We start from the raw sequence: 225761 nt of genomic DNA, 5'->3' as shown, positions 1-225761 counted from the left end.
AGTCATGGTAGTGATTAAAGTAGCACCAGCAAAGAGCAAAGTTAGTAAATATATGCTTTTTGTTTGTTTGATTGTTTGTTTTTCTGGTAACAAGATTAGATTTTTTTTTTTTTTCTGGCATACTCTTATATAGTATGGACAAAGCAATGTATTTTTCCACACTTTTTTATGCTTAAGGTGAGACTACAGTACAGTAATTAGACAGCACTTAAAATTATTACAGTGCTTCAGATAGATGTATAGCTACTTGGCTTGGAACAGTAGGTTACAGAGCCTTTTTCCTTCTGTATTAACTATCAAATAGAATAATAAGAACACAAGAATATCTATAAATTCCCTGAAAACCTAAGCTCTTATGAGTACTTTGACAACCTTAAAAGCCACCTTATAGCACAATGGCATCTGCACTTGAACATAGTCCTTCTGAAAGCAGAGAGTACAGGAGAAGCCTAACAATCCAAGTCAACCCCAGATTGTAACAAAATTGTTACAAAAACTGTAAAATAATGAACCATTTAATTAAAGCCCTTTACTTACAAAATAACTTGTCTCAGAGTTTCCTGATTTGTGTTGCAGGCTCTTGATCTGCTTTTTTTTTCCCTCTCTCTCCATTTTTGTTTTCTTGAAGAGCCGTGTTTCTGCTACCTGGATTATGTTAACTGTGTTTTAGTTAAGGTGTTGATCAGTGCTGTATGAAAGCAGGTTATAAAACTCTGGACTGTTTGCATCCGTCACTTTGGAACACAGCTTACAGAAGATTGCTACAAAGACAAATTACTCAGTGCTTATTGGGAGAATAGTTTCATCCTTGTATGTATTTTATTTCTACAACAGAAGCATCAGTTTGACTGATAGAACAGAAAACAACATGCTGTGCTAGAAACTGTAATTCATATCACCTTTCATATTTCACATTTCATATCACCTCACAGAAGGAAACGAACCAAAGAAGTAATCTGGATTTGTTGAAGTGGCAGAGATGGGCATGACAAAGAAAAATGTTGACTACCACAGCAGTAGACAGCACAAGCCAGGGAACTTGTAATGACACAGGTTTGGGTCTTTACTGAAGATACCAGAGTCTAGTTAGGCTGGAGGACATTAGACCCACTATTTTACCTGAAGAATTGCAGGCTGCAGCTTGTTTTTGATAGATGGTTAGAATGGAAATGGATAGCAAAACACTAAAGCTCTTGTAAGTATTACATGACCTTTCCCAAACACTAACTGCTACTGTTGAACTTCACTCACAGTGAACATTTTAGAACTTGAAAAGCTTTGAGGAGAAATCTAAGATTATGAATAACAGAGAAGGCACCAAAAATGGGGGATCTGCCACACTTTAGAAATCTCCTGTTTTTCTAGACACATGTTGACTACCAACAATTATACTTTTATAGGCAACTGCCAAAGGAAGCAAACCACCAATAGCTCAACCAGCTGTCTTGTGAGACTACAGCTGTGCTAGAAACAGTGCCTGGAAACACTCCATGCCTCTCAAACCTGAGTCTGTTTTTGGAAGAGTGTGGGGCCAAGTTAGCCAATATTCTCCTAAAATATTTCCAGTTGTCCATCTGAAAGCTAGCAGAAGAAAGATTGTTTCTACCAGACAATTTGCATGCAGTCACCCTTCTGGGAGGATAAGAGGATTAAGAAATAAAGACACATGCAGTTCTATGCTGTCTTTGGGGTGTGCAAACACCAGTTCTATTAATTGGAAGATGATGAGCTGAAAGCATCCAGATTTAGTCTAAGAACAGACTCAGTCATCTCAAATAAACAGTGTAACAAATAGGCCTCAACTGGAAAGAGACATATGAGAACTGGTTTGGTTTGGTTTGTAACAGTCACTAGCATACTGTACGTAGAAATTTGTAGAATTCGAGATGATACCCAAGAAGTTACTGTGATAGCTCAAAAGGGGGTGTTGTAGCATTGGATTTTATACTGCAGTGAAGCATAGCATAACTTCTTGAAGATGCTCTTCCTACGCTATTATACTTCTGTTTTTTGAACTTTCAGTACAGACTGGTTTCAACATTTCTATTTCACCACTGTAATTCCCTCAACAAAACTTAAGGAGCATGAATCTTTCTTGGACATTTCTCTCTCAGGACTTAGAACCAGCATATGTTTGCAGCAACAAATGGTAACATTGTCAAAATAAGGTATTGCTACAGCCAAACCCTGACTGCAATTTGCAAAGCCTTGATATGCACAGAATCATATTAAAAGATTAAGGTTCCTGTTTATTAATTCAAAGTATTATGATGGAAAGGGCGTATTCTCAACAGTAGCCCAATTATCTGAAAGGAATTCCAGAAAGCTCGCAGTGGTCCATTGTGTTCAAAGTTCAAATCACAGTAGTAAAGCCAAGATTTTGTGAAAAAATCAAATCAGCTTCCTGCCCAGGCAGCCCTGTAATGGTAGGGTCTAATTGCAAACTACTTGTATTCCTCTGTCTCACATCGCAGCTAATCTACTTCCATGAATGCAGTCCTCGTCAACCAGTAAGTATAGCCATTAATCCTCCATGATTTACACATCTGATCTTTTACTCTTATTTCAAACTCGTCTCAGTTCACAGTTCCTAATACACATAGGAAAAAAAAAAAGGAGAGAAATTAACCTCCTCATAATACAAAAAGGAATGAGGAGGCTGAATCATACACAGTTCTCCAAAGGGAAGAAACAACAACAAGTGAAAATAAAGCAAACAAAAATCTCCTCCTCCACACAAGCATTAATAAGGCTTCCAATCTGCTAAGCAAAAAGCATCAGCAACAGCTTAGGTGGTATATATAATAATAATGTTGCTATAGCCAGAGATGACTGATCACAGAGGGATCCAGGAAGGCCGGACACTCCTCAAGAAGGAAGTCTGAAATGCGCAGGATCAGGCTGTTCCTGTGTGCCATAAGATGGGCTGGCGGGGAAGAAGAGGCTGAACAGGGAACATTTGCTGAGTGTCTGGGAGAAAAAGAGAGTTTATATCTGGTAGAAGAAGGGACAGGCAACTTGGGGAGAGTACAAGGAAGTTGCCAGCATATGCAAAGAGAAAATCAGAAGGCCAAAGTCCAGCACCATCTCAACCTGGCCACTATGGTTAAGGATAACAAAAAATGTTTTTATAAATATATTAACGACAAGAGGAGGGCCAAGGAGAACCTCCATCCTGTACTGGATGCAGGGTCGAACACAACTATGGAGGTAAGGAAAAGGCTGAGGTTCTTCAATGCCTTCTTTACATCTGCCTGTACTAGCCAGACCACTTATCCTCAGGATACTGAGCCTCCCAAACTGGAAGTCTGGGACAAGGAGTAGAAGAAACCACCCACAGTTCAGGTGGAAACAGAGACCTGCTGCTCCATCTGGACTGTCACAAGTCCATGGGGCCAGATGGGATCCACCTGTGGGTGCTGAGGGAGTTGGCAGATGTGATTGGGCTATAGTGGGCAGCACTGGGCTAAATAGGGCTGAGCTAGGATTAACTAGGCTAAATGGGGCTGTGCTGGGTTACACTGGGCCAAACTGACCTGCAGTGGACTAAACTGGGCTCTGCTGGGCTAAAATGGGCAGCACTGAGTTAAATGGGGCTGCACTGGGCTCAACTAGGCTAAATGGGGCTAAACTAGGCTATTGGGGCTGCATTGGGCTGCACTGGGCACCACTGGGCTAAACGGGGCTGCACTGGGCTCAACTGGTTCTGTTATCCTGGGCTGCAGCGGGCTGTACTAGGCTAAATTGGGCTTACTTGGCTCTGATATAATGGGCTATACTGGGCTAACCTAGACTAATTCAGGCTGTGCTGGGCTGCACGGGGCCAAACTGGGCTGCACTGTTCTCAGTTGACACCTAATGACAGGACAAGGGACAACAGGTGCAAGCTGGAACACAGGAGCTTCTGCTTAAATATGAGACAAAACTTTTTTTCCACAAGGGTAACAGAGCACTGGAACAGGCTGCCCATGGGGACTGTGGAGTCTCCTTCTCTGGAGACTTTCAAAGCCCATGTGGCCACATTCCTGTGTGAAGTGATCTAGGTGTTCTTGCTCCGGCAGGGGGATTAGACTAGATAATCTTCAAGGTCCCTTCCAATCCCTCACATTTTGTGATTCTGTGATTGCTGGGATGCTCTCCTTCATCCATCAGCAATTACAGTCATCTGGAGAGGTCCTGGATGACTGGAGACTTGCTAGTGTGATGCTCATCTATAAGAAGGGTCATAAGGATGAGCTGGGGAACTGCAGGCCTGTCGGCCTGACCTCGGTGCCAGGGAAGGTGATGGAACAGGTCATCCTGAAAACATTCATGCAATGTATGCAGGATCACTGGGGGATCAGGCCCAGCCACCATGGGTTCGTGAAAGGCAAGTCCTGCCTGACCAACCTCACCTGTTTATATGACCAGGTGAGCCACCTGGTGTATGAGGGAAAGGCTGTTATGGAGTCTGCCTAGACTTCAGCAAGGCCTTCGACACGTCTCCCACAGTCTTCTCCTGGAAAAGCTGGCAGCCCATGGCTTGGACAGGTACACTCTGCTGGGTTAAAAGCTGGGCCCAGAGAGTACTGAACAGAGTGAAATCCAGCTGGTGACTGGTTACCAGTGGTGTTCCCCAGAGGTTGGTGTTAGGGCCCATCCTCTTTAATATCTTTATTGATCACTTGGGTGAAGAAAATGAGTGCACTCTCATTAAGTTTGCGATGACACAAAGCTGGGGGAAGTGTTGATCTGCGGGAGGGTAGGAAGGCCCTGCAGAGGGACCTGGACAGGTTGCACCAATGGGCAGAGGCCAGTGGGATGAGGTTCAACATGGCTAAGTACCAGGTTCTGCACTTTGGCCACAATAACCCCATGCAGCGCCACAGACTTGGGGCGAATGGCTGGAAAGCTGTGCAGAGGAAAAGGATCTGGGAATGTTGGTCAATTCTCACCTGAACATGAGCTGGCAGTGTGCCCAGGTCAATGGCAAAGAAGGCCAATGGCATCCTGGCTTGTATCAGAAATAATGTAGCCAGCAGGAAAAGGGAGGTGATTTTTCAACCCTAATAATTTTCCAATCTTAATGAATCTCCGATTCTATAATTTCACACCTCAAGCATACCTGTTAGAAGGTCAGAAATAACAGTGGAATCAGCATGTCGCAACATTTACGTCCCGCTTTGCACTATTCTAAACTTGTGGGAGGCAGGGTAGAGGAATGCTGTTTGGCTGCTTTTATATGGCTCTTGAGAACTATGATATAAAAAGCTGCTATGGCCTCAGAAATAATTCTTGCCTTTATGGTCTTTCTAGAACTTTATTCAGCTGTCTTATAAAAAGCATAAAGACATAAATTCTTACCTTACTGGCCAAGGATGACACAGATGCCAGGAAATAAGATCACTTGAAAAGGGATATATTACAATTGCAATTATGAGCTACTGTTGGAGTAGAGCTACACATCTGATAGAACAGAAAGTTCTTAAGTAAAAGCACGATTTCTATGTTTTATTATCAACCGTTGAAATACCACATTCCTCGCAACTATAAGTTACCAAGTAAAAATGATCAAAGGGAATGTGATTTATTAGAATGAATTAACATGCAATATGTGGTTCTTTCCATCTAGGTGTGAAAGCACATTAAATGCCTATTTCTAGTACATTCAGTGCAATGCAATGACCCAGTTCTACCGCTTTGTTTTTCCACCAAAGATTCTAAACTGTGCTTTCAACTAATAAATTCAGCATTGCTACACTTTGGTTGAACAAAGCAATTATTGTAAGTCCTGTTATAAAATTAGAAGAGTGAAAAAAATATTTCATTGACTTAGTGCGTATTCCAAATTATCTGAGAAATAGCACTATAAAGCAGCCTCCTGCTCTCCCAGGCTGACAACATAAATGTATAGCTGTTGTCTTTCCATTCTCCTTGGAGATTAAGCAACAGAGCAAACATACCAAGGTTCTAAGGATCTTTACCTGATCAGGGGATCTCCTTGCTGATATAAATAAAGTTTGGCCAAATCAAATAATGCTTTACAAGTATCATAATAAATATCCAATCAACATCTTTTGTGAATGTTGGTTGGTGCCTCTCCTCTGCATTCCAACAAATTCTTTAATAACAAATTTACCCCAGATATCTTCTGACAAGAATGCAAACCAAAATAAAAAAAAATAAAAACAAAAATAAAAATAAAAAGCCTATTTTGCCCTGTTTGATATATACCATCTCATAACATCTCTCTATTCTATGTTTCATTCAAAAACACAGATCAGTTTGCTTCTGGCCTTCAGGCTCACATATAACATAGATTAATATGACTTGCAGCATGGTATATATTCCTAGATACCTAGTCCAGACTAAACTAGGCAGGATAACTGGGTTGCAAGGAAGTTGAACACTTGTGATGAAAACAACAAACTAGTGGAAAGACAAGATTTGTACAGCTTAAAAGTCTTATTAAATGAGTCTTAGTAAAATAATAAAGAGTATCCTTTTAAAATTGAACAAAGCAGAGAAGCAATTATAGAAAATGCTAGCATAATGAAATTATTATAATCATTACAATAGTGATTATACACTCAGTGTTCACATTGCACGTGAACCAATGCATTTCCTTTGAACTTCTAAATCCAGTAATCTGGATCAACCTTTTAAAATATGACTTTAATTAAAGCTTTTCTTTAGGCTCTATCTTTAAAAAGAAATTAAAGATTTTTTCTAGAGAGAAAAACTGAAGAGAAAGAGAAACAGTCTTCCCAATGTCTGAAAGTAAAACAGGACATTTAATGAAAGACTAGTACTGACATTCATGTCCTCCTGGTTTCTTAAAACAAGTAGGCAAAACAAGCCATGTATGCACAAAAGTTTTGTTTTAAAAGACACCCTTTCTTAGTTAATTTTCAGCCACCTCCTCTAAAAATATATTTTTATTTATATTTTCTGCTTCAGTAAGTAAATTATTTAAGGAAATTAAGAAGTATACAAAAAGACAATATATAATTTTGAAGGATTGCTAAAATACCTCAATAATCTTTCTCAGATCTGTTTTTCCCTGCTTTCACATTCATTTTCACATTCAGAGGAGAAACATGAAGTGCAGTTGTCCAGATCACAGATGTGTTGACTAAATCATCTGATCAGTAGGAGTTGAACCAGCCACAAGATTCGTTATAAACATGACAGTTCCCAAAATCACAAGATCCCTATTGACCAAGTAAATGTTTAATGTGTTGAGAAGCACATCACAAACCTTAGCACCTTAAATATTGTTATGTTTATTTAAATTCTTACAAATTATACAAATTGAGAGAGAAGTTTAAGTGCTTAAAAGTGAATTTTAATATGAAAATATCCATGACAGTAACTTGATATGTGGTGATGTTAAAAAGAAAAGATTCTGCATGAACCCCTGATACTACTTAAATAAAAGAGATTTTGACATACCCTTATACAGACATATTTATTAACTTACTGTTCAAAAATGACAAACTCTGCCTGCTGGAACTATGGTAGTTTTCTCTGGAGAAGAAAATGCCCTGAACACTCAGGGTGTGGTGGTGAGGGGGTGCAGGAGGTGTTCAAAAAGCCTTTTCTGTAACTGAAGAATGACGACACATTCACGTACTTAACCCCTCACCACCATTCTTGTAACATCCTTGCCAACTTCAGTCCATCAAAGAATTCAACTCTCTTGGGGAAGAGGTTTTTTTTTTTTTTTTTAAAAAAAAATATATATATATATATATCAAGCAAAAGACAGAATTGCTTTACAGCCATTTGCTGCTTTTCTTCTGAATTTAGTGGAAGTGAGCTTATTAATCATAGACTGACCAAGGGTGGAAAAGCTCTCCAAGATCATCTGGTCCAACCATCCCCCTACTAGCAGTATAACCCACTAGACCATGTCCCCAAGCACATGGTCCAACCTTTCCTTTACACCCCCAGGGACAGTGACTCCACCACCTCCCTGGGCAACCCATCCCAGTGCCTGACTGCTCTTTCTGAGAAGAAATGTCTCCTCATTTCCAATCTGAACCTTTCTGGCACAGTTTGAGGCCACTGCCCTCTTGTCCTATCACTAGTTACCTGCAAGAAGAGGCCAAACCCCAGCTCCCCACAACTCCTTCCTTTCAGACAGTTGTAGAGAGCAATAAGGTCTCCCCTGAGCCTCCCCTTCTACAGACTAAACACCCCCAGTGCCCTCAGCCACTCCCCATGGGACTTGTGTTCCAGGCCCTTCACCAGCTCCGTAGCCCTGCTCTGGACACACTCCAGGGCCTCGATGTCCTTCTGGTAGTGAGGGGCCCAGAGCTGAACACAGCACTCGAGGTGCGGCCTCACCAGAGCAGAGCACAGGGGGACGATCACCTCCCTGCTCCTGCTGGCTGCACTATTCCTGACACAAGCCAGGATGCCGCTGGCCTTCTTGGCCACCTGGGCACACTGCTGGCTCATGCTCAGGTGAGCATCGACCAGCACCCCCAGGTCATTTCCTCTGCACAGCTTTCCAGCCACCCTGCCCCAGGCCTGTAGCACTGCAGGGGTTGTTGTGGCCAAAGTGCAGGACCTGGCACTTCACCATGTTCAACCTCATCCCATTGGCCTCTGCCCATCAACCCATCGTGTCCAGGTCCCTCTGCAGAGCCTTCCTACCCTCCGGCAGATCTACACTTCCCCCCAACTTGGTGCCATTGCAAACTTACTGAGGGTGCACTCCACTCCCTCATCCAAGTGATCACTAAAGATATCAGACAGGATGGGCCCCAACACTGACCACTGGGGAACACCATCGGTGACCGGTCGACATCTGGATTTCACTTTGTTCACCACCATTCTCGGGGTCTGGCCATCCAGCCAGTCTTTAACACCAATAAAACTTTGGGACATTGTTTATTTACAAAAAAAAAAAAAACATTGTAGTAACATTTGATATTTCTTTACTTGTACCATTTCAGTTGCTTCATTAATGCAAAAATATATTCTGCCAACATAGAACAAGTTTGGATATATATTTCTTAACCTTAAAAGGCCTTCTTTAATACCAGAAATATCTGATTTAGAGAAGGGACAAAAATATTTTTCTGCTGCTGTAGTGCAGAGGATCCCCAGGTATATCTGAGCCCAGGTTGTTACAGGTGTTGTGTAAAACAAATTGATCATGGCTCCTGCATCACAGAGAAAAACACCAGGAATGATCTACTGATAAGCTACAGGAACTGTGCACATTGGACTACTCTTGAATTCCAAAGCAGATCACTCATTCCTTTGATCAAATTAGTATGAAAATTATGTATTTATGAAGTGCCAATTTCTAAGTGGACCATGCTCTACACACCACTGTAGCACCACTTTTAAGCCTGTGCACTACAGGTTTGAATAGAGCTACTTATTCTTCTAAGAAACCTGCTCATTTCCCACCAAACATCTAACACCTCCCTTCCCCTATCTCCATCCCTAACCCCCACCCTCCATCACTGGCATTTAACAATCAAAGAGCACAAGGACAAAAAATAATTTGTGTAATTGTGTTGCAAATAAAAATGGGTATGATAAAACAGATCTGAGTGTTTTATCAATGCATTAACCTCCCCAGTAGTTCAAAACTAAAAGACTAGTCCTTAGATGAAAACACAACCTTATCCTTTTGGAATCGTCACAGATTTTTTACCTACTGCACCAACCAGGTGCATCAGCACTGTTAAGAGCTACTTATCCGTTCATGACATCAAGGACTAAGTGAAAGGAAGATGGAATGATTTTTCTGTAGCTGATAACAATCTTTCAAATCAAAAAAGACAAGTAACCTTCTCAATGTGAGAAGAAAAATGTCAGTAGCGTGGTTAGTATGGAACAGACTTTTTACACCAATTTTAAGTCTTGCATCAAATTTGGCAGCAGATTATCTTATATTAAAAAAATGCAATGAATCCAAATAAAGTGTAAGCTGAAGCTCTCAGAAGAAAATAAACAAACAGGTTTAAATAAACAAACAAAAAATAAACAAAATAAACCCTCATTGTTGCTGTCAGTGTTCTGCTCAAAAATCATAAAACTGCCATGACAATTTTTTTCTTATGCCCTCTTGGATAATAAAAGTTTGTGGTTTCAGAAAACATCATGAAAAATGGAGTTCATAGATAGCTTCTCAACAGTCAGATACTCAGAGAGTATGGAATTGAAGCATTAGAGAGGTGTCCTCTAACTATGGGGAAGGTAGCTACTTCCATATATCAGGCAAGTTTCCTAAGCTGTTTTATACTTAAGAGACGGTAGAGGAAATTCCATACCAATACACTCAGATGCTGCAATGGTGCTTACCTACAAATGAAGCATTCTTGAAGTTCAAATAAAAATAAATACTACATAGAGAGAGATCTCCAAGAAGTTTACAAATAAGCAACTGAATTTATCTTACATTAGGAAAAAAAAAAAAAAAAAAAAAAAAAAAAAACTTTTAAACAATTATTTTAGTTTTCATCATTATTTTAATTACACTTTTCACCATATAAAAATAAACCTAACATACAGGCTGAAAATTGTTTTTCTGTTTATATATTAGCAAACAAAATTAGGTTTTAGATTCTCTTTAGGCAGTAACACTAACAATATCTACAAAGTTCAACTGTCCACACTCTATTCTTTGGTGAGAAAGCTAAATCTCTCTGAACTAAGCACCGACAGATTTGAATTATTTTAGCCATTTACAGATCTCAGCATTTGTGTTACTACGTTTAATTTTCACTTTTAAAACTATGACAACACCGAAGGCAATAATTCAATTATATAAAACTCTAAGTATCACCAAGTAGCACGTTGGACTCATAATATGCCCCAACTTGCAATACTCCATTGTGCAGAATTTATTTATTTAAAATTTACTATTAGAATTCCACTTCCAGACTAACCGAACTCAAGATGATTTGTCTTATTTTCTTCTTCCAAGTGAACATTTTACAAAATTAAAATGCATGAGCTGTAATCTTGCTTCATTACAAACTAAGAAAAAGACAGCAATGCAGAGATGGTTCAGATTTAAGAGTAAAAGATACACACAGCACTATGGCATTACCGCTTCTGATGGCTATACATGTTAATGAAAAAAATAACTGAAAACAGTAATAAGGACACATATGCAGTATATAACAATTTGCATCTTACAATCATAGCAGTCTCTACTTTTTAACTTTTACTTAGACCAAAAGAAAATCACAGAAATCCCTAAATCTTACTACTATTACAAAATAACAGTACAAAGTAAAGGCAACACAAAGAAGCTACCATGTAGTAAACAGATTTACAGAGTTCAAAATTAATGTCAGACATTGCCTTACACATAACGAGGCTGGAAAACACTAGCAAACAAATTGCAAGTAATGCAGAGCATGTTACAGAATTTACTTTCTTAGCAGCAGAGTATATGAACTCAAATGGTCAACTCATTTCAGAAACCAGACTGTGTGTTGGTTGCTGCTGTTAGCCAGCTCGCTAATTTAAAGCTAGTTCAGATAGATCTATTGAAAATTGCAGTAAGAAAGTAGCAGGTGACTTAATGGGTAGGCAGAACCCACGTCTCGCAGATTTCAGGCATTCTTTAGATGTTACCACTTTCCAAGTAAAATGACCTCCTCCATTTTAATTCAAAAATCTGAATAACAAGTTTCTTTACGCATATTATCGTTAATGTTTGCAAACAAACTTTCAGCCCTCGCACCTGTGTAAATCTATTGACTTAACTGACAGCCACTTGTATTTTGAGGTTGGGATCCTGTTTTTTATCTGTGGGCAGTTGTCTTCTGCTATCTTCCCCTTTTAAGAATAAAATAAAATAAATCCTATCTGTTTTCCAGGAACAGTTTTGAAATAACTGCGGTCAGAAATGGAAGCTTCTGCATACATGCTTTAAACGTTCTTAGCAATATGGCACCATATTGTCTTTTTCTGAGCAATTACGAGTCGTGTTTTCAAACGAAGGCCAAGTCGAATGAAACCACATTTAAAACAATACAGCTATCATGAACTATGCTGTTCTCACAACCTTCACTCGATTTTAACTCAAAAAGTGCAAAAACAAATAACCTGACACCGCATCTCAGCATGCAAACTTGTTACGATGAAGGCAATAGATTTCCAGTGGACGATGGACACCTTTAATGGGTTATGCACACAAACATGGCAGAGCAAGCAGGAACTTCATTACTGTGCTACACTATTGGTTTAAAAAATGATCTGCTCCCTCTGCAGAGATGGGTGTTTTGCACAACCTTAGTTTTCTAATGGCAGCTTTTGACAAATGTAACAAAACCACTGAACACCTAATACAAATAGATACAGCTATCCTCATAGATCTACACAGTATTTATGAAGCAAAACCAGAAAATACAGTATTTGTAAGAAAATACAGCTTGGGGTGGGGAGGAAATGTGTATATTTGGTGTCTTTTTTTGTTTTGTTTTGTTTTTGTTTTGTGTTTTTCTGTTCTTACTTTAAACTTCTCTAAGGGGACCATTAATTCACATACAATATAACACAATATGCTGTATACAGACTTCCACGTTAATAATTAGCTAATAAAACTGCCATTCTTAACTATGAATTTTCAGAGCCATATTTCTTAGCTAACAGCGCACAAACCTTTACATATTCTGTAATTGCTATATAATAGAGCTATGCAACTTCAGGATAACAAACTCAGACTAGCAACAACTGAAACATGATATACTACGAGAATTCTGATTTATCCCAGAGAAGAAGAAACTTAGTTTTTCAAAGATATTGTAAATAATAAACGTATAAGTAACTTGTATCCACATTTCACATCAAAAGAAACTGCCTGAATAAGACCAAAACTAAAAATACTCCTTTAATAAGTATGTAACAGCAGAAACTTCCCTCTAAAATACTTAACTTTATTAGTGAAATGGTACCAAAGATAACAAGTATACAAACAATCTCTTTGCTCTATGCTACTTACACAACATAAATAAGACAGCTGTTGTTGCAAGACACAATCCTTCACAGTCTTCCTGTAAGTGTACAGATTTGTCATTCTTTTTATCAGAATAAGCTGTTTATCAGCCAACAGCATGTGGCTTAAATATCACAAAAATGACTGTCTATACTTTACATGGTAAAGCATTTCCTATAGTCTTAAATGTACACAGTGGCAAGAACGGTACATCTTATCAAAAATGAAGAGTGATTAAGCAGCTTCACAATCTAACTGGGTTTCATTACTTTAGGAATTGGGCAAATTTTTCATTCCCTGTAACATGCTTTTTTTCATAAAAATGAACTACAGAAAGGAAAAAAAAAATAGAAAGCAAATCACTAATATGCTATTTGTTTTAACTGAAAGAAACTCTTTCCATGAGGTAAGGCAATTAAGTCATTTGATTGTAATAAGTTGTATTAAAAATAATCTACCTGATTTTAGGTACAAGTAAGTTTATAAGTATGACTCTTACAAAATCTCACAATGATGAAACTGATTATATTAGTTCAGAAAGCACAAACCAGGTTTTTACTTGACAAAAAATATCTGCTTTGTCATTATCTCCCCATATGCTTTCTCCCCAGAGAATGAAAAAAGAATCTCTGCCATATAACTCTTGTGTAAATTAGAACATTTTCTCCCAAATTACTTATCCCCCCAGCTTTGCATACAATTCCTTTTACATCACCTAACGTATAACAGAGAAAACGATGGAGAGGTAACAATTAAGGCCATCCAAATGTAATTAAATATCTAAAGGGCTGCCTTTGATGCAGGTGATCAGAAAATGCTTTTTATTCAGCTATTATATTTGTACAGTGGTGGTCCCCAAAATGTATCTTTGCTTTCACCTATATATTTTCTAAAAATAAAAAATAAATGTAAAAATGGATTTAAAGAAGTGAATTAAACATCCATTCTGACAAATCACTTGCATTCTTGTCTACAGTATGGTGGTGGCAAAACAGCAAGAGATGATGTAAAATTTAGCTGAAAATGAGTAATAGCACATATACATTTCTAAAAAATACCACATTTTAAGAAGGCACTAAAGCTTCTGCTTGTGCTCCCATATTTTTTAAACAAATAAGAAAAAATTTGTTTTCATAATGGCACCTGTACTATTTGCAGCTGAACAGACACACTGCAGTACATCTCAAAACAAAGCTGTAATTTCTGATAATATCATACAGATCTGCTCACTTCTGGAACGACAAAAGAAAACAACAAAACGATCCCCAAAATAACCCAATAAGCTAACCTATTATCATTATACATGGCAATGTTCCTTTTAGGAACAGAAAAGTAGCATGCATTGTTCAAATACTTTAAAGGAAATATTGAGCTTAGGGATATTAGTAAGAAATTATTTTAAATAATAAAAACCAAGAATCTCAAGCAGTGAGCAAATGAGAAACATACTAGTCAGTGAGCATTTTAACATAAGAACCAAAAAAAACCTTTTCTATAGTTGCATTTTACAACAAAAGAGTGTATATTTATGCACCATTTCCAAGCACATCAAACAGTACACATTGAAGTTTTTGTGGATTTTTTAACCCACAAGGTAAAACACAAGTCATCAACAAGCAATATTTTAAACAACCTTCAATGCATATCTTCAGCTTTTTTTTTTTTTTTTTTTTTTTTTTTAAAGATAGTAGAGGTTTACATCTTTCAGTTTCTACTTATTTGTAACAGCCTATGGGAAAACTTAACATAAATCATTTTACCAATAAGTACAGCCATCATGGAAATGCGTAGATTTTTTGAGATGAATAGTTCTGACGGCATCTGCCTTTTCATGGTATAACTACTTATTATCCATGCCTTCTTGCTTTACAGCAAGAAGACAACAAAGCTATCACGAGAATTGGAAGAGCTACTATTACTATCAACATGTTCAGGTTGATTGCTTTGACATTTCTTCCTCATTCTGGGAAATAAAAAGCTTTGGATTTCATTCCTTAGTTGAGTTAGAGGTTCATTATTTGCTTTAAACCTCTTCCATTTTAATTGAGAGGTTATCTTCATTTGGTTGACAGTTCCCATTCTGTTGTAGTTTGACTTCATCTGTCCTTTGTGTATCTCTGTTGTCAATATCCTTGTCAGTTTCTGAATTCTGATCCTCCTTAGTGTAATCTTTGTCCTACAAAAGAGAAAATTATTTTACAAAAAAATCTCACTCTCAGCATTACAGGACATGACACCCAACTAACTCTTGGTATTTTGATTGCCTCTATTTTTACATGCCTATCTTGTGTCAGCAATTTCTAGAATAGATGCAGTGGCTTTTTTTTGTTGTTGTTGTTTTAGACTGCTTTCTTTTCAAGTAGCTAAAGTGAAGCCATCATGTGTCAGCCAAGAAATCATTGTTGTAAAGTGATCTGTCTTTATCTTCAATATTCAGATAAAACAGAACAGTATCACAGAACCTATGAGAAACAGCTCTAGAAGTTAAGACTCCACCATATTTTCTAAACAAAACAGGATTTTGTTTCATATATTTTGTCACATTACTAATGCATTTTACATAAGAGAATTACTGAAGCAAATAGTACACTAAGTTACACAAATCTCTTTTTTATAAAGGCAGTTGGCACCAACAATACGAAGTTTAACAAGAACAAGCGTTGGATTCTGCACCTTGGACATGGCAAGCCCTGGCTACAGATAAAGACTGGGGGACAAGAGGCTGGAGAGCAGTCCCACGGAAGGCGATCTAGGGCTTCTGAGTCACCAGTGTGCCCTGGCAGCCAAAAGGGCCTGACGTACCCTGGGGTGCATCAGGCACAGCACTGCTAGCTGGTCGGGAGAAGAGATTGTCCTGCTCGGCTCTGCACTGGTGTGGCCTCACCTCAAACACTGTGTGCAGCTTTGGGCACCACAATATAAGAAGTGTCCAAAGGAGAGCGACCAGGATGGTGAAGGGTCTAGACGGGAAGAGGTCCCTTGGTGTGCTCAGCCCAGAGCAGAGCAGGCTGAGGGGAGGCCTCATGGCGGCCTGCAGCTCCCTCACGAGGGGAGCGGAGGGGCAGGCGCTGAGCTCTGCTCTCTGGGGACAGCGACAGGACCCGAGGGAACGGCATGGAGCTGGGACAGGGGAGGGTCAGGCTGGGGGTTAGGGAAAGGGTCTGCGCCCAGAGGGGGGTCGGGCACTGGGACAGGCTCCGCAGGGCAGTGGGCACAGCACAGAGCCTGACAGAGTTCCAGACGCATTTGGACAACGCTCTCAGACGCATGGTCTGATGTTTAGGTCATTCTGTGTAAAGCCAGGAGTTGGACTTGAGGATCCTTGTGGGTCCCTTCCAACTTGGAATATTCTATGAGCTGAAACATTCTGAATACACCTACTCTATAAATGCATATGGCTTTTCAAATTACAAGATTTGAATTGAAAGATATTTCATTATTCTTTTCTTAATCGTACCACCTTCTATTTTGCAAGGTAAAACCCCACACTGTCCTTCCCCAAATCTTCAATGTTCCTTCCTGCACAGTTCAACACACAGCCCAGGACAAAACTAAGTGGGAGAGGCTGCACTATTACAGAGTGAAAATGTATTAAAAAAAAAAAAAAAAAAAAAAACACAACACAATGTATTTTGAGTTTGATAGCCAAGCTGTTTCTGAAGCCTGCTTCACAATAAGCTTCCTGCATCTTTGTACAGATGCAGTCAGCTAACTCCTAACATATGGCAGAGAACAGAAAAGAGAGAAACCAAAACAGAGGGCTTCTGTAGTCCATACATACACATTCCCACCAGTTGGTTAAGTTCAAACACAAAGACTGATCAAACTGAGCTACTAACATCAAGCAGAGAATGACTTTCATGTCTCCTTTTGACAAAAGATAAACCCATGCGTTTCAAGCTGCACTAATTTGGTAAGGAAAAAAGAGAGGAAATACGAGAGGAGAAAAAGAAAATAGGGGGGGAAATTCCAATATAATCTTGGAGCACTTGGAAACATTCAGCTACTTATCACTTGGTCACAAAGCTTACCTTCAAAGCAGTGGTGCTTTTGTCAGATTTCTCCTTTCCCTCTTTTTCTTTACTACTTTTTTTCTTGGAGGTGGAACGTTCTCTTTCTCTTCTTTCATTGTTTGTATCCCTTTCTCTTTTTTTTTCTTTCTTGTTTCTGTTTATGAAAAGTATTACTCAAGTCAGAATTTGGTCCAAAAGCAACAAACGTACTACCAACATTTGCATCAAGTATATTGTATAGTAATATGCACAGTACAGTAACTAAGACTGTTGGTATACTTGTTTTGTTTTGGAAATGGTCAGCCATCTTCAAACCATTTAACTGCAAACTACACTCTTATCTGGGGGATTTCCAAAAAAAAATCTCAAAATGTAACAAAAAGCCCTTCATAAAGACAACTAGATTTTTTTGACTGACAAAGAATGCATGTGTTCAGAATGAATGCTATTTACAAAGAGAAAAGCAAAATAAATTGTCTCTGAGGAAGGGTTTTCATTATTTGAAACAAATTTATATCACTGACAGATGATGGTTCAAAGCATTACAAAGCTTGAGCCCATGAAGCTGTGTTATGTTTTTTTTGTTTGTTTGTGTTTTTTTTTTTAAATTAAAACTGAATCATATTGACCAACAGAGATCATTTGAAATGATGCAAAGGTAAATCAATGAAAATACTTTCCTACTTGTTTTCTATAAAAGTCCCTGTATCCATTTTTGAATGTTTATTGAAAAACACTGACCTTTTCTTTACAACAGAGAACGATTATTAAAGATCCCCTTGCATTAGAAAACAAACAGCAGAAACACAAATCGACTTGGTTCCTTTCATAATGATGATCTCTATGCCACATTTCGATTTGACAAAATGTTGTACCATTTTCCTCCTTTACTGCTCATTAACTAGATTTACACCAAACTGACCTTCTTGGAGAAGGAGTTCGTGAAGACTTTCTTTTTGTTGTTTTGGATGTCTTAGGAGACTTGGAGGGACTTCTACTCTTCCTTTTACGCCTTTCTCTGCAGAACCAAACAATTCAAGATCAGCAAAGAATACCAATAATAAGCTCAGGAATGACAAAACCTCTCGTTATTTGAGGCAACAACTACATAAATATCCCCGAGTTATCTTCCTACCAGCCCATGCTCAACAAACATATTTAAAAAGGGAACAAAGGAAGATCTGGGGAACTACAGGGCAGTCAGTCTCACCTCTGTGCCCAACAGGATTGTGGAGCAGATCCTTCCAGAAACTACGCTAAGTGCACCAAAACAGGACTGTGCATATGCCACAAAGAACAACAGACTCACAGAGTCATTAAGGTTGGAAAGGCCCTCCAAGATCATCTGGCTCCAACCATCCCCCTACTAGCAGTATAACCCATTAAACCATGTCCCTAAGCACCAGGTCCAACCTTTCCTTAAACACCCCCAGGGACGGTGACTCCACCACCTCCCTGGGCAATTCACTCCAATGCCTGACCGCTCTTTCTGGGAAGAAATGTCACCTCATTTCCAACCTGAACCTTCCCGGCACAGTTTGAGGTCACTACCCTCTTGTCCTATCACTAGTTACCTGCGAGAAGAGACCAAACCCCAGCTCCCCACAATTTCTTTTCAGGAAGAAGTTAGAGTAGTTTGCCCATACACCTCCAAAACAATATGGGCATTTCACAAAAACAAGCAGAAAGTACAGAAACCTTTACAGACTTCTCTGTATTATACAAATCCTGAACTCCAGAATTTTGAGGGGCAAGGGAATTCTGCTTTTTTCCAGTGAAGCGCTAACACCACTGAAAGGGAGACAAGTTGCCGGTATGTAAGAAACTCAGGTAGCTATTGTATGACATTAGTGGAGTAAATGTAGTGATGCCTTAGGCCACAGCATGAGCTCTGTGTAAGGGAACTTGGTACGTAGTGGTGACTGAGCAGCAGTGAGTGGCGTTGTGTTTGGGTGGCACAGACTGGGAAAGGGAGGGATGTGCTGACCAAGGACAGCACTGGATGAGAGCCTGCTCCGCTAGGTAACAGAAAACATCCCTGCAATGAAGAGCTGACAATATGAAGGGACATCACATGTATGAGTCAAGAATTGATTGTATTATAGCTGAGAAAATTAAGATTGTATGGGTATAAGAACCCAAGGAAATCCTTGAGTATGGTCCTTTCCTTTGAGGTATCCAGATAGAGCTGATATATGGGTACCATTACATTCTCTTTGCTTTAATTAAGAGTTGACTCTTAATTAAGAGTCTTAAGGGGTGACCAATGCTGCTAGGGGAAACACCAGGATCCCCTAACAACATGTAGAATTCTTCCCAACTCATCCAGTATTACATTCTCTCAAGGTAGCAGATGGAATTTCATATTTAAATTTTACATGAGATATTAGTGAACTACGTAATTGTTGAGGTATTCAGAAAGGATTTTTTCCTGACCTTAACTCAGAAGCAATACCTTTTGCTACAGTTGGTCCACTTAGAGAGCTTATCATCAGTCTCACAGCCTCTTTTTCCTGTACTGAATTTATCTAGACATCCACCCACTTTACCCTCTCTTAGAGGCAAAAACAACAAGTAGATTAATTCTTGACTGCCTTCCTGTTTGCTATCAGCATGGTTAAGGAGTGTTACTTTTTCACTTTACCAGACCATCTAACCAGCTTAGAAACATACCTTTATCTTTCAACTGAGATATATTCACTTTCTGAAAGGCTAACCAGTCAAAATGCCATGCTAACTTCTTGCAGTCAGCCATCCAGACCAGAAATTTCATTGCTTGTCATTCCTAAGACAGCCAATTCACAAATACTACCACCACCCAAGTGTTTGTAAACCCAACAAACTGCTCTACAGATGAACACCATACAGTATTTCAGAAACCAAGGAATTATGTTAAGAATGACTCAAACTGTCATCGGGATTGAAACTTCTGGATGGCTCTAACACAGAAATGGCACAAGAGCCATCTACTTACTGTTCTCAAAGACTGTATATGCTATAAAGTTAAGTGAAAGGCAAGCACCAGCAGCCCAACAAGAGACTGTGTGTTCTATCAGGTATGATACAGAGCTCTTTGTAATTTGTTTACCTTTGTAAGGAAATCTATAAAACAGAGAGAATACAAAATGGAATTACCAAGACCATGATATTGATAAATAAAAATTCGGATGTATTTCATTTTGCTGAGAAGTCCAAAAAAAGCATGAAAAAATTCTGAACAACAAACCTGCTGGAGCTACGAGATCTTCTTGAAGAGCTATAGCTTCTTGGGGGTGTTCTGGATCTCTTCTCTTTCTTCTTTTTATCATCCCTCTCTTTTTCTCTTTCTCGCTCTTTTTCCTTATCCCCATCTTTTTCCTTTTCTTTTTCTCTGTCCCCTCCTTTGTCTTTATCTCCCTCCTTGTCCTTCATCTTCTCTCTGTCCTTCTCCCCATCTTTCTCAACATCTTCTTTTTCCTTGTTCTGATCTACCTCTTCCCTGTCTTTTTCCTTATCCTTATCTTTTTCCTTTTCCCTTTCTTTGTCCCTGTCCTTATCCTTGTCCCTGTCTCTATCCCTATCCTTGTCTTTGACTCTCTCTCGATCTTTGTTACGCTCTTTATCCCGGTCCTTATCCCTGTTTCTCTCTTTATCTCGCTCTCTTTCTCTTTCTTTGTCTCTGTCCCGGTCTCTTTCCTTTTCCTTGTCTCGGTCTCTCTCTTTCTCCTTTTCTTTGGTCTTTTCTTTTTCCTTGACCTTTTCTTTGTCTCTTTTCTTGTCCCTGTGAAAATTCAAACAAAAATCCATTAATTCTTCTTTGATCTTTCTAATAAAAATTACAACTAAGTCTTAGCATACACTGAATGCTCAAGAGAAAGTATGCCTCTCTGTTGAAAAATTATTATTTTACTTGGATCCATATAAAATGGACTGCAAATTAACTAGCCCTGTATGAACAATGACAGATGACTGGACAGAAGCCTTTATTCTGCAGTGTTCTGTTGTACTTATAACCTGTATGTGCTTGGAAATCCAACACCAGTGACTACAGAAAAACAAAAAATGGGTAAAACTTTGCCAAACAATTCTCTTAAAAGGCAAATGTAAGGTCAAAACTCAATCAAGACAATTCAGTCTTCTGTAATGTAATTACGATTTTGAAAATAATCAAACTGTAAGAAAACTGGTAAGACAGTAAAAACAAAAGCAAGGTAAACAGAACTTCTATAGGACAGGCAGAGTGATACCTGTTCATAAGAAGAAAAACAGTGAGAAACATTCCAATGATATTATAGTAAAACCAAATAAAAACTGATTAGATCACAGCTTTAGCTGGAAAATTACATTTCAGCATAGGATTATTTGGAAGTGGGAGACCCCTGACCATCTTTCCTAGTGGACATGCACATGAGCTGCCTCTAAAACATATGAAAATAAACAATTATTCAGATAAATAGGAGAAAGCATGATACAAAGAGTTGATTAACAAGCCTTTTCAGGTCCACAAGAACCAGACCGATAGAAGTTTGTGTCTTTTGGTATTCGTACTTATTCAAACGTTTTTAAAGATTCTCAGAAGGACTCATTCAGACCTGAAAGGCTCCAGGCATAGCCCCTATCTTTCTTCACTGGAAGAAGGGTTTAGCACTGGGACCGGGCACAGAGCGGCATTTTGCACAGGAGGGTGCTTTTTCAAAAGACTTTCTGCTGGCTAAGTGGGAGACCCAGAGCGCACATGAACCACCAGCCAGGACTGTTCTGCGACCACCTGCACTGGTCAAGAGCACGCATCCTACCAGACCCTCAAGGCAGAATGGTGGGCACTCTGAGAGCAAACACTGCAGCTCCAGCTGGGGGGACTGCACCATCTCCCTCAGTCCTGTCCGATGCCTCCAGCCAGGTGGAGCTGCTGAAGGGACAGGCTGCAGTGCAGAACTGACTGCAGGAAGCACCCAGGCCTTACTCCTGGGGCAGGGACAGGTGACAGACCTGCCTACAGAAGGTGTGCCCAGGTGGAGGATGTCCTGCAGCAGGTGGCTGAGCTGCAGGAGGCAGTATAACTGCCTCCAGTAAGCTGTGTAACATCAGGGAGGCCGAGAAGGAGCTAGATAGCTGCTTCCAAGTGCAGTGTTTCGTGGACCCACAGCAGAACAGCCAAAAAATCCCCCACCAGCACGCACATAAAGGAGGGATGCCAACAGTGTGGAAGAATGGAAGCCTGCAATGGCAAGGATCAGCAGGAGGAAAAGAGTACCCCTGAAGCCTGAGGTACCCTTACAGAATTGCTTCACTGCTCTGCAGACTGAAGAGGAAGGACCTGTTGTCATATTGCAACCACAAAAAGGTGACTGGGGATAGTTGTAGGTGAGACACCTCTTTTCTGAGAGGTGTGGAGGGAACTGGAATACATACAGCCAGGAGCAGTCAGACATATCAAAGGACTCCAAAATGACACAGGACACCTAGTTATCTGGGATATGGAGAAGGCTGAGGTACTCAGTGACTTTTTTGCCTCATTCTTCACCAGCAAGTGCTCTAGCCACATAGAAGGCAAAGGCAGGGACTAGGAGGATGAAGAACCACCTGCTGTAGAAGATCGCTTTCAAGATCATCTAAGGAACCTGAATGTACACAAGTCCACAGCACTTGAGATACACCCAAGAGTCCTGAGGGAACTGCCAGATGAAGTTGCTAAGGCTCTACCCATCCTGTTTGAAAAGTCATGGTAGTCCAGTGAATTTTCTAGTGATCGGAAAAGGGGAAACTTAACATCAATTTTTTAAAAAGGAAAAAAGGAAGACCCAGGGTACTACAGGCTGGTCAGTCTCACCTCTGTGCCCAGTAGGATTGTGGAGCAGATCCTCCTGGAAACTATGATAAGGCACATAGAAAACAGAGGTGACTGGCAACATCCAACATGTCTTCACTGAGGGCCTTACAAATTTGGTGGCCTTCTGCAACAGGGTTACAATGAGCCAGCAATGTGCACTTGTAGCCAGAAAGCTAATGATATTCTGGGCTGCATAAAAAGTAGTGTGGACACAAGACGATTCTCCTCCAGTACTCTGCTCTCATGAGACCCCACCTAGAGTACTGCCTTTATACTGAGGTCCCCAGCATAAGACAGACCTGTTTGAGTGGGTGCACAAGAGGGCCACAAAAATAATCAGAGGGATGAAGCACCTCTCCTACAAAGACAGGCTGAGGGAGTTGGGGCTGTTCAACCTGGAGAAGAGAAGGCTCTGGGAAAACCTTACTGAGATCTTCTGGTACCTAAGGGGGGCCTACAGGAAAACTGGGAAGGGACCCTGTCAGGAAGTGGAGTGATAGGACAAGTGGGAGTGGCTTTAAACTACAAGAGGAGAGAGTTAGATTACATGATAGGAAAAAATTCTTTGCTGTGTGAGTGTCAAGGCACTGGCACAGGTTGCCCAGAGAAGTTCTGGATGCCCTGGAAGTGTCAAAGGCCAAGTTGAATGGACCTTTGGGCAACCAGGTCTAGTGGAAGGTGTCACTGTCACGGTGGTTGGAATCAGATGATCTTTAAAGGTAATTTCTAACCCAAGTGATTGTATGATTCTACGTACATATAAACATAGAACTAATTTCTCTACTGAAGTTTAGATACCTCAGTATAAAAAATTTACTTTCTATACTTTTGCTTCATAGACAAACCCTACGAACAAGACAAAGCATTTAGACTTCATCCTTTACCATCACGTAAAACATTTGTTACATTTTAAAAACAAAACAAAAAAAAAAAACACACTTTGTACTGTATGCTAAGAAAAAGTGTATATTTCTTTTTACAGTTTATATTACATTTCCTATGATTGTAAACTCACCGAGAACGAGATCGACTTCTTGACTTCCGCCTTTCTCTAGATCTAGACCGTTTTTTTAGGGGACTTCTGGATCTGCGTCTGTCCTTGTGTCTTGAGAGTGATCTGTTGCCAGACCTACTTCTATATGAATGATACCACAAGAAAAATACTTTAATATTGAAACTTCAAAAAAACAGGTCAACCAATACAGGAAAAAAATAATAATATAAAAAAAAAACAGAAATCTTGCCTAACTACAGAAAGTTATATAGCTACATCTCAGTAATACAGTACCTACCATCATTTTAGCAAACGTGCTTTCCTTTGACACAATGCACCATTTAAGTAATATTCAAGTAACATTCGTATTTTATTACAACCTCTATGAATATTCCAGAAAATGTAAATTCTTATCATATTAGGATAGCTCTTCTTAATAAATCTCAGTGCATAACATCTAAAATCAACTTGTAAAAGCCATTAGTTGCACTTTTCCTCTTCTCTAGGCACTTATTGCAGTCTTGGTCATCTGGTTGGATCTCCAAATAAAAAAAAATGAAACTGTCACTATCTGTGTTTCAGCATTTACTGAAGGTACCTTTTCAGTTGAAAGGACTTGTAAGTATGGATTTGAATCTCAAGAATTATCAAGAAAATGAATGAGCATTTGCTATGTGATATATAAGGAATACAAATAACGTGCGGACAGCCCAATAGAAATTCAATTCCAGTCTTCTGATAAAAATACATAGCATAGTCTCAGATTTGATGACAAAAACAAGACTTTTAAAAATGAATATACTTTTTTTTCCAAAATATTTATCATTTTTGGATGATTGTATTGTCTAGGAAGCTTAAAATAAAAGGCTGAATTGGAACGTTATGTTTCAAAAAACAATCACTGGATACTTTGCCTGAGAGGTTCATGTACCATGATGTTAACGTTACCAAAGACAGAAAGACTATATATATACTACTCAATAAATTCTGAAAAATATGAAGACAAAAAATACCAGCTCCACCTGTCTTCTGCAGCTCAAGACACACAGAATAAGATATACCAAGAGAAGAGAAGAGGCAGCTTCATACCATGTATCAGTGTAGAAATATAACTAATTACAGGATAAATTGATTGCAATTTAGACAAAATAAGCCCTTTATTAAAATTTGCCTTATAAAGAAGAAAGGGATTTAGGTGGTTTATTAAACACAAAAACAGGAAAGTGGTACAGATAGATAATTCTTAGGAATAAATTTGCTTCAATGAATGATACTGACTTTTTTTTAGCATATACTCAAAACTTTAACAGTGGTAAAAGATTTTTAAAAAGAAAATTAACTATCAACTTGTTAACGTGTTTAAAGCCTAGGTTTTCTGCAAGTGAAAAATGCAAATTTATCTTCTAGAACTCAGTTTGTTTTATGTAAATACAGAACAGCACAGAAATGGCTCAAATGGTACACAAAACGAAGACTCAATTACGTCCTGACTGAGAGAAACAGCAGAGAAGCATGCAATAATGAAGTGACCAAATCATTGTTCTTGCATTAAAAAGTTACCCAATGGTTTGATGTCAGAGAATATGTGCTGCGGTGTCTTGCTTTTACAAAGCTGAAGCCTGCACTTAGATCATACTGCATTGTTAATATAAATGATGTGCTGTGCCCCTCTATCCAGCCCCTCTATCCTGTGTGTAAAAGATGTACACAAAAAATGTAAGAAAGGATGCAACACAAGTGTTTCTGCAACAGTGACAACACTCACCTTTCTAAAGTGTAAGCTATAAAACACACTTGAATGCTTTGGTTTTTGATACTTAATGTAACCAAATACCTTCAGACTGATTACATAAACACAAGAAATTGAAAAAATACGAACGATTTTAGAAAGCATATGCAAGTGTCACATAAAAATACTGTCTCATTCTTGGAAAAAATGTTAATGTACAAACTTTAATAGCGATCTAGAGATTCCCTTTCCTCCTATATTTCAAAGCCTGTTTCAGAAATTAGCAAATTTAACAAAAGCAAACAAACTGAAGAATGAAAAATTACCCCTACCTTTTTCTTCTGGCTTGTCAGAGATTTAACTTTACAGTACAATAAATAGAAAAACTGTTTTTATTAACTATGTGTTTAGAAGTTCGGGACAGCAATGACTTTCTACTAGCAAAACCAGCCACCTTGTCTGTTCAGGGTGTTAGAACTAAAACTAAATATTCTAGCCACAAAGCACAGGTAACTAACTGTTCGTTTGTTTTTAAATACAGAAGACACAAAATGAAATAAGGTCATGCTACCCTGCACAGAAAGTACCTTCCATTGTGTTTTAATTGAAAGTAATTTTGAAAACATTAGCATTTAAAGGGAAAGAGTATCTGTTCAGATAAAGATCCCAGTTACCCTGATCTGGTTAGTATAAACTACTAATCCCCTCTGCACTGACATTTGTCTCATAATTAAGAAATCTCAGTAACCACCATCATTCAAGAAAAAACATATCACCTTAGTCCAAAACAAAAACATACCTACCTATGTTTTGAATGTGATCTTTTCCTTCTAGATCGGGATTTTGAGCTAGACCTGGATTCTGAACGAGAATGGGAACGAGATCGACCGCCTTTTCTTTCACTGCTCTTTCCAGACTCTGAGAGGAAAAAACCACTTTGCAGTGTAAGCTCAGAACATTTAAAGATCCCAGTTAACAATCTGGCACAAGTGGAATGTACCACATATAGTGCAAGGGGCCTACTCTTTGCACATCTTCCTTCTTTGCAAATATCCTTCAGAAACATCCAAGAAAGTCATTGCATATACTCGTTGAGTGCAGCCATCCTGCAGCAGTACACATAAACCAGATAATTATAAACAGCTAGCTCTATTAGGAAAGGGACTTATGTTGCTGCCACAATGCACAAGATTACAACATGTTCTCCTGTTGGTATATTATTAATAAAACTACTATTTTTTGTTTGTTTTTAATAACCTGAGAAAAATAGAGTAAATTAGAATAGAGGGTAAAAATTGGAAAAAAAAAAAAAAAACATAAAATAATAAAAAATAAAGAATAAAAAATAAAGTAGTTAATACTTTCAATACTTTTAGACATTTCAACAACTGCACAAACACTGAAGTTTCATTCCTCATGCATTATTTTGGGGAGGAAGGGATGGAGAAAAGGGGCTGAGAAGTTTGATTCAAAAGCCACGAAGTCAGTGTTAAGCCTATCAGCAATCTCAGCAAACTTTGGTTCAGCCTCTAAAAGAAACCACTTTACATAAAGGAAATATTACAGCTGTTTTAATTCCAACCCGAAAGAAAAACAGAAAAAAAACCTCATCTCTCCCCAAAATCTCAATACTACCAGCTATCTAACCTACATAAGCCAAAATCTGAGATTGTTAATAAAATGTCTAAATCTCACAAATCAAAATGAAAAGGAGGAACTTACTCGGTAGTTGAACAATGAGAGAATTTTTTATGCTGTGCTTTAAATCATCAGCACTGAAATGTGCATCTAACCTCTCAGCCCATTAACATCTTCCCCCTTGACCTGACATTTCATTGTTAACAGGGATCAGTGAAATGATTTGGATGAAAAAAAGTTCATTACAATATATTAAGTTTCATCCCAGATTCATTCTCTGATCCCATTTGGTTTGAGAATGTACAGTCTTCAGCCAGCATGAAAAAGAGCACAGGGAAAAAATTAATTTGCTAACAGTAAATAAATCATAATATTGGTGCTTTCACCAGAATGCTAGCTCCTCCGATCATGAATTACAACACTAATGTGTACTAGAAGAACAAAAAAAAAATATAGTAACTTTATGTAAAAGTTCGTACGTACTTCGAATTTTAAAAGCACCAACTATTAATACTGTTCACTTTAGCACTGTTTTCCTACCTTTGAAAACATGCAGTGAACATGTATGCAAAGATAAAAAATGATGGAAATAAAAAACAGTCAACTGCTCTGTTGCATGAAGACAATTTTGATTATTTTAATTTTCTTCCACAGATACTGTACAGCTCTGAGTAACCTTTTCCTGTGTCTCAAAGTGCTCTTAAAATCACGTACGGAGGTGCACGTAGAACATGTCTGTTACACAGTGAATATAATATGCCTACCTGGCTCAATAGCAGCAGATATAAAAGACTGGGCCTCCCTTACTCTCTTCATCACTTCTTCCAGTTCCTTGGCAGCAGCTTGTGGTGTCATTTCAGGAGGCTTCACTATTGCATTATTGGAGTGATTTATTCTAAATTAAGGAAAAATAAAACCTTTAACACACAAACAGTTGAAAACAGAAAATGAAACATAAGAAAGGAAAACATTTAAACTTCAACATATGATTAAAAATTTCAAAGTTCAGTAAAACTGCAGATTTTTCATAGCATTTATCTGTTGCCTAAATATCTGAGATGTGTATTTTATTCCTTTCTAATGTTACCACTTTTAAATAAATGAGACACAATGTTTCTGTTTTACTCTTAACAAACAGAGGTTCAAGTCTAGAAATCTGTTCCTCTGGTTTAGATCAAACCTCAAAGTTAAAGCCTATTTTACACAGACTTCATATATAAAACTTTGGACAAAGGACTTTGCAGATTCTCTCCCTGTTACGGCTTCCATTGCCTCAATATTAAATGTAAATGTACTCTACTCTAGGCCGTTCACATTCATCTTAGAGGAAGTTACACCCAACCTTGAAAGTGGAGTTTACAAAAGTGTTCCAGTTAACCAACAACAGATCATTATACTGAAAAAATATTCATCACAGTATATTCCTACAGATCAGAGTCATGAATGCATGAGGATGCTATGAAATCTCTCATTCAATATTCATATGGATAATTCATTTCTTACTTCAGTGGCCTGTCTCCAAACATAACTCCATTAAAGGCAAGAGCTCGAGGTACAGAATTCTGGTCTGCAAATTCCACAAAAGCAAACCGTGTTGGTTGAGTCTCATCACCCGCCATTCGCACAAATTTGACTTCTCCAACTTGCTTAAAGAATTCGAGCAGCTGATCCGCTGTGGTAGTCTAGAAAAAGTCAAAGAGCTCGGCTGAAGTAAAATACATAATGAAAAAATTATCCAACATATCAGGTAACATAGAAACTATAGATTTTGCTAAGAAATTTCACCATTACTACACAGGTGACACAGGTTTGATACGTTACACTATAGGATAGACAGGCATTATTTTTTCTTCCACTAATCTGAAGAATAAAATACAGTTTAAAATAGTGCAACCACAAGTCCTGAAGTCTTACATTTAAGCAATAAATAAACTTGCACAGGATTTTGCACATTTCAGGCAACCCATTTGAAGTAACTGTTGAGGAATTTCCTTTTACACCTGTGTCAAAGCTATTTCTGCTATTATGATTTTTGATCAGTTAAAAACAGCAAGAACAAAAAACAGAACAACATTACAAGGCTTTGGTTTTATTTTTTCTACTAGCTTCCCGCTTGTTTTATTTTATTGCAATCAACGGTACTTTTATAATCTAGTAGCTATTTTGGCAATCAAATAACCCCCCAAAACAAATACTCATATTGCCATCAATCAAAAACAAATCATATTTCAAATAAATAAATCAGTAACTGATGAAAAAAACAGATTTCTGACAGACCTAGCTTTTCTGTCACTGAAACTCAGAAATACTCAGGCTAATTTTGCAACTTTTACTAGGACAAATCATTAACCTTCTGCTATAGTTAATTTATTGTAATTCAGAAGGTGAATTCCTTGCTTAAGCACTGCACAGTACTATAAGCAGCTGCACAGTATTATAGAGGAACAGCTATCATGATCTCCTGGCTTCTAAGGAAATCACTCAATTAATACGTTCCAGTTGGATCAACACGTACGATCTTATTTCTGTTGCTTGAATTCAGTCACACTGTTATTCCTCTGGCATCCTGCTAATCTGAAGTACACAGTCTGGTGCAGGATCTGATCTGATTAGTGCAAGAGCATTCAAAATTTAAAATAATACTAGTAACCAAAAATGGCAAGATTTTTTTTTTTCTTAAATTCCTACTGTCATCAGCTACAAAAAGCTCTTAAGACTACAATCCGTAAATTACGAATTTATATCTTATATTAGAGTTTCTCATTCAAAACAAACAAACAAAAAAAAAGCTACCTGGGAATTCAAGTTTCCAACATATACTGTTCTCCTGATTTCATCAATTTTGGATGGGTCCACATTTCCCATTATTGGTGGCTGTGGTATTTCCCCAAGTGCTGTTATGTTAGGGTCCAGTGCTGCCGCTGGTATTGCTCCCAAAGTGCCAAGTGAAACACCAAGCTGAAAAACACAAAAACTTCAAGATCCCTAATCTTTATTTCTTTTTTTTTCTTTTTTTTTTTTTTTAAGAATAAAACTCTACCCACAAGTAGTCTTGTACAATCTGTGTGCTACTAGTTACCATCTTATTAAAGGCACCTGACCAGAGATCAATCAGAAAATATGGAGGCGTGAATTTCTAATGCTAGTAGTCAATCACATTGATAAGGATGTCTTTAAGCATTGCTATTACTACTGTTTTTTTTTTTTTTTGCCACAGCAAGTATTACAGATGAGGAATCACTGAGGACTTATCTAAATTTGGTTATAAAGAATTTCACCTTGAAACTGCTGAGAACCAAGAAAGAAGAAGCATCAAGACAAAACATGCATTCAGAATGCCATGGCCACTGGAAATAGCCCATCAAACACGCACAAAGTTAATCAACTAACACCACACAAACATCTTTGCTTTGCAGAAATCAACAAAATCTTAATCTTCCCCTGACTTATGAAGAAAATACACTACAATGTTTTGCAAGTACTGCTGCACCAAAAATGCCCTGTAGTTAATATCCAGACTTCAGAAGAAAGTTTTTAGTGGCGTAATTTCCTGCACATTTTCGTACTTCAAGTACTTAAGACCAAGGAAGAGACAATCATAACTACAGAGCATTCAGGAAGTGTGATTTTGTTATTAAGTATGCTCATCTAATGAAGTATGAAATAAAACTTTTAATTTTTAAGTCCTACCTTACTAATAGAATGTGTGAGAAATCCTATCTGTATACACAATGCTATTATTATGCACGTACAAGAGCATCTCATGCTTGACTATTTTCTAGTTCATCCTGTGGGTTCTGCTTGGTTACTTACAATTCCAACATCTAAAGAAAAGCCATTGGTCATCACTATTGACAAATATAGAAAGTAAAAACAAAAAAGTTTTTAGGCATAACCTGTTCACCAAACAGCAACTTCACAAAAACAGCAAATTTACTGCTTCTGCTAAAATCTATGGAAAAGAGAATAGTGGCATGATGACATGGTTAATTAATACTGTACGGGAGAAAAAGGGAAATTCCACAGATAACACCTCTACATTCCATCTCCTTGTGTTGTCTACATTTACCCGGTGGAGCCCATTGGTCCAAGAAACCAACAGTTAGCAACCACTGATGCAGCAGTAGACCAAGACCCAAAAATGCCACTTTGTAACTAACAATGAATTCTGGATTCATGGAATAAAATACTGAGGTTTTGTTTTTAAAATTTTCATTCACAGAACAAGATAAATTATTCGTATGATACTGAACATATGCATTAAATTAACTCCTGGAGGATAAGGGGGGGCGTTTGCTATTTGCTGTCATCCTAACATCTGAACAGACTGGCAGAAATTTGTTAATAACAGATAATTTATTAAAGATGGTATAAAAACAGAGTCACTTCAGAAAGTTATATTAGAAACAAATGTCTCTAAATCCTGCTATTAATTATGCTTAATTAGCAGCAATTAAGCAGTTGAACCACGAGTAAGCACACTTTTAATTTATGAAATGCCTAAACTATTACTTCATATATCAGTGAGCATAGTATCACCTATCTTAATAGAAAAAAAAAACAACAACACTCTTGTGAACTAAAAATGGATTTTCAAAGCCAAGCATTGCCTCTTATACAACAGTTGTAACTGGTGACCTTGGTCCCACTGTTTCTGAATAGAAGTTGTGCACTCTAAAACAGCTGCTGGACTAGAAGCTTTGAAAAGGGTGGAAACTTTTGTGTAGATTTATGAAATACTGCAGCAGAAAACAACACTGCATTTTCAAGCAAGGTTTTTATGGAAGGGATGAAAGAAGAAAGAAATTAATTGATATTCATTTCTTCTAGGATGCTTGTAATTATCAGCTAAGGATATAAAAGTGGGAATAATGCTTCAGGTAACAGAGACAAATGAGGAATCATTATAAAAACAAGTAAGTCAGAATCTGCATGACACCCTTAACACACAAACGAAAAATCCAGGACAGTATCAGGAGTTATCAGTAAGCACGCAGCTGCAACGTATTTGAAAGACTGAGGAATTTCATCTTCAAGTAACATAGGGGCGATGACACTAAGCCCATTTTTTTCCAAAGTAGGCTTTGCTATTTCCAGAATTGTGTCTGAACAGGGCACAGCTGCCTGCTGATTTCAAGAAAAGCTTACAGGGGCAGATGGGAACTGTGTAGAAGTAGCAGCAGCTAGCTCCTGTCTTATTTCTAGTGAAAATATTGCTAGGCAAACAGTCAAAAGTCCTACCACTGAGCATCCCAATGCAACATTTCAGCATTATAAAGGTCTGTGCCAATTTAAATATTATGTTTTATATGATTTTTAGGAGGTGGATAGCATTGCCACTGGATCAAATTAATGGGTCTAGAAAGGGACAAGTAACATGGACACAACCAAAACCAGTATTCACCCACTAGTTTGAAAATTAAAAATCCAAAAGAAAAAAACAGGAAAGGTAGTGCACATGCATCTCGTGATCCACCCTCAAACGAAGAATCATAGCTAGATTCGCACTGATCTGACAAAGAAAAGGATTAACATTCATGGATCAGATTGTTCTTGTTCTCTGAATGCAGAAAAGGCTATTAGATATAGATGAAACCAGGAATCAAACAGCAACTGAATTTTACTTACTGTAGTCAAAGGTGTTGGTGTAGGTATAGGAAGTAACCCTGCACCAGGCATCAGGCTTGTCATGGTAGGAGCAGGTGCCAATAAAGAAAGGGCTTTGGCTTCATCTGGGATTTTACCTGAAGAAGCAAATGAAAGCATTATACAGAGTTCACACACTACACAGATGTTATTCTTTCTATGATTTTAAAATTACCCTTGCATTTAAAAAGGTAATAAATAAGAATGAATCTATCTACCAGATCCTTACAAAGAAACAAATAAGAACTTAAGTTTTTCCTTTTACCCTGCCCTACTAGGAAAAACAAAAGTGAGAAAAACTTCAAAGACTAGCAATCTCATTAATGGATTATTATTTTAAAAACTGAATATGTACACAATTATTTAACACTTTGAGCTATGGGTCACCTGTACTGGAAACTTAATGTTCATGAACCAAACGATATCAAGCATGGACGCTTTCCCAGGGCGGTGTTTTCGCGGTGATCGAAAGTTGTTTTACACATGACAACCGTTCGTGTTGGCTGCATCACTAATAGCACACAGAACATCAGATACAGAAAAGAAGAACATTTTTTAAAGTTTAATCCCCAGAAATGGCAAATAACCAAATCAGTAAAAGAAAAAAAAAGAAAAAACATGTATGTGCTAACTGAAATCTGTGCTTTTTTTCTCTCTGAAGCTACCTACTCTTGATGTAAAAATAAATAAAATAAAAACTACTGTGACTCCACACAATACACACTACAAGTAAAGCTGGGGGAAGGAAAGGTGAGTGCAGAAAAATTTAGATTTGTACTGTCTTATATTCTAGGTCATCTCAGTTTATCTGAAACTTTGATAGATTAGCCGTAAATTTACTGAGATTGAAGAAAATCATAAAAAAAAAATCAGCTAAGAAAGCTATATATTCCTAAAATATGCATTTTATATTATTTCAACCAGATTATCTTCTCCCTGTCATTATAACCATTTAAATATATCTAATCATAGGTTAGATACCAAACATAGGTTTCATTTAAAGTTAGATACAATTAGACTGCTAAATCAAACCCAAAAATCTTCAAAAATTAAAAGATGCAATAGTTGAACAATTAAATGTGCCTATTAAATTTGAAATGCAAAGGGATTTTAACTGGTACAGACACTAAACAATCAAAAGAAAAACTACAGAATGCAGTTCTAATTATACTACACATCCAAGATTTACTCAAAATTGCTGGCATAACCGTATGTATGCTAAGCCACTGAGCCTTTTGGTACTACCATATGCGGTTTAATAAACCAAATGTCTTTATTTAAACTTTTTAATAGCCAAGATAGCTACAAAAACTGTACTTTAATTAAAACTGTGTATTTTTTTAGCTATAAACGTCTAACTACAAGATTTGAAAATGAAAATATTAATATTCTTATCAAAAAAAAAATATTAGGTAAGTTTTTAAAACACTGTGCAGTTTTAGCTACATGAGTTCCAATACACGCCGCAAGAATTATACTATTTAAAAAAAAGACGAAAAAGGTACTGCAAAACAGTAATACAGATCTGCAACATGGACTGGGATACAACTGGATGTGACCAAAGGACAAAACAAATCTAAATGAAAAATAATTTATATGCAGCATGTGTGGAATAGAAAAGATAAAGTAACAGTACACATCTTTTTCTCATGCCTCTTATTTACATTTATTTTAAGTTTTGAGGCACCTTGCTCTTTAACATGTAACAAACCACTTGATTTTGCTATCTATAGGAAAAAAATAGGAAACTTATTAGCACTCAAGAATTAACTCTGCAGTCATGTCTTCCAAGGGTTTTTAGAAAACATGCAAGAATCTGAGTAATCACCACAATGTTCAGCGCTCGTTTTGAAGTCAGGCATGCAAGGCGAGGTCTACCTGATCTGCTGTACCTGATCTGCCTGACTGCTCACAAGAATCATGTACTTTGGTGCATATCCTGCCTACGAGGTAGCTAACTAAACAGTCTTTCCAATATACAGTTCCAGCAACTGTGCATGCAAATTAGGCATACAATTATGTACTATTTTTTCTGAAAAATCAAAATACTTAAGTGTTTTCAGATGACTAATGAACCAGACCATTAACTATCAGACCTAATCTTGAACAGACAGCTTCTTACAATTAACTGGATACTCATGCAGGTTTCCACGTGATCAGCACACATGGCACAACTAAACTTAGTAACAGAAAGGGCTCCTAAAATTGTGTGTCTGCATGCTACTGTGTCTGTAATGTACATAAGCATATGCCTAATTTAAGTATGCACTTACATACAGCCAATTCAATGTAGACAGGAACCGAGTTAGGCACACAATTAAACATACAGTGAGTTAAGTTCAGAAAGTTACTTAAATACAAGCCTAAACTTTAAGCATATGGGGCACCTTACTGAAATAATAGGAATTATTCATTTGCTCAAATCTTGCTTAAGGAATCAGCTAAGCACTTTTCGGTTAAGTCAACTATTATAGCAGTTAAAAGAATGCAGAGTATGCATATATTAATTGCAAATTAGCAGCATTAAGTCCAGACTACTTAGGGCTCTAAATAGTGTCATGTTTTGTTTCAATAAAAAATCCAGTCGGCCAGTTCCATGCCACAAAGAAAGATTTGCTTGGTCATTTTATTGTAGAAGGGTCTAACTCTAAAAATAGAACCCTGAAAATTTGCCTGTATTTTTAGAGACACTCTATTTTCACAGGTTCACCCTCCAGTTTTTAAGATCAGGTCAATTTTTTAAATAATTCCATAGAAAATAGACTGGGACAGCAGAAGGAAAACCTTTCACATTTACTTTCCTGAACAAATGAGTATGTGAGACCAGCTAAACTCGAGAATTAAAAACAGACTAAGTTTTTAGAGCTTTATCTCCCTAGGTTTATCAAATAATATAAGTCCACACAGATATACAACAAAACATGTGAGCTATGATACAGTAAATTAGGATACTTTAATAATTATTTAAGAATAACAGATTTGTTTTTTAAACTTGGGCTTAATGGAAACGAGTTAAAGATATTGATTTTCTAATAAGGGAAACAGACAAAATAAATGTCACATATACTACATATTAATAATATTTCTTAGAAGCTTTTGATTGTTGAGCAAACTACAGATTCTGTGATCTTAATTTACTTAATTATTCTTTGCTTTGTGATGGAATCTGGAAGCACATGTAGATTAGTTCTGCACTGACTAAAAATACCTTATGCTCCTTAGCAGATGCAGTTGTCCTAAATATATGATTGTTTTTTTTTTGTATCAAAGTGCTTAAGAGTCCTAGCCAACTGAGTCCATACCAGAATCCACTTTGCTAAATGATGAACATAAGTATTTGTGTTAAGCAGGTAGTAATCACAGTATTTTATCTCCTTCCAAATGCTCAGAAGAAATTAACTTCCTGTTTTTCATACTTAAACTACATGCTTAATCCTCCCCTCAAAACTGCTTCAGCAATAAGTGAGTTTGTTTTAAAATATTTTCACATCTACTTTAAACGTAATTAGAGGTATTGTTATTTTCCTGCTATTTTAAGTCTGTGGCAAATGCACACTTTGAAGTAAAGTAATTTCTGTGTGATCCAATCCATGATTGTTATTGGATTTAACAGCAGTGATTAAACAGATTAGAACTACTGGCAACAACCTCAACTGCCTCAGATAAATGAAACAAAGATTATGAGGCAAAGCTCTTCCCAGCTGCAACTCACAGCCTAGTGCATTACCAAAGAGAAACCAGCTGATCTCAATGCACTTAGCTGGGAAGAGAAATGCCTGAGGATGAAACATACCACCTGGCCCATCATTTCTGCTGCAGGGGTTCCATTCCACAAGAAAGAAGAACATATCTAGAGATTATAAACTTCTCAGTCACTCCAGCATCAACTACCAGGGCTTGAGATAACCAAGATGACTTTTTTTTTTTTTTTTTTTTTTTAAACTTCTTCACATAACCACCACTTGAGCATGTAAAAGTGCAATACATACACATACATACACACACACACACATACAGAACTGATTCAATCTTCACACAAATAACAATGTTAAAGACAATGTGCCTCATATAACACATTCCAATCTAAACCTCGGGCTGCATTTGTACTTATGAGTGGTATACAGTCTTTCTAAAAATTGTAAAAACAAAAGGATGAAATTTTACTGCCACTGACCTCACTGGAGCAAGATTTCATCAGAAGCAAGTATTTCATGACATTCAATATCCATGAAATTGCAATTTCAGAAATAATTATATGTTAAACTCTTTATAGTAGACATAAATAGAAAGCCTTCTTTTAAACAGACCATGCAACCTAAAATGAAAACTACTCTGCTGAGAAGTGGGGCAAATAGCAGAGAAAGATCATGACTGTATTTTGCAAAGTTAATGTCTCCAGGAAGTTTTAAGTGTCCTTTTCCAAGGTGAACTCATAAAATATAACATATGAAAGAATGTATCTTAAAACTATGTTTCACTATTCCAGCCTTCTGACACAATATGCTCATCTGTTGAATTTAGATGCTTACATGTATTCAAAACCAAATTTATCCGTAATTCACAGCATAAAAATCAGTTAATCATACTCTGTGTATACCATCCACCATTCATAAGCAGCTTCAGGTCAACTTCAAAATGAAGCACTGCAAACCCTTTACAAAACACCGTTTTTACAGAACTGAAGTACCAGTTCACAAGTACAAGGGAAAGAGATTTAACAAAACAAAACAAAAAGGGACAAAATAAAATAAAAATAAATTAAAAAAAAATAAAGAAAAAGAAAAAAACAAAGGAAAGAAAGCAAAATAAAATAAAAACAGAGACAGGGCGTCCATCTTCAGCAGGCCAGACTTCGATCTCATTTCCCCCATGAAGGTTTCACTTGACGGCAGGTTTAGTGGCATGGCAAACAATGCCTAACTCAGGCAAGTGTAACAGGTCTGCCTTGGCCAGTCTAGTCATCTAATAATGCACAAATATCACACAGAGAAAACATACAAAACCAAATTAATAGTCAAAATCCATCTACCAGATAATGTGGACATAAAATTTAGAATGATTAGGGTGGCATCTTTGTTATCTTTCAACCTTTGTGTTTTCAAAGCATAACATTAAAAGAAAAACCTACCCATACACACAGAAGAAAATGACATTTTAACAGCTTGATAATGTTACTTCATTCACAATTACATTTTCAGTTAAATTGTTTATTAAATTACACAAAATTAACATTGTTTTCATTGTATAGTGATCCCCACCTCATATTTCCTTGATTTACCACTGTTTAAATGCACTCTGAATTTCAGATTTTATCATGGTTTTTAAAACCAAGTATTCAAAGTTGCATTTTTACCTCTCCTCTATGTTCAATTCGACACATGAAACATTTCATTACTGGCACCACTGGCCACCAATATAAGTTAATCTTCCAGTAAAGTATAGCCATTGCTACTTTTAAAGTTTGTGATACACTCAACTGACTCCATTAACAATGCGTTATATGATACACAGGTGATTCAAAAACGTTGTAGTGTGATCTTCAAAGCCATGCTTATTCCACGCAATATACTCTTCAGGAAGTTAAACTTATATGAATTCACATCTTTACAAACTAAAATGTGTGATTCTATTAGAAAATTACATGGAAACAGTATTCTGACATTAAAAAAAAAAATGTCCTCACAACCCAATCACTTGTTCAGCTAATTATGCATGAAACTGGGTGGTTCAGAATGACCTGGAACAGTGACAATTTATTTGTAATGCATTTTCTTAGAGATGTCTAATAAGTCAGCTGCAAATTGGGTGGGGACAAGGTTTCTCAGAACTTCGATTTTATTCTCCTTCCACTCACTGTCTACTGTCAAAGAGACACAGGAAAATGTAGCTTTACCTGCCTGTTGCCATACCACGTCAGGCAGTGATCTCATCATAAGAAAAACACCAGGAAGTGTTGTTCATTCATTAGGCGGCAATCTTCCCTCTCTGGCAGTACTGAACCAGTGTTAAGGTCGTTTGGATGAAACATAAAGCTAAGATCCTGAATAATTTATAGTCAATTATTTAGGGGCAGTTTTTCAGTTGTCAGGGCTCTCATCGAATATATTTTGCCTACCCAAATCTTCAAGTTGATACAACAATATCCTCTTCATGGTTTAAGAATAAGTTCAAAGAATAAATTAAAAAAAAAAAGCTCTTTTGTTTTAAGAGTTACTAAAAATCTAGGCTTCAAAAAGACAAAAATATAACAAGGCTATGAGAACAGGCAGTATACTGTAGGTCAATATAACCTTCAGTTGAAGTAGTTTTAGAGTCCATGAAATTTTGGAGACTTGCCAGGGTTTGCTAGAATATCCCAGACCATTATTACAACAGTACTAACCTCATACTATCCAGATCACAATGTGGCAAGCAAGCCAAAAAAAATGGTACTCTGGGATCATTGTTAACAAACTCCAAGAAGTCAGCAGTGTTTTTTAAACCGAAACGTGACTCTTGCAGTAAGTCACGTTAACAGCAGGTGTTTCTGGACTCACTCCATCATTCAATATACTGTTTTTCAAGGCAAAACAGCTACCATGCTCAAAGTGAAGTTAGCTTCAGTCCACCAGCTGGAATGTTTCCACTCCAGGGAGTCTAAAACTCCAGATTCAAATGGGCAGGTACTCAATTCCACAACGATCCCAGTGAAGTCAATGGGGCTCTGCCTAAATCCCGTTATCTGCCTATGTACAATTCAGTAACAGTAGGGCCATGTTTCATAAAACTGTATTCAGATTTAGAATATTAAAAGTAAGAATTCCTTTGTATTCAACACATCCATAAATTATGGGCTCAGAGCTACTTAATGGAAACATCTTGTCTTTACTAAGTTATAAAAACACTTTACTCTGAAAGCATTCTGTGCAGTTAAATGCATTTTTCAAGAGATATCTAAAATCAAAGAGGAGTACCAGTATGTAAGAAAGCATTTTTAATGCAAAGTAATACTTTCAACAGTAAGAAGGGAAAACTGAAACCTTGTTATTGCACTAGGAGGTAAACTATAGTTTATATTCAAATGGTAGTTATCACCATACATACAAAATATTTTAAATTAGATAAATCTATAATGGCTGAATGCATACATTGCATGTTGACAAGACAAATGGAGATTCGATACAAAAAAAAAAGTAACGAGCATCATCAAAAGAAAAAAAAAAAATCCCCCCGCCAAGAGAAGTCACATATTACGATCCAAACTGCAGTGTTAACTGTGCAAGGCAATTACAAAAGATTTTCAGTGCTCCATTGACTTCAGTGAGAGCTTTGTGTACAAATAAGCTTGCAAAGTCAAAGATCATATTGAAGGGGAAAAATTTACCTTATTTTCTCCCCAAAGCATCTAACAATGGAAAAACTGAATTAACCTAATTTAAATTGAATTATTTTTTCTAATGATGAATTTAAATTAAATCTCTATAGCTAGGTTTCTTAATTCTATTCTAAATGTTGTTTCAAGTCTTTTTTTTTTTTTTCATAAAGCAATAAAATAAAATAACAACAGAGCACCATCTCCTTACATGAAAAGCTTAAAACAATTAGCAGACAGGACAAAGACCATCATTACAGAGAAATGTTTAAAATACCAACCTTCTGCACAGGGCACAACTATCAAAGCTCTGTCAATAAAAACCGTGTTAGTTAGATGCTGGGCCACACCAACACTTGATGCTTCACGGAACTTAATATAACATACTTTGGAAGAAAAAGCAAGAGGTGCGTTGCTGCAAGATAAAAAAGGAAAAAAACAATCAGTTATACTGAATAAAGGTATGCGTGTATTTTTAACCATTATTTCTTAATAATAAAAAAATAAAAAAAGAGAAACCAGTCTTCCTGGAAAAGTTACCCAAAAGACAGAACTATAGAAATTTACTAATTTCTGTCCTATGTCACTAAAAAAAAAGCATATCACCTTTTTAATAAAAACTTACACAAGCTAAAACCTCAAATACACAAGTCTTATTTTCTTTACAAATCTTGCTATACAACTTTCTGAAACTAGGACAAATTTACTATGCTAACTACCACAAATCAAACATCTAGTAAATAATTAACAATAAATCTCTTCTTTCCTCTGTATAGTCCTTTTTTAGGAAATCAAAACAGTAAGCCCGGTCATTTTTCAGTTTGTCCTTCAAATATTAGCCCATAATAACTGATAAACTTCCTTAGATCTTCACCAAGGAAATTTTGTTAATTCTTATTAATATAAAAAAATCTTGGGAATTCTTTCAAATATTTGGTCTGGGTTCACTAATGTAACAAAAATCCTTTTTATCCCTCACCTTAGTTTGGCATAATACAGAACAGGATAATACTAGAGGAGGTAGGAGGAATTCACTCAGTATATTAAGTTAGAATAACAAAGAAAAGTACAAATACACATGTTGGGTAATGTGTTTATCCATTAAACAATATATCAACAGACATGTCAGAAAGCACCATTTGTAAAGACTGTAATCATGATCAAAACCAAAAACATTTGTTTTTCAAAACGTATTTTTTAGGTAGTGGGAGAGAAATAAAATACATATGAAAGTCAGGATTTTACAATTTAGAAAAACGCTGCAAGATGACTACATTTCTTTACCCCATTCATTTTGTCTGTGGTGGGCAATGTTTTCACAGTTTTAAGTTTTCAGATTTAGGAAGGAAATAAATTTATAGAAAGACCTCTGAACCACCTGTAAGGTCTTGGTTCAGAACATTTTCCAACATCAGAGCTGTCAGGGAGCTTTGACTTTCTCAGGTAGACATTACTCACTGTGAAGATGTTTGTTGTAGTTTGGTTTCTTTGTGTGTTTTTCTTGGGGTGAGGGGTGTGATCTTTTCTGTGTGGCTCTGGGGTTTTATTTGGGGGTGGGGTTGGTTTTGTTTGTTGGTTGGTTTGGTTTATTTATATATTTAATACACATTCTACTGTTCCAGCTCAAATGGCTAAAGTCTCCAGTGAAGATTCTGTGGTTCAGACTGTTCAAAACTTATCTCGTCTCGTATATATGAATGACCCTTTCAGAAAACTACAGTAAAAAAAGAATCAAATAAAAGGCCTCAGAACATCTATCTAAGGTTCTAGATTTTCTCAGGGTGGTGGTGGAAAAGAAAATTACATAAATAAGTAATGTATTGAAATAAGATGTTCTGAGTAATCATGCACAGATCATATCCAAATAAGGCTCTGCATGTTTCATCTCAAAGGTCTTATCTACACTGCAGGACACGGTGAAGTCTAAGAAAGAGACATTCCAGGTCACCCAGAAGCAAGCAATATTATAGCAGGGCTTTCAATGCCTCATGCAGACAGTTGTGTCTGTCCTCCTGATCTCAAACAACTCAGGCTGCGAAAATACAGTTGTTTATCAATACAGACTTTCAATACTTAACTGCTTGAAAATCATCTTACAGCCACATTTGAAGGCTTAGCACTACAAATGGAATTTTGAAGGCTTCTGAAACAGACTTCAACTGGGTGATGAGTGTAACATAAAAGCATGACTGGAACTAAGAACCTCAGACATAACTGATCTCCTAGGATGCTGAAATACAATCCAAAGCTGTAGGAGCAGTCTGCATACTAGAGTAAAGAGCCAAGGCAAAAAAAAAAAACTGCCACACCCTGCAAAATAGCATCAGATTTCAACTGTACCTGTACTGCAAATTGAAACTGTCTTGTTTAGAGCTATGAAAGATAAGCCATGCTTCCTGTTCTCAATGAAGTCTATCTAAACAGCCAAAAGAAAGATACCAAATTAATACTTTACTGAACAGCACATTTTGTAAATTTAAACATAAATAACTTTAGGATGACTAAAAACCATACAAAAAGAACAAAAACCACCACCAAACAGACAAAGTTTCAGGCAATATTCCATAAAGTAGGGAACACAGCATTCCCTCTCACTCTCCTGTATATTTAAACATTGGCATGACTTAACACAAGTGTGGTTTTCTAGGGACTTTTCACACACACACACTTGCAGGATGCCTCCCTCCTCTGTCCTCCACGGCCTCTGTGTGTTCCTGCTTGAGAAAACTCAGTATCAGAAGTTTTGCAAATGGTAAATTGCCGTGTAGTTGTTAAAACAACGATAGCAGTTCTTTGTTCTCAATGTGGGAATTCAGATCTGTAGCCAAATCAGGACCATGCACAGATTAATTCAAAACCTCAGTAGCCTCTCCTCAGACTTCCGTGACAAAGTACCATCGAAGCTGATGGAGGACTTCTACTGAAGACATTCTCCTTCTACACAGAGGTGGCAAATCCACAGATGCCCTGAGGTAGTAACCAACAACTCTTACTACATGAAGTAATTCTCTTACATGGGCTGTCATTATACCATTTTTCACTCTTTCTGTCTTCTTTACCATCTAATTTTCCACACCATTTTCAAATACACTGCAACTTTTCCTAACATGGATGAAGTCTTTAGCTTCAGGAAGAAACCCAGATCTCATTTGGTAAAAATCATTAACCTGCAATTCACCCATCCTATTTTCCTCAAGATACAAGCAGAAGAGAAAATAATATCCATGCCAGTAGATTAAAAGGGAAAAAAAAAAGTGTGTTTCCAGAAAGGATTTTATAATCATGCCTTCTTTTCACTTTTGTGCATTTTTTATAAAAAGCTGGTTAAAAAAAAAATAAAAATCTCAAAGAGTCTCTGAATGTCCTTCTTCTCAAGGCTACAGCTTTGTTTATGAGAAAGGGGAGGGACAAAGAGATTACCAAAAGGCTTGGGAATGAAGTGGAATAAAAGGTCGTTTTAGGCACTGAAAGCTACCTGCACCAGTCTTTAAGAGACAAGTCTTACAAGGAAATTGTTAAAAATCTCATTAAGTCAACGTTTCTTGGCACCAGTGACTAAGAACATTAAACAAGTAAAGCAGACAGATAAACTCTGCTAGTCTAAGATCTGATAAAAACAAATGAAGAGTGAAATAAGTGGATTAAAAAAATACATCTTTTCCCACTTCCATGTAGCTTATATTTGTTTACTGATGTTATTCAAGATCCACCATTTGTTTTAGACTGAAGTTTCAGTGGAAAGCCTTCCAGAGACCAGAACAGCATGCAGTTCTGTGATCATGTAAAATTTGAAACTTACTTGTAAGAAAATAGGTAAACGTAAATAAGGACTACCAGTAACAACCCACTGAAAGATGACTCATGTTAATGGCTTTTCAGTAAAAAAGAAGTATTGCTTTTAGTGCCAAGGAAGCTTCATTGACCAGTAGCTAAAATTAGGGTGATGACCATATGGAAACACCTTGTTCAGTGCCAAGAGTCTCAAGTGCCCTCAACACTGAATGCGAAGGTAGACTACTCATAGCTCACATATGCCTTTTCGGAAAATAAGAGTGATAATCAAGTAGCACCTACTGCTACCTGAATAAAGCGTGAAACCCTCTGAAATACAGGATAGAAACTTCCCCAGTGAGTACCAGCCTTTCAGATACATGACAAATACGAAACCCTTCCTTCTTAAAGGGATGTCTGATCAGGAGTGACTGGAGAACTGGAGGGCTTTTATCAATGAAAATGAAACACAAAGTGACAAAGTACCGAAGAGCCTACTATGATTTAACTCTACAATCCTAGGGAAAGTCCTCTCCATCTATTTGGGATACAAAATAACAGACCCCAACAGAATCCATTATTTAAAAAAAACAGTCTTAAGACACTGATTGGAAAAAGTCACTGGGATCAGGAAGCTCACTGCGAATACTGAAGAGTCATCTTGAAGGACTTCAATTTTATTTGGTGCTTTAAAAAATAAAGTGGTTTCTCCTTCTTCCCCTCCACAAGCTGTATGGTTACAAAAACGTTGAATCAACTACTCTAATGCTAAGATGCTATTTATTGTAATCTGTAAATGACTGTACTCAGCGATGGAGACTTCCTCTCAGTTTCTTAAAGAAATTCTCTGTTGCACCCTAGAAAAGCAAGGGACACTAATTTTAAGTGACAGGAGAAATGTAGAGAAATAGTAAAAAGGAATACTTCTAATAATAACAGGTCAAAAAAAACATAGCAAAGCCTTATACTTTGCTCTACGATCATTGAAATGCAAAATGCATAGGTACCAGATATACCATCCTTGCTCCCTACTAAGTTATGCACCTTCTCCTTTTTCATTCAACTCAGCAGTAGGGTGGTGCACAGTGAATTACAGTGGAACAGGGCTACATAAGGAATTTCCTGTAGAGTGAAAGTGATCACCTAGTCAAATTCACCACTTCTACACACTTTTTGAATTACTCTTACAGCAAAATACCAGAGGATCAGGGAAAAAAAAATAAATTAACATGTAATGCTGCACTTCAAAGAAGGGGAAAAATCTAAAAAAAAATAATTGTCAAGAGCCATGCCCCAATATGCTACATGTCCTTGATCAAATTTATATAAAAATACCAGAATGAAACTACTATATTTTTGTTATAAAAAGCAGCTTTGTTAATGAAAAATGTGAATATTTTATAAAATCAGATTTTCTGTATTAGATTTCAGCAGATAAAGTGAAAAATATAAAGCTGAGAAATATGACTGACATCGAAGAGGTGGAGAATAACTTATATTTTAAATCAGAAAGACATGATTAGAAAAAAGGGTATATGCTTCATGAAGTGTGTGCATGTGTATGGCACGTATATGACATACGTGCGGACACTTTATAAAGCAAATACATTTCCTTTTATATTCTCTTAACTGTTACAATCATATGTAGTTCATAACCATTATAAGTAAATACACCCAGCAAAGGCTATGTGATTAAAAAAATTACACTGAATCTCTTAACTCAAATGCCTTTTTTTTCTTAACCAGGAGATGGCTCAAGATCTTCTAAGAAATCTGAAAGTGGATGGTGGCACTGAAAGAGTTGCAGTCAGTGACTCAATGTCCAAGTTGAGAACAGTGACAACCTCAAGGGTCAGTATTGACATGGGTGCTGTTTAACATCTTTGTGGGTGAAATGGACAGTGGGATCGAGTGCATCCTCGGCAAGTTTGCCGATGACACCAAGCTGTGTGGTGTGATCAGCACACTGGAGGGAAGGGATGCCACCCAGAAGGACCTGGACAGGCCTGAGAGGTGGAGAGGACATGGAGCTGTTGTAGTGGGTCCAGAGGAGGGCCACAAGAACAACCAGAGGGCTGGACCGTTTCTCCTGTGAAAAACCAGGCTGAGGGAGTTGGGGTTGTTCAGCCTGGAGAAGAGAAGGCTAAGGAGAGACCTTACAATGGCCTTCCTGTACCTAAAGGGGGCCTGCAGGAAAGCTGGGGAGGGATTCTTGGTTACGGAGTACAGCGATAGGGCAAGGGGGAGGAATGGCTTTAAACTACAAGAGGGGAGAGTTAGATCAGATATAAGGAAGAAATTCTTCACACAGAGGGTGGTGAGGCACAGGCTGCCCAGAGAAGCTGAGGATGCCCCATCCCTGTAAGTGCTTGAGGCCAGGCTGGATGGGGCTTTGAGCAACCTGGTCTGGTGGGGAGGTGTCCCTGCCCACAGCAGGGGGTGGGAATGGGGTGATCTTCCAACCCAAATCATGGATGGTTACAGAAACGTTCAGTGTGAAGAGAAATGTTCATCTCGGTTCTGCAAACTCATGCTCGATAGATGAGAAAAAATGTTTTGTATGTACACTGAGTATCTGCAATACAGAACTAGAAAAAAAAACATCAGGTTACAGTTCCATGCAATATAACATGTAACTTTCTTTTACCGCTGCTTTGTCTATACAAAAATATTACTCTTTTACTATCCTGTATTATTATCTCTAAGCAAGAACTGTTTTATAACTACCTGTTTCCATACAAGGGCTGGTAAATGAAGTCCCAATCTTAGTGAGAGCTTTTGTTTAACTACTTATAATCAAAGCTTTTACTGCTGTTTAGTCTCTATTTATGCTATTTACATAACCTAAATATTCTGGAATTACTGAAAGCTATATTTTTACTCCTCACTGTAAAATAAATAAAAAATTGCATATTAACATTTGTCATTGAGTAGCCAATATCCATGAGACCTGTAGTTCACTAAATTCAACTTACTAAACAATATTTTTCAGATGAAAACCTGACTGATAAGTTAGCTTCCCACTGTTTCATTAAGGTCATAAAACTCATGCTCCAAAATGCATCAAAAATTTAAAATATTTCTGTAAGAAACCCAAAGTTATGATGGCTATGGCATGAATTTTTATCTGATGTTAACTATAATGTAAAAGGCAAACCTCCCTTAATGAATAGAAAAATTTGATTTTTAAAAATCCAGGCCTTAAAGGAAAAAGCAGTAACAAAACATAATATATTTCTGCAGTTTGTTAAAATTACGGCATGTTTTTGCTTGAGAATCCTTTGCTTTCCGTACATTTGATAATGAAACACTTTTCTGAATTTATCATAATGTTATTAAAAGGTATTTTTAGATAGTCAATAAGCAGCACATCTTTTCCATTTCACATGAAGAAACAGAAACCCTTATTTGTTTTCCAGTATTGTGATATTAAAGTCAGGTCAAATGTTCTGAAGTATTTGACAAAGAAATGCATATTTCTAAAAGTTATGCTTAAAAGCTGTAAATAAAATCTACAGTAAAGTAAGTAATTAACAGTCCTGTAACCTATCTTGGGAAAATAGAATTAATTGTTTAGAACTGGTGTTTAAAGCATCGTAACCCTGACATTTTCAAGTCAAACCCTACTGCAGTATTGTCATTTTAATATTTCATTTATATATGTATATTTCACGTGTATATATACATATATGTATATAAAAATTATATATAAAATGTTGCTCATGTACATGTATATATGTATGTACACAAGCAAAATGTTATACACAGACACAAAGATTAATTGCAAACAACAATATGTATTTGCCTTAAGATCTACTATATCTGTTGGTAAAAAATAAAAGCAGCAGATATAACAAAAAATATATAGTTAGTCAAGAGGAAGTGTATTAAGAAGCAACTGTAGAAAAAGCCCAAACTAAGAAGCTAGAAATTCTATGAAAATCACCAGAAAACTAGAGTGTTTAGAATTGTTTAAAGCTCATCTTTGCAGGAATGGATGTGATTACATATATTCTATGTAAATGTAATATGTAATACTTCGTATGTAATGAAAAGTCATATGTAATGTTTCTGAATGAAAAAGTCATATGTAATATTTCTTGTAATATGTAATGAAAAGTCATACGTAATATTTCTGAATGGTCCTCTTTCAAACCTAGGCAAGTATCTAGTAACAGATAAAAATGGGCAAACACCTTTTTTTTTTTTTTTTGCTATTAAGTTTTAAAATACCTTTTATCTCTCTGAACCTCTTAGTATAAAGATCAAAATATCTGGATGCGAAATGACTTCTCCCCCCCCAGCCCTTTCTGTTACCTCTGTTTTGTTTTTGTGAGGGGAAAAGAAAGGATATATTGTTCAAAAGGGCACGTCCGTCATTCACACTCTGGTACCGCAGACGCGCTAATAGAAATTATCAGATGTGTTAGTAGGATTACTGCTCTTCCTCCCCTGCTCTGCTTGGGTGAAACGCTGGGGTCAGCACAATAGCACCGAGATATCGGAGGGAGCTGCCAAAACGCGGGCAGCCGCGGTCCTGAGGCAGGTTCCGTGCCCGCCGCTAACTTTCACCGGCCGCGGGCGCCCTGCGGAGGGAGGGCCTCTGGAGAACAAGGCAGCTGCCGCCCCTCAGACAACAAGGCGCCGCCAGCCGGGCCTGCCGAGCGAGGCGGGCACAGGACCGGGGATTTTCAACCACGGGGGACGAAAAGAGGGGCGTCGGGGCCGGGCCATCCCCGTCCCCTGAGGCGCGGGGCGGCGGGAGGCGGCCACGAAGCGCCGCCGCTGCCCCGCCGGGGTCCGGGGCCGCCATCTTAAGTGCGGGCAAAGCTCACCTCCGCCGCCATACAAAGGGCCGGCGCCACGTGACCCCGCGCCCGCTGCGGCACTCTCCGGTGCCCGCACTCAAGATGGCGCGGGGGGCCTCCCCCCCCCCCCAATACACACATAGACACACACACACACACGCGCACACACACAGAGCCCCCCGGGCCCCCGGCGCTTACTCCGGGGGGTAGAGGCGCAGCTCCTCGATATCTCCCAGGAAGCCGAAGAGCGTCCGCATCTGCTCGCTGGTTACCGCCGAGGAGAGGTTGGTGACCTGGATGACGGACGTGGGGCCCAGGGGGAAGCCGAGCGGCACCCCGATGCCGCCGCTGTTCATCATGGCGCTGCCCGCTCCGCTCCCCTCCCCTCCGCTCCGCGCTGCTCCGCTCCGCTCCGCCACACGCCGGGGCCGGGGCCGGGGCCGGGGGCGGGCCTGCCCAACGCGCAGAGCAGCGGGCGGAGCGTGGCGGCGGGCGGGCGGCTGCTCGGGCTCCGCGGCTCCACGGCTCCCCGGGGGCGGGGCCGCCCGCAGCCCCCGGGCAATGGCGGCCGGGGCCGGCCGTTAGCCCGGAACGGCAGCGGCGCCCCGGCGGAGGACGGAAAATGAGGGGAAAATGGGGAATAATTCCCGCACAAGTGCGCTGGCGGTGGCCGAGAGGTCGGCTGCCGCTGGGGATTTTCAGGGAGAGGCAGTTAAATTACCGCGGGGGACAGATATGCCCGTGAAAACGCGCGGTCCCGCAGCCCTCAGGCAGGAAGGGTTGTGACGGGACCGGTCGGTAATGGTTTTGTTAGCAGCTCGACCGGGAATCGGTCCCAGCGACAGCGATTTTGCTTATAATTACGTGTTAATTCCCCTTTAAACATTAAACTGCCTGGAGAAAAATGGGTCTGGGTGCGCAGTGTTTTAGATCTAACTGCAGTCCTTCCCAGGTGATAATTGCGCCTCTTGGCACTACAAAGCTAAGGCTCCAGACGGGAATGTTTTAACTTCCTCGGGCCTTCCATACCCCAAACCTAAGCCGAGAATGGGCTGAAGCACTCAGGAAGCCATCTCTGCCGAAAAAAAAAGACTGCAGATTTGTGATACTTCCGTGAGCATGTAGGTCAGCAGGAATCTCCGCATCTGTAAGTCTGGGTAGAATTTCATGTATTTGCTAGTATAATTCTACTGAAGGTAAACCAGTCCTTTAGGAAAAATATGGTACAGAATTTTAAATAAAGTAAGTCTTGGATGATTGCTTGGAATTCCTTAACAATGTATGTGTTTCAGGTAGCATTTAGTTGAAAATAATACTCACTGCAGTCATGCTTCTTTTCTAAGTGGAATCTCAGTTCTAAAATTACAAGATTCAAGTTAAATCCTTATTTTCAGGCATACTTACAGCTTTGAGAAGTTTAGCTGGAGAATTCAAGGTCCTTTGTTACGTTTTAGGCAAAAATTATGTTTCTTAGGATTATTTTATCTATAGAAACGTTACATAAAATTTTCCTGTGTTTTGACCAATAGCTATTCGGTGGGTGAGCAGACGTGTGGAAACTCTTACTGCTCTGAACATTCATGCCTTTGTCCTGCATGTCTCTGTGGAAGGTACAAGAAAAACAAGCTCTAAAACTCACTGAGAGAAGAATTCTGTAATGTCAAAACTGACTGGGATATTGTCCCTCAGGTAAATCCTTTAATAATAAATATGAAATTATGATTTACTCTTCTCTGTCCCAAAAAATAAAAAATAAAAAAAAAGAACAGAAGCAAAATACCATTTACATATTGTGTTTGTCAGTCCCTACCACAAGACACAATTAGCTTGAAAAAAAAATAATAATTTAGATTTCAGAAGAATAGCAAGAAAAAAACAGCCAGAAACCGTGGTTCACACAGGCTGCCATCAAAATGCCAGAAGCAAATAATGACTCTGTTTTAGCCAAACTTTTCAAAGTTTAAAAATATGTATTAGTCACTCTCTCCTATTAGTAAAAAAAAACAAAGCTATAGTGTAAAGAAGTTAAATAACATAGATAGCAATGCAGAAGAAGAATCAGTGTACAAACATTTCATGTTACTGACTGGAATGAGGCCTTGAAATGAGTTTTGTTTTGTTTTCCTCTCCCAGGTATGTATCTAATCCACAGCTGGTCAATTTGTTGAGGTTTAACCCTGGTAGGCAGGTAGTCACCACACAGCTGCTTGGTCATTCCTTCCCCAGTGGGATGAGGAAGAAAGTCAGACAAAAGTGAGAATTTGTGGATTGTGGTAAAGACAGGTTAGAACCGTCGAGGTTGAAAAAGACCCTTAAGTTCATCTAGTCTGACCATCACCTAACACTACCAAGTCCACAGCTAAACCATCTTCCCCAAACCTGTACTGCTGAATGGGTTGTTATGCCCCAAGCACCTGGTGTTTTAATTGTTGAATGCCATGCAGCTGGATGCACCTCCTTTCCTGTCCAGGTCCCTCTGCAGGGCCTCCCTAACCTCAAGGAGATCAACACTCCTGCCCAACTTGGTGTCGTCTGCAAACTTACTGAGGGTGCACATGATCCCCTTCATCAAGATCATAGATAAAAATGTTAAAGACCAGCCCCAAAACTGAGCCCTCGGGAATGCCACCTGTGACTGTCCACCGGCTGGATTTAACTCCATTCACAGCGACCCTTTGGGCCTGTCCAGCCAGCCAGTTTTACCCAGCAAACAGCACACGTCTGTCCAGCCTACGGGCAGCCAGTTTCTGCAGGAGATGACTGTGGGAAACAGAATCAAATGGTTTCATAAAGTCCAAGCAAACAACACCCACAGCATTTCCTTCATCCACTAAGTGGATTACTTATCACAGAAGGAGATCAGGTCAGTCAACCAGGACCTGGCTTCAATAAACCCGCACTGACTGGGTTTGATCACCTGGTTGTCCTGTACGTGCCATGTGATGGCACTCGAGAGGATCTGCTCCCTGACGTTCCCTGGCACCGAGGTCAGACTGACCGGCCTGTCATTCCCTGGATCCTCCTTCCTGTAGATGGGCATCACGTTTGCAAACCTCCAGTCAGCTGGGACCTCCCCAGTTAGCCAGGGCTGCTGGTAAATTACTGAAATAATGTCTTGATGAGCACTTCTGCCAGCTCCTGCAGTACCCATGGGTGTATCCCATCTGAGCCCCTAGATCTGTGTGTGTGTTCGAGCAATGTACTAACCATTTCCCCTTGGATTATAACAGCTTCATCATGCTCCCTGTCTTCCAGCTCGCTGGACTGGGTGCCCAAGGAACAAGTAGTCTTACTAATAAATGCTGCAGCAAAGCATTACAATGAACCCCCTAGCCTGGCTAGCAGCAGGGGGGTTCTGCTATAGGACTTCCAGTAACGTGCCACTCAAATCTGGGGTTACAACACTTCAAAGGCATACCCATTACAATCTCTACCCCTTGTCCTCACAGACCAGGACACAGGGTTTAATGTTCTAACTCCTTCCCTCACCCCTGCTTCAGCCTGGGCTGGTCCATCACCCTCTGCCCCTTACAAGGTCTACCTACCTGTGGCCTCATCCACAGCCACAGAGGCTTCGATGTAGTCTGGCGTGATTTCATCCACAGACATGGACGCTGCCAGGTGTACCTGCTGCAGCACAGGCTGATCTGTGCACACACATGCTTTGAGGTGTACCTGCTCTGAAGTGGACTTACCTGCGGCCACAGACATTTTGGTAAGTAAAGGAACCTGCCAGTTAGCAGCTGAACAGCTATAGCATCTATAAACTCGGTCTAGCACACTCCAATGAACTTTGTCATCATCTCAAATCCTTTGAGCCTCACACTGGGCACCAAAAAGAATTTTGAGGTTTAATCCTGGTAGGCAGATAAGCACCACACAGCCACTCACAGACTCCCACCGGTGGGATGGCGGATAGGATCAAGAGGGAAAAGTGAAAGAACTCAAGAGTTGAGATAAAGACAGTTCACTAGGTAAAGCAAAAGCCACACCTGCAAGCACAACAAAACAAGGAATCCGTTCGCTGCTTCCCATCAGCAGGCAGGTGTCCAGCCGTTCCAGGCTCATCACACGTAATGGTTTCTTGGGAAGATAAATGCCCTCACTCTGATTGTTCCCCCTTCCTCCTTCTTTACCCCAGCTTTTATTGCTGAGCACAATGCCATACCGTGTGGGACATCCTTTTGGCCAGTTCGGGCCAGCTGTGCTGGTTCTGGCCCATCCCAGCTCCTGGTGCACCCCAGCCTGCTGGCTGGCAATGCCCTTGGCTCTGTGTAGTCACTGCTCTGCAACAAAGGAAACATTTGAGCATTAACAACACTGTTTCATCACAAATCCGAAAGGCAGCATCCTATGAGCCTCTATGAAGACAATTAACTCTATCCCAGCCAAAGGCAGGACATAATTGCACATCAGCCTTGCACTCTGTTTTCCTGCAAAATGGATGTTTTCGTGCTTACTGTAAAATTGAAGCTACAGTGTGTAGTTTACCAGGGAGTGTTGTTATTCAGCTCCAAGGCTGATATGAGGGAATTGAATGCAGGTTCTCATATAACAGAACAAATTCTCTAACCTTTAATCTGAATTGCTAATGCTCTGACAAGGGGCTGGAAACAGGAGCCCTAGCCCCAAGAATAATTTCTGAGTATCAGTAGAGTTTAGGTGAAAACCTTGGCACCAAGCCACTCTGCAAATCTTCCTATGAAAAGCAGTTTGCTGTGGAAAAGAGAGGTATCCATTGGTGGTAGCTGGAACAGGATATGGTTTTATGAGAGGCCAGAATCTGAGCTCTGCCTTTCCCAGAAGGAGCAGTCATGTTACACGACCTGTTTTTTCACCTTCTTGTTCATAATGGGCACTTGTTTCATCTGCTGGTGAGCTAGCACGGCTCATTAGATGGGCAGAAAACTGTTTAAGTATTTGTGGGTTGGTTTTGTTCTTGTTTGTTACTTTCTCTTTTTCAAAAAAATTCAAAAGTTTTTTTTTTTAGCCACCTGAGCCAGTTTATTAACTTACAAGAGTACTATCAGAACCAACATAAGGAAGTGGGAACAAATGGTCAGGAGCAAAGAAGATTGACAAGAATGTCTGCCCCCTTTAGATGTAAGGAACTATGAAGTCAGCCCAGTTTCTTTGTGAAAACACATGCTTAGGCTGCTGATCTGGCATGTGAACTATTTGCCAGATTGTATATTTTTATTTACACAATAACCATGTTATATTTTAGACTTAGAAGAGATTCATCTTAGAAAAAAAAATCCATAGCATGTCATAGATATCATGTTGATTCTGACTTTAAATCTAGATGTCTAAAATGAATTTGTTTATCATCGAAAGAAAATAATAGCACAAGAACATTTATACAGAACCTAAGCTCTTCAGCACAGCCAAGGCTGACACATCGACCTTGAGAAGTTTTCAGCAAACAGTGGGCAAAATCTTTCTGGTGTCTTCACTTTGAATTAATGACTCTCTTCACATACCTCTTCTTTGCATCCCTGTTTCTGGCAAAGTGCTTCTTTCAGGAAAGACCTGAAAAATTCTGATTTGTTTTCCCAAGCATTCAAAGAGACTGGATGCTTGGGAGTAAGAGCTACACAGTCCCTAGTGTATCTTTCCAGCTTCCAGCAGTGTGATGCTAAAGGACTTCCAATGACAAAGGTTGTTTCAGTATTTAAAGAGCCCTAAATAGCTTGCTTTGTTGTTGTTGTTATTGTTTCATCACTTATTTGTGTAATCACATTTTATACCTGCATAAACATTTGAAAACCACAAGATGTCTGGAATATAATTACATATTTCATAAAAAAAAAAAAGCATTCTGTTTCTGCTCTTGTTAATACTTGCTGTAGTGTAATTTCATTCCCCGTCCTTCAGAGAGAAACAGTGAATAAGCTTGTTTACCTTCTCTTGCCACTTTTCCCTCGCTCATATATAGGAAGAGACTAATGACACTGTTGACTTTGATTTTGCAGCTTTTCATTATGCCTCATTGTTGTTACCAGTCTCTTCTCTGTGTATTTTTAGTTTTATTGTGGTATTATTTGAGCTTGTCGGAAAGGTAGTTCAAACTATACACACTATATGCAATACACAGGACCAATACACTTACATGTTAGCATGTTGCTTTCTGTTTGTTTTTCTCCATCTCTTTCATAAGCTTCAGTTTGTTTTTTATTTACCACCACAGAGCACTAAGATGATATTTTTCAGAAGTCTGTCAGCAGCAGCTCTAAGCTCTCTCTTCCTTATGAGTGCTAGTAACTTATTTTAGTTTATCATCTGTACATGCAGTGAGGTTTGCTGTTTTCTCCCAAACAACTTTGCATTTTTCAGCACTGAGTTTTATCTGCTAGTTTATAATTATGCAATACCAGGAGATCATTTTGCAACTTTTTGTAGTTGCTTTTTGTTTTGCTTGAACACTTTAGTGTTGTCAATGAATGTTATGTCTCCCCACTCAACAATACCTTGAAAATGGGGCAAGTAGGTCAGACTTTTTGAAGAGACTGCTGTGAGATCCAAGTGATAGCATTGTGAAAATTGATCACTAACTCCTGTCTGCTTTCCTGTCTTCAGCCAAATATTAATCCATGAAAGAATCTGTTTATCCAATGACTGTCTGAATTCTTTAAAGCCATTGGTGTCAAAGGTTTAAATCTGTTGTATCCGCCCTGCTCTATGCACACAATGAAGAACACTATACACTGAGGCTCTTTATGAACTGAATAGACTTTTTTCTTTAAGTCATAAAAATGATGCTTAGGTTATCTGTCATCATGTTCATCAACCGAACTACAAAGAGCCAGCCAACCCCAAACTATTATTAGTCCCAAAGCAGTTACCATTGCCTGATCTCAAATGAAAGTCAGTAATAGTTTATGTACAGTTATTAGTTATACAATTGCATAAAGTAAATTATTTCACAAGACAATATTACAAAGCATGCAAAAAGAAAATCACTGGAGTTTAAATGTATAATTTGAATATAATATAGAATTTAAAGAAGATTCTGACTAACAGTAATTAAATTATTAAAGTTGCTGGAGCAGTAGCTTTCTGACCTTTTTTTTTTTTTTTTTTTTTTTACACTACTGGAATAGATAATAAGGGAGGGAAAGATTTGTACCTGAGGTTCACAACGTTGTGAGGATAGAGTACAAAATGAAGAGGGGCTTCCCAGTCTGAATATTCCTCTAGGAAAATAAATGAAGGACAAAACTATTTGCCTAAGACCTGGCTCAACAGTCAGAAGAAAAACAGCCCAAATACCTTCTTCTACAGAAGGGTGTTGAAGGACAAAAGAAAATTTCAACTGTGATCTAAGTGCTGGATTAATACATGTAGAAGCTTCTTTTCATTTTTTCTCACCTGTTTTTGCACTTCTTAGTAACTGGATTTTTTGTGTTTAGATTCAGTAAATAAATTATTTTACCTTAAATGCATGAGCAACGAAGTCAGGTGAGCACTCAAAGCCCAAGTCATTCCATTCCCACAGTGCAGCAGTCCTTAAACTTCCCCCAGCTGCGGATCTCAACATCAATCACCTGACAACCCAAACAATGGCTTTTTACTGAGCTCCAGTCCTGGCACTCTAACTGTGGTTTCAGAAAACCCTTTGTAATTGCAGAGTTACCCAGAGTTGATCAGGTGCTCTGGAGAACAGCTTTACGCTCATTATTCTAATTCACAAAAATATGCATATATACCTTTCCTGGGAGAGGGAAATTATTATTCCATAATTCCTATTAATACATAAAAACAGATGCAAACTGTGCTTCAAAGGGAGCTGGTTTATCAGCAATTGAGCAGTCAAAACATGCACATTCCCTTTCTTCACCTCTCCTTCAGAGTTACTCTGGCAATTAGACTGGGTGGGACTTTGCAATTCTGAAGTTCTGGTATGAACAGTTTTCAGATAAAGTGTAGCCAAACAATAGATAATAAACCATCTTGTGTTCACAAGGACAAACGAGCAATCCTTTCTTAAAACAGAAGAGTGAGGGTTTTTTAGAGTTACGAAACAGATCTCTGAATATGGATTACTTGCTTACCTCTGCTACAACTTACAGCATGTGTCTCAACAATCAGCTTAGTTTTCCTGAATACAGAGAACAATCTTCCTCTAAAAGTGCATCCTGCCCTGCCCTCATTCTTTTAGCTTCTGAAGTGATCTGGAGATGATTGTCAGCAGCAGGATTAACATGCAGTGTGCTCTGGCAGCCAGGAGTGCAAACCACATTTTTGGGTGCATTGAACACAGCACAGCACAGCCAGCTGGTCTGAGGAGGCAATTCTCCTGCTCTGTGTAGTGTTGGTGCAGCCTTACCTTGAGCACTGCGTGCAGTATGGCTTCCAATACAAAAAGGATGTTAAGTTGCTTCAAAGCATCTAGAGAAGGGCAACAGAGCTGGTAACAGGGCAGGAAGGCCTGTCCTGTGAGGAGAGGCTGAGGACACCAGGGTTGTCCTGCCTGGAGACGAGGAGGCCGAGAGGCAGCCTCACTGCCCTCTGCAGCTTCCTGAGGAGGGGATGTGCAGAAGGAGATGCTGGCCTCACCATTGACAGGACACAAGAGAACAGCACAAAGCTGCACCAGGGGAGGTTCAGATTAGGTATTTTTCATCATGTCCTTCTGTGAAATGTGTTCATCTGATTCGTGTCAATAAGGAACAATGCTAGGGCCTCATAGTATGATGAATGTGACCTTCTGTCTTACATACCCTTGAATAACCACAAGTCTAAGAAAAACAGAGTGGTTAATGTGTATAGTTCTTGTATCTTGCAAAGGAATGTTTTAGCAATTAGTGTCAATAGAGAGCTTGAAGGGAAATGTATTTGTAGGCTTTTCCTTGAAGTCTCTGATATCTGGGGGGGTTTCAGAATAACTGCTAACTATTATGACTATTGCATGGGACACTATGCAAGCTTTTGATATCTGGCCAGGAGATTAAGGAGACGAGGAAAGCTGAAGAACGACTAAAAGACAAAGCTTACAGAGGACATTGCACAAGTCTCTGACATACAGCCAAGTTGGACAAAGGAGAAAGACAAGACGGAGGACGACTATGAGCCTTCAGCACAAGAGACCCCCAGAGGGACCACCAGAGTCTGATACGCATGCTCCAGTAGGAGGGTTTGGATTCTGGAAACTAATTATAATAACCCTGTTTTTTTTAGAAGTAGTAATGAATATGTATTAGCCTAGGAGCATAAAAAAAATCAGCTGCTTGATGTAACTGGTATGTGTCTTGGTGGAGCAGAGACTCCCAGCGCACCCAGCACTGTTTGCTTACCTCTATTCCTTTAATAAATTGTAAACTTTGATTATAGTCCTATTTTGAAGACTGAGCCATTTATAACACCATGAAGGTGGTCAAACACTGAGACAGGCTTCCTAGAGAGGTGGCTGACACCCTGTGCCTCCTGTACATGCCCAGAGACGTCTGGATAATGCCCTCAGTAACATGCTGTAACTTGCCGTTAGCCCTGAAGGGGTCAGGCAGTTCGTGATCTCTGAAGGTCCCTTCCAACTGAACTATTCTAAACAGCGATAACCGCATGTAAAATGATAGTCTTTAAACAAAAGTGATTATTTTACTTTTGTCTAAGATTGTATTTCTCCATCTTTCCACAAGGTTTAAAAAACAATTACCGGGGAACATTTATTGCCAGTAGAAGCAAATGAGAAAATCTCTCACTAAAATGAGACAGTTCTAAGTCTTGGGCAATTTACATAAGGTAAAATTTAGCTTCAGATTCAACTATTCCTGGGGCACTTAAGGCTGTGCAGCCTAAATATAGGCTTATTTTGTAATTAGCTTGTGATAATTGCCTGCCACAGAACAACTACTGAACTACTTTCTTTATTTCTACTTTATTGAACTACTTTCAATCTTTGAAAGCATGGTGGGCAGCTGTCCATAGTGCACTGTTAAGGAGAGCAGACGTAACAGGCAGTGCATGTTCCCTCTGGGGCATTTGTAGTCTGTGCAGTCCTATTATAATGCATAACTAGGGACTTTCTTCCACAACACCAGGCTTTGGAAGTGTGGCTGGAACTACGCTGTTTTGCCTTTATACTAGAAACTCGTAAGTGATCCTAATGGAGCATGTACAGATGCCAAGAGGACAGTGTTATGGTGAAAGCTCTCATTATCTTTCCTGGGAAATCAGCAAAACTGGATGTCAGTCTGAAGTACCTGGACACTAATGCACAGAGCACAGTAAACAAGCAAATTAGCTATCCATGTGAAGTTGCTGGGCTGATTTGTTACAGGGATCACACGGATTTGGTGGAACAGCTCACAGACCTGAAGGCCTGCAAGGATGCAGGCTCTTTGTGATGGACAAGCTGGGAAGATGGAGAGGGAAAGTTGCCCTTTATGTCGAAAAGCATGTGGAATATGTGGAGTTGTGTTGGAGAGATGAGCCAGTTGAGCATTTCTGGGTTAGGGTCAGTGAGCAGAGCAACACTGTCAAATCTGTGGGTGTCTCCTACAGACCACCCAGTTAAGAGAAAGAAGTAGATGAAGCCTTCTTCAGACAGCTGGAAGAAGCTTCATATTAGCAGGCCCTGGTCCTCAAGGGAGATTTTAATGACCCCAAAATGTGTTGTAAGGACAGCACAGCAGGTTACAAACAATCCAGAAGCTTTCTGCAGTGTTATAACTTCCTAACATAGGTGATTATGAAGCTGATAAGAGGGGGATGCTTTACTGGATCTCATACCAATAAGGAAGAACTGGGCAGGGACAGGAAGATCAAGGAGAGAGTTGGCTGCAGTCGAGTTCACTAGATTGTGGAGTCTGGGATCCTGAGAGGAGGGATAAAAGCAAGTATCAGGATCACAACCCTGGACTTTTTGAGAGCAGACCTTTATTTGCTTATGTTCTGAGTTGGAAGAATTCCATGGAAAATGGTCTGAAAAGAAGGGCCCAGGAGAGCTGTCTTTTTTTTTTTTTTTCTTTTTTTTTTTTTTTTTGATTCACTACTTCCAAGATCAGGAACATTCCTTCCTGAAGGACATCAAGCATAACTGTTAAGAAGCCTGCAGAGATAAACAAGGAGTTTGTGACAGAAGCCAAAGACGAAAGAAACATACACAAGGTAGAATCTGGTAAGAGAATATTGGACAAATTGGACATGCACAAGTCTATGAGACCTGATGGGATGTTCCCATGAGCAATGGGTCAATATTATAAGGCTGCTATTGTTCATCTTTGATAGATTGTGGTGACTGGGGGAGCTAGAAGAGGACTGGGGAGAAAAGTGAATATCATCTCTAAATTCTCTGGGCGCAGTAAGGAGTATCTGGAAACCTACAGATCAGTCAGCCTCACCTCAATCTCTGGGAAAGAAACAGAGCAAATCCATCTGGATGTCATTTTCAAACACAGTAAGGGCAAGAAAAAGATTGGGAGTAGTCAGTCTGGATTTGTGAAAGGGAACTCATGCCTGACCAGCCTGATTGTCTTCTACAGTAAATGACTGGCTCTGTGAACAAAGGGAGAGCAGCTGATAGCATTTATCTCAACTTCAGTACGGCTTTTATCACTGCATGCCATAACATCCTCATAAAAAAAAAAAAAAAACAATGAAGTACAGACCAGATAAAAGGGCAATTGGGTGGATTGAAAACCAGCCAAACTGCCATGCTCAAAGGGTTGTTTATGATCAGTGTCACAAAATCCAGCTAGAGATGAGTCTATAGTAGTGTACCCCAGGGGTCAGTACTGGGTCCAGCATTGCTGAATATCTTCATTAATGACCTGGACAATGGGACGAAGTGTACCCTCAGCAGGCTTGTAGGAGATGTAGAACTGGGAGGAGAAGCTGATACACTAGAATATGTGCTGCCATTCTGAGGGACCTCGGCAAACTGGAGAAATGGACTGACACACATCTCTTGTTGTTAACCAAAGAGAAATACAAAGTCCTGCACCTGGGCAGGAATAATCCCATGCACCAGGACATGCTGGGGGCTAACTGGCAGACAGAACCTGTGAACCCTCTTGAACAAGTCTTACTTGAGCAAGTGGTGCACCCTTGTTGCAAAGAAGGCCCTGGGTTTCATTAGGAAGAGCATCACCAACAGGTTGAATAAGGTGATTTTCCTCCTCTATTTTGCACTGGTGCAGCCAGACCTGGAGTCATGGAATCCTTTCTTGCTTGGTAAGAAATTTGGAAGAATGCTTTTCACTTAGCTTTCTATAATAGCAGAAATGTTCTTTAATAATTCAGGAAATCTTTGAATATCCAGTATCCATATAGTCAATGCAGATCTGCTAATTACAGCTGGTTGAATGGTTCATTCTTTCATTCTTCTTATTTTACATAAATTCTTCCTTACAATATCTTTGAACAATTTCATTAATGTTTTCTGTAATCATCCCTCTTCTTCGTGGAGACAGAACCTAACAGACTCTATAATTCTTACTGTCATTGTCAAAACTGTTGAGTAGAGTCAGCAATGCTTTGCTCAAATACAGCTGCATTGTACAGGATTTGAAACAATATGATCAAAAAGCAAGAGAGGTGTTACTAGCTCAAATAGCAGAACAAATCTGAACCATGTATTTGTTTTTTTCTTTTCTTCTGTAACAGAAAGGAATGATGCCTGGCCTCCACGAAGATGTGATTAATTACAAACAGCATTTCTGCATGGAAGGCCTTGTTCTGAGTTGCCTAGTTAATGTTGTAGCAAACAATGTTTGGAATTGCTCAGTCAACCATATGAAGTAATACTTTACGTTGGGCAGGGAGCACACAGAATATCAAGCCTATTACTGTCATCTCAAGTACAACTGCAAGACAGTCTACATAGAGCTTTGTCTGAAAAACTTTCCATGGGTACTGGAAAACCTCAATGAATTTGCATCACTGCCAGCAAAAACAGCTGATCTCAGATGTTCATATCTGTCAAAGTATTTGTCCTTATGTCAAAACAGCTATTACTACTCATCATATTTTTCTGAATTACCAGTTCTTTGAATGACATTGTAACACCTGTTACTCACCTGACTTACTGTAATGCTCAATTTAACAAAGAAAAATGACTGACAGGTACATTGTTTGGGGAAGAGCCACACACGGAGTTGTAGGGTGGCCGTATGACTGATACTCCTTTCAGCGGGCATTTCTCAAATGAGTTTAGTTGTAAAATAACTGGGTGTTTCAGTGTAGGCTATTTATACATCAGCTCACATTAATACTTTTGCAGGATGCTAACAATACATTCTTTGTTCTGTTATTCAGTCAGGCTTTCATAATTCTGCAGTTATGAGCTGAACTCAGAAAAAAAAAAAAAAGCTAACAGTCCTCAGGGGAAAAACGTCCAAAGATTAAAACAACCATTGCGTAACACAGTTTGAATTTAAAGAACTTCTGACCTGTGGTTGGGACTTCAAGAAATGTTCAAGTGAATGGTAAAAATGTTTAAAATACTGCCATCATCTAACCAAGGCTAGTCCCTTCGGTTCTCATTAAAGCATACAAGTTGTGTATTCTTTACTATTATTACTTTTATTAAGATTTTGTATTTGTGTTCAATTTTTATCTTTCAGCACGTAAGAGTGATTGAAATAGGTATGTATTGATTTGTTGTAGAGATCCAAATAAAGCTTTCTTTTTCCTGCCTGTTCTTTCATGAGCAACACAAGGAGCCAGTGTATTTGTATTGCTTTGGCTGCTTTAGTCTGTTTCCATAAACAGTAACTTTACACTATTTGTATTACTATATGACCAAAATGTCAAGGTTTTGCATAGATGGGGGATACAGAACACAGGAGACAAATGTATCTTTTACAATACAAATATTCTCTTCTCTTGTGAGTTAACAAACAGGTATAAACTTCAAATGCCAGTCTCCACCTACTATTCATAGTAGGCTTCTTATTGAAGCTATCAGCAGATAATACTCTTTATTGTCTGTTGTTTTTCTGTTTTGTTTTTCCTTAGACACATGCTCCAGGTCAGGATATTTTTCTGCCTCCTATAATCAGTCAGGAATTTTACTCAATGTATGAATTAATGCAGAGATGCTTGCCAAGATGTGCATGTGGCCAAAACCTCAGTTCTGACAGCATGAGCTGCTTCTTGTCAAAGTGTGTGGTTAACAAGAAATCAGAAAACAGCAATATATATTGTGCCTATATCTACAGTTCTTTCAGTGTATTTTACTTTGGAATAAATGCACATGAGGTAGAACTTCTGACTTGTTAGTCTGAATTGCATAGTTACATCAATTCAACTGCAGCGAAGTTTCAAATACAGAAAAACTAGAAAGTGATAACTTTGTAGCATTTCACAGACCATAGACTTAGTTCTAAGCCTGTACAAATGCACAGCTCTTCCCAAATGCTAGAAATTGCTTTCATACCCCTTTCCATTCTCATACCTTTCAGATTTATCAGGTAGCTGTTCTCAATTCTGTGTATGCCATAATATGTAGATAGATAGATGTGTAGACATTAAATACATATTTTACTACATATACATTTTTATATGTAGTGGGTATATACCCATTTTATAAAGCAAAAACCCTTGATTCTAAGAAATAACTCATAAGCCACCAGTTCTGCAATCTCAAAAATAAAATAAAAACACATTTAACAATACTTATTTTTCAACAAATCATGAGAACAATTTTATATCCCTTCCCTGCAAAATTATAGGAAGATTTTTTTTAACATAATATTTCTCTAGTAGTGACTTCTCCCCTCCATCCCCCAAGAATGAAACCTGAACTAGAATTCTTAAAAATCCTGCCCACATTCAGATTAATGGACAACCTCAGCATACTCACTACCAGAAGGTGAAACCTTGTCAAACACCCCACCTCTGCCTGGCAGTCATCTAAATAAACAAGAGTTGGTAAACTGAAACAGCTGTGAGATTTCTGCACCTGCTTTGTCTTTCTGTTGCTGCAAGCACATGAAAAAGAGGATTGTTTTATTTAGCACAGTAGTAACAGTTGTAAGAGCCACATCAGCAGCTAATTGAGTGTGTTCTATAATAAAGTCCCTTTTCTCCTTATAAAATTGCTTACATAATCAAAGATGGAATAGTTTTTTGTTGTTGTTGTTTTGTTTTGTTTTGTTTTTTAGCTTTTAGGTTTTTTAAAGCTTACTCCAAAATTAGCTGATGACTAATAGCATTTAGATAGTGCTTTTATCTCTGGATTTCCAAGTGCATATCAACAAATTATCTCCACCATTTACAGACTGCAAAAATGAGACAAATGAGGTAAAAGGTAGATTTGAGAACAAACTGCATAAAGATAGAATTGAGAATAAACTCTGCATGCGTTTATAATTTCAGGGGAGTATTTCTTCAGTCGTTTATGAAATCTTGTATTTTCCATACAGCAATGGTCACAGAAGCACATGCACTTCAAAAGGGGTTTTTAGATGACCCTTTTTTAGCATGTATAAATTCTCCCACATCAATTATGTAAGTGTGTATCAAACTAAATTTTTTATGAATATACTTTAAAATGAATCACTGTCATCACAGATATTGGTTTGATAAACCTGAGTTCATAGAGCATCACCTCTGGGCAATCGCCAGCTGCATGAAGTTTAAAAAGAGCAAGTGCCAGATTTTGCACCTGGGAAGGGGCAAGCCTTGCCATAGGTACAGACTGGGGGATGAGAAAGGGAACTGGGGAGTCTGGTTGATGACAAGTTGAATACGAGCCAGCAGTGTGCCCTATCAGCCAAAAGAGTCAACTCTGTACCCTGTGGTGCATCAGGCACAACATTGTTAGCTTGTTGGGCCTCTCTTTTCTTACAGAATTGTAGGGGTTGGAAGGGACCTTGAAAGATCATCGGGTCCAACCCCCCTGCCAAAGCAGGTTCCTCAGAACTGGCTGCCCAGGTAGGTGTCCAGACAGGCCTTGAATATCTCCAGAGAAGGAGACTCCACAACCTCCCTGGGCAGCCTGTCCCAGTGCTCTGTCACCCTCACTGTGAAGAAATTCTTTCGCATGTTGGTGCGGAATTTCCTGAACTCTATCTTGTGGCTATTGCCTCTTGTCCTGTTCCCACAAACAGGATAAAAACGATAACTTTCTTTTACCCTAGTGTGCAAGAGTCCAGACAACCTCCACACACTCCTCCTGAGGGAACTGGGTCACCACTTTCTTCTCAAAGAAAGATGTCTGTCTCCCTTTCATATACCATGCCTGTCTAGAGCACTCATCCAGGAAATGACAACAAGAAGTGAAAAAAAGAGGTCAATTTGCTTCCCAAGAAAAGGGCCAGGGGGGAAGGGTTGACATTCCTATTTATGTGTCCAAGATTCTTTCTCTCAACCAGAGAGCAATGACTGTTTAAAGGAGAAAGGCACCTCCACCTGTCCCTGTACAGAGCATAGCTCAGAATCTGCTTGGTGCCTTGCATGTCACAGGCAAAGGACTTTGTACTATGTTTTATACCTCCCACACAAATTCTTAAAATACCTTATTATTATTGCTATTTAATCATACCACCCCACCTGCTGTCAAAAGCATGTAGAAGAAAGTAAATGTTCTCTTAAGAAAAGGTATGGACACCTTCCTTCATGAAAATTTCAGGCTCATGCATTCTAAATAACTTTAAAATGAAGGGAATAAATATGTTGGTAGTTTGGGCAATTTATTTGGATGTATTTAGTTATTGTTTATTAATAAGTGTTGAGTTGCAACTACAAAAATCTGTGGACACCCTCCAACTTTGAGTCTGTGATCATTCATAATGGCTTCTAGCTAGCTTTGTCTTCATATCAATTTTTATGCAATGTCCTTATTTCAATGTGAATATTTGGGCAACTAAAACAGTTTTGAACAAATAATAGGTAAAATTAAATATTTATTTTGGTCATTACAATCTTCCTAAGAATTAATTAGGTTGCTGGTAAACAAGTTAACTTGAAAAAAAATCCTGAAACCCATAAGATTTTTTAAAACTCTCATGATCACAGTGAAGAAGTTGACTACACTGAAATTATTTTTACAAAGCATCAAAAATGTCTACCATTATATTAAAAAATACGCAGGATACAATTTTGTATTCTACATTTAATTGTGAATGTTATTTTATTTGTATATTATCACTACTGGCCTCATAACAATTTTGCAAATAAATACTACCATTTAATTTATAATTCTTACTTGAAAGCTGTGAATAATTTATATTATTGAAAAACAGCTGAAGTTCAGTACTGATGCTGAAAACTCCTTCATTGTTTTAGTATCTTAAGATGCCTTAAAAATCAGCGTATCAGTATTAATGCTACAATCAAATAATAAAAACTTGCAATTTTAAAAACAAACAAACACTGCAAGTCACCTATTACAGAGTCTGTCCCATTATTCAAATTACCAAGTATATTTTCATAGCTTTTTGAATTAAAATGCAATAGAAAAAAAAAAAAGTGTTTAGAGGTTTCATCTGTCTGGAGGCCTAACAGAATATTTTCTAGCCCCTGCATATATCAACACCAACTCCATCAGTCATTTCCCAGTATAATTAGCAAATAAAAAAAATTTACATGATTAATTCATTTTTCCCAGGACATAATAGCACGTTGGCTAACCAGCTGTTATAATTTGTTTCAATATTTATTAGAAAACCTCACAGTACAGGAGCAATGGCTTTCAATTGATGTACTTCTGGCAGAAATATTCTCAACAAAAATACTTTCTCCATATTCAAAACCAGTAGTTGATTATTCTATTGTGAGAGAAAGCTGTTGCAGACAAAAATCAATCAAATATGCTAAAATGTTATGATGTTAGGAGCCTTGGCATAATACTTTCAAATCATGTATTTTGCCAGTGCATATTTATAATTCATTAGAATGCTTTTTTCTACTTTTTTTTTTTTTTTTTTTTTTTTTTTTTTTTTCCCTCCAAAGTTTCAATCATCAGCATTAGCAATTGAATGAGGTTTTCTCTGAAGAGCATCTGGTTCATCTGCTATGAGTTTCTCTATTAAGAGACATTCCTTAGGAAGTTTATCCAAATTATTATTTCTACATGTCTGGCAAACAAGATTGACTATTCTGTCACAGTTTCTTTATTAATATGGAAAATACTGAAACATAAATAGCTCAGCAATTTGCATCCATGCCTCATGAAATGCATTAAGTGCAGAGCCATACTCCCTTTTGTGTTATGCATCTGCAAAAAAAAAAAAAAAAAAAAAAAAAAGGATGTTACAAATTCCTGTTATTAGAAATTTAATGCTCCAAAGTTTAGGCCATGCAGAAAAGCTATGTCATTTCAGCAATAGAAACTTCAATACGCTCTTGCCCATCTCATTGCCAGCAGAGTCACATACTTGTTCTGTTTCTTTTTATTATGTCTCTAAAACTTTTGATCAGGTATTCATATAAATTGTTTTCCAAAAATGTCCTGACTCAGCTATTGAGAGACAGCAGCTACAAGTTAACTGAGTATTTCACAGCTCAGTAATGTTTATCCATAACTACTTAACACATTTTCTCTTTAATGAGATAACTGCAACCTACTTTTCCAATGCACAAAATCTTGCAGAGTATTTATGGTGTATGTTGTAATTCCAAAATATGTAGGTTGTAATGTTTATTTCTCATTTTCTCCTCTTTCAGCCAAAAATTCAGCTTTTTTATACTTAACTCTTATCCTTAATACAAAGCAATATCTCAAATTGCAATACAGAAGTATGGTCGTGATCATGTAGACAGTGTCAGAAAAAGCAGACGCAAGAACACAGGGAGCCAGAAATCAGGAGATGCCATACTTTAAATGAGGCTCTTAGAAAATGGCAAAAGAGGAGGGAGGATTCCTGGGAGCCCCCTGAGAGACTTGAGGGTAGCTGCTACCACAGGGTTATGGGCTCATGTAAGCTCTGACAAATGAGGGTAGCTGCCCTTGACCCGGGGTGCCTGGATAGCACCTCTTGCAGCTGCCCATGCTTTGGGAGGGTCAGGCACCCACCTTGAAGCTGGCACTATGAGACCTATATGAGAGCAGGGCCAGGAGCACGGCCAACAGATGCAGCAGCTCATGCAGCAGGTGTGAAACAAGAGTTCCTCATCTGAGTTCCGACCAGCCTAAATGTTCTCAGGTGTGATGGTGATGCACCACAAGGCACATTGCCCAGCAGGGGCATGGGGTCCACGTGTTATCCTCCTCAAGGACCCCCATGAGGGGAGAGGAGGAGGACTCCTCACGGCACTACAACAAATTGTTGCAGAACTGTCGGCATCAGGGGTTTTGTTTCCACGATCGTGGAATGATCCTTTGAGGATCATTGTCTGCTTGGAGAGATGGGACAGGTGGTGGTGGAGGTAGTAACACTCAAGATACAGAGTCAAGTAGTTGCATCATCTTGAGCCATCACTTTTAAAAATGTGTCAAGTCTAAAAATCAAAAATCTTTTCACTGCTTGAACATAAGTAAGTCTGTGCAGAGACTGGGGGCGTACATCCCTGGTGTAACCTGAAAGCCCCAGTTACTGAGTAACGCAGTAGCTGTAGAAAGCTCAGTTTCAAAAACAAACTACAGGGACATGATGTGAAATGTGCTATGAAATTCATTTTTGTCAATTTCCAATGTTTGTGGTTTTTTTTTTTTTTTCTTAGCTCATTATAAAAACTTCCTCTCCCTTCCAACAGTCATCATTAGTTTTCTGTAGTCACAAATCTTCTGAATTGTAAGAAGAATCAGATGGATTAATGTCACAGAAAATTAAATCACATATTTTATTGTTTACTTGCTAAGGATGAATAGGAATGTGAATTAAAAACAGTGGGCTCCCATGCCTAGAAGCAGCTGCCTTGTCAATATAAAGTGCTTTTATCAGTTTGATGAAGTAGCACTTTTGTACACTGGAGACCACTCTGCTTAGTGAAACACCAACATTAACTATTTCAGGAAACTGTCTTAAAATAAGGAACTTTTAAATTATATGGACAAAGAAAGAACTTCCTAAATTATCTCTGATGTGATGGGCATGCATGTTCATGGAATGGCATGTTTGGTTCCTTCATTCAAGTATGAACGTATTCTTAAATTTTCTCAACAGGATTGAAAACATACAAAAGATGTCACAGCAACACAGAGCAGTTGAAGTTGGCAGGGACCTCTGGAGGCTGCCTGGACCAGTTCCCCTGCTCAAGCAGGGACACCCAGAGCAGGTTGCCCAGGACCACGTCCAGGCAGCTTTTGAAGGTCTCCAGGGATAAGACTACACAACTTCTTTTGTCAACTTTCCTTGAGGTATTTATATACAGTGATAAGATGGATCCAGCATTCTCGTGAATGATCTAGCATTCACACAGCTGATGAAAAAGTAAACTGTTCCATTGTGAAGTCAAATAGGAGACCAAAGGCAGAGTTGCACAGGAACTAGGCATACTAACAAGTGATACCTGCAAAATGGAAAAGAATAAATTTGAAGTCTGATGCATAAAAGGCAGAAAAGACAACAAAATTCTTCAGAGGAGTGCCCACAAGGACAAAATTAAGGTGGAAAAAATTCCAAACTCCAAGCAGGCAACAAATGCAGAAAAGTTTAAATACACAGGGGCCCAAGCCCAACACTGTTGTGACCAACATCAGGGCTGTAACCTGCTACAGCTAGAGTCTGTTTTCTCTGTAGAGAAAGTAGGAAAAGTCAAGACGTGAGATTGGTAGGCCAGTTCCACATATTGGAAAAAAATAAATAAAAATCTGTTATTTAATTGTTAGGTAGTTTCCAAGAAAGCCAGTTGTCTGATTGTAACCCGCATTTGCCTCTCCTGTGAAGTTTTGTGATAAACTTTTCCCTTTCTTCACTCAATAGCCTTTGTACATCTTATTAGAGCACTGAAGTGATTCATTTTACCCCTGCTTCTTGACTTAGTCTTTTTTTGTTGTTGTTTTGAAATTCTGAAATTTAACAATTTGAATTTGATAATAAATATTAAAACAAAAAATTGAAATTGAACAATGAAATTGAACTATTGAAACTAACTCATTTACATCAGACGTACATGTTAAAAGACTACTCTCTCTAGAAGAGGAGCCACTGGCTAACATAGGTGATTTCACTGCAAGACTACTTTATTCAGATAGAGGTTATTTTTGTTCGTTTTTTGTTTGTGAATAATCTGGTCTTGCAATTAAATCAATTTGAGCAGACTCCTGTCACACTGAGATGCATGGAGCATTAATGGATATTGATAGAGGATTAGGGTCTACAGAAACAACAGATGAATAGACTTGTGTCATGGAGAATTTCCTAGAAGTTAAATAAGTCAATTACGCACAGCTTTAAAGAGCATTAGTTTATTATCTATTCTCCATGTGTTACCTCAGAAACAGTCTAATTATATACAAAAATTTGGAATGTTGAATAAATGCTGATCAATAAAAACATTTCATAGCTGTTGACAAGGGAAAATTTCTAAACAAACAAACAAAAATCCCCAAATGATAAAGGTTTGATTCTGTGTGTTGCTTATTGCTATGTTTGTGTTCATAGAATGCTTTCAAGTATATACACATTTTTTAAACTCCAGTCCAAAAATGTAACTCAAAAATATTTACATAATAAATATGTGGGAGACTTCATCTTTTCATTACATCAGTTGAACTGATTCTTTAATGAACTATTCAGAACAGAAAGAATTAACAGTTTGCATCAACTCACTGCCATGCTGAGTGACTACTGCTATTGATGGATTTTTTTTTTTCCCTATTTAAAATGTAGTTTAAGATGCATTCAAAATGAAAAGTGCTGATACTGTCTCTTGTCCTGCTGAATCCTGGCTGGACTAGTTCGGGAGACATCCTTCTCCCACTCTGCAGAGTCATCTAGCTTGACATGTAAATACCTTTACACACAGACACAGAAGGAACAAACACGTATCAATCCATTAAAAACTCAAAAGTTTACTGAGTAAAATCAGTATAATTCATGTTTTATTTCACGGTTAATTTGCTAATTTAACAAAGACAAGCTTTGGCCAACTGTTTCCACAAGAAGTACTAAACTTCTTGCTATAAATCCCCATTACTACAGTTCTACCATAGCGAAACACTTCCTGGTAGAATTGTCATGTGATACGTAAATCTGAAAATTAAGTGACATAATATAGTTTAAAACTCTGTTAACATTAAAGCAAAATACAACACGGTACAACTCTTCAGTGATATACTCAAATGTACTGTAAAACGTATACAAAGTCACAATGTACACAAGATCAGTAAAGAATCAGTTCTGCTTTTTGTACTTTCCCTTCCTAAAGATACAGGTTATGTAGAAGACCAAGTTAATTTAGAAGTTGTCTGTATGCATTCCCTTTAAAAGGCAGTGTGTGATAAAAATAACATGATTAAAAGTAATGAACATGTGATGTGAACATTTTCCTTTTTCAATAAAAAAATAAACAACAACAAAACATCTCAGAGAAAGGGAACGCTGAAGCCTGCCATTATATAGCTATGTTTCTCATTCTTTTCTTTAAAGATTAACAGCACACAGAAAATAAGTGAATTTTTATCAAAATACAGCACATTTCTGCTAATATATCAAAAAAATTATTTCCTATGTAAATATTACTGAAAATCAACTAAAAAGAATTAAAATATACAAAGAGTTGTTAAAGGGTTTCAATTAAAATTATTAGAACTATACACAGTACAATAAGCAATAGTTAACATCTCTGAAAGAAGTGCAATAATATTTGAGTTCACTTATTTAAGAAGTACTGCCTATTTCTGCTAGCTAAGTATTTCCTCTCTTTCAGCTCTTTTCCCCAAAACTAAAGGAGGCTGGTGTTTTTGCTAGCTTTATTAAAAGAATTTACTTTTGTACACATGGGTGGAAAAAAGTAACTTATATCTGTTTCAAACTACCAACTTATATGCAAATAAAAATGAACTGCAATAACTGAATATTGCTCCAATGACAGGCTAATCATTAGCCCTGATTAAAAACAGTTACTGGTCTTCTATGGCACTTTTCCCTGGTCCATAACAACCGTGTATTAATTATGACTGCAGATTATGCAGTCTTTATTCAATTACAAAGGAGAAAGAAAAATAAAGTTAATGTTTCTGGTAAACAAAATTAATACAAGCATAATTGAATATTTTATACAGTAATAAGGAACAAAGGCAGCCTGTGGTAAATCACTATTACATTAATATAGTTAGAAACCCTTTAATGACTCTGAAGTGTCTAGTTCACATTTAATGTTACCTGTAGGAACAGCCCTTTAAGAAACGTCATTACGAACTGGTGGGTTGTAAGTACACCCTCCCTTTGCTCTCCATCTCACCACAGCAATTCTCTGTCTCTGTTCAAAGTTTCACAAACTTGCTTTGGTTACCTAGCGCCATGTGTATGGTTTCCTTTTTGATTAACAAGGCAATGCAAAGGCCAAACTAAATCAAGATGACTTTCATAACCCTTTCTGCATTTACTTTGTGTGTGTTCAAATGTGTATTACAGGCAACAACCTTAAAAACTGGCCATTTCGGTTTCATTTTAAAAATATGTAAGTTTAAAATGGAGTACTTTTTATAAAGATAAAAGTATCACCATTTGCACAAAACTGGGGATTTCCACAGCACAGAAAAACCTCTGGGCACATTTCCACAGCACAGTTGAAAAAAAATTGTGTATTCAAGAAAACCCAACTAAACATGAATCACACGTGGCAAATGAATATTCAATGACTACATAAGGAACAAATCCTGTAGAATATCACAAATTTGTAATTACAGTCTTCCTAAAAAACACCATAATCTTATATTGCATGTTCTATTGGTAGACGTACATTCCAGAACTAAACACTTTTACTTCTTTCTTGATTTCAGATTTAGATAGCAGATAGTAGTTTTACCTGACCTTTATTCTGTCCAAACAGCACCACCTTCCATCTACCCATTCATCTATACAATGTGCACATATCGAAGCCAACATTTCATATCCCCTGTTCATATCTACAGAAGTGGTTTCAGCAAAACACATTAATATCTGGTGAATAAAAATAAAGGCAATAAACAGCTACAGGACAGACAGCCCTGCCATCTGTCCATTGGCTACAACCTAGGCTTCTCAAAGCCTCGCACAAAGTTTAGTAATGTGTATGAATTATCCAAAAATAAACCTACCATCTGTACAAAACAACAACACAGGTTTGTTCTTGGAGGAGTGATCCTTAGATTGCTATAATGCTTAAAAACAAGTTTTTTCAGCATATGCATTTCCAAAATGATTTCCTGTATGTTCTATACAGTGGTTTATTCCCCTTTGACCACAAGTTCAGTATTTCATTTCCTGTACAAATTTTGATCATAATTCTTTTCAAGTTCCTTTCACATATAAAAATAGGCAAAATATTCAGTTTCCGTAAGTCCTTCAATGAATCCTGCTGGCTTTTTCCCCACTATCCACAGTATTTATGAAGAAACTTCTCGCACAATGATGAGTTCCACCGCATTCTGAAAAGTCTTTAGCAAAGATACTGCTTGTCCATGATCAATATTTATGAAGCTGTATCCATTAGCCTAAAAAGAAATATTCAGAATTAAGAATGGCAGTCTCATATTTCATGTTAGTTTACTTAAGCTTAAACTAAGTTTTAAATAAATAAAAATCTTATATAAATGCATACAATAAAACACTGCTGATTCTCAGATTACATTGCTGATGCCAGTAGAACATTTAGGTGTACGCTACAAGGAATTAAACAGTTGTGTTAGCCTTGGAAGAATTTTACTCCAAAGATACTGAATATATTTGCACATAACCAAAATAAAAAATAATAAATAAAAAAAGAGCTTTAAATCATTAGCGGCAGGCATCTAACTCTTCAATCTGAGTATATCTATGCTAAAAAAAGAAAATGAAGAATAGATGGTACATCTCAGTTTAAACACTAGAAATGGCATTTGCGATAGATAAAAGAACTACTGAAGCCTTTAACAAAAAACATTCATGGCATTTTAGGCCCTTTTAGGATTTTATTCCCCTTGCTTGCAGTTCAGACTGGACGCAGCAAACTTTTTTTTATCTGTTCTGAGCAGAGTCCAGCAGTCAGTCAGGTTGCTCTGTGAAGTTATACAGTCTCTACCCACGGATGTTTTTCAGGACCTGTCTGGATAAATCCCCACGTAACACATTCCAAGCTCTGAGCTGACTGTTTTCAACAGGATGTTGTGCTTCAGACCTCCTGAGATCACCCCCAGCTGCAATTTTCCTATGACTAAGTACCTTTGTCATTCCTAAGACAGGCTTGGCTTGGCAAACACAGGCAGGCCTAAGCAGCCCACAGAAAAGAGGGAAAACATGGCTATGGTTCAACTTCTCAGGGCGTATTGCTGCTAATTCATATTCGGTCTGTGCAGTAAAATCTTGCCAAATGACAATTTGTCCAGTTTGAACTACTGCTGCTGCCAGCTGTGCATCCCACCTTTCTCCCAGAGGTGCTGCCCCTTACACGGTGACAGAGAGGCCAGCCATGGTGTCACCAGAGAGATGACAGAGGTGCCTGCTGAGGCCAGTCATGAGCCTTCGCTACTCATTTTGGAGCTCTGCATGCTCATCCCATTATCTAACACCTGCTGTTGCTACCAGCTGGACTCTTTGTTATAAAGGCAGTAATTTTTAAATCTGTCTAGGGCTGCAAAGAAAGTTTAGTGTATAGACTGTTCAGAGAGCAGTAAGAGCAGTAACCACTCCAAGCCATCATCTGTACAGAATGTGCTAACCTAATATGCAACCGTATCTTAAGACTTGCACACAATTACCTAGACACTGGTCATTTAGGATCTCTCTATAAGCACTCTAAAACTTGTAATGTGTGTAGTATTAAAAATATGTTTTTATCAGAAGGCTAGCTCTGCAACTTAAAGTGTGGCTACAGCACAGTTGAAGTGTCCTGTTAACCTGTTCTCTACAACAGTAAGGCTTAGATAATCCCATTGTATACCTCCTTGACCCTTCCACAAATAACCTGCAAGTTCATTAGACAATTTCAAACGAATCTGACCCAGGAGTGGTACTTAATTCCTATAGAAAAAGCCACACAGCTGCAGCCCAAAAGCCATGGCTCTTGAAATAAACTATCTGGGGCTCTCCTGTGGCAGACAGGGTAGCCAGGAGGTATGGGCTGTGAGCAGTCAGGTATCAGTCATCAAGGAAGCGGCTTCTGCCAGTGCTTGCATTTGTCCAACCCCCGTCAGCTGGGGGAGAGGAAGCAAAGGCTGGCAGGAACTGCAGATTGGGGGTGGGAGGGGCAGGATGCAACAGATGTATGCAGCTGGGTAAAGGAGGGCATGAGGAGCTACTGCTCGTGTTCAGACAACTTGTTATTCAGAATACTGCATATGAATGACTACAAATTAAATACCTGAATGATGCTAAAGCCAAATGAACTCACTCATATTCCATACTGAATAACATAAGGACTATTATTATAATCCATGAGGACAATTATCAAAACTATGAAAAATGTTCAGAATTTGAAAAACGATCCAACTGATTAATGCTTCAGCCTGTATCACTTATCCTAATGTTAGATGGAAGAAAAAAGGATCATTACAGAATACTGATATGCTTCTAGAAAGATACTGGCAATCCACACAAAAATTAACCATTCTACTCTCAGAAAAGAAGCAAATTAAAAATCAACTGGTATATTATACATGATAGTTAATTATATGACTACAGTACCTGAATTATTTTATCACCAGGCTGCAGCAACATAGATGCTGGTCCTTCAGGCTGTACTCTGGTTACAAAGATACCCTTGAAAAACAGAGGCGTAAAACATTTTTGAAAACTTATTTCATAAAGTATGGTGTACAGATGTAATTCAAAACATCATTTCAATTTTCCATCTTAAATAGAAGAGAATGCAATACTATTTTATAGGCTTTAGTGGCTGCCATCCTTTTCTGATGTTAAATCCAGGGAAACTGCCTTTAAAGGAGTACTGAAGGGCAAATTCTGATCTGCCTGATGTGTAACTCAAGCCTTTGTTTAATTTGGCAGATGTATATGTCAAGACAAATTATCAACCACTGGAAATAATGCTGTAGGTTAAATCATATTCTCTTTTTGGAGACTTCCTAGGTGTAAACTCCGTAACTCATTATCTCAAATCTGTGGACTGATATCTGGAACATTTTAAGAAACATTCAGTCAGAACAATCCTTTGTGTTGCCATGTGGCTACACAGTGGTCACCCACTACCTTCATTTTTCATAAATAACTTTTCCTCACTTTTCTCCCACCAAGTCCTGGAGTGATTTGTATTTGGAGGATGGATATATATATATATATATATATATATACACACACACACACACACACACACACACACACACACTTACTTATATTTATATATGTCAATTTCCTTTGGTAAACACTGGAAACATTTGCTAATCAGAATGATTTTAAGATATATAAAATACTCACATCATCTTCAGGTCTGAATGGATTCCCTCTACCACCAACTCCTCCTGATATACTAAATCCAAGTTCAGGATCCTTGTCAATCCTCACTCGAATCTAAGTAGTTACAAGCAAAGTTAGAAGAAATGGAACTTAGATGAACAAAAGCTTTTAAAAAGAAAAAAAATCAAAAGCATTTATCACAATTTGAGACAGTATTGTATCTCAATCTTAATTCAAACCAAGATTTCAATACAACGGCATATCATTGTACGTAAGTCCTGCCCTAATATCACTGCTATTATAATCATAGTAATCTATGTAGATTTTAAATTCAGAGATATTGAGATATTATGTAAATGAATTTAATGACCCGAGCAAATGCACATGGTCATATGGAATAATTTGCTCTTCCTATTTCTTTGCTACTTCTGGCTGAATTTTAAATTAAACCTAGCTCCTACTTTCATTCTCCATTCTACATAATGTCTATCTATAATGTACATATAGATATACATTATAGATATACATATATCTATATAGATACATATAGATATAGATATACATGTATATCTATAATATACATAATGTCTACACAATGTCTATACATAAATTCTACACAATGTCTATCTTTTCTCTTGCCGGAAGAGTTGATTAGAAAACAATTTTACACAAAAAGTGGACATATCCATTCTAGCAAAGAAAGGCAGAAAGAAAAGCTCTCAGTATTTTCTCAAATAACAAAACAATACAAAGGAAACACCTTTAATACAAGAGCAGAAAGAAGGTTACCCACACTGCAAGAAACATTGGTTCAAACAAATAATTGGTTATGAGATTATAACAAATGGTTATGAGAATTTCTTACCCATTCTTACCCTTTTTTATGTCTAACATAAATAAAACAAATTATTATTATCAAACACGCATCAGATGCTCACACTTTTTTTTTTTTATTTTTAAATCCTGACTTTTGTTTACAGCTGCATACTTCTACAGTTGCAGATTTTTGAACCATTACAGAGAGCAATTAATAGCTGCAAAGTACTAGAAGTTGTACTGGTACTTTGAGATTTTCGGTTACTCATAAATACTGAGTTGGTGATTAATAAATGTAGTCAAGAAGTAAATTTCTATCTCGGTACAAAGATGCAAGCGTAAGTTGCCGGTCCATTCTGTTAAAAATCTACCACATTTTTCTTTATAACAGACAGATGTCATGCATCCAAATTAGATTTCACTTTTACCTCTTGCTTTACCAATTCATGGCTTTGTCTGGGAGAGCACTGGGACTGGGCATAGGGAGGTTGGTGGGCAACTTTCAACATCAAGTAATCAATTAACTGTTCTCTAGATGGATGTCTTGCAACTGATGACTGAGGAGGGAGATGATGGACTTGGCTGTAGTTTGCCTGAGGTCTTTGAGGCTGGCACATTTGTCCATTTGTCAAAGGTATCTGAATAAAACATGAATATTCTTAATGTCATACATTCTATAAGTAACAATCCTCAATTCTTCCTTAATTATTTCAATATTTCTAAAGTCTGCTTTAGTTTTAGCGACATTACTAAAACTACTGTTACGAATCATGTACAACTGCACTCAGTTTTCATGAGAGTCATCAGCTCTGACACCATGAGGATAAGGTTTAAAAACAAAACCTTATAGTGAGTGGTAATCTACCAGAGCAGACTAGATAAACACTTTTTTTCACTGAGTTACCAAGACTATTATTTTCTGACAATATAATTGACAGTATTGGCACTTGGTTGATCTTCTTACAGATTGCACTTTTATTGCATGAAATTTCCACAACAATTCCCAGTAGAGCATACACAAAACAAAAAAGCCCACACAACTACCATTCAGAAGTTATCCGCTCTCTGAGCATCTTTTGGTGATCACTTCACTCAAAAACCTTCCAAACAGATTCAAGATTTTAATATCAAAACTGTAATGATGGTATTTCCCATAAATGTTATTCTTTTCTTAAACCATCTGTTACTCATTTGATAGGTATAATCACGGCAGTAAGGTCTCAACTTTACTCAACTGTAAAGACATGAGGTTCATTCAAACCATTTCACTAAGGATGATGTTGGTCACAACATTTCTTACTGAAGCCCCAGAGCTACAGGGGGCTCTGCAGATCCAAGCTGAGATGGGAAGCCTTTTCTTTCTTCCCACTCTTATGAAGCCTAAATAGTCAGTCATCCCTCCGTAGGATTCCCACACTCCAGAAATGCCACAGTCTTGAGTCTGCATATTTTTCTGCCTACTACTGTTATCCCACTAGTTAGAGGATACAAGGATACTAAGATACTCTGTTTCTCAAAACTATAACTGAAGCATGTAAATTTCAACCTTTAACCACACTAGGTGAATGGACAGAGAAACTAGTCTGTTAAGAAGAGTTTCTTTGTCAAAGTGATTCTGAGAAATGGGTATGCATATGTGTGCATATCTTAGATTATCTACGGGTCAGACATATTCAATTTACAAGATTTTCTACTGTCTTTCCTGAAAATCTAAAGCATTATGGGAAAACTATTTTTGTTGCATTATCAGAGGTAGAGAGTTTACAGATGCAACATATATCAATAATGATCCTAATTCCCAATATTAACGTCTATAGAAATGTAATGAGAGCACGGATCATAAAAGGGAAGTCTATTGCTGCATCTTAAATTACACATATCCACTTAGTTTCACTGCAGTAAGTTCTGCCCATATAGATGGTCCTTTGACATGAATACAGAATGCCTTCTATGAATTATAGTTTACCATTGCAATTTCATCACAACAGATTTCAAGCTTGTTCTTTAAATGGTTTAATCAGCTTCAATCTGCTTCCCTGAAATCAATTGCCGTATTCCAATTTCCACTTGCAATTACTTATTTTTTCTGCATGTTTTTTCTTTCTAAGCCCTCAATGAAGGAAAATAAAAACTAACCCCCTTCATATAGGTAAAAACTTTGTTTTCCAAAACCAGGATGCTATTTTTCTTATACTACTAAATACCTGGGTGTAATCCTGTTTTATGTTTTAAAGAAGCCCCAGTTACAAGTGCTATCTCAGCATATGTTTATACAAACAATAAAAAATATATCCTATCCATTATATCATGTAGATAATTACCTGCACAGCTACTTTCTTCAGGCTGTCTGGAGGAACATCTTTGAGACTAAGTGTGGCAGATGAATAATTCTGCTTTCCTGAAATGAACACCTCATCTTGACATTGGTCTCCTGGAGTTGAAGCCTGGGGATACTTTAAACAGAATGCAACAGTATGAATGTCTTCGTATTATTCAAACAACTAAAAAGTTCTCATAAGATGCCCAAAACAAAACATTTTAAGGGTTTTATTATTCTCTATCTTTAAAAAACAAAAGAAACAAGCTAAAAAAATAAAAGAAAAACTAGCACATTTTTTTGTGTTTATGTAGAAAACATAAATCTTACTAGGTACGATACCATACCCAGAAGATATTGCATGATGTTTACAAATATCAGCAACTGCAGTTAAAAGTTTTCTGATGAATTTATCCTGCTCACTATGGGTACCATAGCATCATTCAAGATGCTCAGAGTTAAGGAGTTGTTTCCTCTCATTTTATTACAAACCAAAGAAGTCATTTTCTTGAATGTCTAAAGTATCTTGCAATACAATTTGTATCATTTGTTTGGTAAAAAAAAAAAAAAAAAAAAAAAGCTTAACATTTTGTTCAATTTTCAACACAGGTCAAATTCAGAATGGTAATCTCTGGTTCACAACATGTACAGCAAAACCAGATGTTTTTATATTCAATAATACACAAAAAAATAATTAGAAAACTCAATCTGAAAAACCTTACAATAAGTTAAGGCATATAAAGTAAAAGCAAAGTATTTTAACACCTATTAAAAATCAGGCACAAATTGTATTTTTCATTGAAAGTACTGTTCATCTCTAGAAGGATAACTATCAATTTAAAGGGCATCTCTCATATTTTATTCTTTCCCCCTCTAAAAATTGCAATAGCCTCCTGTAGGTACTCACTCGAACAATGTGCACACCAGAACCTCTTCCGTCTGCAACACTCAAGGCAACACTACCCTGGCTGCCATGCAGATCCCTAGAGCTGCCATAGTGAAAGCTGCTAACTGCAGCATAATTGGAATTAAAGGACCTAGACAGCATGCTCTGAATAAAGAGGGGACAGATTTAACACAGAGATTAGTGCAGCATGCATAAACCACAAGACATGTTATACGTAGACTAATACAGACATATTCCATTGTCATGCAAGATAAAAACCATGCAAGAACAGGACCACTGCGATGTATAAAACACAACTCAGTGAGTCCTACTTAACCTTTATTTACCGTAAATCAGCATGCAATCAACAGTTTACATGCAGAGTTACGTGTAAATAAAGTCATTCAAATGTTCATGTGTCTGGAAAAAAAACATTGGTGCACAGCTTGTCAAAATTTCTAAGGTTTCAATCAATTTGCAACATTACAAAGTACATTGCAGGAAGAATAGCTGACAGTCAAAGTACAAAGTACCTGTGGAAAACCATTTAATTACCAGTTGTTACTATTTTGTCTCATGTTTTCCCCCTTACTGGTACAGTACAAATAATAGCTTACATACACGCAGAGATCTAACAGTTTGGTTAAGCATTTTTGCTCTTGCAGTGATGTCAATGTCTACAACACATTCTGATAACACTTCATTCAACAATATGAATGAGATATTTGAAGATATTTGAATTCTCATTTAAAGAGACAAAGAGGCCTGCAAGAAACCCTGTGAGCATATCCCTGTGCCACTGTAGGCGACAAGCATGCCGCAGGTTCCAAGAGCAGAAGTGACAGTGGCTTGGTCTTGAGCTCCATCACCTTGCAAACCTGACCTCCACAGTATTGGCAAGGGTAATAGAGAGAAAGCAGTGGGCATTACTGTCTTGCCACCACGGACTTCTGTAGTTGCAAGAATGTAACAAAATAAGAAGATGGCACAGAAGAAAAGGAAAATCACCCATCTCGAATGAAGTAATATTAAAACAGTGACATGAACTCACAAAAGAAATAACAATAATACAAGATACACCATAAAAAAAATTCAAAGCAGAGCAAATTCAAAGTTGTTTTTATAAAGTTTCTAATTTTTCTATTAAAAAAAAAAAAAAAAGAAAAAAGTATCAATAAAAATATATATAACTAGAAGACTGCAATAATTCTTACAAGTATAAATAGATTAAGGTGTTTGTCTGCTGACTATGCATATAAGCCTGATTTTGAGAAGCCCGTAGCCTTGAGGCAGACATTTGCTTTCATACTACTTTATCTTGTGAAACTAGAACAAGCTAATAATCAAAGTCTCATGTCTCTGCATATTCATTCTCCTCAGATGTTCTGGTACCAGTCATTAGAATCCCCCTTGGAGAACAGTATTTACTGGCAATACATGATATTTCTTGGTCAAGGCTCTTGAATAACCTCTCACACAATGATGTAGTGAGCATTCTTTATTCTCCTCTTCTATACTTTCACCGTTCTATAACCAATGGATGTTTCAAGCTTCCAGACAAAACTCCAGAATTTCTCCCCTCTTAGGAGGACAAAACTGTGTTTGGCCTTAAAGTCTCTTTTTACTAAACATCAAATGTGAAGTTACTGCTCCTCTGAATTTCAGTCCAAACACCCAGTAATGTGGATGCCAGTTTTCTTCAACTCCCTAGTGCCTCGAAGTATCTCCCTACACACACTCCACAGTTTTACATCTGATATCTTATTTGTAAATTCCTTATGGCTTGTTTGCACAATATATACCACTGCAACTGTTCCAAATTCTACAATATCGCAAAAAGTATATCCTCAGTCTCCAGTGTGTCCCAAAAGTCACTGACACCAGTTTGATGTAGCTGTAGCTTGTGTTAATCCATACATTTTTGGTATAGAACAGGAACTAATAATACTCAAATATTTTCAGGAAACAAGACTCTTCACTCTGCTTATCTTGGAATAGCCTTAACTGGTGACTTATCATATAAGTTTTGGTACTAGCCTTTTTTTCCTTTTTCCTCTTTTTTAAAAATAAATAAATAAATAAATAAATAAAATAAAAACCAGAACTTAGAATCAGTTGCCAGCTGAAGGTTGAAAACACTTCACTTGTCATTCTCACCTCAGCTATCTAAATTCCTATAGTTAAATGTAATTGGACAAGGTTTGCTCAAAGTATTCAGGAACACTTGAAATTAATGCTTGAAGCCTTGCTAAATAAAAGCATGTGAGGAAAACAGTGTTATTTGAAATCTTGCAGAATTCTAGTAAGATACCAGCTTATCCTAAAAAGGGGAATCTAAACATTACAAAACTATTCTCCTTCAGCCATGAGAGAGGGGAAAAAAGGGCACAAATGTAGGTTTCTGAACATCCAAAAAACGTATCATTAACAATGTACCTATAGAAGAGTTACATATGGGGTATTACATGCAGTTTAAATGGTACTGGTCAAACATTTGCAGGGTCAAGACTTGTTTGTTTTCAAAATGGTCAATAATTTTCTTATTTTAAAGTGTTATTTATTGATTACTAAGCTCCATAAAGCATCATTCTAATCCACTGATGATTCAGTAGTCTGTTCAAAACAGAGAAAGAGAAGAAAAATCTGAAATCAAAATTTATAACTAATAGGTCCTGAATGCTACTGAGTGGGTAGCATTCCTTTAATTTATCAATGTCCAAATATTGTTAAAGCTGTGTTCTTAAAAACATTTAAGAACTTAGTTTTATTTGTGCATGGGCCTACTGAAGGCCCATCTTAAAGGATAAGAAATTCCTCTACCACACAGTAAAATGTGGGATTCTAGAGTTTTAAACAGACAATATCATTATTTAAATTCCTAAATGAAGACTTTCAACAAGTCTAGAAAATTATTAATTTACCATACATATTTATATATATTTACAGCTTATTATGATAGGCGTGGAGCACCTGCCCCATGAAGAAAGACAGAGAGATGGGAATGTTCAGCCTGGAGAAGAAAAGGCTCCGAGAAGACCTTGTTGTGGCCTTTCAATAATTAAAGGGGGCTTATAAAAAAGGTGGAGAGGGACTTTTTACTCAGGCAGATAATGATAGGACGAAGGAGAATAGTTTTAAACTAAAGGTGGAAAGATACTAGAAGGCACCACACTCAAGAGTGTGGTGAGGCCCTGGCACAGGCTGCCCAGAGAAGCTGTGGGTGCCCCATCCCTGGAGGTGCTCAAGGCCAGGCTGGATGGGGCTTTGGGCAACCTGGTCTGGTGGGAGGTGTCCCTGCCCATGGCAGGGGGTTGGAACTGGGTGGTCCTTAAGGTCCCTTCCAACCCAAAACATTCTGTGGTGCTATGATTATCATCACATATTATGTAGATAAATTGGCAATTCATGCTTGAAAAGAAGATATGATGAAAAGTATTACTGTAAAAACTCACTGTACACTAAATTTAAGAGGTTTGGGGGTGGGAGAAATTGGGGTGGTGCAGGGGCAGAATTTGTGGCATACTTTCCAACAGCTTACATATCCAACCACTAGAGAGCAGCTTGACATTTAAGTAAACCCTTTTCTCTATCTCAGAATAAAATATGCATTACATAAAATAAGCCAATTGTTTCTCCAGAATATATGCAGAATATCAACTTATATATGGTCTTATGACCTATATTCCCTTCCATGCAACCAGATGGATAATTTTAGCTCCTTGGAATATGGGCCCTTACATCCTGTCAAAGGAATGACAGATGCTGGTAAACTTGGCTGGAATCCACTGTTAATCATTTTTACTGGACTTAAAACAATCCTCTCTCTCTCCTCATGCAAATTAAACTCTTGAATATTTTTTTTCGCCTGCATCAGGTGAAAAGGTCTACAAAATAAAAAGAATCAGTTTCTCTAATTTTGACCAACAAGACAATGTTCGTTTCAGCAGGTTGACCCTCTGCTACCTCCCTCCAGTTACTAAATTTTATAGAAACCAAACAAAATGTTATTTCAGGAGCCTCACTCCCTCCCCCAATAACAGTAATAAAAGAACACCATCACCACAACAACAAAAAAAACTCATGAAGTCAAAACCACCACACATATTGTTTCCTAAAAACTACAGGACGGAAATTAAAAGAGTGATTAATTCAGTAACAGACTTGAAAGAGTCATAGCAAAGGTAAGACTATTAATCTGTAACCCATACTGTTGTGTATAACAACAGGCAAGAACATATGAAGTAAATATTCATCACAAGGCTTCATTTTGTGTACCTGTTTTTGTCAGTGCTATGTCTTATACTTAAAAAAAGAAATGCCATTATAAACCCATGAAAGTTCTGTCAAAGCAGTTTCCAATAAATGCCTGTTCTTTAAACAAGTTCCGTTAAGTAAATACTGATTTATTTTTTTCTTTTTTTTACTTCAAAACACTTCAGCAGTCTGGTTTATAGACTATGCACCCCCATTAAAAAGTTACTTTTTAAGAACTAACAAATATCTGAAACCATTATTTTAGAAGAAAGAAGCATATAGTGAATTATTAAAATTTCCACATTATCATATTTGCCAGCTGTCATATATGATCATATCTGCATTTTTCATAATTTAAGTGTTAATCATATCCCTGAGAATATGAAGTAGAGAATTACATACACGTTTGAATTCATAAAAAAAATCTTAGACTGCTAAGTAAGAGCTACTTTAAAATGCTTCAAGGCCAGAACAAAAGAAACATGCACACAAAAAACAGACTGCTAAGATATGTTAGATAAGATGCATAGCCTAGAACCCAACAGCAGCTATTCCATATCCCTCTAGCAGGAAACAAAAATTAAGGTTTACATAAAAAGCATGAAAGAAAGTATGGACAGATACAAAGGGAGAGACAGTGAATCAATTTCCTTTCAGTCAAGGTGACTACATTACTATAGTACCTGAAAGGATTTCAACCATGCATTAAACATCATTTCTAAATTGTCAAATATAGACAATACAAGAAAGCTAAAAACAAATTGTGTAAGTGGTGCATTGAAGTTCTGTTTCTTGCACTCAAACATTGCTCATTTTTTTTCCCCTTTCCATTGTTTCATGTAAGATTTGATATATACATCCAGGAGAATGGAAGATGAGAGAGTGTACCTTTAATTAGGACTGGAACATGGTGATGTTTGTGACAGTCTTGTTGGACATAGGATCCACCATGTTTCAGCACAATACTATGAAAGCCTTAAAATATTTTATGTTCTATGTGATTCAAACTAGACCATAAGAACAGGTGTGGCAGTTGTGTAGATCTCTTTGAAAACAAGAACAAAAGACCCTTTCAATCACTAGGATTTATGCAACTTAAACATAACCATACCCAATCCTCCAAATACTTTGATACCCAGAGAAAAAAAAAGCATAGTTAAAATTAATTTTTTCATCCATCCCTAAATAAATTTCTTTACCTATCAGCAATATTGAAATGCTTGGCATAATAATCACAAACATATGAATTAAATTCTTTCAAAAGAAATTAAAAAAAAAAAATCCATCTAGCTGCCTAATCAGAATGCATTTTGGCTGCTTTACTCACTTCCCCTCCAAGGAAACACGATCAGGCTAATGATATCCGGCCCAATGTTTAGTGATTTTATAGTTGGTTTAGCTGGACAGCATAGCAGCATACACTCTTAGTGTCTACCTAGATTCTTTGAAGATATGTAATTGTTTAGCTCTACATATCAGCTCAAATTTTTGATAGTATTTAAAGTACATGAAGAATCCTGTTCATCATATCTAGTTATATCAAAACCTCCTGTGATTTCCTGAAATGAACAAGATTTTTAAGTGTTCTCATCTCACAGCAATAAATATTCATTCAACAATCTGTCAAATATCCAACTTCAAAAGACAACTGGCTTGGAGGCAAATGTATGTTAATTACGGATTTTGAATTCCTCAGCAACTGAAGCTGCAGGCCTGTACTTTTAAATAGATTTTACTGATTTTCTTCTCCTTGTTCTTGAAGTGAAGAAATAGGGGGTAAAGGCAGAAGAGAAAGATCAAGAAGGGTAAGGGAATATTTTAATATAATATGAATATAATGCTAATAACAGCAATAAAAATTACCTGGCCTAAAAGAGCTGGCCTTGTACTTCAGATGGTCAAGAGGACATTTAATGTATTCTAAAGTAACTGGACTAAGCTGGCAAGTATGATGTAAAATCAAGAGGGACTTCTTTCTTCAGGGGAAAGCTCATTTATGGACTACCATTTGTTTCTCAGATATTCAACACAAACATCCTTTTTTAGTAGAAGTACAGAAGTATATTTACACTGGCAATTAAAAGCAGTTCAAAACATATTGTTTAACTTATTCCATACCCAGATGACAGAAAGGTAGAAAATTTAAAAAAAGTTATTTTACCTTTTCTAGCTTTTTAGCCTCAATATGTCGCAGCACCTGTTCCCTCCAGTCATGAGGGACTTTACTTTTTCCTGTAGGGTCTAATAAAGAGTGTTCCGAGTTAACCCTTGAATTTGATCTCTTTGAAGGGCTAGTCCGTGAGTAATTAAAGTCACTAACTGACATAGTTCTTTCTGGTATTTCATTCACTGATGGCCGAGCGCTCTGTGGTCGGGGTACATTTGGACCATCAATGCTGTATGTCCTGGCAGAAAGAGGTCTCTGTTGCCCTGACATTATTGGTGGAGCTCTTCCCATTGAATGCAAATCTCTGTATGTTAAATAATCCCCTTCAGGAATCTGGGCCCGCCTTGAAGGTCCAGTATCACCAACATTTATAGAAGCTGTGGAAGAAACACTACTCTGTCTTTGAAGAGTGTGTCTGGTTGCTCCAGGGAGCAGTCTATCATTTGGTGGAACAGCCCACATATCTACATGTCTCCCAGACATCCGTTGATGAGTGTTATATGCAGCACTGGCTCGGACGTTGTTATGATTAGAGAAATTCATATTGGCAGAATGCTTTACATAGCTGGGGGTTTCTGTGCTGTCAGACCTCAGCAGACGTGAAGGAGGTAAGCTGCTTTGTTCGACTTGGGTGTTTTGTTTCTGGGACCACAAAGTGTCTTTTGCTGTTGCACTGCTGCTGTACTGAATATTATACTGGGGAGCGCAAAACATCTGTGCACCACCTGTCGCTGATCCTCTCACTACATTAGCACCTTCAGGATTGTGATTTGAGTCAAACTTGAATGCAGCTTTTGTAGAAGATACTAAATCAGATGATGATGACGACCCAGGAAAAACTTGCAAAGGCTGATCATACAGAAGAGTAGCAGATTTACTTCGGACTATGTTTTTCCCATCTGTACTACCAGATGCAGATTTTACTACTGAGTTTGCCTGGGAAGATCCATTGTCATTGACAATATCATAGATTTTAAGACCACCAGGGTCCATACTGGTGATGCTGTGAGACTTCATCACAGGGCCACTTCTCTGTGGTGACAAGTCTTCAGTGCTCCGTGAAATAGACAACTCAGCAGAAGAATCACCATCAGCTCTAGTGCTTCTCATTAGTTCTTCTTTATTGGGAGACTGTACTGCTTCCTCAGGATGTCCATTTACTTTATTTATAGGATATTTATTTCCATTTTCCAACTGCTCACCTTCTTCTCTTACGATATTGTTCAAAAAGCCCTTTACTGGCGCTGTTTCCTGTGGTTTTAACCTTTCTACAGGAACTGGCACTGCCTCTTCACTAACTAGTTTATTGATATTCATGTTTATTTGGTCTAACTTGTGAGACTCTTCTGTAGGAGTGCTTAGATCAACACTTTTTCCTATCAGGCCTATTCTTTCTTCAAGGCTTAGTTCATATTCGGACAGATTTGTAACCTTCTCTTGCACATTTATTTTTTCTTCTACTGTAATGCTTAATTCACCTCCATTTTGCAAAAGATTATTCAAATTTTCATCTTCTCGCCTGTAAGAAAAGACAGCTCTTAGAAGAAATACCTGAAGGACCAATATATTCCTTCAAGAAATTTTAGAAAAATTAATCATAACGTGCACCACAGTCATGCTGTGTACACAATAGAGGACAAAGACCAACATACAAACAAATTTATTATTTGCTACCTTACCATCATGAAAATACATTACACAGAGGGCTTAACTTCAGCAGCTTGGCTTTCTGTCATCTATTACATGACCGTGTTATGGTTACTTAAAATGAACAGGAATGATTATGGATAGCTTAAAATGTCAAAAAGTATGAAGTGAAAATAATTTAATTTAAAAAAAATATTTCCAAGTTCCATCACAATTCTGGACAGAAATCTTGTTTTCATTAGCGCTTTCTTTTTTAAAGGCACGTTTTAATTAAACCCACAGAAAGTAGTAAGTTTCAACTCCTTTCATTAAAATTTTCTAAAAGCTACTTAATAATTATGTTAGTAATCACATGGATCTTCAACATTACAAAATAAAACCAGAGTTTTTAAAATGATATACTGTAAGTATATCCATTTGCAGGGATAACACAAATTAAGAATGAAATTATTATACCTTATTATAAGAAGAAATGAAACCACATCTTGTATACTAGAATTGGTCTTTGAATTTGTACTAAGTTTTGTGTGGTTTTTTTTAAAGCACCATTTCATTAGTCAACATTATTTTAAAACATTACAATTTAGATTATTTAATGAATGATTAATGAATTAAAGGAATGGAAATTGCATATGAAAGATTAAGTAACATTTTGCTATTACGCTTGCTCAGTTGTACACAGTATTCTACAAACCTGATCTTGGATAAAACAGCAGCATGTGTTTCTTTGTCTGGAGAGCAGAGAGAAATATCTTGGCTACTATCGGTATTTAAGGAAACAGAATCTGACATTCGAGAAGGAGAGGAACAGTTGCTGTTATTTTGATTGCTATTATGTGTAGCTTCATCTGATAAGGAATCAGCATCTTTTGAATCATCTGAAACAACAACAACAAAAAGCCAGTTATAGATACATACAATTGTTTAATAGCGAGAGTGTTCATGTTAAGGTGTTTAAAAATCATGTTTTTCTTAGGAACACATTACTGGAAACTAAACTATGAGCTATCACCTTCACAAACTTGTTTTTTGTTGTTTATTTGTTTTTTTGTTTTTAACAAATTCACAGAGGACTGCTTGCAATAGTTCCTATTTTTCCAAGGTATTTGGTTCAATGCAAATAGCCCTTACCTGTTAATGAAATTTAAATTGTTGCTTTATTCCAAGTTTCCTTGGCATAATCTAGTGTTACCTTACATAAAATTTCCGAAACTTATCCACCAAATGATGTTTCTGTTTTTGCAGTGACTCCAAAGTTTTCAGTTGTGTGAGCCTATTAGACACTATGAAACCAAAGTACACCGCTTGACATGCAGAACCTTGAAAGCACGCAGTTTTTGTTTTTGAACATTATATCATTGTTAAACAGCTATTTATTACAACAAACAGTCTGGAAAGAACTGGATCACTAGAAATGCATATAGTTTTATGGATGTAAAACATACGAAAGAAGAATATTCTTCTGAGCAATTGGAACTCAATGCATTCCCATGCTTCACAGATCACCTAGGAGTGATCAGTTATTTATACCTTTCCACACTTATTCTTGCATAATGTATGCAAACTTACACACCAGATCCATATAAAAATCATTGATCTGCAGGACTTCAAGCCAGCCATGATTTTGACATGAGTAAACAAGTGCACAAATCAATACATTTAAATTTTTGCTTCATGAGACAGTTACAGCAACCAAAAGCATAAATTTTGTGAATCTAATTTCTAGTTTCAGAGATAAGAAATTTTTTGACTTACTAACTTTAGCCAGGCATAGAAGTCCAGCAACAACACTGATAAACATTTTTTTTTCCTCTTTTTTTTTTTTTTTCACCTCTTCTGAGGTAATCCTCAGAAGACTCTTCCAGCTACCTCAGTGCTCTTTTCATTCATCCTCAAAATCTTTCCCTCTTACATATAGTAGCCAGAAGAGCCTTTTTTTCCTGGTCTAGAACATCACATGAAGCAAAATACAATCTGCTCTTTGACTTAATTTCATTTTCTCTGGATCTTAGGTCATTCCTTACTCTCAAGAAAACAGTTATCCAGACTGAAATTATCTTCCAGAGAAGTAATATAAAACTTAGCTAACAAAAACAATTACTATTCTTATTTCCTCTCTCCCCAGATCAAAGAGTAAAGTGAGTGGAGAAAGAGTTGACACAAGAGAAGTTTATTCTTAAACCTTAGGAAGAGTGCACGACTTCTTTGAGAAATTTAAACAAGCTCACAAAACCTGAGAGAGGGAGGAAATATGGAATGTTTCCAAGGTAAATACCATTTTCTGCAATCCTCTTTCAACAGATTGAGAGTGTGTTCAAGCTAACAGTCCCCCAAGCCAGAAAATAGTCCTTTTTCCCTCTGCTTTTAAACTGATGACAAAACAAAACAAACAAACAAACAACAAAAAAAAATCAAGAGGTCAGTACAGCTTTCTCTACTATACACCTAAGCATAAGATTCTACAGAATTCTTTTCTGTTTTCATTGCTTAAATAGGGAATTGATCATCTTTCTTTTAACACACAAATTAATTCTCCTAATTTAACTAGAAAAACTAGGAATTTTGAGTCAAGGAACTATGAGAACTATTTGCTTTTTAGAGCATCTCACCTTTTTTGCTGTTGCTAAGAGCTACCACTTTTGGTTGATTTATGGAGGTTTCAATCAGTGGTGGTCGCATTTCTGCCATTTTCATCTCTTCATCAGAGGACAGTTCTTCTGACTCCTGTTAAAGGAAAAACAGCTTTATGTTGTGCATTTAACATAAGAGGTTAAAGGTTAAGTAAATGCTATCTAAACTGTCACACACTGAACAATAAAGAGGAAGATGAGCAACATCACATAGGTATAACATAGCAACTGTTTAGTGCATTTTGTAGTGCATGTCAACTGATTTTAATAACTTTTTTTCCACTGAATTTTCCTCTAAAGCAGCAGTATATACAGACTTGCTTTGTCAGTGATGAACTCTGTGGAAATGCTAATCAAACCAGTAGGTAACTTCAGTTGCAAGACCCTGCTCAGAGCAAGCAGATGAAACATTTTTCCCCCTCTGGAAGAACCTCTGATTGAGTTTAAGTCAGAAAAGAAAGAGTCATGATATCATCATTCCATGACATGGTAATAGACACTACCATGAAGTGGCACACACAAACTTTAAGTTTCCAGCAACAGATAAGGAAGTATCTGTGCTATTGTGTTACAACTTTTTTTTTTTTTTTTTTTGTTCCCCACTGCTGGTGGAAATAGTAACAAATTATTCCTTTTCTCTCTGCAGCTGCTTTCAAGGTGTTGTAATACTGCTAATGCCTAACCACTCCCTTGCTTCCTGCCCCAGGAACTTCACATTTTTTAGACTAAAGGACATCATTACTTTCCAATTCCCTTAGAAATTCTCTAGATCTTCAGTAACTAATGCTTTTTATTGCTCTCTTTGGACTCTGTAACTGCTTGACACCTTCATTGAATTTCAGTACTTAAAACTGCACACGCTGCTCTAGCTGAGGTCTTAAATGTACTACAGAATTTACCTGTTCGCTCCTGATAAGACACATCAATGTTTGCTTCTACTCTTTTTCCAGCTGCCTACAATGTTGACTGCCTTTAAGTTACCGCTGAACCAGCAAACGCCCCAGACTGATGATCTGGGTATCAGTTCAGCAGAAAACTGCTCAAACTACATGATTTAGGAACAGAGAGTTATGCTGTGAGAAAAGATTGATTTTAGTTTGCATAGACTAATTTAGGGAAGGAGAGGGAAAAGGAAGTGTAGTTTGTTTTTTTACACTGTGTGTGAATTACAAATGGAAGAGAAGTTATTCAACTTCAAGAACAATTGACGCTGAATAGATTTAGGCTAGAAATCACTAGTTCCTAACCATAAGATGGAGTTCAGTGCACTATATGAAATAGATTAACTAACACAGCTGCCTGCAACAGGAGCCAAGCAACAGATTCAGTATCCTACTGCCAGGTTTTCAGAAATATTTTGAAGGGAAAAAAAGCCTTCCCTAACGTGAACATTTCTCTCTAGTAAGCATGCTTCCTCTTACAAATGCTACAAAACATGTCACAGATTGCAAAACAAGTCTGTTAATGTTAATTTTTTCTTAAAAGTTTCAGAACATTTAGTGTGTAGAACCTTCTAGAGTACCACTACCCCCGTGATACCAACAACCTGGTGAGTTCTTTGGACTGCAGTACAGGAGAATAAACCTGAGTGAGAAGTAGCAATCACAGTGTGACAGCCTTCATTAAATAAGTAAGTAAATAAAACTCAAATCTGCTCCTCTGCAATCAGAACAGACATACTCATCACTGCCTCCATCACATTGCCCGTCAGCTTTGGGTGTGACATATAACAAGTGCAAATTAATGTTGAAATGAAAAACTTGTATGCGTGTAAGGTTTAGATATCTGGATTGAGCTGTAACAAAACTACTAGCAGGTTTGTCCTTGCACTAAGAATTGAGTATCCCTGACTACATACTGCTACTGCATTTCCTTAACTGACACACAGCCAATTCAAAGACATGCTTCCACCATTAGACAACTAATACAATTTTCAGAAATTATGTTTTTAAAATAAAAAATAAAATACAATGTTTTCAGAAAGCAGGTAACAGCAGAAACACGTCAAGGGGGAAAAGACACAGCAAAAGGCACAACTGCTTGTCACAAAGCCTCTTCAATGTATGATATATGCATGCTCCACTGCTTGCAAAACACAGACAAAAATAATCTGCTTGTGAAACTATGAAAAGAAGCGTTTCATGGGTTGTGACTGGCAACTAACTGGCAAGTTCCAAATTTTATCATGTCTGAAACATATTCTAAATTAAAAAAAAAAAATAGATGGTTGTTTCTCTACAAAGAGTTCAGAAGGTAAAGTGTCTGACCTTTACAAGATGTAAATACAAACCAAGTCATTCACGACAGCTTACTACTAAATATAGATGAATACATATTCTTAAACACACCTTCCACTTTGTATTTGAAATGAACAGGTAGTCACTTGGATATATAAGTTTTTGATTGTTCACACTGCTAAGACATTTTGGCACTTCAGTGACAATTACTCTTATTTACTTAAGTACTGAAAGTCAAGTAAAAAAAAAAGAAGGAAAAATCCTATTTGGGTCTTTCCACAGCTTGATACTTACAGTTTTAATCCAGTTTGCTTTATTTTTCTTCAAATGCATACATCTTTCAATACGAACTTTTTACTAGCTATATCAACTTGTACTTCATATAGTGTGAAGTAAAAACAATATTACATTACCAACCCATTTGTACATACAGCACTTATGGATGGCAATTTTCTGCTTTTGTCAACATGAATTTTTGTCTTTCATAGTAGCTAGTTCAATGCAACACCAGCACAATTCTTTGACTGTTACGATGTTCATCACAATGCCATACCTCAAGCGTGTCCTCATGGTTGACAATTGTTTTTGTGTTCTGCAAGGTTTTAACAAGTGCAGCCATCTGTGAATTTACAGTGCAGTGCTCAGCTTCTGGTTCAGTAGGCTTCTGCACAGAGCTTCCGGCTGAATATTGCTTTCTCTCATCAGCTTTGTTCTTTATTGGAACAATTTCTGAAGTCTACAGGATTAAGAACATTTGTAGAAAAAACATCCTGAAAGGTTTTTCAGTATCACATGATATTAAGACTTAGCATTGAATATTTTAGGAAACTATAAAATGGAAAATCTGACCTTTGAAATTATCAAGTACAAAATACACAAGGTAGAGAGAAATCTCTGTAGATTACTAAATTATAGGCTCCACTGATTGTTTTTACTCCCCTCACTGCTGGGGTCAATTCATACCATTATACTTCCAGTTAAAGAAACCAAAAAAAGGCCAAGAATATGTACAATATCAAATCAGCAGCAAACAGATGCCAAACAGTTCTACCACTTTTGCACACAACATCACCCTGTTAGCCACTTGTGTGCCAACTTGCTGCCTTCCCAACTTATTGTATTAAACCTTCAGTCATAAGGCCAGCAGTAAGATGTTTAGAGATAATCCCGATTTTCCTTTTGAAGTTTCATAGATAAAGGAGAATCAGGTAACAACAAAGATGCCATCCTCCAGAAACTGGATTCAACAGCTTGGTAGCACATCTGTATTTTGTATTTCCTGAGAATCAAGCCATCTTCCTTGTTCTTAAAGGAAAATTACTGCTACAAAACACACATTTATTACAAACTTCTTAAGATGATTAAAAGGTAAATTCTGTTCTTTAATTAACGCTAAAGCACTAATGCAGAGAAGAAGAATGAAAAGGAATCAATGATACTCTAGATATTTGGACGTTCTAGTGAAGTCAAAAGAGAATGCTTTATCTAACCTTTACCCCCACATCTTTTACAGAAACTGCTTGGCTTTCTCGTTTTGATTCCTTGGCAACATCTTCAGTAGACTCTTCATCCTTTAGTCTATGTACAATTGTCTGGACAGTTTTGACCATATTCTTCAGTTCGTCAGGATATGGAGTTGGGTATCTCTTCAGATTGCCTTCCTGTGTAACAAAAAAAAAGCAGGAATGTTCTAAATTTAATTAAATGCCATAATTAAAGTATTAGCTTTCAAACAGGCAATGAATTAGGACAAAACTTTCAGCAGAGAAATGTAGGATCTCCATTTAGCTGTTTGAGTCTACCTGGATTAAGACAATTTTATAAAACCTAGCAAGATTACAAATCTTTTTTATTTTATTTTTTTTTAATTTGTCCATTGAATGCAAGCAGGAAGAACTATAACAGATGTACAGTACTTAAAGGAACATCAGGATTATTAATTTTTCCCTACTATCCCTCCTCCACAGCAGAACCAGTTCAGCAGTCTCCTAATTATGCCCTAAACCAGCTAAGACTTTTTCCCTGGTGCTCCTTTTTAAGTGATCTGAGGGGGAAAAGAATTTTTCCAGTTAGATACTCTTAAACTAATAAATGAAGTCCTTCATTGGAGCACCTCTCCTATTAAGAAAGTCTGAGAGAGCTGGGGCTGTTCAGCCCACAGAAGAGAAGGCTCCAGGGAGACCTCATTGTGACCTTTCCATACTTAGAGGGGTCTTATAAAAAGGATTAAGAAGGACTCTTTACTTGCGCAGATAATGATAGGACAAGGGCGTATAGTCTTAAACTAAAAGAGGATAGATTTATAGGAGACTTTAGGAGAAAATTCTTCACTATAAGGGTAGTGAGGCACTGGCACAGGTTGTCCAGAGAAGCTGTGGATGCCCCATCCCTCGAGGTGTTCAAGGTCATGCTGGATGGGGCCTTGACCAATTGGATCTAGTGGGTGGCATCCCCGCCTATGGCAGGTAGGTTGGAATTAAAGTCCCTTCCAACCCGAGCCATTCTGTGATTCTATGATTTCTTCAGAAGACCTAAATCCACAGCCCAATGAAGAAAAAGGATGGGACTTGGGAGTGTGAATGGGAGTGATAGAGAGGGAAGCATCAACTGTTTAAAAAAAAAAATTAATACTAACCCGAGGTGGTGCCTCTCTCTCATCTTTGTCTTCATCACACTCAAATGCCACCTGAGCACGCTGTTTCCTCTGTTCCTCCCACAAAGATGGATTGAAACTTTCATTGTCAGATATGAACATAACTGAATAAAAAAAAAGACTTATATAAGAATAGGATACATTATATAAAATAAAAATCCTATTTTTCCTTCTTTTTCTTGTATAGCATTCGCGAATTTTTATATGTATACTGGAAAAGGTAAGATGGTGATTAATAAGCTGAAAACTAACTGAGCTCTCACAGCTTTATGAACTTGGCTGTAATTTTGTTAATAATCCCTACCTCTAAGGTTAAACACTTCATGGATGCAGCTATACACTAGCCTGAACCCTCACAATTGCAAATTTTCAGCATAACTCTGCAAAATACTTATATAAGACATTAAAATATGTATTTTTACAAAACAAAGGAAATGATAGTTAGATTAATATAAACTGACTTCAGTGATACGGTCTCACTATGCTCATCTAAGAGAATTCACCTGATTTCACTTAATGATAAGGGAAACAGAAAAGTGACTTTCTGACAAGAACTTTCATTACCAATCCTGAAATAAAGAAAAAGCTTCTGAAACTCAACACAAGATATAACTTCAGGTATACAAATGAGGAGCTTTACAGAGTATTTCTTGCCTAATTTTACAAGAGAAAAAAAAAAAAAAAAAACAAAAAACTTTTGTTTACCCACTCCCTTATTCTAGCATGCTTCTGTGCCTTAACACCACTATATGCTAAACTATATACTTCTCTAGAAATGCCAATATTGTTCATATTAACTGTTTCCAGATATATCTATACCTGAAATTGAAAAAAGCTTAATTATAGGCATTTATAATATAAAAATCTATACAATAGCAAATACATATATATATAATTTTAATTATTTTTTACTCTGTGTTTATTGGATACATTTTCTATTTTAAAGTATCTGTAAATATTCTTATAGACTTTTTATGCCTGAAACAATTCCTAACACACCCAAAAAAGAATTTTTATAAAGAACTATTTTATTTATATTTTAATTGAAATTTGTAAAAGGATATCTATTGAACTTATTCAGCCTAAGCCAAACAATTGTCCCTTTCTTTGTCTACAGAAAGAAACCCAGCACCTGGGTAAAATAAAATTCAAACAGACATAATGCTTTCAGGAACTACCTTCAACTTCACTGACAACCTCCAAATGATTTTATTTTTTTTTTAATTTTATTTTTTAACTCTCACATTCTGTCACAGGGATTGCAGATTCATTATCTGCATTAGAGGACACTAAAAGTGATGCATAATTTACTGTTTTTGTAGATGTTTTTGATTACTCCTCTCAATGTACTACACTTTTGTGCCATGGAACATAAAATGTTGCCAATTGAGAGTTTTGCAATTATACCCATTGATTAACCCTCCCACACACACACACCCACACCCAGCCACCCACCCAGTCCAAGTACATGCATACTATACTTCATATATCTCAAAACTAGTCTGACTTCTGTGAAAGAGGTACAAGCTTTTTCCTTTTGCCTGCGGGGGAAGGAAAGTGGAGAAACATACAGACTTTACACTCTAACTCCCAGTGGGGTTACTCATGGAATGTTACTCATTTTCCTAACTATTTCACAAGAGTGCAGAAAGAACTTTTTGGCAAGGTCTTCATATTCTGTGCCTAACCTTTTACAAAAGAGTTTGAATAAATGTAAGCAAAAAGCATTTTTCCTTTTTTTTTTTTTTTTTTTTACACTTACAATAAGCTACAGAATGCTATAAAACTTTCCAGAATTATGTATTCAGTAACAGAGTCTGACATTTTGCCAGTCAGTCTAAAGCAGACACCTGGCAAGGAGAATTTCAACTCAAACCATTAAACTCTGCCCGAATGAAAAAGGATGTCACATTAGGAAGTGGCATCCATCACAGAACACAATCTTGCCAGTCTATTCCTCACCTCACTCTTCCTCACATGCACACTTCTGACTGAAACATATTTTCACCTAGAATTTACTAATATGTGGATCATGTGTTTAAACTGCATTTCTCATTCATCAGACTTTTCATCACTTAGAATTTTACTTAAAACTTTGATCTAAGTATTATTCAGTGAAAATCACGTTAGTTGGATTGTTTTCAAAAAGGGAATATTCTGACAGTATTTCAGAAATTCTTACCATCCTCAGTCCTTGGTTGCTGGGGGAACATGTAATTAGTAAGAACTGTTTTCTGAGTGTCGGGGTCAGCTTCTTTTTGAAGTGGAATAAGCGGTTTAGACTAAGAAACAATCAAAGCAGGAACCATTAAGACAATATAAAGAGGTAAAAAGTAAATATGATATACGTAATATATCTTATTACTTTGAAAACTGCTCTGCCTTCTATTACATCACTTATCACTTATTTTATTAAGTTTCCCCAATGGTATATCTATGGAAGAAACAACATGCTACATATTCAAGTACTAGCTATATATCAAGCACTACCGTTCCTGTAAGCCTAAAGTAACAACAAAAAATAATCTAAATTGTGTTACATTAGATTTCTTAAGAATTCAGAACTTTGCCAGAACTATGCAAAGCTCTGAAGTAGTGTAGGCTCAATGTTGTTTATTTTCGGAGAACAGACAAAGTCAAGGAATTACTGATGCAGATACACAGTATCACTTCTCATTATATTATGGTTTGCTCTGTACTTGTCAACTCCATTAAAAATAAAAGTAATCATCTCTCTCTATATATTTTTCCCCAAAACATTCACCTGATTATCTGATAGCCACATAGCAGTGAGCTGTTGCAGTTTTGTGAAGGTAAATGGCAAATTCTTCAGTCTGCAAATTAGAAGAATAAAAGTTTATGTAAGTACACTTATCAATATTAAGACTGCTAAGAAACAGTGCTGCATTAGCCTGCAAAAAATGCTTACAATAGACATTTACGGATATTGTTAAATTAATAACTATTCACTGTTGAAAGGTAATAGCACTTAATTTAGATTAGAAGTTGTACCTAGAATCTTCTTTTGTATGTGAACTTCTAACCAGTTTAGCAAGCTGCTTAAAAAGTGAGACAGTTAATTCGAATTTAATTCAATTCAGTGATACGAATACCATTTTTAAGACAATCATTATCATGGCATGTAAATCAACTATCTGACTTAAAAGCAGGACTATTTATTTTTATACTTTAATTTGGATTCTCAGCAATTTTCAGTACAAATGTGCTCCAATTAAGAAAAATAAAAAATAAAAAGAAAGTAAGAAGAAAATGGAAAGAAAAAATTCACACCTGAAATAACGCTTTTTATTTTTCCTAAGAAAGAAAATGTATGTGAATGGGGCTGCCCTGAATAACAAGAGCTCTGGCATTAATGGAGGTATCAGGCTATGGGTAGAGTACAGAGAAGCTGGATCTGGATAACAGGAGGGAGAGCTCAGACTTCTCTCTCCCAACATATTTAATTTCTGTGAATTGGCAGTTCCTCAATGAGAAGGGTTTTGCCAGTTTTTAATGACCAGCTCTAATGAAACAACTCCTTCTTCCCCGCTGTCCAGCACACTCAAGTGTTCTACAATATACTGTGATACTGTTTTATGTCCTCCATATGCAATTCAGGAAGCTATTAATTTTTAGCTAGGAATCAAATAGAAATGTTAAGAAAAGAACAAATTAATTCCCTAGAAAAATACATGCTAACAACCATGGGTGTATCTAAAGCTGTGTGTCAATGCAGATGCTTAAGTCATCAGGAATGTGCCTAATTCAAAGAAATACATCTTCATACAATGGACCAATAATAAATAAAATACAACATAGCAACAATAAAATACATACATTCCAGTCAGCTTATAAACTGTGGGTGAGATATAATGAAAAAGAACATGATATATTCACAAAAGTAACTCTACTTACATTTAGAGGATAGACATAAGTTACAATAAAACTTTTGCAATGCTATGGCTCTTTACACTACTTGTACTTAAATTGTGTGTTCACAAACCTATTGTCACTCAGATTGATGACCTTTAATTTCTGCATATCACCCATCTCTTCAGGGAGAAATTCAAGCTTATTAGAATGCAGAAACAACACTGTTACATACTTCCAATTTCCTATCTGGAAAAAAAAAAAAAAAAAGAATGAATTCCAAAAAAAAAAAAAAGAATGAATTCACTTTCACAGCTCTAAATATATGGGTTATTATTTTAAAACAACTAGACTGCAGCGATTTTTCCTTGTGAAGTATAATTATTTTATATATTCCTGTTAGTTCAATAGCAACTGAATTCTAATTCTTGCTTCAAAAATTTTTCAGATTTAATTTCATTATTTGAAAACTTGTGTATTCATATATGCCTTCCTTTACACACACACACACACACACAAAACCTAGGCAAGAATTCTCAACTTGCTAACCAAATAAAATTTGTACAGAAAAGGCAGTTCAATATCCATGAAAATTTTTCAGTTTACAGTTTTGTAAGTACAAACATACCTCTGGTGGCAGTTGTGTTAAGAAGTTGTGATCTGCAGCAAATGTCCTTATGTTAGAGAGTTGCCCAACAGATGAGGGCAAAGTTTCAATCTCATTGAAACTACAGTCCAGCTCTTCTACTGACACTAACCTGAAAAAAAAATATTACTCCGCTGTACAGGTTAATTCACCATTAGTTGGGCACTAAGTTTAAATTACATTAATACCAATAACAATTACAAATGAAATTCAAAATGAAACTCTGACACCCAAATGAAATTCAAACCCAAGAAAGTCCTTCACTAATTGCCTAAATTATCATCTTTTCTTAATCTCCTTTACATTGTCCTCAGAAGAGAGCTTTCAGTGAAAACAGGGGGGGGTCAAGGTACTGAAGACTTTCCGAATGAGACAGATCATAGCCAAGCAGTTGCTGCATGCAAGTATTTACAGTTGGAGAGAGTGAACAAATGACATGTTAGCAGTGAAAAAGTATTTTGTGAATTCTGACAACAAAATATAATGTACATCAATCATAATAGGAGAAAATTAATTGGAACAAATATCCCTCATCTGTGTGGCACTTAATTCTAAACCAATTATTTTTGCTATCATTTCTGAGTATTAAACTACTGAATATCAACTTGGTAAAAAAAAAAAAAATCTTGCTGATTAAGAAGTGAAAACTCTCCCTAAAATATACAAAGCATATGATTGCGCACGGTCAGATAAACTTTTTACAAGCTTTCTGATACTGGTTCAATGACTTGCAATACTTAACACTGTCACTGCTATGATACTGCCAAAAACACTTTGCAGCAGCTGCATGTCTTTGTGACATATATTTACTTTCTCATTAAATTTTTCATTTATAGACTGGTGGCTACATTAGTGAGTGAGCAACATAGGTCTTCATATCAAATAAAATGTAAAGATCACACACTCTGAAAAACAGAAGAAAGATATGAAGTAATTGCTATCAATTTTATTAAGACATAAATATGCAGAAGAAATTAAATCAGTTAGAGAAGTGCAAAAATATTCAATACAGAAACCATTGTTACAGATAAACTTGCAGAAAGGTAATGCAATGTTTTATTCCAGTGAAATACATACCCTCCTATGGAGTCTGGCAAATAAATTAACTGGTTTTCATCAATTTTAAGTGTTGTTACCTTCTTCAAGGAACCTGTAGAAAAATGAATAACTGAGTCAAAAACACATTGGAGATTATTAAATCAAGTTTTGATCTTTAATTAGGGGGAAATCATCTATATTCCCTGGCATTTCCACAGTGCTACACACCTACCAAATGTGAGCAGGTGGGAACTCATTTATCAGTTTACCACAAGGCAGTCAGAGGAAATAAGTATAAGGCAGTCAGAGGAAATAAGTATCTTTTTTAAAAACAAACAAACAAAAAACTCTGTTACAGTCAACAATTATTCATCCATTTACAAACTACAGTATAAAATTAAAAATGCTCCAGAACAAATATGAATGTTTTATTCAGCTTTATCCAAACTGGAGCTTTAAATCAATTGCAATTTAGATCTAAAACACCATTTGTGTTCATTTGTGTATTTTCAAGTGTTCTGTGTCTAACTTTTTAGAGCTTGAATTAAATGAAAATACAAACCAATAGACTCTGGCAGTTGCTGAAGCGAATTACTGGATAACAATAGGTCTTGTAGGCTTTCACAACCTGAAATACCTTCTTCAACCACTTCAATGTTGTTTTTAGAAACGTCCAAGTAGGTCAGTTGTTTCAAAGTGCCTATGAACTACAAGAAAAAGAAAATATATTCTAGGAAGTGCAAGTTCAACAACAAAAAAAGCCAGTATTTTTGACAACAAACTGTCTCTGAAATACAATGCCACAGGAAAAAGTGAAAACTTATTTACAATGCTGAAATACAACTTTACGTGGAATACCCAAACCTTATAACGAAATATTTTGTGCTGACACATATAGTTAACATGTTGCTCGAGACACAGACACTAGTTATTCTGAAGACCTCTCTGAAGTCAGTCTGCTGTAAATTCAAGTGTTTGATCAATTACCATGGACCAAGTGATAGAAGCCTTAGAACAGAAGTACAGAGGTGCACAATATAATGTAAGGACATAATCAGACTCATCTAAAGTCTTTTAATGCTTATTTTTTTGCATTTTGTGTTCAATTGCATTATACTTAACCTCAAAAACAACATGAGTGAACCACTGACCTGTACTGAAAACAAGTTAAAGTATAGCATGTATTACATTTTCATATGAACCAAGAATAAACTTGAAGATTTATAAACACTTTATACACGCTAGTCTTTAATATCTTCAAACGTGAGAAGCAATTGCTTCCAAACAGCTTTATAACAAAGTAGAAAATTTTAACATCCACTCAACTCTTCTCATGGAACTCTTAGCTGAAGTTAAGAAAGAGTACAGAAGACTATTAATCAGGCAAGACAGCCTCACATCAGATGTTCACTAATGATTTTAACTCTGAGAACACACAAGGTGCTTCCCAGATTTTAAATACTAGTTTACTAGAACATAAACACAGGTTCACAAGTACTGTAATAATAGGTCATCCTTGACCCCATGTAATTCCAAGAGATGTCAGAAACCTTCATGAAATCAGGAGAATGCTTTCTCAGGAATTTGCTATTGTACACTCCGCATGAAGTCTTCAACACCCATTGCTTGTTTTACTGCCTTTACCAGTGAAGTCACATGACATTTACCCTGTATACTCCTGCTTGCTCTCTAACACAAAGTAATTCCTTTTTGGAAAGACTGGGCAGCTCTGAATTTGATACAGGATTTGATCTAGGATTTTTACCCCTTTCTTTATTTGGAACATTATTTTTAGGTGACAGAACTTTCAATGAAAGGAAAGCTCTGCTCCCAACTCTGAAGGTCAGTGACAATTTCTAAGTAGGCCAGTAAATGCTTAAGCAGCACTTAGATTTTTGTTTTTGAGTAACATTAAAATTATACATCAACTTTAATAGGTTTAATACGCTAGCTGACAAAGCAAATTCCACTGTAAATTAAAATACTAAATATTTGATACAGTAAAGGACTTACCCCTGGAATAAGTGTTAGTCTATTACCATCCATCCAAAATTCCTTTAATCCGCTCAATTGTTCAAGTACTTCAGGCTGAAAAGGGAAACAGATTTTTAAAAATTTCGTACAGAAAGTATTGAAATTCAAAAATAACTTCAGTGATCCATATATGGCAAATTTAAGTAATGTCTTATTATAGTTGTCATATTCACTTCTTTCATCATGTCATCAAAAAAAAACAAACAGATTAAATTACTTTTTGAAAGGTATATATATACTAGATATAAAAAATGTGGTAAGAACTTGATCACAGTACTGTATCTTTACAGTAAGTATTATTTTTACAGGAACTATTATTTTTCAACAGGAGCACACAATGGATAAATCTTGTGTATAGTTCTTTCTCTTGGAAGAGGTCTAAAAAACCTTAAATTCCATCAACTCAGAAAAGCTGTTTTTTCAAAAAGTATGAAGTTGACAAGATATTGATCGAGAAAACTAGGAAACAAATTTTAGTTTTCTGGTAGAAAACAAAGGGTGCACCTGAAAAATACAGGCAAACAATTCCATAAAATGAAGCACAAGATATTATGTCTCATTACAGCTTATATCTGCAAAAAGACTACTTTTTAGGAAAGCATTTGCTGCAAGGATGAATGGATTTTTACCATTTAAACTTCCTCCTGAGAAAGAAACATAAAACGTGCTACTATACCACAACAACTACAACCAAGTTTGGTTAAATACAGAACTTAATTTCTTTATGTTGTAAATAGATAATACTGACGTACAAATTCCTGCAGTCCTGGCTCTAATAATTAATTTTCCAAGAGAAAACACTTTCTATTTTAATAAACGAAGACAAAATTTTAGACAGATCTGGACACATCCCCCCTCCCAAAGAACTTCTAACCATTTTTGTAATTTTACAAATAGATTTTAATGAAGTTAAGTTCTCAGTAGTTGACTTTTCAAGATAAAAGGTTTGGAGAGATGAAGAGATCAGCCAAAAATACATCCAAATAGGTAGTTTCAGAACCTATACTTACTTCGCAGCTCTTATGGCATAACATGGGCCCAAGCACGTTAATTTAATGCTCCCACAGGTGTATCTACATTGTAATGACTGTATGGCATGAACATTTCTTTAAATACACTTCTATATCTAACAAACCACAGTTAGGTGAGTGTTTGGCCCTTCATGATCTGTGGGTCATGAAGTATCTACTGGTAACACACTTTATCATATGGTAGGCCAGGAGGTTCCACTATACTTCTAACTACTTCAATTCCCTTATACAGGAAAGTACTCATAGAAGCAGATGGACATTAAATGATTTACAGGTTTATTTGATACAGGGTTATTAAATTATTAAATGATTTACGGAGAAGCTGTGGATGCCCCATCCCTGGAAGTCTTCAAGGCCAGGCTGGATGGGGCTTTGGGCAACCTGGTGTGGTGGGAGGTGTCCCTGCCTATGGCAGGGGGTTGGAAGAGAGTGATCTTTAAGTTCCCTTCCAAGACAAACTGTTCTGTGATTCTGTGCTTCTAAATAGATGTATGTCTGTGACATCAAGAACAAGAAGCACACTGAGCACAACAAAGGAAAAACCTGAACACTTCAGTTGTGTTTCGTTGTTTTTTTGAATGATATTTGAACTTACAACTGAATTAATGTAATTTCCCTTGCATCTAAATAGGTTGTGCTCACTAATAAAAGCAAGTCATACACAGCTTACACAAAACTACTACATTAAATACATGCTAAACAATAAGAGTTAGAATTTACTATAAGCCAAATCACTATGTTTATAATTCATATACATATTACCATTAAAGTTTAACTGGCACATTAACCTCACTATACTAGGGAAGAATATATAAGCAGAAGAAAATGCACAATTTTGAACACAAGCTCCATAAAGTAGTATAAGGCATAAGCTTTGTTATCTAAGTAAAACTCACCACTTCTGTGAATTCATTACTTCCTAAATCCAGTCTCTCCAGCTGAGTCAGTCTGGACATGGTTCTGCAGAGGAAGGTGATTAATAAGAATTAGATTTAAGAAAATAATGATATCCAACCTATCTGTATTCACACTAATATATTATTTTAATTAGTATTGACTAGTGAACTGTAACTGGACTGATATCTAAATAAAGTTGAATTTTCATACTGTTACTAGCCATACATCAATGGTCATACTGTGACTGTCACACAAAGAGCAATTTATCTGTAAATTAGTTCACAAAAAAAGTTTACAAAAATTAAGGACCACTAGAGTTGTCGAGTTGTCTAAATGATAAAAAGCAACTCAGTGAAATCACTCTTCAACTGCCTCAGCTTTTCACCTACTGTCATAATCACCGCAATGTGTTTTCTTCCTAAAACATGTTTTCCTCCTAAAGACAGACCACTTCCTAACGATTAACAAAAACAGACAAGATGACTGTTGCATCATAGTAACAACCAACACTTCCTCCCTTCCAGGCTGCTGACAAAGTTGCTTCAATATGGTATGGTCTGGAATCCCAGTTATTCCTTTAGTCCCAAAATGGTTCAGATTAAAATTGGATTTCATGACACATCAATACACTTTTTAAAGCCAACTTATAGCAAAGACTAAATCAATGGCTGACATTGGGTAAGATACCTTCTCTCAAGCTGTGTTTTGGCAAAATTTTCTCTTTATGTTTACTGTAGAGACTCCACAGAGAATATCTGCTCAAAATTACTGTACAAATAATTAATTCATACATTATTTCCTTACAAGACAGTGAGTTGCTGTTTTTCTATTCCTCTTTAACGCGTAAGATTGATCACTGCACTCCTGTGTGAAAATTTCAGCAACTATCATGAAATTAAAATTTTCCACACGTGCAATCCACTGGCAATTATTTTTATTTCAAGCTTATAAAAAGGTCTGACGAGGGTTCCCAAACAACAGACTAGAGCACCACCAGCAAGCAAGTCACTGCTATGTGGTTTGCAAGTCAGATAGCATCTGCCACTGCATGTGGTGACCTACACAATCAGAATTCTTGTCAACAGCAGTACTACCTAACACCATTTTCAAAGGGTCTGAGAGTTTGTCGTATGACGTTATGTTTTGTATTTATTTGATAATACCTTTCACTGGGACAATTCACATATAAAAACTTCAAATGTAAATGTGTACTTCCTATAAAATTCTGGAAAAGTTAAACATAAGAGTGCCCAAATTGAAAGGTTTTTTGTATTACCAGAATATTAAAGTATTAAACACCAAAATATTCAAAGAACACTCTGGGTGAGCACAAGATACTCTACATAGATGTTCAGTTCCAGTTGTTCTTCAAGAATCTTACATTAAGTATTACAGTTGTTCTGAGAACACCTTTCAAAAACTAAATTCTATTGAAAATGTCTTTACTTGTTGAAAGAAGCAGCCATTTTAACTTCGTTGCTCAAGTAGTCACATACTCATCCTTTAGGAGACAGCCTTAAACTCACACTACCACTTCCTCAATGAACTAAAGAAAAAAATAAATGAAAAGGCTACCTCCAGAAGAACCTAAGAAACATTCTTCCTCATTTCTCCAAGCTGGTATACACGATGATTATCAGAAAACCAGCTGCAAAAATTCATTTTCCAAATTGTAACAAGACCATCTTCTAAGACCATCTGAAAGACTGTGTAAGCTGAATTTCTCAAAGCTTTGAGACTGAACTGACTTTAGCACCACAGGTTGCAAACAAATTTACCCCAATGTCTTCCTAAAGGACTGATGAAGGCTCACATCTAGCAGATGATTCTGCATGATTCAAAACTTTATGGTAATCACCATACTCTTCTTTTCCTGATGGATTCAGTTTACAAAGCTTTTAGGTACCCATTGTTTTCAAGCTGCTCACTACTATGTGGGCTACTCGTGAGAACAGTCCAAAATTTCACTGAAAACCTAAATTTCAGCCTCAAAAAGCAAATTAAATGAAATCATAGCCATGTGGGATAGAATTTGTCACATCAGTTTTAATAAAGATTATTTGGAAAATGGCTTATTTTTTTTTAAACATTTTTATAGTCCATTCATTTCAACAGTTTTAAGACACTGTCTTGATTTTTATTTCAACTGAATTTTCAGCTGTATTGGGTTTATATGTCAAGATTTCAGTAGTGGGCCTGCTGCAGGGCTGGCATCTGTGAGCAGCGCCCAGCAGCTGCCCCATGTCCAATCAAAACCAGCTCCAGCTGGCTCCAAGGAGACCTGCTGCTGGCCAGAGCCAAGCCACAGAGCGACACTGGTTGGGCCTCTGGGAGAGCAGATTAAAGAAAAAAGAAAAGAAAGAACTTCTGGGGAACAGCAGCTGGGAGAGAGAGAAGAGTGATAAGCAGCCCTGCAGAGACCAAGGTCATTGCAGGAGGAGGGCAGGAGGTGCTGCAGGCAGGCAGCAGCAGTTCCCCTGCGGGCTGTGCAGGGAGAGGCCCCTGGTGGAGCAGGCTGTCCCCCTGCAGCCCATGGGTCCCACATGGAGCAGATCTCCACGCTGCAGCCCCCCCATGGGTGGAGGAGCCCCCGGTGGAGCAGGTGGATGTGGCCTGGAGGAGGCTGCGGCCCATGGAGAGCCCCCGCAGGAGCAGGCCCCGGGCCGGAGCTGCAGCCCGTGGAGAGGAGCCCACGCAGGAGCAGGGGGCCTGGGGGGAGCTGCCCCCACCCGTGGGGGACCCGTGCTGGAGCAGTTTGCTCCTGGGGGATGGATGGACCCCGTGTGGGAGCAGTGCTTGAAGAGCTGCAGCCCTCGCAGGCTCAGTTTGGGAAGGACCCCACGTGGAGCAGGGGCAGAGAGGGACCATGAAGGAGCGGTGGAGATGAAGCGTCAGTGACTGACCCTGTTCCCCTGCACTGCTCTAGGGGAGAAGGTGGAAGAGGGTGGATGAGGGAAAGTTGTCTTTCATTTGCTTTTAGTCCTTGCTGCTCTAGTCTCTTAGTAACAGGCAATAAATTACATTAATCTTCCAAACTGAGTCTGTTCTTCCCGTGACAATAATTGTTGAGTGATCTCCCTGTCCTTATCTCAACCCGTGAGCCTTTTCCATCGTATTTTCTCCTCCTCTGTGAGGAGGGTGAGTGAGAGAACAGTTGGGGTGAAGTTTAGCTGCCCACATTAAAAACAAAGGAAAATACAGGCAGCACTGACAAAAGGAAAAGAATTTGATCTGGTTTAAGTGAATTTAAACAAAGCTGGCTATGGTATCTTCCTGCAATTTAAGAAGAGTTAAACATGAACTCTTTTCCTTTTTAATGGTTTGGTAAAGAAACAGAAAAAAAATAAATCCAAAACTAATAAACTCCAAGATGCGTGTGATTTTTTTTTCTTCCTGCTGTACACCATTTGACTTTGATGCCAAACTGTCTACACACCTGACATCACCAGATTCAGAGCCTCTACACAATAATGCTTTACCTTCACTGTTATGTTTAAGAAAAAAATCCCCCACCAAGTGTCCCAGTCTTACCATTTGGAAACAGAACAGTCTCTCTCAAATATTTTACATAGCATTGGCAGTATAATAAAGTAACTTTATTGATTCTGTGGGTTTGTTTTTTTTTTTTTTCCTATTCTTTTTTTTTCCCAAAACATCTCTAATTTAGCAAACATATCCGCTCATTTAAAACATACAAACGTGTTTGCAAGACCACTGTGTCAATTATTTTCCTCCCTTTTCCTGTTGCTTTCCTAGTTTATAACACTTTCACTAGTTTAAGGAAATATTGTCATAAAATAGCTATTTGCTTTTCTATATTGTTCACAGAGTAACTATACTGTGAAACAAAATGCATGCAAAACTTCTGATACTCTGAGAAGGTTAAAATAACAGAAAATTTTAATTCTAAAGGAAAAGATGAATTCAGAATTGCAAATGAAAAAGTAGATCACTGAGTTACATTTAATTTTACCTCTGTGAATGGGATTGCATATTGCTATGACAAACTAAAAAATCTAATTCGTAATTCATATTACTGAGTTTGCTGTCAAATCAGTTCAACACTAATGAAGCAGATAGTCTGAATTATGCCTCAGATTCTAGTGCTGTGAATAGTCAATTTCACTAAGATTAACAAACCCACATATTCAGGTACCATACAAATCAAGAGGTTGGAGTGATAGCAAGGTTGGGCCCTGAATCATCTTATTAACCCTATCAAAACCTGTGCTTCTAGAAAAATTGCTCTTTTTATTCATAGTTATACAACAGACGGAAGCTTAAAAATTTCCAGAAGAAAAAATAACACTTTCCAATTTAATGTTTTAGTATTTGCATTAAGTTACTTTCTCAAAACTTTCAGCTACCTATCAGATAAATGCATCTAAAATATTCTCAATATATTTTTGCTTTCCTTTCAGCAGAAATATTTTTTATTAAGCTGGTTTGCATTATAATACTGCCAGTTTTGCAGTCTCTGGATGTGGATAAGCTCCAAGCAACATGATGCATTTGGCACAAAGCAAGGTTGATTTAGTGTGTTGGCATTAGTTAGCTATTTTGATTAACACTCTTTAGAGTGCTTTATGCTTTAGTGTTAAAAATTATGTGCATGTTAATTCAGCAAGAGGGCTAACTGATTTGGTAGAAGTTTATCCTAATACATCTTCCATTACAAATCCAGAAGTATGAAAATATTAAAAAGGAGAGAGTGACAGGGATCAGGAAAAAAAACTGAATTATATAAAAAAAATATTAGCATGGACTGCTACATCTTATTATTTTAAAAAAAAAAAAAGTGAATTGTACACACTGTTTAAAGCTCTAAAGTATGTTCCTTTCAGAACACATACTCAGGTTTGGAAAACTATGCAAGTTGTAATTTCATATCACTTTCTGTTCTGACATAATAGTTCAGCCAAGACACAGATGAATTTGTTGGTTAGGTCAACTGCTGCACAGTTGTACTACCCGAAAAGTCTGATTCACCTCTTGCATACTATGGGCACCACAATAAATTTTTTCTCTGCAGTGTACATCACACAAACAATATATTTTTCTAGTTCCGCACCACAGCAAAATAAGTAATTATGTGTTTAAATTAAAGCAGTCTCCAAAGCTTTAATCTCCCTTAATTGAACCACAAGAGTACCAGAAGAGAATAATAAAGGTGACAGCTCAGCAGGTACTGTAGATCATTAAGAAGGTGCTGCATAGGACATCCTCATGACAGCTGCTGTTCAGTTTTCCAGCAAGGGTGAAACCCTAAAACCACTGAAGTCAACAAAAAGCTCCCAGCAGCTTCAGCAAACGTGGCATTTAGCCTAAATACATTATAACATTTAAATAAATGGCTCTTATCACTACAAAACAAAACAAAACAAAAAAGCACCTCTGTAAACGACTCTTTTCAAAACATTGCATGTAATTCATGCTATTAGTGTTAATTATGGCAATTAAGGTCAGAGTAATTTTGTAAACAAAATCTGTATTAGCTATGTTTTTTAATTATAGCTACTGTTCCTCAGTCGGGAGTAACTTAATTTACATAGCTACTATCCCAAATTACATCCCTGTTTTTTTTCTACTGGAAATTAGTGATATCAGAAAGAAGGAAAGAGCATTTATATCACATGAATGAGTAGAACACTTCACACTTTAAAATTATGTTCACACTTTCTGATGCTATATATTTCATTCCAGATTTGAGTTTTGGCATTTATATACAGCAGACACCACAGTATGGTATCTAGACAGACAAAAAGGGAATTCCAATAGAACATACCCCTTGCTCACATCTTAAGCATATACTTTAGTCACTAGGCTGTCAACTGGCTGTGTACTTGAAGGGTTGGCAATTCACATTTCTGCCTACAGCATGCAAATTTCTACTAGCATATAAGCTGAACAGAATGAGAGTATTCAATTGTTAGCACCTTCTCAACCAAAACATCTGAAACAATTGTACCATTTGAAACAAGTACACTTTACCAGTTTCTGCTGCCAGAGGACCTTTTAATTGCATACCTCAACCTGCTCAGGACTCCACAACTGGCTCTTCAAAGCCCATCTCTGGAATCTGTTTCTCACTTTACTGACCTTTTGTACTTCCACTAACCTACTTAGACCTGCTGGGTCCAAGTCAGAAAAAAGACAGAGCATTGGCTAACTGAAACAACAGGAACTACAACACTGCCAGCATGGGCGGGTCTGACAAAATGAGAGTTTGCAAGGAGAAAGATGCTAGATTTTAAATGACAGGTACAATTCTTGTAAATGTTAGAACAAGTGCCATAGTGATTTCCACAACTATTTTACAATTAAAGAAAATATGGCTGAGATACATGCTTCCATTACATTAAACAAGCCAAATGCATTGTAGAACCTGAATAGCAGACTGTGCAATAAAGTAACAAGTTATGTTCTTCAGCAATGAACTGCTTTAAATGAAAAAAAAAAAAAAAAAAGTTCACATCATGTGAATTACACTTCCTCAGTCATTCAGAATGAGCATCTCAAACTCATCACTTGATTTAGAGATAATGATATTAACTACCAATGTCTAGTTTCAGGTGCTCAGCCATCTGAGATCTACCCAGTCAGGCATGTGTGCACTGGTAGATTGATGTGTGCAAAAAACCTTCAGACACCTTACAGCAATCTTCCTCAATTGCCCACATCCTGACTTAAAGATCCAGAGGGGGGTCAGAAATCCACAGAGCTGGACAGGGACAGAAAACTTCAAGTACAGAAAGGGGTACCAAGAAAAATTCGTGCAAACCTCTATAGGAAAACCAATCATTCTGCAAGGATATCTAATTTCGGCAGCATGAAGAGAAATTTTCTTGAGAAGTTACTTTGGTTACTTAGCTACAAATTATAAGTTGCAATCTACTTTTCAATATGCATTACTGTATTAGTATAACTATAGAAAAAAACCTCCAAAATACTTTATATAAGATTCATACATACTTACTTTGGCAATATTTTTAACTGGTTTTCTCTAAGTTCCAATATCTGTAGTTTAGTTAATCTGTAACAGAAAGCATAACAAATTATCACAATATACTGTATTTTATGACAAAAGCAATCTCAGAACTTATTTATATTGCAAAATTTACATTTCAAAAGAGATCTACAAGTTTGAAATGTTTTCTTGTAAGAATGCAAATGTTTCATGCAGAAATCTGCTTGTCAAATTTACTCCTTAAGGTTTGGTTTTTGAAAAGCAGCAAAGAAATGGGATCTTTCCTTTTTTCCTGTACCTGCTGGAACACAGTCATTTTCCCTCAACTTACAGATTTTAAAGCATTTAATTGGAATCATTAGGAGTCATTGCCATCCTCACACACAGAGGTACCCATGAAATAAGAAAGGTCTGTACAAGTTACAACGATGAATTTCTAATACAGGAAATTTATCAGAATATTTCATATGAAAGGACTTTTTAGTGGAATACCTGTGGTTTTCTGCATGGTAAAAACAACCTTTACATTCATACGTGATTTCATTCCATATTCTCTTTTTAGTCAAATTCTTAATCTATTTTGATATTTCTATTAGAGGGCACTTTTTTTTTTTTTTTTTTGACCTTTCTCTGAGTAAATCCTTAGTGCAAGATAAATAACCTCTAAATTCCAAACTCAACTGCTTGGCCCAGGTTAAGTTCAAAGCGGTCTTGACATTCAAGCAATGGAGCATCCCCAGCAGATTTTTATTTTTTTTTTGCATTAGTTCAGAAGTGACAAGACTCTTTATTAAGTGAAATGCAGAAATTGAATTTGGTTTAAATATATACAGGGTTGTAAAGACAAGAATTCTACACGTGACCCATCAACAGGCCTCATACTACACAAAATAGGGCAGTAAGCTCCACGACTGAAAAAGGAGCTCAGTGAACAGACAGACCAGTCTTTCCTGAAGGTGCTGTGCTGAACTGAGTACGTTGTAAGGACACAGATGAAAACCTTAATTCTTATTAAGCAGTGATAACTATATATGAAGTAAAAATAGAATGCCTGAAAACAATATCTGTTTTTCCTCAAAACAGTCTCTCTTTTTTGGATGCATCTGAAAGCAGCAATCTACCATGCCTATGAATAATCTAAGAATATAACAGTCACCTTGAAATAGAGCACAGCTCAGCCTACTAGCACAGCATCACAAGCAATAGCTGCCAGCTGTTAGCTACTGCTGGAGGGGAACTTCCTCCCCCACAGCTTCCCAGAGAAACAACAACCTTGTAAGGATGCTGAAAGGATACCTTACAGTGGGTAACACACACAAAAGAAATAAATCTCCTCCCCCCAAGATTCTCTGCTAACTTTGAATGCTGTCCCCACCTGTGTTAATACTACTGTGGCTGCACAACAAAACCTATACCAAAATGGCATTCAAACCCAGTTCAAACAGGTCTATGGGGAACTGTGCAGGCATTCAGACTTATAAAGCATGGGAGACATGATTTTGGCATACTACTTTAAAAAAAAAAAAAAAAAAAAAAAAAAAAGGTGTTTTCCATATTCTAAAATAGTACAACAAAATAGGTTGTTTTCAAAGGAGTATTCTGGAAGGAGCTGTCTTTCATCTTAACATGAGGTAAAACAAAAAATGTGAAAACAAAACTACTAAAGAAACAAAGCAAGTAGAGGATGTTTCTTAAACTTGCTCAAAAATTTCTTGAAGCCACTCAGCTCTTTGCTTTGCCTGACCTGAAGGACTTGAAATCCAGTTCATAGTAACATTGCTGCTGTCCATCTAGAAGATAATTGGAAAAGATTTCTTCACCTAAGAATCATCTAGGTTGGAAAAGACTTTCAAGATCGTCAAAGAGCAGCTAACAGCTGGACCCACCATGTCTCTTAGAGACAGACTGCATAAATGCTCCAGGGATGGGGATGGGGACTCCACCACTTCCTTGGGCAGTGATGCCTTCCAATGCCTGGCCACCAATTCTATGAAGAAATTCTTCCTGATATCCAACGTAAACCTCCCTGACACAACTTGAGACCATTTCCTTGAGTCCTATCACTTGTCACCTGGGAAAAGAGACCTGAAGACTGACACCGCAACATCCTTCCAGGTAGTTGTGGAAAGCAATAATAAGGTCTGCCCTTACCTTTCTGTTCTCCAGAGCATGCAACTCCTGTTGCCTAAGTTGTTCCTTTCAACTCCTGTTTTCTAGCCCTGTCACCAGCTTCATCACTGGTGAAACCCTCATATTTCAATGGTCATTTTGAGTTTGGATTTCTGAACTCAAGAACAAAACAGCAAGTTACACACTTCAAGCGATTAATAGCCTTCCCTAGAATATACTTCTGTGGCATCTTGTGGCTTGCATAGCACCTAAATTTTGCTCAAGGGTACACTGGACATACAGGAAGCATTTTCCCATAATCATTTGCCATTTTATTCTGCTGCAGCTTTCTCAATTCCTTGCCTTTTGTGCAACCAGGTAAGAGTCTTACCTAGCAGCTGCTCAATTTTATTATTAAGGTAATTCTTTTTTCATACTGAGAAGATACCACACTTGTCCTTTGTGTCAATACATGCCCAGGAACTGGGAGCCTTTCCTCATAGCAAAACATTGCAAAGCTCAAACCAAGTTCTACAGATTTTCATTCCCTGCATTTTAATCACATTGTCTTATAACTTCTGTTTCCCAAAGCTTTAAATGTTTGTTACCCACTGTAAAACTCCTCCTTCCACAAATCTTTGCAGACTTGGACAGATGCAACAGCACGAGGTCTATTATATCTTGAGTACTGATAATTCTCCAAGTATGACAAAGAGAATGAACAATCTTCTTTAGAAAGGAGAAATAATAATCCTTTCTCTTTGGAGACTGCAGGTGTTGCTCTTTATAGTCCTAAGGACAAAGTTATCACATCAACAGCACAAATGTTGCTCTGGGCCTGCTTCGGTATTAGATCATGCCCATTATCAGCACTGATTAGGGCCAGCCCCTGAAAAGGCAAACACTTCAAGAATACAGAAGAACAAGGACAATCCACCCAATAAGACAACAATTCTTCAATCACTAGTAAGAAATCATTTCCCACTACCACCTTTCTGATGCATCCCACAACTCAAGTATCTGTGTTCAGATTCTTACTGATTCACAACAAGTCTGTTTCTAAACACTGAACTAAAAATAAAGTAGCACAATCAACTCCAAAACACTTTATTTTGGGAAGGTTTCCACAATCAAACATTGCATTAGGCTCCAGTTGGTGTTTTGCTTTGATGACAGGGAAACAGCTAGTCAGGTTTTAGCTTTTCTTCAGAACACATGTATGCAGTCAAATTTCTCAGTTGAAAGCAGTAGAAGCATTCATATGCTAAGCTATATATATATATGTACACCCATATTTTGTTGACTTTAGCCAGAACCCACTGTATTAGTTTTCATACGCCAATTTATGAAATTAAAAGACTGTCGTCAGTGACAGAAAGGTCCACAGGTTTGTAACCCTGTTTCATGTTCTACTCTCTCTTCTGCCAACCCTAAGATCCAAAATACCTTATTTCTTACGTGTAGAGCAAGGGCTACTGGACAAACATTTTCAGCCTCTCCTGGCTGGGAGATACAGGCTGTGTCTAAACTAGTAATTTTCTTGCAGTAATTAGTGAGAAATATTGGCCTGAAGCAGTTGCCATCTCTTCCATTATGATTGGGAGGGTTAATTCAAGTTTAATGTAATCATACACATCAAATACTTAGCCTAGCTGCTCTTTAAATTGCTGGTGTACACACCCATGCTAAGCATTTGAATTCCTGCAATGGAATTGAAAAAAATGAAGCTTTAATTTGGAAAAGAAATACAGACTAGTTCACCCATATTAAAAGCAAAATAAGTCACAATGTCAGAATATACATTTCCTCTGCCATTCTATCACTAAGATTTGTTGTACTTGTAAGAAAATATTTCATCTCTCGACTATAAAATCCCATACACATTAAATACTTATACAGCACCTAAACACAAAGGTATAGGGGAGTATTATTCAAGTATACCTGGAGTAATGGTCTCAACAAAATTATTGCTTCAATATTTCTATGCAAACAACTTCAGCTACATTACAAAAATAGTTTATCTTGAGAAAACTTCTATGTAAATACCCTGCCCATGGTAAGACATTCTTCCTAAATCTGATTTAACTATACAATCTGTAAAAATGTAAAATAAATATACAACAGATACACTTAGTAATTTGCTGTTCAACAGCAGTCATTCCTTGGACGGACAGTATAATGTTTGTACATTTCATAGAGAAGATCCTGATTTTTAACCTCCTTCACAGTTTCACTAATGCAGAAATACTCTTTATGAATCTTAGCTATAACAGACAAGAGGACTGATATATTTGCATCCCATAATGGGTTGCATTTTACTTAAGTTTGCAAACTTGCTTAGGTGTAACTGTATCAAGTCCCCAGTTTGATCATTGTACATTAATGTAAAGCGCTAGCCTACAGTAGGAACTTCTCAAAGCATCTACTGCTGCAGGTTCTTTAGAAACATGAGCAGAAGTAATTTCACAGCAAAATCACAGTAAAAAGTCTCTGGAAGCAACACCCCACCACAGACAACATTCTCAGTGTTTTTAAAACAATGCTGAAGATACACCACATGGCTTATCTTAAACACCCAACAATAAATAATGTCTCTCTTTTAAAGCTGTTCAAACATTATCATCCAATGAGCTTCAAGTTCAGAATACTCTGCTTATATATTTGTATATCTGGATGTGAATATATATGGTGTATTTAGATACAACATGCATAGTTTTCTTCAGTACACATAAGCAGTTTTCAGACTTCTGCACATTGGTATAAAGGCTAACTCTGGGACCAAGGCCAATATTCATGTATTCAAATTACGATTTGGGAGTGGAGGAAAAAACACTATTACCTCAAAATTCCAGAGGAACTAGCACACTTGATCACAAGTCTGGTGATTTTTAATAAGCCTAACAGGCTAGACAACTGCAACATCACCAAAGGACAGCAAGTATCTAGTGCTCATAAAGGAGGAGAAAAAGACTGGATAACCTTGACCTCAATAATATGCAAAGTTTGAGCACAGATTTTGAAGCAGAGAATGAAATGGAGGTAAATGCAATAAAAGATTCATGAATATACCAGAAGTAATTTGCATTACAGTTTTCTTTCCTAACCATCAGGCTCAAGATTTCTGAGACGTATTCAAAGATCAATTTTGAGACTATCCTGTTCAATGTTTTCTAACAGAAAAAGACAGGAAAATTTTGATTAGGCTAAACAGTCATGGTACAATATAGTAATAAAACACTGAAGAGAAAAGAACAGTATAGAACGCTAAGGACAGAAAGAATGGAAGGGGGAGAGGATGCCACAGTAGCAAATCATGTACTTATTATTTCCTTGTCGAGTCATCAGTCATTTTTAACTGAGCTGTCCAATGCATCAGTTGATCATGTGGGAAGCAACACTCAGCAGCTGCAAAAAGGGCTAGTGGAACACTACAGTGTAACCACTGACATTTCAAAGAGAAACAAGAAGATAATCATGACATTGTATAAGCCATGAAGAGAACTCAATTTGGATCCTAAATATAGTTACAGATGCTGTCATCCTCCACCATTAAAAAAAAAAAAGAAATTCAAACTGAAACTAGTTCCAAGATCTATTAATAAAGGCACAAAGAAAAACCTGTCATACCAGAGAGAAAATGGATTTTGTTTAGTCTATCAGATTGAAAGAGGGATATGGGAACACCACAAAAAAATGCAGGTGAGAGAATGGGGGAAAAAACACTCCTGAGAGCTGATAGCAATTGAACTGTAGAACAAAAGAGTATGAGCAGTCAGAGAGAAACTGATATGGGAAACCACATTTTAAAACTAAGCTGGTGGAACAGAGACCCTGGCACATGAACAGAAAAATCTAGAGTTACTATTTTTAAAAGGTATTATTGCCAGTAGTTACCAGAAAGAGCAGGAAACAAAACTCAATTACTATGCTTCATGCTTTCATGTGTTCTTATGTAGTGAGAAGTAGAAGCTTTAAGAACATACACAAAACAATTGAGGCACAGAACTGGAAGAAGGTGAAGGCTTGTTCTGGATGTAAATAACTGACAACACTCAGCAAGTGTTAAAATAGCGTTTAGTTTGTCTCAGCAAGCATTAAAACAGTATTTCCCTTCCATATGCACAGAAAAAAAAAAAAAAACAACCAAGAAACAGTAATATGAACAGTTACTGCATACTCACAAACATCTGAAATCTAGCTATTTTTACTCTACATTTTCAGACTATACAATTTTTTCAGAATTTTATTTTTTTAATTTTACTGTACTTTTCAGAAACAATGAAGTTTACAGTTCTTTTATTACAGAGAGAAGAAACATTTTACATAGTATGTGGTACAGCTGCACAACTATACAACACATGCCTTTAACACTGATGATGTTAGAAACAGAGACCTATGAAATTAGTTTCTGCTTAATGAGCTGAAAATATATAGAAATAGACGTTACATAGAGAAATAGGGCTATTAAAACTTAGCACCCTCTAATTTTTTATTTTGATAAGTTCAGACATAACAAGGTACAAACACTCTCATTGTATGGGCCACACAGTTTCAGTCCATCACCTCCTATTTTTCAGGAGATGCAGTACATCACAGAGTACTGTGAAATTCTTAAGATCACCTGACCTTCACAGAAACATCAAGAGCTCTATTGGATAGACAGATTTATTCCTGCAGGAAGCACTACAATGGGAGAAAATCCCTCTGCATACAAATGATCTACATAATACAGTGTGGAGGAAGAAACAGAAAGACTTGTCTAAGTTTGAGTCCAAGTTCTATAGAACATGGCTTAGATTAAGAAGACTACCTCAAGGAGAAGTAGATGGTGGAAAAAAAAAAAGACAAAAAATCACAAAGCTTTTAAAAGCAAAAAAAAAAAAGCCATCAGGACACGGAACAGAAACACCCCAACTGAAAGAAAATTCGTGTCCTAGGTCAGCAAGACAGCAATCCTCTTTCTTCAAGTTCTTATAGTTCTGAGCAGAAATCTAATACGTACTTATTTTGTCACAATGTTGGGATTGTCAGCAAAAGCTTTGTTAAATTTACAGAACTTTAATTAAAAACAAAAACCTCTCTTCCGCAAAACCTTAACTCTCTTTTACAAAATAATTAATCAGTTAGAACAGAAAAGTTCTTTTGAAAGAAATCTTGGGGTTTTATTTTATCTCTAATGTGTTCTAGAGTTCTTTTTTCAAATATCCAACAGTTAACATTTTAACAGATTCATTATTTTCTAATTTATATAATCTAAAATTTACTTTCCTATAGAATAATATTTATTCTGTGCAATACAGAATAAATGTACTAGGCAAGAAAACTTATATAAAGTATTTTGAATGACTTCACCAATTGCCTAACAATTAAGCAAGTTACAGCACACTAAGCATTACAGAAGAGGAAGTGACAGTGATGAAGTAAAATGATAGTGAATGCAGTTTTTAGAGATATTTAAGATTAGCTTCAAAAAACAACTATGTCAACCTGAAGTCTTCAATTTTATCTGTACTGCCTGTTTTTTGTTTTGTTTTTTTACTAAGAAAACCTTGCATTTAGTTAAACAATTAAAAAAGAAGAAAAATGTATAGGCAATCATTAAAATGCCAACAAAAAGACAAAGCATTTTCCAGAAATTCCTTCTTTAACCTTAATGAAGGCTTTTGAAATGTACACTTAGTTTACTAGAAACTAGCATGATAATTAATATTTTCCTGCATCATAAACAGCTTTTCTGTTAGCAGAGAGTGTAATGTATCTGGTGCTTTTAATCATTCATCAGGCAATGACATATAACCGGACAGAGAAGAATAGGCCACTAACTCGTCACAGATGACTAAAACACTAATGGTCATTAAAGGACTGCACCTGTGCTCATCTTTCACTGCACATCTCCTGATCTGCCAAACTTCTGCAGCACTCTATTTGGAGGCTTTTGTAATCTTTTGCAGCCTGTGCTGACCTGAACTAGAACTACATAGTCTAAGGCAAATACACAGCAATATGCCTTGTTAACTAATAGCCATATTTCCTGAAAGAGAGGTTTGCTGGATGTGAGATAGGGCAGCAGAGTGACAAAGACAGCATAAGATAACATAAAAAGTGAAGAGTAGAGAAAAAGCAGAAATTGCTGATCAGCATGGTAAGGATGACAGAACAGACAATTCTCATCTAGGAGTCTTTCTTCTAGCAATATCACCCTTTCACTTCTGTTCCCAAGACTTACTCCATTTTGAAGTGATAGGGGTTTGGTATGTGTCTCACATTTAAGCTATTATATGGAACAGTTTTGCTTAGTCAGTGTACCTGAATAAACTATAAATATTGATAAGATGACACTCAAAAATTATATGCATGAAGAAATCTGTGCAACCAAGAGCAGACATGTAGAATTACAAATTCCATTAATTGCTTAACCTGTAATTATCGGATTTACGTTGTACAAGAAGCAACTGCATAAACATGTTTGTTTCTTTGCTTATCATAAGCATTATTTGTCCTGCCTAAACCCCAAATAAAGCACCAGTGATAAAGGTATTTTTTTCTTTAAATAAAATGGTATAAATGAATAGGTAATGTACACTTCCTCCTCTCCTCCCGTTCACACTTTGAGTAGAAGCAGAAACTTCTCTGCATAAATTTAAAATTAAATGTAGATACTAAGTTTCAAATTCAACTTACCTGCCAAAATTGGCTGGCAAAAACTCAAGAAAAGCATCATTCAGGTACAGCTGTGTTAGGTTTAACAGTTGGGAAAATCCATCTGGAAGCCTACAAAGAAATAAAATACCACAGTGCCTTCAATTATATTCAGGGCATTAAGTTATCCTTTCTTAAACAACAGTATAGTACTGAAATCCTACATACCAACAGCATTAATAGGTGGCAAAGGAATTTCTACAGGACTGCGCTAGATACTTGTTCAATACAAGGTTCGTTTCAAAATTATTTTTAAGTATTGAGGACAATATCTATAGGCAGTAAAAACTACAAACAGCTCCTGACAGCTACTCCTGACAGCTACTGTGGAAGAAGCATTCATTAGAGGTGATAAGATAAATTAAAACCCATGCAATGCCTTTTTTCCTCCGCAGCAGACTTACCTTACATGAGGTTTTTATCTGTGGCAGTGCTACTTTGTCAAGTTAATTTTGTTACTATAGAAGGTGACAAGTAAATCAATTCACACAGGTTGTTTGAAAAACCATGGTAGCGGATTTGGAGTAAAATTAATTAGTTATTAAGAAACAAAACTCTTAACACATTTCTCTACCTTCACAGAGAAGTAATGGACCAAAAAAAAGCTAACAAAGCCACATGAAATAATGCAGGATACCTCACACAGCCCATTAACTTGGCAAAATACGTGACTAACACAGCAATACTCTATCTCAACACAATGAGCCTAATGAAAATACCTCAGGTACCCTCTGTTCCTTGCCTCCAATTACAAGGGTTGGTTAGCAAAAATTTGAATGGAGCATGTTTGAGAGTCAGCACTGTTTGCATAAAATCTTAAGTATCATAAAAGTTACAAACTTACTTTGAAATTGGATTTACACTCGCTTCAACAACAGTCAAGACTTTGCAGTTTTTTATATTTTCTGGAAACTCCTGTATGCCTGCAAAATACAGCGAGAGGGAGGGGAAATTATTAGACTCCAATACAGACATAAAAATGATGAACATAAAACTGCTACATGTAAAAACTTAATCCATTTAGAAACCAGTGGACTGATTCTCTGGTGTTTCAGACGAAGTCTTTATAAAAGAAATACACTTCTGCAATATTAATCGCATTACTGTTCTATTCCTAGAGCATTTCATATAGCAACTTAGCAGCCAGTTCATGAAACAACATGAGAGAAAGTCCACTAACAATTCTCACTGATCATTACCAAATATTACAGAAATTATACTTTGTAATGTACCTGAGATCAGGCCCCCAGTCACTAAGGCATTCATAAACATGGTTGAACAAAGTTGCCAACAGAATTTGCTGGTTAAATGCATGGCTTGTACATACAGCTTAAGTGGCAAGGCTTAAAACATTAAAATACAGTATTCATGGTTCAAAACAGATCTCCCAGAATAGCTTCAAATTATTTGCACAGAAGGAAAAAAATGCTGCAGACATTTATATGAAAATTAAGATAAGGATTATCTCCAGATATGCCAGAGAATGAAATTGTGATCAATATATCTGCCAAAATTTTTATTTGTCAGAAGCTGACAAAACAGGTCATGAAAACAGAAAATACGCATACACCATGTCAGTAAGAAATTAGTACTGAATGATTCTGCCACCCAAGCCTTTCACCTCTATCATCACTATACCATAAAAAACAAACAAAATCTACTATTGTATCACAACTGCATTTGCTTTCATAATGTTTCCCTAACAAAAGAGCTGTACAAGTACAGGTCTTTTTATTTTAAAGAAACTTTGCTATTTTAAGTTTGGCTGAAAAATTTTAATATAAATAATTTTAAATAAACATTAAATTTTTAAATAAACTCATATGCAAAATAAACATTAATACTGCGATTTTCCAACTTGGATTAAGAATACAGTATTTTTTTCAAGAAAAATCCATATGCTACTAGAATAAAATTAGCATCGATAACCTGCTATTTCAGGTAACACATATTAGCTATTTGTCCTTTAAATGTTTGTAATTGTGTGTGCTTCTAAAATGCTTCATCATGTGCCTGGAGAGGCCAGTGAATCTGAAGAATGAGACCACTAAAAGGGAACTGTACTCTGTGGCTGCTCTCTATGCCACTATGCCTCCTTTTCCATAAATTCAATTTAAGCAGAAAGTCTAGTGCTGTCAAAGCAGATTTTTAGGTCTTTCTTGACAGGAACCTGTTTGTCATACCAGTGGCTTAAATTTACTTTTGACTTATACCAGGTGTTGTACTCTGATATTGAGTGGGGGAAGGCACGAAAAAGCAAGCGAAACCACACACTTAATGCAGGTGTTTAAAAACTTATTTCAGTATCATGGACCCTTCTGAGAAATAGGTTATTCAGCTCAATGTTAAAAAACAGAAGTTTTTTTAATAAAAAAACTTCTTAATGTTCTTTTAAAACCTTAAAAACTTCTTAAAGTCCTTCCTCTGGAGGTGGCCAGGAGGAATTGAACCATAAACTGAAATATATAGCAAGATTTCTGACACTTCTGGTTTACTACTCTGTGTGCATATATGTGTATACATGTACACTTACAAATACAAAACAAAAAATACATAGCTTTATGCAAAACAAATACATAGCTTTAGCTATGCGAATTTTGGTGTAGCTGAAAGTGGGGTCAACACAGAAGACAGTGGCTACTGACTGAATTCACTTATCACTCTTCAAAAACCAAAACTAAATAATTGTAATGTAATGAAGCTCCATTTCTGGAACACAGTGATATTTTCAGGACCAAAGGTAGTTTTAAAGAAAGATTAGAAAAGAACCATGGAATGACCAGAGATGTATTTTACCTATAGGTGTCCTATAATCTTTGTATTATAAGAAACACTTTTTCAAGGAATTTAAGTACTTATGATCTTAATTCTATTTGTATCAAGAAGCCTTTTTGACCAAACATCTAACCTGACACACAATCCTAAACCATTGCAGATGCACAAAAATCTAGCAAAAGGCCTGTCTAGATAAAGTTAAGGATTATTTATATACATGTAAAATGGTCTTCCATCATCTAAAAGGCACATGAAGACCATTTGTTTGCTAATGATACAACATTGTCTTTTTAAAATGAATCCTGTCTACAGTAATCAACACTGCATTTCAGACCACTCTATGCCATTAGTTTTCTTGTTTGAATCACAGAGATTCTATAAATTCAGGTATTCTGAAAGTTGGGCACACAAGGCTTTGCCTTGTTCCTTAGATGAAAGATTGCTCTCATCCAACAAGTTAAAATTCACGTTTTTAATATTGATGTTTCCACTGCCTATGTCAAGAACTTACTGAAGCACAGAAGTCTCAGATCTCTGATAACTGCCTAGGAAACAAAACACAGCACGTCTTCTAGAGAGGAGAAAGTCATTGTAAACTTACTGTCAAAAGAACAGCCAAATAAAATATTAGCTATCCAAATACAGACATGTCATATCAGTATGCTTTTGTACATGAGAGGACTCTACAGTAGTCTTGATTGACTATGCCTTAGGCAAGAGGCCACAGCAGTTTTAACAACAAAGTAACAACAAAAACTAAACCAATAAGAGAAAGCTAACAATGAGCCAGCCCACGAATTTAATTTTGCTTATTTTTTAGAGACTGGATTGGTATGGTCTTTACCAAAGTCACTCAGCACTTCAGTATGGATAAATGGCAGCAGCCATTATTCACAGTATGAAATACATATAAAGTATGAAAATATATATAAAGTTTTCAGTACCAATACAGAAGATAGGAAAAAAACTGACACTGCTCTTCTCTGTCAAGTGACAGAAAGTAGCATTTATTAACTGCCTATACAACGAGCTTCAGACACTCATTTTTCCTCAGCTACATCCTTCCTGCACACTTAAAACATGCACTTACTGTTGGATTAATAATAATCAATTTGCTAGCTACGCCCACCCTCCGTGAGGATCTGATCAATGAGCATGACAAATTAAGATCCACATTCTGTTCTAAATCTCACTTTCCTTTAGGGCTTTTCTATGGCTTCCTCTACATATGGATTCTGAAGGTTACAGAAGAGGAAGATAAGACAGATTACTTGGGAGTTATCTAGCCTCTTGCAGCCTTATCCCACTTTCCTTCAGAAGCATCATGTGGCTAGGTTCTTTATCCTGCTATTTCCTATTTTACGTGATAACAACCATCACCCCCATCCCACTTTTGTGCCATAGTTGACTTACAGATCATGGATACCGTTTTACCAAAACAAACAAACAAACAAACAAACAAACAAACAAACCTATCACACTTGTGGACTTTTGACATTTGCAGAGCACAGCAAGAGAAAAGATAATTAGCTGGTAATCTTTAATTCTAACCACTAGATCCAAAAACTCAATTGAGAGCAAAGTTCTTTTTGCAACATAGTTTCTCACAGAAGTAGTATTTATGTAATAGAAGTCAGTATTTATTTGTCTGTTTCTTCTACCCCATTTTCCTAAATTTCAAGCATTTTTAAATTCACTGGCCAATTTCTACCACAAACATAACTTTTCATTTTTTATTTTTTTTAAAAAAGGGGCAGGAAGGTGGGGGCCTGGAAGATTGACAAGGAAAATTTGGCAGTTGAATAAGGAAGAGAATCTAAAATTATTGTCTGGACTGAGCCAAAAGAAGAAAGTATTCATCATTCAGAACTCTATGTGGCAAAAATTCACCAGCTAGCCAGCACAACCTACAGAGTGGTGGTTAATCAGGATCACCAAAACAGCTGGAGGACATGCCCAAATGGCATACCAGAAAGGTCACACAGGGATTGCAGGTCAACAGGCAGAAGTATGTAGGTAATCAACCTCAGTTCTGGATCACATAGCACGGCTGAAATAAGGAATTTTGCCTGATCTCTACCTCCCCAGAGAGCAATGATTATTTTGGCGCAGCTCAATACAGCAAATGTGCACAAATCTCCCTCTCTTTGTTTAGGCTGGATTAAGGCAATTGTAAGTATAATTGGGGTCTCGCTCACCACTTGGAGTTACACTGATTTCCTCCCCAACATAGCACAATCCTTTCTTAACACCAGGGCCAGCATCACTTATGGAGCAGGAGGGAAAACTAGAACCATCCTTTGTCTCCACTGGAAAAGATTTCACTCAGAAATATTGGCATTTCTAGCTTTACAGAAAACTGCAAGTCACATCCACTGTTGGCAGAAGCCTTCACTGCAATGGGGTCCAGAGCTGAAATCCTAGCATGCTGCTGTTTCAGCCCTGCTGCAGATGGGGGTTTGCTCTGGTGTTCATACTCTAGACATGTGGTCATGTTTTTCTTTGCAACTACTAAAACCACTATTCCCAAGCTTCTGCTACTCAAACTATTACTGCTAGAGACAGCAGTGGCACTGCCTCTAAATCAAGTTCTGCCTCTTCTTATGTAGGAGGATTTTAAGCACAGACTTGCAAAAAATAAAAATAAAAAAATGTTTCAGTTCCTTAAAAGCACAGAAAAAGAAAATCACTAACAAACATAAGACCTGTACAAGCCATATAGGTGATGCCCCCAAAGGAAGAAGTTTACAGCTGAATATCTCAGCTTGTGTGAAACATGAGATTTTTTTATTTTTATTTTTTAATCTCCAGAGAGCACCACACCAAACGGACCTTTCGCTGCACAGCAAGTGGAACTACAGCTCTCTGTGCATCCTTCCCATTCTGCATCCTTACAAGCATAGAGGGCACAGAGGCAAACATACAGGCTGAGTTTGCATGAATATGAAAGCAACTTCAACTATGTACATTGCTCCCTGAGATAATCTATTCACTCTGGTCTCAAATTTTGGAAAAGCAGCAATTAGGACCTGCCTGAAAGCAGCTCCACCATAAAAAGAACAACTTTTGTTTGCTCTTCCACTCTGTCCTCTGCTTCAGCTGTCCTACCAGCTGAACATGGAAACAAAAATATTTTCGGAGCTCAGGAATACATGCCACAACTGCCCCAAAGAGTACAGAAAAATGTTTGTAAATGCTGAGTTTAAATGGAAAACTTAAAATAGTTTCAGTCACAAGCTGTATTCATATATTTATAAAATATGCCTAAATTCAGGATTTTTTCATGCCTTTGATATTGAAAACAGATCTTTCATTATTCACAATGTAAGCAGTCTTTAAGACGAATCAATTTGCTGCACAGTGCTGACTCAGCCATTGTTGCTTTCATCTTTCCAAAACTCTTACAGAATACCCTGACCCAGCGGGTTTCAGATCACCCAAGGAGCTCGGGTTTCCATGAGATGCCTGATCAGGCAAGCGAGCAGCTGAAACACCTTCCTGCTCAGAGCTGGAGTCGCAACTCTGCACAACTGTTGGCCGCTGTGCAGAAGGTGGTACTCAGTACAACAGTATTTGCCAAGCAGCTTAGGAACCTCCGGCTTATTTAGTGGAAGCCTATCCTAAATCAATCATTTCAAGACTAAGGAGCAACTATTGCAAATATATTTTCATCTAGTTTTCATCTCAAAGCTTCTGAAACCTGCTACATGTTAATTTTCAGTTGCTTTCCTTGCCCTCTCATAAGGAAGACTTTGACAACTGCTGTAGCACAAAACCTCCTAAAATTCCTTGCAAAGTGTTTCTCCTCATACATAAGCATTACAGAATTCATGGCTTTCTGCCTACCTCTTGCTAAAGGCAAAAATATGTAATCTTTGAGATCTATGGAAGAGCTACCTTTCTCAAGAAGTACAACTCAAAATATAAAACTGTCAAAAATGTAACATCATTACTAGAGTTTCTGTAGATTTAATAAAACTCATATTTTAATACATTTGCATAGACTTTCTTTACTCTCTCCATTTTGTTTAAATAGAAAAGCTCCCTTACTAGAGAAACATCTGTTCTTATCAAGGAAATATCTTATCTAAAAATCTTACATTTATTTTTATTTTTTTATTTATTATTATTTTATTTATTTATTTATTACAAGATTCTGAAAATGTTCTCCACTGGATTTCTTTATTTTTGGTTGAAGCAACTTGCTAGACAATTTATCTACTTGCTACTTAGCAGGCAGGTTCACATCTCCATCTTCACTTTACAAAGTGCTTTCCTGCAATTCTACACTCTCAAATTTTTGAAGTTTCCTTTAGTTATGGTCATTTGCAGGTTTGTAAGCTCCAAGTGCACTGGTCTGTTTTCTTACATTTAAAAATGGAAAACGGAAGCTGAATCTTCAGTTGAGGGCTGTTTGGAGGATTTTTGGAAGGGAAACAAAATATTTGAACAGTTCATGTAACGATTAGTGCAAAAATGTCGGTCGAACTAAAAATTTGAAAATCTGACAGAAGGAAGTTAAAAGCTTTTCTAATGATTTTTAAAGAAAAATGTACTAACTAGTTGTGATAACGCTTACAACATAATTAGATTCAGAATAAAATACAGTATCAGCAATATATTCAGTGCTTCTTTTTTAATGAAGTGGGTACTTAACTACATACATTTTTGTAGCAATAAAATACGTTTACTCACTATTAAGATAAACGGTTCTTTTACAGAGCAAGTGTCCACATGTGGAAAAAGCAGCAGCATTGAAATGTAAACTTTTTATAATATTTACCATCTTAAAAAATAAACTAACATTATAAAAAATAAACTAACATCTGTGCTTATGTGCATGCTATACTTAGAGTTGTCTCTCTTTCCATTTCATCTGCATGCTGCTTTGATCCAATTAGAAGGTTAAGGCAGGTTTAGCATTTCTAAAATTCATTTTTTGAAAGCACTTTCAAAATTGAAAAATTTTATTTTATTTTTATCTGAAAGCTGAAAATCAAATTTTTAAAAGTTCAGATAAGAATGAATGCTATTTTATGCCTCTTGATACTTTTAAGTGAAAGATGTCTCCCCACTTTCTTCAACAACAGTAACTTGCCTGATAAATAGTTAAATCTGATGCACAGCGGAGAATGCAAGGTAACAGTCTCAGTGGTTTAATTTTTATTTTTTTAATTCCTTGTACAGATGTGCTGGCACAGCTAGGAAAGTTAACCAAGTCACCAGGAGTCCTCTAAGCACTCATCCTCCGATCATTGTGAAGAGGTTAAATTTTTAGGGTAAAATACCTCCAGGTCTGCTATGTCCCTTACTCAGTGTAAAAGAGTTTGAGGAGTAAGACAGATTGCTAAATGTTTTTTCTTGGGGGGGGGGGGGGGGGGGGGGGGGGCGGGGAGGGAAAACCAAGAGTGCTGCTTCCTGAAGACAGGACTGACACTAATTTCCATAAACCTACATGTGCCAAGGCAGGGTAAAATTGCCAGATGTGGAATACTACAAAGGCTGTAAACAGCAGGTTTTTTCATAATGCTGTCTCGGAAGGTTACCAAAGCTCACATGGTTCTGAACTATCTCCATAGCAGGAGTCCCCAGAATATCCTGAAACTAAAAAGGTAGCACACAAATATGCTTTGCTTTTTCCCTTTTTCCCATACCACCCTGGGCTGCAAACTTAATGCTGTCTGTCCAGTCACTTTTGGTTGATATACTATGACTACCAAAGTGCATCACTTCACAAAAATAAGCCTTTACATGCAATACACATTTAGGGGGGGAAAAATTACTAATACATTGTTTTTTCTGCATTATGAAAATGTCTTTGAACCAGGAAGAAATTAGTATAAAACTCATTTCAGAATTTCAACCACACACGCTCGTTTTTCATTCAAGACCTTACTTACACTTTAACTGCACTGAAATTCTATGTTGTTCACTTCCTCTCCTATACACGGAGATAACTTTATTCTGCAAAGATGGATACTATTTAATATCTTCCATATGATAGACAATATATTTGAGAAAGAAACACTAAACACTTGTCTAAAGAACTTTAGATAGAATAGCTACATTTAGGATAAATTTAATATATATAATGATGTATTATAATAAAGCTACAGACCCAGTTAATCAGAAGCAGATCAATTATATTTTTATTTCACTACCATGGATGATACAAAACTAAGTCCTCTTTTTATCCCCCTCCTTCATATATGGAGAAAAATAGCAAATTTATAGCAAATTATTTTTGTACTCAGGATCTTCCCCCTCTTACTTCTCCTTGTGGAAAGGGAAACTTGGATCAGTCTCCCCATTAACTACGAATAATTCTCAATTCATTGACAAACCATACCCCCTAAATCCACCACAGATGGGCAACATAAGAACGAGACATTCTCCTAAATACTCGTTTTCCAACTTCCTGACTTCTGGCACACAGTATACCAAAGCTAGTTTGCCAAATCAGCAGATGTTTTTTAAAACACTGAAGAAAACATATTTGATCTAGATTTGCATCTGTTAACAAAAACCTTTAACATGACTTAAAATAGTACTATTGGCAGTTAGGTTTGTGTTGTGTTTTTTTCCAGATTGTGTATTTTTCCATGAAAATCCCCTGCAACACAGACTGACATGGTAACATGTTTAAATTTGCCTCAACATTGCAGTGAAAAAGAACCACTCCATAATCTACAAGAGACTACTGAAGAGATCTGAATTTCCAAACCACCATGTTACTTTTGGCCTTGTTAGGTATTTTTTTGATCTTGTTATTTAATCCTCTAAAGGGCCTAATAATATACAAACTAAAAATTCAATGTTTTCCTCTCACCACCTGTGCGTAGGAAAAAAACATACTGTCTCAAGACTTCCCACTCAACTAGCTCCACAGGCACAAATGGTTTCAAAGCACATTTTCAGGTTTCCAGGGAAGACTAATTTCCCTGGCAGTCATCTCATCATATGCCTCAGAATTTCATATCACTTGCTTCTAGTAACCTGTATATTTAACTCTTCCATACATTTATATATGAATGCTTTCCCCTTCTTTAAAGGGGAGAAATGTTTTCATAAGAATTCTTCATATTGTCCAAGAGGACTTGTCTGCATTCCAGGGCCACAAGAAAATGATTGTTCTCTTAAAGAAAAATAAAATTCAAGAGGTTAAAAAGCCCTGAAAGGGACAGATTTAGAGTTTAATTTTTACTGTGTTTTGTTCTGGTTATTTTTATTTTTATTTTCCTGTACAACTGCTGATACATGAACAACAGCCACAGATGATTAAAAAAATGAATTTGTCCTTAGTTTCATAAAGAAAACACTCTTTTCTACTTTTGCCTTAAACTCTGTGTGTTGCAATTTCTTTTTACAACGTAACCAGCTAGGATTGAGTAAAAGACATCTCTTCATGCTTTATCCAATCCAGGATGCAACTTTTCTGATATAGGAACACAGTTTGTTTGTTTAAATACCATTTATTCAAGTATCATTTTATCTCCATGAGTAGGAGGCCATCAAGCTTCCATGTAAAAGCTCAAGTATACCTGGAAAGAAGTAATGGGTTCTTCGATATTGAGGGCTTATAATAGCCTCGGGAATCAGATTAAATTGCCATAAAAAGACAACGGAAGTCCTCACTACTTAAAAAATAATAAAAAAAAAAATATTGCCTCTTATTTTTTTTCTAAAGGCGGAGTTAAAAATTAACTCTTACTGCACACATAGCAGCAGATTGATACTTTAGATTACATCTATACCATGGACTCTTCAGCAGCCATGAACATATTGCAAACTAAATAGTTGTACAAAGACTTGTGTGCTCAAGGACACACAGCTGCTACCAGCTTGTTCTCTGTAACTGAGCATACACCTCAAAACACACATCAAAGACTAGATATATTGACAGAGAAGTAGTTAAATGAAGACTACTGGATAAAAATTGCACCCTGTCTGGCTCAGTAACGAAAGGTGCTGGATGCTGGGAACATACAGGGGAAATGTGCATGTCTCCTGGCTTTCTGCACTTCACTAAACCTTCTCTAGGCTTCTATGTTTGGCCACCATGGTAGACAGGACACTAGATGAAGTCAACCTTGTTCTGATTAAATGTAGGCGTGTTTAAATACCTTCATCTACACATCTGCCATGCTTCCATTTTATAGTTTTATATAGTGAATACAATAAATTGGACGTTTAAATATGAAAGCTAGGAAGACATTTTTATGAGCTATTAAAACATCATCAAGACTGCATTCTTAGACTATTTTGTATAGCATTTATCTTGAAAAATTTCTGCTATTTTTATTTTAATCTATATGTCAAAACAAATATGCACACACACTCTCACAGATATATATGTATGTATGTTGTTCTGCTTAGAAACCTGGGTAAGTCTCCTGTGCTACAGCCCTCCTTCTGCCCTAAATAAGCTGGCTGAAGAGACAGACACTGCAATTTATGAAGTAGCCTGACTGCATTTCAAAATTGGAGCTTTTAAAAACACCTTTATTTGCCACAACCACAGCAATCTCACAAGAAAGGAAAAAAAAAATTATTCTAGAGCTTGGTGTTTCTCACCATCCTTCACAAAAACTGGTGATTCATTCCCAGTAGTTTTTCTCAATTTATCAAAAGAATTATCTCCTGTGTTTCCCACAAAACCCACCATTTCCAGTGTTCTTTCAGTATCTCACAAAGAAGTCCTGGGAAAGTCCTAGCTGATTCACCAGAGGGCCAAGCTGCCATCCAGAGGGACTCTGACAGACTGTAGAGGTGGGCTGACAAGAATCTCATGAAAATCAACAAGAAGTACAGAGTCCTGCACCTAGAGAGGAACAACCCCAGGCACCAGGGCAGGCTGAGGGCCACCCAGCTGGGAAGCTGCTCTGCAGGAAGGGACCTGGGGGTCCTGGTGGGTGCTAAGCTGAACGTGAGCCAGCAAGGTGCCCTTGCAGCAGGAAGGTTCATAGCGTCGTGGGCTGCGTTAGGCAAAGCATCACCAGCGGGTCAGGAGAGGTGATCCTGCCCCACTGCTCAGTGACACCGCAGCACCTGGAGCGCTGTGTCTGGTTCTGGGCTCCCAGTACAAGACAGACCTGGACGTACTGGAAAGAGTCCAGCAGAGGGCTACAAAACTGTCCAAGGGACTGGAACATCCCTCCTATGGGGAATGGCTGAGAGCCGTGACTGTTCAGCCTGGGGCAGGGGAGGCTGAAGGGGATCTTGTCAACATGTATGAACACCAGAAGGGAGGGTGCAAAGAGGACTGAGGCTCTTTCCAGTGGTGCCCAGCGCCAGGACAGACTGCACCAGGCACCAGCTGGAACACAGGAGGTCCCAACCAAACACCAGGCAGCACTTCCATGCTGTGCAGGTGACGGAGCGCTGGCACTGGTTGCCCAGAGAGGCCTTGCAGCCTCCAATTTTGGAGGTCTTCGAAAGCCACCTGGATGTAGTCTTGGGCCGTGTTGCTCTGGGTGCCCCTGCTGAGCAGGGGTTGGACCAGAGGGCCTCCAGAGGGCCTTTCCAACTTTGACCATTTGGGGATTCTGAAATCTAACAAAACATATTTTTTTTCTACTGTGGATGAACATCAGAGCCATCATGGACTGTGGGAAATTGAACTGTAAAGTCTTACCAAATGAAATAAAACAAAATAGGTTTGCAGCTGTTGAGAGAAATGTTTAATGCTTGCAACAGTGAACCAGGAAAGAGAAGAAAAAGGCACTTAAGCCAACAAACTGAGACATCAAATAATACCATATTTATTAGAAACAATAATAAACAACCTGTTAGTACTTCAGCCAACAGGGATCCTGATTTGTTTTCTTGGAGTTTTAAAGAGCTTTCAGGAATGGTGTTAGATGACACATCCCAAGTGAAGAAGCATGTGACCTGAGGACTATTTCTGATGTGCAACACCGAGCAGAGAAGCTATCTGAACTGATAAGACTAAGAACAGGCTCATGATTATTGTTTAAATTAGTGTGCTATTGTTTCTCTGAAAGGTGTTAAACAACAGCAAAAACAAAAAAACAAACAAAAAAAAAACACTAATACACAGAGCTTCACAGTTTATAGGGATGGCATATTTTTCAGTCGTTGCCTCTTTAAATTCTTTATATGCCTCAGAGTAATTAGTGTTCTTTCAGCAGCTCTTTGAATGCTTAGCTAAAGGTTACACCGTTTTGGATGAACGGCTAACTCTCTAGATGGTAAGTGACCAGCTGCCTATTTATGTACATAAACTAAGGAATTTGCCAACCCTAGAGCTCAAAAACCCTTTTGCTGCTTTCAAATCTTATTTATCAAGAACTTGTATTGGAAACAGTTAATCCTTTTAACACCCAGAAAAGGACAAAAGGATGACTCTTTCTTAGTTGTTTGTCATTACGAAAGTTTAAGGACAGTGTTCTTTAAGCAAGGCTATTAATCCACTTGTACCAGGAACAGAGCAGTAACAATCAGGTCAATTTATTACACTAAATGCTGCATTCATTATGCAAAAATAATGAAGTAACAGTTTAAGTAGAGACTGGGTTACAATGGATAATAAAGGAGAATGCCAACACCTCAGCAATGCGAATACTTTCACAATAAAGCAGAACTTACTTAATTTTATAGTTGTAATTAGCTAGCTGTCCAAATAAAACAATGAATTTGTTATGATAAAATCTTATGTAATTTATGTAAAATTTATGTCATTCTTATTTTCAAATATGATGCCAAGAAAGGTCTTCTAATTTCAGTTTGAATTACCAAGTCAAGATCATCACATTCTCACTAATTAGCATGATTGAGCTTTTTTTTTTTTTTAAATAAACCACACAAGCCTGATAACACAATATAAATTATTTCAACTTCCTCACATTTGAACAGATTTACCAACTTCCCAATGCAGCACCACCAAAAACCCAAACCATATACCCATATATACAATACGTGGCTGACATTTCATAATTTATAAAAGGCTCTGACTCACACAGAATGAAAGTCAGTCACATAAGCTAGTCATTGTCCATATTCACTTTTTATCCCCACGCAACAGAGGTTATCATCCCCAGATCAGAATAGAAAAGCAGCTGAGTCTTACTACAATTTTCAGACAGATCATTGAAGTTAACTAAAAGCAATTACAAAAAAAAAAAAAAAGAATCCAGCAAAATTTTAAAAGTTGTTACCTCTCTTCAGTATAGTGAAGAATGAGAAAAGCCACTAAAAGTAATAACTTTGAAGAATGGCATTTTTGAGAGAATACAGAAACATTTTACACTATCATTTTTCAGTAATGAATCTTAAAATTATAAACCAATCTATTTGACAGATATAATTAAAAACAAACAACACAGACCGTTAAAGAGTATCTTTTATGTTAAGCAGTGATTTAAGGTCATATTTATTTGATGTACAGCTTCTGAAAATTATACTTTTATTGGTATCTTTGTACAGTCAGTGGTGATTTGCCTTTTAGCTACCCCAATATAATAAGTGAAGTAACTTACCATTCTTGCTGACATCCAGTTCCCTGAGATTAATGAGATTTGCAATGGATGCTGGCAATGCGGTTAGATCATTGTCTGGCAAACTCAACTTGTGCAGCGACTGACAGTTAAAAAGTTGCTATTGAAACAAAGAAAAAAGTGAAGAGCAACTTTCTCTTAGTTTCTTCTATATAGCTTTTGTTTTTAATCCTTTTCAACTTCTGACCTCACAGCTTGAAGGCCAGACAATTCAGAGTCCTTGACTACAGGCACTTTAACTATTTTTTCCCCAAACTTGACCAAGTTTAAAATGCTTAGGAAAGCAGAAAAAGTACAAACAGCCACAGCAAGCTGATAGCTGTGCTTAGTACTTCCTACAAATTCCTTCCAGTGTCTCAAATTGTGACCTTATACATAGTCCTGAAAACTTCGCAAAATGTTTTCCATGATAAGCGTGCCATGTGGTACCCCAGAGTTTCTTCAAAACAAATAAAAAATGAACAAATCCATTTTTAAGTCTGAGACACAGCATTTGTGTAGGAATTAATCTTCTCTAAAATAACTTCACATTTTAATCCATTTTACGTTATAATAAGTTTTATTTCCCTTCCATAATTTCTAGCTCAAGTACTCCAAAAGCTAACAAAACAATGAGAACTAATGAAAGTTTGATCTAAGGAAAATCTGTGTAATAACTTCTGCATCTAGTTATTATAATTAACATCTAATATTAGCTCAGAGTCAGAGCCCTTCCTATATGAAAGGTACCTTCACATTCTTATCCAGAAGCTTTGCAATTTGACAAAATATGACAGTAGTAGTGGCACAGAAGAGAAAACCTTAAAACTCATCCCTAAAAACAGTAATCTGGACTCCTGCAATCATAAATTTTCCTAATTAGTCTGGTGAAAAGGAACTGCAAGATCCCTAAGGAAAGAAAATACAAAGAGTGGGAGAATTCTGCAGGATAACTTTGTAGCTGTTCCTTCTGTTTTTGTATTTTAATGTTTGCAGATTCAGTAATTAAGTAGATCACCATTACTGGTAGTAAGCACCAGAAATCATATTATTAGAGTCTCTTTTACTACAGAACTCCAGCTTCTTCCAGCAAAGTGGGTGCTACAGTTTGAGCTTTTCATCTCAAATGTACACTGTATAACTTGGAATAGACAGTGCATCTTTTCAGACATTACTTGGCCACACACGACGAAAGCATTTCAAATACCCAGTTACTTTTGGAACTGATACTAAATACCAGTATTTCAGGTAAAGCAAAATCCTTCTCTACCACCTTTCTCCTCCTTTCTCAATGTACTTTGCTCATACTGTACCCTCAGCTCAATTAGGTCAACTTAATTGAGAAGCCCCACTGCAAGAACCAGTTTTTGAAGTACACCGGAAGTACTTGAAGTACACTGGACTGAGGATTTAAAAAAAAAAAAAATCAACAAAACAAGAACAATTGACAGATCACTTTGGGTATCAGGTTGACAACAGAGACCAAAAACAGTTCTGCCATAACATACAAAGGGCAGCAAACCGTAAAACTGGAAAAAAACACAGCACCAGGGACAAACGGAAAGGGAAGAGTGGGAATTTCTTAACCAGGCTTCAGAAAGCTGGACAGCCTAACATGTACTGCACCCTTTTTCCGAGAGGATGTCTTAATTAGAAGCCTGTTTCAGAATTGAAACACTAAAACTTAGGTTAGGGAAAAGGTATACAAAGCTTGAAACTCTGGCTCCAGATCTATTAGGATTATTTCAAATTTTAGTGGTCTTCCCTTACCAACCTTCTACAGATAGTTTTAAGATTAAAATCTCTATAAAATAATTAAATTAAATTTTAGTATGTCTTTACTACTCCCTCATCTCTTGGCTTGTTTCTTTTACAGTATTTGAATTTGCATTTTCTTTTGAAAATTTGAAAGGTAGCAAAAAAAAAAAAAAAAAAAAAAGCAACCAGAATGACATAAAAGCTGAAAAGAATGCTTAATTTATCAAAGTTAAGACCACAAAAATAGCCAAAATTACGACTCTTCTGGTCTAGAACTCCAACATGAACTCCTTTTGTCCCTACAGTACAGTCCCTCTTCTTCTTTTAAGACTACAAAAAGAATATTTATTTATTATAGAGAATTATCCATTTGGGAAGATGTTTCCTTAATTGAAATCTTAAGATTTCAAAAATAAATCAGAAATTTAATGCACAAAGATCTCAGAAGACTTTTTTTTTCCATTAAGGAAGGTATTTTATTCTATTTTTTAAGCATTTAATTTTACTCTTTTAATATAGAAAACTAAAAGACGAGATGGAAGTTCTAAAATCAATTGAACAAGTCTAAAGGCTGATAAAAGGCCCTCAAAAGCAAATTTAAAATCTACCATGCCTAAGTCTATAATAAAGGAACACTTTTATTGGAATAAAACAGTAGAAGCTCTAAACTAAGTTCGCTTCACTGGAATCCAGGGCTTTTGATGAACAGCAAACTTACTATCCTGAAACTGCTTTATATCCTTATTATTTTCATCTATTTTCCACAAGATCCAAATCAGCAAAGCCTCATGTGGTTCTGACAAGCATTCAAAAAAATGAACAGAGCATTCCACAATCATCCTGTGCGACAGTGAAGATTTACACACAGTTGGGACAAAACAATTTTAAATATTTAGTACTTAATCTGACTTCACCAAGATAGGATATAGTAATGGAAATAAATCTGTTGCAATGACCACTTTGTACTTATTGAAAGTCTCACTGGAACTAAATCTCACTCCTTCCTCTAGTGTTCTGTTCATTCTGCACACATTTTGTCTTCTGATTTCAGAACTAGCAATGAATATTAATTTCTATAAAAAAAGATGTGATCAAAGTGGCATTTCAGCTCTCCAGTGTTTGCGCTTAAGTAATCTGAGATACTTCACAAAGTTTCTCCAGTGAAAGAAAAAAGCAAGGACTTCAAGTGAATACTTCGGACTGTAGCTGTCTTTTGTGGGCACAGAGATCTGAATAAAACATTAATCTTGCTTCTTCTAATCTTCGTGTATTATCAGAGATTCAAAATAATGCAGCAATTTGTTGAATAGTGCTAGTCAGTTTAAACAGACACCGCCACAGAAATAAATTAGCCTGCCTCTTCTGCTTTGTACCAGCTAGCTTCTCCTCTTGGGCTGGATCACTTGTTTAAGCAGTTTCACCCCAAGGCAGCACAGGGAACTGGTCCAGCTGAAGTACATAAATATTCTTTCTACCAAGACTGCCTGTTCCAGGACCAAACTTTGTTTAAAAGCATTTGGCAAACTGCAGCCTACAAGATGAAGTGGGAAGCTAAACACTACCAGCAACTATGAAGCAACAGAATTAATAGATGTAACAAAAAGGAAAACTGTGCAACCTACCTTTGGAAGCTCTTCAATCTGATTAGCGTCTAAGTAGAGTTCTTCCAAGGTCTTTTCAAAAGTAAAAATCTCTTTAGGCACCTGTTCCAGGCTGCAGTGAGAATAATCAAGTGTGGTAACTGTTTCCTCCTCTCCGCGCAGGCAGCGGCATGGCACCAGCCGCACAAACAGATTCCGCTTCGTTGTCATTTTCAGGCACTGCAAGACAGAAAATCGGTACACTGAGGAAAAACAACCAGACAACTACAGGAACTTAAATGGACAGCTTCTCAAACTTCTCCTGGCTGCTAAATAGTTCAAGAAAGAAGTAGAAGTGTATACGTACGTGTGCCTATAGGTACAGGAGGGTAGGGAGAACGTCTCTGTTTTCTTCTAAACTGAACAGAACACAACGGCATTAAATATGGTTGAAACGCCTACAGACACCAGTGGATGAAGCCAAAATTTAGCCTGGAACTTGTCAACTGCCAACATAGCCCAACATCACACAGAAGCAGAGAATTTTGAAGCAGCACTTCTTAAATGTCAATCATGTTTTTACAGCCTTGGTTAATATAATTAAATCAACCGTTTATTGAGAATTAAAATTTAGCTATAGAAAAGCTACACTTTTTTTTGTGTACCTTAATTTCAAATCCTTCATTTAAAGGCAGAATTTTACTCAAGTAGCCAGCATGGTTTCCACCAAATGTTCTGCCTATTTATTTAAAAGAAAAGGTTTCTAAGTACCCAGATAAAGCACTTCCTTCAATTTTTTGCAATTTCAGTCAGTATGGAAAACTTCAACTCATCTTGCTGTGCATGCTGGAACTAACAAAACTCATTTTGCTATGGAAACCTGTCGTTTTCCCTCTAACTCACCCCATTGCTAGAACAGTCTCTCTATTCTCCATGGCTTCTACATATTCCTACTCAGCAGGAGATGGCAAATCTAAATTGTACAAATTGGCTAGCTGATTAGTGACTGTGTACACTCGCCAAGTTCTGCCTCTTTTCTCCTCAGCAGGAGCATAAGTTTAGGTTTCTTTCCTCTAATTAGCAAACAATTTTCACAAAATTCAGAAGAAATCTTCAAAATGTCACCTCACTTTCAGGTTTGGCTGAAATCAAATGACAGACTCGGTTTTTCAGGAAGGACCAACATGTACAGACTGACAGACATGATGGTGTAAGCTTCATTTCCTCAGGAAATTGGTCTAAAAATATATAATTTTCCAAAACAGAGATGAAAACTTGTTTTCTCAAACTGCCAACACCCCAAATTAAAATATGGCTTTTTTTTTTTTTTTTCATTTAAGCTCCATTTTTTGGAACTGCAGAAATTACTTTTCATGTTCTAGGCTAGTGACAGAAAGCTTTCTTCTCCAAGTGCAAAAAAAGTCTTTCAGACACATCTAGCAGACTGCACTTTAACGTACAGACAGTTTGGTTAGCCAACAGTAATACAGGAATACAGTAAAATATCCTGGCCACTGTGCAGGATGAAGTCAGAGACTACAGAACCCCTGGTCTTGCTAAAACAAGAAAAAGGTAATGCATTTAGGTTTTCCTATGAGCAGCCAGCTTGCCAAATACTTCAGCTTAATTTATATGACAACAGAGTGGGGGGGCTGCTGCATTTTGGTATTTTCTCTAAATATAAGTGCAGCTCACCACTCAGGCTGGATACAGACAGATGATGGTACCATCCATTAGAAGGATAGAAGAAAACTCTTGATCAGATGGTGGGAAGTCAAGACTTCCCCTTTTTTAACAATACTTCAAGGTTGCTAGGATTGTGTTACACTGTTGATCGTGCAGTGAAAGACTTGACACCCCATAAAACCCCATCCCCGCTGTTTAAAGAAAAAGGTTTAAAAATAGAAATATGTAGCGGCGTTCCAGTGCAAATAGCTCAGAGGCTGCAGATTCACTGCTGGGGATTCCCACAGAAGGCGAGTCAGCAAGGGGAACAGCGTAACCTCCTCCTGCTTCTCCCACAGGAACGGGCTTCAGCACGGCACAGCCCCATGCCAAAGGCACTGCCAGGGCGGATGTGCTCAGCAGGACAGAGCTACCCCTGCGCCTTCCTTTTCCAGGGCTCTGAGGCTGCAAATGTGGACATGAGAGGAAACCCACTGCCAACATTCACAAACAGAAAAGCCTTTAACTGAAAAAGAAACACCATCTCACTTCGGTCTGTATTATTTCAGAGATACACTGAGCTGTGGAAAAATTTCAGCAAGAAGCAGCCTCTTCAAAGAGGAGTACCAATAGAAGAGCACGTGCCTTGCAAACAGCAAGACCTGGAGCAGAGACTGTACCAGCAAGCTGGTTACCAGAAGTCTGGCAAGGAAAGGCACACCCACATCAAACTAGCTAGAGCCATCAGTAACTTTGCTTCATACAGTCACTTCAACTGCTGAAAATTTGGTGTACAGAGCAAGAGTTAACTACATGGTTCATATAAACATAGATACTTAAATAAACTTAGATCCATAGATACTTTTTTTTTTTTTCAATTAAACTTCTATGTTAGCAGCCAACAGAGGGAAAAATTAGGGTCTTGGTACAGTTATTTTACTTCGTAAGGGAGTAGGAGGAAAAAGACACCACTCTATAATCAGAATAGATAGGAAACAAGTTCCACAATAACTACACAAACCGGGACAAAGAAAAATGTTATCTGTTTACCCGCCTATATCCTGATGGTAATGATGACTGTGCAGACAGGTTTTCCTCTAGGGTTTCAGCGGTGGCAAAGACTAATTATTCCATCAAGTCTCAAATTTGTGAGACAAATCAAGCATTTTATGATACATGAGAAAAAGAAATGGGAGTGCCTAACCAGTATGGTCAGAACCAGAGGGAGTAAGAGAACAAAGATGTTTTGCTGTGATGTGTAATGCCACAACTTATTTACTATCACCCATACTAAAGCTTCATCTCATTTTTTCTACTTTATATCTGTTTATCTAGATAGCTATCAGTTCATATACTCTATCCAGTTTGAGACTGTGGCCACTTTCAAGGTGCAGGAGAAAGAAGCAAGGCTAAACAGATAAATCAAAGGGTGATTGGTGTCATTTAAAAATACATTTTTTTTTTTTTTTTTTTTAAATCAACTCTCTAACCTTAAAATTGAAGGTTCTCTGCATTCAGAAACAAACATGTTGTCCCTCCCCCAACTGCTCAAACAACACAAGAAGCATCCATTACTGGCCTCTGATTTATTTACATCTATCAACCCTCCACTGCAACAAACAAAAATCTACTAGAAGACAAAGTTAACATTTTACTGATGTAAATGAAACACAACATAGAGACAACACATGAAACTATACTGTCTGTGCACACATATAAAGACAGTCTATATTTAAAAGCTTTGCATAGATAAAAGCTTTTACAAGGAGGAAAAGGAAAGGAAAAGAAAATCATACTTCCAACAATTACCCTAACATATACGATTATATTGCCTAACATCTCTTTTTCTACAGAACTTGCTGTACAAGGAACCATTCTGCAAAATTTTACAATGAAGTTCTTTGTTTCACTGCAATTTGTAGATTGCCTATTAAATCTATATGTAAATTCCTAGTTTTCATCTAAGTACTACATTTAAGTTTTCATCTCAGTACTTTCTCTGGGGGTTGGGGGAGGTGGGGAGGATGAGATCTTTTTTATTTCCCACAACAGTATATTCTTGGAGATATATCTTTCAAAAGAGATGTGTTTTCAAAATACAATATATACTGTATTTATTCTTACAGGATCATCACAAAAACTCTAGATATGCAAGTAAACTTGCAAGATAGCCAAGGAAGGAAAGATGTAGGAAGGAAAAAATTAGTTATAAATTTGCAGTATGTTGTTCAACGACATTTGGGAAAAAACAAAAAAAAAAACAAAAAAAAACACAACAGTAGGATAGGTTACCAATAACAGCAATTCAAAAGATGTGCAGGATTTCTTTAGAAAAAAACTCAGCTTCTCAAGCAAACAGCATGAAGAAAAGAAGTATCATATACTGTAGTTCAGTTTAAAAAAATAAACTGAATGACTTGGTAGCCACGAAGACATAAAACAATCAACACTTGATCAGTTTTGCAATCTTCTTCCCCAAAAAAGTGTAACAAAGTTTGCAACATAGGTCCTTTTAGGAGGCTACTAAAATAACCCAAAACCGAAAGACAGTATTTATATCCACATCTGAATAAGCTTTGCCTGAAAATGCAAAAAAAATAAATAAAAAAATGCCACTTGTCAGTTTTGAAGCCATGCCCATGCTGCATACAAAGAACAATTCAATTTATTTACATAAATAAAACTGTAAGTTGCTGTTGTTCATCTTATTTGCCATTGAATTTTACTCATTTGTGCTCCTACTATTTTTGCATGTACTTATTGCATTAAAAAATAAAAGGAAGAAAGTTTTTCCTTTTCTAGTAGTTTACCATACTATGAAATTAATACAACTAATGTATCAAGACTTCCAATTTAAAGAGCGAAGCTGTAACTCCCCCACAGTAATGTACTTCCAGAAACTAGCTCACCTTGTTACACTTAAAGCATGCCATCACAAAAACAGAACCAAAGCAGTAAAGTCTAACAAAGACAGTAACTAGTTTCAGCTGGTTTGCCATTTTCAGAAAAGTTTGTTTTCCTTATTTTGCCTTCCCACTGTATTTGAATCAATAAAATTGTAAGAGGTGCTATCGAAACAACATTTAATTTTGTGGTGCAAAAATAAGAGCAATCAAAATAAAGTCAAATCACATCTTAATAGCATCCATCACTTAAAACCTTCTATACACTTGCAGTACATCTAAGACTTCGAAGACTGCTTGAATTAGTTTAAGTCTTATCAACCTCGTTAACTAGAGACTGAATTTCAGCAGTGACACTTGCTAATAAACAGTGAAGGAACAACTGGAGAATACTGTGTAATTAATACAACATCCAGACAAGATTACTGGAGAATCTAGGGCAAAGCAAACGCTGTAATTCTGGCAAATCTACACTGAAACAGCAGTGGGCTGAATGCATAAATGGTGAGACATCTTAATTGAACAGAATAAAACCACTGGAAGCAGAAAAGCAACACATTGGTTTGAAAGACCATGATCAATGAAAGAAAACAAGACCAACAGCAGGCTTGGATACACACTACAAACTCAGACACTCGGGGAGCATGTCAGCCAGTGGAACATCATGCTTTCCTGGAGCTCCTCAGCAATTCCCCACACACTCCCGTCACCCGAGTGCCCGGCAGCCCAACAGCACCAGCACACCACAGGACAAGTTTGTTTAAACACATGTCTGGCTGTGTTTTGATAAACATTTTAAAACACACACACACTTATCATGTTGCTTTGAGAATTCTGAACTCGTGCTGGTTACAAATAGAATCTAAATTCACAGTAATTTTGTTCCTAATCCCTGTTAATTGGCATTAAAAGCAATAGTTTTATTGTGCCATTAGTTGCTGAAATTTCCTGTCTGATGCTAACAGGATGTGACCGCTCATGCTGTAAGCTGGTGAAAGGAGCCTCCCCCCCCAGCCTCTCTGAAGGGTGTTTACCAGTTACATCAGCAGCAGAGCTGAAAATGAAACCAGTCATCAGATGTTTATAGAGAAAGGCAAGAACAACCCGGCACAAAAATATCTGGTCAGGCTCCTTCTAGCCCACTCCATTACCTACAGATGAGCACAGAATCACGGAGCAGAGGATGTGTAAACACAGGAAAGGAAAAAACTGGGGGAGGGGAGGGCAGGCAGTGGCACGCACAGCAGCCTGATAGACTCGGGATGGCTTATCTGGCCAACTGACAGATGCCCCAACAAATTATTACTGAAACAGGATTATGAAGAAAATAATGTTGTTGTTTGTATGTTTTTTATGAATCCTGTTTACTCCACTAAACAAACAACAAAAAAAACATCACTTCTACACTAGCAAATTGGTACAAAATGAAGTTTCTGGCATTGGCAAGAAAAACATGAATTGATTTGTCTTTAGAAATGTTACAGGCTTTTCTCTTCCTAAGGCAGCAACACGCACCACAACACATGCCCAGATATAGGGCGTTTGCTTGATGTTAAAAGAGGCTCTATTGTGTCAACTCCCAGCACAACTTAAACCAAGCTCTTCCAGCCAACAAGAGCTCTAGCCCTCAAGAATTCGGGTAAACAGTAAACATATTCATACTGTAAGGAACTGGGAACATCCTCAGCTCTTACAGGAAAGCAAAGAGCCAGGGTCTGGGGAGGGGACGGTTTGGCTCGGGCATCCCCCAAAAGCATCTCTCCTCTCACAGCGGGGAGGGGACAGCGAGATTCCTGTGCAACCCACAAACCCTGACCCACACACCTGCTCCACAGCAACCCTTCTTGCTCTCTTCGTGAGAGGAAAGCATGGCTCTGGAGCCTGATGGACTCTGACAAGAAACTGAAACATCAAAAGAAAGGGTGTACTGTGAGGAGACTGCCTCTTGTTAAATGCAACTGGCATGCTCTGGTTGTGGTTTCAAAACCTCATTTGGTGACAACACCAAGTTAAGGTATTTTCACTTCCTCTTGCCTCCCATCCGTGCTATTTCTTTCCACCTCTTCTAGAAAAAACAAAACAAAACAAAAAATGTAGAGATTTTTTTTTCAAAGTCAGACTGTTTTTGTCATTTGCTTCATTGAACGAAACCAGCAAACACTCAGACAAACGACAAACCAATGAAACAAAGTGCTGCAGTAGGGGGAGAGAACAAGCAATAGCGAACAGATTTATGAAAAGGTTTTTTGGAACCATTTCACCATTTTAATGTGAAGCTATAGCCTGAGTCTCCCTGCTCCTGATATGAATACAATGTTCAACTGCATTCACGGCTGCATGTCCTCTCAAAGGCAGGGAACACCAAAAAACACATTGTACTTGCTTGCATACAGCATTCAGAGCAAATGAAATAAAAGGCATTACTCATGAAACAACAATGGTGAATGGTAACAACAGGAGGAGGAACATGATAGTAAATACAGTAATAACAACAACCACTTGTTAAATATAAAAATGAGGGATGCTTATCACTTCTTTTTTGTTGTTGTTAAAGAAAATAAGGGAACAGAGAGGGCAGAAGTCAGTTTTGTGGTTACTGTTTCAACAGCTACAAGGATACAAACAAAATCACTGATACTGTGCCTAATTTGCTGAAATACAAAAACTAGTAACAAAACTCAAAGCTTCTCTTGGAGTTAACTACTTTCAAAGTTCTCAGCGACTATAATTACTATAACCAAACCAACAACATAAATAAAAACCACACAGCATAACACAAAATATACACCCAACTCCAAGGGGCAGCACAGCAAGAATTTCAGGTAACTCCCAGGAAATCAATGCCAAGTGTGAATTCTGCAGACATTTGCTGAAATCTTCCATTTCTATTATTTTATGAAGTAAATTCTAACTAGACTTCAATTCACTGTTTTTATTTGTTTGGAACATTTATTTGTGCTGGATTATGTAAATGTAAAAAAAAATAAATAAAAAGGTATTAATATAACAAAGCAGTCAGCACTTGACCTTTTTATGTCAAAAGCCTAACAATGACAAAAACAGATCCAACTTCATAAAAATAAAACAACCTAACTATTTTTAAACAGAAAAGAAGCAAGAAAACTCTTGACAAATACTTGCATACTTCCATAATAAGAATATATTCTGCTTTAAACACAGCCTTTAACTGAGTCAGTACTCTGCTATATTCCTAGACCAATGTATCAGTAAGGCACAGGTATAAAAGAATACAGACCTATAATTTAAGGCAAGATGCATTACAGAAACAACCTTAAAAAACAGAACAAGGAAAATTATAGGTTAAGCTTAGAGAAAAAAATAAAAAAATAAAAAAAATACCCAAACAATTGTAATTTTAACTTTTTGTATTAACACTAACTCATTAAGCAGACAAGTACATAGAATGTTTATTGCACTTGTGCCATCGAATTGCTGTCACCTGAAAAGGTATTATATCCTACACCCCAGGTAGTTTTAAGTTCTCACATATTTCATTTTGTGTTTTTGCCATGCCACCCCTAGAAACTAACTTCCATCTGAACAGTCAAACTATCCAAGCGAGTCGTTCATCTGAAGAATGGTCTCTAATTGTATACCACTAACAATGTTGCTGAAATTAGCAATAGATCCAAGCTACATTTCTGACGTTTGACTTGATTGCGTATTCTTTGGGTATTTGTAGTGTTACTAAGAACATTAAGAGGAATAAATTGATTTTAAAAACCACTTTGAGTTTCATCCGTTTCTCCTCAAATCAAAAAAGCTATACAAATTCAAGGGTATCTACTGTCGTAACCTGAACAATGAAGAGAACTTTAGCCCCTCACAGGCTTGTGAAACATTCAGTGTTTCACAAGAAACCCAAGATTTTTTAAAGCCATGATATCAATATTTCAATACTGAGGTTTGCAAATGGCTAACAAATTCCTTCACAACATGGAACAGATATGTTTGGTTCTTGAAAGCATATTCTTGTTTTTGAATGCATATTCTTGAATTTAGAACATATATATGTAGAAATACGAAATAGATTAATTTATCCCACTAGTATATTAAAAAGAACTCCATCCTCCATTTGCCACTTTCTCCCATTTTGTTTAAACACACAATGCAAATAAATGCAGCTGCTGTACAGCTATTCCAGTGCTGTAGAGCTAGTAATCACAGATACTTGGTAGAGCTAGCTGTACCAAGATATCTCAGAAGCACTTTGGTTTCAAAATCCACTAATTACTACATGAAATAACTCAATTTTCTTTCATTATTGATGTGGAGAAGATCCACAGAAACAAACAGAACAAATTCCTGACTTTCTATACAAAGAAAACAATGAAAATTAAATACACAGAACAAACAGACTAAGAGATTGTAAGCCTGCTGGAAGAGGTATAAAACCATATTAAACCGCTTATGCTTCTGGTTTAGTCCTTTGAGAGATTATGTCTGGATCTACTGTATGAGTAAATGCTGTGTATCACATACTGTCAACATCTATTCAAGCAAAGAGGAAGAGATGCTGTCTTAATTCCTCCGTTTATAACAACAGTCGAAAGAGATGAAACAGCATATGGGAAGGAAAAGGGAAAAGGCACTGCAAGTCACTTGCCCATGGGAAGCAGCGATCCTTATGGAGTAGTAAGCACAGCTGAGGCAGCACAGCAACAGCAATTTCTTAGCTCAGCAGAGAATGCCAAAGCACAGGAAGCATACAGCACTGTAGACTACACAAAAAGCAGGAAAAAATGAGATAGAAGCATGTGCACAGTCTCCTTAAGTTATGCATTGTCTGTAGCAATGCCAGATAAAATTCAGATTTTGTATGTTTAAAATTCATGTTTCGTAGTAAGTTCCATAATTACAGGCACTGGAGTGTCAATATTTATTCCTATTTCCACGATCTGAGCAGCACTATTAATAAAATCAAAGCAGATGGAAGCTGCTGTCATACATTGGTGAAGGAAGGGGGCAGGGGAAGGGGGAAGGTTGTTTTTTGTTTGGTTGGCTTGGGGGAGGGGAAGGGCAGCACTCTGTAGACATTCATACAGAAGTTCTGAAGACAAAATATTCTGTTGGGTATTCTTTTTATTCATGAGAAATACCTGCACCTAGCCACCCTTAAAATATTAGGCAAAAATCAACTTAGTGCCATCCACATGGCATCGTTTAAAGACGAAACTGATCCTGAACACACTTCCTTTCCAGAGCTTTGAACAAAAAAAATGAACTGTATTTGACTTAATTTTAATACTCTCAAGTATAATATCTATGTAAAGAATGTTAATACACGAAGAAGAGAGAAATTATATGATACAATATTCTCCCATGCAAACCAGAAAAATGGATGGTAAGAGTCCCAACAAGTAAATGAAGCATTTTTTTTCAAGCATTGTTTATCCAAAATTTTTTGGAAAATGTGCTCATCTTTTCTAAGAACTAAATAAATTTATTTTAAAAAGCAGTATGAAATGCTAATCCTTCACAAACCAAAACATTTAATAATGGACTTTAACCTTCAAAACAGAATTACTCTCCTGCAGCTTAGCTTCCTTTATATTCTCTTTTCTATATATACACTCACACACACATACATACGCATAAGCACACAATACCTTGTAAATAAGCATAATTCGCTTGGCTCTTAAACCAATACTTGTAACAAACAAAAAATTTCATTCAGAACAAGAGCTCACGCAGAGTAAAATGCAAGTGCTTAGGAGGTGATTATTATGTTGTACGAATAAAAAACAGGATCTATGTTTTAATGTTTTGTGTAGTGTAAAAGAAAGAAAAATATGGTACTTACCACTGTGTTACTTTCTTCTCCCTGCTTCTTCTTCCCTGAGCTTTCAAAGCCAACATTCTGTTTAAAACAAAGGGATAAAAATTTTAGTCACACCTATCCATACCAGATAAGCACAAACTGATATCTCGTTGTATTGTGTATTTATTTTGCTTTCACATTTATTTTTTTTAAGTTGAATGTTTGTGAATTGTAGTTCAGAGACTACTATAGTACTATTACAGCTGTTCAGAATCTACTATAGTGCTACTAATAGTTCAGAGAACTTGAAATACTATCTCAAAACAGTAAAAATACAAACTTCTTGAGGAAAAAACTATTTTGTGCAATAGATAGAGAATATCACTGTTTTTTCTATTTTTACTTTATAGTGTTTTACTTACAAAGTTCTTCTATTTCATCTCTATGTTTAATTGCTGCATTTATTAAATTGCTTACATCAGATATCTCTTAGGCACAATTCTGAAGAAAGTTAACAAAACACATGAGGAATCAATGGAACATGAGGAATCCACACTTGTCCCACACCATTAATTTTAGATTATTTCTTCAGAAAGTTGCAACACATTTAGTAAGGCACAGCAGATAACTAATGCTATCTTCACTGAATTAGAACAATTACAAACAAAAACACATTCAGCACATTCAACTAATCATATTCAAAATTACTGGGTAGACCTCTGCAAAGAGTAAACTTGGCCTAAAAATACAGATGGAAGTAGAACATCTCTTAGAGGGATTAAATATCAGCATAGACAAACAGATCATCTAACTGAACACGTAGTCATGTATAGCTAAGGAGCTGAGTCTGGTAAAGTTTAATCTGTCAAATTTGTAGAACCTAGGAAAAGTAAAATAAAATTGCAGGGAGCACAGGTAGTAGCCTCATTTAAGGGATTCACCCATAAATGGATCTACAACTTACTTATTTCCAATAACAAGCTGAATCAGACCATTATAAAAAGCATCATAAATATGTCCCCCAAAAAAACAAAACTCTAAAACAGGTTTAAAATCAAAACTGTTCCAGGAGAAATGAAAGCTACTTTGTCTAGATTAAGAAGCAAGCAGCAGCACAATCACAGAACAATTAACTCAGAGGAAACAAGATCAACACAACAAGATTTTGCTGTAACCAGCTTTCACATGTTACTTGTCCTGTTCCTCACTCAACAGTCGCTGGTGCCATTTAGTGCATTTGTGCCACATGGATTCCAATGCACTATACTGGATAAATATTCTCAATACTTATTCTCAATTATTCTCATTTATTCTCAATAGAAGGATTACCAGGATATGTAAATAGCAAGGGACAAAAAACAATATAGGTGAAAGTAATATTTAAGCCTCAAGTCTAATGAGTTTCCTGATCAAAAAGCGTCTATCGTTTTAGCCAGCATCAGAAATATGTAATAGCTGCACTCAAGACAATTAAAAAAAAAAATCAAGAAAGACAGCGGGGACCAAAACAGATTGTGAAACCTGGCATCCTAGAGGAGAGCCTATGTCAAACGGTCACAACTGCATGCTTCTCTCCTTTTCATAATGCTTTGCTCATACTGAAAAACTAATCTTTGCAAAATCTATTTAGAGGCACTGTACACAAAGCTCTCAAATGGAAGAAATGCAGGTTTGCAGTGGCTCTACTAAAATAAACAGAATTAATCCTGAGAAAACTGCAGCGCAGGCCTGGATCTGACAGTAAGACCATCAGGGGATTGTGTCTCTGAAAAGAAAAAGGCAAAATGTCCAGACTTCACAGGCAGAGCATTCAGACTAGAAAAATGATCAAAGAAATAACTTGCTCCATAATCATCACAAAAACAATAAACAAAGGGAGATTACTCTTGCATCATTTCCTGACACCTGTTAGGCTGTCTCTCTCAAAACGCCCAAGAGAATAAATTCCAGTGGTAGGGAGCCATTACCAAATCATGAAATGTTTGCGGACTTCAAAACCAAGCACAAGGAACTCATCCAATTCCAACTGTCCCAAGAAGATGTTACAGAAACTGGGATGCATGCACATGGTAGGAGGAATACACACCAAGTCGTTCTGCTTTAAAGATGAAGGAACTACATAGTGAACAACACAGCAGTTACAGAAGCAGATGAGAACAATGAACTCACTGCAAACAATGTTATCCTAACGTCACTTGAATCAAACTAAATCAGATAAACTTGTGCCTGAATCAGAAGAGAATGGCCAAGAGAGTGCTGTAACTACATCTGTAAGTGCTGTTGAGTCTCCAAAAGCAGGAACTCTCTAGGCTTTTACAGTCCAGGTCCATTTTACAGAAAAGTGCAATAAATTCCCAATGAAAACAGACATCGATATTCTGAGGAGCACAGGGTAACCACACACCAGGATCTCAACCAGTTCTCTTTCTTAGTCACTTTGCTACTTATTTTGCAGATAATGGTAAGAGTGGTTTTATGTGACTAGTGATAAATTGCCTTATCATAAAAACACCTTATGAAGTTTTATTCAACTCTCCTCTGGCATGTTTTACCAACCACAGCAGATTGATCCGTCAGGTTTCTTTAACAAAGTCACTGCATAAAAGTGCTAACACTATGCTTAATACACTTACTGGCAGAACTATCATGTTCTTCCTCTTTCTATCCTTCCTTTTGTGTAATAATTCAACCAGTACTAGAAAATGCTTGCCAGATGGGACTGCTGTTCTGCTTCAGTGCAGCTCTTCTTGCCACCACACTGTGTCCTGCATGCTGCTCTCATCACTGGTTTTAGTAAAGTGAGCCCAGCAGTTGTGTTTACGTGTTTCTTTCTTACTACAACTTTCACATAAACACATTTCACCTTAAATCCTCACTATTCCTTGAATTGCTTCAATTGCTTATTGGAAGACTTTGAATGGATATTGATGTACCCAGAACACCATGGGCAAACTTAAAACGGATCAGGACATAGGGTAATACTTCACAGTCAGCTGAATGGCAATGAATAACTCATAAGCAATTTTTACTTTCTCCCACTTGCTGGGAGGAAAGAAGAGAGGGGGAGGAGGGAGGTAATCACAATGTTACACTTTTCATCTAAGGCAGGGTGGAAAAGAAATACCTTAATTGATTGCTTCAGACACATTTCAGGCAACCTTTCAGCCCATGACAATCACCCTCCATTTAAAATAGTCAAAACAGTAAAAAAGGTGAATTATTTCTTTTAATAATACCAGAAGAGTGTCACAAAAGCAGAATTATCTATATTGTCCTTAAACATCCATTCATGTTCAGTGACAAAGACAGTATGTTCAGCTAAAAAGAATTCAGATTTATCAAGATTATCCACAGCACAGACATAAATTGAGCAGGTAAATCCACACTGACGCTAAAATCCACCTTTTAAAAATAGGAACGCTTTTAGGGCAATGACAGTAGTTACACTGTTTTACTTTGAAAAGGGAAACTTTGAACAGATACCAGGAAGATGAGGGGTTCCAAATGAGACCAAGGTAGCGCAACTCTGTGCGCAATTAGTATCACTGTCCTCAGTGAAGCAGGTTTTGCCCAAATAAAGATAACAATAACCAAATAACAAGAGAAAAAAAAATGACTGGTAACTTCCATGCTCTACCACACTAAATTACCCTATAACAGTAACAATAATCTCGGAAATAAAGAAAAAAATCTAGATCATTTCTACAACTTGACTGCATTATGATCAAAATCACGCCAGAGAATAGTAAATTTTGATGATTATGGACTGCCTTGTGTCAGATTAAAACCAGCAGAATATTTTTAGTAAACATCAGGAGAGTGTGTAGCAATGCAGACAACTATTTCATATACACCAATAATAAAGAAGTTTTATTGCCAGGGGTTACTGGCAAGATTCTTACTCAGTCACAACTTGCTAGACTGGTGTGAAATCTGTGCCTTACAGTGAGTTAGATTTCAAAAAAGAGTAACACATGCTTTGATTGAGAAAATATAAGATAAACATAGCTGGCAAAATATTTATCTCTACACAGCATACCTTTTGACATCAAACAGACAGACATTTCACACTTGTAGCAGGAAGGTCTGCAGGCCACTTTTTTAGTTGATCTCAGACTGCTGTACTGAAGAAAAGGGAGGGGCGAGAGGAAGGGAGGATGAGGGAGACACAAAGGTCTCAGAGACCATTCTCAAGAAGAGTCTATCTTGTTTTTCCTGGAAGCAGACGTTGTCACTCTGTCTCGCTGTTTATCATTACTTGGGCGTCTGAACCGTAGCCAGGCGTTCAGAGCGAAGTAAAGAAGCAACCTCACAGAGCGGATTGTCTCTGTGACAAAAACCTAAAAAGCTGCAGGAGCTGTGCTATCTGGCTTGGGTGGCGGAGTCTGTGATGTTAATTATGATACGCTGCCTTAAGCGGCAAGAGACTGACCTGCTTAGGAATTGTAACCTCCTTGTACCAATGGTGTCACTGCTGTTGACAGCCAGAATCCTTTAACACAGGAAAGAGGACAGCTGATGGCACGTTCTCAGTGGGTACATGAAGATTCGCATTTGCTTCCAGCGTGCCCCAGAATAACCTGCATTTGGCAACACTGCTGGTGTTCTGCAGAGGACATATATTTGCGAAGTGTTCTGCCAAGGGATGTGGGGTATGCCCATCAGCAGCGATGGGATAGAAGAGGAACTGTTATAGGTCCATGACTGGCTGAATTGCTATGATTTACAATTTAATATTAGAGTTGGTTCTGCCAGGGCAACTACAGTTCTGTAAGAGGTATTTTTAATTATCTTAAAACTGGATTAAATGCCTAGCACCTAGCATAATAGAAATGTGTCCATTACAGTACCATAACAGCACTTCTAGAAAAGATGGTTAAGAAAATACATGCATACCCGCAAGTATGTGGACAAATGAGATCTGCTAAATTTTGTTGTTGATTGCTTTCTCTTAAGGAAGCTAGTCAAAGGGTTTCCAAACTGAATTCCAAAGCCAAAAAAATAAAAATAAAATTTGACCTCAACTTAAAGAAACAAACAAGCAACCCCACTATTTTCAAGTTACTTCTCAAACCGCTGTGGATATAGATGCAAAACCCCTCCTAAATTTTAAGTGTACAGTGTGGTTCTGCAACAAAATATACCTATGCAGTGTGGTTCTGCAACAAAATATACCAAAATTGCCACGAGTTCAAAGTCCCCCTTTATATAGTGCAATTAGTGATGAAATAACAAGTATTGCTGGGTTTAATCTCGGCAGCAAAGAACTGCTATAATGCACATGTATGAGATGGGAAGAGTTTTTCAGTTCTTACAACTGCAAGGAACCTTTCTTACATCAGAAATGCCTGTTTCTCAAAGCATAAGTCTCACGGGTATGCTCTGAAAAATTCCTCTATAATAAGGACGACATACAACATTGCTATTTGATATAAACAATTGCATCTATGACACCAACAAAAGGCCTAGCTGTTACAGGTAGGTAGCCATATTGTGACTTCACTACATTTAAACTAATATTTCCCAAAACCCAAAAGAAGCAAGATACAGCACAATTTTTCAGAATTACAGAATAATGAGGCTGGACAGGCCACTTCCAGGTCATGCAGTCCAACCCACTAATGCTATCACAACAGGGCTAATTTCAGCATTAGAGCCAACATCAAAGTCAAAAGTGACTTTGAGTTAAGGTCCATGTCAATATGTAAATATTAAGATCAGCTGGCTTATTTGAAATCATTTCCAGTGGAGAAAGCTAAGATACAGTACTTTTTGTAAACAGCCTTGCCTCCATTCTAGCAAAATTATCTAGTTGATGTTATTGCTATCCAAAATACCATTTTTCAAGTCTTACGAAAGCAGCGGAATTATCATGGATTGATTCAATCATTTATGAATTCGTGATATACAGTGCTTCATCTCTCTGCAAATCCAGTACCCTTTCCTTCAATGAAAAGGATATCAGGAACATCCCTTCACAGAACCAGGATGTTTTATATCACTGGACAGAAAATAAATTAGAGAAATCACTACTTAATTGGAAATTATTACTACTTTACTGGAACAGACAAATACATTCACCAAAAGAGACAGTATTCACAGACTTGTGAATTATTACTTTCTGTAAACCAAGGTTGCTCTTCACTAAATCTGAGGAGGATTAAATTACTCCGATACACTGTCAGCAATTCTGCTTAGGCTTTACTGATGTTTACTCGTTTTGTTACTGTTATATTATCACATTAGCTCAAATAACCAGAGACAAGGCCAGGAATTAAGAATTCGAAAACAGAGACACAAGGCTGTGATTTTACATTCAGAACTTCATACTAATGATTTTTAGCAAGGTTTTAAAACAAACTATCTGGAATATTAATATGCCTAACATCCTTTAACACTGTATTAATTTAATATAGACCTTTTTACACAAAATAAACAGGTTTACCAATCTATTTTCACATCAATTTATTACTTGTCTTTGTAATACACAATATAGTAGTATCTGAACTTTAAAAAAAAAAAAAAAAAAAAAAAAAAAAGAAATAAAGAAAAAGAAAACCGAGAAACAAACCGAGCACAACAGAAAACCATGGGAGGCCATCAATCAAGATGACAAAGCTTTTGGGACCTTGGTCTCACAGGCCCTGCCTAGTGACCACCAAACTAGCAGGTCTCAGAATCGCTACAGTTGCATCCCATGCACCGTAAGAATTCTTTATCAAGTCACTTTTGTAAGGGACTTTTGAGCTAGCTCCCTGACTGGACGTGAGTAACTGCATGCTACACCAGCTAGCCTAGTTAAACCTTGAGAACTCATACTGCTAATGATAACACAAAGAATCCAACTCAACTCAGTCCAGGTACTAAAAAACAAAACAAAACAAAAAAAAAAATACACACACACAAAAAAAAAACACATTCCCTGTAAGTTATTACTCCAACCCAAGCATCAACCATTTCAAATATTTCCACTGCAGCTACACAAATGCCAACAACTTCAGAGGACTGGATGTACCTACTTCACATCAGGAGGCCAATTAGCAGCACAAAATTGGGCAAGAGCACTCTGGATAACAAGAGGGGTCACAAATCCATGAGAAAACTGTTTAGACCTGGTGCCCTCACCCTTCACACCTATGTCACCCCCATCCTTTTCACCTTTCTCCCCCTCTCATTCTCAAGTTTCCCATCTGCAAACGCAGCCTAGACAGTGACAGATACAGATGGTCAAATTGATGATGAAAGAAGGAAGTAAAAAAATTAGGAAACAAATGACTAAGGGAATAGGAATACTTAAGAGATGGAATGTACCTATTTTATAAATATTAATTAATACAAATATTAATTAAATCTTTAGCAAGATTTGTTATTAAAAATGCGAAGCAGTCACCAAGCCACAGTAAACTCCACAAGAACACATAGCACTCTAAACCATTTCATCTACATTTATTTGCTAATTTGTATGACGTTATTACCGTGACCCTGGCTCTTTTTCACCCACTGCCCTTTATCACACAACCCCTCTTCCCTCTTCTACTTCCCACCACCCACATACTGTTTACATTTTTTACATTCAGCATTATTAAATACCGAAATACTTTGGGGAGGGACATATCTAAGTTTATTTGCACAGTACTTAAGAAACAGGGCGCCGTGTTTTATAGGGAGCATGGGCGTGTGTGAAGTCCTGGTGGCACCCAACACCCACACCTCTGTGAGCAAGGAGCAACCGTCTGGGTATTGCATCAAGCAGATGCTGACTCACTAATATCGATAACCTGCTGGCTGCTTTGCATGAGTAAGATGGAAGTAATCTAGATACAGAAGCAAATATGACTACCAAGCATGAAAGAAGGAAGAACTGGGGAATTAGAACAATTTGGAAAAGACTTTGTGCTCTTTATTTAACTGTACACTGAACTTTCCAACAGCAACTAGTGAAGCAATCGAACAAGCCCTTGGATGAGTCATCCATCTGAATGACCAAAAGACTATCACAGAGTGAGCACTACTGCCCTAGAAGTTGGATCACCTAGATTGAAGTGCTCTTAAGTGCAAGTTTCCAGCACCCCAGATGAATAACCTGCTTATATCCCATTAATCAGAGCTATAAAGGTGGAGCAGATCCCTCCGTTTTAGACCTATAACCGGAGTGCATCTGTTTGAGTACCTCCTGCATCAGGTGGGTACCTTGCCTTTTATGCCACAGCTTAGACAGAAAATTGGATCCTAGAGCTCTTCCAGCTTATTAAAATACAGAAGACTGTGGACAGGTGCAGCAGCAGCAGAAACAGACACAGAATTCAGACTGCAAATTTTACAGACTGTGAATGATAGTGACACATTAAACACATGGATTTGTCTTGTGCCTGTGGCCTTTTATTGCTACTGCCAGCCAGGAAATGGTGCAACAGTTTGAGCTGCTGTTAACTGAACACTCCGGGGCTTTATATTTAAATAGTTTGAGGTACTATTACCTGAACACTCCAAGGCTTTTTAAACTTATCAAATTGTGCATAAAATACACTGGACTAAATTGTTAGAAGCAAAAGTCACCTAGTAGTTGTCTGAAATGAGGTTAGAAAATAGGTATTAGGAACTTGAATCATTTACTCCCCTATATGTAGCATTTCCCTTATTTCAGAAACACAATTTTATAGCATAACAGAGATTTCAAATTAAAATTCTTTAAATAATAGAAAGTATCAGCAAGCAGTTGCTATAATTGTATCCTTAATAATAGCTCTCACTCTACCAGCCAAGCCATTGTTAGGGTATGTAAATTCCTGAGTTCCCTTTCCTTCCAGGGCAGAGGTGAGTGGTGCTAGCTGAGTAACACTGAAATCTATTTTTAGATGTCATTTCCCCCCACCACACACACATGTAAAGGCATAACTTTCCAATTAACAATTGCTATTATGAACCTTTTACTTCCTTGTACATTTATTTTGTTCCTCACTATTTTGCAAAGTTCATTTAGGAGACATCATTGACCGGTTTGATTATAGATACAAATAGCAAACTAAAATATTGCTTGCAAAATTGCTTAGCATGCTAAGATGGAAATTAACTTCAACTGTGCCTCAAATACACAAAATGATACAAAAATATTAGGCTGTTATTGTTTGTTTGGGTGAGTTAAAGAAAAGAACTGTCAAGATACTCCCTACAGCTTCAACCATCAATTACTGGGCACATCAATTCACTGATGTAATAATGCATCAGCAACTCATCCCATACCCACATTATGAAGATACACTATTGAACGTGTTATCCATAAACAATAACAAAGGAAAAAAACAGGAAGAATAAAATACTTCTGTATTCAAAACAGAAATTAGATAGTAGAGCAGGAACAAAGCAGAATCACAGAAAGATTAATTTTTAAAAAAATGCACTTAAGTGGGGAATTAAGACTTTTTAAGTTGTGAACAATTGAACAGGTGTCTTCCTGGAAGCTGAAGTTTCCTGTTTGAACTGGCATTAAATTCATAACTAACCACAACAGCTTCTGATCATGAATAACCATACACAACATCATACCAAAATGTATTTTTACTCTCTTACACTTCACACAGGCATGTGCCATCTGCCACTGAGGTATGATCTGTTTTTCTGTGACATTATCACATTACCCTTGAAGAGACTAATGCTGCCGCTTAATCTCATGGTTTGAGCCAATTTATACACGCTAAGCTTTGGCTTGTTGTCCGATCTCCTCAATACCTGCCTGAGAATCAATGATGAAGAGCCCAGATTGTCACTTTTTACCATATAATGTGAAGGCACCCTCATTACAAAGAGGGTTACAATTCACAGTTGGGTAAAAACTACTCTAGAAGAGATTGGTTTTATGCATGGAATGGAACCATAAAATCCTATCCTAACACACAGAAACAAACCAGGACCACAAGCCACCTGAACTAAAAGACAAACAGTTCATTAAGGTAATAAAGATGTCTATCATTTGAAATGACGTGGCTACTGTAATTAATCCCCAGCTCTCAAGAAAGTTTAAGGAAAAGAATATGCTGAATTCAAGTGACTGCAAAATCCTCCTAGTGTTCTGGTGTTTTGTTTTGTTTTTGCTTTTTTTTCCTCCTGTATTAAAAAAATACTGTCCAGAGTGAAATTGAAGTAGCCAATAAAGAGATAGCTTTTGATTCTGGAAAAGCAAGAATAATTGTTATTTAAAAGCCAGGTAGGAGATGACAGTGTCTGGAAAAGAACAGGATATGAGTTTGCTGTGTTCTCTCTAATAATGAGGTTACAGTGAGGGTTGTTTTGCCTCAGTTCCTAATGGCTTTTTATTGAACTTGATCTAAACCAACACAGCGTAAGTGTAACATGCAGAAACTGCTGCTTGTACACAGGCTGAAAATCACCAGTAGGTTTCACCTCCATCTTAATCTTTCTCATTGTTTAGATTGTCTTCTTGGAGAAATATACTGTCTGGAGGAATGTGGTCTTCACATGTTGATAGAAGTGGTACCAGCCAGCAAGCCCTGAAATCCCAAACATTTTTTTTATTGCTGTTGCCTATTTCTGTTCAAAGTGACTCCCAGTAACATACGAAATGAGGTATTGGATCTGATAGCCAAACATTTTTTTAATTTTTATTTTAAAATACCCACAGCTCAATTCTCACTTCTAAGTGAAGAAGGAAACAGGATGTGAGTTCTAAAAACAACCTGACACTCGTTTAACCTATCTCATAGCAATTCTCTTCAATCTTCTCCAACAAGACAGTATAAGTTTTGGCCAAAAAAGAAAAATTAAGTCTGGATGGCTATAAAACAAATCACTTGTTTAACTGCAGATTACTGCACTCTAACTTTTTAAAGAGAAACACAGACATTCACTAAACTGCATTAAATGGCATTACTATGCAATATTCCATTTAGCAATAAGACACTGCATCTAAACTTCAACTGTTCCAGCAGGTTCATTTTTAACATATCAGTCATCAGTTAGCAGCTGAAAAAGCACTACATTTCTTTCTAGCAGGGAAAAATCTCAGTATTAAAGCTCAGTAGTGAGATTAATGGACTAATTCCATTCTAGATACCAGCTTTCATTTTAATGCCATTAAGGGATCAGAACTGAGACAGACTGATAATGTCATGGAAAAAAAAAAATTCAATGCATTTATAATGCATATGCTCTAAGACCAAACGCATAGTCCAGTTTTCCCATCAAACTATACAGATATAGAAAATAATGCATTTGAAGTTAGCAATAGTGTGGTGCTTATACCAATGAGAGATTGAGCCGAGTATAAATGCTAACAGCATGATCTGTAAAAACAGAGACCAGAATAAGCACTAGCTAGCAGTTAGATAGCTGCGGTGCTATTATCACTCCAGATACAAAGAAAACATCTGAACAGCTTCAATGAGACCTGGCAGGCCAGTGTCTAAAACAAAAATATCAAACCCATAGACAAATCTTAACTAATTTATCTAACACTAACTAAGCCTAATGAATCTTTATTTTGCTAGATTTAAAAATGCCTGGGTACTAACTGCCCACATAAGCCACATCTTTATCTCCACTTGATCAGTTACTGTTTGAAATATATATCTAAGGAAAGCTACAGCTAAGATGCTTCAAATGGTGCAATTTAAGAGGAACCTTCACTCTCAGAGGTATTGGAATAAAAATGAAAATAAGGAAAGATATAAAAGTGGGAAAACAAACAAAAAAAAAAAGGTTGGTTTGCTGATACGTCTCCTATCAGTCCAAGGTTTCTCAGAGATCTTGTAGTGCTCTGCAGATGATTGTTCCTATCAATGAAAAAAAGTTCTAAATATAAGTGAGAGCCCCAAAAGCATCATCCCACTTCCTCATCCAACCCACTGTGATTTCATGCGCTGTTGGTTTACCCATTTCCCTCCACTCTTCTGCTTGTTCCTCTTTTTCAGTACATCCTTTCGAACTCTGAGTTGCTATCCCATGCCGGGGATATGACAGTATCCCCAATGCTCTTCCATTTCACAGGAAAACTCCAGATGAGTACCTCTGGGGATTGCTTACTTAAATTCAGCATGAATAAACCAAGGCTTGATCTCAACCACCATCACCAGCTACTGTTCTTATCACAACCTTCAATTACTTTTGTGGAAATAAGCACTATTCAGCCCACTACTCTGACCCACAACTCCTTCAGTTCCTGTAGTCACATTTCTCTTTAAGTCACACAAACTAAAAGGAGGAAGATTTGGATTAGAGGCAAGGAGGAAATTCATCACTCAGAGGGTGGTGAGGCATTGGCACAAGTTGCCCAGAGAAGCTGTGGATGCCCCATCCCTGGAGGTGCTCAAGGCCAGGCTGGATGGGGCTTTGGGCAGCCTGATCTGGAGCGAGGTGTCCCTGCCCATGGCAGGGGGCTGGAACTGGGTGGTCTTTAAGATCCCTTCCAACCCAGGTCATTCTATGATTCTGTGACTCTCGCCTACCCCATACATCCAAAACAAAACCTTCCATACATGAACTTGTACCACTTAACTACAAAAATCATTTCTAGGGCATTCCCTGACTGTGTTACTGTTCTAAATATCCCTCTTTTCATTTTCCTCATCACTTATAGAGAGATAAGCAGCTTGCTTTCACTTCCCCCCCCCCCCTAAACTACCATCTCTTTTACAGTCAGGAGAAAATCTTCTGATCAGTCAATGAAGTTAGCTTCCCTCACCATCAATTTTCCTGAACATCCATAAAATTCGTTCACATGAATTACAATACAGTGAATTCCTTCTTCTTCCTTGTCTCTCACCATCACAAAAACACTTAAAGTTCTGACAATCACCGGGCTACTGATGTGCAAATATCATTGCTCATCAAGCTAACTAATACTTCCCCTCCACCCCATCATGTGCTCCTCTAACCATCTAGGTCACCTTAACCTGTCCTGGAAGACATACAACCTGTTTTCCACCCAACACTCATGTTGAATCATGATAGGTGATTCCAGTTTGTTTACTGAAACTCCTTTGGGTTACATCATCACAAAGGGCAATCTCACTGTTTGGAAAAAAAAAAATATTTTAGCCCTCCGAAATATATTAAAATGCATTACATTTGTGAAAACATTTGCATAATAAAACCAGCAGAATTAGACTGGTACAATCTTCAAAGCTTTCTAGCTAGAAAATATAAAATGGAGACTTCTCCCAGGTCTGTTTCTATACTCTCTCAAGAAGTAGCAAGCGAAATAAAGTTTGGTAAGAATAAAATCCAAGAGAATAAATACACCATGTCGTGACTGCTGTCCTATGCAACACGGCAATGAACAAACTATGGGAATGACCCCACAATTTTGCCTTGGTATGTGTTGAGAACAATGATGGAAAACAGTAGTTCAGCAATTTCCCTGACATCTGAAATAAAGTTTTTTTCTTCATGCTCTGATTATCTAAATTACAGCTGCAGAAGTTACCTCCACACTTTCAGAGTTTTTTCTCTGGATTAGAGAGGAGGAATTTCATCTCTTGAATAAATGTGAACATATTTATAATTGGGAACAGAGATATAAAATGAGAATGAAATAATTCTTACTTGAAACTTGTATTTCAGCCCAAAAGGTAGGGAATGAGTGAAGGATAACCAGCAGCCATGGAAGCATCCAACTTGAAATAATAATCTGAGTTCTAAATAGCCTGACCATAGCAAAAAGCTGCCAGAGGCTTCTTCATCTAGCCATGGATGAGAGTCAGATGAAGCAGTTTCGTGTCCTCAAATGGCAACAGTGACATACAGAAGATGAACAGTGCCTCATTCTCACATATGCAAATAGTTCAAAGGGAGAGAGGAAGGAGCACTAGAAGAAAGTATTATTTTACATGACACACTAGGGAAATCATGAATCCTCCAGCCTAAAAATAGGTTGAAACAATTAATTATAGGATTGTATTGAGTGATTAAGAAATTTAAAAAGTAAGCCACCTGTCTGTTGAACAAGCTTACAAAGTAGTCAGATTTAAGTTTGATCATCACGTTCTGGATTTTCTCAGTTATGAAACAGTTTCCTGTTTTGCCAAGTAACAAGCATATTTGTTAAGGATATTAGAAACAAAGGGTTGGTATCTTATCTCATTCTCAAGCACCTTGGTGGCCCTAACACAAGCATCCAAGACTTCCTGCATCCTTCACTTTCTGCAGTCTTCAGCTTTTAACCCAAAACTCATTGCTGTATTTTTTTCTTAATTTAATTAACAGATGGACACTTTACACTACTACATTACTCTGTTTTACTACATACTTAGAAAACAACAAATTTAAAACATCCGTAACTGATTTCCCTTTAAAACTGGAGTAGAAAAGGAATTTCTATACAGATGATTTGGCTGAATGGCTTCCAAGAGGTCTCTTTGAAAAGGAACAAATAAATGCTGCTGATTAAACTTCGCATTTATTACATACAATCAAAATCAATTCATAGTCATTTATACTTCATCAAGCACAAAAAGGTTTTAAATTACACAACTGGTTACTTGGCTCCTTTCAGTATCAGGTGCTCCTCTGAATCTCTCTACACTGACTTCCAAGAATACTCCATCCACCATCTTTTAAAATGTACATTTTACTATTAGCAACCACCTGCACATAAAAATCAAGTTTCCTCTGCTTACGGAGTTCATCATCCTGTACAGAGCTGCAGTTTGGTGACCTGTGGCAAGCAGCAGCTAGCTAGTTATCCTCTGGCTTATCAAAGAGAATACTGATTAACAAGTATGATTTTTTCCACCTCTCAAAAGTACGAAATAGAGTTATTTTAAATCAAAGTAGCGCTGTCTATCCTTTCCCCTCACTTCATTCAAATAGCTGCCAATAATTTAATAAGCACAATCTAACGCATCACTGTCCAAACCAAGGGCCAGAGATATTAAAAAGAGCATAAGCTTCCCCCCCCCCTTTTATTTTGAACTGAGTGTCAAGCCCTTTTTTCTATAAAGATCCTTAGAATAGGACTCATCAGTCCTTGATGACCTGTATTCTCAGTATCTTTTTTTTGTATTAAAGCTTTTTTTGTATGCATTTTACTAACTCTTCTATTTGCCTTTTCTCTGTAATGAATGTTCATTTCAAATTTACTCTCTTCTGAGAAAAAAACATCATCTCTTTTTGGCCTAAAACCAAGCTAATATTTCATAATAAGAAAACCCATCACTTTTAGCTAAGACATTTAGCACGCTTTTATCATCTCCTTTGTCCTCATTGCCTCACTACTAGAAGAAATATATGAAGATCACCTGCACCTCCAGAAACATGGGACACCTCCCTTTTGTCTATTTATACATCACGGCTTTCCAATTGTCCGGGTGTAAAATCCTCCAGAGGACATTCAGCCTGTCTTGGGACAGCTGAAAGTCTATGAACACATTCAACAAGCAGGCAGCCAGTCAGGACTGGCCTGACAGTTTGGACTTCAAGATATTGTCCATTTAATGATACTGAAATATGCAGGCTGACAACTTGGTTGTGACTGGATATTCCTAAATACATAGCACTCTTCCTATACTGCTAGTCCTCTAGAAATCAAAGGCAATTCCTTCTTCCTCCTTGCTCTGTACAAGCCTTCTTTGGCCTGAACTAGTTACAAACTAGCTATCAAACTAGCCAACTTCATTTTCCACTCCTCTTCAGTGATAGCCAGTATTTCTCATATTGACATAGAGTTTTTTTTAAACACATCTGTCTGTGCACCATGGCTGTATGACCCTGTAGACATCAGGGTACTGGAAGAAATCTGTACTTCATATAAATTTGTATGAATATATTTGTGAAATTTTATAATTTATACTTCACATAGAAGAGTATTTTGGCAGAAAAACTAAAGCACATCCAGTACAACCCAACACAGTTGTTTATGGAAGTAAAGCATTTTATTAGATGTTTCTGTTCCACCATCATCTCTTCCCATTAGCAGGAAAATATACTTTCATTTCCTAACTGATACAATTACATCATTAAGAAAAAAATCCATGGGGGGAAAAAAAAAAAAAAAGAGTAAACAGCCTGTGAGTGACAATGAAGCTGCATCTTAACTGAAGAAATGCACACTGAGACATTCCTCAACCAGCAAACTGTGTAGTCCAAGAACTTCAAGGACAGCTGTCAAAATGAAGTTTGCTTGCATAAATTAGTTAGCACTTTAATTCTATCTCCACCAAACAAGCTGGAAAAGGAAAGGAAAGAGGAAGAGGAAGCTAGAACGTGCGACGTTATTCAAATAAGTTAGAAGTATTCTCTATATAGTTTTCCTCTGAAACCATCATATGTAGTTAAGGCACTATATAATTAGTTGTTTTTTTTTTTATTTGCTAGTTGCTAAACTGACAGATAGATCCTACAACTCTTTATGTAATCCAAGGGGGGTGTTTCCTAATACTTAGCATTTGCATAAAATCAAACATTTACCTACAATCAGGACGAACATGGTTCCCTTAGAATATCCTTTTCTGGCAACATGGCCATCAGAAAGCTTATCACACACACCAACCCTCTGATAACCTAATCTTGTTTTAGGCAGACTCTGCTAGCAGCGCCTGCGTTTTAGGAGACAAACTAACTGCTGTCCTTCATCAATCCTCAACATTTGGCAAGACAGTCTGAAACATTTTAGTACTGATCACTCACGAGCCAGAGAATCGTGTCACCTATCAGGACAGTTCGTCCCTACCTCTTCTGCTCTACAGGGAACAGCAGGCTGACAGAATGATGGGCTCCCAACACGCTTCGCCAAGACAAAACATGCCTTGGGCTGACTGGATTAACCTTCGTAGCTGAACTACCTGAGATATGTTTGAAGAGGTACTTCAAGACAAAACCTGTCCGTAGAACCAAGAAGGGGAAGATTTCAGCCCGTGCTTATTGCTACAAGCAGAAGTGAATCAGCAAGTCAAGAGGGCTCACAGTACGTACGCAAACCAGAGCTTATATAAGAAGTCTGGAACATGTCCAAAAACGATTGAAATACAGGAACCACAGGAATACTGAAGGGATAGGATACAGTGGCTCCACTTTAGCCAGTGCTGTTTGCTTTATTCTGATGGAAGTAATGATGTCAAGACAATGAAATGCAATTTTCCTTAGGTGACTAATTACACACAGCTTATGAAACTACATACTTAACTATAGTCAAAGGACCAAATACGAAATATTACTCCCCTGCAATTGAAGTTGAAGTACTCTATACAAGAAAAGACTTCAGTGACTTGTCAAATTTCTGTATTAGGTAGAGTAAGATTGCAAAAAGGAAAAAAGAGCTGACAAATTTTAGCATTTAATATTTGTTCTTAAATTTTGTTTAATCTGTCTCAGCTATACACAAGTAAGACCTTATTTACGCTCACCATGTATTTCAGTACCTGTAAATACATACTAATAAGGTAGCTTTATGACAGACCTAAGCATTTAACAGTGTACTAATTGCGGATTTAGCTGCATAGCAAATTATGGCATCTTTTCCAGAAACACTACAAAACTTTGAGAAGAAGCTGAAGAATACACGCTCAACTGGAAGCACAAAGCCTCTGTCTGAAACAGGGAGGCTTACTAGGTTTCTTCTGATACCTTCAGTAAATGCTTCATCATGATATGTTTTAGAAATCAACTATTTAAAATCTGCTTGCAGCCACAAGTCTATCGTAAAGCCAATATTTGCCTCCCAGCCCTGCTCTTTTTAGCTAGCCCAGATTTCCTACACCCGATGAAGGCTCACTAGTCAAGTGTGCCAGTGAACCAAGTGCTCAGAGTAAACAGAGGGCAACACATAAGAGCAAACAAAAGTAAAGCAACAAAAAATAAACTATAGATTAACCATCGCATTTGAATTACTTAAAATTTAAGCATTCCAATGCCAGAACAAGCAGATCTGCATGGAAACTACAATTATGAAGAAAGAACCTAATTCAACACAAAAATATTCTTAACACTAAAACATCTGTATCACTCTGTTCTTTTATGCATATTAGGACAAGTAATTGAACAAAATGAATAGCATAACGAAGGAAAGGACCATATTTGAATCAAAGCTGTGAAATACTGCCTGAACTTCCCACTCTGTTAATGCTAGCTTGGAAGTAAACAAGAGAGTAATAATAGCTTATGGAAGTCTCACTAGCCAGAGAACTGCAAAAGAAATCTCAGAAGTATAACTGAGAAATATGGCACTTGCAATTATCTGTAACCAAAGATGCAGAGAAACAACAATCCTGACGTGTTAACATAAAATATCAGGTATTTTAGGTATTTAAGCTTTTGCTTCCCAAAAGATAACATCTGCTCTAAATAAAAATCCTTTCCTTTTTCTAACCTTTATTAAAAAAGCACTCTTTCCCCCAAACCATTTTCCAAAATGAAGTTCCAACAACCATACTTTTTTTCCCATGACAGTTCCTAATTTAAATCTCACATGGGACCTGAACACCCAAGCACATCATTTTTGCAATACTACCAGTACTTAAAGCAGTATTTTTGCTATAAAAATATTTCCTCTCCACTAAGTCAAGCATTTTCTGTAGATAGTTGCAAATATTTGAGTGTATTCTTCCTACATACTTGAGTCAGAGCAAAAGACTGAGAGAACACAGTGAAAAGTGTGTTTTGCTCAATGGCCTTGATTACGGCTAAAACGATTCCTACTACGATATACTAAGATCAAAATAGACTGTGATCTATTAAAGATTTCTGCAACACTTCAGCCAGACGTACATTTACGAAAAATCTCCTCATCATTTTATTTATGTTGTCTCTTCAATTCTTTATGAGTAGCTAATTACATCTGTTTTTGAATTATGTGATTAGAAAGAATTCTAAACAAACAAAAAAATACTTCAGTTTCAGCCCCCAAAATACATGTCACTAGCAACTTTACGTAAACAAGCCTACAAAGCTAAAAATGTACATGCCTGTAACTGCAAAGGAAAAAAAAAAAATCATATTTAACTGCATGAAGTTCAACAAGGCCAAGTGCCGGGTCCTGCATCTGGGGCGCAATAACCCCAAGCAGAGCTACAGGCTGGGAGATGAGTGGTTGGAGAGCTGCCAGGCAGAGAAGGACCTGGGAGTGATGGTGGATAGTCGGCTGAATATGAGCCAGCAGTGTGCTCAGGTGGCCAAGAAGGCCAACGGCATCCTGGCTTGTATCAGGAACAGCGTGACCAGCAGGGCTAGGGAGGTGATCGTCCCCCTGTACTCAGCTCTGGTGAGGCCGCACCTCGAGTACTGTGTTCAGTTTTGGGCCCCTCGCTACAAGAAGGACATTGAGGTGCTTGAGCGGGTGCAGAGAAGGGCGACGAAGCTGGTGAGGGGCCTGGAGAACAAGTCCTACGAGGAGCGGCTGAGGGAGCTGGGCTTGTTCAGCCTGGAGAAGAGGAGGCTCAGGGGTGACCTTATCGCTCTCTACAGGTACCTTAAAGGAGGCTGTAGCGAGGTGGGGGTTGGCCTGTTCTCCCACGTGCCTGGTGACAGGATGAGGGGGAATGGGCTAAAGTTGCTCCTGGGGAGTTTTAGGTTAGATGTTAGGAAGAACTTCTTTACTGAAAGGGTTGTGAGGCATTGGAACAGGCTGCCCAGGGAAGTGGTGGAGTCACCATCCCTGGAAGTCTTCAAAAGACGTTTAGATGTAGAGCTTAGGGATATGGTTTAGTGGGGACTGCTAGCGTTAGGTCAGAGGTTGGACTCGATGATCTTGAGGTCTCTTCCAACCTAGAAATTCTGTGATTCTGTGATATTAATCTTTCTATGGCTAAGATGCCATTACAGGGCAGAAGTGTTTTCTGGTGGTGGTGGTGGTGGTTTTTTTTTCCTGAGCCATCTGAATACACCACCATAAGATGTGTAACTACTTTGTAGTTAAGACACAGTTTAGGCAACATTTTAAATAAACAAGTAATGCAGAAAATTAAAGGAGAAGCAATGGAAGCCAGATTGCCTACACACAGAGCCAACAGGAACATGTTAAACTCAGATACGTAAAACACGTTCTGTGATTCGACAGAGCCATTACACTGCAGAAAATATCCCTTGTGCTTCTTGCCAGAAAGCAACCACAGTTGTCAGTTCTCACGCATCATCCCTACAAGCTACTGTACAAATTCAGCCACTAAAACAAAGTACATCGTAGAGTAGCTAGAACAGTAAGTGCAGTCAAAGCATGTCCTTCCCTTTATCTCCTTCAAGATATCTGGACAGTCACCTACCCGAATCAGTCCACCACTGCCAATTCACACCATAGGAGTCTGAATCAGTTTCTGAACTTGGACCACAGAATCACCAGGATGCAGCACGGAGTTTTCTAAACCATCCAATTCATGAAACTGTGAAAAACAATTAAGAAACGTTTTCAAGATGACAGGTATAAATGATTTTATACAAAAAATACAGCAGCTTCAAATCCACACATTAACTTTGTGTTTAATTCTGACATTAAAGCAAAGACACCGAAGTGCTAATACGTAATCTACCACAAGAACCATTCTACAATTATTTATTTTTGTATTACTTTGAGATTTGGCAGAGGACAAACAGATAAAGCAGTGTGCCAAAACACAAAAAAGGTAGAACTGATTATCATTTCCTCCTTTCATACTGGCCAAAACCAAAACATATGCATTGCTAGCAAGCTTCAGTTCAAAACAACTTCCTTTGTTACTTGTAGAGATGGATTTTTAATGCAATTATCAGATTAACAAAATGCAACCAAAACCAGTAAGTTACATGCAGAACCTAAACTAGATGACTTCTCTTAAAATGCTAGCGTTCTGGCAAAGCTGAAGCACACTCAGAGAATCTATACCACCCACACTGTCACAAATACTCCCACAGCCCTCATGGGGAAGTACAACTCCTAGCAACAGATGAGGCTTTAAAAAAGCTGCAATTATTTTAATTGGACCTGCCAGCTGCCTTTCATTTAGCTTAACATGAGATTTTATTCAAAGTCTGCAGCCACAGCTATTGGCAAGGTAGTTGCTTACAAGTAGTTGGACCTATTTCTGAAAAGCTTATCCTGCCTGGAGAGCTTTTGTGGCGTATTGCCATATACTCTATATGTTGAGGACACAAAGTTTTATTATGTGGTCCTGGCCAGTAACATGGAATAATGTACTAAGTCCAAGATGTATATGGAACACACCCATTGCCTCATCTTGATGACATTTGTTGGGGCCAGTTCAAATAAGGTGACAAAACACAGAAGGACGACACATTATAGGATGATGATTTTGTCACCTGCTTTCAAAACAGCAAACACATCCCACACCAAAAAAAACATCGAACACATTTAGGTAGGTTGGTTAGTGGAGTCTTTCTCAAAAGAAACAGATTTTTCAGGAGGCCAGATCCTTACTAACATATTATTTTCATAAAGCATTCAATATACAGACACAAAACTGAATTTCATGATTCCTAAAATTTTAAGACAAGCCATTATTAAAATAACTGCTTCTGCCACTTTCAGAACACTTAAGGTGATTTAGCAAACTCTAAAACCTCTGTACTGATGTAACTATTTAACAGATGATTGGTGTTTCAGCCACCTTCTCCAAGACACTGATGTTATCAGTTGCCCACGATCTTACAGCCAGCACAGCTAGAAGCCCTGGAGCATCCAGGGGTTCCAGTTCCATAACCATATTGTTAATTCGCTGGCTTCGTTGGAAAAAAAAAATATATATATAGCGTGTGAGCATGTGTACATGTATTATGGTGGGTCTGGAACTTTCCTTCTTGTTTTTTCCTACTTTCTACCTACAGCCAGGATTTTTGTATGACTAAAAATACTAACATGAGTATTGTATCAAAACTCAAGTTCATATCTAAACAATATCTGGATCTATAAAGATGGAAACAGCTTTCTTGGCTCTTAACTAAAAAGACCAGAGTAACGTCCTCTCCCTTGTCTTGCTGTCTTCCACAGAAGGTTAAAATTTCAGTTCAACTGGAGATTTAAGTAGCATCCTTCAAGATGGGACAGCAGACTGCTGAACACACAGACTCCACTACGTGCCCAAGTTTGTGAGTGCCTCTGTCAAGTCTTGAATTCTGTGCTAACCCCATCAGTGCTTCAGTCACCAGCTCTTTCGCTATACCCCAAGTAGCAAGCACACAGTAACCGTAGGGCCACGTAAACTATGACCAATTGCACAGATCAATACATGAAAGATTATTATCTAAGCGTTATCTAAGGGCTGAATAGAAGGACTGAAACACTCCTTCCATCCACCCTTCTCTCCCCCCAGCTAACAAATAAGACACTGTAACACAAGTCCATAAGAAAGACATCAGTTTAACCCCACTGTCAATAACAATGTATTCCCTGTGACCTTTAACCACCTTCCTGCTACTGAGATTAAGACTTAGTATTTCTTCCCCCTCCCCCCCCCAAAAAAAAAAAAAAAATTGAGTAGTCTGGCACACATGCTACAAATGCTCAGTGCTGAGCTAGTCCCCAAAAGTTAGGGGAAAATAAGTTTTACCAAACTTTACAAGAAATATCTTGCTCAGGCACTTCCCCTAATGTAAGTTTTTTCCCCACTATGTAACTTAGAAATTAAATATCTACAGCTAATCCTAGCTTTTTCATTATCACATACTTCTCTCTTTAATTAAAGCACATGCTGCCCAATTAACACCAAGAACTGATTCCAACTCAAAGCCCTGATGGGCAGGTCACTTTATGAAAAAGTGCCCATTTTACATTTGAGCTACTCATTTCAGAAGAGTTATGAGCAACCAGAGCTCTTCAAAACTTGACAAATTTGCTCTGTTGAGTGCACAAAACCATCCCTTGCAAACAACATCTGAGAAAGAATGAGTATTTTTGTAGGTGCAAAGCCAAAGTATGAGAACAGTCGACTTGGATTTTCCTCTACCACCACATGTGAAAATTACGTTGCATTTCAAAAAAAAGTTGTGAATTAAAAAGAAAATGTTTGTGTTGTACTTCGCTTCTGGTCCTCTGCTACCGTTGTTGCTTTCCTCAACAGCGCTATGACATCAAGGATGAGGGTCTGACTAGCTATATGAAGTTCTGTACAGGTATTTCCAAAAAGAAGGTGGGGGCAGTACTGTTACCAGGCACTTAAGACTTTGGACGAATATATCCCGGAGCCCAGGCTTAAATCAGTAGTAATGGAAGTTCATAAACCAAGTCCTTCTACCACTTGGAATAAACTTACTGGAGAAAGACGACAGATCCAACTTCATAGTAGACACTACTTACTTCGTTACACAAAGCCAAGAAGCATCAGCACACCACTCAAAGCAATACAGGCACAATTACTGAGAGCAGGAAGCAATCAGAATGATCACTTAAAGTAGCAAAATTCCTTAGAAATACTCCATTAATCAAGTTTTAATAGGCTCAGAAAGACTCAAAAATATTTGATAGTCAGTTCTACTGCATCGGTAGATCTATGTATACAAAGTAGCATTTTGCTTTCACCAGGAACAGAAAAAAAAACAATTTCTATTAAATGACTTTCTCCATTCTATTTACTTCATCTACCATAACAAAGGAAAAAACATATTTAGATTATTTTAAGCATACTTCAGTTGAACCCATAGTTCAAAATAAGGGAAAAATAAAAGAAAAATACGAATTTATGAATTAATGTGTTAATATAATTACTAGAAGTGCATGTACAAAATCAATAATTTAGCAGCTACACTAATGCAATTGGATATGAACAGAATAAACAAAATAAATCTTCTCTACAAGTGCTTTCTGAAAGCAACTAAATACTTTCTGTATCAGATTCTTTTTGTCAAATGGGGATAATGGAGGATGCATATAATTACAGATAACACACAACACCCAAATTAGTTACTCTGTATCACAAGGATTTGTTTTGACATATTCATTCCACGTTCAATCAAAAAATCACTAAGAAGAGTTAAAACATCTTTGACTACTACCCTTCAAAATGTTAATAGATAATTTGGTTATACAGAAATCCACTTTGCTGGAAGGTAAGCAAGTGACAGGAAAAGACATCAAAGGTTCTGTGTGAGCATACGTACTTGCTATTGAATAGCTGAACGAGCTGTTTTTCACACAGCCTGAACAAGAGAAATTTGACATTGGATCCTAGTTTCTTCTCTGGACGAAGACAGCGAGAGGAAGGAAACGTGCTCAACAGTGCACGTTATCACACTCAGCTCAGCTTCACCACCGGCTATAATTTCAGCACACGACTCAATTCCTATCCATGTATCAAGACTGATACCAGAAAATTAATGATTTTAACAGAGTCATTTCCATTTTGGATATTAAAGTAAGGGATCTTAAAGTATCCCTTTTTTCCCCTTATTTTTAGATAGATAAGGATATATAAATACATATATATATGTATGTATGTATAATAAAGGCATACATATAACAAAAAGCAATGTCCAACTTGCACTCTAGCCATACAGCAGAACAAATGTAAAAATACAAATGTGATCATCTCTTAGAAACCTTTTCTGCCCAGCATTAAGACAAGAAAGATACACTGAAACTAGAGTCTGGTCTTTCAAAAATGGAGTCATGCTATTCTAAATCTTCCCAAAAGACACACAACAATCTCTAGGGAGTGAGAGTGACAGAAAGAATTACTACTTCATGTTTTGAAGTGGGGAAAAAAAGCAAAGACGTAACTTTAAAAGCAGAAAAAATGAACACACTTCATAACATTTGCACCAAATATTCACTCAGAGGACGTGTGTGAAGAATATGAACGTGAAGTTATGCCAATATGAGATATACATGCCCTCAGGTTGACAGTCATTTCCAATTTACCATGCTCTAGATTCTTACCACAGATAGACTATCACAAATGAAGTATACACATGACAAAAGTATTGGAAACAGCACAATTGTTTCATGCTTATTTGCAAGGTCAACAGATGCTTCATATTTTTAATTCCTAACTAGACAGTGATTGCATTTTTTTAAATTGAATTGCAGTAAGTTTTGACTTGGGGGGGGGGGGGGGGGGGGGGGGATGGAAGACCACACCTTTATTGATCTTTACTTCACAAGATGAAGTTTCAGTCCCAGAGAACTTAGTGTCATCGCAACAGTTCCTCTTAAGTATGCAAAATATCACCATTAGGAAACCATTATACCATAAGGGAAAAATTCACTTACTCCAGATTGTGCTTCAGTTAATTCTTGTACTGCATAATTTGGAAAAAAACAAAAAAAAAAAACCACCTACTCAAATATAACATTCCAAATAGCCTGGAACTTCATACATTCAGAGGAGCTTCATTTCAAGCTCCTGTGCTGAGGAGCACAGAGGTAAGACTGACCGGCCTGACTCCCCGAGTCTTCCTCTTTTCCCTTCTTAAAAATGGGAGTTGTGTGTCCCCTTTTTAGTCACTGTAACTTCACGAGACTACCATGACTTCCCAAATATGACAGACAGTAGCTTAGCCAGGAATCTGCCAGTCCCCTCGGATGCACCTTACTAGGTCCATGGACTTGTGCACCTTCAGGTCCCTTAGATGGTCTCAAAGCTCATCTTCTCCTACAGCTGTCAGTTCTTCATTCTCCTGGTCCCTGCCTTTGGATTCTGTGACTTTGGCAGCATGGCTAGCACGTTTCCCAGTGAAGACAGAAGCAAAAGAGTTATTGAGTACCTCAGTCTTCCTCAAGTTCCAGGTAACTAGGTCTCCTGTTTCACTCACTGAGGGAGGTGGGCATGTATACAGGTTCTTTCTTCTTCCTTCATTGTCCTGTGTACTTGAAAAAACTCTTATTTTTTACATCTCCAGCCAAGTTCAGCTCCAGCTGTACCTCGGCTTTCCCAGTTCTGTACCTGCTCTCCTACATTCCCATAATCTTCCCAGGAGGTATATGCTTGCCTCCACTGCCTATACATTTAGGTTTTGTGCTTTAGTTTGGCAAAGTGGTCTTGACTTAGCTAAACTTGACTCCTGTGTTCCCTGCTCTTGGGCCCTAAAAAAAAAATCTTTAAATATCTCCCACCTCTCATTCATTCTTTATCTCTGAGGGCAGTTTCCCAAGGAATCCTACGCACCAATGCCCTAAACAACTGAAAGTTTGCCTTTCTGAGGTTTAGGGTCTTGATTCTACTCTTTGCCTGTCCTACATCCCTCAAAACTGGGAATTCTACCAGGGCATGATCACTGACTGCATTGCAAGCTACCTCCAAGTCCTGACCTCTCTCCAGTAAGTTCTTCAGCACTGGTGAGCAACAGGTCCAGCAGCACATCTCCTCTGGTTGGGCAATTTTGCAGATTGAAGAGCAGAAGGTACAGACGACTACCAGCATGAGAAACAGCTTCTTAGCTGCTTATGGATGTTTTCAAAACTATCCATTTGACCCATTACTATTCAAGTAAGCACCATACAACAAAGCCTCTAATTCAAAAGTAATTGTTGCTAATACTAGTACAGATCAGAATGGAAAACTATACAAAACTCAACTGAAATGTTTCCCATTCATCTCAAAAAAAATGCCCTGTAAGGAAGAGATATAAACTCAGATCTCAAAGAAAGAATTTTACTTGAGACTGTACGAGAAGGGATACTTTTCCATTAGAAAAGAACACAAAATCACTAGTGCTTTTCCACATCACTCCCACTCTAATCTCCCTACAGAAACAGAAGGACAGTATTAGAGTCTTAATAAGCTGTTACCAAAGCAAGAAAAATCTTTTTGTCTACCTTGCATGCATCAATGCTACCTCCTCTCAACTGTATGTGCTTGGCCCTTCACAGAGAGATGAAAGATCCCAAGTTTTGATACCTACACTTCATGACTGCAGGACAGCCAAGTGAGACTGCTATAGCATACATGCCCCATGCCACAGTCACCAAGCACCTTCACACCAGGACAGCAAATTTCCCCAAAGATTTTAGAATGAAGCTACAATTATGCTGCCCCTTTAATCCCTCCATGAATGAAGATGAATATACTCTAGTAATCTGAGATGAAAAAGTAAAATAATTATCATTGACAAATACTTCTAATAGAATCATTCCACCAGTGATAATACCCAGTGTTTCAACCTGTTTAATTATCATACTGACATACCTGTCAGTTCCCCATTCACACTGACAACTGGGTCTAACTTGAAAGCAGAGCATGCCATGTTCAAACACTGTTCAGCTATGGATTTCAATCAAGAGCTTCCTCCAGCTGATTAAAAAAAATAATTAAAAAAGAAATAAAGCCACCAGAAATCCCTAGAAAGTAAAGAAACTAGCTTAAGTGTGTCTTGAGAACAAGTAGTCAGGAAGGTAGCTTTGAGGACCTCAGCAATGAGGAACTGAACAGGTCTCCAGTCTTCCTTTGTGTTTTTCAAATTCCACTTCTTACCACAGTTAGTTATTTCCCTAACACCACAGCAATCACAACCTACTTCACAGAGATCATCTGTCCCATAACTTTCTGGATAATAATTCTGGAAATTAACTAAAAGCTATATATTTTCAGGCCTATTCTTAGAAGTTAAAGTATCTTCAGCTCTGTGAAAGATAAACATCAAATTCCAAGTCTACTACCAAAGCCTAGAAAGTCAACCTTCATGTGCCAAAAAAGCAGGAAAGATAGGAGGTGGTATATTTTAAATCTGCTCCAAAAAAGCTTAGATGTTAAGTATCACAATTTTTAACAGGATTCAGACTTATACAGGAGGATTACTGAGGAACAAATCGGACAAACTCAGAGAGGAAAAAAGCAAAATTTTTACTTTTCTGTGATTGAGTAAAAGAATATTCTAAACCAGCAACCAGAACTCAAAAAGCAAGTCAAGTCACACTGAGCTTAATCCAAGCTACAGACTGATAAAGGAAGACCAAGCCTTATTTTTCTTACTCACATCTGCCTTCTGTTAAACCCAGGGTTTGCACAACCAGCATAAGAAGGAGGACCCAGGAAACTATAGGCCAGCCAACCTTACCTCGATCCCTGGGAAGGTGATGGAGCAGCTAATCTTGGAAATTGTTTCTAGTCACATGAAGAAGAAAATCATTATGAGTAGTCAGCAGGGATTCACCAAGGGGAAGCCAGGCCTGACCAACCTGATAAGCTTCTATAATGAAATCACCAGCCTGATGGATGAAGAGGGAACACTGGATATTGTCTTCCTGAACTTCAGGAAGGCCTTTGATGCTCTACCCCATAAGATCCTCACAGAGAAGATGCTTAATTACGGATTGGGTGAGCAGACTGCGAGGTGGATCAAAAACTGGCTCAGTGGCCAGACCCAGAGGGTACTGGTTAGTGGTGCAAAGTCTATTTGAGGAGGTTTGCAGAAAAGGGGAAGAGTTAACCATGCCAAATCTCAGTCCTGCAGATACTCTAAGCTACCAGCAGAAGTTAAGACATTCACTAAGGTCAGCAAACAGTTATGGTCTGGATAACGATATGTCAGCAGTTATTGTTCTACATTTGAAGTTCAGAACCGAAAGAATTGTCTACAGGATGTGGTCTTAACTGAAAGACAACCTTGCAAGTGCTGCACATGCTTTTGCAACAAAAAGTCATTTTTTTAACCTACAAAGCAATACTTTACATTTATTAGAGGCTTGAGTGAATGGAACTACACCACGGGGAACTACACCATCATCCCCAACACAGTAAATTATTTTTTAGATTGTTTTCACATTTAAGTTCATTCAACTAAAAAAAAAAAAGAAATTAAAAAAAAAAAAAAAAGCAAACAACTCTTAAATCTTAAATTCAAAATGGTATAAGTCAACCTTATCAGTGTGTTGGAGAGCCTAAGCAGAAGGGACACTTTCTGAAAGAAACCACAAGAAAGGATGAAACAAAGTGTAACAACCAAGATGCTTTTAAAAGTCACATCAATATGTCATGGTTAATTAAATCACATAGAGCAGATTTAAGTTGTGAAGTGCCTTTCAAAGAATAAAATATGTATTAAGACAACTGTTCAATGGGCAAAGAAAGAGAGACTGGGTATATTTTAAAAAGTTGTTTCTACAATGCTATTAATAGCACAAAAATGCTAGTAGAAAATCTGGGATGAACTCCAAAGGAAAAAAAAAGTCAGTGGGTTCCATAGCCTTATTTACCTATTACAACCAAAAATGATAAGGGCTTTGATGAGAATTCAAGTTTTTAAAACACAAAAGGGCAGAAGCAAAACATGGACCTGATGGGAGACTTCTTCATGCCACTTTTTCTGGTACTTTCTGTGATTTAATAGCTACAGGACAGAGCTGTTGCCACTGTTAAGTGGGAGAAGAGCAGACAATGGAATGCATCTTGCTCGAGCAGCTCGGGCTTTCCTTTGGCTCAGGTGAGGTGGATCAAGACGCAAACACGTAACTGAACAAATTCTTTTGGACTGTACACACCTCATCTCATCTCAGCGCATTAACACTTCCTTGGTGACATCATTATCGTAGAACAGCTAAAGACTGCAGGCAGCAGGAAAGAAGAATTTAAACCGTATAAAGAACCACCAGCATTTCCTCTTTCAACGCAGGAAACAGGATTACCAACCTTGCACTCCATCTCAAGTCTCAGCTATTAATCCCCCACACAAACAAAAAAGAACACAGAAATGGTTGTAATTATGGCCTCTGCTACAGCCAGTGTTCAGACGAAGCTACCTCATTATTACACGTTCGATTTTTTTAAAAAATCATGCCTTCCACAGCTAGGAAAAGAAAATACCTGCCCTCATTCTCTCTTCTTTCAGGGTGTTAACCACTTCTTACACAAGACAGAAAAACACTGAGACCATTATGCAAGATAATTCACTGAGGTTAATTTTTAACTGTATGTCTAATCATAATGATAGAAGAGGAAAGAAAAAAAAAAAAGACAAACATTCAGAAAGGACAAACAAATTTGCTTTCAAGATATTAATTTAGTTCCTCCAAGTTGGTTTAAGAGAGCTATAAAAATGAAGGTTTTCAAATTACTTTAGATTAGAAAAAAAATCTATGCATAAAACTACAGTTAGAAACTGCATCAAAGTGACTACCACCTTCTTTGCAACACGGAAGTAATATGCAACAAAACACTCTCCACCCGACAGTTGTTCCTCTATTGTAATAAAATCTTCCAATATTTGGAGATAGTCGTTGAAAATGTTTCCAATTCTGCCCTGAGAACTTGCTGGAATTGCAGTTGGGGCAGAAACAAAAATGAAAATGAACTGTGAAGGATGTTAATGACCCATCTTTCTACCTGCAATATCAAGCAAATACATACAACTCTCTTAGGGAGGTAAATAAAGAAAAACTTAAGTTACCAGCCTAAATAAATAAATATATATATTTTTTTAAGTAAAAAAAAGGTCCTGCATGCTTGCACACTACTAGATATCCAAGGAGGGAAATACAATACTGTTTTTCCATATACAGCACTCCTTTTGATAGCCTATTTCAATTTCAGTATATGACATATGCTCATCAAAATAAAAAACAAGCTATAGGGAAACAAACAGTGGTGAAAACGCCAAAAGCCTATGAAAGCAATTAACATTGAATACTATCTTCAATACTTAAAACACAAAGTCCTTTTAACCCCTTGATTTGAGGGCTAGGGGAACAGATTTGAAAAACATAGCTGCCACATTCTGCTTCACACGAGCGTGGTATTTTTATTCATTTGACATATGTTGCTTCCTGAATGGATTTAATATATTTTGGCATTCCAGAACAAAACTGCTCTCATGGTGTTTGGCACTTCATGTACAATGTAACCAGGAAACCACTCCTTAGACTATGCAGCCATCTGCAGCAGATAGCAACGGTTTTTAAACAAGCAAGCTGCACTGTTGTAAATATGCAGTACTTCAATACACAAGAAAAGTTCTCATCTGTGAACTAGACTTTCCATCTAATTGCCTGCAGATAAATTCAGGTAATGCATAACAGTTCAGCACAAACTAAAGAAGAGAAGGAGAGAGAGCAAGACAGACATGGAGAGAAACTCTTACCAGAAGATTCCTAGCAAGAATTTCTTTCTGCGTTGACTGTATATTAAAACTATATATATAGTTTTATCTCTCGTCTGTCTATTAGACTGTGTCATCTATATATTAAAACGATCCAAAAACTGATGTCCTGCTTTACACGCACAATCTCCCCCCCCCGCCCCACCAAAGTAACTGCCAGAATTCCTAGCTAAAATTAGGATGATCAAACAACAAAGGTCAGAACATAGTGGGCTCAGAACAACATGCAACTTTAAAAAAAAAAAAAAGAGAAATCAAAGGTTGGGAACATTGGAGGAGGAACCACCACACTCGGCACCTTGGAGCTAGCAACAAAATCGATAAGCTGACCAGAAAAACTGCTGCACCAAATCCAGACAAGTCACACAACTCGGTCTGTGGTGAGAGTAACACAAGTGGAATCACACTTGCAGAGCAGAGCTGGAAAGACAGGAGTGCATGTGGATGCTCCCATTGCAGACTGCTCTACTTCAAAAAAATAAATCCTACCAAAAGTACAGGTATAGGTGCATCCTGACACACAGAATACTATGTAGTACCCTAATGGAAGTTACTGCTTAAAGGAACAGAATATACAACTGGACTTCCATTTTGCTTTAGAATTCTTCCCCCTTAAAGAATATTTGTCTTTGTTTTGCTACCCACCTTGACAAGTATCTGTTTTTTTGCTTTTGCATCTGTTTAGTATGAAATGCAGTACTAACAACAGCAAGCTTCCGTTTACAGTGAAGCTTTTTAAAAATAACTTCCCTTAAACACATCTTTTTCGCTGTTACAGTAAGAAGCAGCCACTACCTATTTCTGAAATGAGTAAAAGTCTCAAATATATATATATATTCCATATATATATATATATGTATATATTTTCCAGATTCCGAGCACCTTTTCCCTCTGATTTACACAATGATTATGACATGTAGGAGCTCAACATCACTCTCAGCAGTTTTAGAAGTCATTGTCTGAAACAAATAAAGGAATGTCTTACGGGGACTTATGTAAAAGATAGAGAGCAACTTTTTGCTCAATCAGATAATGACAGGACAAGGGGGAATAGAGCAAAGGAAGAGGTTGCCCAGAGAGGTTGTGGAGTCTCCTTTTCCGGAGATATTCAAAACCCGCCTGGATGCAATCCTGTGCAATGTGCTTTGTGTGATCCTGCTTGGCAGGGGGGTTGGACCAGAAGATCTTCAGAGGTCCCTTCGAACCTCAACCTATCTGTGATTCTGTAAACTAAAAGAGGGGAGATTTGGATTAGATGTTAGGAGGAAATTCTTCATTCAGAGGGTGGTGAGGCCCTGGCACAGGCTGCCCAGAGAAGCTGTGGATGCCCCATCCCTGGTGGTGCTCAAGGCCAGGCTGGATGGGGCTTTGGGCAGCCTGGTCTGGTGGGTGGCATCCCTGCCTATGGCAGGGGGGTTGGAGTTAAACAATCTTTAATGGCTCTGGTTGGAAGAGACCGTCGATGATTCTATGTTTTTCTTTTACATTGATTCATATCCCAATTAGTTGTTCCATTCCAATTAGTTTTTCATAATTGTAATACACAAGAATTGTTCCTCTTTGCCTCAACCTTGGTTTTCTAACTACAGGACTTCACATCTCTCATGCAGCTAAGCATCGATATTTTGACCCGTATTTATTCAGCTTTAATCTCACAATATGCATTTGATTTTTGCCAATTTATAGCCTTCTTCCAGTCCTAACACAGTAATAGTGCAAAAGGCATTAACTTTTTTTTCTTTTCACATAGTGTTGTGTTCCTCTATGCCAACAGACTATGATTAAAGGGAAAAAAAAGCACAACCGTTACGTTAGTTTTATTTTAATGCATCAGGCATTCTGGAGATCAGATAAGCAACTGTTACAACAAAATTAATGGAAGAATATTCTTAAATGCTTTCTTCTTAATACTTAAAAGTATGTTTGCCTCTTCAGATAGAGGAAAAAAATGATAGATTAAAGCTTATAACCAAAAAAAAAAAATAAAAGAATTACTGGGAATTTAGACAATTATTTTGAAGGACAAGTTCTCTAAAAGCTCTATTATCAACATAGATAATAATTTGCTAAAGTCAAGAAAGTTTCTCACCTGACAGGAGGTTTAAGTAGAATTAAGATTCTTCCTTCCCATCACAGTGCAAATTATAGCTTAAAAACTGAATTCAGAATGGATTTAATAATAACTCCGCTTAAAGCATTACTTAACCTCCTGAAATCCTGTGCTTTTTAGCAGGAGGAAAAAAAAAAGTTGCAGCACTAGATTTGCTATTAATATGTCTGCTACTTCTCCTCAGACCAGGAAAACCGAATAGTACAATGCAGGTATTTCAAGAAATTTCCTAACTGCAATTTCAAACAGTTTGAATTGTCCAACAGGTACTTCCCCAGATTAAAACCAAGCGAATACAAGTCTGGGGAAAATTAACAGCATTCCGATTTTAAGGTTATTCCTCAGTAGAGATTTCAAATTCACAAGCTGAAATTTAACACTTATCAATGTTTAACACAAAAGGAATAACTGGTGATCTATGAACCTAAAATGAGCAAATGTATAATAGAATTCAACAGAAATAGGCAAGGACTCTCTCCACCTGGTGAGACAGAAGAGTGCACTGTTTTCAGAAGTCTAAGTAGCAATCTATTTATTCTTGACCAGCTTTTTTTTTTCCCCCTTCATGCAGAGTTAAGAAAGAAGTAAAAATGATATCTGGAAGAAAGTAGTGATTATAGTTGTATTTCTCTTCCACCCCATAACACTTTCCTTTAACTTGTTCCATTGACAGGGCCGTGGTCTTTCCCGGGGCGGGAGGGGGGGGGGGTCGGTCACAGCCTGCTACTGCAGAACCAATTCGGTAACATTAATGTCGTGAAAGGCTACAGGACATTGGAAATCCTGACAATACCTCTCCTTCCTTTTTACCAGCACTGAACAGGAAAAGCCCATGAAAACGTTTGCCTGCTCTACCGCCTTTCTCTAATAACAGCAGAACTGCAAAAAAAACACGCAACAGTGTCATGATCCTTGGCACCTCTGCTTTGCTTCAGTAAAACAAGACAACATATGTGCTTGTTGAAAAGACAAAGAAATCACACAAATAAATACAAATGGAAAAGTATTTTTTTCTCTCTCATTTAAGTCTGCTAAATGCTATTTTATGTCTACTTTACTTTTCTGTTATTTGTATTGTTTACCTTTTTTTTTTTTTTTTTTTTTAATGAGACTTCTGGTAAGAGATCTGAAGCACGGCAGTAAGATTAACACACTGGAAAAACAGGATTTTCTAATAGGCACAGAAAAGTCCCTCCCACACAAAACATTGTTCAGGGGAAAAAAAGACACCTAAAAAAAAAAAAAAAAAAAAAGATGCTAACAAGACACACTATAGTTAAACAATAGTATAGTAGAAATGCAAAGCTCCAATAGTTTCTCCCTCTGGTACCAGTACTTCTGATCTTATCTCCCAGATTTAGAGACAGATGGCTTGCCAAATTCAGAGGCTTGATTGATTCCCCCCTACCTGACACATCCCCAGACAGGACGGGAACCCACAGGTTTAACCATATTTTTCTTTTCTTCTGACTTACAGTTGAGCCCTGAAACTATTTTTAACCTAGTTTTTCATAGTTCTCTAATATCTACATGTGAACCAACAAAAGTGACCCTAAAGTAAAATCTTTTGTTTGTTCCAAATATCAATTAGTGTTCCTCATACAATTCCCTTTGCTTGCAGTTCTTCCCCAGAAGATCTCCTAAAGAGTTCGTGAATATTCTCCGTTACTTAGGATAAATCATCCTATGTAAGTTTAGTAAAGCACTCCTGAAATAAATGGTATGAAGTCTAGATAGCTATGAATCAGAGATATGAACTTTTGAATTTTCTCCCTCGCTGATTAAATGCATTACCAAGTCAGACCAAAAAAAAAGAGAGAGTACCTCAGAATTTAAATGACCTGCAGCTCCAGGGTTAACATCACATATGATTATGTGACCAGAAGAAACCCAAAATGAGTATGTTCTCCTAAAAAGAACTCACTACCAAGTTGACATTCAGATGACCACAGAATAATTTGCCTCTACAAACAAATGTACCAGCAGCAGGCTGTGGGTGTATATTAACAGCAGTCTGCACATCCACTGCCTCCCTCAGGTGCACCATGCATTAGCCCGAGTGGGATCTAAGTCAATTCAATACCTGCATGTTATACTCTGTATGTGCATGGAAAACCAGTAGTTACACAGCATTTAAGTCAGAAAGGACTTCAGATTTCTTTGCTGACATACTTTTAGTTTACTTTTACTCAAAATACAGGCCCCGATCTTATAAATACTTATGTAGCCAAGGTTTTTGTTTGCTTTATCCACAAGCACACAGATTATTAAGCATAACATTTCCACAGAGGAAAGAAAGTATGATTTACATTAATATTGTTACTTAAGAGTTCTCTGATACCCCCATGTCAAATATCATCCTCCATCATATCTTCAGGGCTATCTGTAAGCGAAGACAGAAGACCTGCAGTAATTTGACCAAATTACTGACAATTGGCTTCATCTTCTATACTATCACCTCTTCCCTCAAGCAGATTAATTCCAAGATCACTACAGATGCACAGAAAAAGCAGTAGCTCTCATAAGGTTTCCTAGCAGCCTACCAGAATCCTTGCCGATGAACCTGGAAACACTTTCTACCATCCAAACACTTAAATTTTTGCCAAACCTGCAACAGACGTTCACAGGCTTCTGGCACTGTATTTCAGACATTGCTCAGAGGTACTGATGCACCCTTCCTTCTTAGGCAGCTTTTGAAGTTTTGAAAGATACATGTATGTACTGAAAAGCTCCAAGGACAAGGAGAGCAAGGAAAGCTGAAGAAACATGTTCTGTAACTGTAGTAAACTCAGACCCCAAACTTACGGGACAGAGGACTATGGAAGAACATGAAAGCTTTCTTTCAGAAGTGTCTGGGATGACCAAGTGCCCCCCTATAGCCACTACAGAAACTTCCCATGCCAACTAGATAAAAATAATATGATGAGAAAGCTCCAAAGGCTGCAACTCACAGCACAGTACCTCAGATGCCAAGACAGGCACCATTTTTTCAACCAGCCTTCTAACCACACCTTTAACAAACTAACAGAAATTTAGATATTTTGAATTCAGTGTCAATGGCTGAACTTATCCCACCAAGGAAAACAAGTCATCAGCCATTTCCAAGGGAGATTCCAAACTGAATTGTAAAAGAAATTTTTCATTCAAGTATTTGTAAATTTTAGAAAGCCTACAAACCCCTTCAGAGCTTCTTCTACTCCTAAAGCTAGCCCCAGAAAGCTGGAGCAAGATGTAGTCTCTGAGCACTACCACCTCACAGGAAGACAACTATACCCCAAGCTTGTGCTTCAGAGGTAGAATTTTAACTTCAGGAGAACATAATGCTCAACATCTGAAACAAGTATTCCTTTCCTACTTGTTCCCAGAAAGGAAATTCTACTCACACAGCTGCAATCTCCCCACTGGAAGCATGTGACAATCCCTAACAGCCTAACCCACAACAGTCAAACAGGCACGGCGCAAGTCGTGAATCTCTGTCTATTCCATCCCAGCAAGCTTCATGACAGGGCTACAAGACAAGAAGCACAGCACCACACATACTGAGCTACACCAACTTGGAGAACTCAGCATTGTAGAATTTTTGTTTGTTTGAAAGGTGAGTCAATGCACCTAGTGAATACTGGATGGATCACTCTGAGGACAGTGATCTACAACTTCTTCCAGTTACTATTCTCATGGTTTAAGTAGAAGAATCAGAAAGAGTAAGTTTGTCTGTAGTAGTTGTTTCCCTTAATACATAATATAGCTTTATGCTTGCACAATTCACTTACACAAAAGCGTTTAACAAAAGTTTGAGAAAAGTTTTATTAACAAAAAAAGCAAGGATTAATAGTATCAAATATCTGAAAATTGAGAAACCATGCAAAAGTTGTACTTTTTGAATCATTTACCATTTTTCATGTAGCTTTGCTCTTACAAGAACGGAAGTTGTATTTACTACCTTCAGCAATCCTTAAGGTCCTGATCATTGGATCGATAAAGAACTGGGGAAGAAAAAGTGTTCTTCCCCCTTCATTCATCAACAAAGTTTGTACAGAAATAGATACCTAACATTTTCTTGGCCCTAATGTACAGGAACGGTGACCTAATAGTGTCTAATAGGATAGAAGAGTAAGATCATCCGATTAATTACCTGAAGAAGTGGATAAAGAGGGGAGGAGATGGTGTACTATCCTAATCTAACAGCTTTCAAATGCAAGCAGATCTAGAGACATCGGTACCTTCTGCAGTATTACAACTTCCAGGACAGCCAGCAGCAGAGATGGTTCATATTGTCCTCAGACTCTGCTTAATCATCACTTGTTGCTCCTATCCATAATGATTGCTTAGTATCAGGTATCTACAAATTAGTTGCAGATACAGAAAGAACTAATCTACTTTTCAACGTAAACTACCCTAGGGAAACTAGTCACAGTGGTGATGTTTTCCAACATAAACACGCCTCCATTTCAGCCTGAATGAAACCAAACAAAGGGGTTTGTTTAGCTTTATTTCTCAATTATGCAAATCATGATGAAGGTAGAAGGTGTGATTTAGTGTTGAAACACCATGCTTCAGTATCAACTTTAAGGAAAGTACACATGAAACTAAAAGAGTAATAAACCAAGTATCCGTATTGAAATTTAAGCTACAAGGAAAAAAAAAAAAAAAAAAAAAAAAGAAACTTAAAAAGAGCAGCTAACTGATGAGGAAGAATGGCAGAAAAAGCAGAATTATCCCAAGATCACTAGATACTAAAAAATACTAACAATCATAGCAATATTCACTGCTCCCATTTTTCCTTATAGAGGCAGAAGATCACAGAATGGTTTGATTTGGAAGGAACCTTGAAGATCATCTAATTCCACCCCCCTGCCATGTGCAGGGACACCTCCCACTAGACCAGGTTGCCCAAAGCCCCATCCAGCCTGGCCTTGAACACTTAGAAGGATGGAGCATCCACAGCTTCTCTGGGCAGCCTGTGCCAGGGCCTCACCACCCTGAGTGAAGAATTTCTTCCTTATGTCCTTCTTTAGATTAAAGCCATTCCCCCTTGTCCTACCACTCCACTCCCTGACCAAGAGTCCCTCCCCAGCTCTCCTGTAGGTCCCCTTTAGGCACTGGAAGGCTGCTCTAAGGTCTCCCCGGAGCCTCCTCTTCTCCAGGCTGAACAACCCCAGCTCTCTCAGCCTGTCTTCATAGGAGAGCTGTTCCAGCACTCTGATCATCTTTGTGGTCCTCCTCTGGACTTGTCTGTGTTCTTCTTGTGCTGAGGGCCCCAGAGCTGAACACAGCTCTCCAAGTAGTGTCTCACAAGAGCAGAGCAGAGGGGCAGAATCACCTCTCTCACCCTGCTGGCCACGCTGCTTTTGATGTAGCCCAGGGTACAGCTAGCTTTCTGGGCTGTAAATGCACAAGGCCGGCTCACACTGAGTTTTTCATCAACCAACACACCCAAATCTGTCTCCTCAACTCAGCATTCTCACTCTCAAAATTCAGTATTTAACAGGTTTTACTCACTACATGTGAACAGTGAATTTTTAATCAGAAATGAAGGTTGTATTTCAATAAAGTCTAATTTTCACAACCAAAATTTCCACAAAAAAAAAAAAAAAAAAAAAAAAAACACAGTCAAGTTACTTTGTGTATGACTGCCCTCTTAGACTCAATAGAGCTGCTCAACAATTAATTCTTACTGATGTCCACTAGGCATTAATTTTTACTGATATTTACCAGGAGGAGACAGCGTGCCAGCTGTGCTGGTGCAGTGAGCTCCATGTGCCACCTCCGCAGCTGGACACTGCAGTGGCACGCTGCAGCTGCTCCCCAAGAGAAGAGAAACAGTAAAGATGGGGAAACCCATGTCTGAGGCCTGGACAAGCCCCCGCCTTCTACCCCACCAAAAAAATATTTTGTGTACAAAACTGGACCAGAGTCTGCCACGTGAGTATCCACTGATCTGTTCACATGTTACCCCCAAAACCAGTAAAAAGATATTCCCCATGCATTCAAAATACGAGGCAAGAGTCCCCAAATCAGTTAAACTTCTAAAAGTTGTAGAAAAGCAGCCGTTACCTCAAAAGTGTGCATGGACTTCAAAGATGTTCTAAAGACACTGGCAGTTCAATAGTATAGCAATTCACTAATATTGTACTTTGTAGACTTGAAAAATAAATAATTAAGTTATTTATGAACTATTTACTGAATGTGATGAACACATTAGTTCAGTGTTTTCACTCCAATGTGAAGAGTGTTGCCTGACATACTGTTTCAATTACTCAAAAGCTGACAAAGGTAAAATAGTGATGTCTCTGAATCTCCACGTTCCAAATAATTCACGTTTAACTACCTATATTGACTGTCATCATCATCACTTCTGTGCGCACGAAAGGATGCAATTTTCGTATCTGCTAAGAGTAACTTTCCTGTCAACCTGACTGGTTACTCATTCGGAAGAGGTCAGATCTGTAATTCCTCTACACAGAGTAACGTCAGACCCTCCTTTAGCAGATCACGTTATCCCACAGGGAGAACCTACTGAAAAGACAACATATCAAACATTTGATCTTTACGTAACATTCTCCCTAGAAGATTTTCCTTTTTGTTTGGAAGCAGGAAGAACAAAAACAGAACAACAACTGAGAAAAAAAAAAAAAAAACAGAGCAGATAGGCAATGATTCATTACACCCCTACAGGAAAAATGAGTTGAAGAATCCTGCTCCCATCCCCTTCTATTTCTAGAACACGCTGCTAACATGGGAAGTTTAATGCGTGTTACATACGTGCACGCCTTCCCTTAGTTCAGATCCTCCAAGCGTGGCTCTGCACACGTAGGGCCGCAGACTGAACAAACTTCACTGAGGACAAACTGTAACGCTGATGCTACAGCACCACCAGCTTAATACCCCAGGCAACTTTCGTTCAATAGTACTTTCTCTGTGGAGTCCCCTCATCAATTCACATCAGCGTGATGTGCAAATGGATATCCTACGGAACACCACGTCTATATCACACATCACATACCAGGCAGCTTGTTAGTGACTAATCTATTGACAAGACTGCTGAAACGAGATACAAGTGGTCCTCACGGCAGTCACATTCCATAGCACGCCTTTTGCTGTAACTTCTACCTCTGTCATGGTAAGCATACCTACTTAAAACTATCAGTGTCTACATGAGCTTAATGTAATTCACAAGCACGGAACAGCCAGGTAGAAAGAACATTTCCCCAAGCCATCGTCACATACCTATGAAAGCTTTGTTCCAAACAACCTCAGCTACCACGTGTGTGCTTGCATCATTTTATTCACAATACAAATACCAATGTCAGCCCGATTTAGTTGAGATGGTTGATCTCAAGAAAGAATACACTCCTTCATAACTTCTAAACTATGTTAATGACATGAATGGCATTCTATGATATAACCATTAGCTGTATGCAGCACTGAATTACACTTTCATCATTAAAAAGGGCCTTATCCATAGCTACCATGGTGACAAAACACTAGTGTAAAAAGTTGTGGCTCCACTACAAGGATCTATTCTTCTACATGGCATTGAAAAATATCAAGTGCATCATGAGAAACACAAAAGGTCTGAAAAGAAACAAAATTGCATCCATTAGAACATAGTGGTTTACAACTAAATTTGTCATGCATTGCTACAATTTCTCCCTCCCCCCCATGGAATCTCAAGTCATTATTGGGACTGAAACACTGCTTTGGAAAGTGACCGTTCTTTGTAAAAGGATTACTCTATTTAGGCTTCATTGCTTTTCTGCCAAGCATCAGCCATATAAGGAAGCTGAAGTTCACTGCCATCTATTTTGCTCAGGCCTTTCAGATGCCTAAGAATAACCTTTCTACTGCCTGGAAAGGTAAGTCCAGAAATTGCAAGCCAAATCATTTACTTGTTATCAGCCACAGAAGCCACTTTAGGTCAGCTACACGGTAATATTTTTCCTCACACCGTATCAAACAGAGTTGGATTGATAACTTTTTTTTCCCTCACACACTTGGTGCTGTAGTTATATTTAAAGAACTACACATATCACAGCTTTAAAAATCTTCCAAAGAACTGACTTTGTCCAATTCTTACAAACACCAACGCATCTCAGAGACTTCAGAGTCTGAACCACGAACATCCTACCTGACAAATACGCTGGTTTTGAGTTCGTCAAACAGGAACAAAAATTTAAATAAGCAAGCAGAGAGCCATGGCTTCTAGCTCATTTTAAGCGTTCACAATCACGAAGGAACTAACCAATAATTGCCTCTTTGAGGCATGCGAAATGAGCTTGTGGTGAGCAGCACTGCTTTCGCTAAACGCGCCGAGTCGGCCGGTGTAACAGAGCCCAGCCCCGGCAGCACAAAAACCTTACACCAAAACTTTCCGATCAGCTTCCCCTCCCGCAGCTTCGCATGGAACTCTTGGCAAAAAAAAAAAAAAAAAAAGAAAAAGAAAAAAAAAAAAAAAAAAAAAAACACGATAAAGGGGAAAGCGGTCAGCAGAAAACAAACGCGGCTTCGTTAGCCTGCAAGTTCAATGGCACGTAGTTTTTAAGAAGTCAGATCGCTAGCAAGCTTTTCTTCTTTTAAATAGTGTGTGTGTGGGGGGGGGGGGTCTCCTCACGATAAAACCGGGGCAAAGATCAAGACAGAGCGGCACAGACCTTCCCTACACGAGCTGGAAAATATGCGGCCAAACCCGTCACCGCGGGGACGGGTACGGGGACAGGGACGGGGCGGAGGGGAGGAGAGGTGGCGGCGGCCGTCGGGGGGGGAGGAGGAAAGCCGAGGCAGGCTTTACCCAGGGCACGTCGTAGAGAAGCAATTTAGGATTTTCAGGAGGACGGGCCGGAGGCTAGCCCCAGGAAAAAAAATAATAAAATAAAATAAAATAAAACAAGGTGAGAGGCAGGCGCAGGGGGGCAATAAGCCGCGATTACCTCCTGCGGGACCGCCTCGTTGCCCCAGAACTTCACTGCGCTGGCAGGGCTCGGCTTCGCAGGGCAGGTCTGGGAGCAGCAGCCGCTCAGTGCCTTCCTCCGGCCGAACAAAGAAACTTCTGTGCCCGAGGAGAGCCTGGAAACTTTCCGTGTCCCCCCCCTACACACACACACACACACACACACACACACACACACACACCCCACCCCCGGACCCCCGCCCCGAGCCCCCCGCGCCGCGACGGACGGGGGCACAAAGGGGCTGCGCGGGGCGGAAAAAAAAAATAAAATAAAAAAATAAAAGGCCAAAAAAAAAAAAAAAAAAAAAAAACAGGATATAAAAACGAAGCGTGAACTCCTTCCTTGCTCCCCACCCCCTCCGGTGGCGGCGGGGGCAGGACCGTGCCGCTGGTCCCCCCCAAACCCCCTCCTCCCCCCCCCCCCACTCACCTCCTCGGCCGGCTCCAGCGGGCAGCGCTGTCCCCCGGCGCCCCGGGGAAACGTCTTAAATCCCACCACCGACTGCCCTGCGCCTTCGGGGAGGGGGGGAGAAGGGGGAGGAGAGGAGGGAGGAGAGAGATGAAAAAAAAAAAAAAAAAAAGGGGTGGAGGGGGAAGAAAAAAAAAAAAAAAAGATGCAACAGCTTTCGGCGAGGATGGGGGCGCGGGGGGGGCGGCCGGGCCGAGCCGAGCCGAGCCGAGCCGAGCCCAGCCGGGCAGAGCCGAGCAGGCAGAGCCGAGCCCAGCCGATCTCAGCCGATCTCTTCCGATCTGTGCCGATCTCAGCCGAGCCCAGCCGAGCCGGGCTCCTCCCGGCGGCAGCCCCGGGCCGTGCCCCGCGGTCCCCGCCCCGCACGGAGGGCGCCCCCCGGCCCCCGTCCCGCCGCCTGTCCGCTCCCCGGCGCCCCTCACCCCGCCGCCAAGGGCACGAGGGGCGCGGGCCGCCCTCCCGCTGCCTGCCGCCGTCCCCTCCTCACCTGCCCGCCCGCCGCCGCCGCCGCCGCCCTCTCCCCGCCTCCTCTCGCACACTTCCCCCCCCCTTGCTCTCCGCCTTCCCCCCCGCCCGCTCGCCCCGGCGACGGTGCCCCGGGGCAGGATGGATGGATGGATGGATGGATGGATGGATGGATGGACGGACGGACAGATGGAGGGATGGGGACACACGGACAACGGCAGCGGGGCGTACGAGGGCGGGAGGCCGCCGCCGCCTCCCAGGCCCAGGCCGGGAGCGGCGGGAGCGCCCCCACTGGCGGCGGCGGCGCAGCGCTGCGCATCCCCTCCCCCCCGCTCCCCTCCCGCCGCCGCCACTGCCGCCGCCGCCGGGCCCCTAGCCGGTGCGGGGCCGAGCGCGGGAGGCGGCGGCTCGGCCAATCGCCGGGCAGAAAGGTTGTGAGGGACGGGGCCCGCAGCCAATGGCGGCCCGCGGGGGGCGGGAGCGCGCTGTGGAGGAATGGGGCGAGGTGGGGGGGCAGGGTGGGGGCCGCTCGCCTGGCTGCCCGCTGGGCGGCCGGCGGGGGGCTGCGGCGGGGGCTGCGCGCTGAGAAAGGGGGCAGGGGGCTGGGGAGCGGCGTTTACGCGAGCCTCTGGCCAGCAGCGGGGAGCAGAGTGTCAGCTCGGGGCCAGCCTGAAGTGAAAAGCCCCCTAAGCCCCCAAATCCAGCGTATGGGGGTCTGCGGCTGCCTCCCTCGGCTCCTGACGGGGCGCTTTGGGCGAAAACGCCTCAGCCCCGAGCAGCGACGCGGGGCTGGGCGGGTCCGCGGGTACCCAGGACGTTTAACGCGGCTGTAACCTCCGTCAGAGTTACTGCTTTGTATCTGGGGGCACCCCGAAGCAGCCAGAGGCGTGCCTCTCCGTGAGGTCAGCGGCACTCACCGCCTCTCCTCCATCTCCACATACAGCCCTCCTCGGGGACTGCCCCTGTGCTGCGGTCTAAGTAATTAAACTGGATCAAACATAGCCATCGGAGCTGGTAAAAACACACACACACGTATATGTATTCCAATAAATACATATTTCCCAAACTTCCTTTTATTTATTTGTTTCCGTCGCTCGGATAAGCTGTTCTCTTCAAATAACTCGGCTCTGGACTCAGGCCAAGCGTGAGAGCTTCCGCCCCCAAAGTTCAAAGCACCGACAACAAATTCAGAGTTTCTCACTGTATGGCGCTACACCGGTGCTCTTAACAAAGTTGCTAATATTTTGTCTCGCAACCTCATGATCATTCCTACCTAACGACCAATAATCCTTATCGTGATTAATACAAGTGCCATTCTGCCACAGATTCCCTCCATCACGAACTCTACGAGGCACCTGTGTTACACATGAGATTATTGTGGCTGTTTTTGGTGTGAAATTGCTCTTTGGCAAAGTTTACTGCAAATTGCCTAATACATCTATTAATGCAGCTGGGTAACAGATGGGTGTGGGAAATTTATAGCAACTATTGTTCCCATGATGGACCTACCGTAATTGTAACGTTAGTTTCAATGTAAGACGCCATTTCACTTACAGTTTTAGCCATCAAAAATAAAAGCCTAGCCAGAGACTACTGAAACTATAGATAGCAAGGCCACTGCTCCTGAAGACATACTACATGGACAAGATACAACTAACTGTGCAAATTCGGAGGATACCACGAGTTATCCCAGGGATTTAAAAGTGCTATAAATATCAAGACAGTATTTAGATTACAGCTTCAGCAGAGTCCCCAGCAACATTAATTCCCAGAGTTGTTATCCCAGTTACCATATAATTACAGATTAAGTGCACAAAGTACAAAATATAGAGTTACTTAATGAGTCTTTCAAGTGAGACTATGCAAGTGATCCCAGTGATAGTTTAAACAAATTCTTTACACACAATTTCACATTAGACACCAAGCCCAAACTTCTCTCATTCAAACTCCTCTTTTATATTTGAACAGCAACATGAGCAGATATAAAGCTAAACTGAGAGAACAATTACAGAAACAGCCCCATCTAAATTTGTCTCTTTTGGGAGTTCAAATGGTCTAAACAACACACGTAGTGGTTCAGAGTAACTGTTTTGTTGCTGTTTTTCACTATTCTTACTAACACTTGTTACATTCATGCCTTTCAGCTTTTCTGAGTTAGACTGAAAGGCCTCCAAGCTAAGTATTTCTCCTCAATAAATGCTTGGGTGCCAACTTGAACAGTGGATTTTAGCTTGATTTGAATTGTGGCTTCTGGACATTATTGAAATATTAAATAACTAAATAATAATTACTGGAAGTGATAATTGCCTGAAAGACATAAGAGAGATTAAGTAATCATGTCTATAAAAAGTGTGTATTGAAGTTTTGTCATTTATTTTGGACACCCCATAATTTAAATTTGCCCGAGATCTATTCAGAGTGCCTTAGTGTAACAGATTTTGATCGATCTGGTTCACAACTGGCTTGTACCACATTTATGCTGGTGAAGTCAACAAAAATGGTTCAATTCAGAGGCAGTTAAGGCCCAGAAGCATATCGTTACAACTCTCTAAATGTGCAATACCTATCTCATATATTTGAAGAAAAGCTAAGTGAATGATCTCTGCTCAGTTTAACATTGAAACAATATAAAATTTACATTAATTAAATACTGCATTATGCCATAGAAAGAGGCTTTCTCTATATTCATTTCCAAGAGTTTTCAAATAGTAAAATCAAGTGTATTGTGTGACTAAGATTTGGAGTACTATGCAAGTAGCGATAGAAAACCTTTTTAACACCACAACCTATTTTGTATATACTGTGTTCCAGAAATGGTTAGGAATGTTTTAGAGTTATTTTTAAACATTTTATTGTGACTTTTTGTTTGTATTTCTCTTCCTTGGTTACCATGGGTGAGCTCCTGAATTGTGGCTTACGAACACTTGGCACTGTGTTTCGCGAGGAGGAGAAAAGACAAAAAGGTGATGTTAAGACACCTTTACTCTTCCTTGATTTGGACTGCTTTGCTCCTGGACAGTCTCCTTAACAGTGACTTTAAGCTATGCTGCAGTCCTAGCCTAAAGCCTGTTTTGACAGCTGATGCCTTCACATAAATCTTGCACTGGTCAAAACAAATGGAAAGGAATGAAAGCTGCGACCATGCCATGTGAGGACATGGACTTTGGTGGATCGTAGCCATCAATCCCTGGCTCACAAGCTCCTGCAGAGCTGTTTCTGGACACGCTAATGACAAAGAGTTAAATATGAAGTTGTCAAAAAGAGCAACTTATGAATTTGCTTAAAATGAGCAATTTGCTCAGTGTTTTACCTTTGCATCCTTGCCAACTGCCCTTGGTAAGGTTCATGGATCAAAAAAGGGTAACAATTAATGCTGCTGAGGATAATTTGTGTCTGAGAAGAAATCCTGATTCTAATTATACCTGAAATAGCTTTTCTATAGGAAATCAACTATGCTAGCTCTGTAGTAGCTCCATATGACAGTTCTATGACAGTTAATACTGCTCTGCGTCCTGCAGGAAAACAAGCATTCCTCTCTCCATCTGTAGGAAAGAAGAATTTCTGTGGCAAGTTCCTTTAAAATTTAACTTGGTGTTTTTAAGCTAATGAACACCCATGAGAATGAATTCTAGAGTAACGAGTTGGTGAATAGGTCATGTGTAACAAGACGTTGTAAATTTATCACAGATATCACTACAGAATTGTTCTATATTGGCACATTTATGATAATGATACCTATCATGCTAAGCAATTAATAACTCCAGGTTTCTGTAACCATAGGGTGAATGGCATTTATTTTACATTCTGTGGCTTCCTTATCCCTATTCTAACCTTTAGTTGCTCTTATGTGTGGCTAACATTGACAATCCAAATCTCTTAGTTTTTAGCATTTGTGCACAATAAGTAAAAATTTTATTTGGGGGAAAAATAATGACTTTTTCAGAATATGTTAAAACTGTTGTGGATTTTTTTTTCATCATGTAAGATATTTTTAACTGCAATCAAGAGTCAGTTTGTTTTCCTCACCTTACTGCCTTACAAACTCTTCAAATCACTTTCTTCAGTTATTCTTTCCCTTTCTACCCTCCACCTGAAAAATGCAAATGGCATAGTTGTAAGTGATAAGAAATGTTCTCTTTTCAGTATTTTATTCCTTCTCCTTCGAGCAAACAAAATATAAAACATTGTCTTTGTTTGACTAGCATAACTGAAAACAACTACAGACTTTTCCTTTTTTGTATGGGAAGAATGGTTTTAGAGCAGTTTTTCTGAATCTAAAATAAACTTTTTTTTTACTTTTTTTTTCTTTTTTTTTTTTTTTCCAGTTATATCAGTCCTAAGTTCTCAGGCATGATATTTGCAAATAATAAAACTAAAGCAATGTTTTAAGTGTTTTAATTCAGAGGTTTCATCTCCTAGTTTCCTCCATCAGAAATAAATGTTAATACAAGTCTAATATGCTATGACTTTCCGGGCCACAAAGGTGAAAAAGTTGTGTATTAACTCATTTCCATGCCTGCAAACAAGCAAAAGCTCTCAACAGAGAAAGCGGCTTTACCAAGTGCTTTGAGAAGAGCACTTTAGCCTAGAGCTGTAATTACTCTTTAATATGATCTCTATAAATAATATCTTTAAAGTATTGTGCTTTGTTGAACTAAGGTTGGGAAGGTGCATAGATTGATTAACCACGCTATTAACAAAATAGTAGAGATTACATTTGAGCATCGTGACAGCAGCAACTCAACATATTTTCGTGAATATTTTTCGTCATGTTGTAATTAGACAGTGTGCATTGAGATTAAACACACAGCTTTCATGAGAAGATACCCCCTTGAATTTGCACAGAAAAAAATTAAATGAGGAGAAAAAAATAGACTTATATGTTATCATTGGTGAGACAAATCCATTTAAATCCTTATGCAGGTAGCACAGAAACCTCTTGATTCATGGAAAAACACTCAGTGTAAACTATAGCTGTTGCAATTAAGCCCTTAGGGCACTACTTTCCAACCTTTTTATAGCTGTTTGTCTTTACCTGAAATTAAACTTTATTGTATTTCCCTCTTGATCCTAAACCCATTCCATGTTCTGCAAAAGTGAGAGAAAAAGTGTTTCAATTAAAAGTTTGTCTAACTTGTACATTTTGAGAGGGCAGTTGTGATGCTGTTGCTGTTTTGCTGTGGTACAAGTGAGGCAAATTTCGTAGACGAGGTAATAATCTTTAATTAGAAGAACTGATAGAACTGGAGAAAACAAACAAGCTTGTGAACTTGACTGACATCCATTAATCAGATCTGACAAGTAGCAAAATCCAAACAAAATACAAGTTAGATGTGATTGTTCATAGTATAATAAAACATTTTAATCAATTAAACCATGGGAGAGAGAACAGTTGCTAACATGAATGTACAGGGATGAATCAGCAAGAAAACGGTAAGCTTTAGAGACAATGTCACTACTGAGTCCACAATTTGTTTATCCATTGTTAAGAATTTAGTTCCCAGGATCACTTTTTGAAAATGATTTGCAGGTCCCCTTTGAGGATTGGACTGTGCAAGGAATGGAATTTTTTTCTTTTATTTAAAAAATATTTTCCTATCATTTGCTGTGTTTTGTCCTTAATCAGTTATCTCTGTGAGTTCATTGTAACAAATAATGGTTGATTACTTTCATACACATAATTCTCATAAGGGTATTTGATGTGCTTGATGTAATATAGCATGTTTTAAAAAGTGGATAAACAAGACTGGTGGAAATTCTTTGGGGCACTGGCATCAATTATGTTAAATATGTTGGTATTCATGAGTTTTGCATTTGCTGTGCTGGCGAGATTTGGTTCTGATGGGTGCTTGTTAGTAGAGGGGAAATTTGCTTTGGATTAGGAGTTTAACACTGGAAGCATTGTTTGAAAAGGGAGGTGGAAAAGGGCTCCAGGAAGAATTCTTCAAGGATGTATGTTAGTAGGTGCTGTAATTATTTAACAATTTTCTATACACATACCAGCATCAAAACATATGTAATAGTCAGGAACGTGCTGTCAGTTAGGTTTTCCTTTCTGCATTGTTATGTTCATAGATGGTATTCTGTTGTCTAATTCAAAAGCATAGCCTGTGCCTCACAGAGCATTTTTTAAAGACTTTTTTCTACTGTGTTTTGCATGGTGGCTGATTTTGTGAAGAGTGTGTTGATTTGTGGTTTCCTATACAGGGTAATTTGTACTGTCATTTTTTTGTCAGCCATGTTATCTAGAAAGATGACGTTCATATGCTAGCACAGGAAGAGTAGTAAATATTGAATTTGCAGCAGAAATCTGTGGAGAAAGTCAGGTGATAAAGATGTGTGTATTTTAGATACAGAGAAAGTTTGGTGGCACAGCTGTCTCAAACACCCTCCCATTAGTAGTTCATGAACAAAATGGCATATTGGTATGAGGGAGACATTTTAAAATATTTTCAACATTTGGTTGCCCCACCCTAATGATTTGCACAATTATTTTTGAGTAGCAACCACATCCATCACTGATTTAGGTGTATCAGCATTCTGTTAAAGGAAAGAAATTATTGTGTGCTTTTTCAGTTCTTTCTTTACTTCTAGCAGAAACCATCTTGAATTAGTCCACTGTAAAACCAAGAGACCTTTGGGGGGGATTCCTCTGAGATATGGATATTCATAAACTACTTTTTGAGGTATTCACATGTTGAATTACAGTGTTCTTGTCAGGCTGTTCAGCATTTTAGGCCTGCAGAGACATTTTCTTCTGCTAACGCTGAAAAAAAATAAAAGAAAATTTCCAGGATATGGTTGTGTTCTTTTCCATGACACATCTATATTTACCATATAGCTAATTTGCCTGCAGTTTGTCTGTGTATTTATGTTTCAATACAATTATTAACAAGTAGATTTCTACATATATATATGTATCATCAATGTGCTATAGCCTAAATCTGAAAAATGCTAGATGAGATATGTGTATATATAAATCATGTATGCCAATATAGCATATATATGCACAAATATTTAAATGATAAGCATTTGTCCTTTTAATGTAAAACCCCTGTAGTAAAAGGTTAATTATTCTTTAGTTTCAAGGCAAATAATTGTCAATAAAAACATATGGGCATGAAAGGTATATAAACCATAGAATCACAGAATGGTTTAGGTTGGAAGGGACCTTAAAGACCACCCATCTCCAGTCCCCTGCCATGGGCAGGGACACCTCCCACCAGACCAGGTTGCTTCAAGCCCCATCCAGCCTGGCCTTGAGGACCTCCAGGGATGGGGCATCCACAGCTTCTCTGGGCAGCCTGTGCCAGGGCCTCACCACCCTCTGAGCGGAGAATTTCTTCCTTATATCTAATCTAAACCTACCCTCTTTTAGTCACACGTAACTTTGCAGAACTTGAATGATATCCCAGAAAGTTAGGTAATTTAACAGGCATGATGCTTCCAGGGAGATTTAAAATATAAGGATCTACTTTTTCAAATACAGGAGCATTATTTTTCACATGAATAAGCTTGTTGTCTTCAGTGTGATGGTTAACTGAAACAGAGGTGTACACCACACTCTAGATCTGTGACCTAAGGGCTTGTTTACACTGAGTCAGAAAAGTACATTAAATCTACATACATTGAAACAACTTCATTTCATGTGATCCAGCTCCTGCACACACAAGCTGTTGAAATAACATAAAGCCTGTATACTTATTTGAAGCTCATGAAATGGGACACGTAATGTTTTGCTAACCTTCACATGGTGCCTTGCCACCCTTCCCAAGCTGTGAATACCTCATCAGAGTCAGGAAGGTAAGTTGTAATTAAAAGCAGCTTTTCTGTTAACTTTCTGAGGTGGTATTAGGTGTTTTTCCTGCGAAGCCAACAGCACTTCAGCAGCATGTAAATTGTTTAGGAAACACAGGGAAATTATGGGAATTTAGTAATGCATAAATAAGTGGCACAAGCCACTGTTAGCTACTGAGATTTTGAATAGCCAAGCTTCACTGGAAGCTTGAAGCTTTTCTTTAGGGAATAAAAATGGAATTTAAAATGCCAGAACTACTGTTTTTCATCTCTCTGGTGCCCAACATGGAAAGCTGTGCCTTCCCAGCTATATGTAACCACACTTCCAGAGGTTAGTCTGCTTCTGCTCTATCATGTACAAGAAACACCCTCACTGTCACTCACTATTCAATATTGAAAGCATTTCCATTTGATGGATTACAGTCATCAGCATGATGCTACAAAAATTGGTAAGGACAGATGGGGTGTTTTAAAGATGGAAGACTGTTGGGTATATTAGTTTCAGAAGGCAAACGATCCTCTGAGGCTTCTTACCACCCTTTGTGTCACAATACCTCCCTCGCCCAACAAATATGCAAACCATTATTTTCCCGTGAATTCTGTTGTCCCTTAATGTTTGCATAAAGAAGGAAATCATCTGGAGTGCAGTGGTGCATTGTCTCCTATTTATGGGACTGCAATTAAAAGGGGAGTGTTTAACCACTACTGAATACTGAAGACCTTCCTCTCCTCTTGGAGCTGAATGAAGTAGTTTAGCTACTGACCTTCAGAGAAGGACCAGCCTTTGAAAGATGAAGAATAGAGTGATAAACAGAGGCTTATTGATCTCAGGTGAAGGGTGCTGCCTTGGGAAAAGGAAAGTAAGTCCAGGCGGGCCGTGGTGGAATGAGTGGGATAAAAGGCCAGTTCTACCACATCCAAATATCATGCAGATGCCCCAGCAGTTGTTTTACTTTCTTATGTATGACGTAGATAAAAGGAATTCCAGTCATGCTGTCTGTATATGCAGGCTTCTGGAAGGAAAGAAAAAGCAGATGTTAGTTCTCTTGTAAAGGAGGGATCAGCACTCTGAACATTGTGGGAGTGATTCCTTAGGAAAGAAATGCGAGTAAAAAGTCTGTTAAGAAGACTACAAGGTAGGGAGGAGCTGCTGACATTGAGAAGTAATGCTTAGGAAGCAAAACCTGTTAGTAGCTGCAGAGGAAATGGATGTGAACAGTTAGTATGTTTGATGTATGGCTGGGAAGAGATGAAGGAGATAAGTGAAAATAAATATCAAATGGAGCAAAAGGATATCCAGCGGTCTTCTCAAAGTCTTGGGAGAACAAAGGAGCAGTTGAAAAAGGAAATGAAAGGAGGTGAACTAATATCATAGCACAGGGACTGTGAACGTACAGGCACTCTGCAAAACCATTCAGCAGCATAAGTCAGGAAATGCAATTAAGGTGAATGCCACGCTAGGCAGAAAGCTGCCATGTCCACTTTCTGGCTGTAATGGCAGCAGTCATGCAACCCCTTAATCAACCAGTTTGGCTCCCTTTTCAAGGTAGATTAATGCTTTCCTCTTATGACGTTATTGAAGAGCAGAAGCGCTGGTCTGTTGGAAAAGGAGGTAAAGATAAATAAAGGAGAGGGAGAAGGGAAAAGTCATTAAGTCTGTGTATGATGAAGACCACAAAGAAGAAGGTGTTTACAAAATGAAGGGACAGAGAGAAGGGAAAAGTAAGGAGAGAACAGAGGAGATGGAGAGGTAATAACTAGCACAACACTCCAAAAAGAAAACCCCAGACCTATGCAAATATCCTACTCCACTTAATGAAATAAATGCATACATAAAATCAAGTCTTTGGACTTTTGGCAGAAGATTGAAATGAGATTTCAGTACTTTCCCATTTTTGGCCTGACATTGCTCTGTCAGAGCCTTGAGGTTGTTTACAGCCACTTGAGGATTAAAGGCTGAAAATGTATTAGAGACTTCTGAATAAAAGGCTGGAACCTAAGTCAAATAAAAGTATTCTGGTGTTTTATTCCATTTGTTCTAGGGGAAGTAAAATTCCTAAATACTTCTTCTGATGTGGGCTGGATTTCTTATTCATAGAAGGGACAGTCACAATTAAAGTCCTAGAAGTCTGCTAATTTATCCCACTTAATAATTCTCATCACAGCTGGAGGGAGATCCAATGGTCCCGTGCCATAGTGCAGCAAATGCAACCTACCTAAGTTAATGATACTTTACTTGAAGGTAAGCAAGATGGACTCATATACTATTGCTTTCATAATCAAGTGCCCAGTTTAAAGAATTAAACTGGAATATATTTCAGTTGTTCTCTCATGCTTGAAATTAATTAGCCAGGTGTTAAGTATAATTTCTGTTTGCTGAAAGTGTAGAGCTGAGGCAATCAGATGAATCATTTGGCACATAATCTTATTTCTGTATGTAACTTGCAGCCTTGTAAGGGACTGAAGTAGTAAACTGTAAACATATAGAGATACGTGTATTTTTTTTATGTTTTGCACACTTTTTGCATTTGGCATTACTTGACTACTGAATAATTTAAAAATGACTCAGTTCATGTGAGCTTTGCTGTGTTTTTTGTTGTTGTTTGTTTGTTTGTTTTTAATTAATTGGTTGTGTTTAAAGAAGTCGATAAAAAGAGTGGAAATATTCCTTTCTGTCTGAAATTTTGGCAAACCTGGTTTGTTTTTTATGGAACATTTTCATAAATATTGAAGCTGACAGTGACCTTTTTTAAAGAGAAGAATCTTTCTGAAGGAGGCCGCTAATGCTACGTACCATTGTAAAATCCATTGTCTATGCTCAGTCTGTGCTATACTACTACTGCTTGCTGAACTTTGCTGATCAAAATATTAAAAGTTGACAAGTCACAGTGCAGTTATTATACAACCTGAAACAGTCCATATTTGTTTTATATAAATTTCCATTTCCATTGATAGAAGTTTACATCATACAAACCTAAATGAAAATGAGTTCCTAGTGCTTTGGGGGGAATAATACACAGAAATCCTTTCCTGTTTCCCTCCCCGACACTCTGGCATTTTTGCATAGATGTCAGACTTCAGTTACAAAAGCACAAAGTAAACACAGCAGTGAAAAAAATGATCTTGATTTAATCACACAAGTTTAGCCTGTCTGTCCCCTTCAATCTTCCTATAACATACCACCATTATTTCTCACATGGGACATCCCATGGCAAAAAAAACACCAGATCATTGTATCTGTGTATTTTATACAATACAGAAAACTGTCTTGAGTGAAAACATTGAGTTTCTAAGGCTCTGTGGCTGTGTGAATTCAATCTGCTGTTTATTTCCAGCATATATTATTATTTTATAGAAAAAGAAAGAGAAAGTTTTGCATGTGTCATGTGCTTATAGAAAACAGTTACTGCCTTGCAGCAGCTTGATGGTGTAGGGAAAGAGGAGCAAATGCAGAAGTTCAAAAACTGACAGATCTGGTGAATATACTAGAACAAAGGTCAAAGATGAACTTTTATCGTATGTTCAAGTTTCTTTCTCTCTAAAAAAAAAAAAAAATGTTCTCAAAAGAAGTTCTAAAAATGGCAGCCAGATCTTGTTAAAAACAACCATCCCTCCAACTCAGATAACTTCATATGGAAAAGGTGATAGACTAGCCTACTCTCTGAACAATGTAAAATCATCTGAAGATTCTCTTATTTCCAAAATTCCAGTTTAAAATGTTATCAGTTACATTACTGTTCATCCAGAAAACCCAAAACCATTATTACTTTACTATTGTTAGCTTAAATTTTCATAACAAATATGAAATGTAAAAAATTTTATCTTATGTTTCCTAGCATTTAAGATTTTGTTTCAAAAAAGGTATGCTGGATTTTCTCATTTAAACCATGCTCCTGAGATTTTGAGAGCTCCCATTAGTGCTGGGAATTTCCTGCTGACATAGATCTCAAATTAAATTAAAAAATTATAGTAATAAGCATGTATGCAATAAATAATATGAATCTCTAAACCCTATTACTAGTTGGCAAAATGTAGACTCATTTAGGTCTGTTACTGAAAATGGATATTTAGATTGTAACAAGCTGATTTTCTGTAGGCTAGGATGGAGAAGGGATGTGCTTTTCTAGTGCAATGACGCTAGGGATAATGCAGTGCAAGTATAATTGCATTTGCTTAGAGTTCTTTTGTGTGGTGCATTTTGACTGTGAAATGCTGGGTAGTCAGTCAGAAGTTAGAGTGCTAAATGATATGTTGAAAAGAGGCAGAAGCAACTCATTAATTCCATCCTATTTGTTTGTCTTGTTACCAAGCCCCAGCACTATTTTCTCCAGTAAAATATTTTTTCTAGATGCATATAGCATTTGAACCACATTTTATCACCAATAATCATCGATAAGTCTTTCACGGTGGCTAAAATACAGGCTTGTGGCATGTATGTTAATGCAGCTTAGGTAACATGGTAAGAACAGGAATTCCTCTTCTGATCATCAGAAGAAAGAAAGCAGAACATACAGTTAAATTCATGTGTAATTGCAAGAAATCTGATTTCACAGGTTATTCATAAAAAAGTGTTTAGGACACAGGAAGGCAGGTTTAACATTACAATAAACAGGCACAGTCCCATTCCAAACCTTAAGTATACACAGCAGTCATTCCATGTATCACCTGTGACAAATGCTGTAAGGAATATCATTGTTATGCTGTGGCATTACTGCAGATTTAATTGAGACACTAGAATATTTTTCTCAATCATCCAGCTCCACTCAAATACTAAAAGTTCACTTGCAAATACATTTTAACATTTACTGGCTTGAAAAAAATAATCTATTAATACTTTACTACTTCATTTAGACTTCAGTTCAGGAGGGATTGGAGCACTAAGGTAGATAGGTCACCATTACGTTTTATTGCTCCTTTGTCTTTGTGCAGTGAGAATTTTTTTTTTTTCCTAGTCTGTTTTTCTGCTTTATTAACTGGTGAGTATTACTGTATAGTTTCCACCATTACCTACATCAATAATGCTACACTTGGCGTCCAGGAACAAACAGCAGTATTTTGTACAGGTCTTAGAAGCTAAGCAAAAGACAGGGATAAACACTGACCATGTTCTATCCATGTCAGACAAGGATACAGCTTTGTGTAACTAGTCATACTGTAAATCAATCAAAACCTCAGATTAATTTTTAGTATGGTTAAAGTTCCCCTTCATGTCAGTCTTGGGTATTCTTTGATCTTTGGAACATTATTAATGCCACTGGTGTATTTTGTTGGTTTTGAGGAGAAAAAGACCTTATGGAAAGTGTGTGCTGGAAGTGAGCATTAAATAAGCAAACAACCAATCATATAAGGAGAACAGTCTGCGTATGAGTAAAATGGGCTGAACTGAAGTAGCTAATGAAACTCCTGAGCACTTTGATGTTTTGTTTTCCTAAAATACTCAGGAGTATGTGAGTTTTCCATAATCAAACAGGTAAATACATATTTTTAGTGCTCTGCCTCCTACTTGTTGCTTGTTAATTTCAGCTATGAAGCATTCTCATTGTGGGAATTTATTGAAATAATCCTTTTCCACATATTCATGTTCTAGAGAATTTCAGAAATATATTTTAACTTCTTTTAATCCAATAGATATGAATAACAGCATTCCCACTGAACTTTGGTTCTGGCACATGTGTTCTAAAAATCTTCCATTTTTAAATAACTTATGTAAGTAAAATAACTAAGGCTCTTCTCCCCATTTTTTCATGTGTAATTTTCCAGAGAGAATTTAACAAGTGGACTGAAAACAAACAAACAAAGAAGTCCAGCAGTAAGGCATGTTTAGACCAGAACACAATACAGAATTGTCAGACAAATATGCAGGGTAATTTAAGATTCAGTGCTAATACCATTTATAACAATGGCTTGGAAAAGAAGAAAAGAAATTTTGTGCCAACAGTTTATCCAGTCATGCAGAATCAAAGTCTCCCCATGCAAATAGTTCTGTAACGAGCATAATGAGGCAAGACTTTAAAGGTATATATGCTTTATCAGAAAAGCTGGCATCAGAAATCTTGGCTACAGTAGCAGGATCTGCATACTTTATTCTCTGCCGACTCACACTTTTCAAAGCTAAAACTCCCTGTAAAAAGAAGGGGAAGCTTTCCAACCCCCAGCACAGGCAGGGTTTATACAAAAGGTGTTGCAACAGCCAGGACAGCCCCTCGGTCCTGGATCTAGGGGCAGAAGTCCATGTTGCTGGGGCGTTGCAGCGCCCAAGGCCTTCACCATCAAAGGGCCAGGACCACCAGGCCCATCTTCTGCCTGCTCCCAGGACAGGCCACGAGGTTTCACCCCAACCCTAACCAAGGCTTGGGAGCAGCACAGCAGACCAGGGACACCTGCCCCAGTCCTTAGCCAGCAGGCAGGGACTGGCATGAAGTAGCCCAAGGGCGGTGCTGGTGCTTGACAGCCCCTCCAACAGAGCCCAGTCCTGTGAGGTACAGAGCCATATGCTGAGGTAGGACGATCTGCAAATCTGTCAAATCTTTTCTGGGAGAAAGTACATTTCTAAGGCTGTCTAGATGTTGTATATTCCTGATTTTGACGCATAGAGAATTTCATATAGGCAAATTATAAACTTCAGGGAAAAATTAACAGAATAATACACTATAAGTGTAAGATCAAGCAACTAAAAATGAATTTTGAAATCCAAGGGAAAGTGGAAGTTTCTTGCACTGGAAAGACAGTAACACTGGGAGATGGCCACTAATCATCAGTACAGCTCTGCGTTCCCTCATCGTCATTGTCTGCCTGAGTTTTGCTTTAAATGCAAGTCATGTTAATAAGCTAAATGATCCAGCAATGCAGTACTACAGAGCTGAGGTAGGACAGATTATTCTCACTACTTAATTTTACTGGATAGCATGGATGTTCTTCTTCAGTGTGACAAATACTGATGAGAGTGCAGATCCAGTCCAACAAACATGTTGAAGACATTTTTTCCACAGCTCATATTCTTAACACACGTGTTTCAAGCAAACCCATTGTGATTAGGTCATTTTTTTCTCCCCTCTCTCCTCAGGGCTGTGCTATGCAGTCCTGGCAGCTTCTGGATGCAGCCTCCGATGTACTCAAAAATTGGTGCCTAGAGCTGAGACAAGGCACTCTGAGACCACATCAGGCCAACAGGGCCTTTTAAGGAGACACTGGAGGGACACAAGGACAAAGCTTCTGCCATGGCACGTACTGGATTCAAATCTGACACGACCAAACCCCAAATCAAAGTCCCCACCTCATGCTGAGCACACATCCAGACATACCAATAGACGATTACTTTTGGTCCCACCAAGGGTATGGAAGTAGCCATGGCAGGATGTGTCCCCACCTGCAGGCCAGGCGACCAGGAAAGCACGCTGCCATACGAAGTTACAGGTACCCACAGACCATGTTCTGGGGCCGCAAGGGGAACAAGGTGGGGATTTGTTAGCCCTGGCAGCTCTGTCACTGCACTGAGGTGCTGCCTCAGTGTATGGGAAGGAAGGAGCCACTCACTCAAAGACAAACATGCACTGTGACTTGCCACTACACCAGCAAGAACCTGGCCTTTGAGGGGCCACTCTGTTGCTCCATCCTTAGCAGACCCAAAAAAATATAGAGGATGCAGGTGTATGTGGGAATATTGTACAGAAGAAAGAAATGGGTCTCTTGGGAAAGGTGGTGACAGGGAGGAGTAGGGGGGACCACCTCTACTGTAAGAGAATCTAGTGAAAGCCTGTGGTTTGTGGAATATATATATATATATTATTTATTTATTTATTTATGTGGGAGATCAGCTAAAGGCTGTGTTGGCTTCTGGACTTCTTTGCCAAAGATATATTTTAAGCATAGCGCTTGTCTGTGACCTTTTCTTTCCCCAAGACAATTCATTATTTTGGCTCGCCTTCATCAAGTACTGCTTGTGTGTAAAGCAATCCTTCACACAGACAGGTCGTAAACGTCAGGGAAGTTTATAATAGAAATCCTGAGACTAGCATCAGTGCCCAATGCCAGCAACTGCTCTGCAGCACTGTGTGCACCCAGCCCTTTGTAAGAAACCCATCTGGGTAGAACCCTTGCTTACAGAAGATCCACCTGTTCTGGCTTTCAGTGGCATCTAGGACAAAAACAGAGCTGTTGATCAGGACACACTGCTGTTGCTGATGCCATTAAGCAGGAGAATTCACTAGGGCAGGAGTGTGTGTTTAAGTACCAGGACACCTGCTCCTTCACGGAACAAGTTATTCTAATTACGAAAGTATTCATAATGTCACGGAAGCTATTAAAAATAAAAGACGAGTCAGTAGTGTGACTTTCAGCCTCACAATTGACACATGGCTGTATCTGTACAAACAAGGTGGCATTTCCAGAGGTGTTTTTACATTTTGCCATCAGAGGTGTTTTGTTGTTGTTGTTTAAAATAAATGTATGTGCAGTATGAAATCTGAATCTTTTACAGTTCCAGGCAATTCAGTGTAATTTAGTTGGAGAGCCTTTAGTTGGAGGCTGATGTTACCAAAATCTCTCTCAATCTTGTTCTCAGAGTGAAAGGATAATCTTGTTAATTCACTGACCTAGGGTTCAGCAGCTCTGAAATCTGCATCCCTGTCTGCCACAGACTAAGTCCCTCCAGCTTCTGGTCCTACCTCATCTGGGGCAGGGAACCTCCCTTATTCGGCATTTGTGGTGCAGCAGCACTCCCTACGCCATTGTAATACAAATAATAGATACTGTAGTGTAAGAGGAACCTGTCAAAGTCGCTGAACTCTCCTTGGTCTTGTGCCAACTCCTGACGAAACCCTGCAGGAAACGTGGCTGACAGAAGCCGCTTGTTGGCCCAGCGCAGCGTCAGGCTGCAGCAGCAAGCACAGTCCAAGCATCGCTTCTGCCGGTGGTGCTGCCTGGTGGCCTCTGCGGTGTGACCAGCAGAGCATGGCTGGCCTCAGGGGACAGAAATAGAAGTACCTTTGGTCCGAGGAACGTGATGAACGAGTCCTCCAGAGCTGCTGGCTGACAGCAACGCTGCTGCGCTGCTCCCCTCCTCCCTTCCGAAGGCCACGGGCAAACCACAAACTGCATACACCTAGCAGGGAAACGAGAAGAGATAAATCAAACAAAAAGGCGGTTCGGCTTGATAAACCGGATATGTTTCCACACTCACAGGCTCGTGACATCTAAACATTATGGTAATAGCTTACTGGCAGAACTGCAAAAATAGGATCACACACTCTTTCTTTGGCCATTCAAAACTATTCAGCCTGGCACAGCCCTTGCATGGACTTTGGCATGCCACCTGCCTTCCAAAAGCCTTTAATGATGCAGTTCATTGCTCAGGGGTAGGTAAGGGCACAACATGACTATGTTTTGCTGTTTTCTTCCCTGTAAAGCAGCTACAGGCCTATGAGAAAGAATTATTTTGCCAGTTCAGCCTGCCAATAAGAACAGGTGGTTGCACAGCTTCCTCTAAAAGGTACAAAATGCCATGCATGCAAGGAGGCAAGAAAGGAAGAAAAAGGATTCTGTGAGAACGAATTCAAGGACAGAAGCAGCTCAGGTTTTGTCAACAGCACACAGCAGCTCCAGGGCCTCATTACTGGAGCTACAAATGAATGCAAATACAAACAGGGGAATCACGTTTCACTGGGGTACTAGCTGTAGTGTGGGCAGAGCAAGATCTCACTCATTTGTGATCGGTCTAGATAGCATTTATTGGTTTGTTTCCATGAAGGGAACTTACACCTGAGTGCCAGTGTAAGGAAATTGTTCTCCAAAGTGCTGAACTCAGCGTCACATGCTAAGAAGAGGTCCTATCTTCTCCCATCCCCCTGGCCCATAAGCTTTTTCACCTCACTAAAGCACATCTTTGCTTTTCACACTCTCCTCTCTCCACTTAGTCCTGCATTGCCACCACTTTCCATCAGCCTCCTCTACTTCTAAGTAAGAGTTCTGCTTTTGAACACAGAGACTCAGAGTCAAGTTTGTCAAATTATCAGATACTCTGCACAAAAGTTTCAAGTGTCAGTCAAACCAGACCAGCCATCCATTCCTCCAACCCAACTGTATGCAAGCTTGTTTTGTTAGACGCTGTGTCTCCAGACAGTAATTGTTTTCCTTCTCCATAGAAGATGACTGAAGAATAGCAGAATATGTTATTTATATTTATTATATAGCCTTATATATTATACTTGTATTTATATATTATTATATAGTCAGAAATGCTTTTCTTTCAGATTTCATTTTCAGATCATTTCTGTTTTCTGTATAACCCAATTAAGGTAAACATCCTTAACTCTGCTATTTCTTTATGTAGATATTTTTAAGTATGCTATCCCTGGTTTACCCGAGACACTGGGTCCAAAAGCTCTGCTAAATTTCTCTGTGAGGGAAAATTGGATGACAGCCATCTCTCTGTGAGGACGTAAAATAACATCATGCGCTCTCATTTACCCTGCTTGTTTTCCAACTGCAGAGAGTTTTCTGAGTTTTTGGGAGATGGAGCATCAGGATCTGCAGCTGGTCTGCTCAGATGCAGGGTAGACTTGTTGTCTTTGCACTTGTGGAGATTTATAAAGAAACAGTTTTCCCATGTTTTGTTTCCCGGGGAAAAAAAAAGAAAAAAAAAAAAAAGCTCTTTAAAGAAGTTATGACCAAGACAACCAATGGAGAAACCTCCTCTGCTGTAGCTGAACTCCTACAGAGCTGGAGCACTTGTCAGACGGACATGCCCTGCCCGACAAAGCAGTCTGCAGCTAATGTGCAACCACACAGAAAGCACAGGAGTAGCCTTTAACTCCATGTGTAAGGGCATTAGCAAAATAACAAGAAGCCAAACGAGGACAAGAGGATGGCACAAGATGTTTTAGCCTAATACTGTTGTCTCCATGTACACAGGCCATCAAACTTTGATACTCAATAACATGGTTTGTTTCACTAAGAGGAAGGAGCCAAGGAAAGCAGGCTGGCTCTATAGCATAAACATCCTGCAAACAAGAGTGTCTTTCCCTTTCCCATACAGGGACTAGCTGCGATTAGTAACCGTGTAACTTGTCAGTAAAATAGGAAGAGGACTGCATGAAAGCTTTTATCCACAATTCTGACTCCTTCTCCTGTCCCCACATTTGCTAGCCAGCCCAAGGCTCCTTTTTTTCTTGTGATCCATCACTTGAGCTTTAATCCTTGCTAGTATGCTAAGGGTTTTGCTGGGCAGAGGACATCATAACTCACAGTTTTGAGATACCTCTTAGCATGGAAAAGTCCTCTGAATTTAAATCAATCTTTTTTTTTTTCTTTTTTTTCTTTTCTTTTTTTTTTTTTTTTCCTGAAATTAGGGAAGATAAAACACACCCATACATTAACTATCATTAATTTTAAATATGTAGAGTTACAAAACTGATACTGTGTCATTAAAGTAAAGCCAAGACTAAAAGGAAATAAATATAATGAATGCAAATATTTAAGGTCCTACATTCTGACATAAGTTAAGTCAGATTTTCAAAGCTGATGACCATCCAGTTCCTCCTTAAATTATCATACACCCTTTTTCTCTTTTTTTCTTTTTCTTTTTCCTTTTTTTTTTCTTTCTTTTTTTTTTTTTTTTTTTTAATCTGGGATTAATCTATTGTTCTTATTTACTTTTTTTGAATAAACAGGATAGATATAATCTTACTGTGCATAGCAGACTTGCTTAAAAGTGAAATTTAATATCAATTGCACAACTGAGTAAACTTAATTCAGATCAAAGAAAAAGAAATGTATTAAGTACCAAATAACTTTCTTTTACAAGTAGCCCAGTGCTAATCACAGGAAAAAAAAATATTTCTGGATGTTAATTTCTAGAAAAATTGAAAAGGAATCAATATTACAGAATCCTTGTGATCCTTATTTCATTATGATATCATATTTTTAACACACCCTATAAAGGTACTTGTCTGCGAAGCCAAAACTTTTTGCTCATACTGTTGGTGTGCTCTTGTTGGAGCTTGTTTTGAGCTCTGAAGCTCACCCAGGCAGAAAGTAGAATACCTTACGATTTTCTTTTGCTCACGACTCGACTAAAATCAGATCAGAAGTTCCATTGCAGTGCACAGAAATGCCAGGGAGAGCACTGGTGCTGCCTGGCACATGAATAACAAGTCTACACAATCTGAAATCATGTCAGTTTCATAAAGAATACATAAACAATTTGTATTTACAATGTGTGGGAGAAAAAAAAAATAAATTAAAAAAAACACATTTGCATACTAAAAGCTTAAATACCTAGGAATTTGCTGCAGCTGATGGTTGCTGAAGTAATTTTAACACTGACAGCAGGTCAATGACAGAAGAGTCCAGATACAGTCTGTTTACAATTTCAGACACGCTTGAAGCCCTAGTGGGAATTTCTTTTCTGAAATTTGCCTAGCAGACAAGACCCAAGAGTCAGGAAGTGGCAGAGCTGTTGTTCTCAGCCCGAGAGGCTGCAGAAAAAAAAAATAGTTGCTGAGTCAGACAGAATTTTCCCTGAGGACTCTGGCTGGAGCCCAGCCTTTAGAAGACCTGCCAGCTCACCTAAGGGTAAAATCAAAGCTTTAGAAAAGCCTGTACAGCTCACAAAGAGATAATCTCATTATTTTTTTCTAGATTTCTTTTTTTTATATATATAAAGTTAGTTGCCACATCTCTTCTGTGGCAGAGAAATATCTTGAGTCTTGTAAAACCCATAAATGCAGTTTGTATAACGTCTTCCCAACCTCAGCCACCGCTGGCGTAGCCAAGAGCTCTGAGCTGCTGAATGCTGCTGTACCTGCTCCTGTTACCATGGAAATGGACATTGGCAAAAGTGGGATAAGAGCTTTAAAGTAATTACCAATATAATTAGCATTTTCACCTCTTAGGAGATTAGCTCTTCCCAAGTCCCCCCCAACTAGTGAAGCTGTCCAATTCAGACTCATCAGTGTAGCGATTAGTGTCTGGAGAGAAGTCAGCGGAGATGATCAATGTTGGAATGACACAAGAAAGGGGAGCATTGTTGGAGCTGTGGCACAGCGGATTCTTGTGGCCTTCTTTGCTTATTACTAATAAGAAACTCTTCTCTTTTGCTGTGAGTCACTGTTCCAGTTTCACCCTTAATTAATTCAGAGTCGAAAGAAAGGGCACTAACGTGAAGAGAAGCTCCCAGTGATGGCTCAATAAAGTTTGCAGAAGGAACTGAAGAGGGGGAAGGGCAAGGAGTCATTATGGCAACAAGTCTCAGGATATTCAAGAGGAAGAAACCTGAAATGACACGCTGCACAGCCGCCACGCTCTTATGTCTTAAGTGCCAGCGTTTTCCTTATGATCTGTGATTGTCTCAACGAAATGCATCAGACAATGAGCTGCTCGCCCAAGCAGCGCTGCCCTGCCATCACGCTCACCAGGAACCTCTCACCCGAGCAGGAAGTGCACCCACTCGCGTGCTGTGATCTGCACCAACTTCTACAGCTTTTCAACAGCCAACAAAGGTCTCTCACGTTTCCCAGCAACATCTCCTTTACTGACAGAGAAGTTAGAAGGGAATTTTAATTTCTGATACATAATTTCACGCTTTGCTAGAAACACAATAGCCTGTGTGTCTTCAGGTTGGATGCAAAACTCACCTTCGGTGGCCAGTGAAGTGATTGTTTGCATAATTATCCCTGCTTCCAACAGCATTAACATTTGGCTGGATACAGCCTGACAGGTTTTTGCTACGGTTGGTTAGCAGAAAGAAGATGCACTTTTGGAAGAAACTCATAAACTTTCTGAAGAAATCTGGGGGAAGATAATGTCCATAATTTTGTAACAGAGTTCTTGGTTTACTAGTGGACTTTAACAGTATAAACAAATATGAAAACATAATAAAAACGATATTATTTTATTCTGTTCATCTCTTACCATTCTTTCAGGGCCTTGTGAGACTGTGAGCTACAAACTGGCAGGGCTGGGCCACAGAGCTGATCTGCGGGCAGTCCCATACAAAGCACTGCTGTGTAAGGGAAAGGTCCTATGGACCAGAAAATCGGTCCCTCTCTGGATCCTCTCCTTCCTTCAGTGCTCTCACACAGCCTGACCACTGCACAGCAGAGCAAATGAGGCTCCTTTGTGCCTCCCACCACCCAACAAAAGGCAGCAAGATTCAACAGCACTCGGTGCTCTCTCACTCTGTTACCTAAATGTTGTTTTTCACTTTAAGCTGTGTGTTGTTGCACAGCTGTTTCTCATGTTTTTTGCATTTTCAGGACCCTTTAAAATGACAAGTAATGTTCTGGGAGAGGTAGAAAGTTGCTTCTCTTGCTTGTTCAGTGCAGGAATTTCTCTTAGAGATGCTGGAATCCAAAGGGTTCATTTTACTCATAGTTTTTGTTATTCTTTGTAGAAACACTGTTGGAAGATTATATCATCCAGATGCATTTGTCATAGTCTGTCTCCCTGTCTACTGCTCTTAAGTGCTTTCAAATGAACGTGAGGGTTAGGCTAAGTTCTCCCATTAAAAGCAAAACATTGCAGTGGGTGGAATACTTCCCTGCTTTCACAACGATGACATAGACGTAACTGGCTGGGCAGCTTCATTCCAGTAGAGAGCCCTTGAGACACATGCATGTTTGAGACACACATTTTTTCCTAGCTTATTTCACAGAAGGCCAAGGTTTTTTTCCCACAAAGGTAGGTAAGGGCATGCGTGGTGGAGACCATCCAAGCAGGGTGCTGAAGGGAATGGTCATACCACCTGATTTCAGCAGTAGGTAATGTAGCTGGGGACAGTGCTTTTCTCTTGCACTTGGTTTGGATAATTTCCAAAATGATGCTATCTGCTCCAAATGTGCTGAGAAGCTTCCAAGATTCCTGGGCTCTGTAGCTGCTACCCAGGGCCCTTCTGAATAGTTCTCATTCCCCAGGAAAACAAGATGGCCAAAGCTCCCAGCAACAGCTTTACTTTCTTCTAAGCTGTCTGCCAAATTTCTTCACTAGCTGGTTTTAAAAAGTTAAACACATACAAAAAATAAACAAACAAAACAACAGAAAGAAAAAAAAAAAGGCACTGATGTTTGCATTAACCATGTAACTGTCTTAAGCATAAGAGGGTCAGAGCTGATACAGCTGTTGTGTGTTTTGTAGGCCAGCAGAGCTGCACCAGACTGAGTTCCAAGGCAAGCACTCAAAGAGCTAGGAGGTGCTATAATTAAGGTACATAAGGTTAGGAGGTGCATAATTACGTTAAACCATAATTACACCCACTGGTGTATGTCCTTGACGATATACTCTTCAATTACATGACCACCTCCTTTCTTCTTTTCCCTATGGGATCTTTGCCTGTGTCAGGACTGTCCCCCTGGCACAGTGCTGCAGCATTGCCCAAGTGGCCATGAAACATCCTGCTGAGGACACTGGAAAATGCAGTAGCATTTGCATTGTACTCTGTCCAGGACAATAAGCCTCTCTGTGAAGTTAGACTTGAGACAGAGGTGTCTGAGGCATGAGAAGTCAGAGTTCCCCAACTCAAACTATTCTCATGCAGATTTGCAAAAAATTATAGATTTGCATGTCTGGCTTGTGTATTAAAGCCTGTATTTATAAATCTCTGCTGATATGCAGCATCTTTATGAGCTGCTTTCTTAACTACATGATAAGAAGTGACTTACCAGGAACGAACCTTTTCACACAAAAGGCCTTACCCAGCTTCGATTCCTGTAGCAAAATTCTCATTGACTAACATGGGAGCAGGACCATGCCTGTGGTACCCCTTTCTGTGCCCTCCTCCTCCACCTTCCACCCACCCCAGCCGCAACAAAGCAATGTTCAGTTCAGCCAAGCCTACAAGAAATGCTCTTCAAGGGTTGTTTCTCAATTCATATCACAAATACATGCATAAAGCATGACAGAATAAAAGGCTGTTGCTTACGCTAAAGAAGAGAGCTGTTTTTTTCAGACCTTCCTGGTAAAGCTTCATGTGGATACTGAAGAGCTGAACAAAACACTCATCTTTTACACTCACATGTCAGCACCGTGAAGAAATATTTACATTGTAAGCAGCAAACAGCAACCCTTACTAATTGTTGCTTATTAACATCTCCATACTTTTGAACCATTGTAAAATCATAGTTTCAGTGATACTTCTGAAATAACTAATGAAATAGCAAATTTAGCTATTAATAATCATAGGCTGTCTGAAATGAGCGTAAATAATCTATATGATAATTACACTGGTGGTACTAAAATGCAGTCCCAAATGACAAGCTAACCTAAGTACGATTTTAAAAAAGATACCATTAAAGTACATATCTCTTTATCATGTAAAAGCAGATGACTAAAGCATGAAGTTTGGTCTATAATTTAAGTGTACTTGAAAATTCAAGTTTTGATATCTGAGTGAAGCACATGAGGACCTTGTTTTGGTTTACTTAGCAGTACAACTTTCTCGCTTCTGCAGTCATAAGAAATGAAAAATAAATTCAAAATACGAATGTCTAATAGACAAATGCACTGTGCGCAAAAGTGGTACAGACTTACTGAGGGAGTCCAAAGAATAAGAGACTACAGGTTTCAGGATTCATTTATTTATAACTTGCTGTGAGCAGCCTGTGACCATTCCATCCAATACCTCAGTGAGGGTGCTTGCCTCCCTGCAGCATGCCACTTGGCGTTCTTGTTCAGTGCCACGAGCTCCACCAATAAAATCCTAGCAAGACTTTTGGCAGCAGGAATGGAACTACTTTTGCCTTCCTTGAATCACACTGGACAACCCAGGTCTGTTATGACTCAGTGTCCCTGGAACAACTGGAGAAGGTTATCTGATGTATCACATTACACCAGGATGAATAAAATTAAAATCTTATATATCTGGAAACAAAACAAGCCTTCCAATAAAGTTGCCCCTACCTTCACCCTCCCACAGCAATAAACATGTTTAACCTCATCCTCTTTATATGTCATGCTTATACACACACACAAACTTAACTTTTCACACTAATATCTGATTTACTCTAGTTCATAGTCCTGCTGATATCATTTTATGTTTCCACTTTCAAAAGTTAAACATCGTGATATCAGATTTTATTATCAATGAAGGATTAACTCTGAAGTTAAAGATTACAGTCGCCTTCCTGTTTACTCCTATAATTACTATACAGTCAAGTGTCATTCTACTTTTAGTTTCAACACATTTTGCAATGAAGTACACACCGTTGTCATTTGGTAAGCTGCTTTCCTGCCCATGGCATTAAATACGATGCTCCTTTCTTAGTCAGACACATCTGTACCTGCATCTGTCAGCCTGACATCCTTCTACCCAGGTCTGCAAGTGTTACGTGTAGAGGAGAAGCCACAAGGATATCTAGCACATTTTTCTTGCAGCAGCAGCAGCCCTGTCAATAGTTGTTCTCACCAACAGTTGCCAGCTCTGCCTTTGTCGTGTTATGTTGTAGGTTTGCTTCTGGGAGACAGTTGTTACCTCAATCAATCTGTAAGCACACAATTGTTCAAAATAATTGCCTTGGCAGCTTCCCTAATGGAGAAAGGGTATCTGTACATCTTTCAGGTTTATGTTTTACAGCACTTTACACAGTGTGAGATTTCAGGTGTAATTGAGAAACCAGAGGTAGTCCTACTGTGTATCAATTACATAATGTGATGGACAAAGTAAATGGACAAGTAAATGGCCATTATAGAAAAACACTGTATTTCCTCTTTTCAAAGTTAACCACTGAGTTACCTTAGAAGACATTTAAATATTTGATGCCCCTCACAGTTCATTTATTCTGCTAACACAAGCTGACTAGACAGCTCACGTAACATAGCTCCACTGACTTCTAGCAGAGCTATGTCAGTGAATCTCAGCTGATGATTAATTCCGTACAATAGCCATCTGAAAACACATCTTATGCATATCACAGCAAAATTAATCTCTAAATTTGAATGTTCTATTAAACCTCCACTTTTTATGGAATGGGCTATTTCTGTAAGCATTTCAATAATATAATTTATTAAAAAGTAATAATTTTCTCCACTAAGATTTCAGTTAGATGTCTGAGGGAATTTTTCAACAGGTCTTATCACTGACCAAAATCTAAATGATACAAAACTATCCAATGAAACAGATGTTGTAAAAAAAATAATAATAATTCTGTTTAAATCCAGAGCTTTGACATTAAAAATATTTAAATATTTTAATCAGTACCAACTCTAACCGACAAACCATACCAAGAAACTCATTTTCTACCTACTTTTATAAATTATAATCTTACCCTTAAAAGATACTCTCTACATGCGGTAAATTATAGGTTGGGCTTGTAGACCTGCCTGCAATTTAGGTTGCCCAGCACTTCCTATTATAATAGCCTGCTTTCAATTGCTTTTAAATTTGTCAAACTCTAACTGTTAGAGCTGAAAGTTTCCATGCTGAATCTACTCCTCGGTCTGCTTTGCTGAGGAAAACTTCAGCTGAATAATTTTGTGGGTTTAAAATATATAATACTTTATCCTTGATTTTGTATGTCAATAATTAAAAACATTTGGCACCCATGCAAAAATTTGAAATTTGGCAGATACTTTTGTTTTCAAATGTCCTTTTTGTTATTCTTATGAAAATACACTTACATTCATCTGGACTATACACCTATAGGAACATGCAGGTCAGTAAAACTTGCTGCAGGTATCTAGCTTAAAATCTCTGAAATCCCTTGAAAGGCTTGAATCGCCCACGGCTGCTACAGTAGTTTTGACTACAAATAAAGCCATTTTGTCCCAAGAAAGGGTGACTCCGGGCCTCAACCACAGGGCTGAAGTTGGGCAGACTATAATAACAGCTGGTAACCAGCTCAGGCTACAGCAAGATAAACCAGAGGACTGTAGAACTGCAGCTTGTCTCTTGTCTGCCCTCAGCAACCCACTTCCTGGCAAGAGATAAGGCAGTGGGAGGGAGGGGGCTCCCCGACTGTAGCACGGGGGGAACAGACTGTGTGGGGACTGCCTGAGCAATTTTTCTAAACCTTAAATCTAAGACACAAACTGTAGATTGTAAGCTACAGTAAATTGTTGCACATAAATCAGTGTTGTAGAAAAAAAATAATCCAGATAGTATCTTGTTATTTCCTTTATGTTCTCAATGGACTGTGCATGTATAATTAAAAACAAAATGTACTTTGTGCCCTGTGTTTCCTAGTGTAACTTAATCATCATGTCCTTGTGAAATGTATTTGAACCAGATATTATTTCCTTCCATGCGAGGAACAATTTTTTTTTTTTTTTTCTCCAAAACTGATGTTCTATTCTTTCACAGGCAACTGCAACAGCACCAGCACCAAAGATCTGTGAAGGTAATAGCATTAGCTTCTGTATTGCTCAGCATAAAGTGCCCAAACTTTTATAACCTAAGCTCATCAGTCTCTTTGTTATAAGAAAATTCAGTGCCAAAAGCAATGAATTACAAGGCTTACAAATCAAGGCTTTTTAATCAGCAAAGCATATGCACAAGCTCTCTCAAAGTAAAGGTGGACTTGAAAATGTTGGGTGTTGTGTTCAATCAGGCAGAGAGTATGCAAAAATAATTCTCTTCACAGTAACTCATTTTGGGCCTCTTTGGTCACCAAAACTCTATTAGTCAACATCAAAGAACTCACAAATATTGCTGCTTCCCCCGTATGAGAACTACTCTAGTATTTTATATGCCTGTATGTTTAATAGATACTAAATACTCAATTTCATAATTTTGCATATTCAATATCCGATGCATTTATATTAGTGACTTGTGCCAAAGTTATAGCTTTACAGTTCTTTCAATGAAAAGACATTTTATCACCATGTTAAGGATTTCTCCCTTTCCTTCATATCTCCTGCACCCATACAAAACATCTTCCACTTTTTCTGGCTGAACGTTATTCCTCTGTTTTTCCAAATTAAGCTATTTGCAGCATTTGAATAGGGTTTCACTATAGAAAATGGAAATGTCACTATCCCCAGTAAGTATGGCATAAGGAGGTAGGCATCCTTCTTTACCTTTTCAAATCTGACAGACTTGTTGTTTGATGCCCACCGCAATACTTACCTTCTCTAGCTCTCATTACTTACATATAAAAAAGAATATTCTTCTTCATTCTAGAAAATGCTTTAAGATGTAAAAAAAAAAAAGAAAAAAAAGTTCAATAAGAGGAGGAAAAAAAAATCTCAGGCAAATTACCACAGCTTGATTTTTCAGCTTTCTAAACAACTTCTCTTGTTGAGCTCAATAGTTCCTCTTTCTCCGAAAATCAACTTTACTTAAATAACTAACCTTGGGCTTTGTATTTTAACATGTGACAACGTAGACATAAAATGCTGCTAATAAATACAGCTTACACATACAGGAATTATACTTCATGCTCAAGGTTAGAAAGTCACAAGGTTATTTAGATTTATTCCCTCCTTTTCTGTCCACGGAATGGACAAAGTACTTAAAACCAAAAAAATACATTTCAAGGTAGAAACAACTCCAACGCAGGTGAAAAAGCTTCACAGAGGCACAACTGTTAAACTACAAGGGACAGCCAGAACTAATGAAAAGGCATCAGGGAAACTTGTAACCTCTGTGCTCAACCTGGACTTGCAATTCAAGACGTTTCAGGTTCTCTAATGACAATAGGATTGAAAGTGAATACAGAAGTGTTACTTTAAACTACTCTCTATTCTGAAGGCTGTTTTACATGTATTAAAGACATATCAAAAGAATCATATATTATTCAAAGGTGTGCTGTTGCTTAGACTGAGGTATCAGTTTGCAAGAGATCACAGAAAGTTTTCAAACACAGAAAGAAACACATTACTGATAAAACTACATACAATAACCAAGTGTAATTATAAGTAATGAACAAAACGAATTTCCATCAGAACTTGCAAACTCAGTGTCATCCCTAGAGAATGAGAGAGATGAAAACCGGCCACTTTAGACTTCATCCATGCTTTACCGAGTACTCTGTTACTGAAAAAGAAAAATGTGGTTTGGTTCTTGAGAGCCATCCTAGACCAGAAGTTCCTCCTTCACGTTAAGGACTGTCTGATTCCTTCAGTAAAGTAAACATGCACATAGAAAGCAACCTGAAGGAAAACACGAACACGTGAGACATCAGTGTGCCCAGCTGGCCAAGAAGGCCAATATCGTCCTGGCCTGCATCAGAAACAGTGTAGTCAGCAGGGCTAGGGAAATGATTTGTCCCTCAGTACTCAGCCCTGGTGAGATCACACCTCAAATACTGTGTTAATTTTGCGCCCCTCACTACAGGAAGGAGACTGAGTTGCTGTCATGTTCAGAGAAAAGCAACAAAACTGGTGAAGGGCCCAGAAAATAAGACTTATGAGGAATGACTGAGGGAACTGGGCTTGTTTAGTCTGGAGTAAAGGAGGCTGAGGGAAGACCTCACTGCTTTCTACAGTTACCTGAAAGAAAGTTGTGGGGAGCTGGGCATCAGGTTCTTTTCTCAGGTGTCAAAAGACAGGACACAAAGAAATGGCTCTTGTGGCAGGGGAGGCTTAGATTGGATATCAGGAAGAATTTCTTCATGGAAAGCGTGGTATTGCAACAGGCTACCCTCATTTTCACTTACGTTGGAAAATACCTTTAAGAAGCAGTGGAGTCACCACCCCTACTGGTATGTAAGAGATGTGTGGACTGGCACTGAGAGGCGTGGTTTAGTGGTGGAATTGGTAGTGCTAGGTGATGGTTGGAATTGATGAACCTAATGGTCTTTCCCAACCTAAATGATTCTGTGATTCTAAAGCAGATGATGATTCACCACTGAATCAAGAGAACTTCGTGTATGGCTGTTGTTTATATGCAGATTCACACTTGATAAATCCTTTCTATGCTCACTAAGTTCCATAAGAAACAGTCAAGGAAGCTTTTAAGACACCTTGCCCAGTTAAAAATACTATTTGTAAAAATAACTTTTCAACTTTCTAAAGAGAAAAATACTGCCTTTTTAGAATCATAGAATCGTTTTCATTCAGGTTGGAAAATACCTTTAACATCATCAAATCCAACCATTAACCTAGCACTGCCAAGTTTACCACTAAATCACGTCTAAGCACCACATCTACACATCTTTTGAATACCTCCTGGGATGGTGAAACCTTGTATTCAAGAAGAAATTTTAGTATAGTTTTATCCTTTGTCATGTTGAAAATGACTTATCCACTCAGTTTTCTTACAAAAGCTGTGAAGTCTCACATTTACTTATTTAAAGGAAACTTTTTCCCTCAATTTAAAAGTGCATTGTCCATTTGCCTTTGCTTTCTGTAAATGGCTTAGAAGGCTAGAACTCCTCAGCAGTGAATTACATTGCATATTTTTACAACTCTGCCCTATGAAAACATCCATCCAACAAACTTTTTTTGAGTAGGATAAGATTTATGGAATCTTGGAGTTTTAAGAAAAAGGCCCAGGAGATCAATCTGATTTTTATTTCACCAGCCATTCCATTTCTCCCAGTTACTCTAAATGAAGTCTAATACATTGTGTTTGGTGAAAGCGTATCTCCTAGAACAGCTTTTATTTGTCTAGATGTGAAGACATCAAAAGCTGATAACTCCACCAATTTTCTGAACAGTTTGTTCTGTTAGTCCCCTTCATTGTTAAAAATGCTGTTATTTTCTCTTTCAAATGACTGGCCTCAGCTTCCATCTGACATTCTTCGACTAGACTAAAGAACCTTTTAACATATAATGACGATACCTACAGACTATAATTAAGTCTTCACAGAATCTTTTGCCTTTTTTTTTTTTTTTTTCTTCCCTAAGCTGAAAATATAAAGCTTTTAAAAGTTTCCCTTTAAAAAAGTTTTCTCAGTCTGTCAGGTAAGTTTTGTGGTTCTTTTCTGCTCTTTCTTCAGTTTCCACTCTGGACCAAACAGCAGGTTGATCTCATACAGTATCTCATCTCTAGCAGTAGCTAAAAGCAGATGCCATAGAAGAGTACGAATAGGGCTGCTGTATATGCTATTTCCCTCTATATTTTTCTGATTTTCATCTGTGCTTTGCAGGGACTTCCCAATCAATCTGATCAAGAATTACTCCCTGAGAACAGTTAGACACTTCTTAATCCATTTTACATACTGATACTGTATCGTGTTATTCCAGACAAAAATATATAGCACTAAGTCAAATACCCCGTACCTAAATCTCCCTACAGTCTCCTTCATCAGGCTTGTAGTGAGAACAACTTGTTTTTTGTAACATCACTTGCACTTTGTTAATGACACTTGTGGTTTAATTCCTCAGCAACAGAATTATATTAATTCTCTCCAACTGTTTTGCTGAAAACAGATTTCAGGGTGTGTGGCCAATAGTCACCCATTTGCTTTTTTTTTGAACACTGGAAATCATCAGTGCTGTTCTAGAACAATGCCATATGCCTGGTATCCCAAGATTAACAGCCCTGGGAAAAAATCTGCCCCCATCAATTCTCATAGGTTGTAGAGTGCAAATTACTCAATCCTACTAATCTGAAGATGTTTATTCTGAGTAGGTGTTGCTTAATATCCTTCTCTCTTAATAATGGACTGGAAAGTACCCCATTGTTCTCATATGATATGATTACAACATGTTGTTTCTTTGTAAATGCAGAAGAGAAACAATAAATAAAAAAAAAAAAAAGTCTTTTGTCTTTATTTGGTCATTAGCAGTATCAGCATCTCCATCTATTAAAGGTCAGACACACAAATGGGATTTATTAGAAATAATATATTCTACATCTTATTAACTATAATCCATTACACTTATTTTTCTTGATGGTCTTAGTTTTCTTTAACATTTTTAACACTTTACAATTCCTCATTTTATAGCTGTTTCCTACTCCTGACCCCACTTCTGTTTTGTTTATTTTTAATTGCTGTTTTTGCTGGTGAACAGATTGGTTCTTAAAAAGAGAACAGTTCTGACTAAGTTGTGAAATATTTTGGCTAATTACATTTTAAAGACATACCACTTCTCATTCACAATTTTTCTTCCAAATAATTTTACTCACTAGCCTGCTTAGCAGTGATATATTCAGCCTTTTTAAAGGAGTATAGTGCAAGCAAGTATTGGCTGATTCTATCCTCTGTTAATCAATACTGAATAAAATTAGGTCATGATTATTGGTTTCTAGGCAACCACTAACTTCCAATTCATTAAATTTAATTTATTTATTTATCATTATCTATGCTAGTTATGCTCAAACAGATTGACTGCTGTTTGGTACCAGGTTTTGTATATCATCTGTACTATTTACAATGGCTCATAATGATTAGCTATACAAGACTTCAAACACAGGCCCTGCAACCTGAACTCTTCCAATAATATCACAGTTCTTCCTTCCTCCATGGGAAACTGTTATTTAAAGTATATTCATGAAGAAAACACCGGTGAAAGAAAAAATCATCTCCAGATGTCAGGAAGAAGCACAAGCACTCAAGCAACAAGATGATGCGTAATTTCATGTTCTTTGGCATGCAAATAAAAATGTAAGACATAAATTCAGAGACAAATATGAGCATGTCTTGTTTCTAAAGCAAAAAAAAAAAAAAAAGCAATTGGTAACCTTTTATAAATCGGTGTACATTAAGCTATATGCCCTTTTCATAAAATCTTCCAACAGTCACCCCAACCCCTTCACAGCTATTGTCAGAATACCCTACTCCAACTTCATCCTTCAACCTACTGCACTCCTTCCTTTTCCTTCAACATGCGGAATCACATCACAGAACCGTTTGGTTTGGAAGGGACCTTAAAAACCACCCAGTTCCATTCTCTGCCCAGCCTGTATCTGTACTTAGGGCCAGGACCTTGCACTTGGCGTTGTTGAACCTCATGAGGTTCACACAGGCCCACCTCTCTGGCCTGTCCATGTCTCTCTGGATGGCATCCCTGCCCTCCTGCGTGTTGATTCTACCACACAGCTTGGTGTCATCAGCAAACTCACTCAGGGTGCACTTAATCTCACTGTCCATATCACCAACAAAGATGTTAAACAGCACTGGTCCCAATACTGCCTCCCTCCTCTCTGCCCTCTGGATCCCAAACTGCATGGTCACTGCAGCCACGGTTGCCCTTGAGTTTTTCATTCCCCATCAGCCCATCCTTGTTGGTGGGAATGAGGTGCAGCATAGCACCTCTGCCCAGTGCTAACTAAACCCACCCAGTAATTGATTTAATCCTCAACACCCCAACACATTTAACTCCCACTCAACACATTATCAGCTGCTTTCTGCTCCTTATGCAACCAGGTCTACACTTCTAGAAAATTCCTCCAGAAGTCTCCACACAACCCACGTACCACCCCTGCCTTCCCTCATTTCTAAAGGTATTGGGAAATTATTTCATTTTTCAGAGTGAAAGCAAAGATCTTGACTTTGTGATTCATTTCTTGTTGCAGTAATTTTACTTCTCCCATACCAAATGTCTACAGCCATCAGAAATAGTCACTGCCTGATTATTAACAAAATTGTTTGTCAAGCAAGATCCGCAGTTGACTGACCTCAATTACTGATTAAAATGAGTATGTTGTTATATTAATAGCATGCAACACAGAGCTCTCCAGATATGAAAACCAATTGTAGTGGCTCAAGTGATAGAGTCAATACTCCATATCTACAAAGACTCCCTCCATGTATTTATTAAGTCAGCATAATAACCAACAGCCGCTGTAGGTCAGAGAGCAGAATTTAAACTTTTTCTCCAGATTCTTTTTACAACTTGGTTTGCAATCAATCCTAAACCAGGCTTCATGCTGCATTTATATCAGATGACCAGCAGCAGGTGAGGCCACCACCTACCACCTTGTAACCCAGTTGCATGGCCAGCCTGCTCTATCTTTTGCAGTGAGGAAGCAACATGGGAAAGCAATTACCTGTTAATTGCCTCTTTAGTGCTTGACATAACTCTCTCCTGTGTCTCCCCTTTGACCCTTTCACTTTCATTTGAAGCTTCTGTTGCCAAGTCAATTTGAACTGATGACAAAGGGAAACAATTATAAATACAATGAAATTCTAAAAGATACATTACTAACTTGA

At 38.0% G+C, this 225761-nt stretch overlaps 2 protein-coding genes and 1 long non-coding RNA gene across 10 annotated transcripts; all 3 read right to left on the bottom strand.

The window, feature by feature from the left end:
- Positions 1 to 10459: 10459 nt before the first annotated feature.
- Positions 10460 to 49177, bottom strand: SREK1 (splicing regulatory glutamic acid and lysine rich protein 1). Of its 3 annotated transcripts, none has more exons than XM_082783445.1 (12): positions 48913 to 49177; positions 40417 to 40550; positions 32767 to 32882; positions 29932 to 30096; positions 28642 to 28820; positions 27903 to 28033; positions 26304 to 26418; positions 23793 to 23912; positions 20195 to 20728; positions 17891 to 17986; positions 16987 to 17122; positions 10460 to 15131 (listed from the first exon to the last, which is right to left on the bottom strand). In XM_082783445.1, exons 1-12 carry the CDS (start codon positions 49071 to 49073, stop codon positions 14979 to 14981), a joined length of 2040 nt encoding a protein of 679 aa, XP_082639571.1. In that variant the 5' UTR covers positions 49074 to 49177; the 3' UTR covers positions 10460 to 14978. The 3 variants fall into 3 exon arrangements, with proteins under 3 accessions (XP_082639571.1, XP_082639572.1, XP_082639573.1); XM_082783446.1 differs by lacking the exon at positions 48913 to 49177 and adding an exon at positions 33172 to 37746; XM_082783447.1 differs by lacking the exon at positions 48913 to 49177 and adding an exon at positions 33172 to 33295 and having other exon boundaries at positions 40417 to 40547.
- Positions 49178 to 70623: 21446 nt separating this feature from the next.
- On the bottom strand, positions 70624 to 191565 carry ERBIN (erbb2 interacting protein). Of its 6 annotated transcripts, XM_082783570.1 has the most exons (29): positions 191434 to 191524; positions 190984 to 191076; positions 169194 to 169310; positions 149032 to 149088; positions 138682 to 138879; positions 135305 to 135422; positions 121876 to 121954; positions 121014 to 121103; positions 112233 to 112289; positions 105256 to 105319; positions 103308 to 103382; positions 101857 to 102001; positions 101334 to 101406; positions 100239 to 100368; positions 99744 to 99859; positions 98505 to 98574; positions 97923 to 98022; positions 95723 to 95844; positions 94578 to 94748; positions 93641 to 93823; positions 90830 to 90944; positions 88915 to 89098; positions 86568 to 88092; positions 80174 to 80317; positions 79271 to 79402; positions 77378 to 77587; positions 76155 to 76247; positions 75408 to 75482; positions 70624 to 73240 (listed from the first exon to the last, which is right to left on the bottom strand). In XM_082783570.1, exons 5-29 carry the CDS (start codon positions 138868 to 138870, stop codon positions 73133 to 73135), a joined length of 4368 nt encoding a protein of 1455 aa, XP_082639696.1. In that variant the 5' UTR covers positions 138871 to 138879; positions 149032 to 149088; positions 169194 to 169310; positions 190984 to 191076; positions 191434 to 191524; the 3' UTR covers positions 70624 to 73132. The 6 variants fall into 6 exon arrangements, with proteins under 6 accessions (XP_082639696.1, XP_082639694.1, XP_082639695.1 ...); XM_082783568.1 differs by lacking the exon at positions 190984 to 191076 and having other exon boundaries at positions 191434 to 191565; XM_082783569.1 differs by lacking the exon at positions 191434 to 191524 and having other exon boundaries at positions 190984 to 191145.
- A 5592-nt stretch (positions 191566 to 197157) lies between these two features.
- Positions 197158 to 208853, bottom strand: LOC309890458. Its single transcript, XR_014319425.1, has 3 exons — positions 208717 to 208853; positions 200499 to 200747; positions 197158 to 198703 (listed from the first exon to the last, which is right to left on the bottom strand). It is a non-coding gene; the product is annotated as an uncharacterized lncRNA (long non-coding RNA).
- Positions 208854 to 225761: the final 16908 nt, after the last annotated feature.

Source organism: Aythya marila (genome assembly GCF_965140915.1).
Source record: "Aythya marila genome assembly, chromosome: Z".
NCBI classification, from domain to species: Eukaryota; Metazoa; Chordata; class Aves; order Anseriformes; family Anatidae; genus Aythya; species Aythya marila.
This window is presented reverse-complemented; position numbering and strand designations above follow the sequence as displayed.

What these genes read in the sequence shown, in the direction of transcription:
- SREK1 (XM_082783445.1), bottom strand. Translation starts at nt 49,073, where the DNA reads ATGATGAACAGCGGCGGCATCGGGGTGCCGCTCGGCTTCCCCCTGGGC. An exon ending in TTTGGAGACAGGCCACTGAA is followed by an intron (nt 28,034 to 28,641) that starts GTAAGAAATGAA and finishes TCCTTAATTTAG; the next exon opens with AATAAATCACTCCAATAATG. An exon ending in ATCTGCTGCTATTGAGCCAG is followed by an intron (nt 26,419 to 27,902) that starts GTAGGCATATTA and finishes TTTTCCTCTCAG; the next exon opens with AGTCTGGAAAGAGCAGTGAA.
- ERBIN (XM_082783568.1), bottom strand. Translation starts at nt 138,870, where the DNA reads ATGACAACGAAGCGGAATCTGTTTGTGCGGCTGGTGCCATGCCGCTGC. An exon ending in TTGCCAGCCAATTTTGGCAG is followed by an intron (nt 112,290 to 121,013) that starts GTAAGTTGAATT and finishes TTTCTGTTACAG; the next exon opens with ATTAACTAAACTACAGATAT. An exon ending in CTGGTGATAAAATAATTCAG is followed by an intron (nt 73,241 to 75,407) that starts GTACTGTAGTCA and finishes ATTTCTTTTTAG; the next exon opens with GCTAATGGATACAGCTTCAT.